Genomic DNA, 288,358 nt, shown 5'->3' on the forward strand with positions numbered 1-288,358 from the left:
ATTATCCTGCAGTATATGCAGAACCAGAATCTGCAAAAGCAAAACCAGGCGAGGAGGTGACGGCGCTGTGACGAGAGTGATGAGGACATGGACACAGACTTCTCCCAAATTATGGGCCCCAGCAATGTGGACATCATGGTGTTAATGGAGCAGGTTCATGCCGTGGAACGCCGATTCTGGGCCTGGGAAACAAGCACAGACTGGTGGGACTGCATAGTGTTGCATGTCTGGGACGATTCCCGGTGGCAGCAAAACTTTCGCATGCGTAAGGGTACTTTCATGGAACTTTGTGACTTGCTTTTCCCTGCCCTGAAGCACAAGAATACCAGGATGAGAGCAGCCCTCACAGTTGAGAAGCAAGTGGTGATAGCCCTGTGGAAGCCTGCAATGCCAGACAGCTACCAGTCAGTCGAGCATCAATCTGGAGTGGGCAAATCTACTGTGGGGGCTGCTGTGATCCAAGTAGCCAACGCAATCATAGAGCTGCTGATATCCAGTGTAATGACTCTGGGAAATGTGCAGGTCATAGTGGATGGCTTTGCTGCAATGGGATTCCCTAACTGTGGTGGGGTGATAGACGGAACCCATATCCCTATCTTGGCACCGGAGCACCACGGCAGCGAGTACATGAACCGAAAGGGGTACTTTTCAATGGTGCTGCAAGCACTGGTGGATCATAAGGGACGTTTCACCAACATCAACGTGGAATGGCCGGGAAAGATACATGACGCTCGCATCTTCAGGAACTCTGGTCTGTTTCAAAAGCTGCAGCAAGGGACTTTCTTCCCAGACCAGAAAATAACTGTTGGGGATGTGAAATGCCTATAGTTATCCTTGGGGCCCCAGCCTATCCCTTAATGCCATGGCTCATGAAGCCGTACACAGGCAGCCTGGACAGTAGTCAGGACCTGTTCAACTATAGCCTGAGCAAGTGCAGAATGGTGGTAGAATGTGCATTTGGATGTTTAAAAGCACGCTGGCGCAGTTTACTGACTCGGATAGACCTCAGCGAAACCAATATTCCCATTGTTATTACTGCTTGCTGTGCGCTCCACAATATCTGTGAGAGTAAGAGGGAGACGTTTATGGCGGGGTGGGAGGTTGAGGCAAATCGCCTGGCCGCTGATTATGCTCAGCCAGACACCAGGGCGGTTAGCAGAGTACAGGAGAGTGCGGTGTGCATCAGAGAAGCTTTGAAAGCCAGTTTCATGACTGGCCAGGCTACGGTGTGAAAGTTCTGTTTGTTCTCCTTGATGAACCTCCCCCACCTCTTGGTTCACTCTACTTCTCTGTAAGCTAACCATCTTCCCCTCCCCACTTCGATCACCACTTGCAGAGGCAATAAAGTCATTGTTGCTTCACATTCATACATTCTTTATTAATTCATCACACAACTAGGGGGATAACTGCCAAGGTAGCCCGGGAGGGGTGAGGGAGGAGGGAAGGACAAGGACACACTGCACTTTAAAACTTATTGAATGCCAGATTTCTGTTGCTTGGGCAGTCCTCTGGGATAAAGTGGTTGGGTGCCCGGAGGCCCCCCTACCGTGTTCTTGGGCATCTGGGTGAGGAGGCTATGGAACTTGGGGAGGAGGGTGGTTGGTTACACAGGGGCTGTAGCGGCGGTGTGTTCTCATGCTGCCTTTCCTGAACCTTAACCATACGCTGGAGCATATCAGTTTGTTCCTCCAGTAGCCTCAGCATTGCCTCTTGCTTTCTGTCACCAAGTTGACGCCACCTATCATCTTCAGCCCTCCACCTGTCCTCACGTTCATATTGTGCTTTCCTGGATTCTGATGTTGTCTGCCTCCACGCATTCTGCTGGGCTCTTTCAGTGTGGGAGGACTGCATAAGCTCAGATAACATTTCATCACGAGTGCATTTTTTTCACCTTCTAATCTTCGCTAGCCTCTGGGAAGGAGAAGAGAGTGTGAGCGTTGAAACATTTGCAGCTGGTGGAGGGAAAAAAAAGGGAGAGTGGTAGTTAAAAAGACACATTTAAAGAACAATGGGTAGACTCTTTATTTAAAATGGGTTGGCAATTTAAAAGGAGGGGCTGCGGTTTTCGGGTTAACGTGCAGCACAAACCCAACTAACCCCACCCCCCACCCAATTCTCTGGGATGATCGCTTCACCCCTCCCCCCATCGCATGGCTAACAGCGGGGAACATTTCTGTTCAGCCACAGGCAAACAGCCCAGCAGGAATGGGCACCTCTGAATGTCCCCTTAATAAAATCACCCTATTTTAACCAGGTGATCATGAATGATATCACTCTCCTGAGGATAACACAGAAAGATAAAGAACGGATGTTGTTTGAATGCCAGCAAACACTGGGACCATACGCTGTGTTATGCAATGATTCCAGATTACATGCTATTGGCCTGGTGTGGTAAAGTGTCCTACCATGGAGGACGGAATAAGGGTGCCCTCCCCAGAAACCTTTTGCAAAGGCTTTGGGAGTACCTCCAGGAGAGCTTTATGGAGATGTCCCTGGAGGATTTCCACTCCATCCCCAGACACGTTAATAGACTTTTCCAGTAGCTGTACTGGCTGCGAATGCCAGGACAAATTAATCATTAAACACGCTTGCTTTTAAATCATGTATAATATTTACAAAGGTACACTCACTAGCGGTCCCTTCTCCGCTTGGCGGGTCCGGGAGGCAGCCTTGGGTGGGTTTGGGGGGTACTGACTCCAGGCCCAGGGTGAGAAACAGTTTCTGGCTGTCGGGGAAAATGGTTTCTCTGCTTGCTTGCTGTGAGCTATCTTCCTCGTCCCCAAAACCCGCATCCCTGTTGCGTGCTACTCCATTGACGGAGTCAAAGCACAGGGATGGGGTAGTTGTAGGGGCACCTCCTAGAATGGCATGCAGCTCATCATCGAAGCGGCCTGTCTGGGGCTCTGACCCGGAGTGGCCGTTTGCCTCTCTGGTTTTTTGGGAGGCTTGCCTCAGCTCCTTAAGTTTCATGCGGCACTGTTATAGCCTCTGTCCTTCATGCCCTTGGAGATTTTTTCAAATGTTTGGGCATTTCATCTTTTAGAATGGAGTTCTGATAGCACAGATTCGTCGCCCCATACAGCAAACAGATCCCGTACCTCCTGTTCGGTCCATGCTGGGGCTCTTTTGCGATTCTGGGACTCCATCATGGTCACCTTTGCTGATGAGATCTGCACTCACCTGCAGATTGCCACGCTGGCCAAACAGGAAATGAGATTCAAAAGTTTGCGGGCCTTTTCCTGTCTACCTGGCCAGTGCATCAGAGCTGAGAGTGCTGTCCAAAGCAGTCACAATGGGATAGCTCCCGGAGGCCAATACTGTCGAATTGAGACCACACTACCCCAAATTCGACCCAGCAAGGTCAATTTCAGCGCTAATCCCCTCGTCTGGGGAGGAGTACAGAAATCGATTTTAAGAGCCCTTTAAGTCGAAAAAACCGGCTTCGTCGTGTGGACGGGTGCAGGGTTAAATCAATGTAACGCTGCTAAATTCGACCTAAACTCATAGTGTAGACCAGGGTTTATCTACAATGACAGAAAAGACCCTTCCATCACTGTAGGAAGTGTCTACACTATGGCACTTCAGCAGCATAGCTGCAGTACCATAGCGGTGCTGCTATACCACCCATATTGTAGACAAGGTCTAGGACAGTTTAGTTTAAAGAGGGAATGAATGCATGATAGAGGTATACAACATACTGAATGACATAGAGAAGGTAAATTGAAAAGACCTACTTACCTTTTCTCATAATGACAGAAAAATGGGACACTCAGTGAAACGGAAAAGCAACAAATTAAAATACTTTCTGTTCTGGGCTCTGGAGAGGAGGGGTTTGGGTATATTGGCTGGAGGTCTGGGGGAGAGGGGTTGGGGTGTCTGCTCTCTCCCCCCCACCCCCAGGGCTCTGGGGAAGGGAAGGAGGCAGAGAAACAAGAACTGGGTTGTCATAGGGGTTTCTTTAACACTTTACTCCTGGGGGAATTTTTGTGTGTCTGTATTGTTACAGATATACTTGCTGATAGGTATTTTGAAATAAATTGCCAAAATAATTGAAACTTGGGTAATTATGTAGTGTTATTTTGACAAATAAAATTTGCAAAATGTTGCAGAATTTTAAAATATTGTGCACAGAATTTTTAATTTTTTGGAGCAGAATGCCCCCAGGAGTAAATAAAGCCTAATATTGCTTCAGCTGCATCTCAGTCTGTTGGGGGCATTATCTTGTTCCATGCACAAAGTTGAAGTTCATGTCAGGTAACTGTCACAAGCAAGTTGCTGTGAGTCAGTCTGTGAACCTTTAAATCAATGGGACTACTCCTGCGAGTAACCAATGAGAGTAATGGGTTTACAATCTGGCTCTATTTTTTAAAAAGAAGGCAATAAGGGCCAAATTGTGCTTGTCTTACTATCATATTTGATGTCAATGAGACCAATGACTTGTATGAATAAGAGAAGCATGATTTGGCCCTAAGAAAATAATTTTCAGTAGGATGCATGGGAATTCGGTCACACAGTTTCCATGAATGCTAGTGGCAGCCCTGCTGATAAACGTCACACATAGAAAATATACCCCCGAGGCATATATGAGCATTTTGATTCACAGGGATTTTCGCAGTTAATGCCATCAACACTCACAAGAATTATATTCATAATTCTCCTGTATTTAGATTCAAATATTCCCATTTCCCCTACTGATCTATGCAGGTTTTACATATTTACTGTGTTAATCCTATACCCTTTAATTACACACTGTTAACATTGCAACTAGCATACCCTGTGGTTTTTAAAATGTTTCTTAGTTAATCCTAGTTAAAGCAAACACTCAAGCCATCTCATAATTATCATGAATAACTGTACCTTTTAACAATGTTCTCATGGAAAGTGGGACTCTTTATTAATGTTCTACAGGAAAATGTAACTGAAATCAGGGGAAAAGTTTGCCAGAGGCATTTACACATGACTGTGATGTGACAAGGAGGTGAAACACATGAAATGAGATTAAATATGGTAAATCTAAAGAGACATGGTGGACAAACTTCTGTTGGTGAGCGAGAGAGAAGCTTTTGAGCTAACACAGAGCTCTTCTGCAGGCCTGGGAAAAGTAGGGCAGGTCTATACTTAAAATGCTGCAGCAGCGCAGCTTCACCAGTGCAGCTGTGCTGCTGGAGAGCTTCAGTGAAGATGCTACTATACTGACAGGAGAGCTTCTCCTGTCGGTGAGGTTCATTTTCCTCTGCGAGAGGCAGTAGCTATGTGGACAGGAGGAGCCCTCCAATCAGAGAGTGCTGTCTACACCAAGCGTTAGATCAGAGGTGTGGATTTTTCACATCCCTGACCCTGAGTGACGTAGTTACACCAATATAAATTTATAGTGGATACCTGACTGTACACAGAGTGTCAGAGCTACATATAAGTCAGAACAGATTGTTTGGCATAAATAGTTACCACATATTTCAATGGACCTTCCAAGGTGAAGTGGTCCATTAACAACCCTCCAGTCAGAGGGAGGGGGGAAAGACAGCTGGGAGGGGGTGGTTAGTGGGTTATAGATTATTGTAATAAGCCATAAACCAGTGTCTCTATTCAGTACATGATTTTTAGTGTCTAGCAAAGTAATGAATTTAAGCTCTCAGGCTCATCTTTTCAAAGTATTGTACAGGTTTCCTTTGAGAATTAGGACTGATAGGTGAGATATAGAGTGATCGCTGTGCTTTGCTAGACACTAAAAATGTCTAGCAAAATGAAATATACCTTAAGAGAAACGTACAGTATGAAAAGGGACTATGAAAGCTAACTAGATATAGTCTATATAGAAAATAGACTATAGTTGCAATACAACTGCATGCTGCACGAGCTTCAGCCACTGTGACGGGTTGGATCACAGAAACCCCCTTGGGAGCTGCCACCCGATGTGCAAAGACTACCCCTGCTTCTGTTTTCCCTGCCAGCTCAGGACTCCAGCACCCTGTCTTGCTGAGCCAGACACTCCCGTCTGGTTCCAGACACAGATCCAGGGTCTGAATCTCCTGTCCCAAAGCTGCAAGTTTACCTGAAAACAGCTCACAGTAGTGTGCTTGTCTTTAACACTCAGATGCCCAACTCCCAGTGGGGTCTAAACCCAGATAAATCCGTTTTACCCTGCATAAAGTTTATGCAGGGCAAACTCATAAATTGTTCGCCCTCTATAACACTGATAGAGAGATATGCACAGTTGTTTGCTCCCCCAGGTATTAATACATACTCTGAGTGAATTACTAAATAGAAAGTGATTTTATTAAATACAGACAGTAGGATTTAAGTGGTTCAAAGTAGTAACAGACAGAACAAAGTAAGTCACCAAGCAAAATAAAATAAAATGCGCAAATCTATGCCTAATCAAACTGAATACAGATAATTTCCTCACCAGTTCCAGAGTGCTCCCTTTTACAGGCTAATCTCCTTTTAGCCTGGGTCCAGCAATCACTCACACCCCCTGCAGTTACTGTCCTTTGTTTCAGTCTCCTTCAAGTATCCTGGGGTGGGGTGGAGAGGCTCCTTCTTTAGCCAGCTGAAGACAACATGGAGGGGTCTCCCACAGGTTTAAGTAGACTCTCTCTTGTGGGTGGAGACCCCCCTCCTCCCTCCTATGCAAAGCCCAGCTCCAAGATGGAGTTTTGGAGTCACCTGGGCAAGTCACATGCCCCTGCATGACTCAGTCTTTGCAGGCCGACGCCATTGTCCACATGGCATCTTGCATGTCTCCAGGAAGACTTCTCATGTGGATTGGAGCATTCCAAGATGCATTGTTCCCTAAGTGTCTCCTGATCAGGCACTTAACCTGGCGAATTCCTTCCTAAAGAAGCTGACCAAATGCCTCACAAAGCTTACTTAGAAATCAGGCAAGCATACAGCCCATATTCTTAAGCTCAAGTAGAAAATGATATATATGTACAAATAGGATGAATAGATATAGTAGATCATAACCCTTACGGAGATATGTTACATGGCACAAGCAGCACAAAACATATTTCAGTTATGTCATACATACATTTATAAGCACCCCCTCCCCATAAAGCCTTATGGGGTACACTGTCACACCCTCCCCCTGAACTTACTGCCAGAGACTTGGACACTGTCCATGGCGGAGGCAGTACCTGTAAAATTTCTGTTTGTAAGTACCTTGAAACCATATGATGTCACTCCTGGGGGTTCTAGCCCGTTTTGGGGTCCCTGGTCCCCAGATGCTTGCAAACAGGTAGGGATGTAGTATTGCTAACAGCATGCAGGCAGCAATACTCATTAACGTGGAGGTATCTTGGCATTTAGCCACCAATGCCATGAGGCGGTGTGCCTCAGTTTCCCCTTCTACACAGCAGCATAGGCCTGTTATGCTTTTGCTGCTTTTTACAGGTATGGGCTGTAAAGTAACATGCTGGTGGGGCTGTCCTGTCACCATCCCCAGCATGTACAACAGCTTGTTCCACAAATCAAATATGTTCCACATCTTTAAAGGGTTTACCACTAGTGTGAATTCTTTTGTTTTATCCCATAGGTGAATTAGCAAAAGACACAAGGTTAACAGCAAATCTACAGTGGACAGGCTTCGTTCACTCAATTTGACTTGTTTAGCATCCATTGCATTTTCCCAGTTCTCTGTGCCCTCTGGTAGACCCTCTGAAGCAGATTCCTCTGCCTATTTGCGGAAGACTTCTAGTTCAGGCATGTGCTTGGGTCTTTGGCCAGGAAAGGGTGTACTACAACCATACTTGTCCTCGGCCCCTCCCTCTGGAGTTTCTCTGGGCTGGGCCCCCCACCCTTGTGAAGTCCCTCCCATGAAGAGATTTCCCCCCCCCCCCTGTCTTGGAGAGAGTCTGTTGTATCTCTTGCAAGTGTAGCAAGAACAGCAGCTTTCCCTGGGGTGCTCTGGACCCCTTTGGACACCCCACTTTCTGTTTCCAATGGGTCAGCTGGATAGACCCCCTCATCCTGGAGACCTGACCCCCAGGTTTCCCTTAAAACCTGATCCACAGGAGAGGGGGCTGGCATTTCGAATGCAGACTTTTCACCCTCCTCCTGGGAAAGCCCCTCCCCACAAAAGGTGGGTGGACTCTCTGGCCCCCCCTGACCTTCCATTTGGGCTTCCCTCTTTGGGCTCCCCACTGGGTCCGACACTCTTGTGTCCCCCGAAAGGGAAGGTGATCCTGCCCCAGCTGTGGACTCACAGCTACCAGCTACAACAGACCTCTCACTGGCCCGCAAAATCCCTCCCCTTCCACTTGGGTTGGGCTGGCACTCAGCTATAGAGTCCTTGGGGCCTGTTCCCACCACAGTGGTCCCCAGGACCCCAACTTCCACCTTTGGGACACACACCTCTGTGCACCCCAGGGCAGGCCCGGCCCCCTGCTGACCTGCAACTTCCTGGCAGTCAGCAGCTGTGGTGGCCTCCTTGCTACAAGGTGGTACATCCCCCTCCCCCGGGGAGATGATTAGGGGACAGGAGCTGGCTTCATCCAGCTCCTCCCTCTGGAACTTCCCTTGAGCCCCAGAGCTACAGGAACCGGCTACAACCAGCCCTGCCCCCGAAGCTGCATCCTTTACTGCTGCAGAGGAATCTAAGAGACACCCTCCTATTCCCCCAGCAGTCCGTGTGACTTCGCCCCCCCCTCTGGGGCTTTTAGCACAAGATTCCTTCTCACTGCTAACCAACCCTGGGACAGATTCTGCCACACTAAAGAAATCATTCCCCAGTAGAAACGGTGCAAAATTGTGTGCCACCGTTGCAACAGTCAGCTCAGCCTGCAAATCCCGAGTTTGCATGTGTACTTTAGCTAAAGGTGCAAGGACTTTGTAACCCCCGACCAGCTCTAATTCTGCCATTTTACCTGGCAACAGATCCTTCTCCTGGATTAGGTCCCTCCTGACCACAGAAATCTCAGCACCCGTGTCCCTTAATCCCAGAAGCATTTGACCATTCAATTTAACAGCATGCATATGCTCATTGCTTGGTTGTGTGGAAGCAAGCTTTACAAATCCTGTGTGGAAAGAGGCCACAGCCTGGCTCTGAGAAGCCGCAGCTTCACTCAGTAAGGGACACTTATTCCTCAGGTGCTCAGTGGACTTACAATGATAGCACCTCTTGGGCTCCTCTGCTTGCACAGGAAATTTGGGACGAGTACCAGGGGAATGGGGAGGTGACCGCCCAGCCTCTTTTTTCCCAGACCCAGGGGTAAAACGGTGATTCTGCTTTCCCCCAACCTTATACCCTTCTGCCAGTGGTCTGTGTTTGATTGCAGCTTGGGCTTGTTCATAAGAGTCAGCATACTCAGCTAATTCACCCACTGCATTTACCTTTTTGTCCCACAAATACTGTTTTACCTCATCACTGCACATATTCAGGAAATGTTCCTGAGTAACTAGATCACACATCCCTTCAAAGCTGGTAATGCCTCTCCCCCGCACCCATTTATCTACCAAATCTCTCATTTCATTGGCATAAGCCACATTACTTAATCCAGCTCCCCTCTTAAGGCTCCTGAATTTAACCCTGTAGGTTTCAGGTGTAACCTGAAACTGTTTCAAAACCAGTTCCTTAAATTTACCATAGTTTGAAGCATCATCAATAGGCATCTTATTGAATATGTCCAGAGCTCTGCCAGTCAATTTTGCTATCAATGTGGTCATCTTCTGATCTTCAGGGATGGCATGGAGGGTGCAAAGTCTCTCAAAGGTGATGAAATATTCGGCGATATCGCTGGACTCGTCATACTGTGGACATAGTCGCTCCCATTTGTGGATTTTTGGGGAAGTGGAGCCAGCAGGGAGAGGGTTTCGTCTCTTCGACTCCATAACAGCCAGTTCATGTTTCCGGGCCTCCCTCTGGGCCTCCATAGCCCTCTCGTGGGCAGCTGCCTCTGCCTCCACTCTCGCTGCCGCCCTCACTGCCTCCGCTCGCTCCTTCGCTGCCTCCGCTCGCTCCCTCGCTGCCTCGACCTCCATAGCTCTCTTGTGGGCAGCCTCTTCCCTTGCATGTTCTGCCTCCATGGCACTAATTTCTAATTGTCTTAGTTCCAGCCGTCTCTTATGTTCACTTTCTCTCTCTTTTGCTTCCAACCTGGCCAGCTTTAGTTTAATAGCAGCGTCACTGGTACTCATTGTCCTGCTTTCTTGTGCTGGGCTACAACCCCTCTGCAGTTCACTGGAACTGAGATGCACTCAGCTCAGGGGATTCTTAGTTAACAGAGAGCTTCCTTTTCTGTCCCTACTTCCTTTGCCCGAAATAAGCAAACAGAAAATAACAAACCAGTAACCACTTTGTCTGTTCTCCAGCCACCACACTTAAAACTCACTTAAAATCACTACCAGTATCTCAAAGCAATCAGCTGTGCACAGATCCTGCCGACTACGCCACTGTGACGGGTTGGATCACAGAAACCCCCTTGGGAGCTGCCACCCGATGTGCAAAGACTACCCCTGCTTCTGTTTTCCCTGCCAGCTCAGGACTCCAGCACCCTGTCTTGCTGAGCCAGACACTCCCGTCTGGCTCCAGACACAGATCCAGGGTCTGAATCTCCTGTCCCAAAGCTGCAAGTTTACCTGAAAACAGCTCACAGTAGTGTGCTTGTCTTTAACACTCAGATGCCCAACTCCCAGTGGGGTCTAAACCCAGATAAATCTGTTTTACCCTATGCCTAATCAAACTGAATACAGATAATTTCCTCACCAGTTCCAGAGTGCTCCCTTTTACAGGCTAATCTCCTTTTAGCCTGGGTCCAGCAATCACTCACACCCCCTGCAGTTACTGTCCTTTGTTTCAGTCTCCTTCAAGTATCCTGGGGTGGGGTGGAGAGGCTCCTTCTTTAGCCAGCTGAAGACAACATGGAGGGGTCTCCCACAGGTTTAAGTAGACTCTCTCTTGTGGGTGGAGACCCCCCTCCTCCCTCCTATGCAAAGCCCAGCTCCAAGATGGAGTTTTGGAGTCACCTGGGCAAGTCACATGCCCCTGCATGACTCAGTCTTTGCAGGCCGACGCCATTGTCCACATGGCATCTTGCATGTCTCCAGGAAGACTTCTCATGTGGATTGGAGCATTCCAAGATGCATTGTTCCCTAACCACTGAGCTATCCCTCCCCCCTAAGTGTTGTTCCCTAAGTGTCTCCTGATCAGGTACTTAACCTGGCGAATTCCTTCCTAAAGAAGCTGACCAAATGCCTCACAAAGCTTACTTAGAAATCAGGCAGGCATACAGCCCATATTCTTAAGCTCGAGTAGAAAATGATATATATGTACAAATAGGATGAATAGATATAGTAGATCATAACCCTTACGGAGATATGTTACATGGCACAAGCAGCAAAAAACATATTCCAGTTATGTCATACATACATTTATAAGCACCCCCTCCCCATAAAGCCTTATGGGGTACACTGTCACAGCTGTGCTTTGCTAGACACTAAAAATGTCTAGCAAAATGAAATATACCTTAAGAGAAACGTACAGTATGAAAAGGGACTATGAAAGCTAACTAGATATAGTCTATATAGAAAATAGACTATAGTTGCAATACAACTGCATGCTGCACGAGCTTCAGCCTACTTAAATCTCTTGCATTCAACACCTGCTAGAGTGAAAGTTGCAATAGTCTAAGGGTTTGTCTACACTGGCAAGTTTCTGCACAGTAAAGCAGCTTTTTGCGTTCAAACTGCAGCCGTGTACACACTGCCAAGCCTCTTTGTGCGAAGAAACTCCTCAGTTGCAGTGCTGCAAAAAAACCATCTCAACGAGAGTCGTAAGGCTATTTGCGCAGAGGCTCCAGCACTCTATTGCCAGTGTAGACACTTGATTGCTTTCTGTGCTGTAATTGGCCTCCGGAGCTGTCCCCTAATGCCTCAAGTGACCGCTCTGCTCATTATTTTGAACTCGGCTGCCCTGGAGACATGCACTCGTCCCCTTTAAAAGCACCATTTCTGATAGCCCTTGTGTACTGTGCTGATCTGCTCCAGGACACAAAGCAAACCATTAATGTGGAATGCTCGTGCTATTGAACACAGAGGCAGGCGTGTGTGTGTGTGTGTGTGAGAGAGAGAGAGAGAGAGAGAGAGAGAGAGAGAGAGAGAGAGAGAGAGATATTGCTGTGCAGAGAGCCCAGGGTGGGAGGCGGGGGCCAGGGCCAGCTCCAGGCAAGCTGGTGCTTGTGGCGGCCACTCCGGACAGGGGCGGCAGGTCCAGCTATTCGGTGGCAATTCAGCGGACGGTCCCTCACTCCCGCTAGGAGTGAAGGACCTTCCACCGAATTGCTGACGCAGATCGCGATCGCGGCTTTTTTTTTTTTTTTTGTGGCTGCTTGGGGCGGCCAAAACCCTGGAGCCGGCCCTGGCGGGGGCTGATGTTGAGGTTTCCCCCTTCCCCTTCCTCAGGACTGGTTGCTGCCTGCTGCTGTCTGAACTTACAAGACTGCGTGCTGACACACTCTCTGCTCCACCACCCCCACGAACATGATACAGTTCTGCGGTGATCTGGAAGCCTACTTTTGTGGTCTCCGACTCAAGGAATATTTTCAACACACCACTGAACAGTGCACTGACCCACAGGAACCCTCCTATCAACACTACAAGAAGAATTCTGAGTAGACTCCTCATGACGGTCGAAATGACAGATTGGACTTCTACATAGAGTGCTTCCGCAGACGTGCACAGGCTGAAATTGAACAAACAGCATCACTTGCCCCATTACCTCAACCATACAGAACTCAACACCATCCACAGCCTCAAAACCAACTCTGACATATAATCAAAGGGGCTGACAAAGGAGGTGCTGTAGTCATAATGAACAGGTCAGATTATGAACAGGAGGGTGCCAGGCAACTCTCCAACACCACATTCTACAGGCCACTATCCTCTGATCCCACTAAAACTACACCATCTGCTCAAGAAACTCCCTGCTACAGTACGGGAACAAATCTACACAGACACATCCCTAGAGCCCTGATCAGGAGTATTCTATCTGCTACCCAAGATCCATAAACCTGGAAATCCTGGATGCCCCATCATCTCAGGCATTGGCACTCTTACAGTGGGATTATCTGGCTATTTGGACTCTCTCCTCAGACCCTACGCTACCAGCACTCCTAGCTATCTTCGAGACACCACTGACTTCCCGAGGAAACTACAATGCATTGGTGATCTTCCTGAAAACACCATCCTAGCCACCATGGATGTAGAAGCTCTTTATACCAATATTCCACATGAGGATGGACTACAGGCTGTCAAGAACACTATCTCTGATGAGGCCACGGCACACCTGGTGGCTGAGCTTTGTGACTTTGTCGTCACCCACAACCATTTCAGATTTGGGGACAACTTATACCTTCAAGTCAGTGGCACTGCTATGGGTACCCGCATGGCCCCACAGTGTGCCAACATTTTTATGGCTGACTTAGAACAATGCTTCCTCAGCTCTCGTCCCCTAGCGCCCCACCTCTACTTATGCTACATTGTTAACAGCTTCATCATATGGACCCACGGGAAGAAGGCCCTTGAAGAATTCCACCTGGATTTCAACAATTTCCACCCCACCATCAACCTCAACCTGGACCAGTCCACACAAGAGATCCACTTCCTGGACACTACAGTGCAAATAAGTGATGGTCACATAAACACCACCTTATACCGGAAACCTACTGACTGCTATACTTACCTACATGCCTTCCATCCAGGACACATCGCATGATCCATTGTCTACAGCCAAGCCCTAAAATACAACCGAATTTGCTCCAATCCCTCAGATTGAGACAAACACCTACAAGATATTTATCAAGCATTCTTAAAACTACAATACCTGGGGAATTGAGGAAACAGTTTGACAGAGCACGACGGGTACCCAGAGGTCACGTACTACAGTACAGGCCCAACAAGGAAAATAACAGAACACCACTGTCCATCACATACAGCCCCCAGTTAAAACCTCTCCAGCACATCATCAATGATCTACAACCTATACTGGAAAATGATCCCTCACTCTCACAGACCTTGGGAGGTAGGCCAGTCCTCGCTTACAGACAGCCCCCCAACCTGAAGCAAATACTCACCACAGAAACACTAACCCAGGAACCAATCCCTGTAACAAACCTCATTGCCTACGCTGTCCCCATATCTACTCTAGCGACACCATCAGAAGACCCAACCACACCAGCCACACCATCAGGGACTCATTCACCTGCACATCTACTAATGTTATATATGCCATCATATGTCAGCAATGCCCCTCTGCCATGTACATTGGCCAAACCGGACAGTCTCTACGTAAAAGAATAAATGGACACAAATCGGACATCAGGAATGGTAACATACAAAAGCCAGTAGCAAAATACTTCAATCTTCCTGGACATTCTATAACAGATTTAAAAGTAGCCATACTTGAACAAAAAAACTACAGAAACAGACTTCAAAGAGAAACTGCAGAACTAAAAAATTCATTTGCAATTTAACACCATTAATTTGGGCTTGAATAAGGATTGGGAGTGGCGGGCTCACTACAAAAGCAACTGCCTCTCCTGGAATTGACACCTCTTCATCAATTATTGGGAGTGGACTACATCCACCCTGATTGAATTGGCCCTGTCAACACTGGTTCTCCACTTGTGAGGTAACCCCCTTCTCTTCATGTGTCAGTATAATAATGCCTGCATCTGTAATTTTCACTCCATGCATTTGAAGAAGTTTTTTACCCACGAAACTTTATGCCCAAATAAATCTGTTAGTCTTTAAGGTGCCACTGGACTCCTTGTTGTTCCCCAAAACAGACTGTCTCTCTCTCCCCCCCCTGTCCATACAGACACACACTCCGTCACACACTCCCCCTGCCCCGCTTCAGTTGAAAAGCAGCTGGCAATGTATTAGGATGCCCATGGAACAATGGGATTGGGAAACCTGCATCATGTGATGCTGTGCCTGCCCCATGAGGCATTGCAAACCCTTCCCAAAGCATCCTGTGGCCAGTTGCTTGTGGGATAGCTACCACAATGCACGGCTGTCTTTGCTGTTGCAAGAGCTGCTAATGTGGATGCGCTCCAGCGTCACAAGGAGCACAGTGTGGACTCGCAACAACGGTTTAATTCCAGCATTTTAATAAAAGAGGTATAACTTGTGGTGCAGAAACTTGCCAGTGTAGACATACCCTAAGACGGAAGTAGTGAAGGTGTTGATCACAATGGCTAACTCCTCATCTGAATGTTTTCTGTGTAGTTAAGAATGGAAGAAAGCATTCTCTGTATCTCAGATTCCCCAGATAGAAAAAGACGCTTAGTTACCTCTAAAGGTGCTTTTGGAGCTATATTTGATAAGCGCTACGTAAGTAGTAGTAGTATTCCCTATTGCAACCTGCTTGCCTAAGAGCAATAAGGAATCTGGCATGATTCACACTCAAGCTGGAAGGACAAATTGAGTGAGATCCTAAAGGGATCTGTCCTGAGTCCAGGTCTATTCAATATCTTCAAAAATTATTTGAATTATGGCAGAGAGGGTACACTTATAAAGTTTGCATATGATACCAAGCTGGGAGGGGTTGCAAGCACTTTGGAGGTTAGAGTTAGAATTCAAAATGACCTTGACAAACTGGAGAAATGGTCTGAAATAAATAGGATAAAAGTCAATAAGGACAAATGGAAAGAACTACACTTAAGAAGGAATAATCAACTGCACAAATACAAAATGGGATATGACTGCCTAGGAAGGAATACTGCAGAAAAGAACCTGGAGGTTATAGTGGATCACAAACTAAATGAGTCAACAATGTGATACTGTTGCAAAAAAAGCAAACATTTTGAGATGTGTTAGCAGGAATGTTGTAAGCAAGACATAAGAAATAATTCTTCCACTCTACTCAGCACTGATAAAGCCTCAACTGGAGTACTGTGTCCAGTTCTGGGCACCACACTTCAGGAAAGATGTGGAAAAATTGGAGAAAGTCCAGAGGAGAGTAACAAAAATGATTAAAGGTCTAGAAAACATAACCTATGAGAAAAGATTGAAAAAACTGGATTTGTTTAGTCTGGAGAAGAGAAGACTGAGGGGGGACATGTTGATAACAGTGTTCCAGTACATAAAAGGTTGTTATAAAGAGGAAGGTGATAAACTGTTCTCCTAATCCTACGAGGACAGGACAAGGAGTAATGGGCTTAAATTGCGTCAAGAGAGGTTTAGGTTAGACATTAGGAAAAACTTCCTACCCGTCACGGTAGTTAAGCACTCCATCAATTTACCTAGGGAAGTTGCGGAATCTCCATCATTGTAGGTTTTTAAGAACAGGTTAGACAAATACCTGTCAGGGATGGTTTAGACCAATGCTTCCCAAAGCCAGTCCGCCGCTTGTTCAGGGAAAGCCCCTGGTGGTCTGGGCCGGTTTGTTTACCTGCCATGTCTGCAGGTTTGGCCGATTGCGGCTCCCACTGGCCACGGTTTGCCATTCCAGGCCAATGGGGGCTGCGGGAAGCTGCAGGCAGCACATCCCTCAGCCTGCGCTGCTTCCCACAGCTCCCATTGGCTTGGAGCGGCGAACCGCGGCCAGTGGGAGCCGCGATCGGCTGAACCTGCGGAAGCGGTAGGTAAACAAACTGGCCCGGACCGCCAGGGGCTTTCCCTGAACAAGCGGCGGACCAGCTTTGAGAAGCACTGGTTTAGACAATACTTTGTTCTGCCTCAGTTCAGGGGACTGGACTAGATGACCTCTCGAGGTCCCTTCTAGTACTACATTTCTATGATTCTATGATTTTAAGACTCTGCACTACCTTGGGATATCTTGGTATTAACAGACGTATTTATTAGGAAATAAAGAGCCAGATTCAACTGAATGTCCTCTACATATCTGTAGCATTGGCATATCAGTCTGTGGCATCTCACAGTCTCTGAGTGTTTATCTAGACTAGGCTAAAAGGTGGTTTCCTTAAAATCTGTTAGATAGCTTCAACCCAGCCAGCTAGCATGTGCTAAAGTATGATTTGCCTTGTCTATGGTAGAATTTTAAGCACATGAGTAGCCCCATTGAAGCAAAATACTTCAATTGGACTACTTACATGCTTGAAGTTAGGCACGTACTTTGTAACTTAGAGAATCAAAGTCCTAGAAAGCAAGGAGCAGAGAGTTCCACAGAAAGCTAAGCAGATAGCTTTCAGAGAGGTTCTGTGTATTTCAGAAATACTTGGTGCATTACATGAATAATAACCCCATTTTTGAATTCTAGCTTTAAGCACTTTTTATTGATTCAAAGTTTGAGCTGCTTTGTTTTGGCTTCATGAGACATCATACCAACAACTTCACCAGAGCTGGAAAACAATCAAGACTTTCATTCAAAATACATGAAAAGTAATGACTAAATAGAAGTCTGATCCAGGGCCGGCTCTAGGCACCAGCCTACCAAGCACGTGCTTGGGGCGGCACCTGGTGGGGAGTGGTGCTCACTGGGGAGAGCAGAGTCGCAGCGGGCTCGCTACCCTCCCCCGGCGCTCTGGCCAGCCGGGGACAGCGGGGCCGCGGCCAGGCTCGCTGCTCTCCCCTGCCACACTCCCCGCCGGGGGGGTGGCGGGAGGCTTTTTTGCCTGGGGCGGCAAAAAAGCCAGAGCCGGCCCTGGTCTGATCTTACCACGTGAAACCTATTGAGATTGTTTACAAGTTTTCAGGACAATTATTAATTTTTCTATGTATCAGTTGAAAAAGGCCTTGCCCTACCTATACTATATGCAATCACAGTGATTGTGGAGCTGGTTACAACACAATAGTCTGCCATCACATATAGAATATTGTTTGCTCTTGCTGTAGTCTTCTTTTAACTATGTTCTTGAGCCAGGATAAAGTTCTGTTAAATTCTAAGCTATAAACATGGTTCATTAATGTGTTCACAGCATACTCACAGAGAAGTTAGCTAAAACATCAAATACTCTTGCTGGAAAGTTGTTAGGTAACACTACTTTTATACTTAGAATCCGGAGCGATAACACACAATAACCAAAAACAGAGAGAGACAAAGCAAGCTGCTCCCCAACGCAGAGAGGCATAACTCACCACACTCTGTTCTAGGCTGACTCTGATCCCATGCTTGCCTACAAAGCCCCCTAGCCTGTAAGCCAGGTTCAGGAAACCCCTTACAATTAAAGGAATCTTCAATTCCAACACAGTTTTCAAATACACCACAAGGAACACTGCTAATAGTTCTGTCTACACTGGAAGACTAAATATTATTTTAACCATGTTGCAACATTATCCTGTTGTAGCTTGGTTTCCCAAAGAGGTACCACTTTATAATATAGGCAAGCAGGAAAAGTATTTGAACACTGCTGTGTAGGTAGTAGAGCTGATTCTACACTGCCTGGCACCTTGTATATATTCACTCCTGTGCCAAGTGCGAGTGAAATAAAATGGGATGGCGGGGGGTAAAATGCTACTTGATTTGGTAGCATCTTGCATTCACTTAGTGCTCATTTTGCTCAGGTGTAAATAACTGCACAAGATGTGAAACAGTGGAGAATAAGGCCTAGCATATTGTTCACGAAGAAGCAAGGAGTCCTTGTTTATAGTAACAAAATTATTTTACTTTTAAGACAAAGGTATGAAACATAAAACAGCATGTTCTGTTGAGCTGCAGTTCAGCTCAATGAATATGACAGAAGATGTGGATGTGAGTGCACTCCGATTCCCTTTTGACATCTACATCCACTTCCAACTTGCTGAGATAATAATGTAAGGTACCCAGAATTCAGTAGGCCAAGAGACCCTGGGAAGGGAAGACAGAGGCAAAATTCAGTGGATTAATGTTTTGAAACCAAAGAAAATGTTTATATACGGGTACAGAAACAACCCTTCCCCTTGGCATGTTGTACTTTACTTGGGAGTATGTCTACACTTGAGTTTTTAACTCAAGTTCATAGCTTACCAATGTGTCTAGACTAGCATGTGCAAACTTGTGAACTAACTTGAGTTAATAGGCAATCAATGAATTTGAGTTTAGAGTAGACAAACCCTAGAGAGGAGCCCTAGGTTTCAATTCAACCAGCTTGCCTTGTCTACAGTAGAGTTTTAGAACAAGTTAGGCCTGGTCTACTGCAGTTTTAGTAGCAATTTTACTATTTTGATTAGGAGTGTGATATTTTTAAAAGCAAAATAATTCATGCCTTATATGAGAATAACTTGCTCCTGTATAATGACAGTTTCAGAGTAGCAGCCGTGTTAGTCTGTATCCGTAAAAAAGAACAGGAGTACGTGTGGTACCTTAGAGACTAACAAATTTATTAGAGCATAAGCTTTCGTGGACTACAGCCCACTTCTTCGGATGCATCCGAAGTGGGCTGTAGCCCACGAAAGCTTATGCTCTAATAAATTTGTTAGTCTCTAAGGTGCCACAAGTACTCCTGTTCTTTTTGCTCCTGTATAATCACCTCTTTACTTGTACACCCTTTGGCCTGAAGTTATAGAGGGTAGGGCGCTTGCTACTACACTCTGTCGGTGAACAAGGAAAAAAAGCAGCCACAAGCTGCTTCATAAGTTTGTTTATTCAGAACTTCAGATAGATACAAGCTCCATACAGAAAGGAGCTCTCTGCCACCATCTTTTGGTGAAGAGGAGAAAGAGCAGCTACAGAGAGAGTTTCATTTGCATAAGCCTTCTACCCAGAAATCCTTTGACACTCATCGGAGTCATCGGAACTGTAAATGAACTCTGAATTTCAGGGGTAGTAAGACTGTACTGAGGAGAGGGGGGAGGTGTCCATCTTGCATCTTCCTCTGCTGAAGGCCTTGCAAAGAGATAATGCAGAGATACCTTCATGGTGAGAGACAGCACTAAAGTAGCTAAGCAGGTGTCAGTAACAGAGCAGAGTAAACTCTGGTGAACCCCCTTCTCCTGACACCAATCATTGTAGCTGAAATCATTACAGCTGGATTAGGTGGTGGAGCCTCAGGAACAGACCAGGCAGTACGTACCCTAAGAACTGGAGACAGGCCTGCCTGAGTGCACTCTCAGGTTCTAGGACTATACTATCCACTGATACCAAACCATAAATGGGATGCAGTGAAGGGGAACAGAGGGGAAATTATGTCTAAAGGACATTTGCTTATCATTGTTGTATGCAGTGTTGTTATAGCCATATTGCTCCCAGGATATTAGAGAGACAAGGTGGGTGAGATAATGTCTTTTAATGGGCCAACTCCTTTTGGTGAGAGAGACAAGCTTTCAAGCTACACAGAGCTCTGGGTAAGCTCAACAGCTTGTCTTTCCCATTGCAGCGGGGTGGTTACACTACTCCTGCCCTGAAGGGCTTAAAACAGCCCTGGAAGAGGGCTGTGGCAGGGGAAAAGCTGGGCTGATTGGGAAAGCAGCCACACAGTGCAATCAGGGCCCAGCTGGCCCTTATAAGAGGGCGGTGGGCCAGAAGGAAAAAGAGACTCTCTCTCTAGACTCTTGAGAGAGAAGAACCTGGCTGCCTGGGAAGCTGAGGAGGGTACCTAGGGTAAAGCAGTGCTGGGGAAGGGCAGAGGGAGCTGGGGAGCTCCAGCCTAGCTAAGCCGCAAGCTGAGTCAAGGGCCCACAAAAGGGTACTAGGGCTGCCGAGGGGCAGCCCAGGAATAGGCAGAGGCAGCTGGTCTAACCCCCCCTTGCCGAGGATTAGTGGTTAACTGGCTACCGTCTGGTCCAGTGAGTGGGGGCTAGATGGTGACTGGCAGTAGCCACTGAGGCAAGGCAGGGATAGAGGATTGGGGGTTCCCCTGGGAGGGGAGACCCAGAGAGAGGGGGTACTGCGGTGGGCAGAACCCCTGGGCAAAAGGCACCGGGGTCCGGGGAGGGACATGGGGGCCAGCGGCAGGCGAGACATCAGCCGGCAGAGGGTGCTCTGGAGCTGGCAAAGAGCTAATTCCCTGGACAACCAGCAGGAGGCGCTATGCCGCTGAGTTGTCGCCTTGCCACACTCATCAACAGAAGTTGGTCCAATAAAAAAATGTTACCTCACACTCTTCTCCCCCTTCATCCCCCATTGGCTTATCAGACATTCACACCAGCAGGTGAGGAACTGAGGTAAAGGACTACTGCCTAACTTACTGTGGGGATGGGCATTTTACTTATTATTCATATAAGTGTATTGTTGATTTATTGTTGCTGTGTTTTTCCCAAATTGATACTATGTTCCCTTTTACCCTTAATAAAGTTTTCCTTGTTTCATACAAACTCAGTGCTTGCAAACAGGGGTGTATTGCCTGTTAAAGGCCCCCAGGGAAGGAATTTAGTTTTCCCAGGTTTCTGAGTGGGGTTAACACCAGTGGGGTATGTTAACTTTAAGAGGAACTTTTAGGCATTTGAACCACGTCCTTATTGTGGCAAACAGCAACTGGCAGAGGGATTACATCCCAATATAAGTGCATCGACAGTTAAAGTGGAAAAATAATTGTATGTAGACAAGCCCTTACATAGAATGTGCTAGCTAACATATTCTAAAAACCACCTTTGCAGCCTGATCAAGACAAACTCTGAGTATATAACTCTGAAACTAGGCTCATTTCCCAAGGTTCTAAGTTTTGTTGTGAACATTTCATGTAACTCCAGTGGGAGGCAAATTTCAGACTGCCTGAGCTGATAATGTGGATTTTAAAAAGACAGTAATGTTTCTGATCTAGCAAAGCACCTAAGCAAATCTATAGCTTAAAATTACTCACTTGCCTACATGCTTTGCTTGAACAGCACCTAAAAGTAGGAGAGCTGTATAAAACTGGTCAAGACACTTTTGCAAAAACTTTTTGGCCATTTCATTTTGGGTGACAAGCTACTAAGATTTTGTTTTCGCAGGATATTCAATTTAATGTCTGTTTTGCAATGAAAACATGTCAAAATCAAATTCTAAAGCTGCCTTTCATTAGAAAGGGGAGTTATTTTTCTGAGCAAAAAATTTATCTAACATGGAAATTTATTTCCCCCCCCCACAAAAAATGATTCAGTTTTCATAACAGTAAGTGCCTAACTCAAATTTTGAGTAATATTTCATGCACCATTAGTAACTATGCAAATATGTGCATGGCCATCACCATACGATGCAAAGAGTAAAACAAACCCATTCTATTTTCTGCAAATTTCACATTTTTCCATTGTTCCTGTGCATCTTATTTCTGTAATGGCAACATTCACACCATGCAGAGGGCCAGCACAAGGATGCTTGAGTCCCATTTAACCCCTTCTATTATAGGGTTTTATGCTGCTTTCCATCACCATAGTAACTGAGTGCCTATCTGTTCTCCACATATGGTGCCAACTGGCAGCAAACTGCCTTCTATTCTTTTGTTATTCCCGAAAGTGGGAAAATGTAAAACAGTTCTAAACTATTGTTCCTTTATGTAGAACTACTTTGAGGTAGCTTGGTCTGTGTTAGCTTTGATGTTACTGAACAAAACATGTTCTGTTACCTAACTCTCTTCTACAATAGAAGAAAATCCATCAGCTATCCAGGCCTGTAGCCATGGTGTAACTGCATTTGGGACAAGGAAGTTTTGCTAGTGTAGAGATGATCAATATTAATTAACCAAACACACTAGAGAAAGAAAACTACTTTTCCAGCAATGTCGTGTCTGCTGAAGGAAAATATAAAACAGGCCATCTTGTTCTTGCCCTGCAGCTGTTTCTGCTTCTCGCTGGAGGCTCATAACTTACACTGAATACTACTGTACTGCACTGGATGTAGGTGCCTAACTTTAGAGACCCAGCTTTGGAAGTTCTGGCCTATGTCACTTGGCACAGAGAGGGAGTTTTGTCAGAGCTTCTTACTCCCTTGGTTACTCCACTAAGCCATACTGCCTTGCATGCAGCTGAGCTGTCTCTTCCTGTGACCAAAGGTTCCACTGGCTGCTCACTAGGGAACCTGCGGTAACCTAGTGCTATCAGCCTGAGTTGCACTGCCCCCAACAAAATATGAACTGGATCTGTAGTCTTTGCAATAATCAAATGATATGTAGCTGTTTTTTTTTTTCCTTTTCTTTTTCCAGCCCTAGAGACAAATCCTGGATGTCAGAGACAGAACTATAAATAACCCGTTCGCTATTGGAAAAATCAGTGACAAGCTTTCAACCTTAGTGATAGGCTTGCATCATGTTGTATTTTCAAGGAAAGGTCCTTTTCATAAGGAAAAGGGTTAGAAACATTCTAAAATTCTCTTTTATATTTCTTGGCCCCGCATATTAGAGAGCAGCTGTGTAGCCACTGGGCTTTGGGAAACTTCAAAGGCTGGCTCTGGGAACATCTCTAGGGGTTCAGCCTCTGTTTGTAGCCAATATTTTCTCTCTCTCTGCTACAACTACCAACAAAGGCATTGACTGTGATGGTAGTTTTTGTGACTGGCAGAGTGTTACTGACAGTATGTCACTGTAACACCTGAAGTCTCCAAAAGCAGCACATACAACCAGAGTTATAGATTAGTACAATCAATATAAACTGAAAAAAACATTTGCATGTCTCAGAAGAAGACTAAACAAATTAGTCTGGGAGACTGGGTATAATCTGAGTCCCACTTCAATAGAACTAACTGGATACATACTGGATGGAGCTATGCCAGATCACCAAGCAGCTGGACTCTGCTGTCTCTCACTTCAGCAATAATATGTATTTAATTTGCTAAATTTAATTTGTATTTAATTTGCTTGTGATTACAGAGCCCAAGGCATGGACAGAGAATCTGATCATCATCTTTTACCCCACTCTAGTTCTGAGGCTGTGCCACCACCATATTGCCACAGCGGCCATTATAGAGTGGCTAAGAGTGGGAGATGTTGTGTCGGTATGTAATATTCTCTAACAAATTGTGCTTAGATATTTCTGTACCACTATGAGTTATAGAAAGCTGGGGAGTTAATGAAGTTACTAAACATTGGTAATCAAGTTTCTCCTTATTTGTGCCCCACGTCTGTGTCTATTCATAACAGAGAGAGAAGATGGGACCAACACGGCTACAGCAACACTAGAAACAATGGATTGGACAATATCTATTTGTAATAGACCAAGTTTATAGTTTGCTTCTGCACTGACTCAGCATGTGAGGTTTTCATTTTTCATTAACATTTTCATTCATGCATTTGGCTTGAATAGTCTTGTAGTTCTTTTTTTTACTTTTGGCCTTGAATGGTCAGACTTATCTCACTGGGTTCCCTTCTGCCCTGACACTCCAGTTTTCTGACCTGAATCTCCAAAGTCAATATGTAATGATTCTGTTTGTACTGGCACATCAGATGATGACTTATGACTTCAATGCAGCAACACTGCTGAAATATTCAGAACTCTCTACCATAGTATTGCAAGGAAAGGTCACCCAAGGTTCCAGTCTGTTTTTCATTTGATCATAGAGGATTGTTAACTTAAAGAGTATTTTATAGGTATTCATCAGTGTGGAACTTTAGTAGAGCCATCAGGAGTCTGTGCCATATGCTTCCCCTGGAGGTTTTATGTAGTGATGGCCTCCTCAAGTACTTCTCCTTGTTCTCGGTCAATATAAGGGAAATCAAATAGCAAAAATTTTCCCTTTATATGTTAGCTAGCTATAGACCAGATGAAATTTGATATAAAATTTATCAAAATTTCACATTAAAAAAAAAGTGTGTGTGTGCAAATTTTCACAATCTTTTCATGAATTTTCGCTCTATTTTTCAACCAGCTCTTTTAATAGGCATAGAGACTAAAGTATGTTCTCTACTTTAGGGATAATCTCTTTATGTCAAGTATGAAGTCCATGGGCAGGACTGCATGGAGAAGTTTGCTTATGTGATACTAGTTGTGTTAAATCTGAATCCTAATGATGATAAATTTAAATATTGTTAATTAGTTGATCATGAAAACAGTTACCTAATTCATTGCTGGATCATTTGAACACAAATATATTACTTATATGCTTATGTAGTACAATTGGACAGTATAGCATTTAATTTAAAGGACTTAACCTAATCATCAATGTTGTATGATTTTTTTTTTAATTGGCAGCTAGCTCAGAATAGGGCAAATAATAATAATTTAAAAAATCATCAACATATCCTACTCAGAGACCACAACTGTATTTTTACCTGAATATATACTAAGAAAAACTAAAGGATTTCACCTCTTTCATAGATTTCTCTTAATCAAGTTGGGGAAAATGAATTAATCAGATAGAAAAAGTAATTTTGTAATATCTGATGCTTAAGGTGAGAAATATGTAACTAGCCATAAGCCCTCCTACAACTGGGAACAAGTTCAAAAGTGGTAAGTCTCAATTTTCTGCATATAGTACATATATCTCTTCCAATTCCAGCAATACACAGCTAAACCTCAATAGTAAGGCTAGAATTCCTAATGCAAAGTAAATATCCCAGTATTGTTATGTGCACAAATTCATTCAAAGAAGAGTCTGAACAAGTTCCCAAACCCAAGTCAAAAGAAAACAAAAACAAACTCAAAGAGAAATGAGGGGGTAAAGATAGCTGTTAGCTGCACAAGATTAAATGTGCCCGGAAAGCATACTAGGGGAAACCAGTTTAGTTCTAATGCAGCTGAGAATTCTGGCCCTGATTCAGCAAAGCACTTAAGTGGATGCTTAAGATCCATTGTAGTCAACAGGACTTAAGTAAGTAAACACATACTGAAGTGCTTTGCTGAATGGGGTCCTTGATAGCAAAGGAGCCTGCTACAGGAAAGGAAAGAAAGACACAATTCATACCATTCATGTGCATGCAAATCCAGTATGCAGTTTACCTCTGATTAATCCATGTGGAATAAATCATAGCATAACCTGACTTTGATTCATACATTCACATGGAGTGGACTCTGGTACTAAGATATTTTATAACAGAAATTTAGAGACAGAAATATCTATCAGGGCATTTAGTCCTGTCATGCAGAACCCATGACCCACTGAAGTTATACTAATCTAATCTTTCTTGGAGCCAGTTTATGGCATCTCAGTCACTATGGAGCAGGGTGGATAAAAATCAATGATTTAAAAAAAATCGGATTTTTTTTATTTAAATCAGATTTTTTTGATAGGTTTTTTCCTCAAAAATAATTTTAACTAAAGATAGTTTTAATTAAGATACATTATAGCTCAAAGATCTCATCATAGAATAGGGATTATAAATTCTAATTCTATAGTATGAGACAATATATTCATGTAATGTTTAAGAAAAGTTTTGTAAATGAGTTCCAATAGTTTATGGATTAGGGACTCAATTTTATGGGTTCCAGGGGCTTCTGTATAGATTATTTAGGTTAATCTTTCTATCTACCCAATGGGACTCAGTGTCAGTCTAAAAGATACCATCAGAGATGCTTAGTTTTTCAGTTCTCAAACTGTGGATTTGTGTCTCCAGAGATAACACCCTTGTTAACAGCAAAAATGTTTTAAAATAAATATATAGAGGTGAGAAATAACAGACCTCAACCCTATTGTCCCTCTGCAAATTTGTGTACACAGAGTCAATCTCTTACCTCTCTCTAAAAGTGCAAAGTTTCAAAAAGTTCAATGAATAGAAGATTGTTGGGGGTGGAATGGATCTGGACAAGGAGAAGTCTGGAGATAAATGTGAGAAAGAAGGGACAGGCAGTAGAAACAAAAGTGAAACTGTTTGAGCAGAATATTCCAGAAGTCTTGAGGTCTTTCTGAGTGTAGCCTTCATTGATTTGAGATCTACCATACCGTTCTCTCATTAGAAGGGAAAATGTATAATGGCAGCAGGCTGTAAAAGAGACCCAGTTTGGGAATATTTGAATGAAGTTCCTCTACCTGTGGGTAAGACAGGCATGCGTGCAAAATGCAAACAGTGCAACAAAGAAATGCAAGGCCTGGTTGCCTGAATGAAACAACATCATGAGAAGTGTTCCTTCTCAGGAGGAAGCTGCGTTGAAGATAATGAAAGGAACATGTCTGAATATGCAGGATCTTCAGACTGGTAAACTTTTTTATTTCATACTTCTTTCTTAAGGACTGTCTGTCTTCCTTATGGACTATTCTTGAATTCTCACGTTTGAGCAAAAATTATAGTTGTTACTCTATGCTACTATCATTTTAGATGCAGTTGTGATAAAAAATAAATAGCTGAAATAGGCAGATCTTCCTTTTACAAGTTTGCCTTTAAAGTAGTACTGAGTGTCAGTGAATGCAATGAGTAATACTAAATGAGCAGTATGGTAATAATAATTGCATTGACTTATTTTGTTTAGGAGACTCCATCCTCAACATACAGGATTCTGGAGACTATCCACCCTCAAGATCACCATCATTTTCTATAGTTTCAGAGTTATCTGACAATTACAGTGTTTCAGTTACATCATGTATGTCACATAGCCACAGTAGCAAAAAGAAAAAAAAATCTCCATCCAGAAACAACCATAGATAAGTTTGTGACAAGAACCAGCAGATTACAAAAAGAGGTAATTGATGAAAAAATTGCCTGGTTTGTTTATGCAACAAACTCTCCTTTCTGTATGATTGAGAACCCAGACTTCATTAACATGGTTCAGTCATTAAGACCAGGATACAGTCCACCAAACAGACAAATTTCTGGATAAAGTGTATGAAAGAGAAATTGAACAGTGTGCAAAAGGTCTAGAGGGTGAAATTGTTAACCTGAGTCTTGATGGGTGGAGCAACGTCCACAATGATCCTGTTGTATGTGCTTGTGTGACAACAAAAGAAGAGAATGTCTTCCTTACAGAAACAATTGATACATCAAGAAATGCACATACAGCAGAATAGTTACAAGAGCTTCTCGGCTTTATGAGCTAAGATGTGAAAAAAATTATAACAAACTGTGGAAAAAGAATTCAAATGTCTAGTATGCAGTTTGATCACAGACACTGGGGCAAATGTATCCAAGATGAGAAGAAATTTAGAAGAGTGTGAAGAGAGTCCCAAGCTCATAACATATGGTTGCAGTGCTCCTTTGATGCACCTCCTAGCCAAAGAATGCAGTGTTCCAGAAATAAAGGCTAATGTTGAAGTTGCAAAATACTTCCGTAACAACCACTTTGCAGCAGCTGCTCTGAAAAAAGTGGGAGGAACCAAGCTAGGGTTACCAGACAGCAAGTATGAAAAATCAGGACAGGAGATAGAGGGGTAATAGGTACCTATGTAACACAAAGCCCCAAATATCGGGACTGCCCCTATAAAATCGGGACATCTGGTCACCCTAAACCAAGCTAACTCTCCCACAAGACATGCGATGGAACTCAGTAATAGACTGTTTTGAGCATTATATCAAGAACTGGCCTAATCTGATGACAGTTTGTGAACAAAATTGTAAAAAAATAGATGGCACGGTCACAGCCAAAGTTCTCAACATTGGGCTTAAGAGAAATGTTGAATGCATGCTGAGTACTCTGAAGCCTATTTCCGTAGCCTTTAACAAAATGCAGGGAAATAGCTGTTTTATTGCTGACAGTGTTGAAATTTGGAAGGATCTGAGTTGAGACCTTAAAAAGAGAAATATGTAATGACAGAGTTAAATTACAAGCATTAAAAAAAAAAAACAAATAGGACAAGTACTATCTCCAGCTCATTTTCTTGCAAATATTCTCAATACTCAGTACCAGGGTCAAACTTTAACTTCTGAAGAAGAGGAGTTGGCTATGACATGGACATCCAGCAATCATCCCTCCATAATGCCAAATACAATAAACTTCAAAGCTAAGGGTGAACCATTCAAGAAATATATGTTTGCTGATGATGTTTTAAAGAAAGTCACACCAGTGAACTGGTGGAAGTCACTTAAACACTCGGATTCAGAGACTGTTGAAGTGATAATCTCACTTTTAACAGCAGTAGCTTCTTCTGCCGGTGTAGAAAGAATATTTTCTTCCTTTGGACTAATTCATTCCAAATTGAGAAATTGTTTGGGATGTGAAAAAGCAGGAAAGCTTGTTTTTCTTTTCCAGATTATGAACAAACAGGAAAATGAAGGTGAAGTTAGCTGCAGAAGCCAATATTTTAAGTCTCTCATGTTGACCTGGCTGACATAATTGATTTTAATTTTTTTTAATATTTCGTTTAACTATTTTAGTTAAAAACAATTTTAACAAAAACTCATCTGATTTTAAAAAACTTGAATGTTTAACTAAATTCAAAAATTCATATGTTTGTTTTGTTAAAATATTATACGTTTGCTGATGTAGAAAAAAATCCAGAATGGTGTTTTAGTTAAATAAAACAATGCAAATGTTTGGTGATGTTCTCCTCCTAGTACAACCTGGCAAGAAAATCCTCCAAATATTAATGATTAACCTGTTGAACTGGGGAGAGTTCACCTCCCAATGACTTCATAAATATCTGCTTTAATTACCTTTGGTAAATGAAATAACCAAACAATCATTCATTTTCTGATAGAGCTGTAACACTCACCTGAAAAGTTTTCAAAATAAATCACTTTAAAGATGTATAGTGTATACCTTCTAAAAATGAAACCTACATCTATCTCCGAGTTGTGAAGTATACGTATTAAGGTTATAACAACCAACAAGAATGTACTTTTATGTAGAAATCTATGATTAAATTGATCTTCCTGACTAAATCAAATCCACCCTGCTATGGAGTTAAAACTTCAGTGTTAGAAAAATTTCTAGCTATTATTATTGTTAAGAAAAATATTTGAATATGAATCAATGTCTTCTGTATCTTCTGGACCTCCCAATGTATACGGTCTGCTCTGTGTCTTTCTTGTTAGATTATAAACACTTCAGATCCTGGACTGTCTTTATTTTGTGCCAAACACATTGTTGATGTTTAAACACAGTTAATAATAACTAATAATTTTATTTATGTGGACAGAGCTGGAAAGAGTAGTTCTTGTAGAAGTGTAAACTCTCTCCAATTAATCTCAGTTAGAGTGTTGACTATAAAGCTTAATGACAACAATGTCAATATTATTACAAGTTTTATTATTCATCACTGACCATTAAAATTGTTGCCTACTCCACTTCTGACCATTTTAACTGAAATATCCAGTTAATCTGCTTATTTAGTACAGTTGGACTTCACAGGAAGTAGAACTAGAAAAGACCTATGTCTCTGTTCTACAACATACACGCCTCAGGCTACCCCCAATTTAATATATCTCTGGAGCTGCAGAATACTGGTGAAAGCCAGTCCCATAAAGAAAGTAGAGAATCTCATGTGTATGATAGAGGAACTGAGCAGAAGTGGGGTTTCAACAGCAACCTGCTGGGAAATGTAGAACTCTGCAAATCTCTTCAGACTTGCAGAGAGTGGAGTATTGCTATGAGTGAAGTTACTGTTTGACTCTTGACAGCTAGCAAAATATTAATTTTCAGATACTTAAAACTCTTAAACTTGGCAGGGGACTGAATACCTTTGTTTGAATCTTCAGAGGAAGCAGAGATGAGCAGAGGCCTTTGTTTGCCACTGTCAGGGAAGCAAAGGCCTTTGTTTGCAGCTGGAAGCTTTTTCCATGGATAGCTTCAGTGGAATGACCTTTCCCATTTTCCAACTGCCCAGCAAATGCTCAAGAAATATGACTGTGACAGCCATCCATACACTGAATGGATCAAACGCTTCAAGACTTGTTTGATCAACCATTCGTAGACTTTCAACGGTACAAAAAACATCCAGGATCTTTACAGATTCCTTTTCATTGTAACCCAGAGAAAGTGAGGCCAAAGTTCATCCAGAATTAATTGACTTTCAATGCTCCAATCCAAGTTTAATGAGGGCAATTTATTCACCTGAGTGAAAAACCTGCACAAGAAACCTATCTGTACCAATCTTATCTGAAGTATTTGTGAACAGAATTTTTCTGTCAGGAATGTGAATACATCAAAATGCTACAGTTGCTTAACAGACTCAGACCTGCGCTCCATAAAATGTGTGGCCCCCTCAAAGATAAAACTGCACAGCAAGAACTAGTGGAACCAGTGCCTGTCTTTCCAGTGATAGACCTGTTCCCCTGCAGTCCTCAAAGATGTATAACTGGTGCAGATTAGAAAATACACTCATAGTGTTGTGGTTATTTTAAATCAGTATGTATATTTTCCATTGTAACCTTTAAACAAAGTGTGCATATTTACTTCTGCCTAGGTATATTTAAATGCAAATTATGTGCAGTTCTTAGACTCCTGTTAAGTTGGCAATTTGGACCTTTGTGCTGCAAAGATTGCCCATAACTAGTCTATACCTTGCTGGAATTAGATTGTTATATACAAATATATTATTGAGTGATTTGTTCATGTGAATACTCATTTTGGGCCTTATTGTGATCCTCTTGATTATCTTGCATAGAATCTTACACCACTGAAGTCAATGGGACTACACACAGGCATAAAGTTATTTATGTGCTTGATGGGATGAAAGGGGCCACTATGAATAAGGGAATCACATTCCAGACCTATTTTTCTCAGGCATATTCGTTGGTTTGCTAAACCATGACGTGGGATAAACCAGTTCCAAGTCAAGCCTCAAAGATGATTCAGAATTAGATAATAAACAATCCATTCTACAGAGTCCAATAGGGATTATTTAAAAAAAAGTCTTGGTAAGAAAACATAACCCAGCAGTAACATTCAACTTTGTCTTTTTCAGAGAGCTCTGATTACCTTATTATAGTAACAGTTATGCTACCAAAGCAACTTTTACATTCTTAGATAGAATAGACATAGGTCTATGGAAGTTGAAAACATCATTGAGGTTGGTGATGCTATCTTTACAAAACAAAGAAGTTCAGCAGCAAATTAGTATCTGAGAGATGCAGGTTACCAAAAAAATTAAAGTAGGGTGACAGAACATGTTTCTATTCTGGGCATGCACAAGAATGGCAGATTTTAAGATGGCAAATAACGTGTTTAATAAACATGATCTTCTTAATCACAGTTGTATCCAGGATTTCTGTCAGGGGCACGGAGGATACGTGGACCTGATCAAAGGTTTGTAGCATCAAAGTCTGTGATATCTATGACAGATGCTATGAAATCTGACAGAACCATGGAATATTCATAGGCTATTGTATAAATGTTATATGTATCTTTATGAGCCTGCTCGTGATTTTATTCCTGGTTCAATGGATCAGAAACTGAAAACAATGAGGGTTAATTAATGCAATTCCCCAATACTAAAATAATACAGTTAACAAGTCTTTTGAAGGTTCATTCCCATCAGGGAATACCATAAACTGGTTTGACCTTGGTTCAAGAGGCCTACTAAGGCAAAGGACTTGGAATTGTATAAAATATCAGCCCTGACCAGAGAAAATCACACACACTCTATTCAGTAACTGACCAGCATGAGATTGTGACCAAGAAAGACAGGCCCTGCTGAGGACCTGATGTATTTTAAACCTGCCAGGTCTCCATGTGGAAGACAGGTGACTACCTGGTAAGCCAGACATATATATAAACTGTTTGTTTTTAAGTTATGTTTTCTCTAAATGCTTTTGTTCTGAATAAATAATAGTTTGCTTGATGAGAGCTGGCTAGTCATTGAAACATTTAGAAAACAGAATTGTAAGTGCTAAATTGAAGTCAGCCCTGCTGAGGCAATCACAGTGAATCACTTGATTCTGAAGCCACTGAAGAGAGTGAATCATGGGATTCTGCCATGAGAAACACGACGGCTAGAGACCTAAGACTTATGTGGGAGGCTGCAAAGAGTCAGAGGTACAGTTAACTCGAGATTTGTGACATATCCACCATAACAGTTATGTGTGAAAGACATAGGACAGAGATGATGATGTTATCCCTTTTGACCCAGTTAGCCAAAATTTGGGATCTTGTGGGTTGTATCTGTGAAGAGGAGAAACTTATGACAGGTGAGGTGGGGTTTTTGGTTTTGTTTCAGATCCTGTTTATTTACAAAGAATGTACATAGGGACCTATTTTCCTGAACACAGGAGGAATCAAACACCAACAGACAGTTTTTTAGTCACAGTTCCAAGTCTTTCTGCCAGCACTTTACCCAAACAAACTCTCTCTCTCAGGTTTTTCTCAGGGTACACTACAAGTGCATTCCTGGATGTCTGTGGGGCTTCTTTGCTGCCTTCTCTGGGTGCTTTTGTGTTATTTCTTTCCTGCCTGTCCCTCGCATACACAGACACAACTGCAATCAACTCAATCCCCCACCACTGTGTTTGTTATCAGGCACCCAGGAAAACCCTTGTACCATATGGTCCAGCTACTGCCCAGGTTGCATGCAGTCCAGTTCCTGGGCGGTAGTTTTCCATTGTTTTGGCTGTCACTAAATGAAGGGATATTTAATTGTTTGGCCTGAATGGCATGCCCAGCAGCCACCCCTCAGCCAAACAATGTATACTGGAGTCATCGTGCAGAGCATTCTCACGGCTAACACACCACACATTTCAAAAATAATTCAGAAGCTTTGGGATTCAGAAGATGTCAAGAGTTACATTTGGGTTTTCCAACCACTCCAAAAATTCTTTATACCTGCCTTTTATTCTCTTTTGTGCCTAAGGCCATGTTACCATATCTACACTACAGGCACTATACTGACATAGTGATGGCACCATAGTTATGATGGTGTGGCCCTGTAGTGTAGACACAGGCTACAGTGACAGTTTTTCCAAGTGCTGTAGGATTACCGCCTCCCCTACTGGTGGTAGCTAGTTCAACAGAAGCATTCTTCCAGCCACCTAGCTGTGTCTACATAGCTAAAGCCTCAGGGGTGTGGATTCTTCAAATCCCTGAATGTAGTAGCTATAGGGTTACCAGATAGCAACTGTGAAAAAACGGGACAGGTGGTGGGGGTAATAGGTGCCAATATAAGAAAATATCCCAAAAAACGGGACTGTCCCTTTAAAAACAGGATGGATGGTCACCCTAAGTAGCTATGTCAATCAAAATTTTACAGTTAGAACAGGCCTATATATCTTACCCAACTCCTGCCCATATGGCAGTTTTGGAAATGTGTAGCACTTCCCACCCCCCCATTAATTCAGAAGATCATACAAAATAAATGTCTCTCACTTTTTCACTGTCTCTCTCTCATACGCACCCATACTCACAGAAAAAGAGTGAACTTCTACATACATACAACCGTAAGATGCTAAGTATGTCTAGCAATATTTTTGATGACTATGGTGTTTTAGAGTGAGATCAGGGACTCAGCAGGGTGCCTCTATATGGTATAATTAACAGAAATGGAAGCTTTATTTCACCTTATCCCACAATTTAAAAAGATTATACCTTACACATGGGCTATGTCTACACTTGGACCTAGGGGTGTGATTGCCAGCTTGTGTAGAAGTACTCACGCTAGCTCTGCTCGAGCTAGCATGCTAAAAATAGCAGCATAGCCAGGGCCGCACAGGCGGCAGGTAAGACTAGTCACCTGAGTATGCACCCGCAAAGTTTTGTACCTGGATGGCTAGTTCGAGCTGCCACCTGCCGTTATTTTTAGTAAGCTAGCTTGAGCAGAGCTAGCACGGTTTGTCCACGTGAACTGCAACAAGATCTGCCCAGTGGGTTGGTGCTGGTTTCTTGCAGTAAAAATGTGCTCTCAAACAATAGATCCAAGAAAATATTCATTTCAAAGAATGAGAAAGGAGCATACAAGCCAAATAACTTACATGATTTTAAAATGTATAAAAATCACTATATAGTCAGAAAAAATCTGTTGTTCAGCAATTGCATGTAAACACTGAAGTCAATAGAATCAAAACTATCTTTGACACAGAATCTTGTTGGTATACACAAAATAATCTGGTGGTTGGTAATTTCCACTCTATAAACAATATCTAATACAATTAAATTATACAAAATAAATGTTAAAGGACTGAACAACAATAGAAAAAGACCATCTTTTGGGCTGTGAAAACTGAGGGGAGGGATAACTCAGTGGATTGAGCATTGGCCTGCTAAACCCAGTGTTGTAAGTTCAATACTTGAGATGGCCACTTAAGGATCTGGGGCAAAAATCAGTACTTGGTCCTGCTAGTGAAGGCAGGGAGCTGGACTCGATGACCCTTCAGGGTCCCTTCCAGCTCTATGAGATAGGTATAAGGGTCTGGATCTGTGTCTTCTACAGTAAACATGCCTCAAGAAGGAACTTAGCAAATATATTAAGGGAAATTGGTTCTACATCCCGCATGTCAAACAAAAGAGGAGTAGTAATCATTATTGCCAAGCATGTACCATTCTAATTAAAAGATAAATAGATAGATGAGGATGGTAGAATCATGTCGATTAAGGGTTCAGTTGGAGGCAAAATGTTAACTTTGGAAAGCATCTGTGACCCCAACCAAGGTCAACTGCCTTTTTTCAAAAAAACTTTCCTAAACTTTGGAAGAATTTGGTGAAAGGGATGTTGTGATTAGTATGTTCCATAGACCGAGCATAAAAGAGGATCTTCTATATAATACGTAACTAAAGATGATGGACTGGGCAAAACAGGGATCTGACCACTGCCCCTGTATCTATGCCTCACAACAGAAGAGTGATAGATCTGTAAAAGCCCAACTGTGCATTGTTCATGTATAGTTAGCCCATCCAAATAATCAGCAGATACAGTTAGTCTTGATAGTCACTTTCAATATTGATTTAAAATAGTCTGAATAATTTTTAACCATAACAAAAAAGAACCTTTTTGTCTTGAATGTGTTCTCTATAACCTATTCACTAAGCAGCATTTGAAAAGTCACTAATGAATAACCATTGGATTCTTAAACACTGGTCATTTTTAGGGCAAACCATGTAAATTAGTTTAAATTAATGTTACATTAATGGGGGGGGGAATAAAAATTCTGACTAATTTTAAGCTACTTAATCAGCATGTGAGTAAATGCACTTGGAAATGTTAACTGTCACATAGTGTTGCAGATCCTTAATAATAATCTCCTGCTGCATTCATTTGGCTCTGGTAAGGGAGACTAAGGGTTAAAGCACTCGTATTTCTGTGCCTGAGGGAAAGCATTGGACTCAACATTTCACAGATTTCTGGGAAGTTAATAAGACGTCTGGATGATGCTGCATGCCAAGAAATGGGGAAATGGCATCAGAAAATCATTTCAAGTCAGTTCAGAATCTTTGTTGAATCATATCAGTTTCAGTGTGTGTGTGAGCATGTCTGTGTGGATTCCACATCAAACTTAAACTACTAGGAAGGATTTTTGCCTGTCTTAAATATTTTTACAGCTAATTTACAACAGCTTGCTAAATTACAAAACAAAGTGAAAAGTGGAGACATAAAACTGTGTGTATGAAAATCTTACATGGCCAGTAAATTAATGGAACCAAACCCATTTGCATGTGTGGCACTGCCAACCTGCAATATTTTCCTTATAGATTGTGTGTAAAATGGTGGAACCATCATCAGTAGAGACAAATCAGAATTATTATAGTATACAATTTATATTATTTCATTTTTGTTTTGTAACAGAGTAATAGAATCATCTGTTATCATCCATGTCTTGTCTGTTTTAGGCTGAGATGGTGGCTTCAGACATAGCCCTAAGCAAGGAGGGGTATGTATATTGCATTACACCAAGGGTAGGACTGGGAGGCACTGTGACTCAGAGATACAACTCCGAGGCACAATTCCTTCCTGGCTTTCCCCATGCTCCATGGAAGAAGGAGGTAGTCACTTGCTGCTGGCCTATAGAGCAACAATTACAACACCCCTCTGTCAGTTCAGCTGTGTTGGCTGGCTTGTTAGGGAGACAGACCCAATATTCTTTCCCTGCTTCTCCTTGTTCACTCCCTGCCCACCTGTTAGTGGCAGGGGGAGAGAAGGAGTTAATGGGCACACAGCACCCACTGAATCCTGCATGCCTGAATTAAAAGTCCCAATATCCAGTTCAGGGTAAAGCGGTGGGGGCACATTCTGTACCAGCATAAGTTTTTGGGTTGATTTCAAGGAGGAGACCAATGCAAAGTGCATTTCAATAATCTACTCTTGAGATGATCAAGTTAGATAAACAGGTCTGCATCCAAAAGAAACAGTAGCAATCTCCTGACCAGATTCAGACGGAAAATAAGTCTTCCTAGAAACTGGTGCTATATGACTGCCAAGCTGGGGATCCAATAGTTCCAGACTGAGAGTACTAGCCACAACTGGCAGACACACCTCCTCAATGAGAAGAGCAGATACAATCCTTACCTTATTTCCTGTTTGCTTCCCCCAACCTACCAATATTACCTCAGTCCTATCAGACTGCGCTATCACTAACTATCTCTCACCGATACCCTGACCTAACCCAGACATTTGGTAAGACTTTCAACAGTATTGGCTGAGTCAGGAGAGAGAGAGAAAGAGATACAGGCCTGAGTGTCATCAGCATACTGAAGCATTGTAAACCAGGCCCCCTTCGCCACCAACAAAAATCCCATATGCATATGGGACACAAAGGCAGGCAAGATGGAACCATATACAACTTCCCAGGACAGCACCTCCAGGAATGGGGAGCCAATGCCCATCATGAATGACTTTTTGGCCACCAAGAGCAGCCCTGTCTCTCCTGCTACAGTTGACAGATGGCTTGTATTAGATTTAAGAGTGTAATTTTAGAGGGGTATTAGTTGGACACTTTCAACCTCACTTTTTTGTTTATTATTATTATTATTTGTTTATGATTTTTTCTTTTTTTTAGCGAGTGCCAGCAGTTTAAAGTCAGTTTGGCATATAAATAAATTTAGGGGAGGGGAGACCATTCCTGCACACTTTAAAACATCCACAGGAGGGGTAAGTGTGGGTGTTATTGGGGTAGCTGATCGTGAAGAGAAATGGAGGGAACAAGGAGGAAGCTTTTACTCACATGGAAATTGTTTAATGTTTTTAAATCTATAAAATATTAAGCTGTGCTTGGATGTAGTGGAGAATCAGGACCTGTAATGGGAAGCTCATCTCAAAAATTACCACTGCCATTTTTTTTATATAGTTGAAGGTGGGGCCTAGTTAGGTAGAGTAATTTCTTTGGTGGGGTTCATTCTGCCAGAGATTACTTGTGTATCCTGAGCTCATAAAGACACTTAAAATAATGGAAAATAAAAGTTATAAATGGAAAGACTTATTAAGTCATTTAATTATTTCTCTGACAATTCAGGAATTATTCCTGTGGTACATTTTGTCCAGTGTAAAGGCTTCCACCCCTTCCCTTGGGAGATTAGTCTACAACCTATAAAATCTCTCAGTCAGAAAGAATTACTCAATATTCTGCCTAAATTTGATCTTTAGCACATTTGCCAAGTTGCTTCTATTAAACTGCATCACTTCTAAATATCATATTTCCCTTTAGTCATCACTTTTCATATGATATATATTTATTTCAGGCTCTAGGAGTGATCATTTGGCCCCATTTACACTGCAATAATTTCTGTGTCAGGGATCCAGTTAAAACACAGTTACTCTCTTAAGGTGTGTCCACACTAGAAAAAAAGATGTGTTCTTACCTGGTGTGACTGGGCAACAAAATGGCAGATGAAATTCAATGTTGATAAATGCAAAGTAATGCACATTAGAAAAAAAATCCCAACTATACAAAGAAAACGATGGGATCTAAATTAGCTGTTACCACTCAAGAAAGAGATCTTGAGTCATTGTGGATAGTTCTCTGAAAACATCCACTCAATGTGCAGCAGTCAAAAAAGTGAACAGAATGTTGAGAATCATTAGGAAAGGGATAGATAATAAGACAGAAAATATCATATTGCCTCTGTATCAGGAGTGGCCAAACTTACTAACCCTCTGAGCTGCATATAACAATTTTCAGACGTTCGAGAGCTGCTAGACATGTACAACCTGCCCGGTAGGGCGGTACCTGCTGGGGTGCGGGGCTTATACCCCAATACCCCCGCCCCCACTGGGCTAAAGCCCTTAGACCCCCTTCCCAGCAGTGCAGAAGCCCCTAATCCCACCACCCTGCCGTGGGCTCTGGGAGAGGCAACTTGGTTAATTAACTGTAAAAGAGCCACAAGCGGTTCATGAGCCACAGTTTGGCCATACCTGCTATTTATAAATCCATGATACGCCCACATCTTGAATACTGTGTTTAGATCTGGTTGCCCCATCTCAAAAAAGATGCATAGGAATTGGAAAAGGTTCAGAAGAGGGCAACAAAAAAGGTTAGGGGTATAGAACAGCTTCCATATGAGGAGAGATTAATAAGACTGGGATTTTTCAGTTTGGAAAGGAGACGACAAAAGAGGGATACGACAGAGGTCTATAAAATCATGACTAGTGTGGAGAAAGTAAATAAGGAAGTATTATTTACTCCTTCTCATAACACAAGAACTAGGGGTCACCAAATGAAATTAATAGGTTGAAGGTTTAAAACACACAAACGGAAGTATTTCTTCACACAACACACAGACAGCCTGTGGAACTCTTTGCCAGAGGATGTTGTGAAGGCCAAGACTATAACAGGGTTCAAAAAAGAACTAAATACATTCATGGAGGATATGTCCATCAATGGCTATTAGCCAGGATGGGCAGAGATGCAAAACCATGCTCTGAAGTGTCCTTTGTCTCTGTTTGCCAGAAGCTGGGATGGATGGGTGGGATAGGGGATGGATGATCACTACCTGTTCTGTTCATTCCCTCTGAAGCATCTGGCATTGGCCACCATTGGAAGACAGGATACTGGGCCTGATCGACGTTTGGTCTGACCCAGTCTGGCCGTTCTTATGTTAGCTAAACATATTATAATTAACACATGGTAAAATCCTAGTAAAGACATGGCAATTTGTAATTTTCATAAGTGTTAGTATATCAAGGGAAAGACTATGGGGGACCCTAGGGTTTAACCATGATTTGCTAACCCATCTTCAAACCACAGGTCTTCACTAGCATTTTACTTCTTATTAGTTACCATGTGTTAACTAAAAGATGGGCAGAAAACAAGATGTGAAAACAAGGCCTAACAAAATTAAAATATGACATTTTGCAATGTGGGCAGAAATGAACTGTGCTTCCAGGTTGTGCTAGAATAGGAGTTGCATCTCATAAAAGTAAAGGGAAAATTAGAGGCCTTTAGATGTTAGCAGGGGGCTAACAAGACTGAACTGTCTTCAACTACCACATTTTTACCAGACCTCCCTGTTATTTCTACTATGTAGGTAGGACCTTTGTGGGATGCAACACCCATGGAACTTATCTTGAGAAAAATCACAGGAAATCATTCAACTTTCAGTGTTTTCTTTGTCAGTATCCCATAAACTATAATTAGAAGATGATTTTAAAATATTTTTCTTGTAAAAAAATAATTAATCAAAACCTAACCTTTAATGTCATGTTGTGAGGTTTGCTGCCTAACAATTGCAATCTTGGTCTAGTTCTTACAACGCAAAGATATATTTTTTTCATTAAAAAGAAGAAGAAGCAAACTCTGCATAGATCAGAGGAATTTTATACAAAACCTTATTCTCATATGGATAAAGATGTGTAAATTCTTCAAAATCAAAGGGAGTTGATACCCAGAAGGGCCAGGCAGCCAAAACAGCCCATCAGCTACTCAACCACATGAAAGACCACAAAGAAACTCCAAAGCCACCCACACAGCTGCCTGAGGAGTCTGCAAGGAACGAGAGGCTTTTGTTTAGCTCATGTTGCTGCTGGAATTATGTTTGAAGAGCTTGGCAATGGCATCTGGATTTTATGAGTGGCACACAAAGATGAGAAAAAATGAAAAGGGGTGGGATAATGTGCCATAGTGCATTAGCAGCATCACATCTGAGTTAACTAGCATATATTGCAAGAAAATTGAATGGTATGTTGCATTTATTCCTTCTACCAGGGTAGAGGATAAATGTCTCAATTACATTTTACCACGTTAAGTACAAAGTGAATAAGTCAGAAATACAAACAAGAATACAGTCTGGTCATGATACCCCAGCCTGCTACATACATTTTTATTGAAGCATCGTGAGAGAGCCTTTTTAGGAGGAATGAGAAGTGAACATTCAGGGCCTGGTTCTCTGTATTCCACCATTACAAATATAGAGTACGCCATTAACATCAATGGAGTTACAGGAGCGTAACACCAGTGTAGGTGAAAGGAGAGCTATGCTTTACCTTTTCTGTGGCTTATCTGTGCTTTTGGCAGTGTTGCCATGTCCTCTCTCTCTATTTATCAATATTTTCTAGAGGTGGAAGACATAGGGAGCTAAAGAGGCTGGCTGCCTTGCCGCCATACCCACAAATCTAAAATGCTTTGGCTCCCCAAATTAAAAGGGTAGTGACTGTGCAGAGTGTCACATGACACTTCCAGCTTCAGAATATTTGGCAAGAAACACTCAAAACATACCGGGCCGAATTCTGTTCCGAATTACAACATTGCAGACCCCTTCTCCAATGAGATTTTGAGGGTGTTTTTGGAGAGCAGGTTTTGACAGACGAGGAGACAATACTTTAAAGTGAATTTTAAACAAATCTTTTTAGCTGCCTTCAAATATTTTTGGGGGACTGACACATTTTTATTTGTCTTAAATGCTTATTATCCCTTTTGTTTTGTTTAGTTTGTGAGTCTGAAGTAAAATGCAGGGGATCTTGAATACACGGGGCAAATGATGTATGCTCCTTACTCATTCTCTGTTTAATCTTCAGCAACACTTTGTTTAAATTTGTCAGTGACTCATAGCAGTGGCTTGAGCCAAGCCTAGTGCAGACAGATTCTGTGCATGCCCACACAACTCTGCTGAGGCATCTATTCTCAGTCCTGGCTTGCAAGATTCCTACTATTGTTGTCTTGTGCTTCTTTTGAGTAGAGATTGTTCATTGTGCAGAACTGTGCTGAAGTGTGTAGTGTTTTTGTGATATGACTATATGGAGACAAGGGAGTCTATAAACTCATTTGCATCTAAAATAGGATATTATTTTTACATTAGAGAAAGTAAAATAGTTGTGCTGTATGTTATGCTCTTCCATAGTCTGATACTGCTTCACTACATTGAGTAGTACCTTGCTTCACAAGTAGCTTTATGAATTACTTGTGGTGAATACTATTCAGTATAAAGAAGGCAAAAACAGCCTTCTGTGATTGAAATAATGACAGCTGAGGTTTTCTTCCCCATGAATGTTCAAATATTACATTTGTACCAATGGATTCTTCATAAAATGGTAAAACAGGAAAAGAGAAAGGAAACTGTTTGGTGGTTGGAACATAGCCTTTCAGTGCTTAATTTGTAATGAAAGCGGTGCCAGGGCTCAAGCAATTAGGTGCCAGGGCTCAAGCAATTTCTTTACATTCATAACTGATGCAGCAAGCTCAGAGGTGCCAGGGCTAGGAACTGCCAACTCTAGAGGTGCCGGGGCTCAAACCTGCCAAGCTCTAGCACAAATTCAGCACTGCAGCTTTCTCACACAAGGACACAGAAACCCTTTCTGCCATATGATGTCTATAGTGGACTCATATTTCAGTTCTAGTCCTTTTTGGCAATAAGAATTTATAAGAACAGGAGCTCTTAAAGGCCCACATCTTTAGTTTGTGTCTGCCACATGAAGATCGTCAGGCTTTTGTGTTTTTTTTTTAACATTAAACAAAAACAAATTCATGAGGATCAGCCAGTTGTGACATTTCTTTATATCCAAACTAAACTCTTTATGTCTTTAATTTGAAAGGCTGAAGATACTGAAGAAATGCCAATGTATACCAGCTGAGGATCTAGCCAATTATCTACAATATATGCCAAATCACTATGGGGGGGAGGGGGGAATGTTAGTCTGATTCTGTTCTTAGTTATACAGATGTAAAACTGAAGTGTGAGGAAAATGTAACCCATAAGGTGTAATGGCACTATAAATCACACCTGTCTGTGCCAACTCAGAGAAAACAACCAATTCTTGAGACTCTCACTAATGACAGTGCAGTGTGAACGACTGCAAACTCACAGATGCACAAGGAAGTTTGTGTGAAGTATTTTTCATTTCTGAGACAGCTTTTCATTTATCTGGCAATTTTAGATCATGATCAGGACTACACAATTTAGGGTGACCAGACGTCCCGATTTTATAGGGACAGTCCCGATTTTGGGGTCTTTTTCTTATATAGGCTCCTATTACTCCCCACCCCCGTCCCAATTTTTCATGCTTGCTGTCTGGTCACCCTAACACAATTATATATTTCTTTTGGGGGAGATCACCATTGAATGCTTACACAGAACTTCACAATTAAGTGCAGAGGAAGATGCCCATAATCCTTACGTATTTTTGACTCCCCCACCCCATGCTTATTGCTCTTCTATTGACAGTTTTAAAGGTGCAGGACCTTTTAGAGAACACAAATGTAGCTAATCAGGACGTTCCCCAAATGAAAGTATCTACATGGCATGAGCTACCAGCCCTTCACTTATCAGCCCATTCAACAGGGAAACCATAGCAACCAGATTGATTTGCTCATCAGACTCTGCCAGTCCAATGAACAGCATGAATCCTGTCTCAGACATACATCAATAAGCCTAGAGTGCCCTTGATTGTGCAGTTTGCCATCTGGCATTAAAAGATTTATTCTGCAATATGTTCTGCATTATAGTGGCACCTCATGTTCTTGCAATAATTAAGTCAGAATCATTGTTTCTTCTATAACTCTTATTTTTAAGAGTTCATAATGCAAATGTAAGGCAGGACCTGACTATCCATTAGGCCTACAAGGCCGATGCCAAAGATCCTAGTGGTCTGATGTGTGTGACTGTTCTGCTGTACTCTCTTTAAGTCTAACTGCAGTTCAGGCTTGTAGGGTGCTGCTGCTCTTTGTGGAGCTGCATGATTCTTGTCTCAACATCCTGGCTCCTCTGTTCTCCATTTCTGCACGAGACTTTCCTATACGTTTTACACTGCAGACGTGATGGGGTGCTGCTGTTGAGCTCTGTACCGAGACTAGGATTAGGCTGTGGGTAAAATGGGATGTTGGGATTTGAAGCCAAATTTGAGATAGGGTTTGACTATGCTGAAATTTCATAAGTGCTTTCTGTGAGGTTTTGGCTCAAACCAGTGGATATTCTGATGGATTTCTACCATCCTGAAACATATCTGAACTGGATCAGATAAACAGCACATTCTAGTTCTGAATCTGTCTCAGTCTCAAAAACATAGCTGTGGGTTTGGATTCAGGGGTTGAAATCCAAGCCCTTTCCCCATCCTGTGAAATTTGGTGGAGGCAGGTCAGATTTCAGGTTCCAGATTTCAGCCCTATTCTACTTTGTACTTATACTGGTAAGCCAAGAATGTTACAAAAGGTCTGAGGGATACCCACAACATCAATAAAATTGGGTTTCCTAAAAAATCATTAAGATTACAATAGTCTAGGACAGCGGTTCTCAAACTGTGGGTCGGGACCCCAAAGTGGGTCACGACCCCATTTTAAGGGGTCACCAGGGCTAGCTTAGGCTTGCTGGGGCCCAAGGCCAGAGCCAAAGCCTGAGCCCCACCGCCTGGGGCCCGAAGCTGAAGCCGAAGCCCCACCACCCGTTGCCGAAGCCCGAGGACTTTTGCCCAGGGTGGTGGGGCTTGGGTTACAGGCTCCCTGCTGGGCCTGAAGTGCTTGGGCTTCGGCTTTGGCCTCCCCGCCTGGGGCGGTGGGGCTCGGGCTTTGGTTCAGGCTTCGGTCCCCCCTTCTGGGGTCATGTAATAATTTTTGTTGTCAGAAGGGGGTCGTGGTGCAATGAAGTTTGAGAACCCTGACCTAGGATGAGGCCTGGGGAACACAGATGAACTTCTAATAAAAGGGAATTTTGAAAAAATTGGAGTTCATTAAATCAGGGTTTGTCTGCACTGTTTCTTTTCTAATGATGTCAAAATCTGTACAAATACAAATTCTCAAAATGCCACTGTCAGGGTGATAAATAGTACTACCCACTCTACAGATGGAGACACTGAGACATAGAGTGGATGGAGACACTGAGACATCTCTGCGCCTTAGTCATACACACCAACATCATCCACACTGTCAGTCCGGAGCCACAAACAGAACCCAGGAATCCTGACCCCCTGTAGCGGGGTGATCACCCCGCTCCGGCCCTGAAGGGGTTAAAGCAGCCCTGGAGAGGGCTGTGGCGGGGGAAAAACTAGGCTGATTGGCGGAAGCAACCACAGGTGGGGCCATGCCCCAATCAGACCACAGCTGGCCTTGTAAGAGGGCTGAGGACCAGAGGCTGGGACACACACGCACTCTCTCTAGCTTCAGAGAAAGAAGGACCTGGCTGCCTGGGAAGCTGAGGAGGGTACCTAGGTGGAGCAGTGCCAGGGAAGAGCAGAGGGAACTGAGGAGCTCCAGCCTAGCAAAGCCCCAGGCTGCAGGCCGAGTCAAGGGCCCACAAAAGGGTACTAGGGCTGCAAAGGGGCAGCCCAGGAATAGTCAGAGGCAGCTGGTCCAACCCCCCTTGCTGATGATGAGTGGTTTACAGACTGCCGTCTGCCCCAGTGAACAGGGGCTAAATGGAGACTGGCAGTAGTCACTGAGGCAAGGCGGGGATGGGGGTTCCGTAGGGAGGGGAGACCCAGAGTGAGGTGGTACTGCGGTGGGCAGAACCCCTGGGCAAAGGGCACCGGGGTCTGGGAGGGACACGGGGCCAGCAGCAGGTGAGACACCAGCCGGCAGAGGGCACTCCAGAGCTGGAAAAGAGCTAATTCCCTGGACAACCAGCAGGAGGCGCCATGCCGGTGAGTCGTTGCCCCGCCACACAGTCCCAGTCCATTTCTCTATTAATTATACCACATTCACTCTGCCATATCTATTTCTTTAAGTTTGATTTATTAATTGCACTGGAATTTTTTGTTTTTTTATATAAGTAGTTTATTTAAGAAACCTAAATTTTATATAAAATAACATTGTATAACATAGCATAGAAGGAGTGACAGTAAGGAAAACATCTGAAAGGCATTTATTTGTTTCACCTCCTTACCATATGTTATATGGAGACACTAACTTGTAAAATGAACAGAGCAAAAGACTAAAGTTCCTATGAGTCCAACCAATTATGCCAGTCTTCCTTCTGTCCAGTTTTTGGCATGTTGCCAAAACAGGTAGATCAAGAGATGTGGTTTTGCTATTTTCCATCTGGAGAGATCCTTTTCCTGTGTTTTCATTGAATGGTAAGTAGGACAATAAATAATAATCAGCCAGTATCTTTCCTGGATAATTTAGTTTTATTCCTAAATACACTGTCCCATATATGCTTAAACCTAGGAAAAAGAATCCAAGGGAAAAGGGAGTCTGATTATAGTGTACTGGAAATTTATACTTTTTAATATGTATGCTTCTTTTAATAAAGAATTCATGTGAAAGGGCTTCTGCATATATTCAGCCTGGTTTATAGAAAACGTTTCTATTTACAAGTTTATTACTGCTAGTTTCCTGTATTGCCACTTCAGTCCATACCCAGTAGTCAGCTTCATACTTTACAAACTACTGAGAAGGCAGGAAAAAGTACATAAAACTCTTTGTTGGTACTGCTTTGGGTTCCACATCAGTAGTTCTGCATCATTACAACTATGGTGCTGCATAGTGAAGGGGGAAAGAAAAGGAAAGCAATTTTTTTTCAAATTTTAGTTGGTTCACATCATCCAAATGTCTACCATATGAGGTTCTAACCAGCCTGGAGGTCTCAGCTAGGGAGTTACAATTCCCCCGGCCTATTAGAGCAGGATCATTTGGATGAATGGTTTCTCTGTGTCACCTCTCCCTAGGCTGCAAAATCCAGCTGCTCACATCTGATGAGAATCTTGTTGGATTATTGGAGGAAAAATCAATGGATAACTGATAGACACAGGGAAAGTGGCTACAATGTTTCCTAAGTTCTCTGGTAATTCCCTAAACCACATCTCTTAGATGATTTATTTATACTCTGGGATTAGAAAGTAAGATTCTGTGTTGGGAGAGAGAAGGATGTTTTCAATAGCTACCTGGATATTGGTGCTCTTCTACCAGTTAATCCATAGGGAAGGCCAAATATTTCCTTCTCACCCAGAGTTCAGGAGTCATAACGGGAAATGAGTACAAAAAGAGTTGTGTGGGAAGTCAAAGTGGAAAGGTTGGCCAAAATGAAAAGGCAACAAAGACTCAAATGCTTAGGCTTTCACTAGACCAAAACAAATAACATAAATACAAAAGTTCTCAAACCAAATTATCTATTATCTAGGGAAATGTTACCAGAATTACAAAGCTTTGTTTTTTTCAGGGCATCAGGTCACTCATGTAATCAGAGCTGCAGTTATTTTTCCAGTACATATAAGGAGGGGCTGGTGCTTACAGTCAGCAGGTGTACAATTCCTCCAAGTGATCATTAGAGACCAGCAGGCTCAGATTTTAATTCATTCTAGGGTGACCAGATGAGGGGAAGAAAATATCGGGACACATGGGGGGTGGGGGGGTGCCCGCCGGCTGAGCAAAAAAAAAAAAAGCCACGTCCTGCCGGATGAGCACACACAAAAAAACAAAACAAAAAAACCCCAACACAGTGCTGCTGGCAGATATCAGGACAAAATGTCGGGACGGTCCTGATTTTATCGGGACGTCTGGTCACCCTAATTCATTCATAGTATAGAGAATGTATTCAAAAATCTGCAAAAACTGCTCTTTGTACTCTCAGATTTCTCCATAAATTAGCTCAAGTGTTTTGTCTCTAAACATTTTGAAAACAATACAACTAAAAATAAAACTTTCAGCTTGCTCACACATATGGTTTTGTGTGTGTGAGACCAACTGTTTTGGTTTGTCTGTTTCATTTAGGACTGAAAGTCTACTTGTGTACAGTTAATTCCTGGGAATTTGTTGTGATTTTTTAGCCCATGTAAATGCAGTAAAATGAGAGCTGAAAAATTTAGATAATTTCCTGGTAAATAATAAACCCAAATAATAGCTCCTACTGCATTTTTGATGTTCCTGTGCCTATCTGACCTTGATCTGGTCCCCAATGGCACCTCTTGTGAACTGAGAGACTGCCTTTACTATCCTGTCTGTGAGCAGTAACCAGGCAGTCCCTCACTTCCGTTAAATATAGCTTGAAGTTATATCGCTCTGTGCTCGGATCCAGTTGACAGCTCACCAGCTAAACAGGGTCAGGCCGGTTCCACATTTGGAAAGGTGGTTTCCCATAGCTCCTTGGTTACAGGGATGGTGATGCTGATGACGCTCGTTAAAAAAAAATACGTTAATTAAATTTGTGACTGAACTCCTTGGGGGAGAATTGTACATCCCCTGCTCTGTTTTACCCACATTCTACCATATATTTCATGTTATGGCAGTCTTGGATGATGACCCAGCACATGTTGCTGTTCGTTTTAAGAACACTTTCACTGCAGATTTGACAAAACGCAAAGAAGGCACCAGTGTGAGATTTGTAAAGATATCTACAGCACTCGACCCAAGATTTAAGAATCTGAAGTGCCTTCCAAAATCTGAGAGGGACAAGGTAGGGAGCATGATTTCAGAAGTCTTAAAAGAGCAACAGCCCAATGCGGAAACTACAGAACCCAAACCACCAAAAAAGAAAATCAACCTTCTGCTGGTAGCATCTGACTCAGATAATGAAAATGAACATGCATTGAGCTACACTGCTTTGGATTGTTATCGAGCAGAACCTGTCATCATCATGGATGCATGTCCTCTGGAATGGTGGTTGAAGCGTGAAGGGACATATGAATCTTTAGCGCATCTGGCACATAAATATCTTGCAACGCTGGCTACAACAGTGCTATGAGAATGCCTGTTCTCACTTTCAGGTGACATTGTAAACAAGAAGCTGGCAGCATTATCTCCTGCAAATTGTAACCAAACTTGTTTGTCTGAGCGATTGGCTGAACAAAAAGTAGGACTGAGTGGACTTGCAAGCTCTAAAATTTTACATTGTTTTATTTCTGAATGCAGTTTTTTGTACATAATTCTATATTAGTAAGTTCAACTTTCATGATAAAGAGATTGCACTACAGTACTTGTATTAGGTGAATTGAAAAATACTATTTCTCTTGTCTTTTTACAGTCCATACACTTGTAATCAAAAATAAATATAAAGCGAGCACTGTACACTTTGTATTCTGTGTTGTAATTGAAATCAATATATTTGAAAATGTAGAAAACATTCAAAAATATTTAAATAAAAAGTATTATTATTAACAGTGTGATTAACCCTGATTAATTTTTTTGATCGTGCCATTAATCGCGATTCATTTTTTTAATCGCTTGACAGCCCTACTAGAAACTATCTTTTGTTAAAGGAAAGCTGAGACTCTGATGTAATCATAGGACTCTAAAAGCTGGGGCTGTAGGAATGGGCTTATAATGCCGGTGCCTTAACCCATTCTTGGCTGGTTATCTATGAAGTGGTGTTCTCTCTGCGCAAATCCTGAATTTAGAAAGTTTTGTGCTTCTGGAAGTGTCGTCTTTTGAAGATGATATAAAACTGGGTTCCCGCTCACTTGTGGTCTTTAAAGATTGATGGTACTTTTTGAATAAGTAGGGGTTTATTTTCTGCTAAACCAAAAAAATTCATTTGGATAATTACATTCAGTTGATATACTGTTCTTTATTTCTGGTTATAAACTGTTATCTAGTACTGATGTGTACTAATAAACATCTACCATATTTAATCCCAGAAATTTGCTGTATTTGTATTGTTAACATTAAAAAATGGTTGACGTATCTCTTTTTAACAATGACTGGGAACTGTACTGAAATACCAAGATAAAGAATGAATAATTCCAGTGGTAGTTCCAACCCAAATGAAACCAGAATGTACCGGTACTTGAAATCACACAAAGGTTTGTTGTCTTGAGGTTTCCTCCAGCCTGATTTCCAAATCAAAGAGTTCAGATGCCTGTCAGAGAAGAATTCAAGCTTCTGGATCCTAATTGGAAGCTGAACCTATAAATCTGTTAGGGTTAGAGAGATTTATCTCCTTATTAAAGCAATACCAGAACTGCTGTGATTTAACTTGATATTTGTACTGTCCTTTGTTATATACTCTAAATAGACGAGAGCAAGAGCAGGCAACCTCTAAAAGTTTATTTATTCCAGTTACTTCTAACTAACAACAAGGATTGTCCTTCAATCACATTAATATGATCAAAATGTATGATCTAGAGACATCTTCCCTGTTGTCTATTCCTTTACTAAGGCAACATCTCAGAGTTCAAATCAAGAAGAAACAATTTCCAGGAACTCCTGCAGACCACAGTTCAGCTCTCAGCAGTGGAGTACAGCGTGGCAGTAGCTATTAAATTGGGAGTAAGCAGTACAAGACTGAACTGATCGGTACCTCAGAATCACTTCTCTTTCCTTACTATTTCCTTTACTTTTAGAATTTACTTCCTCCCCCCCTTCTAGTTCATTCTTTTGGTGTCTGAATATTATTTTTTCTTTTCCAAGTTGAAACACAATTTAAAAACAAAAATAAGAAGTGTTTAAAATCCATGTCTGCTGAGGAAAAGCTCCTGATACCTGGGGCATTTTATGCTAAATATTGTTTAATTTAAACAGAATATTTCTCTGTACTAAGGAGGTTTCTGTTACTATATTTGTTGTTACTCTTATGCTGTGGGAAAGTGAACTTCCATTTGTATTACTGTGAAAATTACAATGGTGCTGTACTTCTTTGTTTTGTTGTGTCCGCACCTATTGCCCAGAATTGCTTTGGTTTAGAGACCGCAGCTCCCTCTCAAAAATATCTACTTTGTATTTTGTCGTAATAAACTTGATTTTATTAAAGTTTTGACTGGTCTGCAATCTGAAAGAGAGAATAGAACCTAGTTGTTCATAGGCTTGTCAGTTAGGAGCTGACAATACAGCTTCTAGAATCACTTAATACACCTACTTTGTACAGGTGTATCATTTCACATTTACACAGCACCTACTTTACACAACTGTTAAGGACTACACAAGGTGCAAGACTCAGGCTCTATCTTGACAAAGTAAGTATGCAAAAATAATTAAAATTTAAATGTCTAGAAAATATTGTCAAAAGCATCCTTGTGAAACTCTTTAGACTATTATGTTCAATTAGATAATGATTTGCAAGATTCTTATTACAGTTTTACTAAAAATATATATTAATGTTATGTATTTTGCTTTTTCAGATCTATTATGTATAGAGTGGTTTTGAATGTTGTACAAGATGCAATTAAATAGTCCTGCTCAAGGAATTTACAATCTAAAAGGCAGACCCAGACACAATAGAATGCACTGAAAAACACTAGTTATCAGTGAATCTACACTGAGGAGGTTAATGTATTTTTAAGTTTCAATTTTCCATGTATAGACAAGAATGGATATGTTTTATTTGGCGATAGTCATTTAACAAAATTCCTGTCACCTGCTTTTTTGATAAATATGATGCATCTTTAAGCAAACTGAGTGGTAAACTGAGCAATTCAATGACTAACAGTGATGAGGGACATAATGACTTGTTCCTACTCCTGGATCACATCAGTAGGCTGAGTGAATCATTATGGGTTAAGCTCTTGGAATGTGTGGGAATTAAAGAGCCCATGAAATAGGGAGCCGGAAAAATTTTGGCACTTCTCAAAGGAAAAGGTGCAGTGCATGGCTTGAAAAAAAGCACAGAGCTGACAGAAACAGAACTAAGGACAGCTGTTCCATGCCTCATCTAATACACCTGGAAGAATTGTATGTATCCTAATAATTACTGATGCAAATGTATTCAGATGGAGATGGGAGAAAGCTCCTAGGTTAAAAGTGAGGTTGGAAGACAAAGTTTCACTGCATCTAATGAGTGCAAATCAAACTTTTAAAAGCAGCAATCAGCTGAAAATCTCTAACTGAAGCCAGCTTAGAATCTCTATTGATGGTGATTTTCATTGTCATAGACCGTTTCTGGGCTTCAGTGCTGTGGCTCTCAGGAGGTGCAAGACAAAAGGCATGTCTCAAAAGGAGGGTAGCAAAGATGGCTTTATGCCACCTTTTTTTTTTTGTCTCCCAGGTTCTGGGCTATCTGAGGTATTTACATACCCCCCATTGCCATAGTATCTGAGAGCCTCACAATCTGTAATGTATTTATCCTCACAACACCCTGAGAGGTAGAGAAGTCCTGTGTTTCCCATTTTACAGCTGGGGAATGCAGATGGAGAGAGACTATAAGCCAAGTTTTCAAAGGTATTTATTTAGGAATCTAAAGATGCAGAGGGATGCCTAGTGGGATTTTAAAAAGTGCCTAACCTGCTTAGGCACCTATCTGCATCTTTAGGCACCTAAATACATTTGAAAATCTGTCTGTGACTTACCCAAGGTCACATAGGGAGTTTGTGGCACAGCAGGGAACTGAACTCAGGTTAATGCCCTAACCACTGGACTATTATTCCTCTCTGCCAGCTACCGGGGCTGGTCCAGCCCTCAGGATAAGTGAGAATAGCCACACAGGCTGCTCTTGCAGCAGCCTCTCTACACCTACCAATGGGGTTTTCTGCAAGCCAGAATAACTGGATCATAGCACTCCTGCCCCTCACCCTCCCATCCTCAGCACATATGACAAGGACTTCTCCCACTATGGCCACTTTATGACCCCAGCTTACCATCAGAATGGCATACAGGGGCCGAAGCAGGGGACAGAATCTGGCCCACTTATAAGAAACCAAGTGACAATGACTTGGCACATAAAATCATCTACTCATTCCTTCTATACATAGGTATGTGTAACTTAAAAATACCTCAAAATATTACAGGCAAGGAAGAAGGCAGAGTTCTTAGAGGATTGTGACAATGAAACAGCTATTTAAATTATTGCTATTCAAAAGAAACAATGAGAGGGAACTTCTGGACGTAAGTGAGTTGTAGCTCATTTTTAAAATAAAAGAAACCTAGGCTCAGGGGGAAGATCTCAGCATGAACAGCGGGTAGTCGTAATAGCCAGCTGGCTAACCAAAGAAATGCAAATCATGGCTCAGAAGAAGCTGGAAAGGCATAGAGAGCCAGGATGGATATGGACTGGGCAGCAGGGCTCCCTGCATCTCAGCTTATCTCCCTGCCTCTCCAGGACTAAGGGTTAAGGAGGTCTATGTGCAGGGGTGAAAGTACAAATAGGGACTTACCGGTACGGGGCTGGCTTGGGGCCGGCTCTGGCCCCCGAAAGGGCGGGGTCTCGGGTGGAAAGGGCAGGGATGGGGGGTCAGAGCCAGCTCCAGCCCGCTCTGTACTGGTAAGTGCCCGTCCCCTCCCCTGCCGGGGTAGCAGCAGCAGCCGGGGGCTCTGGCAGCAGTTTAAAGGGCCTGGGGCTCAGCCACCGCTACCGCCCCAGGCCCTTTAAACCACTGCCGGAGCGCCCGGCTGCTGTTGCTATCCCAGAGCTCTGGCAGCTATTTAAAGGGCCGAGGCTGTAGAGGCAGTGGGAGGCCGAGACTGTAGAGGCAGTGGGAGCCCCAGCCCTTTAAATAGTCCCCACTGCTGGGAGCCCCAGGCCCTTTAATTGCTGCCTGGGGAAGCCGGGCCTCCCCGGTATGGCGCACTGGCTCTTGCCGGTACACCGTACCGGCTTACTTTCACCTCTGTCTATGTGAGAAGCAGAATAGAGGAAGTAGGAAGGCTGGCTAGACAGTGTCAGATAAGAGGAATAGAGGGTGGATATACATATATCCATTGATTTTTCTTAGTTTACGTGAAAAAGTTTGATGAATAAGAAGGATTCACTTTTTCCTAATCAACTATAACATTGGAAAAATATCTTGCATCTGGGATAGAATGATAACAGATGTGTGGACTTTTGGCTTTGTGGTGACTAAGGTTGTTTAGCTGGGTGAGAGGAAATTATTTAAATGAAAATCTCAATATAATCTTAGCTATGGAGTCTCTACTGCTGCTCCATCTGCAAATATATTTCAGTATCAAAAGAGTCTTTTTTTATGTTAGATATATGTTATGCATTAGGGCTCTGATTCAGGAAAGCATCATGTTCAGGAAAGCACTTAGCATATGCTTAAGTCTTTTCCTGAATCAGGGCCCTAATTACTAGTAATGAAAATGATGAGCAGGAAGGGCATGCCATATTGGTATCAACAAGATGACATTCCCCTTCTAACTGAATGACTCTCTATTGAGGGAGAGACACACAAACATATTTTTTCTGGTTATTCATGCTTAAATAATATTAATACAAGCTTGTATTTTCAAGACATCCATAATACTGTATTAGCAAATTTAGCCAATGACCCAGGTTATTTCTTTAATCCCAAATTGACTCCCAGTCTTATTCATTAGCAGGTTTAAATAAGCTTATGAGTCAACATTTACATAAAATATATTAGATAAGTTATAAGGCCAGTTTCCCAATTGTCTATATGGAATGCCTGCCTGGAAGCTGTGAATAGGAACAGAGATAGAGCATGTGAGCTCTAGCTGAAGTGAGGTTAGAAACATTTATCACATGTTTCAGATGTTCCAAACTAATAATAGTCAAGCACTGGTTTTCAGAGAGAGATATAGCTGTGCTTAGAAAGGGTGAGAGTCCTGTGTATAATTCCTGCAAATAAAAGCTATGGTTTCTTTCATTCTATTGCATTCATCACCCAGACAAAATTACTTCATATGTAGTACACATAATAATTTAGCAAATCTAATGAGAACTGTTAGCTATAGGTTGACTATAGAGCACCAAACCATTTGTATAGTCAGCAGTGTACTGTGGCTTACAGATGTGATTCCTAATAATAGTAAGTGAGCTCATCCACAGTGTAGAAGATTATTCATTAGGGAGAGAATAATGTAAGTGATATGATCATTACATCACCTTTTCCTGTACATTATTCTCAATTCAGCTGACAGGGAAAACATCTCCCAGTTTTAAGTTACATCATTTTCAAATTTTGTAGAATAATGAGTCTAGATACAGACTGCTTTGAAACCACATAATTTTTTTTAAAGTTTCATTTGATAACTTTTAGACAATGAAAACCTAACGCTACAATATTGGACTGCCTTTATCTGTTTTCTTAGATAATTTCGTCACAGTATTACAGCAGACTTGGTTTTCCTTTAGCACCCTTTTCTTAACAACTGTCATTTTTATTCTCAGATGACCACTTTGAAGAAAACATTTGAGTTCTGTATAATGAAGACTAGTGGTTAAAGAGCTATATATTTCAAAAAGCACTGTGAAGGGAACACGCTTTTCAGATTAAAGTGAAATAGATCTTCACAGTAAGATATAAAAGGGGAAATAATACTATTTTCCATTTCTAGGAAAATCTGTTTGGATTACATCAAGTGCAGGTTTTATTATTTTAAAAGGTGTCTATGAGAATGGAGCCAATGAAGGAGAATAGGTGGTAGCTCATCTTTCCTTTCTCCCTGCTTTTAGAAATGGAAATTTACATCCCTATACTCAGGGATAGGAAGTAAAGCATCCATTAGGAGCACAAGAGGTTGATCACGATAAAGGGTGTGGCAGACCTGAAACCACCATATAAAGAGGTAAATCCCCCTGGTTTTCAGATTGCCTGGCGCTTCAATTTTTGATTTTGCCACTGTTTCTTCTATTCAGGCCCCTAGTGCCCAGTGTACTAAGCACCTCTTAAAACTCCCATCAGAGCTGGAATGATTAACAACCTATTTTAAACACTTGTTGCCTATGGAAGGAGGGGTGTGTACACATAGATGTATATTCATGAAAACAGCTTGACTGTCGGAAGCTTTCACTAATTCTCAATGCTGTGTTTATTTTGGGGTGCCCAACTAGAAATGTCTAGTGCCAAATTTCCAGAAGTTGGACCCTCAGCTCCCACTTAAACTTTTCATTTATTCAATATTTGGAAAAGAAATAACAAATCCAGGAGATTCATAAGCACAAACATTAAGCATGTTTGATGTAGACAGCTAAAAAAAGAAAAGCCTTTACATTAACATGTTTAATATAACTGATAACCCTCTATCGCTCAACCTCATATATTTTTATCCTGTTATTTTCTTTTTCAGATAACTCAGGATTTAATTCTGCTGCTTGAACCTGTATGTCTATTTAGTACTTCTTTGAATGACCATTTATCATCATTAATATATTTTTTTTAAATTACTCATTTTTTGGCTTATCATTGGAAAGTGAAATTAATCCAAATATTCAATTAAGGGAAACCATCACTAAATATTTGTCTTCTTTTTGTCTCCCTGGCTGTGTACTTACGTAGCGGGTGTATTATCTTTTCCATCACCTCCAATACTTTTGAGAACCAAGATGTTCTAGTAGATGGGGCCTTTTGGTTCAGTACCATGCTGTTACTACCATGTGAACTGCTATCAGCCAGTGCAGTATCAACTCACTGTGCTATCTAACTGCCACAGCATCAGTAGGCAATCCACCAAACAGGACTAAGTGGTGATCCAAATTGTATGTGGATGTCAAGGTCTATCTATTTATCATCATATCACTAACCACAATTCCCAGTTGCATGGAATAGGCAGTTTTTTTTTAATGCAGACAAAGTAGGCACTACTATACAATGATCCTTGATGACTATTGTCAGTTGTCTTTCAAGCTGTATATTAAATGGATGTAAGATACTCATTAACTGAAGGTATTATTACAGTGTACGAGGTTTATGACTAAAGAGTTGATACTCTCTAAATGTAGGTTTACATGATAGGCCAGTGGTTCTCAATGTACCAGTGGTAGAGACAAAAATAGAAAATATGGTGGGGAATGTTGTGAGTATAGGTGATTCATGAACTTCTCTCCTCCCTACAAAGAGATTTTCCAACTACTGAGATAGATGGCGTGCCCCGCCCCCTAAAAAAATCAAACAATTGGGATCCTAGACTAAAACGTATCATCCAGATCATGTATATTCCAAAAAATTTCTAGACATTTGTATTTATATAATAGACCAACAGTTAAAAATACAGGACCAAATTCTATCCTTCAAAGCATCCAAAGAGAGAATTTGGCCCATGGCATTAAAAAATTGCTCATTCCTCATACTTTTATGAGTAGTAGTTTTATACATACTCTGACATTATCAATGTATATAAGGAAATAAAAAAAACTTGCACCAAAATATCAATCCTATATGCTACATATCCCCCTCTCCAGCATGAGAACAAAATTCAACACATTTCTTCACCTCCTTATGTTTTTAAAAGTTGTTTTGCAGTCCTGCTTGCTGGCTATATTTTGACACCCCAGAATTAATCAAATTGTGATTAAATGGCTTCTAGAATTCTCTGAAGGAACATACAGGCAGTCCAAAAGAAATTAGATAAATCCATCTTTAATATAGATATAAAATGCAATTTTCAATTTCTTTTTTTATTAGTAGGACATACAATAGATTGACTAATGTGTAAAATCAATAGACACCAAGTGAGAACAAACAAAACATACAAAGTAGCTTTATCATCCCATTTTAAATCTCTGACAGTTTAATTTAGAGGAATTTAAATCTGTGGTAGCATATAAACCAATAAAATATTAGTTTTCAAAGTGCACCAATACAATTACAGGGATGGCAGAAAGGCTGTGGTACAAAATATGCAGAACCTAATTTAAGATAAGATTGCAACACCTAGAAATACCAGGTGAGCTGGCAGGGCCTACCTTTGGGGCTCACCCTGAATTATGAGGGAGACGACCCTCTGCAGTGTCAGTGCTGATCAGCATTTCCCTTTTCACAAGAAAGTTTGATTTATACTTTGAAGGCTATCACTAGGATTGAAAGTTTGTCACTGGAATTTTTCCTTAAAAATTATTGGTTATTTACAGATCAGTCCCCCAAGGCTGTTTTTTGGAATCACAAAGCCACATTGCCATATGTCTTTGGAGATTTTATTGGTGTGGGGAATTTGTAGGGAAGCTTCAGTTAGGCTTGGTCTGGCAGCGTTAGGGCCATCGGTTATCTGAATTCTCAGCACTGGTCTACACTACGTGGTTAGGTCGAATTTACACGCATTAGGTTGATTTTATAAGCAATGTGTCTACACAACCAACCCTGTTCTGTCGACCTAAAGGGCTCTTAAAATCGATTGCTGTACTCCTCCCCGGCGGGGGGAGTAGCGCTAAAAATCGATCTTGCTGGGTCGAATTTGGGGTAATGCAGATGCAATTCAACAGTATTGGCCTCTGGGAGCTATCCCAGAGTGCTCCAATATGACCGCTCTGGACATCACTTTCAACTCCGATGCACTAGCCAGGTACCCAGGAAAAGCCCTGGGAAATTTTGAATTTCATTTCCTGTTTGGTCACTGTGGTGAGCTCAGCAGCACAGTTGACCATGCAGTCCCAGAATCGCAAACGAGCTCCAGCATGGACCGAACAGGAGACACTGGATCTGATTGCAGTATGGGGAGAAGAATCTGTGCAGGCCAAGCTCCGATCAAAAAGAAGAAATGATAATATATATGCCAAAATCGCACAAGGCATGGTGGAGAGAGGCTACAACAGTGACACACAGCAGTGCCGCGTGAAAGTTAAGGTGCTCAGGCAAGCCTACCAAAAGACAAAGAAGGCAAACGGTCGCTCTGGGTCAGAGCCCCATACATGCCGCTTCTATGATCAGCTGCATGGCATTCCAGGGGGGGACCCTACCACTACCCCACCACTGTCCATGGACACTGCAAGAAGGGAGTCTCACGCAACAGGGAGGAGGATTTTGTGGATGAGGAGGAGGAGGAGGAGGAGAATGTGCAGCAGGCAAGCGGAGAATCCATTCTCCCTGGCATCCAGGATCTTTTCATCACCCTGAAGCCAATACCCTCTCAAGGCGGGTTCCCGGACCCTGAAGCCGGAGAAGGCACGTCTGGTGAGTGCACATTTGTAACTACTACAGTACAGGGATTAAAAGCAATAGTGTTTAATGTTTGATTTGCCCTGAAGACTTGGGATGCATTTGCGGCCAGTATAGTTACTGGAAAAGTGTGTTAACATGTCTGGGGATGGAGTGGGAATCCTCCAGGGACATCTCCATGAAGCTCTCCTGGAGGTACTCTGAAAACCTTTGCAGAAGGTTTCTTGGGAGGGCTGCCTTATTTTGTCCTCCACGGCAGGACACTTTTCCATGCCAAGCCAGTAGCAAGTGGTTTGGAATCATGTAGTGAAATGGTCCTGGGTTTTGATCGCATTCAAGCAACATTCGGTCTATATCTTTCTGTGTTTGCCTCAGGAGAGTGATGTGATATTCATGGTCACCTGGTTGAAATAGGGGAATTTTTGTAAGTAAAAGGACCCCGTTCATGCTGGGCTGTTTGCGCTTGGCTAAAAGGGATCATCCCTGAGAATAGCCATGCGGTGGGGGGAGTGGTGAAGGGATCATCCCAAATAGCCACGCGGAGGGGTTGGGGGAGGTGTGTGCTGCACATCCATCCGAAAACCTCAGCCCCTCCTTTTAAATGGCAAATCCAACCGGCATTGCTTGCTATTGGAAAGGAGGGCACTGAAGTTTGAAACCATTCCCACATGTTATGAGGCGGAAGAAGCCAACCCCGCGTACCCTTTGGCTTACCATGGCTGTCTGGAAACCGTATTCTGTTGCCCGGCCGTGTGTGAAGTGTCACCATACCGGCAGGCACTCAATATAAAAGGCAAAATGCGACCTTGTACCTAAAGCACATGTGCTGTCTCCTGTGAATTGCTTGATTCACTGTGAAAGTCTCCCTTTTGTTTTCAGAAATGTATCTTCTTAAATTCTATTCTCCCTTTTTATCAGTCCCCTCCCCCCCCGCAGGTGCAAATGTTTCTATGCTCCCCCTATCATCTCTGTCCCAAAGGTTATCGCAGATTAGAAGGTGGGAAAAAAAAACGCACTCGCGATGATATGTTTTCCAAGCTCATGCAGTCCTCCCGCACTGATAGGGCACAGCTGAATGCATGGAGGCATACAGTGACAGAGGCCAGGAAAGCATACAGTGAGTGCGATGAGAAGAGGCAGGAGGTGATGCTGAAGCGAATGGGGGAGCAAACGGACATGCTCAGGCGTCTGGTGGAGCTGCAGAAAAGCCAACAAGAGCACAGACCGCCGCTGCATCCACTGTATAATTGCCTGCCCTCCTCCCCAAGTTCCATATCCTCCTCACCCAGATGCCCAAGAACACGGGGGGGCTCCGGGCACCCAGCCACTCCACACCAGAGGATGGCCCAAGCAACAGAATGCTGTCATTCAAACAGTTTTGATTTGTAGTGTGGCTACAATAAGCAATGTGGCCTTGTCCTTCCAGGAAAGTGGCCTTATATATGCGAAAGTTTCGCAGCCACTGGGAATCATCCCATACCTGCAACACTATGCGGTCCCACCAGTCTGTGCTTGTTTGCTGGGCTTAGAATCGGCGTTCCACTATATCAACCTGCCCCACTGCCGCCATGATGTCCCAATTGCCACATCCTGTGCTTTCAGGAACGTCTGTGTCCATGTCCTCCTCAGAATCGTCTTCATGCTAGCGGCTCCTAGCCAGGTTCTTCACATACTGCAGGATAATGCGTGAGGTGTTTATTATGCTCACAACAGCAGCGGTGAGCTAAGCAGGCTTCATGCTTGCCGTGCTATGGCATCTGCACGGGTAAACCAGGCAAAAAGGCGCGAAATGATTGTCTGCTGTTGCTTTCATGGAGAAAGGAAGAGAGGGAGGGAGGGAGGGGAGACTGACAACATGTACCCAAAACCACCTGCGACAATGTTTTTGCCCCATCAGGCATTGGGAGCTTAACCCAGAATTCCAATGGGCAGCGGAGACTGAGGGAACGGTGGGATAGCTATCCACAGTGCACTGCTCCATGAGTTGATGCTAGCCATAATATTGAGGATGCACTCTGCTGACTTAAAGCGCTTAGTGGGGACACACACAATCGATTATATAAAATCGCTTTCTAAAGATCGACTTCTATAAAATTGACCTAATTTCGTAGTGTAGACATACCCTTAGTTACCAACATGCCCTACAGCCATCGAGAGGGGAGGATAGTGGAGGTGATGGTTTATCTTCAGGTTGCTAGTAAATGGGGTGAAGATGTAGCATGAACCATTGTAAAAAAAGGCTGGAAAGAAAGAGTAGGTTGACAGTCATCCACAGATCTTTCCTTTAGCCTTTTTTATTGAAAATGAGCCAATTAATTTGATAGGATCCCCAAAACGTATCTTGCAAGGCAGGCCTAATAGAATTTGGGGTTCCTTTAGTATCAGTGATAAAACATCTCCATGAGAAGACATGAAATAATGTAATTGTGGAATAAAATTTAATTTGTAGAGCACTTTCAAAATGAAGAGCTAACAATGATAAATACTTTGTTCTTTGCACTGTGAAAAACTGTGAAACAAGCAGGATTCTGTGGTTTATGTAGGTAAGTTGGTTACTTTCCTCAGCACTGAAATGAGTGATTTACTCCAGCATACTTCTGGAACAAAGTGTGACATACAGGAGTACTAGTAAGAAACTGATTTTTATTAGCTGGTACCAGTCATATGGGTCAGGATTACAAAAGGCTATACTCCTGGTCAAATGGCAAAAATTAGCATCCACTCACTCCAATGGTTACTGTGACAGATAGGGAAACCTGAGGAAAGATATTGTGTATGAGAAAATTGTACCAATTTGTCTAAATTGGTTAAGAAACTGTTTTAAATAGGCGCAACTCTGTTGTTTGGCACACTTATTTCAATTTAAGAGTGTCATATCAATTTAGTTTAAGTTTTCAGCTTCAGGAATTTGGGCCTTTTAAAGCACCTAGATATACTGGATTGATCCACACATTAACCACTACAGTGGGCAACCATTTAAAACTAGGTTGGGAGCCTAGTTACATCTACAGTGCAGAGAGAATTTAAAACTGAAAATATTGTAAATAAAATAATAGCTTGCAAGGGTGGTTAACCAGTGGGTGATCCAACTACAAGTCTACCCTGATATAACGCGGTCCTCAGGAGTCAAAAAATCTCACCATGTTATAGGTGAGACCGCGTTACACTGAGGTAGGGAGAGGAACCGCTTTTACCGCTCCCCGCCCCAGCTACTTTCCTCCTTCCCCACCAGGCTTGCCATGCCAATCAGCTGTTTGGCCCGGCAAGCCTGGAAGGGGGGAAGGGGGGAGAAGTGGCGGCGGTGCGCTCAGGGGAGGAGGCGGAGATGAGCTGGAGCGGGGAGTGGTTCCTCTGTGCCCCCCCCATTACTTGCTGCGGCCCTCCCTGCCCTCCCCCTCCCGCCCCAGCTCACCTCTGCTCCATCTCCTCCCATGAGCGCGCTGCAACTCCGCTTCCTCTCTCCCTCCCAGGCTTGCCGTGCAAAACAGCTGATTGGCACAGCAAGCCTGGGAGGGAGGAGAAGCAGAGCTGAGCGGCACACTCACGGGAGGAGGCGGAGGAAGAGGTGAGCTGAGGCGGGGGGGGCCGCAGCAAGTAAGGGGGGGGGCGCAGAGGAACCGCTCCCCGCCCCAGCTCACCTCCACTCTGCCTCCTCCTCCTCCTCCCACGAGCACGCCACTCAGCTCCACTTCTCCTCCCTCCCAGGCTTGCCGTGCAAAACAGCTGACTGGCGCGGCAAGCCTGGGAGGGAGGGGGGAGAAGTGGAGCTGCGGCGCGCTCGTGGGAGGAGGCGGAGCGGAGGTGAGCTGGGGCGGGGAGGGGGTGGGGAGGGTCACAGCAAGTAACAGGGGGTGGAGGGGCGTAGTGGAACCGCTTGCAGTAACACGAATTTGGATACAATGAGGTAAAACAGCCCCCTCCCCTGGAGTCCTGCTTTACCGCGTTACATTCGAATTCGCGTTATATCGGACTACATTATATCAGGGTAGAAGTGTACTAAAGGAAATGATGGATTCACCATCTCTTGCTGTCTTCAAATCAAGGTTTTTACATATTCTATAGTAATACAAATAAATAATAAGACTGGGTGCCTTGCTGGAAGATATCAAACAAACTATTGAACTCAATATAGGAGTAACTGGGGGAAATGTAATGGTCTGTGATATATAGGAAATTAAACTAGATGATCCAATGACTCCTTCTGGTCTTAAAATCTCTAATCTATAATAATAGATCTGTGTAAAATTTGATACTTCTGATTTTCAGTGGATTTAAGCATCCATTTATTTTGCTTATTTCCATCTGCATGGGTTTGCATCCCAGAGAGTCCCGTATTATACTTTTTGGATTCTATCTAGCTAAGTGTTTGTAACATGTGCATCATTGTGGTATAAAAAATATTTAAGGCAAAACTTAGATACACATGTTATGCCTCATTTAGGATTGAAACCACGAAAAACCAAAGGGTTGCGGGGGAGCAGAGGTAATGCAGATTGAGGAAGAAGATATAAAGTTAATCATGGCATCTGTTGGGTCTTTCATAGGTCTTTCATGGTAAGAAGAATCTAAGCAGATGAATGCTACTTTTTGTCACAGAAATAAAAATAAACTAGATTATTGCTAACCCCATATGTCCAAAAATCATGAATCAGGTCCCAAAATAAACATAAAATTGGTGTAAAAATAATGATTGAAAAAATATTTGGCATTCTTTTCATTCACCTTTTGTTTTTATCCCTCAGGGTTCACATTTTCAAGCTTTTCTCCACAGCCATGAGAGCCAGAATCTTTCATTTAAAAAATAAAAGTAAGCTGAGATTCTCTTGTAATCACCTGATACCAGGATCCTGGCTTTAAGAAAAGCATCAAAAATTTCGAGACTCACGATAAAAATCACAAGAGGTGACAACAGGGAAACTACTCTCAAAAATATTTAAAAAAATAAATTGCTGGTCATCTTGATATCTGGGTTGAAATACATTGGTTACAAACATAGGATTCAATCATATAAATCTTCACTCGTGAGTAATGCCACTGAATTCTATGGACTTCAGGATTGGGCTTATTATTTAAATAAAAAAAGACTGTACTCAATCAATCCCCTTTTGTCTGTTTAGTGTTTAATAATGTGTAGTAAGGCACTTATAGGGCTTCCTTTATTGTAGCAGCAGAGAACCTCCTAATCTTTAATGCATTTCTTCTTGTGACACCCTTGTCAGGTAGGGAAGTATTATTATCTCCATTTTATAGACAGGAAACTGAGGCACGGAGAGACTAAGTGACTTGTTCAAGATTCTAGCCTGGAACCCAGGGTCTCTGGGGCGCTCTAGCCACTGGACCATCCTTCCTCCCTCATTCATTTAGTGAGCTGTACACACACACACCCCCCATTCTGACTAGTTATATCTATTTTGTTAGTTCAATAATAATATTAACAATAAAATTACTAGGAAACCAAATATTGATTTAAGCCCCAGCACAAAGATTTTCAGTTGCAACTGTACATTACAGATACTTGGATTAGAAATTGATTTGGGTGTGCACATTGCTTCCATACAGCCTACCCGTCTCTTGACTTCCTTTCCAATTTGCCCACCTTCTTTTTCCCAGAGACTTAAAATGTTTCTTCCATTCCTCTGAGACAAAAGGCAGTGATCAGCATTAATTAGCCACCTGCACCCACAGCAGAAAACTAAAACTTGTTTGCCTTACATGGTTTGTTGAACCTCAGGGGACCCACAGTATGTGTTGTTTTAACACTTCAACTCCAGTTCCTCCAAGAGATGTTTAACATCTTATGCAATGTTTAGCACTATTAGGAGAAAAAGTCTCTTTTTCCTTGTGTACACAAGTAATAAGGGGCAAAAAACAAGGGAGATGTCATGCTAGGAGTCTACTACAGGCCACCTAACCAGGTGGAAGAGGTGGATGAGGCTTTTTTCAAGCAACTAACAAAATCATCCAAAGCCCAAGATTTGGTGGTGATGGGGGACTTCAACTATCCGGATATATGTTGGGAAAATAACACAGCGGGGCACAGACTATCCAACAAATTCTTGGACTGCATTGGAGAAAACTTTTTATTTCAGAAGGTTGAAAAAGCTACTAGGGGGGAAGCTGTTCTAGACTTGATTTTAACCAATAGGGAGGAACTCGTTGAGAATGTGAAAGTAGAAGGCAGCCTGGGTGAAAGTGATCATGAAATCATAGAGTTTGCAATTCTAAGGAAGGGTAGAAGGGAGAACAGCAAAATAGAGACAATGGATTTCAGGAAGGCAGATTTTGGGAAGCTCAGAGAGCTGATAGGTAAGGTCCCATGGGAATCAAGACTGAGGGGAAAAACAACTGAGGAGAGTTGGCAGTTTTTCAAAGGGACACTATTAAGGGCCCAAAAGCAAGCTATTCCGCTGGTTAGGAAAGATAGAAAATGTGGCAAAAGACCACCTTGGCTTAACCACGAGATCTTGCACAATCTAAAAAATAAAAAGGAGTCATATAAAAAATGGAAACTAGGACAGATTACAAAGGATGAATATAGGCAAACAACACAGGAATGCAGGGGCAAGATTAGAAAGGCAAAGGCACAAAATGAGCTCAAACTAGCTATGGGAATAAAAGGAAACAAGAAGACTTTTTATCAATACATTAGAAGCAAGAGGAAGACCAAAGACAGGGTAGGCCCACTGCTTAGTGAAGAGGGAGAAACAGTAACAGGAAACTTGGAAATGGCAGAGATGCTTAATGACTTCTTTGTTTCGGTCTTCACCGAGAAGTCTGAAGGAATGCCTAACATAGTGAATGCTAATGGGAAGGGGGTAGGTTTAGCGGATAAAATAAAAAAAGAACAAGTTAAAAATCACTTAGAAAAGTTAGATGCCTGCAAGTCACCCGGGCCTGATGAAATGCATCCTAGAATACTCAAGGAGCTAATAGAGGAGGTATCTGAGCCTCTAGCTATTATCTTTGGAAAGTCATGGGAGACGGGAGAGATTCCAGAAGACTGGAAAAGGGCAAATATAGTGCCCATCTATAAAAAGGGAAATAAAAACAACCCAGGTAACTACAGACCAGTTAGTTTAACTTCTGTGCCAGGGAAGATAATGGAGCAAGTAATTAAGGAAATCATCTGCAAACACTTGGAAGGTAGTAAGGTGATAGGGAACAGCCAGCATGGATTTGTGAAGAACAAATCATGTCAAAGCAATCTGATAGCTTTCTTTGATAGGATAACGAGCCTTGTGGATAAGGGTGAAGCGGTGGATGTGGTATACCTAGACTTTAGTAAGGCATTTGATACGGTCTCGCATGATATTCTTATCGATAAACTAGGCAAATACAAATTAGATGGGGCTACTATAAGGTGGGTGCATAACTGGCTGGATAACCGTACTCAGAGAGTTGTTATTAATGGTTCCCAATCCTGCTGGAAAGGCGTAACGAGTGGGGTACCGCAGGGGTCTGTTTTGGGACCGGCTCTGTTCAATATCTTCATCAACGACTTAGATATTGGCATAGAAAGTACGCTTATTAAGTTTGCGGATGATACCAAACTGGGAGGGATTGCAACTACTTTGGAGGACAGGGTCATAATTCAAAATGATCTGGACAAATTGGAGAAATGGTCTGAGTTAAACAGGATGAAGTTTAACAAAGACAAATGCAAAGTGCTCCACTTAGGAAGGAAAAATCAATTTCACACATACAGAATGGGAAAAGACTGTCTAGGAAGGAGTACGGCAGAAAGGGATCTAGGGGTTATAGTGGACCACAAGCTAAATATGAGTCAACAGTGTGATGCTGTTGCAAAAAAAGCAAACATGATTCTGGGATGTATTAAGAGGTGTGTTGTGAGCAAGACACGAGAAGTCATTCTTCCGCTCTACTCTGCTCTGGTTAGGCCTCAGCTGGAGTATTGTGTCCAGTTCTGGGCGCCGCATTTTAAAAAAGATGTGGAGAAATTGGAAAGGGTCCAAAGAAGAGCAACAAGAATGATTAAAGGTCTTGAGAACATGACCTATGAAGGAAGGCTGAAAGAATTGGGTTTGTTTAGTTTGGAAAAGAGAAGACTGAGAGGGGACATGATAGCAGTTTTCAGGTATCTAAAAGGGTGTCATAAGGAGGAGGGAGAGAACTTGTTCACCTTAGCCTCTAAGGATAGAACCAGAAACAGTGGGTTTAAACTGCAGCAAGGGAGGTCTAGGTTGGACATTAGGAAAAAGTTCCTAACTGTCAGGGTGGTTAAACACTGGAACAAATTGCCTAGGGAGGTTGTGGAATCTCCGTCTCTGGAGATATTTAAGAATAGGTTAGATAAATGTCTATCAGGGATGGTCTAGACAGTATTTGGTCCTGCTATGCGGGCAGGGGACTGGACTCGATGACCTCTCAAGGTCCCTTCCAGTCCTATAATCTATGAATCTATGAATAAGAAGGAGGATATGCTCTACGGATTCCATGGAAGAATGAATAAATACCCTCTTATTTCCCTTATTTTTTTTTCAACTTTTCCCTTTGATTTTCTCTTTTCCTATCATCTATCTGCGTTTATAATGCTAAGTGACATATATGCCATGAAGGTTATTTACACCACTCTTCCTTCAACTGGAACTGTTGCCATGAAAATATGGGCCTTTTGCAGATAAAACTAATACTTAACATTTATGTAGCTTTTTCCCTCTTCAAAGAGCTTTACTTATGTTAATCGGATGTAAACACTGCACTTTATTTCCTATTAAAAACAGTAAGAAATAATAAAACAAGTGTCCTTTTAAATCTTTAACAGTGACATTTAATCAAGTTCTTTATTGTCAAATAATACCTTTTTAATGAATAACTATCTAACAAAGCTTATTTGTTGGAATATTTATAAACATCATTTCACCTGGTTTGCCATTTCTCATTACTGCAGCAGGTTAAGAATGATTTAAAAAAAAAAAATTATTCTGCAGGGTTTCTCTCTTAAGGGCCTGATCCAAAACCCACGGAAGTCATTGAAAAGACTCTAATTGACTTCAACAGGCAGTGGATCAGACCTGAAGTGCAACAATTTACTTGAATCTGGGGAAAAAGCTATAGACATGAAAACGAATTATTTGTGTGTTACTGGATTACTGGAAGTGCAATTTATGATGTCAGTGTGACACTGGCTGACCAAGTGCCAGCTCCTGCCAAGGCTTTAGGCCTCAGCCAAACACTGACAAATTCATTGCTGGAACCCAGTCCAGCTCACCTGTGTGTTAGTATGGTTAAGATGGGTATTGAACTTATAACTATGTTTAGACTTTTTGAAATGCTTGAAAGTTGCTACATGTATTAATCCTACTTATAATATCTGTAGCCCACACTATAAGGTAATACTTAAGTGTTTGCTATATAGCTGTAAAATGAACTATGTAACTCACCAAACAAGAAATAAAAAAACATTACCTATACAAAATGCGAAATCCCTATGGACAGGTCTACACTATGGGGCTATGTCGACCTAAGTTACGCAACTCTTGCCCATCGGGAAGGACTACCAAAACTAAATGGCCATTGTGGAACACCACAATACCAAGACTTTGCTACTCGCCCCTGCACACCTATGAAGAGGCTATGTGCAAAAGGGCGTGTCCCATAAGCTTGAATTCTAGAAGAAGGAAATAAAGATAGTTGACACGAAAATTTTTCTTCTGTTTGCTATAAAGGACACCAACAGGACCAGAGCTATGAAACAGAAGCAGAGATCTCCAGGGTCAACACAAGTTAGCCCTAAAAGACATTCCGAGTTGACAGATTACTACAACTCGGTCACCTTTTAACCCATAGACTGACTCATTTGTGTATATATGTTTGCTAGCTGTAACCTTGTAATAGCTCTCATTTCTTTTTTCTAATTCAGTGGTTCTCAACCCACGGCCCAATTAGCACACAACTGCAGCTCAGCTGTGTGCTAAAGGCTGCTGGGCCCACGGGATCGGGAGTGTGGGCTATTCCACCGCTTGGCACAGCTGGGGTCCGCTCCTGGCCCCACTCTGTGGAGGGTCTGTGGACGGGACACTGGGCATAGGGGTCTGTGGAGAGTTTGAGGGAGGGGCGCTGTGGTTCTCAACATGCAACCCATGTAACACATTGTGGGCTGCATAGCATCCCACAGTGATAAATAGGTTGAGAACTACTGTTCTAGTAAATAAATCTTTAGTTAGTTTATTAAGGGATTGGCTACAAGCATCTTTGGTGAAAGATCTAAGGTACAAATTGACCTGGGGTAAATGACTGGTCTTTTGGGAGTGGTAGTAACCTGAATATTTTGTGATCTTTGTTGTATAGTAACCAACTATCACAAAGGGCTTGTCTACACTGGCAATTTACAGCGCTGCAACTTTCTCACTCAGGGGTGTGAAAAAACATCCCCCGGAGCGCAGCAAGTTTCAGCGCTGAAAAGCACCAGTGTAGACAGTACACCAGCGCTGGGAGCTACACCTTTCGTGGAGGTGGTTTTTTTAAGAGCACTGGGAGACTGTGACCACACAAGGCACGTTAAAGCGCTGCTGCGGCAGTGCTTTAGCGTTGCCAGTGTAGACTAGCCCTAAGTCCAGCTTGCCTAGGTGGCAAGATAGTCCCTAATGCATTCCAGTCTGTCTGTGACTCTGTGGTAAGGCTGTTACAGTGCTTTAGGAGTTCACACTTGTTACTGCACTGGTGAAATCTAATTAAAGAACATACAATCAATCAGTATGGGGTCTCTGCCCTGGTTTTTGACAGTCTGCCCTGAGGTTGGCACTCAGAGTCATGAAGCACTCCAGACAGCATGATAGCCAGAAAAATAATAATAGACAGAGACAGACTGCACAAGGCTTGAGCCAATTTTTTCTCAAGTGATCTTAAAAATATATTCACAGAATGGGGAATACTCCAAGAACAGAGTCAGTCTTAGGCCTGGTCTACACTTACAATTTATGAGGAGTCCGGTGGCACCTTAAAGACTAACAGATTTATTTGGGAATAAGCTTTTGTGGGTAAAAAAACCCACTTCTTCAGATGCATGGAGTGAAAATTACAGATACAGGCATAAATATATATTGGCACATGAAGAGAAGGGACCTTACAAGTGGAGAATCAATACAATGTTGAAGGCCAATTTAGTCAGGGTGTATGTTGTCCACTCCCAATAATTGATGAGGATTTGCAATATCAAGAGAGGGAAAATTGCTTTCATAGTGAGCCAGCCACTCCCAGACCCTATTCAAGCCCAAATTGATGGTGTTAAGTTTGCAAATGAACTGCAGCTCAGCAGCTTCTATTTGAAGTCTGTTTTTGAAGTTTTGTTGTTGAAGGATGGCTACTTTTAAATCTGTTATTGAGTGTCCAGGAAGATTGAAGTGTTCTACTGGCTTTGGTATGTTACCATTCCTGATGTCTGATTTGTGTCCATTTATCCTTTTACATAGAGACAGTCCAGTTTGGCCAATGTACATGGCAGAGGGGCATTGCTGGCACATGATGGCATATATCACATTAGTAGGTGAATGAGCCTCTGAAGGTGTGGCTGGAGTGGTTGGGTCCTATGATGGTGTCACTAGAGTAGATATGGGGACAGAGAAGGCAACGCGGTTTGTTACAGGGATTGGTTCCTGGGTTAGTGTTTCTGTGGTGTGGTATGTAGTTGCTGATGAGTATTTGCTTCAGGCTGGGGGGCTGTCAGTAAGTGAGGACTGGCCCGCCTCCCAAAGCCTGTGAGGCCTGTGATAGTTTTCCAGAATAGATTGTAGATCGTTGATGTGCTGGAGAGGTTTTAGCTGAGGACTGTACGTGATGGCCAGTAGTGTTCTGTTATTTTCCTTGTTGGGCCTGTCCTGTAGTAGGTGACTTCTGGGTACCCGTCTCGCTCTGTCAATCTGTTTCCTCAATTCCCCAGGTGGATATTGTATTTTTAAGAATGCTTGATAAAGATCTTGTAGGTGTTTGTCTCTGTCTGAGGGATTGGAGCAAAATGTGGCTGTGTTTTAGGGCTTGGCTGTAGACAACAGCTCGTATGATGTGTTCTGGATGGAAGCTGGAGGCATGTAGGTAAGTATACCAATCAGTAGCGTTTCCGGTATGGAGTGGTGTTTATGTGACCATTGCTTATTTGCACTGTAGTGTCCAGGAAGTGGTTCTTTTGTGTGGACTGGTCCAGGCTGAGGTTGATGGTGGGGTGGAAATTGTTGAAATCCAGGTGGAATTCTTCAAGGGCCTCCTTCCCGTGGGTCCATATGATCAAGATGTCATCAGTGTAGCGCAAGTAGAGGTGGGGCGCTAGGGGAAGAGCGCTGAGGAAGCATTGTTCTATGTCAGCTATGAAAATGTTGGCATACTGTGGGGCCATGTGCGTACCATCGCAGTGCCACTGACTTGAAGGTATAAATTGTCCCCAAATCTGAAATGGTTGTGGGTGAGGACAAAGTCACAAAGCTCAGCCACCAGGTGTGCCATGGCCTCATCAGGGATGCTGTTCCTGACAGCTTGTAGTCCATCTTCTTGTGAAATATTGGTGTAAAGAGCTTCTACATCCACGGTAACCAGGATGGTGTTTTCAGGAAGATCACCAATGCACTGTAGTTTCCTCAGGAAGTCAGTGGTGTCTCGAAGATAGCTAGGAGTGCTGGTAGCGTAGAGTCTGAGGAGAGTGTCCAAATAGCCAGATAATCCCGCTGTAAGAGTGCCAATGCCTGAGATGATGGGACATCCAGGATTTCCAGGTTTATGGATCTTGGGTAGTAGATAGAATACCCCTGCTCAGGCTCTAGGGGTGTGTCTGCATAGATTTGTTCCCGTACTGTAGCAGGAAGTTTCTTGAGCAGATGGTGTTTCTTTTGGTACTCCTCAGTGGGATCGGAGGATAGTGGCCTGTAGAATGTGGTGTTGGAGAGTTGTCTGGCAGACTCCTTACAAATTATATCACTGTAAATACATTGCTCAGGACAATGAAGAATTTTGGGCCCTGAGCACTGTAGTTAGGTTGGCCTGACCTTCGGTTTAGATATGGCTAGGTTGACAGAAGGATTCTTCCATTGACCTAGCTACTGCCTCTCCAAAAGGTGGATAAACTATGATGACGGAAAAAACCCTTCTGTTAATATAAGAGACATCTACACTATAGTGCAGTAGCAGCACAGCTGCAGCGCCGCAGCTGTACCACTGTAGCATAGACATACACTTAATCCCAGAGCTGGTGGAGGGAAATTGAGTAATTTGACAGACAATTAAGTGATTAATCTAGCAGTGAGAAGATGCTGGCTGTCTCACTTAGTCACCACTCTGCTGCCTCAGACTAGCCACTGGGATGATCTAATTGTCCCTATTATGTCAGCAGAAAGCTGTCACTGCAGCAGTCTAAGAGAGGATGCCCCTCTGGAAATGCTTAGAATTCCAATGACGTGAGCGGAGTGCAAAGATGAAAACAGATTCTAGGTGCGGTTGCTGCCAGAAGAATAAGGATAAGGTGTTAAAGTGGTAAAGAGAATTAGATAGAAAAGGCACTTAAAAAAATCAAGCTAAAATAATATTAAAAATGAGTGTGTTGTTTTTTTTTAAACTGAATATCCTGAGCCCTATTTACCTAAAGGTTTTACTGTCTGTATGGACATGTTAACCAATATACAATGAACGAAGGATGTGTCGGAATCCCAGCTACTCCAGGCTTGCTGAAATCTGTACATCTCAAAATCTGAGTTTAGCCTTGTCTACACACAGGAAACTGACCAGCATAGCTATTCCAGAATAATTTAGCTATTCTGAAATAACTCCCTCATGTGGACACTTATTCTAGAATAGTAGAGATTTTATTCTGGAATAATTACCTGTTTTGTGAGCACAATAATTATTCCAGAATAAAATTACTTTTATTCCTGAATCAAGTGTCCACAAGGGAGAGTTATTTCGGAATAGTTAAAGGATACTGATTTCATTCAAGCTGCTCTCTACAATACATATATTTCTGTATATTTCAAATATGTTGGTTAACTGTCTACAACATTCACAAACCAACAAAATATTAGTATTTATGTTTACACAAGATATTTTATAAGTACTAACAAAATGTTAACTGGAGGGATGGAATGGGAATTTAATGCAGATAAAGTAGCATTATATCAGAGAGAAATATTACAGCATATACTATGTAACTAAAAGACAATATTTTGTTTTCATAAGCACAGGAAAGATTTTCAAATAGTAAGAATCATATTTTAAAAATCAGAAAGATGCACATTGAACTTTACAAAATAATTCTATGGGTCCAAATTTATGCCTTGCATAACTTCAGTTAACTGATTTATTTCTGATTGATTTTAGTGGAGTTATAACAAGGATGAATTTAGTCTGGGATTTTTATTTTTTGTAACTAGAGCTGGTAAAAATATTTTAAGTGACTTTTTTGGACATAAAATGGCCTCTCTCAGAGTCAGCATTTTTTGTGAATTTTTTTTTTTTACTCAACTGGAAAAGAAAAATTTGTGTCTTTTTACTTTCCTCCTTTCTCCATTTTTCCACCGCCCCCCTGCTTTTTTTCAGTGACAAAAAAGGAAGTAGAGGGAAATGGTATAAAAGGAAATAAGGAGGGAAAAAAAGAGGAAAAAAGAAAACCCCCAAATTTTCAAAAATGAAAGTTATTCCATTTTGAAATCTATGAACAAAAAAAAGGTCAAGAATTTTTTTTAGGGGAGGGGGGATTTTTTCCTCAATTTCTCTACCATCTGTAGTTGTAACCTGCTCTTAGCGGTAACACCTAGCCTCCTGTTATTTGTTCTATCAGACATGCTGTTATGGCTTACAAAGGATTCGATTCTGTGAGGTACTGAGCACTTTGGCCCTGATCCAATAAAGAGTTTAAGTGTAGAAGTTTCTGGTTATCAGGGAATAACGTACAGATTATCAAGGGGTGCGAAGGTTCAGTTTAAAATCAGATGGCATAAGGAATACATAATCTGCAATGTCCTTGATTGGGGGTAAAGGGTTAATGGGCTAAAGTACAGACATTGAGATATGAGGGTATGTTGTTCATATAAAGGCTATGTTCAGGTGTGTAGTATAATGAGCGGATACAATGATGAGGATGGATTGACCCTCATTTGGTGAGATTTAACGTTCAGTGAGTTTATGGTTCTAGTTCATATGGTCCAATGGACAAAGTCTTTCGGTCCCTTTCTCGTAGTCGATGCACGATGTCGCTCCGGCTCACGCCTCCTGGTACTGTCAGTGGCCAGTGATGTGTTAGGTGTAGATGTCCCTGGACCATCGGATGGTGTCTGAGACCATGAGGCGCTGCATCAGCCGTGCGTAGCGTCGACTGATCCAGCAGGTCCGTAACACACGCTCATTGCAAGTTATGCAAGGTGCCCAGGGCTCCAACGATCAGGGCGTCCATCTGCACCTCATGCATCCGAAGAAGTGAGGTTTATACTCACGAAAGCTTATGCCCAAATAAATCTGTTAGTCTTTAAGGTGCCACCAGACTCTTTGTTGTTTTTGTAGATACAGACTAACACGGCTACCCCCTGATACTTGACATCTGCACCTCGTAGCTCTTCACTCTCAGGGTGTCAGCCAGGGGAGCGTACTTTTCCAGCTTACAAGCTCGGAAAGGCCGGGGTCCTGTTCTCAAAGGAGACCGTGACGTCGATGAGGATGATCTTTTTCTGGGCCTCGTCGATGATGACGATGTCAGGTCGCAGCTGGCTGTCAGTACCAGGAATGGTGCAGTTCACGGCAACCTTGCCCAGGCACGGTGTGATGGCTTTCACCAGGCGGTTCTGGATGGCATTGTGGCACAGTTGCCAGGCTCTGGAGTGGGGCTTGCTGCTGCACAGGACGTGGGACAGAGTCTCGTTGGAGTAGCCACACTTCCTGCAACGCTTGTCTTGGTTCCCGTGGCGGACAGCTCCAAACCAACAGACTGTAAACTGGTGCTGGGGCTTTTCTTATCATTTTGTATAGCACTATAGAAATATTTTTTGTAGAAATTTCATGCAGGACTTGTGAAGAGACATCTTCCCAAATAAAAGTGATTTATTATACAGAATGAAAGGTTCTGTCAAAGTCTCAATAAAGGTTTAGTTAAATTTGGGAGCCAATGTGATCTAGACAAAAAGACAAGGAGCCAGAAGAGTAGAGAATTTTCAGGCAGGGTGAGCCATCGACTAAGTGACTTTGGGCTAATTACTTAACTGCTATGTTCCTTAGTGAAACCAGATGTAATACTAGGTCAAAACATACATTCACACAAAATGTCATTGAGAAACAGATGCTGAATTCTGGTTCAATTTTCCAGAGTAAATAAATTACCCCCCCCCCCCCCCAAAAAAAAGAGAGTTAAACATGGCATTAGAACAAGACATTCCTTTAACAGCCTTACTAAGTCAAACTCAGATATAATTGCAAAGAAAGCCAACACAACTGCAGTGTTTTATATCAGAGAGCCAAAAGCCAGCCAGAGATACACACTTCTCATTTGTACTTTATTATGAAAGACTCATTTTAGAAATAAAGGGCCAAATTCAGACTGGTGTAAGCAGATGCAACCTCACTGACTTCATGAATCCCAATGAAATCAATAGAGAAGCATCTGATTACATGGAGTCTGAATTTTCCCAAAGTGGCACAAAGATAAAGGAAGAAATGAATGTTGACAACATTGCATAGATTCTTTGTGTGTGTGTGTTTCAACACTGTTAGGTCATTTCAGACCTTTAAAATATTTTAAGGTCTTTCTTCCAAATCTGGACCTAGAAATAGGAGAGAGAATTTCTTAACACTGCATAGGACTCCTCCATTGAACAGAACAACTACAGTAGTACGTGAAGACCCATGTTAAATGGAGAATTAGCCTGGCAGTTAAAGCACAGGACTAGGAATTTGGAAACCACCTGGGCTCTATATTCAAATCTGACACAGACTGTGTGTGTGACATTGGACCTGCCACTCCATCTCTTGGTGCTTCAGTTTCCACATCTGTGAAGTGGGGATAACACTTCAACAGTGTGCTTCAGTTTTAAAGATCTTTGAATAAGAAGGGCACATTCCCAACTATCATAGTCGGAGTCCTATTCCCCAACATTTAAGGCATGTACAATAGCATAGCGTTAAAACAGATTCTGTGTTCAAGGGAGTAGAAAGGTGTACAGCATTACAATCCCTTAAGTGCTCCATCAACTGCATGTATGATGTAATTTACATAAAGTGAACACTTGAGCCCTATGCTTAGAAAACATGCATGAGTCCAAAATTAAATAGAAAGGTCATATACTGGGAAAATAGTTTAAAACTCCATTTTCTAGAAGTGGTTCGTACAAGATCATGTGCAGATGCACAACTGTATTTTCAACAAAAGTGTCTTGTGTGTTACACTTCTTTTTACCATCTTAATCTTGGATCCTACCTTGTGCACCCACTTTACACACCAACAGAAGATCTGGACCTACTATGGCATAACCAGCCATTGAAGCATCACTCTAGCATACAAGGAAACTCTGATGGCATAGATCCAGCATAACAGCTCAATCTTATGCCTCCCTGCAGCAGACACAGGGAGAATGGCGGGGGGGAAAACAGGGTATAGGTGGATCCTCCCTGTACTCTGGCAATCCCCAGCTGCTCTATTTGCTCCTTGGGATAGTTAACAATTGGTGCAATGCCTGAGGACTGACCTAGTCCAGGATTGCCTCCTCTGAACCCTACACTCCTGAATCGTGCTGCCTCCTTCTTGCCTGTAGCCAAGGATCTAGGCCTTTATTTAATACTTATGGTTTCTTGTCAACAAGTATTGGCTGCATTCCTTCCAGCAAAGTGTCTAAAGTTACTGCTGTGCTCATTTACCCTCATCTCACACTTTAATATGGTGAGTGTTGTTATTTTTCTAACATGTTAAAGGATCTAATGCCATCTAAAGGATAAAGTATTGAACTGCAAAAATACAGTGCTATTAAAGACTGTCAGAAACACATGACCATAAGGAAGAATATATATCTGCAACCTGCCTACCTGGAACTAGAGATTGTTACTGTGGCGGAGAACAGGATGAGTGCCAAAAGACTTGACTCTGGGTGTCAACGGGATGACAAGTACAGTTCTTATTAGCTAATGAGATTGCCTCACTGGAGTGTTATCTCACTCGGACACCTGGCAACCCTAGAGCTTTATCAGCAGCCTGAAATTTCTCCACCCTCATTTTAAAGGTATTAGTGAATTTTACTGCATTCCCACTTAATTCAACCAAGTCTGTGTTAGCACTAACTGCTGCCCATTTAAATACTAAAAGGAAATAAATCTACACAGACCATATACATTATTTTAAAAAAGAGTATATGCTCTAGATGTGAGAGGACAGATATGGGACGGTAGTCAGAACACAGACATGGGAATCAGAAGATCTTGGTACTATGTGTGGTTCCGTCACAGCCTTCCTGCATGAGCACTGGCAAATTGATGAAAATCTTTCCCTCAGTTTCCCTACCTGTAAAATAAGGATAACAATTCTTAGCTGCCTCTTAAAGGTGCTGTGATCCTTAATTATAGTTTGCAGACTGCTTTGAAATCCTCAGAAGAAAGGCTCTTAAGAAGTGCCTAAATCATTTTCTGTATGTCTCACTAATACGATACAAGCATATACGCTTTTTAAATTTTCTTTGAATCTTGTTCAATTACATTACCAGGAAAACAATAAATATTCTGCAGTGGCATTAGACACAAATATGATTAGATATATTTGAATCCATTTTTGTGCCTTTCCAAGTAGAAAGTCTCCTCTACTCATCTATAGCCTTCCTGATCATATCCAGTCTGTGGAGAAAAGCAACTTCTCCCTCTTAGCTCTCTACATGCACTACCACAATTGTCAAAATTTGTTCGTTCTCGGGTAACTTTCCTGCTCTATAAAATAGGTCCCTGTCCACAAACTTTGGGTACGTGGGGGAAGAAACACTCTCCCCTTGATCTCAACACTAACTACTACCAGATTTCTCACCTTCTGTTTCTTAGCACAGTACTTGAAAAACTAACCTTCTTCTATCTTATGATCTTACACATAATAATATCCTAGACTGATTCAAGCTGGATTTTTTTCTGAACAGGAACAGAAATAGTTTTTAATCCACATAATTAAGATCAAATATTTTGCTGAAGATTACCTCCCTTTTCTCCTCTCATTTTCCGTGGCCTCAATATAGCCTACACACTGTGGAGCATTCCAAACTCTTGGGCTTTCACCATTGCCTTTATAAACATCCCTCCTCCCACTACATGTTTACTCATTGTATTTGTATAGATTATAAACATCTCTTGGCAGAAAACTTGTCTTCTTTTATGTTTAAAGTGCCATTAATACCTCTAGCACTATATAAATATAAACATTTCTCTCTTGAAATGGCTCTAGAATCTGGTCATAAAATAAAGTTTACAGAAATGCGCATGAAGTTGTCATGTCCAGTAAACACCTAGTTAGGTTTTTTTTTAAATTAATACATTTCATTTCATAATGGCAGTAGGACAACTTTACACAGGATTATTGCTATTTTAAAGTTATATTAAAAAGGTCACTGAGCTTCTGGACATGTGTATTACAATTAATCTGTAATTTTTTTAGAAATACATGGTGCGTAGTTTCTTAATGATTAATTTATATTAAAACATAAATAGTACTTACTCCACCTACAAGAAAGTACCACTCATTATATGCCCCAATCAAAACCAAAATAGTTAAGTCTAACCAAATGCTGTCTGAGTTTTAATTTATTGGGGATTTTGAAAAGTTAAATAGCCACAAATGTGAATCTTTGAAATTATTTCCTATTCTTCTGTGAGAAATAATGGCTTAAAACTAGTAGTAAATAGTTACTGATTTTACTTCAGGCTTATACTACATGCTCTTTCCCTCTTTATTAGCCAATATAACATCAGCAAAGAAAAAAAAAAAAAAAGAGGAAGTGAGATAACCACAAACAGCAGAACTGCCAAACAAAACCTTTGTCACTTTAGATTTAGGACATGCACAAAAGTTCGGATCTATGCTAAGTTTGGACTGCTCTGATGCTCTAAAGTAAAAGGCAGTGTTTTTCCTGGCCAATGGTGTACATGTATTCCTTAAACTCTAAAGTAAAAAATTTTCCATGAGAAAAAATGAAGTTAGAGTATCTTTAAGGAATTATCTGTTTTCTTTTTAGTTTTCAGGGAGCTGAATATATCACTTTTCTAAACTTCAAATACTAAAACTCAAGACATAGTTTTTGAGCCGTCCCTTTATTAATATTCTGAACATGGACACATTATTGATTACCAGATGCTTCTGATTTTGATAAGATGAGAAAAGTAAGTGTGCCTTTGACAATTCAAATACAAGAAAATTACTTTCCCCAAATTAGGGACTGATCATGAAATGGGATCAGACCTTGCTATTCTATTCAGATTCTTACACTACACCCTCACTGTGGTATCAAAGCAAATGAAATGCTGTGTCTAGCATATCTCATGTAGTTCTTTTCTTCTCTCTTTTCCTGTCTACTTGGAACAGAAGGTGATGATGTTTGTCGTGGTTCTTAGCTCTAACAGGAGTTCATTGTATGTCTTGGCCCTTGTAGTACAGTTTCATTGTGCCCGAGGAATAGAGTTGTTGACTGCAGTGTTTGTCCCAGAGCTTTAAGTAAATTTAAATATTGCCCAGATCATGAAGCTCCTTAAAAATAAGAACTGAGACCTGAATTTGATTTTGATATTCTATAGGGAGCCAATGTAGTGAGATGAGAATAGGTCAGCAGTGCCTGCAGTAGCCCATGTTGAGGAGGTAAACTTCTGCAAGTTATACAATTAATAGTTTTCTGAAGGCTGATGGTTTCATATCCAGGTAGAAAGCACTGCTGTTGTCCATCTGGAAGTAACTAAGGTATGCAAAACTGAGAGTACATAGGTTATTTTTAACCTGGATGGGATACTGACTCCGCAGACAGTAGAATTATTCTTAGATCCTCCGTATTATTATTATCCAGTAATATGCAGTTTTCATCAATGTAAGCAAGAAATCCAGGCCCTTTATCAAGGGCCTGCCTTCCTCTCTGACAGAATTACAGAAGATGTCAGTGAACACAAAGAATAAATAATAATAGAATAAATTCTCTACACTGATTGCTTTGCTCATCTTTCATGTTTTAAGCCTGATCCAACACCCTCAATGGGTGTCACAGTGAACCATTTGTTCTACTTTAGAGAGTTATGGAAAGGATTTAATCTTTTCCATCCATTTTGTTTACAGTTAATAGTCAGTTCGGAAAGGTTTGAGTGTGTGTCAAGGCTGATTCCCCATTCTGGCACTTTGAGTGCAGAAGGTGGGGGCCCGCAAGGATTTTAAAAATACTTGCCACTCCAGGTTTGTATTAAACTCCCAAGGTTACAGCTTTTCTCTGACATTGGCTTAGTAAACGTTGCCACCACCCAGGAAGACACACTTGGGAATTCCTTCTTATGGGGTACCCTCAAGCCCATCCCCCCCCCACCCCGGGAAAAGCTGAGAAAGAAAACAAAGGAAATTAGCTGTTGCCACCAGCTAATTAAACAACCTATGCACAAACCTTTTAGGACACCAAAAATCCAATCCTGTTCTTAAAAAAAAAAAAAAGGTATTTTTTATTAAAACCAAAAAAGAAAGAAAATACATTTGGAACTTAGGCTTTTACTAGATTTTAAAAGAGCAATTCCAAAAATTAAGCACCCAAAATAGTTTTCTTGGGAGTTCAGCTTAAAGATTACAAGCAAACAAAAGCATCTGGAGTTAGCACAGAGGAGTCCATTAGCCATAACAAATAAACAGAAATAACCCTAATTGAGTCTTTCTAACCATTTCTGATCTACTTACACATTTGGGAGTTCCAAATAAGTAGTTCTAGGTATGCTCTAATGATCTATGATCATACCTGGCTTAAAGCTTCTTATAGCATAACTGCTCCCGGTTCCCCTCTTTCTTAGAGAAAAAACAGACAGAAAGGGGAAGTTTTTTCCCCCATTTTAAAAAGTTCTAGCCTTCCCATTGGCTCTTTTGGTCAGGTGCCCACTCCCTTTCCTTTACCTGGGGGACTCTGTTAACCCTTTATAGGTAAAGCAAGCAGAAAACAGCCACCAAGAGGGACTTTATAGCTAGCTGGCTGGATGTCCATTAAAGGGAGTTACCCCACTTCCCCTTCATTTATCACAGCGTGTGTGTACACCAGTTCAAAGTATTGTATGGGGAGAAAAATACTGCTTTTTTTCAGTAGAGGATCTCTATGCCATCCTGAGTTCACCCAGAGCAACAAATTTTTGGAATCTGTTCTAGACATTAAAACCAATGAACAGATAGATCCCTGATTCATCAGCATGTAGTCTTCTATTGAGGGTCAGTATTCAAAAGGAAGAATTACACTCAAAATTTAAAACGAACTCTTCAGATTTGGGAGAAAGTTTCTAGGAAAACCCTTGCTTGCTATTTGTTGCATTCTCAACCTGCTAGAAACATATGACTAGATAGTGATACCCTTACTCACATTGAGAAATACCTTATTCTAAAGCATAAGGGTTGATAACCCTATTAACATTTTCCTAGGTAGTTTAAATGATTATATTGGTTTCCACTACTTTCTTGATTCCTACTGAACTCTTTGGCTCATTAATATTTTGTAGTGAATTCACAGGTTAAAGACACTTAAAAAAAACAACCAACCTTTTATCGGTTTTAAATTTGTTTGTTTTAAATTAATCAAATGGCCCTTTGTTCTTGTGCTACGAGACAATAAGTGTGTCCAATTGACCTTCTCAACACCATTCATTATTTTATATATTCTACTACTTATTTGTCTCCTCTCAGCTAAACAGACTGGGTCTTTTAGATTCTCTTTATAAAGGAAGCCTTTTCACATCTCTAATCATATTCATTGCCTTTCTCTGGATCTTTCCTATTATTTTTTGTCATACAAACAAAGATAAAGATTCACGAAGAATCACCTCAAGGAAAAAAAAACTATCATCACACTAAAGATATTCTCTTGATCTCATGTCTAGAACTTCCCCTAGTTCCATTTCTTCCTGTCCTCCTACTACAGATTTAAAGAAACTGAACCTATATTCTCACATTCTTACTGAGAAAGGGCAACCAAAATTAGACAGAGTGCTCAGGATAAGAAGGTACTGTCTATTTGTGTAATTACACTTAAAATGAGAAAAGAAAGCTAAGGTTGCAAAGTCAGGTTCTCAAAAGTAAGAAATGCCAGATTTAAGGCTATCCTTGCAACCTTAATTTGCTCCCTCATTGTTACATTAATTACATAATTGCATACTATCCCCTACCTCCTTATACAATCTCAGTCTCCCACAAGCATCCTTGCTCCAGTCTGTCTCAATCTTCCCATATCTCCCACTCCTCCTACAATCTCAGTCCTAGGCTCTTTGCCCAGCCAGTCACAGTCTTCCTCACTTCACTGTGATGTCCATAGTGATACCCAGGTCTTTTTCCTGTGTGAATATTTTTTTTAGCATATCTCAATATGTTTAAATGGTTCAAACTGTTCTTTCCAATACACGTTACTTGCACATCTACATTGAATTTCATCTGCAGTTGCCTTGTCCCCAAAAGAAACAAAAACAAAAATTTGGTACCTAATGACATTTGTAGATCATCAAATTGTTCACTCTGCTTGTAGGTCATATCCCTTCCCCACAACTCTTTGCCTTCAGCAGGGACTCTCTCTCTCTGTATGTTTGTACCAAGCCTAAACAAAGGGGCCTTGATTTCAGCTGGAGTCCTTAGGTACTGCTGTAACACAAATAAGTAATAATAAATAGCTTTGTTCCATCCCTCTGGAAAGATTCATACTCTTCTCTAGCCTTGATTAACCTAAAGGTTTTCTTGCTGCTTTTCACTAATGGCTTGTCTACATAGGAAAGTCATACCATGTAAGCTAAGGTGTGAATTGAAATCAATAGAGTTAGGCTTGGAAGGATTAGATTTTTGTTGGTAAACATTAATTCCACTGTATCCATATAAACAAAAAATATATTTCTATAATAATCATTTAAATGTACAAATAGGCAAAGTAAGAGAACTGCTGCTTGAGAACTTAGTTTGATTTAATGCTATTTACTTAGTATGTTTTGATATGTGCTGTTGACAATTTGTGTTTTAATAGTTACCAAGCTTTTACTTCTTGAATCTCAACATCTACTGTCATTAAGTAATTATTGTTTGACTACCCATAATGTCCCAGGGAAGTCAGACAATTTAAATAAATATATTTTTTTTAAAAAAGCTTAAAATAAACATCATTATTAGCCGTTAAAGTTATAAAAAATAAAAATCAAATTCTGCCAGGCTTAAATACAGCAACAACGAATAAAGCCCCAGGCGGACACCCAGTCTCTGGTGGAAGACACTTTTTCCCATTCAGTTTATGTTGTTTCGGAAGGGATTTAAACAAAACAAAACAACAACAAAAGCTACTTTAAGTGCAGAAAAAGAGCGCGCACCCAGGGGATTATATTGGTCTAACTATACCAGTTTAACTGGTAATATGTGCCGTGTAAACAGCCCCCCCGCAGTAATATCCCAGGCCAGGCTAATCCCCCAGGGATAGCTCCGGCTACTCCCCGCTCCATCTAACGCCCCTCACCCGGCACTCCGCATTAACTGGAGCGCTCAGCGATACCCAGAGGCAGCGAAGCAGTCTGCGGATTGTACCATTAGCTGCTTCCGTGGGGGTGCGTGTGAAACACCCGCTTCCCCACGCTTACAGGGGAACGACTCGACTTGCCACCGCGCCCCGCAGACCCATGGTGCAAGCTATAGCCACCAGCACAGGTGTGACCGGTGGAACAAACCAACAGCAGGCGACAGGGGTGCCGGCAGCATCATAGGAAGGCGACGCGGGAGATTGAAGTGGTTGCGCCGCCGCTAGCCAGGGGCCCTCGCGAGGGAGGAGGAAGGAGAGTCCGAGCCTGCTGCGCCCGCCTCTCCCTCGGTAAGTGCCAGTCACTGCGCAGGGGCAATTCAGGGGGCTGGAGCCAGCGCCTCGCCCGGCGGCTCCCCGCAACTGGGGCCGCCCCCCCTCCGCCCGCATGCGGGTCCTGCTGCTGCTGAGTGCGGCCAGGGCCCCGCAGTGACACACACGGTACCAGCCGCCCGGCCCGCTGCGGGGACACCCCCGCTAGCCCGGCCGCCGCGTCTCCTGCGCTCCGTCTGTGTCCCAGGCCTAACACCCCTGCCCCTCGCCATAGCGTGCAGCCGCGCCTTCAACCTCAGCGATCGCTGCAGGCAGAGCCGGGCGCTGCTCCAGGGCGGCCCAGGCCCGTCGCGGAGCGGGTGGCCTCTCTGACCAATAAAGCAGAGTGTAGTCGTGTGTCTTTTTGGGGGTGTCACAGTGTTTCAGCCGGTGTTGTGTCCCTCGCGCCGCTGTGTCTGCTGGGTACTCCAGCGTTAAGTTAATTCAGTTCAGAGGCCTCCCGTTGTAGGGAGAGCGGGCTGCTGCTTGCACGGTCCCGCAGCAGACAGGGTTTATTGGCCTTGGTGCCTAGTTCGATGGATTGCAAGCCTTAGTAAAACTGAAACTTGGATGGTCTGGCTGTTCTGGGTCAGTGCATCTACTTATTCCTATTGAGTGTAGGATACCTTGCCACCTTTGTGACTCCAGAGCTGCTTCTGTTTCTTGGGACCCCCCGCCCCCCGAGTGTTCTCAAATATTTTTATTGGTCTCTATACCACTAAGATGATGATGTGCTGGCTAGGATTTGCCTTTCCTTAAGGCAAAGCTCGAATGTGAGTGAAAACACTTCAGGGGAATGAAAAAAGGAAGAAAGGTAGGATACTGGTCCTGAAGAATGCCCAATAAAATGGAAGGAGCTCCCAAGGAACTTTATGGGTTGTTATTGTAATTTGCTAGGCCTCAAACCAGTTGAAATGTCAGAGTAGAGTACAATATAGCAAAAATGCAACGGACCCTTTTGGTAGAGGGCTGATTGTTTTGCACAGCTTTTTGAGAGCACCCTACTTGGAATATCATTAATTGTTGACATTGCAGGTTAATTGATATAATACTTACTCTCCAACTAGGCTACCGTATACCAGTTATAGAACTGAAAAGAAAATTGACCTTTCCAATTGTCTTGCTTCTGCTCTATTTTTTTTAAATAAAAGACTCGTGAAATGCCCGATGAAATTTAAGCCATTTAATTGTAATGGAGTTTAGCTGAGGAACTATACCCAGCTTGTATGACAACGCCCGAGACGCATATTGCATTTCTGATTGATCTGATAATCATGTGCATGGAAGTCCCAGCAGCGTTTTGCTGTAAAAAGCAAGGCAGAAACTAGGCAAGGAAAAAAAGTCTCTGTGCTACAAGATACATGCCTGTGAAACGACACAAACAGCTCCCAGCACTAACGTGGGAGGAGTAACAAAAAGAATCAAAACCTCAAGTGCACTAGGCAGATTGCTAGACCTGATACTGAAACTAGAGTCCTATTTAGAAAGAGGGCGGTAGGAGTTTGATACGAAAGTCTAGTTCGCTTACTGGTGTATGCGTTTTGCAGCGGAAAGGGGGATTGTATGCTGTCTCCGCACGTCATGCCAGGGCTGCTTGCTGACCTGCTCATACCAAGTACGTCCCTTCTCTCCCCCTTCCTACAGGAGCCTCTCTGGCTCGGAGGGATTCCCCTCCTCAACCACTGTGCTTCTACTTCCTGCTTCTGTAGAACTACAACTCCCAGTAACATCTGTGGCAGCGGTTTGAAAGTGAAAACAAACTGTAGGTTACTATTTCTTGGCAGTAGTAGTAGCAGTACATGTCCTTTCTCTTTTGTTTTCCGCCTTGCAGCTTGGGTGTGTACAAGAGGAGCCAGCAGTAATCATCGCCCTGAAGAAGGGGTCGGATCCGGACCCCTCGAGTTACTTTCCAGGAGCAGTTGTCGGGCCCTCTGGGGAGGCCAGAAAGCGACTCTTTTTAAGGAGCTAACAATCCAGGTTATGCAGTAAAAATCCGCCCATGAGTCCCACATGCAATTTGACAACGTAAGGCCAGCTGCTGTTCCTGCTGCTGCTGCCCCGATTGCTGCGGAGGGAAGCGCTCTTCAACCCTATCGGCTGCGGCGGTTTCCTTTACCTACCTGTGGGGCAGTCTTGCCATGTGGGGCTAGGATTCGCTGCAGTATTAAGCAGTAAATATGGAGGCTGCTTGCAAGACAGATGGCGGGGAGCAGAGTCATCCCAGCAGCGGCGTGGAGGCTCCTGGGGACGCTTCTATGGACAGTTACTTGCGATCTCAGGGTTTATATAGAAAGCGGGTTGCCAAGGATGGATCCTGTCTTTTCAGGGCTGTGGCCGAGCAGGTAAGTAGTTATTTAATTTAAGTAACCAGAAGCACTTTAACGATGGCGATATCTGGAGGAAATGAATCCCATTAGTGGGTGTTAATGATGAGGGTGAAAAACGGGCGAGTGGGGATTAAAGGAACACTAGTTTTGCCATGGGAAAGCACCACATCTTAGAGAGGGAGGAATTCGACATATTGGTATGTGTGCACAATCTTCCTGTTCCAAATAGGAAATTTAGGTTGAAGTTTTGAAACCTCCTTCCCCCCCCCCGCAGTACATTTTTAGTGTAAAATTAGTGAAAACTGGGATTAGCCATCTGGTATGAAAACCATCCAGGAAAGTCCTTTAAAGCTCTTCCCTGCTTTAGATTGTGTGAATGAGTTTGCTGAAGTTTTGGAGTAAGATGATCATATCTTCATGTCACACTTCCCCCCTCACTTCAGTGAAACAGCATTTTGAAAAAAGTGTCTTACATACAAATAGCAGTGGAAGGACTAGTGCTGCAGATTCTGACCCAGGTTTCCTGCTCATTTTGAGTGTTGGTACATTGACTCACATAATTTTTCTTCCACTAAACTAAAATTTGGACTCTAATTCTTTGTTTAAAGTTATTCTGATAGTGGGAGTTTTCTTTTAAGGTGATGATACAGGAAAAGGGGGAAACAAAGTCTGATGGACAGCTACTATGCTGTCATTCTGTCAATAAATATTCATTTCATATTAAATATTTTCTAAATTTACTGTAAATTTTTACTTGTCATTTAATTTTCAATAAGTAGCCAATTTAATTTTGTACAGTTGTCAGTTCTGAAATAAATATTCATCCAAATTGATTCTTTCCAAGCTCACATTTAACCTATATTCATTACATCATCCAATCATTAACTTCCATCGAGAGTCTTAAGAAACTGCAGCTTCTCTCTTCCTTCCCCTCCTGTAGGTGTTACACTCACAATCTCGGCATATTGATGTTAGGAACGCCTGTATAAATTACATTCGCAAAAACAGAGAAAAATTTGAAGCGGTGAGTAAATGCTGTTTTTCTTCCTAAGTAGAAAGGGGAGGGATAGCTCACTGGTTTGAGCATTGGCCTGCTAAACCCAGGGTTATGAGTTCAATCCTTGAGAGGGGCCACTTGGGGATCTGGGGCAAAATCAGTACTTGGTCCTGCTAGTGAAGGCAGGGGGCTGGACTCAATGATCTTTCAAGGTCCCTTCCAGTTCTAGGAGATGGGATATCTCCATTAATTATTATATTCTTTCTCTTTATTTTCCTAGCTCTGCACTGCTGTTTTGTAGCAGGGCTTCTAATAATTTAGATTCTACCTAGGTAGGTGTATAAAGCAAGTGACCCTAAAAAAGAATTGCTGCTTGTTAACTATGTTGGGTGGACTGTGCTTTCCACCCACCAATTACTAAGCTTAACTAGTAAGAAAATTTTAGGGCAGTATACCACCACCTTAATGAAGCATAAATAAAACAGAGCAGGATAGAGTAATGGTCAGTTATCCAGTCTTGGGGTGCCAGCAGGCTTTCTGTCATCAGGTTGGATCTGGGGAATGTTCTGCATTTGCCTTCCCCCCATCCCCTTTGTTATATATACATTCTTTATATCTTGTAACATCATTCAGGCACAAGTTATTAAATCTTCCGTATCTTTGAATATTCTGTTCTAAGTATATTGTCATACATGTATCATAACTCACCCCAAATCCTTCTAATACATTATTACTTATTCTGCTAGAACTCTAATAGATAAGAAGATGCCATTTTTTTTTTAACCTGTGCTACCCTCCTTCCTCCTCAATCCAACCATCTTTTCCATGCTTTAATGTGTTCCGTTATTTCTTAAAACAGTTGTCTTATTCTTACGTATCTGTTTCTTGTGGCCTTGGAGTTGCTATTTGGCTATTTTTCTCCAGTCAGTATCCATCCTCCCTAGTCTGTCTTACTAGGGAGTTCCACACCCGGCTAGTAAATCACAATCACGCTTTGCCTCATTATCTACACAGACCAAGAATCTGTGGAAGATAAGGCACAAACCATCTTTATGATTTGAAGTGTGTGTGTGTTTTTTTGTTTTTTTTTTTTTTTTTAGCAGATTTGAGAGCTGTGCCAACAAAACATATACAGAAAGCAGAAAAATTTGCTTTATGTTTTCTTGTAACATTGTTAAATATATACTATCTACTTTTCTAACACCGTTCATTATACATTTCTTTACAACTAATAACTAGACTCCATGAGCTTATTGGAAGATCTACATTTCTTGGAAGTGCCCCCTCCCCCCCTTTTAAAAAATGTGTATTTACCATACTAAAATAAAAAGCTATTGAGCTGTAGGTTTTCTGTGGTATTGCTCCAGACTATTAATAGATTGCTGAAGAGTATTACCACTTACTTTATAGCAGTCATAATATAATTATGTAAGTAAATTCTCACATTTTGATGAAAATTAGATTTTTACCATGACTATGACTGAGATTTGATTAATAAGATGTCATTGATATTAATGGATTTTTAAGTGACTTTTTAATTTTATTATGTGGTATGATCATGTTACATGGAGTTTTTCAAAGATGTAAGAAACAAAGATCCCCAGTAAGGAGCCTACAGTCTAATTCTTACAAGCAGCTTATCGTTTTATAAGGAATGACATGTCTGTGGATGTAAATTCTGTAATTGCAAATCCCTGAAAAAAATCATGGAGCATGAAAAAAATCATGGAGCATAGTAGCATTTGATTATTGTAATTAAAGGTGGTGTCAGTGGCATTTAGAGTTCATTTACATTTGAGAAATATTTGATAACTTATTATGATAGGTCAGTGCAGGAAAGAGTACACTCTGTTCATGCTGTTATTGATGTGTAAAGGTCCCCAGTGGTAACACTTAAAAACAAAGGTTCCATTGCCCATTTGTTCAATTTTCAAACAAATACCTTTATGCTTTCTTCCATCCTGCCCCATGTGCTTGGGAGTTGCTCCTTGCAGACATTCACAGATCTTCCTCATTGTTCTTCTTAAACTCTCCTTTGCCAAGATGCTTACAAAAAACTTGACAACAGTTAGACTTTGATATGCTGAGACCTCTACCTATCCTGCTGACCAATATTGTCTCACTGTTTCTTTGTACTCCTACATCTGTCTCTCAGTATCCATCTGTTGCTTCTTGTCTTGTGCTTAGTCTGTAAGGTCTCTGGGGTAGGGACCATCTTTTTGTTCTAGGATTGTGGGGTCCTGGTCCATGACTAGGGCTCCTAGGTATTATGGTAATTAATAATCTAATAAACCACTTGCTGTCATATTTTTACAGTTTATAGAGGGGCCATTTGAAGAGTATTTAAAATGTTTGGAAAACCCACAGGTATGTATTACTTAATTAAACTTGCATTATAGAATATAATATCTATTTATTTTGGTTGACTGAAATTAGTTTAAATATCTCAGTGCATTATACGCGGCTATATAGAATGTGTGTACAGACACATTTGATATATACATACACTGTTTTGGAGTTTGAATTTATTTGAAAAAAATTCTCTTTCAGAAATGACAGTTTGAAAGATCATAAAATTACATGTGGCTAGATCAGGGGTTGGCAACGTTTGGCACACGGGCTCGCCAGGGTAAGCACCCTGGCGGGCCGGGCCAGTTGATTTACCTGCTGACGCGGCAGGTTCGGCCGATCGCAGCCCCCACTGGCCGCGGTTCGCCGTCCCGGGCCAATGGGGGCAGCGGGAAGCCATGGCCAGCACATCTCTTGCCCGCGCCACTTCCCGCCACCCCCATTGGCCCGGGACGGCGAACCATGGCCAGTGGGGGCTGCGATCGGCCGAACCTGCTGCGTCAGCAGGTAAATCAACTGGTCCGGCCCGCCAGGGTGCTTACCCTGGCGAGCCGCATGCCAAACGTTGCCGACCCCTGGGCTAGATGCTCACTTCTGTATTTGTTTTCTTTTTGTGTGACAACAGTGTATGGAAGAAGAGGACCATGGTTTCTGAAGCAGTTTTTGTTTCAGTCTCTGGCTGCATTTCCTTTTTTCTTCTGTCATAGTCTCTGTCACCACCACCAGCAGTGGTACCACTGTTGGCACATGTGCTAGGCCTCTGCTTCCCACATGATGTATCTCTCTTGATGGTGTGTGATACCTATGGAGTGAGAGAGACTCCTGTTCAAGGGAGTATTAACTTACCTATAGTACAATTGTTATGTAACCCTGAAAGGGAAACCTATATTTTAAAAATGAACCAAAACAGTTGTGTTGTTTTTTGTTTTGATTTTAAATATTCTTTTAAAACCCAAACCTTGCTGCCTTGTGCTAGTGGACAAGCATCAGAAAATGAAATGACCAGTTTTTCTTTATACAAGCTTAAGGAAGTACAAGTGGTAAATTAAAAACCTAAATGGAAATTCTCTGTTTGTTATCTAAGAGGTGAGGAGATTTGTTTTTTGAAAATCTGATGTTGAACTCTCCAGAGTATAGGAAAACAAAATAAAAAGAAAGTGTGCAGTAACTACATTACTAGATTACAGAGTGGTAGCTGTTAATCTGTATCAACAAAAACAACGAGGAGTCCTTGTGGCACTTGAGAGACAAACACATTTATTTGGCTATAAGCTTTCATGGGCTAGAACCCACTTCATCAGATGCATGAAGTGGAAAATACAGTAGCAGGTGTACATATACATAGTACATGAAAAGATGGGAATTGCCTTATCAAGTGGGGGGGGGGTGTCAGTCTAATGATTAACAGTAGAATACCAAGGGAGGAAAAATCACTTTTATAGTGGTAATGAGGGTGGCCCATTTCAAACAGTTGACAAGAAGATGTGAGTAACAGTAGGGAGACATTAGTATGGGGGAAATTAGTTTTTGTAATGACCCATCCACTCCCAGTCTTTTTTCAGGCCTAATTTGATGGTGTCCAGTTTGCAAATTAATTCCTGTTCTGCAGTTTCATGTTGGAGTCTGTTTTTGAAGGTTTTTGTTGTTGAAAAATTGCCACTTTTAAGTCTGTTATTGAGTGACCAGGGAGGTGTTCTCCTACTGGTTTTTGAATGTTATAATTCCTGATGTCAGATTTGTGTCCATTTATTCTTTTGCATAGAGACTGTCCAGTTTGGCCAGTGTACATGGCAGAGGGACATTGCTGGCACTTGATGGCATATATCACATTGGTAGATGTGCAGGTGAACAAGCCCTTGATGGTGTGGCTGATGTGGTTAGGTCTTATGAGGGTGTCCCTTGAATAGATATGCGGACAGAGTTGGCACCGGGGTTTGTTACAGGGTTTGGTTCCTAGGTTAGTGTTTTTGTTGTGTGGTGTGTGGTTGCTGGTGAGTATTTGCTTCAGGTTGAGGGACTGTCTGTAAGCGAGGACTGGCCTGTCTCCCAAGGTCTGTGAGAGTAAGGGCTGGTCTACACTACCCGGGGGGATCGATCTAAGATATGCAGCTTCAGCTACGAGAATAGCGTAGCTGAAGTCAACGTATCTTAGATCGATTTACTTCGTGTCCTCACGGCGCGGGATCGACGGCCGCGGCTCCCCCGTCGATTCCGCTTCTGCCTCTTGCCTTGGTGGAGTTCCAGAGTCGACGGGGAGCGCGTTCGGGGATTGATTTATCGCGTCTAAATGAGACGCGATAAATCAATCCCCAATAGATTGATTACTATCCGGCGGGTAGTGAAGACGTACCCTTAGGCATCGTTCTTCAGGATAGGTTGTAGATCCTTGATGATGCACTGGAGAGGTTTTAGTTGGGGGCTGTAGGTGACGGCTAGTGGCATTCTGTTGTCCTGGAACAAACCCTGGTGCCAACTCTGTCTGCATACCTTTTCAGCTCTCAGTCCTAAATGAATTTCCGTTGATTTGGTTTAGTATGAAATTAAACTTTAAAAAAAAAAAAAAATGAAGAAAAACTAAAGGTCCAGTCACATGTCATGTGAGAGAGTTATTGGACAATGCATTAGAGTGGTAATGAATACAGCAACTTTCACTTCTTAGGGCTTGGATAGATATACACATAAAAATAACACCACGGAACAATGATTGTTGTTTTTGTTGGCAATCCCTGCAGATAAGCCAAGGGAGTGACTCAGCAGGGAAACCTGAACTACATGGTTATCTCTGAAATGGTCCCTCCAGTTAAGAATTAAGGCACTCCACCAGTCATAGTGAAGAAGCTTGTGTTTGTTTTCTGTGTCTTACTTGGAATTTGATTAAACAGAAGACTTGAATTCCAGGACACTCATTCCACTACCTTTCCTAATAACTACATTAAAGAACAGAATTTAAAATGCGGGTTTTGAGTGCCAGGTTGCTCTGATACTACTTCTCTAAAGGAGAATCTTGGTAACCTGTTCAGATTTGTTGAAGGAATAATCAAGGGTGGATTAAAGAGAGCCATTAGAATTAATTTGGACTTTCAAAAAGTCTTTGTAAAGTTTCTCACTGGAAAATATTGGAGTGTCAGAATTGCTTCTCTGCTTTCCTCTTGCATTGGGTAGGGAATTGTGGAAGTTGGTAACTTACTGAAGTCCAAATGTGCCCCCTCTCCAGTTATTTGTGGCAGGGAAGTAATGGCTGCACAGAATCTACTGTCCCTCTTTCACATGGACCCAAGGTCCAGGGATGCTGTACAGGGGATTGAAGGTGGAGAGTATGATTTAATCTTCTTTACATCCTGTCTGGCTCTGGTAAGATCACCCTCAAGCTGCAGTTACACTAGATAGGAACACATTTTACTAGGGATGTCAACTATTGCACTGCAGGAGAGCAGGCCCCTAAATGCCTGATCCAACACTCACTGAAGTCCATGTTAGTCTTTTCATTGATTTTAATGGACGTGGCTCATGTCCTAACTGCCTGGAGTTAGGAAGACTCTTCCCTGCCTACATAGGCAGCAGTATTGTGTAAGGCTATGTCCTCACTATGGAGGGGGGGGGAGGTGTCGATTTAAGATACGCAAATTCAGCTACGCGAATATCATAGCTGCATTTGACGTATCTGAGTCGACTTACCCTGCTGTGAGGACGGCGGCAAATCGACCTCCGCGACTCCCCCCTCGACGGCGCTTACTCCCACCTGCGCTGGTGGAGTACAAGCGTCGATTCAGGGATCGATTGTCGTGTCCCGACGAGACGTGATAATTCGATCCCCGAGAGATCGATTTCTACCCGCCGATTCAGGCGGGTAGTGAAGACGTAGCCTAATTGTCCAGTATGGGTGATTTATACTTTCTTGTGAAGCATCTTGATGCTTGCAAACAAGATACCAGACTGGATGGAGAAATGGTTTGTAGGTGGAGAGTACGATTTAATCCTCTTTACATCCCGTGTGGCGGTGGTAAGATCGCCCACATCTGCAGTTACACTAGATGGGAACAAATTTTACAAATGGACGTTATGTGAATTCCTATTATGTTACGCTTTTTAAAGCATATTCATATGATACTGAATTTAGAACATCTATAAAAAAAGAAAGGCATAGCAGGGAAAAATGAAATTAAACTACTAGTTAAACACTGATGGACACGATTTTCTTATCTTTAGGGTAATAATCATGCAGGGCTTTGGAGCGGTGCTCTGGCTCCGCTCCAGCTCCAGGCAAAAACCTGCAGCTCCACTGCTCCGGAGCTGCTCCAGCTCCGGGCTCCACTCCAAAGTCCTGTTAAGTCATGTACTCTTTCTTCTTGCTGATTAGCTTAAGGGGCAGGGATGGAAGACAGCAGATTCTTATCTCATTGTGATACTTATAGGTGAATGTATGCAGCAATAGCAAATGGGCAATAATTGGCTATGATACATACAATAAGTTGTCTGTCCTCTTTCCCACCTCTCAGTGGCAGTAATAATTGGTTAGGAAACAAAAGATCTTTCAGGGTAAAAGGCAAAGATTTTCACACTGTCTAGGCCATAATATCTTTGTGCCCCATTGTATTTAAAAATAACAGTACGACACCTCTCAGAATGGGTGCTTTTAATTTAAGACCTGCAAGTGTTGCCGGCACAGGGGCCCGAGGATAGCAACAGTGAGGTTCGGTGCCCGGAGTGCTTCACACCAATAAACATACCGGGGTGGAGAAACAATCAAAATTTATTTGAGATCTCAAAGTGGTGCAAGGAGACAGGCAAGTCTCAAATCGAGCACACCAGCAAAAACAGTTTCTCTCTTCTTTATACATTTTACAACTAAGCCCCCTCCTCTCTCCCCCTCTCTACCAACCCCCTACTCCCCCTCCCCTCTCTACCGAAGGCATGTTTATACATTTAAGCAACTAAATCATTCTAGGGCTATAAATCTAGCTTGTTAGTAACTTCTCTCTAAACAGTTATTTGGTCCTGTTTACCCTTAGTTTATTACCCCTTCCTCAGCTAGAAACATGCAAACCTCATCATTATTGTTTGGTACCTGAAATGAGCAAGGTCGTAATTGCTAACTAGCTATTTACACATTCCAATACCTGTCCTTGGCTGTTAAGGTCGATCAGAGTTAAACATGGAAGAACTCTCAGGCAGGCCTAGTAACCCCAACAGTTCCCTCCTTTGAGAATACTCAACAAGCTTTTGGCTGAGTTTTCTCATATTCTGTAGACAAGATACGATTAAGTGCCATGGAGCTGGGGCTCTCAATGAGAGAGAATGCTGGGATTTCTGGGGAACCACCCTCCAGGGTAACCCTGCAGCATGGTGTGGGATTTGGGAGCATACCCAGCAGTTGGAGAGGTTAAACTCTTGGGCAAAGCAAACCTTCAGGGACTCATATGTGTTTGTCTCTAAGTTAGTAGGGATTCCTTTCCATCCCGCGTGTGCCTGGGGAGAAACGGGAGTTAACAAGAGGAGTATCCCTATGGCAAAGAGCACCACTATGGCAGACCCTGGATCTGAACTCATATTAGGCAGGTGATCCTAGGGCCTAACAATCACAATTCCCCAAATACCCACAAAATAACAATTACCAATAGTAAGCAGATTAAAAACAAAAGGGACCAGGCCACCAGGTTAGGCCGGTCCTGTAAAAACAAATACAACCAACGCTCAGAGGTCTCGCGGGGAGTGCGCTGTGACTGTCCAAAGAGATCACAGGGCATTCCCAGCAGACACTATTGTCGTCTGAATAACAGCTTAAGTCCCAAATCGTCGCTGGCAGTCTTCTCTGCAGGCTGGACGGTCCACCGTTCAGGAGCAGGCACTGCTTTCAGACGAGAGTGATGAATCCAGTTCTTGTGTCCTTCGATCTTTGCTGCTGTATGGGAGACTAGCAGGACGGTGTGGGGTCCCTTCCACTTCTCTTGGAGGGGCTCGTCCTTCCAGGTCCGGACGAGTATGGAATCGCCTGGCTGCAAGGAGTGGATCGGGGCATCCAGCGGGAGAGGTTGCAAATCTTTGGCATACCTGTGGAGAGAACAGCAGACAGAGAGCACATATACTGAGATAAGAAGCCACACCCCATTTCCCACTCCCCTGCCAGAACCGGTGTACTATTCATAGGCCATGCCCTTCCAAACATAATCTCGAAGGGACTGAGCCCTAACCTGCCCTTAGGGAGAGCGCGAATGCAGAGCAGAACAAGGGGCAAAGCATCAGGCCACTTAAGGAAAGCCTCTTGGCAAACCTTTGAGAGGTGCCGCTTAAGTGTCTGATTTGTACGCTCCACTACCCCACTGGCCTGCGGTCGCCATGGCGTGTGAAGCTTCCAGGGGATCTGTAGGGCATCCGATATCTTCTGAACAACTTGAGATGTGAAGTGTGTTCCGTTGTCAGAGTCCATCCACTGGGGGAGCAATCTGAGCTTTACTCTGTGCCACTCGATATCCTCGGAGTCCAACGAAGTTCAGGAGGCTCACAGTGGCTTTAAGGCAAGAGGTTAGACCCATTGCAGCAATTAACAAGTCATCCACATATTGCAGGAGGAGGACTTTGTCCTCATTGTCCCACTCCTCCAAGTCTCTAGCCAGGGCCTGGCTGAAAAGGGTGGGGAAATTTTTAAATCCCTGAGCCAGCACTGTCCAGCAAAGCTGCTTTCTAACCCTCCTTTTGTCCTCCCATTCGAAGGAGAAAATCTCCTGAGACTGGAGGTCAACCGGAATCGTGAAGAAAGCATCCTTTAAATCCAGGACTGAAAAATGGGTGTACTGCCCCCCTATAGAGGCCAACAGTGTATACGGATTTGGAACAAGGGGGTGTAGAGTCTTAACCCGCTCATTAACTGCTCTCAGGTCCTGGACCAGCCGGTATGTGCCATTGGGCTTTTGCACAGGCAAGATAGGAGTGTTCCAAGCTGACGGGCATTCTCGAAGTACCCCACACTTTAGGAACTGGTCTATAGTTTCCTGCAATCCCTCTCTGGCTTCCCTTTTGATCGGATACCGCTTAATTCGCACTGGACCTTTTCCTGGCAAGAGCTGAACAGTAATAGGAGTATGATGGGCTGCCTTTCCTGGGATCCCTGATGCCCATACCAGAGGAAAAACCCGCTTCTCCCACTGACTCCACTCTGGGGCTTGCATGGCTGAGGGCTCAATTGCAAGTGTCATTATCCAGGCATTCTCTGGAGGTAAGGTGAGGCTTATTTCATCTTGAGTGAAATGCAGGGTGGCACCTAAGCGACAAAGCAGGTCCCATCCCAGTAGAGGCGTTGGACAATCGGGGAGGTAAACCAGTCTGTGAGATAGAGTTCTGTTTCCCAAAGCACATTCCGCTGGGGCATATACTGGGCACTTAGTTCCTTTCCCTGTGGCTCCCACCACAGTGAGAGAATCTGCCACAGGCAGCTGCAGGGGTTGGTTTACAGCAGTTCGTGCAGCTCCAAAGTCTATTAAAAAGTCTATGTCTGAATCTCCCACCCACATTTTTACTCGGGGTTCCGGGGGCAGGATAGTCCGTCTCCCCTGACACCCCTATTCTTGATCCTCCGCTGCCATCATAGGGGTACCTTCCCTTTCGGGGCACTCATTTTTCCAATGTCCTTCCTTTCGGCATATGGCACACTGGTTGCGACCCAGACGCCTTTCCTGTGAGCCAGGGCACCCACGTCCACGTCCTCTCATTCCCCGGCCCCTTCCACCTTCCTGAAATCTTCCCCTGCCACCAGCCTGTACTTCTGCAGCCATCATTTTCACTTGCCTCTTTTCCTTTTCTCCCTCCCTAAGGCTGTAAGCCCTGTTTGCAGTTTCCAAAATCTGTGCCATTGTCATGCCCATCAAATCCTCCTTTTTCTGCAGTTTCCTTTTAATATCAGGGGCGGCACGGCTGGTAAAGATATCCTTCATAATTGCCTCAGTAGCCTGATCATCGGGGTTTGCATTAGTAGTTTGCCTGATAGTATCCCGAATACGCTGCAGAAAAGCAACCGGACTCTCTTTTGGCTCCTGTACTAGCTCATACGGCTTAACCCAATTGTTATGTCGGACAGCTGAGTGTCGGAGACCATGTAATAGGAGCTTCTTGTATACAGTGAGACAGGTGAGATCTGCCGGCACGTTGGGATTCCACCGGGGGTCTGCTGTAGGGACCTGAACTGCAGCAACAGGAACGTTTGCTGCGTTTGCCTCATGTCTAAGCTGTGCCTCCTCCCGTGCCTTAGACACAACCTGATTACGCTCCACCTCAGACAGCAGGGTCCGCATAAGGACATTACAGTCATCCCAGTCAGGCTTATGGCTAGCCAGACACCCTTCAAAGACCGAGATAAACTTGCTTGGATTCGTAGAGAATTCCCCTGCCTGTGCCTTAAAAGCTGCTAGGTCCACTGGGTTAAAAGGCACATGGGTATAAACCTGCATTGTAGTGGCTGGGCGATTGTCTGTTCCAGTACGGGCTATCCAAGTCTCAGTAATCAATGGATAGAATCCCACCGAGGGGGCAATCTCTGGGACCTGAGGCACCCTATCTTTATACAGTGGGGGTGTTAGAGCCGAAGGGGACACCGACTCTGCCATTACAACCGGGGGAGGGTTCTGAGAACTAACATTTACTACCGAACCTGTCGGAGTCAAATTACACTTTTGCAAAAGATCTGATCTATCTCTTAACAACATAAACAACTGTACATACATATGTTCATTCCATTTACCCGTACGCTGACAAAACAAAAGCAATTGAAGGATCGTATTATAATTAAGTGATCCCTCCGGTGGCCACCTTTCCTGGTCCTCTAGCTGATATTGAGGCCAGTCTACCGTACAGAATCTTTTAATTTACTTTTAATCAACGGATCCGATCCAAACACTTTCCAGTTCACCAGAATGCATTCTAAGGGTGTACACCTTGCCCTGCCTGCAGTACTCTGTCCCTGCCCCATACTCTAGGGAGACACTGGGCGTCCCCAGGTCAAAACAGGTAAAGTCCCCACTGGACTGTTCCTATCTTATCCAAGGGTCCGGTTCTGCACCGTCACCGTCGCCCTATCAACGGGACCGGTTCCCCACCGTCGCCCGCAGCTGCTTCTCCACTAATCAAGCGTGTTGCACCGTTGTGCCCTCCGGGGTCGACCAAATCACGTCTCCGCCGAGGCCCCCGATGAAGTCACCGGTGCGCGCTGGGCGTCGGTCGTCGCCGTAATCCGTCGGCCACCAGGAGGGATCCGGGCAAGGCTAAATTTCAGCCTCGAGCCCACCCAGGGACGCCAAGACTGTTGCCGGCACAGGGGCCCGAGGATAGCAACAGTGAGGTTCGGTGCCCGGAGTGCTTCACGCCAATAAACCTACCGGGGTGGAGAAACAATCAAAATTTATTTGAGATCTCAAAGTGGTGCAAGGAGACAGGCAAGTCTCAAATCGAGCACACCAGCAAAAACAGTTTCTCTCTTCTTTATACATTTTACAACTAAGCCCCCTCCTCTCTCCCCCTCTCTACCAACCCCCTACTCCCCCTCCCCTCTCTACCGAAGGCATGTTTATACATTTAAGCAACTAAATCATTCTAGGGCTATAAATCTAGCTTGTTAGTAACTTCTCTCTAAACAGTTATTTGGTCCTGTTTACCCTTAGTTTATTACCCCTTCCTCAGCTAGAAACATGCAAACCTCATCATTATTGTTTGGTACCTGAAATGAGCAAGGTCGTAATTGCTAACTAGCTATTTACACATTCCAATACCTGTCCTTGGCTGTTAAGGTCGATCAGAGTTAAACATGGAAGAACTCTCAGGCAGGCCTAGTAACCCCAACAGAAGGATAGTTTAAAGGTATTGGGTAAAATTTTCAAAAGCACCTAATAGGCTTCAAAGTCAGTTTTCAAAATTTTACTCACTGCTTGCCTAGGTTGACATACCTTTACAACTTTATTTTTATTACATTTTGATGCCAGATTACATTCTCTTATGCATGATAAACTTTCATTCTCTAAATCTGAGTAGAGAACAATTATGAAAGACCGTTTCTATACACTATTCCAAGTTACAAAATCTATGATTTTGCTGTTCCATATTACAAAATGAGTGTGACTACACAAAGTAAAACCTTTGGCTGAAATCCAGGCTTAGAATGTTACGTATTATCTCATGGTAGTGATTTTTTTTTGTTTTTGTTTATCCAAATGTGCAATAAAACTTTAGTTTATTTGAAAGAATTTCTTTGTTTTACTTTTTCAATACAGGAGTGGGTTGGACAAGTGGAAATAAGTGCCCTTTCTCTTATGTACAAGTAAGCAAAATTTGAATACTATTTAATGAGTCATATAATGGGAAAAATGTAACCTATTTCAATTAATCAGGTGCTTATATAAAGTATTTGGCTAATTTAAACATTAATTGAAATATTAGCTCTTAAAATAATGGAACATTCATGTTGAAAAACCAAACTGTCAATGAAATATTACTTTCAAAGTACTTAGGTGAGCTTTAGATGCATGAAGTTGCATGTTACTTTGTGTGAGGTTCTATGCAGTTTACATTTTAGTCTGTCAGTGAGACTCGGTTTTAAAGCCTGAACTCTGGACAGATGTAAGATGATTGAAGTAGTCATATTTAATCTCTAAGGACAGGCTGCTGGTGGTCTTGTTGCTTCATTACTTTTTGCTGGCTAGTTATGGGCCAAATTTAGCACTAGTGTAGACAGGTGCAACTCCATTGAAGTCAGTCATTTCATTTGCTTGCACCAGGACTAAATCTGGACTTGCGTCTCTAGGCAGAACCACTTACCAGCCCTCATAGCTGGAGGGGGAAGTCTAGTGGTGAAATAAAAATAGATAAGTTGCTTTGAAGGCAGGATATATTTGCATCCAGGACCCCAAGTGGTAATTAAACACCAAGACAGACACATATAAGGGAACCTCCTCTTCTCATTAGCAAGTGGTGGGAGGAGTGTGGTGCTTATATTTCCCTGCAGAGTGAAAAATGCAAGAATCTTTTCAGGTTTGCACCCCTACTGGGAAAGGGGCAGTAGCAGAGGCAATGGCATGTTTAGAGGGGAAACCACCACCTCCTCTTTCTGGAGGAGGTGGGAGGAAAAATCGTGTTTCCCTTCCCCCTTTCTGAGAGAAGAAATGGAAACAAGAGGAGGTATAAATTTCCAGGCATAGGGAGGGATGACAGGCTACTCTTGCCAGGCACTAGTCAAGAAAAAAATGGAAGACCAGATCAGTTTGTGCTCCACTGCAGCCTTTGTTCCTGACCTTTTGTTGGCTGGTGTCTGGTAATTTTTTCTAGATCTCCAGAAAAGAGATGGCTCCCCTGAAAGACAGAAGAACTTAACAGTCAAGGAGATTTAGAATACATTTTTCCTTTCCAAACGATTTCTTCTAGATTTGTTTTTAGAATAATTTTCTATCTCTAAAAATTTACCTATGAACACATGACTTAATCTTGCAGAGTTTATTAGTGTTTCTGATTAGACTAAGAGACGAAGAAATTGAAAAACAATAGTGATTACTGAACAAAGAATTAAAATAGGTGGGAATTTTATCCAAAGGATAAATACAAAGATAATGATTAAAATAAAGTTAAGATTATGATGACACAGATTGATAACAACTTGGAAATGAAAAATGAAGATTGATATTCTCTTTCACTCGTGCTCTTGTGGAATAGAAAAGGCAAATAAGATAGCATGTGGGTTTTAACTGTGAATTTTCAAGTTCTTGTTAGTTTGTATCACATTTGACATTTTATGTGCTACTTTTTAAGGTAATAAAAAAATTTTTTTTTTAAATGCAAATTTGGAATATGCTAAGATATAATATGGAATAGGCTCTTTGTGTTGAATCCTTCTAAGTGTGATATGGCAGAATTATTTCTGCTTGAAAAGCCATCCCTGCAATTATGCAACATCTACTTAGCAACACATGCCTTTGTAAAAGATGAATCTCAGTGCTCATGCAGCATGCTGGGTTGACAGCTTTGGAGATGGAAATCCTCGAACTGCACAACAGTTCAGTGTGGCACGGATAGTCAAAGCTTCCTCATGTTGCCTCACCAATGTGCTTCAACTCTATTATAGGAATAAGGAAGCAGCCCAGTCTCCATGCCCGTTAATATATTATTATTTGTATGCAAAGCAACAAATGAGTTGCAACTGGTTACCATATTTCATTTCCCATTTGACAAGAAATGAAACAAAATTACACTGTTATTTTTACTTCTTGACTATAGTACTTTAACCATTGTAAACTAGTGGAGTGAGAAGTTCTATGAGAATTTTGAATAATTACTTGGGAGAGAAAGGGAGAAACATCCTGACTTAAACTACCTTCTGCATTTGTCGAGATTGTTAATGCTTTGATATTTATATCACTGAATTTTGTGGTCTGATGTTTCTAAGTTTAACTTTTACTGGTTTTGTACAGAGAGATTCTGAGTTAACTGTGTGTAATGGATTTATATATCATGTCAATTCTTTAGAGGAATAGTATTGTATCCATCTGCAAGGTTCACTTGTACTTTGGGCTGGTCGAAATTCTCTGAATGTGTTTTTGGGCAGAAAATAGAGGTTTTTTGTTTTTGTTTTGTTTGTTTTTCTTTAGTGCCTAGTTTCCATGGCGTGTGTGTGTGTGTGTGTGTGTGTGTGTGTGTGTGTGTTTGTCTGGTTTTTTTTAACCTGAAAACTGACACATTTTGACTTAGAAATACTGCTGTGGTACTGCATGGAAGTTATAGTTCAGTTGCCTCGTGACCCCATTGTCCTCTATGGCCTGGGTTTCCCCAAGACGTACCATGGCCTAGGATCCCCATGATGCACTGCTTTCCCTCTCCAGGGGGGTGAAGGACCATAGCGCACCATAAGAGATGTAGTCCAACCAGAGAGCTTGGCCTATAGAGGAAAATAAGAACATGAGAAAACCAAACTACAGCTCCCATGAGGTACTGCACCAGGAGTTCCAAAATATTTTGGTTTTTGAATTTCTGCTGAGAAAATAAAAATTTTCTGTGGAAAATAAGCCAATTTTTTTTACTAGCTCTGCTTATACTGATGTTAATCACTATTCTTTTTTATTTTTTTTTTTAAGGAGTGTTTTTTTTTTTTTTGCTTAGATAGTCCTTGAATTTTCACTTGAATTCTCACTCTGAATATATTTTCACTTGAATTCTTGTTTTTTCTAGGAAGGATTTTATAATATATCAGGAACCAAATGCTTCTCCTTCACGTGTAACTGAAAATGACTTTCCTGACAAGGTAAAACAAAACCAAACAAAAATATTTTTAGGACTAATATAAGATGCAATTATCAATTAAAATGTTCTTAAAGCAAATAGGTAATCACAGTTCTCATTACTCAATACACAAGTAATATATATTTTTAATAGCCTAGGACTTGTTACAGTTTGAGAATGTCACAACAGTCTTCTCTTTGTAATGAAAAATGAAACAACAATAAAATGTATAAAACAGTGTGGCCCCTAGTTTTGGACATGAAATGGAACAATAGAGTGAAATAATAACTTATGTCTACAGAAATAACTCGTATTGTAATATGTTGTATGTTATATTTGGTAGCTATTGTTAGGTACTAATATGTAGTTGGTTTATTTAAAAAGGAGTCTTAAATTCCTTATTATCGTACATGTTTATAACATCAAATTATCTGCTACAAATCAAACCTCTTACATACATTTTTCTGTATTAGCAGAATTTTTCTAGTTGACTAGATCCAGTATATATCCACAGAAAGTTGTAGTATCTTTTTTTCTCTCTAGTGATTATGAAGCCCTGAAAATTTTGCAGCACAGTATGTGGGCACATAGAATTGCATTGAAAAAGATGCTGTTAACTTTATAAAATCATCACACGACAAATCACTTGTTTAAATATCCTTTCTCTCCTCTTCTCTAGGTACTACTGTGTTTTTCAAATGGAAATCACTATGATATTGTTTATCCTATAGAGTATACAGAAAGAGCTGCTTTGTGCCAATGTAAGTACTATTTTGGTTGGTAAGCTTTGCAGTAAAGTATATGGTTTCACCAAAGGCCCAAAAAAGTGATTGCTCTTTGTTTTGCACTATTAACAAATCTTCATCTAGAGCTCTTTTCCTTTGCTTAAAGTATAGTTGTACCTGAACCTACCATTGTAGTGATGTGGTTTTCAACTCATGTAGAACTAGTCAACAAAGGCTGCGTCATCCTGACCAGAGATTTGGATTATGATCTTGTCATCTTTTGAGGCATGATGAAATTGACTGCATATAGTAAAGGAACGAGAGAGACCAGTATTTATGATTTATAAAGCTAAATGCAAAAGAAATAGAAAAGGATAGCTTAATTCCTCTTTATTGGGCCTGGATATTCTATCATTGAGACTTCAACCTCCTAATTCACAGTAATTGCATTATCACTTGGCCACAATGCCAGTTTTATATCTGTACTCTAAACAATAAGAGAAAGTTTGTCAGTGTTAATCGTGGAGTTCTTGCATGTCTGAATTTCCACTGAAATCAGGTGTGTTAATGAGCATGAATGAGAATTGAAGGGTTAGGCCCAAAGTAAAATAAACTTTTTTGTCTTTTTTTACTGGATGTTTATTTTTTATTGTTGCAGTAGTGCCTAAAGTCCTCTGTCAGGTATGAGGGCCCATTGTGCTAGGCACTCTACAGACATAGGCCTTGGTTCTTCAATCGAGCACAGTGTGCATGCCCATTCAATTGCGCGATTGGGGTCAAAGTCACTATCCCAAAGAGTTGAGGGCTTAGTTTTCAGTAGTGCTGAGTCCCCACAGTTGAAATCAGTGGGAACTTCAGGGGTTCTGCACTTGTAAAAATCTGGTGTTTATAATCTGTAAATTGTAACTCTATTTCTTCTTCACCTAACATTTCAAAAAGTTTTCTTGACACTATTTAAAATAACCTCTCAGATGTTGAGTAAAATCTCATTTGCAGTCATTAAATCCTAACTGATTTTCCCCCCAGCTCTTCTTTATGAATTGCTGTATGAAAAAGTGTTTTGTACTGATGTGAATAAAATCCTAGTGGAACTAGGTGTGACAGAGGAAAATAATGGTAGCAGTGAAGTGTCTGATTCAGATTCAGAAGACGACAACTGCAAGTAAGGGGTATTTTAAAATTAATTATTAAATTATGGTTGAGCAATTCACAGTGATTAGATAGTCAGTAGAGCTCCTGGCAGGGAGCAAAATACTATGTGTCATTTTAAAAATAGTTTACTTACAAGAGGGAGGAAAAAGGTCGAGGGTGAATTGTAATGCTCATGAAAGTATGAAATTTGTACTGTTCACTAGATCTTACATAGGATTTTGTGGTGCCTTCTGCAATCAGAGGGATGGTTTTGCCTGCATTCCAGGTTTAGATCACCTGTAGTAGAGGAAGGTCTATCACTGCTGCATGCCCCCTCTTCCTGTCAAACCACAGAAGCCGCTCTATGGGGAATTTGACCGTGTTCCAGCTTCATACGTGAGGGAGGGAATGTAATGAGGTATGGGGGCTGGCTCTGTTGGATTCTCCTCATGCTGAAAATCATTGGAGGAAGCTGGTGGAAGCTACTACAGAAAGAAGGTCAAATTCTGATCTTGTTTAAATGTGTGTAAATAGTGAGTATCTCCATAGACTACAGAGGAATTACTCCTGATTTACACTGGTGTAACTGAGAGCAGAATTTAGACAAGAATCTGCTTCAACTTATGCTGCTTCCTTCTCTGTGGATTGCCCACTGGGAGGGGGTCCCAGGGCAATTGGGGGAGCCCCTGGCAGCATGGCTTTTGCAATGTATCAGTTTTTGGATCCTTATGAGCATATGATGCTAAATAATAAGGCATTTTTGTAACTGAGAGGGCATATAGTCATTTGAGACTAGATTGAGACCACCAAACGCATTACCAATGTGAGAAAGCTAGAACAAGTAACCTTACTCCTGTCTCAACACAAATTACATACATTTTGCTGCTTTCGTTAAGCAGTATTTTAAAATTATTTTTCTTGTTTTTAGGGAAAAGTTGAGATTAGTGTGTGTGTTTTCTTAATTATTTATCTGGAGCAAGTTTTATATTTTTTTTTGAGGAAGAGTGAATTTAATTTTTTAGAAATTAAAATTTTGCCATAGCTGCTATTATGTAATGAAGAAAGCAGTAATCTGTTCAAATGCAGAAGATCTCCTTCAGCTGTTCTTAGAAACAAATGATGTTTTTTACCCTCTGTTCATGGGAAGCAAACTTTTCAATAGCAGCAGGTGTAGAAGATGAGGGAAAATGAGAATGACCAGACTCAGGCTAGGTAATAAATATGAGTTGATTAAATGGCCTCATTTGTTTCTTCAGTTGAGTCGGGTTGTTTTCTCTCAGGCCTGATTGCTAAAGTCTCATCTAAAGGACTTAAATTTCCTGTTTCAAATTTTTACTGGGTGAGTTGCTAAATCTAATTTGGAACTGTACAGTCTGTACTGAATTTTATTTGTGAATATAACAAGAGAATAACTTTCAATTTGTGGAACTTCATAATTATGCTTCTAAGAGCAATATATATTCACGAAAAGAAGAACAGGAGTACTTGTGGCACCTTAGAGACTAACAAATTTATTAGAGCATAAGCTTTCGTGGACTACAGCCCACTTCTTCGGATACATATATTCACGAGTGCATATAGTGTGAAATTTTTTAGCTTCATTATGAAGGTTAGGGGTAATTCTTGTGTACAATATGTAAGGTATTTCTGATCAGTTTATGAATCCTAATTTCAACTACGTCATTTAAAGCATCTTATTCTTTACAGAAGTAAAACTGCTGCAGTTAATGATATGAATGGATTAAAGTCTCTTTCCGGCAACAAGGTATTTTTACATTAACCCTTCTTTCCTATTTAGTTGTATTTGGCTGTATTTTACAAAGGTTAATGTTTCTCGAGTAACTTGAGTTTCTTCATTTTTAAATATGGTACATTAGGAGAACTATATAGTTCTTAAAGTTATATTCAAATTTGCATTAGAAATCTCACGGGTTAGGGGCCATCCTTACTGTTGCTTAGTGTCTAGCTTTGTTGCTGTGTGTTGAAAGGAAATTCCCTTTCATAGCTGTTAATGCTTTTATAAGCATCTAACTGCTTTACATTCCAGTTTGACACTTGTGAGTGATCTGATACTAAATGAGCGGCTGTAAATCTGTATGTATTTGGTCACTTGCTACTTTGTTCTGTTTTGTACAGCACCTTAAGAACAATGGAAATCCCACCTCATTTTTGCCTAGAAAAGTACTTCAGTCACTCAATCCGTCGGTTTACAGAAATGTTGAATATGAAGTTTGGCTAAAGTCAAAACAGGGTAAGTTAGTATTTAAGGCCCCATCCAGAGCCCCTCTTTGTCAAGCTGATCTATAAGGGTGGGCTCTGTGAAGTCCCAAAAATGCTTTGAGCAAGTGCAGGGATCTGCCCACATGTGTTAGCTTGCAGATTCAGGGCCTAAATAGTTATTTCAGTCCCAAGATACTAATGGGACAAAAATTAAATTAAATTAGATTGTTCTTTGTTGCAGTGCCTAAACAATTTTTATAATAGGTGGAAAATTATTGTAATCTGACTGCTATATACTGATGTTGTTTACAGATCAGCAAAAACGGGATTTTTCCATTGCTGCTGGCATGCAATATTCAGTTGGAGATAAATGTAAAGTAAGTAGTTAGTTGAAATAGTAACTTCTATGCCTTGTGTCCTGGAGACCAATTTTTTCCTTGGCTTTTGGTTTAACTGCATTGTTAATATTTTCTATTTAAATTTTTTTGCCTACATTTAAATGAGTATGCTCATTTATTATGTGAATACCCTTAGTTGGAAACTCTGCCAATAAAGATACAGTAGGATATGCTTGGGGAGCATAAAGTGTGATAAAATTTATTATGCAAAAAGGCCTCAGTCCTGCAGACACTCGTGCTTAATGTCCCAAGTTACATTCAGTAGGACAGTTAATGTGCTTAAATTGAATCACATGCATAAGTGTTTGCAGGCTCAGGGCCTGAGTCCGCATCCAAAAACTAACACTTGTGCCTGTCTCACAAACTTTTGCACCCAGTCTTAATTTTATGATTTATTTTAGGCCATTTATTGTAGAATAAGTTGCTTTATTTAAAAAAAAAATCAGTTTCTAACTAGGAATAAAGTAGTGCTGTTTTGGGCAAGAACGCTAGGGATATCCAAGTGAAACAGGAAGAAGACACTGAAGCAGAGTTAAAAAGATGGAGATTTTACTGTAGCAGTGTTCCTAACCATGCCCTCTGGATTCTGTTGCAAGTAATGGAAAGTTTGTTCACCTTATGTTTTTTTTATTATAGTCTGTACTAACTTAATTAAATGTTTTAATATCCAGGCATCACGTTATTGGAAAGGGGAAAAATGACAGCCGTACTTCTGAATTTCTTGATGAGGAAAAAATAGTGATAGGATGCTTAAAAACAATAAATCTTGACATAAAACAAAGTGGGGGAAAAATCGTAATACTTAACCGTATTTTCATTATGCATCCAGTATTATTATTGTAGTGCCTACGGGACCATTTGGGATTCAGGGCCCCATTGTGATAGGTACTTCACATGGATGCACACACAGACTCTCCATGCTCCTGCGATTTTACAGTCTCTGTATATGGTAGGATAATGATAGCTGCATTTAAAAACCAAACCAAAAAAACCCAACACACAAGTGGGAAAGGGACAACAGGATAAGGATAAACAGTGAAACATATGTGATTAGTGTGTTGAGTAGCCTCAGCACATAAAATGCCTATACACGTTTTATTGTTCCTTAATCTTAGGAATGTAAACGTTATGTCTGCAGAAACCATAATTAATCATTATCATGACCTTTTTTTTTTTTTTTTTTACAAAAGAATGAAATATGTATGTTTTTATTTAAAAAATAAAAACACTGACAAAATGATTGTTTCAGGAGGTAAACTTTTGAAAGGACTGGTATTAATATCCCTAGTGAGACTACATTAATAAAGTTCCATCTGTGTCAAAAAATGTTCTGTGCTAGAATTTTAACCAAGCTGAGCATACTTTTCAAAACAGTATGTTGCTATCCTGTTCTCTAATGCATTACTTGCTTTTAAGTGTTATTCCAGGTTGGTTTGAAGGCTGTGATTTCTCCAACACTGTATAGAGTAATGCTGTCGGGGAATCTTTTGATTTTTTTTTTTTTTTTTTTTTTTTTTTTTTTTGTATAGGGTCATTCAAATAAGTAGTAGGGGTTAAAGTTTACCTTTGATTATTTTTAACACTATCATGGAAGCAACATTTCTTGATATCCCCCAGGACTTCTGTTATTGCCAAGGGGGCAGTTGCTGACATTGCTGGGTGTTCAAGGGTTAAATCTTCCCTTTTTTAAAAAAAAAAAAAATAAAGGAAAAATATATGGAGATATACCTATCTCATAGAGCTGGAAGGGACCCCGAAAGGTCATTGAGTCCAGCCCCCTGCCTTCACTAGCAGGACCAAGTACTGATTTTGCCCCAGATCTCTGTGGCCCCCTCAAGGATTGAACTCACAACCCTGGGGTTAGGAGGCCAATGCTCAAGCCACTGAGCTATTTGTCCTCCCCCCACCCCCATTCCCATTTTGCCATAGCACTACTTAGGTGGAGGGATAGTTCAGTGGTTTGAGCATTGGCTTCCTAAACCCAGGGTTGTGAGTTCAGCCCTTGAGGGGGCCATTTAGGGAACTGAGATAAAAAAATCTGTCGTCCCTTTTCTTTGAGTGTTCTTTATGTACTACTAACAACCTCTTTTTTTCCCTGATAATTTTTCCACAGGTGCGCTTAGACCACAATGGGAAATTTTATAATGCCCATATCCAAGAGGTTCGCTCTGAGAATGGACCAGTTATTGTTTTTGTAGAAGAGCTTGGAGAAAAGTAAGTAAACTTTTCATATATAAGTTTATCATGTAGAACTTTATTAATGCAGGTTCCCCCCTTTTTAGTGTTTATCATCTGCTGATCATTTTACCATAGCAGTACTTCAGATAAAGGGCTGGTTGCTTTCTACAGTAACTGAAACTGTCTGAACAACAGTTACGTTGCTATTCTAAAAGTGTGAACTTACTCCCCAACCCTATCTACACACAGCATAAAAACATCTTGTAGGTGTGTACCTCTGTAAATTATGGTATATTTTAGGACTGTCAAGCAATTAAAAAAACGAATTGTATGATTAAAAAAGTTAATTGCGATTAAACAATAGAATACCATTTATTTAAATATTTTTGGATGTTTTCCACATTTTCAAATATATTGATTTCAATTAGAACACAGAATACAAAGTGGACAGTGCTCTTTTTATATTTATTTTTCATTACAATGTAATACAAGTACTGTAATGAACTCTCTATAATAAAGTTGAACTTACAAATATAGAATTATGTACAAAAAATAACTGCATTCAAAAATAAAACCATGTAAAACTTTAGAACCTACAAGTCCACTCAGTCCTACTTCAGCCAATCGCTCAGACAAACATGTTTGGTTACCATTTGCAGGAGACAATGCTCCCCACGTCTTGTTTACAATGTCACCTGAAAGTGAGAACAAGTTTTCGTTTGGCACTGTTATAGCCAGCATTGCAAGATATTTACGTGCCAAAGGTGCTAAAGATTCATATGTCCCTTCATGCTTCAACCACCATTCCAGAAGACTTGTGTCCATGCTGATGATGGGTTCTGCTTGATAACGATACAAAGCAGAACGGACTGATGCATGTTCATTTTCATTATCTGAGTCAGATGGTGGCTTGGGTTCCGTAGTTTCCGCATCAGTGTTGCTCTTTTAAGACTTCTGAAAGCATGGTCCACACTTCGTCCTTCTCAGATTTTGAAAGGCACTTCAGATTCTTAACCCTTGGGTCAAAGTGCTGTAGCTATCCTTAGAAATCTCACATTGCTGCCTTCTTTGCATTTTGTCAAATCTGCAGTGAAAGTGTTCTTAAAACGAACAGCAACATGTGCTGGGTCATCATCCAAGACTGACATAACATGAAATATATGGTAGAATGTAGGTAAAACAGAGCAGGAGATGTACAATTCTCCCCCAAGGAGTTCAGTCACAAATTTAATTAACGTATTATGTTTTTTAATGAACATCATCCGCATGGAAGCATGTCCTCTGGCCTAAGCATGAAGGGGTATACGAATGGTTAGCATATCTGGCACATAAATATCTTGCAACGCTGGCTACAAAAGTGCCATGCCTGTTCTCACTTTCAGGTGACATTGTAAATAAGAAGTAAATAAGAGCATTATCTCCCGTAAATGTAAACAAACGTGTTTTGTCTTGGCAATTGGCTGAACAAGAAGTAGGACTGAGTGGATTTGTAGGCTCTAAAGTTTTACGTTGTTTTGTTTTTGAGTGCAGTTACGTAACAAAAAAAAATCTACATTTGTAAGTTACACTTTCACAATAAAGAGATTGCACTACAGTACTTGTATGAGGTGAACTGAAAAATAGTATTTCTTTTATCATTTTTACAGTGCAAATATTTGTAATACAAAATAATATAAAGTGAGCACTATACACTTTGTATTCTGTGTTGTAATAGAAATCAATATATTTTTAAATGTAGAAAAACATCCAAAAATATTTAATAAATTTCAATTGGTATTCTATTATTGAACAGTGCGATTAATCACAATTAATTTTTTTGAGTTAATCGCATGAGTTAACTGTGATTAATTGACATATTTATTCTTTAAAAAACTCAAATTAGAGCATTTTCTGTACAAACTCCAAACCTAGACAGCATGATATTTTCCCACTAGGGAATTACTGGTAATGCTTCTGTAATTGGATGCTAGAACTGTGGCTAACTTTCACGTTCAAAGTGTTGTGAAAGGGAATAGCAGACTTATGTAATCGCTAATTAACTCTTTAGTCTGCCTGATTTCATACAGAAAGAGCTGTGTGTTGATTGAATTAATACTCATGTCTTTATCCCCAGATATCAAGGCAACAAAATGGCTGTTATCTGAGCCATCTCCCTTAAGTTGTATTGCAGGTGCTGTAACTTCTTCCTCACTCTCTCACAGAATAACTCCTGATCATGTGATAAGGGTTGAGGAGAGTTGTTGAGGGAAATCTCTCCAATGCTAAGGTTTGAAGAGAGGAATCCAGACAGGGAACACTTTCTCCAGTCATAGCATTGGGACGGAAGGAGTAAGACACTTGGCAACTGTGATGTCATCTTGCAAAATTGTATTTTATTTTGCAAATTTGCTATAGTTATATTAGAACTGCCTTTAATAGGTGCATGGAGTAACAGTCAGTTACAGTTCAAGTTTAAACCAGTACTCATCCACCCTCCCCACCAAACTGAATATCTTCATATCCGATAATTCAAATGCCACTTTCAGTTCATGCTACCTGCCTAGATAAAAGCAATCAATGCTCCGTAATTTAAAGTTCGTTTATATCCCTGGCTATATCCCTAAATCTGTTGTCATGTTCCTGACTAACACGGCTGCTACTCTGCAATCTGCCCAGTGTGCTGCTCTTTGTGACATTCTGTAAAGATTAAGATGGAAAAGCCCTGTAGTTTCCAAATCAAGGACATATGTACGTGTTTGTCCACAAAGCTTTAGAAAGTGCTGATAAGTTGTCTGTTTTCACTTGATATTTTCTTTAGTTTGCTTTAAAATGACTACTTAGTCAAGGGAGGAAAGTAGACATAGTCACTGGTCTCATTAATTGAATGTTCTTACTATCCTTCTGCCTTGTCTTTGTGTCAGGATGTTAAAATATCTATTTTATACGTAAAAATCAATAAGCTATTCTCCCTCCCCTCAAAAAATATATATATATTTTTTTAACAAAACTTGTTTTTGGGTTATTTTCATTACAAAATAGCATTGTTATGAGTTAAAATTGTGCATGTTCTGTACAAATTGTTGAAAACTGTTTCAGTTTAGAAGCTTATTTCTGTTTCTGAGAACTCAAAACTATAAGACCTTTAACTGTTTTTTTTTTTTTTTTTTACTGTCCTCGTTAAGCTCATGCAACATGTTAAACACAAGAGCAAAGAAAACTTCAATGTATTTCTCCCAGAAACAGAAAAGAGCCTTCTGTCATAGTAAACATTTGGTGTTGTTTATACAAACCCCAGTCCAATCTATAGACCTCTATATTTTTTCTCTTTCTGTTATGCAGGCATGCTGTCTCACTGAAAAGCCTTAAACCACTTCCACAGGCATCTCCTATGGAGGGCTGGAATACTGTGTCAGGGAAGAAGATAAAAAAGTTCTCTACAGCATGTGGGCAAAATATTCAGCCTGGTAGGATTCTTCCCTCTTCTAATTGCAGAAACATTGTTTCTAGTAATTGTGAGAAAAATATTATGAAATGTTTCTGATTCTGTGACACAGATGCAGACTGCAGAGGGCCAAAGAATCAAAGCAAGCCAATAAAAACCCAGTCAGTGCTACCTCCTCGACAACAGTATGCTGTGGGAACCAGACTGCATCAGTTCTCACAGTCTCAGCAGACATCCACTGAGCACAAAACTCCGGGCAGGAATCCCTCCCAGTCTGTAAGGTAAAATGAGAAATAAGATCTTCATTATCTTGGGCCTTGGCCATTTACAGCTCAAAGGCTTGTTTCTTGTGCATCCCAGCTGATGTTCAATATCAAGTGTGACAGATATGGCAATATCCTTGAAAGACCTTACTGTATTAAGTTTAAAAAATATATATATTTATTAGTGTGGGCCGGAATTGTATGTAACTTCTTTAGAGGGGAGATGTTGGGAGTTCAACAGACTATACTGAAATTGTGCCAGGCAAGTATGGACTTTTGGGACAATAAGTGTTAAGTGGATTTTCTGGGGAATCTCTAAAGAGGTTAATGCAAATTCCCCAACTCTGATTATGCAAACATGTAGCCTTTTGAAGTTACTTCCTGAGGAGAGGGTGATTATCTGCTGATTACCTGTTACAGAAGGCCAAGATCAAAGGCCTGAGCTGCATAAAGAAATGGCTGATCTGCCCAGTCTGGGATCTGTTTCTGGATCTAAAATAGATGGGCTTGTAATCATGGGGAAAATCCAGTTGTGGGTTTTGAAGGACTGAAACCAACCAGATCCCTGTGTTGGAGCTGGGTGTGATGTCTGGTAAACTTTTTAGCATGCGTGCAGGCTCTTTTATTGTTTTCTCTGTAATGCTTTTACCTTAAGAATAAATTTGTTTGCTTAGGAGAAGAAGTGTGGTATCGTATAACTGCAGGCAATATAGTGGTCATAGCCCTCAGAGAGAAAGCAGAGCACAGGTGCTGGCTTTTTTAGGCTGTCTGGCTTGCTGGGGACATCACAGTGTAAGGCAGGGAGCTGTGTAGCCTTAAAATCTCTGGTCAAGGGGAAATGAGATGTGGGTCTCCACCATATAGGGGTGATGGCCGGGAACTGGAAGCCTAAAATGGCTGCCCTTGGAGGACCATGGGCTGGGAGGGAATATAGTGTGTCAGTTTCAGAACCCATTGCATGGAATCTATGTTAATTAAGGCAAAGAATTCAAGAGGATGCTAGTGTTTTTATTTTTATTTTTGTTTTGTTTTTGCTGGCACTTTTATTATTATTTTATTAAAAGTTTATGGTAGTGCTAAGGGCCAATCAAGCGTGGGGTCTCATTGTGCTAGATGCTGTACAAACACAGAGCAGTAGACTGTTCCTGCCCCAAAGAGCTTACAATCTAAATAGGACAAGACTGACACAGGGTAGGGGAAGATATAAACAGTAATAAAATGATTAATGGCATTTACGTAAGTTGTTTTCAGTTCCTTAACTTGTGTATTGTTTGCTGTCCTGGTCTTTTGATTTTGCTACTGTGTGGAGGAGCACATGTACTATCCCCAGATCTGCTTTTGTTTTTGACAGCAAATGTCTAAAATCACACTCTAGCTATAGATTTAGGTACTTGGCAGATAATTTCTTTTGGGTTATGACGACTGTTTTCAGATGTTATCCAGAGACAAGACATACAGATTTTATTTTGTAATTAAATAGCAGTTTCACTTGATGAATTCAAAAAGTGCAAAGGATAAAACAATCTTTAGAAAATATTCTGCATTTGTCAATATTGTTTCCGAGTAGTACTCTGTTACCGAGAAGTAAAAATAAGCTTGTAACTGTCAAACTGTACATGCGTATACTTAAGCAAGGACGCATATAAATCTTAACATATGGAAAGAATTAATAGGAAATGTGGCTTTGTTTCCTGAAGATTTTTTTTCCCCCCGGTTCTTATGACATTGATTCAGATTCTTAAATGTAAAAATTCTTAATTTGATAGTGTTGTCAAACTGCAAAATACAGAATCTTTTTAGAAGCACTTCTAACTTTTGGTTCTGTATACTATTATTCATCTTTATTTGACTGAATTTATTAGGTTACGAAATCTTGCTTTAAAGCAGTGGATCCCAAACCTTAACAACCTGTGAACCCCTTTCACTAAAATGTCAACTCTCGTGAACCCCCTCCTAAATATGAATATTTCCAGGGATTTTCTCCTTTACCTGAGTATAAATTATCAAAGCAGTGATCTTGGAAATATAAAATTTTGTTTTGATGCTATGCTTATTACACACTATTTATTATTATTAATCATTACAGTATTTTTATTACATTTATTACATCTTCCAAGATCTCACTTTCGTAGCTTGTATCACTTTGAATAAGCCTGTTATAAGACAAGGCTGCTATGTTTCATCAAGGAGTATCAGATGTGAAACCAGCAAGAAGGTATTTAAGAAGCCAACTTAGAGTTTCTCCTACACAAGCATTCAGGTCTTGACCAGTCCAGACAAACAATGCACGTTACAATAAAGCTTAAACTTGTTCTTCATAATAATTCTAAAAACCATTCTAGCTGCCTATTTAATTTTAAAAACAGCAAAAAATATCCACCTCCCTTTCCATTTCTTATAAGGAGTCTTGAAGTTTAAATCTCCTCAGTGTGATAGATATGCTTGCTTTGATCTGCTTAGCTCTTGGAAGTCCAGGGGCTGCGGGCTGCTGGCCCCATGGTGCCTGGGGTCCGGGTCCCTAGGGACAGCTCTGTCCACCATTAGGGAATTTTTTCCCGAGAACCCCCTGTAACATTTCGCGAACCCCCAGGGGTTCACGAACCCCCGTTTGGGAATCACTGCTCTAAAGCGAATCTTGTGTGCAGGTTCATCACAGAACTTTGACATGGTGAAATGTTTGCTATGTTACATTTTTATGCAGTAGTCTGGAAAAGAAGGTTTCTGTATCTTTTATATAGTGAAGAAAAGTACATCACACTAATAAATAGCATTTCCGGTGCTGCCTTTATCTTAAATAAAGGATAGTGTATACCTCCACCCTTCTTAGGGGATGTGAAACTAGCATTTCAGCCGCAGGGGACACTCACCAGCAGGCCAGCTCTGAACCACTCTTCTACAGCAGAGTTTCTGCTCACCTTTTTTTCTCACTTGGATATAGTGGGTAGCTTTTAGTCACAGATATGCCCCAGAATCCTTTGTTCTTTCTCTCTTGGTACCCTCTTTGGAGCACAACTGCAGCTACAGCAAAGCACTCAGATGAATATTTGGGAATTATAGGCACTTCTTGTAGGGTTACCATACGTCCGGATTTTCCCGGACGTGTCCGGCTTTTGGGGGCTCAAATCCCCGTCCGGGGGGAAATCCCCAAAAGCCGGGCATGTCCGGGAAAATCGGGAGGGCTGGGTGGTGCTCGGCCGGGGCCGGCGGTGCGGGGCCGGGGGCATGGTGCCGGGCCGGGAAGCAGGGGCGCAGTGCAGGGCCGGGCGCGGGGCCGGACGGGGAGCCGGGGGCGTGGTGCCAGGCCGGGGTCCGGGCTGGGAGCCGGGTGGGCCGGGGTCCGGGCTGGGAGCCGGGCCGGCGGGGAGCCGGGTCGGCCGGGCCCGCGGGGAGCCGGGCCGGCGGGGAGCCGGGTCGGCCGGGCCCGCGGGGAGCCGGCAGTGCTGGGCGGGCCGGGGGTGGTGGGCCGGGGCCGGCACCCCAGGGCCCGAGCCGACCCAGGCTGGAGCCGCCGGGGGGGCTAGCCTGGGCTGCGCCTCCTCCCCCCCACACCTCCCTTACCTGCTTCAGGCTTCCCGCGAATCAAATGTTCGCGGGAAGCAGGGGAGGGGGCGGAGACTTTGGGGAGGGGGAGGGGTTGGGGAGGGGGTATGGGCGGGGCTGGGGGCGGGGCCGGGGGCCGTGGAGTGTCCTCCATTTGGAGGTACAGAATATGGTAACCCTAACTTCTTGCATATGATTGAGCAGAAACAGATGTTTTTTTTCAAGGGGAAATGAGTTGGGGGAGGATGGGAGTTATTTAGGCAGTGGAGGGGCATTCATTTCTATCAGTGCCTAGGTAGCAGTGCATCTAGGACAAGCCTTTGGTATTGCATCATTTCAGAATAATTTAGAAAATATTTTGAAGCCCTCTTTCTCCAAGATTCTTAAGTTTTCTCCATTTAAAAGTTGGACTTGAGTAGTGTTGTAGTCCAATGACCTTCTCAATTAATTTTATATTTATCCTCACTATCAGAATTGTCAAAGTGAGTCTAGTCCTTCAGCTTTACTGAATCTCTTTCAATCTTGCTCTGCTTTTGCCAGCAATCTTATGTAACTTGCATTGGCTGACAATGTGGGATTCCCAAAAATACTGAAGGGCAAAAGACCATTCTGAGTTGGCATTGAGATTTAATAAATCTAATCCATCTTTTGAATTTCTAATGTCTGTGATTCTATGGGTTTTGATTTTGGTATCTGAGAGAGAAGTCATCCTCTTTTCAAAGCACAGAGCACAGATTGGCCAGAAATGTAGCAGGTGGTGGGCATTACCGAAAAACAAACTAATATTCTCTTACTGTTCATGACCATCAAATAAGGGCTTAATATGAAGCTTTTCTCAAATATGGGAGTGCTCAGTTGCTTTTCCTTAGTTGTCCTCAATGTTTTCTGACCAATCTAAAAGTAAAAACATTTAATCAACTCAAAATATGAAGTAAGTGTTTTTCATTTCTCAGAATGGTGAAAGCTACGGCCCACATATTAACAGAGAGGTACTCCCCTCCCCTCCCCCATTTTGTGTCCCTGGATGAACAGAGGAAATTGGGCCTGTTGAACTGGAAGCAGTTTGTCAGGATATTCAGGGCTATAATATTCAGTTTGGATTAGGCACTTATGACCATCTAAAGTAGCTTATTAGGTGTAGAAATAAAATTGTTAATGGGGCCAGTCAAAACTTAGACTCCAATAGCCATGAATTCTTTCCTCTTGGTGGACTTCTTAATCTACTTTACCTGTGTCACCGTGCCTTGGTGGGTCACAGCTGAGGATGCCAGATTCAGGACCAACTGTGGAGAAATTCACCCTCACCCTAGCCTGGTGGTTATTCTATCATTTGATTATACGAAGCCAGTAATAAAAGTAAAATTTCTGTCTCACCACACAAGAAGCTAAAGATGCAGTCTCCTTAGGCCTTCCAGCCCTTGTCTCACCACCCAGACATTAGACTCTGAGTGGTTACTGAAAACCAATTTAATCAAACATAGGGTTCTTCTAATCCCAAGAGATCAGCCACATAGCCACATCAATATTTAACCCAGATTTTATCCAATAATCATGCTGAGGCCAATCCTTTTAGTAACTAAAAACTAAAGGTTTAATAATAAAAGAAAAAAGAATTAAACTGTTAATCATATACATACAAATAATTGCAAAGTCCTTATATCAGGTTTGTAGCAGTGATTGAATAGACTGCTGGCTTGTAAAGTGTCTCTGATAACTTCCAAAAGATTAGAAGGTCCTCAGTCCATAGTTCAAAATGTTCCTTTTAGTTGTAAATCCACAGTCCAGAGAATCAGGACAGGAAAGAGGCAAAATGGAGATACACCTCTACCTCGATATAACACTGTCCTAGGGAGCCAAAAAATCTTACTGCGTTATAGGTGAAACCCCGATATATTGAACTTGCTTTGATCCACCGGAGTGCACAGCCCCCCCTCACCCCGGTGCACTGCTTTACCGCGTTATATATGAATTCATGTTATATCGGGTAGCGTTATATTGAGGTAGAGGTGTATCTCAGGGGTCTTCTCTAGCCTCTGGCATGTGCCTGGAAATGTACTGTCCCAAACAAAGCCCAGAGCCCCTGCGTATGGAAAGTTACTGTCCCAAGATGGAGTCCAGAGTCACATGAGCATATCACATGTCATTACATGCTTTGACTCACAGGGCAGCCATTGCCCACGTTCTTGCTGAGGCATCCACAGGAAGAGCTATCTGGGCAAAAAGAGTTTCTTCTATGGCCCATAGTGAGAGCTAAGTGTCCTTGATGGGCCATCAATACATAGCTGTCTGGCCTTAATGTAAATTTTACCTGGTGGGTGTTACCCAGGAATACAGCACATATGTATGATGCCTGTATGTAGCCAATATTAATAACTTCAGATATGAAAATGAAACAGGCATATAAATAGGATAATCCTAATTAGAAAATCATAACTTTTTTCCATTGACACCATGCATGACATATGTTGTACAAGACTTGTAGCTATTGTATAACCATTGGTAAAATCAATGATATAAATGGTCATATTCAATCATATATGATCACAACCTTTATATTTTATCAAGTATTCAAGTTTTTAGCCAAGAACAGGTTTACAGAGCTGTTCACAAGTCACTTAACTTCCACATGTTGCACAATAATAGTTGAGTAATATCTATCCCAGTATAAGTGCAGAACCACTACAAAAAAGAACCAAAGCATCCTCTATAGCAGTGGTTCTCAACCAGGGGTCCGGGGCAGGTTTCAAGGGGTCTGCCAAGCAGGACCGGGGTTAGACTTGCTGGGGCCCAGGGCAGAAAGCCGACGTCCCACTGCATGGGGCTGAAGCCTGGAGCCCTGAACAACTTAGCTTCACAGTGCCTCCTGTACCATGGGGCCCTGGGCAATTGCCCTGCTTGCTACCTCCTAACGCGGACCTGCCTTTTATATGCAGAAAACCAGTTATTGTGGCATAGGTGGGCCATGGAGTTTTTATAGCATGTTTGGGGAGCCTCAGAAAGAAAAAGGTTGAGAACCCCAGCTCTACAGTGTCTCTGAAATTGTCTCTCAGACAAACATTCTGCATTCTCCTGTGGATTTGCCATTGTCTTGAGGCACCAACAGATCACATGTTCTTGGCCATTATGTTTGCTGTGGTGTCGCAGTGACTATGGAAAATTTGGAAGACTTAATCAAGAAAGAAAAGTTATGAGGGTTTTATGTCTTTTAAGAGTACTTAGTCTTTTACTATCTGGCATTTCACAGAGAGATGGAGTATATTTTGTTTATATGGCTTCATCAGAAGTTCAGAATAATGCAAAATAAATTTAATAGCATGAAGAAGAAAAACATGTTATGTATTCTTTTATTGAAATGCATTTATTAGCACTTGAATGTATATATTTGCTCTATGTTAGGATGTATAATAATACCTTGTGAAATAACAAAGGGAGAACACCTTATAAATTATAGGAGAAAATGCACATGATCCAAACTTCTGTTATAGTACCACCTAGGAAGAAACTAAAATGGAATATGTTGTAGATGGAACACACTTTTTTCTCTTAATCCTGATATTTGCAGTTACTATTTTACTATAGGCTTCATGGGACCTGAATAGCTAGTACAGTATGCTGTATTCTCTCAGCTTTCCCCAATTGTAATTCTGGGGTAGCTGAACTCTCACACTTGGTATCCATTTGACTATTTCTGTGACAATTTTTTGGTCATCTTCCCCTACAGAAAACCAGACTGGGAGAGAGCTGAAGATCTGGACTACATTAGCAGAGATTGTAACTACTTTGGCCTGTCTCCAGAGGAACGCAGAGAGAAGCAGGCCATAGAAGAATCTCGCTCACTTTATGAGATTCAGCAAAGGGATGAACAAGCTTTTCCTGCTCTTTCTGTATGTATGCTTCAGTAATTGTAGGTAATAAGGTATTTTTAGTGTAGTATTTACAACCTGCCAGTGAATTATAAATTTGAAATTTAGTTCTCTGCACTTGTGAACTTTTCTTATTACTGTTGAAAAGTTAAATGTCTTGTCTTGCATCTCTTCTGTATAAAGTTAAATAAGTACAATATATAGAACTGTAGATCATAGATCAAGACACTTAGCAGTTTTCCTTAGAGAATTACAGATATAAGCATTGGGATGTAATGACTAGAGTAGGAGTACTTGTGGCACCTTAGAGACTAACAAATTTATTAGAGCATAAGCTTTCGTGGACTACAGCCCACTACATCCGAAGAAGTGGGCTGTAGTCCACGAAAGCTTATGCTTGTTAGTCTCTAAGGTGCCACAAGTACTCCTGTTCTTTTTGCGGATACAGACTAACACGGCTGCTACTCTGAAACCAATGACTAGAGTGGTCACTGAAGCCAGAGAGCTCCTTGCTCCATCCATGTAGAAACGAACCGTGTTCCAGCAGACCCTTGAGGCTCAGCTCAGTTTCCTGCAAGGAATTTGTACATCCCCTGTACAATTACCCAAATCCTGCCTTTCCTTTGTGTAGAACTACTCTAGTTCTGCTGTTATGGGCCCTCTGTACAGATAGAGGTGGGAGCAGGATTTGTTCTGAAGTACAGTTCTACTCTGACTATAAAAATATCAGTGTGGGTTATAAGACTGTCTGTCTCAATTTGTCCAAGTGAAATCTGTTTACTTAGGAAACCCACTGTTTTACTTCTAACTGCCAGTTCTGCAAACTGAAGCTGGGATCTGAAAATCAAGCAGAGCTCTAACTTGTTCATGTATCGTCATGAGTAATGAAGATTCCTTAGGTTGAATTCTGCTCTTACTTACGAGGAACTCAATTATCTTCAGAGGAGTTGAATAGGTTTAACTGAGTGTGGATTTTAGTCCTTCATTTGAAATTTGGTTGTCCCTTCTGTTGATGTATAAGTCAGGATGGAATTCAGCCTCATCTCCAGTAGCTTGTTGCCTCTGCTGAACTAATAGGAGTATAAAAAACATGCTTTGCTTTCTAAAGTAAGCAGATATAACTCTTAATACATACAGGGAACAGATCTGCTGGATAAGAAGCTGTTGTCTTCACATAATCAGTCTTTGGAGTTTGTAGTTTGATTTTTTTTTGTATTTCAGTCCTGCAGAAAACAGAAGTAGGGGAGACAGGCTGAAATACTAATAGGTGTTAGATTGTGAGGGTAATGGGATTTGAGAGAGACCTTGAGTGTCTTGCTCTTTGGGGCGACAATTTCCAGGCAGAGGGCCTGATTCTGCTTATCTTAAACTTTTCAATGGTGTTATTCCTAGGGTTACCATACGTCCGGATTTTCCCGGACATGTCCGGCTTTTTGGGGCTCAAATCCCCGTCCGGGGGGAAATCCCCAAAAGCCAGACATGTCCGGGGAGGGAGGGAGGGCTCGGCGGTGCTCGGCCGGGGCCTCTGGGGCTGGGGTTGGCGGTGCGGAGCTGGGCCGGGGGCCAGGCCGGGCCAGGAGCCGGGGTCGCAGTGCCGGGCCGGGCGCGGTGCCGGTCCGGGAGCCGGCGGCACGGTGCTGAGACGGGGGTGCAGTGCCGGTCTGGGAGCCGGGGGCGCGGTGCCGAGCCGGGGTCCAGGGTTGAGGGGCCGGGAGCCGGGGGCGCGGGGCTGGGAGCTGGGAGCTGGGGTCGCGGGGCCAGGCTGGGAGCCGGGGTTGCGGGGCCGGGCCGGGGGCCGGGCCAGGAGCTGGGGTCCGAGCCGGGAGCCGGGGTCGCGAGGCCGGGAGCCAGTGGCCCAGGGCCCGAGCCAAGCCGGGCGGGAGACGCCGGGGCCAGAGCCTCTTGGTCTGGGCCGGCCGCCACAGGGAGCCGCTCAGCCAGGAGGGCCGGACTGAGCCGCGCCGCACCCCGCCCCAGCCTCCCTGTTTCAGGCTTCCCGCGAACATTTGATTCGCGGGAAGCAGGGGAGGGGGAGGAGCAGGGGGCGGCGCGTTCAGGAGTGGGGCAGAGTTGGGGCGGGGCGGGGAAGGGGCGGGGCCGGGTCCCCATGGAGTGTCCTCCTTTTTAAAAACTAAAAGATGGTAACCCTAGTTATTCCTGACTTCCATCGTTATTCATGAGAAGAGACTCAGGCCCAGGATAGCTTTCTGGAACCTCCTGGTGAGTAAAGAGCAGAACTAGACTGGAGGAGACCATCATCTCTTCGTTGCAGTGTGGCAAATGCTGTGATGCTCCTGCTCAAATATGGAGGAATAAGAATTTAAAATGGAAGAATTTATAGATTCTAGAAGTGGAATAAAACTCCAAAGTTTGTCCATGTAGCCTAATAACCTGAGCTCTTGACTCAAAGGTGAGCCCCACCCTCTCAGAATGCAACAGTGAATTGGGTGGGTAGAAAATTTGAGATTAGAATTCTTTCCTCTGCCGCCTGCTGAAAATAAGCTTGCATTCATGGAGGCCAAGTGTGGTAATTTTAGATGATGGCACATTGTTTTATACATTTCTATAGCCAAGCCTTTTTATGTGAAATGCTGAATTTTGTTTCTCTTAATTTCTTTAGAACCATTTGGTTTGTCAGGCTGCTACGCAGACTGCTGATACTTGCGTAAAGCTCCAAGCTGTTACTGAGAAAAGAAACAGCAGGTGGAAGGGAAATATGGAAGAGCGAAAGGATAAAGGTAGGGTAAAAGAAAATGTTTTCTGGACTAAGCATTATTAGCTTTTATATTAAGTAACCAAGTCTGGGATTTTCAAAGCTGGGGATGTGCCTATATGTGGATTTATGCACCTGACTGGGTACATGAGGGTAAGTTTTGTGACAGTGGTCAAGTGCAATGTAGTTGTATGCTTTGGGGGAGAAGGTGCTTGTTTTCTTGATTTATGGGTGTGGTCTTTGGGTCAAACAACTTTATAGGAATTTTCAAATTATGTGGGAGGGCACACAACAGGAGTTAACTGCTGAAAAGCTAGGTCTTCTGATCCACATCAAAGTAATTAGGTGCCGGCTCATACTGAAATTAGTGCCAGATTAGCATTGCAGAAACTGCTGAGCGAGAAATGCCTGAGATACTTGCTCAAGTGGAAAGAGGGTTAATCTAAGAAAAAGCAAGTAAAAGGGGTTGGTGCCTAAAGTGACTTTATCTAATAAAATTGTAAGGGCAGGGAAAGAAATTGGAAGAAAAGTGTGTGAGTGAGAGATTTAATTTAAAAGTATGTTTGCAATTCAGTAGTGCTGGAGAAGGGTGAGAGGTGTGAGATTTCCTTCTCCCATATTCCTCACAATTCTTTGCATATTTGTAAGATATCTCCTGGAAGAAAGATAGGGTAACTAAGCTCTCCTACTTCTGGTGAGGTTCATTTTGTGGTGGCGAGGGGGAAGAAGGTTGCAGTTGTCTAGTGGGAGAGCAGGCAATTGTTGCGTCAACACAAAATGCATCTGCTAATCTGCTTTCTGCCTGTCAGTCTTTTCCCTGCTTACCTCTTCTTTACTGCATCATGTTGAAGCTCCTTGGTCTTGCCTTCAAGGATCTATCCTTCCCCATGTACCTATTTTTGCCTCTTTTCACCTCTGTCCCCTTTTCTCCTCTGCTCTGATAAAGACAAATAGGCATTGAAGCGCCTACATCTGATTCACATTTTTTGAAAGTCCCTGCATCAGGCAGAGCAGGGACCTGAACTTAGGTCTCCCACATCCAAGGTGAGTGACCTAACCACTGGACTATTGGCTTTTCTAAGCTGAGTTGGTCTCTCTTTTTTGTGAAAATTTTCATAAGGTCTCGCTTTCATCCCAATGCAGAATGAAAACAGATTCCGAAACCTTGAAAATGTTTGTGAAACAGAAATTTTGTTTTCTGGCCAGCCCTTCTTATTTCGGCTTATTCTGTTTTCCACGTTTATGCTATTTTGAAGTAACGTATAATTGAGCTGAAGTAGAAAGGTCATGATAAATCTGAAGATTTAACTTTGGAAAGACAACTTGTTATATTGACAGAAGTTGTGACCATTATAAATGATTTGATGCTTCATTTACAATGTTATATCTTTTGGTATTACAGATTCAAATTCCAGGCAGGTCCACTTCAGTCAGAAGTTTGAGTCAAATTCATCTGAGGTAATTTAAAGAAAAGACCAAACCAATTCTTTCTCCCTCTCTTGCCCTGTCTCCCTCCCTTCCGTATATGCAGTACGCAGCACAGCATAAGGTGGCTAGCAGAGAGGTAGATGTCTTCAGAGCCAAGGCTGCTGCTGCTTTAGTACTTTTTTAGATTATTGTAGGAGGGAGACTTGTCTTATTTTCAACCTTCCTTAGAACCTTTAAACGTCTGTGTATGTAGTCTCTCTCTGCAATGTAAATTCCACAACTTGGGCTATTAAAAGTGCTTCTGAACCTGGAACTCTATTTGCTAGTGTACCCCATATGTTCGCAGTGTGGGTTTCTGTTCCCCTCTAGTGGTTGTACTTCACAGGTTTGAGTCTGCATGGCTTAGGATCTAGAGGTTCTCACCGTGATCCCTGCTGCCAACAGGTCATCAACAGGCATCACAGTAGGCTTGCCATAGTAGCAATCTGACAAACACTCATCTGATGGCCAGCCCACCTTTTAACAAAGTGTTGTGTGCTTAATATCTTTAATGGCATTAAAAAAAAGTGGGGAAAAAAAAACAACAGAATAGCACTGACTCTTCATTTTAACTTTGTAATAGGTGAATGGTGGAGATGACAAGTATCCAAAAGCTTCATCTCCTTTGAAACAAGGAAAGACACAATCTCAGTCTCCTGCTGAACAAGTAAGGAATGTTTGTTTAACCTTTGGGTTTTTCAGTCATGAGGCCTCAGTGCATTCTTGCCATCACAGCCATGTAGCTATTGAAGATAATTACTTTGTATTGTGGTAATGCCCAAAGCCCCCCAGTTAGTATTGGAAACCCATTATGCTAGGTGCTATATGAAACCTCGTTCGTATCCGAAAGATCTTGCAATTTAATTGTAAGGGTCATTCCAGGAGTTTGAGTAAGGGGTTAATCCACATCCACCTTTTAAGTTAATGCTGCTTGGGTTAAACACTTTCTTTTTTTCCCCTCCAGCTATTTCACCTTCTGGGACTTTCCCAGAGACCAATATCCTTCCTTCTACAATATTCCCAGCTCCTGCTGGTCTAGAAAATTGTTTAAACAACCTTGGTTATGTTTTGATAGCACCAACAGGCTTTGTGGTTGTTACCATCCTCTGATCTGTGCTATTGTAGCACAGTATCATACAAGATGAGTATCTGAGCAGGCCCACTTGCTTCATTTAGTCAGTGGCTTTTCTTTTTGGAGGTGAAAAACAGTAAATCCATTTATAGTTCTGAGAGTTGCTGAATTTACTGCTTGGAGACGGAAGCCTGATATTTATTCATGGTATCAGTACAACCTTTTCTGAAGAGGTCACCCCTAGGATGAGAGGGTAGTTCAGTCTCTGTGCACATTCAGTGAATAAGACCAAAGGTGGCTATGCAATTAGGATTCCTATTTTGCCAGTAGCTTGTTAGCTAATGTTACTAGATGGTGTTTTGCTACTGTGACAGTGGCAGCCTGGTTAAGTCTAGATTGTCAAACCTTTGTGAATGGAATAGAATTTAGGCTCTTATTCTAAGGGCAGGCCTTCACTACAGGGGGACTCGATTTAAGATACGCAAATTCAGCTACGCGAATAGCGTAGCTGAATTCAACGTATCGGAGCCGACTTACTCCGCTGTGAGGCCGGCGGCAAAATCGACCTCTGCGGCTCCCCGTCGACGACGCTTACTCCTACCTCCGCTGGTGGAGTAAGCGCGTCGATTCGGGGATCGATTGTCGCGTCCTGACGAGACTCGATAATTCGATCCCCGAGAGATCGATTTCTACCCGCCGATTCAGGCGGGTAGCGTAGACCTAGGCTAAGTAAGCATATCTGTGAGCCGTACTAACTTCACTTGTCTCTTTGCTTTATAGAAACTGACAGAACACTTACCATGTGTAAATCCAACTCCCCCTCCTCCCTTCTCTGAGGTGCATTTGCCTCCTACAGTGCCTTCTATTCCAGCCATTGTGCCAGCTTGGCAAAATGAGCCAACTTATCGACCAACAGGTTTGAAGAAATCTTCTTTGGTCTACTTCAGAGACTTTTCGTACCATGTTCAGAACAGTCTGTGTATAAAAATGACTTCAAATTGTCTGTGGGTGGGATTTTGAAAAGCAGACATTGAAAGATAATTAGATACTCATCTCTCCTAGTTGCTTTGGAAAATCCCAGTTAGCTTCAGTCATCCGTATAAATGTGTCATTGCTAATTAAAATAGTTCACATGACCCTTTGCCTCTTAAGGGGTAGAGGGTTGGGGGAGTATTACTATTCCATTCCAGCCTGGGTCACTTAGAGATTCAGCTGTAAGATTCAATTCCCTTTTGTCTTCTGTAAGGGTATTTTTAACTAATGCAAGTGATAAGATTTTTGTTACCACTTTTGGATAGACTCAGTCCCTTTCTGAAAATTGTTCTTTGAATTGAGCCTTCATTTTCCTTCAGCTTCATTTCTGGACTCCTACCCTTCTGTATCACGCTACATAATTCATCTTCCTGGTGATTTAATCCTTCAGTTACTTGCTCTCATCTCTCTCTATAATGTACTTTAGCCAAATTCTGTGCATTCATTTCTTTCACTCTTCCCTCTTTCTTAGGTATTCCAACCCAAATACCTGTTTCTTCATTGATGCCGGCCCTGACAACTGGACCTGATTCTGTTGTATCCCAGGCAACATCTGCTCCAGTTGCCGGAGTTCCTGTGTCAATACAAGCAGTTAACCAGCCTTTGATGCCTTTGCCTCAGACACTGAATCCTTATCAGGACCCATTGTTCCCTGGATTCCCTTTTAATGAAAAGGGGGAGAGAGCCATTGCACCACCTTATTCCCTGTGTAATACTGGGGATGATCTGCCTAAAGGTAGGAAACCTTTATATTTTACATTCTTTCTAATGGAATGTCTTTGTTTAAAATCTGGATGAAGGAGAATGAAATGTATTCCTTTAATTTATTTCTATAAGTGTGGAAAGATTAACAGTTGCTGTGCTACCATTCTTTGAATAAAAAATAAGTAGATTGTACTGTTCATTTTTAGCTTGTGCTGCTAATGGTAATTATTTTAAGTGGTGATATTCATAACTCTATTGTGAACTTTTCATCACTCATAATCTGATTCACCAATTCACTTTCTTGCATAAGAGAGAGTTTCGTTTTATGTAGCATATATTTAAAAAAAAAAAAAGATTTCCTTGACCCTATTATAGACATTTGTTCCCTGTTATGGTAGTGAAAAATAGCAGATGGAATCTCATGTTATTTTAATCAGCAATTTTCTTACTGGTCTGGGAAAAAGCATATTTTAGAATTTAAAAAAGAAAAATACAAGGAGTTCATGTAGAACGTACCACACCTGACTGAATGGTGTGTTCATTTTGGTAACGTTCTCTCTTACATTTATAAACTGAGTTTGGTTCCTTGAGCTATTAAAACTGGAATTTAAAACTGCAGTTGAGTTTCAGATCATCTTATCTCAGTCCAAGAAGAGTTGAACCAGCTGAAGTAGCAATATAAAGTGTTGAATTTTGCTCTCCTAGAACTGTAGCTGAAAATTTGCACAGGATGAGATTGATTTCTGGATGGGAGGAAAAAGTGTGTGTTAGGGTGACCAGATGTCCTGAATGTTATAGAGACAGTCCCGAATTTTGGGTCTTTTTCTTATATAGGCTTCTATTACCACCCATCCCCTGTCCCGATTTTTCACACTTGCTGTCGGGTCACCCTTCTGTGTGTGTGTGTGTGTGTGTGCATGTGCATTTTTCTTAAAGTTTTAATTGACTTTTTTTCTTTTTTCTCTAGATAAAAGTATTCTTCGATTTTTCTTTAATCTTGGTGTGAAGGTAATTATCCAAACTCTCATCAGTGAGATTTTTTTTTACTTAATTTCCATCTCCCACATCCCAAAATGGTAACTTTAGTAGGGGAAAATCAAAAACTGATTAATTTTTTTTTTAATTAATAGTAATGATACTACTTTATATGGGGATTGAGTGGCTCAGGGTACTGGTAATGAAAAACATAGATCTGCTATCCCTGAGTTGCTGGTTTAAAACCAGTCCAAATCAAAAGTGACTAAATAGCATTACCATTGTATGGCTGTTTGGTGACCTGTGTGGAAAGGAGCTTGGTGGACAGTTCTTGGAGGACAGATGTTCATGTCACAAGTCACCACCATCACAATTCACAATAATTGTGACTTTTTTGGCTGGCAGCTGAGAGACCAAAGATTGAATAGATCATGGGGATGGAGCTCTGACACTCCTAGAACTGGTCCATCTATGTCAATGGTGAGACATATTGACAGGGCAGCATGGAGGAAAGCTGTGCTGCTGCTGTTTATGCTGTACCATTTGTGTGGTTAGAGGATTTCAGTCTTTAGGATTGTCAACTGGAAATCCTTCATAAGCAAACAAAATTCTTACAGATATATAAAATCGATATGGAACGCTACAACTTGTTCAAGTTGTTAATTTTGGGGGGGGGGAATGGGCCCTCTGTTATGAAAGTGCTATATTCTATCCATAAGTAAGGCTAAGATTTTGCTCTCCATTATGTGCTTTTTCTTTTGCACATGCCCCCACTTCTAAAAGTCTCAGTCCTTTCCTCTTCAAGTTGTCTCTGGGCAACAGACTCTATTTTTACCTAAATTAGAAATGACCTGGACAAGCTGTTCTTAAATACGGGACTGGGGGGTGGGAGAAATAGGTGTTAATCATGTTTTGAAAGGTGTTTTTGTTTGATTTTGGATGTCTTATCTCAAATATAACTTCTTAGAAACTTCAGCTAAGATTTATTCAAAAGATTTTGGTGAATGAGATGTAGCACACAAGACTAATGTTCAGGTTTCTGCCTCTGCTAGTTGTTTGTTTGAATTCTATTATCTCACAAATGGCTAGCTGAAATCATTCAAATTTGAGCAAGATGTTCTCTGCTGGCAGCAGGCTACATGTGCAAAATTTGGAAGTAAAAGGGGTGTTCACTGAGGTTTTTAATGGTGACTCCAAAATCAGGCATATAATTGAAAGTAAGCCTCAAATAAGAATAGGCTACTCTCTCTCCTTTACCATGTTTTGAAAACTTTTCTCTTATCTCAAATTTTATATCAAATAGTTTGAAAGATTTTGTTGAGATCTCATGCACAGCTCCACTTTTGAGACCGGAGAAGTTATATTTGGGAAATTAATTCTTGGTCAATTAAATGTGTCAGAATAATCCATTTGGTGCTGAACATGAAAAGGGAACCAAAAGACTGAAGACATGAGCTTTCTTTCTCTTTCTTTTCAAAGTCTATCTTTTAGCTGAAGTTAAGACTGCAAGTATGTGCCAGTAACTTACAAGTAAAACACGTTATAAGAACATTGTTGACGCTTTGTATTGCAGTGGCATGAATCTGAATTGGGGTCCCATTTATTAAAAAGCAATTGTTAGAAACAAAGGGAATTTAAACTTTAATCTTAAATTAAAAGAATTTAAAATGTTTTTAAAATTTAGACATGCGCAGGTAAGACATCCAAACTAAATTCAGTTCCTGTATTGAGGAACAACCAAAAATTCTGAACTGTATCCCTCAAAAAACAGATTCATCTTGTTGGTGTCCACAAACACTAGAAAGCTTTGATTTGAATACTGCATTGGTTGAACTTGCTTTAGTTTTTTATCATGGCCATAAACTGCCCACAGAAGACATTCTTTACAAATTGACAGTTACACCAGTATCCTACTGAAAAGGCAGTCATTCCCCACTCTTCATTAAGATTGCACATGCTACCAGTTATATCAGTGTCATTACATGTTAGTGTGTCAATATATGCAAATATCATAGGCCCAGATCAGGAAATCATAATACTTGCATAAAAGAGCAAAAGTGAGGGTGGTGGTGAAGCATGATATCAGATATATATATGTATAAAACCAGTGCTCTCTGTTGAGATACATTCAATAGTTCATCTGCAAGCATTTTAAGTGTAGTGCATCTACAAATTTAAGATGTCTCTAGTTGTTGTCTGCAAAGTACTTTAAGCTATTATGAAAAAGGATGTCTATGGGGAAATGGGAGGATGTTTATGACTCTACTGTCACTGTACCAGTACAGTGGACTTTCCCAATATCTACAGGTCACTACATAGGCTGCAGACTTCCAAATCCTTTAGAAAAATTCATGGTTCAAAAATAATGAAACTTAGGTTTGAAAGAAACAAAGAAGGGAAGATAAGAGACTGGTGGTGCTATTGGGACAGATTTAACAATGCTGTGTGACCATAACTTATTCTTTCCATACTCTAAAATATTCTTGGTTTTCTGACTGTGGTTGTTTAACTGGAGCATTCTTGTAAGGGCTAGTCTAAATGGGGAAATTTATTAGCATAATTGTATACCAGTATAACTGCCCATGTGAACACATTTGTTCTGGAATAAGACTGCCTTTTTCCGGTTTAGCCTTTCACTTTGGAAGTGGTATAAATTAAACCAGAAAAAGGCAGTGTTGTTCTGGAATAAGTGCCCACATGGGAAATTATACAGCGCTATCTAATCTGTTTATCTCAGTAAATTTTCCCATATATTCAAACCTTAATCACCCCCACGCCTGCCTATTCTACCCAGTTTAAGTTAATGACATATTCTCTCAATTTTAAATCCAGTTTAAATAAAGATTTTTGTTTAACTAGAGAAGCACCATGTATACCATTGTAGTAAGTGCTATATAAGCATTTCCATTCTGCACTTAAAATTTTAGGGAAGGTAATTTTTCAAACTTTATTGTAAAAAAATTAGCTCTGGTCTCAAACTTGGTACACCTGACTGCATTTTACTCCACAGATGGTTTGTGGGGATTTTTAATTACCAAATCTGGAAAAAAGATCTCTTTGGCTATCATAATTTAAAGAATGAAAAGAGAGAAGTTAGTGGTTTTGATAACTTTGTATAACTAGTCAAAGTCTCTGGTTTGGCTAACAGAAAATTAGCTGGCCATTAGTCAATGTTGTTGCTATGTATGTTCAAAATATGCTTTCATTTCATAGACCCAAGTTTGAAACTCACTTTGTGGCTCATGATATGATTTCCATTGCTGGCAGTGTGCATTGTTTAGGATGTCGTCTGTCATCTTCTGCATAAGAACTATCTACTGGCTGAAGTACCATAGATTACTAACCAAAGAGTAGAATTGCTGACAACCTTTGAGGACAGATACGTCTTTCTCTCATATAGAGAATCTCCTGGTCTGGAAACTGGCTGTTGGGTTACCATGCCCACTAATGCCACAGAAGTAGCCACTGGTAAAATTCTTGGTGTCCTATAGGCTCCTTCCATATAGGCCTGGAAAACATCAGCACCTTTAGTGGACATGATAATCCAGCAGCTCCCAGACCAAAGGAGAATACGTACTTGCAGTAAGTGCAAACTGTCTATTTTCTGTTAGTGCATATTAGGTGGTGACATAAATTCAGTTAATGGGCTGCAAAATGTGACCTCACTTAAATATGGCTTTTGAATTTTGTGGGAATGAGCCTCATTTCAGATGTCTGCAGATCTGTATGTGCATGTTTCAAGATGAGGTAACACTGTTTTTTCCTCAGGATTTTGAGAGAATGGATATGTGGGTTAAGTGTCCTTTTAACACCTATGATTCAAGAGTATCTAGAAAACCTGAACACACTTAAAAAGCATAGCTACAACTTAACTTGCTCTATTATGCTTTCTGTTGGTCTGTGTTTAAGCATTTTGACAGTGTTCTTTCTGTATAGTTAAACTGTTTCCCCTTTCACATAGCAATAGGGATTTTTTTTTTTAAATGATTGTAAAACCATAAAAATAGGTCAAGGGACTTGAGGGCAGATATTGTATATAAAATTACTTTTATCTCTTTTAAAATAAATTAACCGGGTTTCAAGTTGACAAATGACTTTACAGTGTGATATTTTATATCTGTTTTAATTCCTTAGTAGACTGAAACATCTTTGTTTTACAGGCATACAGCTGTCCCATGTGGGCACCACACTCTTATTTGTACCCTCTGCATCAGGCCTATCTAGCTTCTTGTAGAATGTACCCAAAAGTTTCTGTTCCTGTATATCCTCACAACCCTTGGTTCCAAGAGGCGCCACCAACTCAGAATGAAAATGAAACTGCACAAACAGACAGACACTTTTCTATGCAGAATGAGGCCAGATCTGATGATCAGAGTCTGCAAGTTGACACTAGGTCTCCATCATTGCCTCTGTTTATATCTACAGCTCAGGTGTCAGAAAGTCAAGGACAGGTTTGTGTAGAATCTGAGAATCCAGTGCAAGCTCTTCAGTCCGATCAAGATGAGTCAGTGAGAGGAAAAAACATGTTCCTGCACCCACCATTTGGACACAATCAATTTTTAGGAGCTGTTCCAATAGCACCTCCTTTTTTCCCTCACTTTTGGTATGGGTACCCATTTCAGGGTTTTATGGAAAATTCAGTAGTGAGACCTAATGTTATGTCACCTGAGGACAAAGGGGCAGCTGTTAGTCCCTCAGCAAATGTATATCTGGCTAAAGAATGCAGTTCTCCAGTTCCAGTAGCAAGCTGTGTGGAGCATCTTCAGAAGGTAGAGAGTGAAAGTAACTCCAGTGCCATACCTCTCCCTATGGCTAGTTTGAGCAGCAAATGTGATGTACTGAATGAAACCTCAACCAGGATGCCTAAGACCGAGCAAATATGTACTGATGTTTCTCCTGCTAAACAAGCGAAGGCTGCACTACAAAATCGTTCTACACAGATGCAGGGGATCGAGAGGCAGACAGTGGTGTCACATGCTTCACCGTCAGTAACAGAGCCACCAAAAAATGAAATGAAAAGTAATATTCCTGCTCATAAGGAAAAGCCAGAGAAAGCCAGAGATTCCAAGGCTACTGATAATTTACAGGCCAACTTGGTAGAAAGCAGGGCACAAAGAACAAGGGAAGAGAGCTCTGAAGATGAAAATGAGGTGTCTGATATGCTGAGAAGTGGTAGATCCAAGCAATTTTATAATCAGACTTATGGCGGCAGCAGAAGGCCAAGAAATGAATGGGGCTACCCGTCTAGTAGGGGAGGATACCAGTACTCAAGAAATGAAGAAGCCTGGAAAGGACCACCTAACAGAAGCAGAGATGAAGGTTACCAATATCACCGAAATTTTAGAGGGAGGCCATATAGAAATGATAGAAGGAGGGCAATCATGGGAGATAATCAGAGGGGGCATCTAGCATAAGCATGTCTTACTAGAAAGTTTCAAATGCCAATACAAATTTCAAGGAGAAACTTCTAAAATCTTCCCAGTTTTTTGTTTTGTTTTAAATTAGGGTACAGTTGTAACCTCAAAGTAAGGCCTAGGGGGAAACGAACTCCTAGTCCTAGCATTAAGTTTCTTGGCAATTAAATATGAAGTTTTGGTTTAGGAATTTTTTTCAAATTCTGGAAGTAGAAAATAAAATTGTTTTAAAGTATAAAAACAATACAGTTTAATATTGAACTTTTTCCTTAGAGGTTTCAGTTTGTGATACAATAAAATGATAAATATTAACATGTTTACTGGAATGACACAAATATAGTATTTGACATGATCTAGGTTCTAAAATTGATGTAGTGTTGCACCAAATATAAATGTATATTTTATCATACAATGCCTTAGTTCTAAACTGAGCTAAAGGAATTCTCAGCCTACCGCACTGTTGTTTTTGATATGCTTCCAACCCAAAGGCCTTTCATCTCAAAATCTGTCAAACTTGAATGTTTCTCTTTATGTGTTACATCTATGGCAGTCAGCTAACTGTGTCTTAGATATGCTGTATATAATTATTTTAATATTCATAGGGTATATTTTTGAATTTTAAAAAGCATTTGTTGAAATCAAAATTGAGACAAGCAGTCAAAAATAGCTGTGTGTGAATTGATAGGAAATTCAGTGGAATGGCTGTTTCCACCAAGAATTCTTAACACTGGTGTGACTATAATGGTGCCTATGCCAATTAAATATTTACAAAGACAATAAAAAAATGTAGATGCTATGCATTTCCAAGATATTCTGCATCTGTTATAATAGCAGAAATTTTTTAATGCCACTTTAACACTAATGCACTGACAAATCCTAAATATTTTGTGAGCAGAGATGCATAAAATACATGTTACATTTTTTTTTAAGTTTGTATGATGAGCTACTGTTGAGCTTTTTTGTTGTTGCACTGTTGATGCAAATTGGTTATGCTTTGCATGTACAACTCATTGCTGGAATTACCTTTTAAAAACAAGATAGACGTGGTTTTCAAAATATATTCTCCAGAATTCAGAAGAAAGCGGCTTCTGCCTTATATTTTTACACTGTGTCAGAGTTCTGATTGCTGTTTCTTCTGACTCTTAGATGATCTCTGCAGTGTTCCTGATTATTGCCTTTGCAGTTGGGATATTCAGCTATCCAAACTCAGAGAGAGTGCAGTGTGCACACTATTCACTCAGCTCTGTTGCTTTGTAAAATTAACTGTTGTGTATATTTTTATATCTCTGTATATACCAGTGTAAAAGGTGATGGTGCCCTTTTATTCATGTCTGAGATTGTATACCTTTGATCAGGAAACTTGAGTGATACTGTTATACATGTGACGAAGCAATTCTTTTCAGATGCATGCCATGTATAAAACACCTAATTAAAAATAAATGTTTGTGCGTTCACTTTCTTTTTAAACTATATAAAACCACTCATGTAATAACATGGTCAATCTTCTGGTTCTGTTGATATCTACAAATGGTGTATCAGTAGAACTTGGTGAATTGCTACTATATTTGTGGCTACTGAGCTGAGCTCTTAATCAGCACTGAATAGCAACTAACATTTAGGTGCTTAACAAAATATACATTAGAGTGCATTTATAAATGGAAATTGTAAAGGCTGTACTGTTTTTACCTGAGCAAGAAAAATATTTAAATCAATTTGAGTGGAAATATATTTAGAAATTAGGTTTAGTCTGCAAGGGTGCTATTAAAAACGAACACTGGAGGGATGTATTAACTAAGCTTTTTCTTCCCTATTCATATTCAGTGATTACATAAAATAATGGGGTGATGGTTAGCTAATAAGGTTAAGGAAGCTACTCTTCACATTGTGTACCTTTCTCCCCCCTGCTCCTTACAATGTTGCTCTTTGAACTCAATCCAATGCTCACTGAATTCTAGGGGCATTGGAACAGATGCGTAGTCATATATGCCTTTGTATGTATTATGAGGTTTGAGTAACGTGATTTAAATTTCTCTCAATATGTGGAAAAGTGCACTTTCTAGAGAGATTTTCTCAAGGGCTGATGTTAAATGGAGTGTGATAGCATTGGTAGAAGTGGACTTTTCCTTTGAAAAGTGACCTGCAGGTCTCGAACATTAAGCTTGTGCCCTGTCTTTCTGCGTTATCATGTATAAAGGAGGCTGAAAGGTTAAGATTTTTTTTTTTTGCTTGTGTTTCAGCATTAGAAATAATGAATGTCAAGTCTGACTGTCTTTGGTTTTCCTGGTAGACTTGTTGGGAGAAGGGAGGTCTCAAAGATTGTTTGTTAACTCTTAAGGCTGCGATTCAGCAAGGTGTTCTTAAGCACGTGAATTCTATTGAAGTCTAGAGGACTGCAGATAAAGTGATGCACATGCTTCAGTACCTCTGCTGAATGGAGGCCTAGAGCTCTGTCCCAACCAGAACCTGAGGGGACCCAATTACAGGTGCCAGATTCAGGTTAGGTTGGAAAATCATCCAGCCTGCTCAGGTGGGGTTGCCTCTGAAGAACTCCTCCTACCCTTAGGTAGGGTCAGCATAGTGGCAGCTGCATGTCCTGCTCTTGCCTGCCACCTTGCTGCCCTCTGTGTGTACTGCAAAGTGAGTTTGCTAATGAGTCGCAGCACCTCTCACTTTGCAGCTTTCACAGTATGCAACAGGGCAGACTGCTGGTGGTGTGCTATCCCCAAGGGCAGGAGGCAACGATACCACTGATTCATTTTGGGAGAAGGGTTGGATCAGCTTGAGTGGGCTTGGGTCTGGTTTGGGTCCAGGTCTGGCTTAAAAAGTAGTCCTGAGCAGACCCCAATGGAGGTCTGCTACCTACAAGAAGCAAGGAGGCTGAGTCTTTAATAATATCTCATCTAAATTATTAGTCATTGAAATAAATAGGAATTGACAAAAACAAGACCCAAAGAGTCTGAGTAAAAACTCCTCCTCTCACAGTTGCTCAACTTTCATTTTCAACAGTGATGTTATAATTTTTCAGTAGTTCTCTAGTCTTCTGAAGCTTGTTCTGCACTTGAAAGTTTTGGTGACACAGCTGTGTCTAGGGCCCTACCAAATTCACTGCCCATTTTGGTCAATTTCATGGTCATAGGTTAAAATAGTTTCATGATTTCAGATGTTTAAAGTGTTGTAACCATGGAGAGCCTGACCCAAAAGAGGGTCAGGGGGGTTGCAAAGCTAGTGTAGGGGGATTGTGGGATTGCCACCCTTCTGTGCTGCTGCTGGAGCCAGTGCTGCCACCAGCAGCAGCACAGAAGTGAGTGTTGCAGGGTGGGGGTGGGGGGCAGGGCTGGCCTTATGGGTGGATGATCACCCAGGGCCTCACGGTCAGGGGGGTGCCATGGTTCTCTCCCTTCTGTCCCCCCCAGTCAGCCCAAGGCCCTTTTAACCTCCTGAGCACTGGGCCTGCAGCAGAGGAGGGACAGGGTTGGGGTGCCCCAGCCGTGGGCTCCAACTGTTCAACAGGTTCCTGCTGCCAGTCCTGATCAGGATGGGACTTCCTCTTTCCCTGCAGGGGTCACTCCTGGGGCTGGGTCAGACCCATCTCCAGGAGCCTCCCCTGGCTGCAGGAAGCTGGGCTTTGAAGGCAGTGCAGCCAGGGGAGAACTCGAAGTTGGTTTAATTTTTAACTTACATTTTCAAGTTGAATTTTCACTTTAGAAATGTATTGGTACCTTTTCAGTCAAGGACCTTGGTTTAAAAAGTCAGTTTATACTGTGGCGTGTGTATGTAAAAGTGCCCCCCAGCTCATTTTTTAATTGTTTCTCAATACTTAATGGTCCAAAATCTTTTTTGTAATACACTGAAACCTGAATGCTCTTTTCTTTTATAGGTTTTACTCTTTGGAATGGGGAGGCAGTCTGATTTAATGATTAGGGTATGGAAGTTGGAGTTAGAGCCATACATCTGCATTCGCTCTAGGAGCTAGACTAGTGTGATTCTGTGCTCTGCTATTAACAATGTTGGGTGAGTGAGTAATTTAGTCTCAATTTCTTATTCTATAAAATGGAAATGGGACTCATCCACAGATCTCAAAGTGATTTACAAAGGAAAGTACTATATAAGTATTTTTTTTCCCTGAAGGAAGGTTTCACTGTCATTGGAATCTTGACATATGGACAAGAGAAGAGAAACATTTGTAAGTGTAACAGGGAACTGAAACAGGAACTTATAGAAACCTTAAGTACAAGTATTAAATTATTGCATTTATGTTGACCTAGCAATAGGAGTCCATGTCTATGCAAAGATCTTAATTTTTGTTAGGTGTCGTTTGCAATTTGCTTTCTTGCTTTGATCATCATCTTCCCTTTCCTTCTCTTATCACTACTGACTGTTTCATTATCTATAAACTCTGCATGCAGATTCCTTTAAAAACTGCAGCATAAACTGTTACTGTCAGGGCTTGTCTTTGTTTACTAAACTTTAACAGCTATGGTACAATGGATATTGCTAAATCCCTGAATAGTTTCCTGCCAATATGCTGCTGTTTCTGCCATGCCTGATTAGTCTCATTATCCCTAATTATTGTTGCTAACAATGCCTACAATTATTGCTAAAATAATCTCTGAACCAGTGGTGGCCAATGTGATTTTTAATGGTACCAGTCACTGAAACTGCTGCTAGGCATGCATTAATATTACACAACTGTCTTGACAGCTTTGTCTACACAGAATTTTTTTTAAAATAAAGAATTTCTACTGTTGCTAATATTGGTTCACCTGCAGCAATGCAGGGAGCTCTAACAGACAGCTATGCCTCTGGCAGTAGGGTGACCAGATATCCTGATTTTATAGGGACAGTCCTGATTTTGGGGTCTTTTTCTTATATAGGCTCCTATTACCCCCCCTCCTGATTTTTCACATTTGCTGTCTGGTCACTATCTGGCAGTGCCATACAAATTAAACATTTCTAATCACTAAGATGCTGGAAATGGTAAGGCCTCAGGGTCTATGTGGGTCCAATCCATCCCTGTACTGAAGTTTATACCACTCATCCTGTTCCAAGAGATTGGTGACTCAGGAACTAGAATCTCTGCTCTACTGGGAGGCTGAATATTCCAACTGAAGTGCTGAAGGCCTCCCCTTTTACTTACATCAGGTGTCTCCCTGAGACTGAGGAGGAGTTGACTGACTGCAACCTGTGGTGCTAGTAGGGGTAGCATTCCCCCTCTTCTCCATTTAGATCTAGTCCTTTCTCTACAGATTCTCAATGTTGTACACTTTTCATAAGTCTAGGCAGGTTGGTTTGTTTAGTTTTAAGCAGTGTCATTTTCAGGCCAGAAGGGACCAGTATGATTAGCTACATCACAGGCTACAGAACCCACTCCTGTAGTAGGCCTGTAACCTCTGGCTGAGTTTCTGAAGTCTTTGGTCTTGATTTAAAGATTTCAAGTTAGAGAATCCACCATTTGCTCTAGTTCAAACCAACAAGAGACTCAGATTCCAGTTGTAAAGGACTATGAAACCCCTCAGGCTCTCTGCCAATCTGACTGGGGAAAAATTCCTTGCTAACAGCAGTTGCAGCTGGGCCATATGCAATATCATCATACCCTCCCATCCATGACTTTTTCAAGATCAGTCTTGACACTGGTTAGGTCCCCCTTCCCAATCCCTTGGAAGTCTGCTGGGGTCTGGCATGATTTACCTTTTTGTAAAACCATGTTATTGCTATTTATCCTCTGTCTTTAATTACTCTTTCAAAATTTTAAGACCTTACCTGTTCCTGAGATCAAACTAACAGGTCAGTAGTTTCCTGGATCCCCCTTAAATAGAGGTAATATATTTGCAATTCTCCAGTCAGAAGGTATGTGTACAGAGTCATTAAAAATCCTTGCTCTCAAGCTTACAATTTTATGTGCTAGTTCCTTTTAATATCCTTGAAGATTATCTAGAACCTCCAGTTGGTCCCATTAAGCTGTTTAAATTAGGCTTCCACCTCAGATGTGGGTAATAGCTGCTTCCCAATCCTCATTCACGAAAGCAGGAGACAGTGGCAGGGTGACTAATTACTAAAAATGGAGGCAAACTAGGCTTAGGTGTTGGGTTATACCTATATTAATCTTTTATATCCACCCTATCCTTACTGCTTAGCAGTCCCACTTCTTCATTCTGTGTTTTCTTATTTATATGGTTAAATCTTTTATTACAGGTTTTAATTTCCTTTACAAGGTCCAGCTTTGCTTTGGGCAGTTCTCACCTATACTTTGTCACCTCAAAGAGGTAGCTTTCCTTGGTGATCCATCCCATCTTCCATTCAATGTAGGCTTTCTGCTTTCTTAAACTGTTTGAGCTGCTTGTTCATCCAGTTTTGGTCTGCAACACTTTCCAATGATTTCCCCCCCCCCCCCCCCCCCGGTTTGGGATGCAGGCTCCAGTTAGTTTCTACAACTTTGACTTAAAGTAATTCCAAGACTCCTCCACACTCAGATCCTTGAGTTCTTCAGTCCAGTCCACTTATCTAACCAATTCTCTTAAACAAATGACATTTGCCCTTTTGAAATCAAGGACTCTCACTGCAGCCCTATATTTGTTTATCCTTCCATTTAATTTAAACTGAATTATCTCATGATCACTTAAACCAAGGTTGTCTCTTACAACCTGTTCTGTGAAATTTTTGCTGTATACTAATCACCTTTATGGTGGTTTGGTGAAGAAATGTCAGCTTTTGTATATCCAGGAATATCTGGGCCCTATCAGCCTTAGCCATCTTATTAAGATAAGGGAAATTAAAGTCTCCCCTCATCACAATTCCTAGTACTATTAATTAAAAATATTAGACATCTTTATCCATATTAGACCCTGGGGGCTATAGCAGAACTCAAGCGCTAGCCCAGTGGTGCCTCTGTTACCATTCTTCCCCAAAGAGATTGACCCAAAAAGTTCCACTTTCTATATTCAGTCACTTCTAAATTTCTGTAATATAGTCTACCTTACTGTTAATCTTACTCTACTACCTTTACTTGTCTTTACTGAACAGCACCTACCCTTCAATACTCCAGTCATGACTACTATTTCACCATGTTTCCCTTATGCTTATATCATCTGGTTTTACTTCGTGCAGCAGTAGGTCTGCTTCTTTGATATTGTTACCCAGGCTCCTTGCATTGTCTAAGGTAGTACACAGCAGGTGCTGTGAGCTGCACAAAACTAAAGAACAGGTTAGTTTGCACTGGCTTTCCTTCCCCCGAATCCCTTTCAAGGGTTTGGTTCTGATTAACAATGGCCTTAATGGGGAAAGGGCTACGTTCTCTAGTACTTTCTCTCCCCTACAACCTCTCAAGGCAGTTATGCTTGCCTGTTGGATACTATGGGGACCATAGTGGTATAGCTATGCCAGCACAAGCCCTAGTGTAGGCAAAGCCTACAGTGCTAGAAGGATATTTTTGATCACTGTAGGAGCACTATGTACCTGAGCAAAGGCAGCTAGGTTCGTAGAAGCGTTCTGTCAACCTACCAGCATCTATACCGTGAAGGGGGCAGGGCTCTTAAGGCAGCATAGCTACAGTGGGCAAGTATGTGGATTTTTCACAGCCTGGAATGCCATTGTTAACCTAAATTTTAAGTGCAGACCAGGCCTATGACAGTCAGGGCACAAATTTGGAATAGCATAAGAATAAGCTCTGAAACTGGAATGCCCTCCACAAAATCGAGTCTTGCCCTTGATGCTTCAGAACGAGAAAAGACACCTCTTCAATCCTGCATTCTTTTAAAAAAAAAAAAAAAACACAACAACCCACCACCCAGTAAAGCTTGCAAAAGGTAGAAGCCAACAGTTCAACACGCTGTGCCTCCTGGACAGATCCCACCATTTTCTATAATAAATATACTTAACTACAATCTACTTCAGAAAAGCTACATAAAGAAAAGTTATGCATCTAAAGAGCCATACAAGCTGCTAGAAGGTTTGAAAAATTAGAGAGTCCTTCAACATGAGAGATGTAAGCTTCCTCTGACAATACATTATATGCAGTTTGGTACTTCTGTTTTTCTTATATCTGCTCTGACAGCAAAACACACACCTCATCCTTTACAAGTTTATGCTCTTATCTTTAGATAAGATGCCAGTGAGGAGGACCAGTTCTCATTCCTTTTGTGAAGTAGAGGGAGTCTTATTGAGCAACAACCCTACCTCCTGTACTTTAACACCTGCTTGTACCACAAGCAACTGGAACCAGAAATCAAAGCAGTGCCTATCAGCCTAATGTAGTATCCTCTATCTGTATTTAACATGTAGTGTGTCAGTTACAGATGATGTTTAGAAGGGAGTAAGACTTATTAATGACTCCATTAAGACTGATCAATAAACATTTCAGTTAATATGATCTCTTGAAAGATATAACAGCACTGAAAGTATCTGAAAACTCATGGTGTAGGTACTTTACAAGTAATTTTTTCTATAAAACAGCCACGGATGTGTATATTACTTAGAAAATAATGATCCAAAAATGATCAAGCAGTACCCTAGGGTGATCAAAGACAAGAACCATATTTTAGATGGATATTTATTTATGAAACCCTCAGCCAGAGTGAGTGTCAAACTTGCTTTTAAAATCAATCAGAGCAATTTCTATATCTTGACATTCTTTGAAACCTTCATCTTGTACAGAAAACAGCTTTCAAAAATTTTTAAAATTGAAAAACACTGGTCAGCATTGGGTACGTGAATAAGTAACATTTAGATTGAAAACCTACCCTAAATTTTGAAACATCTGGAGGTTTATTCATATAACAATTTGAGAGGTATCTGGTTTGGAAAGTTACATGGAAAATATGATCGTATCACCAAAATACAGAAAGAGTGGCAGTTTCTGTTGCTCAGACTAAAATTTACACTTCTACTGGCTTCTGATGTTACACATAGCAATAACATTTTAAGCTCCAGAATGAGGGGTGTTTTAAAACCTGATTAAGCGTTTTTATATAACAAAGTGTTCAGATTCTCATTTGCATTTTTATAAACTGATTATGGAGATTCTCAGATTCCTGTTAGTCATCCAAGAAAAAGTAGTTTCCACTCTTCTTTTGTTCCACATCCTTTAAAAAACAAAAAACCACAAGTCAGCATACTTTCCTCATTTAGAAGACTCACAGAAACTAAATTTGATGTGCTGAAATAAAGTATAAATTCAAGTACTACAATTTGGGGGGTAAAAATAATTAAGACCAGCAACCTTGACTTTGCCTCTCAATTCTCGCTATGCAGCAAAGTACAAAGAAGGTACCCAGTTATTTTTCACTTCATTACTTTTATTTCAGGCTCTTACTTTCATTAGATAAAAATTGTGTTTAACCTGCTCTAGGGCAGTTTCTTACCTTGATTGAATTGAGTTTGTTTATTCTTGGTCTGAAATTGTTGGGGTCTCTTCTGAAAGTAATTTCAAGCTGAGACAAAAATTTATTCATACCAGCCAAGAGAGTCTGAGGACTATTTAATAAAAAAAAAAAAAAGGGAGAGAGTGGGATTAAGAGGTGCACAAATATGAGTTCATACACCTCACATGATTACGTCTACTCAGATTTCAAGTTAAAGCTTCAACCAAGCTTTTTAGAGGTTAGGCAGCTAAATAAATTGCCTGGTTTACAGAGGGTCCAAGCACCTTTAATTCTTATTAGAAATTTAAGAAGAACTACAAGTGTTCAGCATCTCCGAAAGTCAGGCCACTTGGATTCCTAACTCTGGTTTTACAGGCCCACCCTTAAGGTTCTTAAATCTGAAAATTGTAGTATTTGTCCTCTTAGTCTTAAGGAAATTAATACAAGGATAAAAGACTTCAATTATTGTCAACAGTCCACGCCTCCTATTATTCTTACTAGTGCAGTCCATGTTGACAATGTAAAAAATAACCGTGGGGCATAGGGATGGACAAATGATCTTGTTTTGTAAGTAAGACAGTCATAACAATAGGTGGAATTTCAGTGGGATTCTGGCTCTGTTATAAACACTTGAACATACCACTCACTCACCTTTTGTATCAAGTTAAGTAAAAAAAATTTCGAGAGAGACAACACAAGGGTAAAGTGTGAGAGTATATTTAGTGCCCACCCAGCAAAAGCTATGTTTAAATATAACCAGAAAAAAATAATGAAAACAAAGTCCATGTGCTGGATGCCCCAGCATATCATCATCCTTGAGTGCTCTATTAAGATCTTCATTGTACAGTGGCACCACTGATTATTTTGGCTCAATATTATACATTTTAAATACTATATGTAATTGTGCAAGTTTAAAAAAAGGTAGATTTTCAGTATGGCTGCTCCTAATACCTTCTCTGAATAAATTCACTGTCATTCAAAGTAGGGCTGTCAAGCAATTAAAAAATTAATAGCAATCAATAAATTTAATTGTGATTAATCATACTGTTAATAGAATACCATTTAACTATTTTTGGATGTTTCCTACATTTTCAAATATATTGATTTAAATTATAAAAACAGAATACAAAGTCTACAGTGCTCACTTCATATATATTTTTGATTACAAGTATTTGCACTGTAAAAAACAAAAGAAATAGTATTTTTCAATTCACCTCACACAAGTATTGTAGTGGTCTCCAACCTTTTTATGCACAAGATCACTTTTTGAATTTAAGTGCAACCCAGGATCTACCCTGTCCCTTCCCCGAGGCCCCACCCATTCCCCAAAGCCTCACCCTGGTCACTCCATCCACCCTTACTCACTTTCACTGGGGTGGGGCAGGGGGTTGGGGTTCGGGAGGAGGTACAGGCTCTGAGGCTGGGGCTGAGGGGTTTGGAGTGTGGAAGGAAGCTCTGGGCTGAGCCTGGGGCAGGGTGTTGGGGTGCAGGAGGGGATGAGGGTGCAAGCTCTAGGAGGGAGTTTGGGCGCAGGAGGAAGTACAGGGTGCTGGCTCTGGGAGGGGGTTCAGGGCTAGGAGTTGGAGTGCAGGCTCCTGCCAGACAGCACTTACCCCAGGCAGCTCCCAGTCGGTGGCATAGTGGGGCTAAGGCAGACTCCCTGCCTGACCTGGACCCGTGCTGCTCCCGGAGGAAGCAGCCAGCACAGCCCCCAGGGTGGGGGGGGGGGGGTATGTGGTGCCACACACTGCTCCTGTACTGACCCCACAACTCCCATTGGCTGGGAATGTGGAACTGCAGCCAATGGGAGTTGTGGGGTCAGTGCCTGCAAGGAGGGGCAGCGCAGAGGCCCCCCACGGGCTGCAGGGGCACGCTGGCCGCTTTTGGGAACAGCATGGGGCCAAGGCAGGCAGGGAGCCTGCCTTAGCAGCAGCCCTGCTGCCCCACCAGACTTTTAGCGACTGGAGATCACGATTGACTGGGAGAGTCTCCAGGATTGACCAGTCGATCGTGATCTATGGGTTGGTGCCCACTGCTGTAGTGCAATTTCTTTATCATGAAAGTTGAACTTTTAATGTAGAATTATGTACAAAAAAATAACTGCATTCAAAAATAAAAAATTTAACCTACAAGTACACTCAGTCCTACTTCTTGTTCAACCACTCAGACAAACAAGTTTGTTTACATTTGCAGGAGATAATGTTGCCTGCTTCTTGTTTACAGTGTCACCTGAAAATGAGAACAGATGTTCGCAGAGCACGGTTATAGTTGGCGTCGCAAGATATTTTTATGCCAGATGCGCTAAAGATTCATATGTCCCTTCATGCTTCAACCACCATTCCAGAGGACATGCATCTGAGTCTGATGCCACTGGCAGAAGGTTGATTTTCTTTTTTGGTGGTTCGGGTTCCGCATCGGAGTGTTGTCTTTTAAGACTTCTGAAAGCATGCTCCACACCTTGTCCCTCTCAGATTCTGGAAGGCACTTCAGAGTCTTAAACCTTGGGTTAAGTGCTGTAGCTATTTTTAGAAATCTCACATTGGTGCCTTCTTTGCATTTTGTCAAATCTGCAGTGAAAGTGTTCTTAAAAATGAACATGTGCTGGGTCATCATCTGAGACTGCTATAACATGAAATATATGGCAAAATGCAGGTAAAACAGAGCAGGGTATTCTCTGTTTCTCCCCCAAAGAGTTCAGTCACAAATTTAATCAATGCATTTTTTCTTAAAAACAAGTATCATCATGGAAGCATGTCCTCTGGAATGGTGGCCAAAGCATGAAGGGGCATACGCATGTTTAGCATATCTGGCATGTAAATACCTTGCAATCCCGGCTACAAAAGTGCCATGTGAACGCCTGTTCTCACTTTCAGGTGACTTGTAAATAAGAAGCAGTCAGCATTATCTCCTGCAAAATGTAAGTAAACTTGTTTATTTTAGCGATTGGCTGAACAAGAAGTAGGACTGAGTGAACTCATAGGCAATAAAGTTATACATTGTTTTTAAGCGCGGTTATGTAACAAAACAATCTACCTTTGTATGTTGCACTTTCACAATAAAGAGATTGCACTACAGTACTTGTATGAGGTGAACTGAAAAATACTATTTCTTTTATCATTTTTACAGTGCAAGTATTTGTAATCACAAATATAAAGTGAGTACTGTACACTTCCTATTGCGTTGTAATTAAAATAAATAGATTTGAAAATTAGAAAAACATCCAAAATAGTTAATACATGTCAATTGGTATTCTATTGTTTAAGAGTGCTATTAAAAATGTGATTATTTTTTGAGTTAATCAAATGAGTTAACTGCCATTAATCAACAGTCGTAATTCAAAGCATATTGTTGATATAAAAATGCACCAGAAGTTATTTATAGGAACTAAGTAACAACTTTATCAGCATACCACATTTTAAGAGCTTTCCAATTACAGTGTTACACTTCAGAAGTTGCCTAGGTATGCAGTATTTTATTATTTGGCTTGTATTTCACACACCTTATTGCTCACCTGCCTAGAAAAAGATCCCTCAGCTCATTCCTTCCTACCTGTAAAAAAACATCTGAGAATAATTCTTCCAGAGGTATGTTAGCTCCTATATAGTACCTTCTTACATTTTTTTTTTTTTTTTTTTAAACACTGATGCTATTTATGGGTTCAGATTTTTGTATATTGCTGTTTTCTAGATAGCAATTTATTTTGATTGCTGTGCAGTGAACCTAGTTGCTTATGGGGTACTATACAAATTGTTAATATTTTTACCATTAGTTTAGTTCTGTACATTGTCCTTGGTTATCTCAGAGAAGGTCAAAGTTAACATTATCCTGTTACCTGTTTGCAAGTGTGTTCTTGGATGGAATACCATCAAAGACAATGACACGATCTGCTAAATAGGTCGCCATGATAAAGTCATGCTCTACCACAAAGGCTGTTTTTTTAGCATGGAGAATGAAACTGAAATAGAACAAAATATTTGTGAGATATTTGGAAATAAACCTTTAACAACAAAAGTTAATGAAAGCTTTCCCTGTCCTATGCGCACACTTTACCGTTTGACAACTCTAGCAGCCATTAGACGCTGTTCAGAGTCCAAATACGCTGAAGGTTCATCAATTAGGTAGACATCAGCAGGCTTACCAAGACAGAGAGCTAGTGCAACACGCTGCAACTCACCACCAGACAATGTCTGCACCTGTTAGGAGTAATAATATTTAACAATATTTAGTTGTGGGCATTGAAGAATCATAAAAAATAAGATGTTAAAATGTCTCAGTGGGTTAATACCTCTTGATCAATGATGTTTTCTATCTGAAGAGGCTTCATTACATCAGTCACAAACTGTGGATGTGTATAGGCATCTCGGATCTTCTCATGGAGCAGCTGACGGACACTTCCCTATTAAAAGACAAAAGTGACTTAGTTTGCTTCGCTGCACCATGGAAAGATAAAAAGACAAAGATTAAAATATTTAAATAGTGTTTTTTAAATTCAAAGCAGACAGGATTCTCTCTGCATCTCTATAATGTGTTATGTTGGAAATGTGTACACCCCTCCCTCCACATAAGTGTAAGTGACGCAAAGAACCTAAACTTACTGTGGACTTAGGACTGATCTTCTGTGGCTTGTAACTGACATTTAGAACTGGTACCTCACCTATAAATATAATTATGTAGTCAAAACAATGGCCACCAAAATAAAATTGTCAAAATATGCTTCAAATTGATACATTAAACAATACCTCCTTCATCAGGTGCAAGTCTTCCTGCGAGCATTCTGATAAATGTAGTTTTGCCAGTTCCTAACAAACAAAAGTTTCATGTTATATATAGGAAGTTACTTTAGACAGTCATTGCAGCAGTCTATTACCTAATCTCTGGAGCTTTCTCGAATACCTTCAATAGCATCATGTTTCAATAAGAGCAACTTTATATATACACATGTTTATAAAAATGGGAATTCTCAAAGCAGTCTGTATTCTGTTCAGTGAATACCTGCTGCAGCTCTTAAAGAGCTGGCCAGTCACATGATGCTGGGGCTCATTCTTATTTCCAGTTGTTAAACTGCATCACAAAAACTTCTTAAAACTTTCTCATGCAAGTCACTGATGTAGTTCCTATGGATGTAGGAACAGCACAGGATCATAAACAGTAATGCTGGTCCATAGGACAATCTCTGTATTACATATAGTCCACCACATGGAAAGAATCTAATAATAAACATTTTAGAAGGAACTCAGGGCGATAACCCTTCGCCCAAAAACTGCTATTTTTCCTGTACACAGTTTTATGCGGTGGTAATAATTCAATTTTTTATTGAATTCTTTTAAAAGTTCAACTTTCCTTGTAGGACTGGCTTACAGGTCTGTATTAAAGACAGCATATTAGCTTGTGTTGAAGTTGAGAAGCAGGGTATACCCTCACTACCTGCAATAGAAGCAGTGATCTAGTGGATAGCACTGGACTGGGACTCAGGAGACCTCGGTTCTATTCCCTGCTCGGCAACCTTGGGCTACTCAATTCACTGCTCGGTGCCTCAGTTTCCTTATATGTAAAATGGGTATAATGAGGCTTACCTCCTTTGTAAAGCACTTTGTGATCTACTTATGAAAAGTGCTACATAAGAGTGAGGTACTATTACAAACTGACAGGAGTACTCCCATTAATGTGTTTAAATAGGGTACGTTTACAACTAGAAACTTCATTAAATTTAGTAAGGAAGATCTGCTCTTAGGTTGCGTGCACAATGTCAGAACTGTTCAAAGATACTGTTCTTTTATGTTCCTGGATCCAGACCTCAATACCACACAGACTAATTTTTTAATAGTGTTTAGCACACCACATTAGATACACTAATTTCTACATAGGAGAATACTCACCATTTTCCCCTAGCATCACCATGATTTCAGAGTCAGTAAATTCTCCAGCTACTATGGCTAGTTCGAATTCTCCCATCTTTTTTTTCATTCCCGGATATTTATACATACACATCTTCTTAACTTCTTCTTCATTAGCTGTCTCAGCCACTTTAAAAACCAGAGATGCATCTCGAAATCTTAAGTTTTCTGTTGGAACGTAACCATCCAAGAAAATGTTTATGCCTATAAGAGAAAAGTGAGCTACATTAGTAAAATCATGTGTAAAAAAAACCCTAAAACTCCATGGACATTTAGTCCTTGATTGTAAATATCAGATGGACCAGGGATTGATAATGACTAAAGTCCTGTGTGGCATGTTAGACTTAAAAGTCCTTGTTGAATAATTTATTAGCAAGAAATTGGAAATTATGTAGCAAAGTTAAATGCAACTTTCTACAACCTCTATTAGAATAACTGTAAAATCTCAAATACATAAACAATGCATCTTATTTACATTGCAGTATGACTCAAGAGCTAGGGGAAAAACAAAACAAAACAAAACCACTCAGAAAACCCAGTTCGCAGGGAATTTTAACATTTCAGAAACTGGTTGTGTTCTGTCTCAGAACAAAAAAAAACAAAAAACAACCTATTTTGACGTTTCACATGAACCGGAAATTAAAAGATTAAAAAAAAAAAAAAAAAAAAAAAAAAATGGCCTGAAAACTCCATCCCATGGTGTTTCTAAAACAAAATAGGCTCTCCACAACCCTAGCAGCCGCTGACTGAAACTGACAATTCTTGTCAGTTTCATTGCTCCCCTCACCCCCATAGTAGTAGTGAAATGACAAGAAAGAAGTTTGTGACTTCACCTATTGTACTGCTCCTCCTAAGCACTGCAGGAATGATGCTATGCTCCTAAGCAAGTTTGCTCCTTGCTCCCCCAGATGGCCCCTCTTCCCCTATTCAGTGGAGTTAGGTAACTTTCATCTTTGCTGCCCTGAATCTCTAAAGATCTTCCTTTAGTTGTTTCCATTTCTTCATTGCCTTGAATTCAGCCCAGGTCAACAGTGACTAAGTCAGTATAGTCTGACAAATGTTCCACAGCTTTCTGATTGTAGTAGTCAATGGAGTTACATCTGTTAGAGTCATAAAATGTGTCACTTTTCTTTGACTCTAGATGCAAGACTGAATGTTTCCAGAGCATAGCCAGCTCAACTGAACTCATATCTTGACTTGTGTCCTGTCTATTGTTTTTTTGGAGGCAGGGAGGGTGCCCTCCCCCCCCTTTGTTTAAATCCCTAGCTTACAAACAATCCATGGTATCAAACTCATTCTATGGAGAGAAAGCCAAACTGCATTTTTAATTATGGATTGTGGGTTGGAGTACAAGTTTAGGACTATATACAACCGTTGGTACATACTAGAACTCCAACTGATGTCAACGAAAGCGGTGCACCAAAAGCAATGTTAGAATAAGACCTTTGTCATAATTCAACTTTCAGTTAATAATTACCTTATTACATTCAGCATACCTCAATAGGAAGATATGCTCACCTTAGGACCACCAATATTTCTGCTCCTTGTTTCTCCCCCTCACAGGGGCCTTTGAGGGTATGTCTACACTGCAATGAAACATCTGTGGCTGGCCCAAATCAGCTGACTCAGGCTCATGGGCTGTAAAACTGTGGTGTAGATGCTTGGGCTCCGACATCTACACTGCAATTTTAGAGCCCCATAGCTAGGGCCCTACCAAATTCACAGCCATGAAAAACACATCATGGATGTGAACTCTGGTCTTCCCCCGTGAAATCTGGTCTTGTGTTTTTACCCCATACCATACAGATTTCATGGGGAAGATCAGCGTTTATCAAATTGGGGGTCCTGACCCAAAAGGGAGTTGCAGGGGTGGGGTGTTACAAGGTTATTTTGGGGGTGGGGAATGGTATCATGGTATTGCGCTAACTTCGGAGAGCAGCAGCTGTTGGCCAGTCACCCAGCTCTGAAGGCAGAGCCCCACCAGCAGCAGCACCGAAGTAAGGGTGGCAATACCATACCATGCCATCCTTACATCTGTGCTGCTGCTGGCGGTGGCTATGCCTTCAGATCTGGGTTCCCAGGCAGACATCGCTGTCCAGCTGCCCAGCTCTAAAGGCAGTGCTGCCGCCAGCAGCAGCCCAGAAGTAAGGGCAGCAGTACTGGAACCCCCCCCACCCCAATAACCTTGTTGCCCCCCCCCACAACTCCTTTTTGGGTCAGGGCCCCTACAATTACAACACCGTGAAATTTCAGATGTAAATAGCTGAAATCATGAAATTTACAATTTTAGAAATCCTATGACCGTGAAATTGACCAAAATGGACCATAAATTTGGTAGCACCCTAAGCATAGCCTGAACCCTGTGAGCTCAAGTCAACTGACATCGGCCAGCCACGGGTGTTTAATTTCAGTGTAAACATACCCCAAGTCGTCTTCCCTGCCCTGCAGCAGCTCCCAGTTCCAACCTCTACCCGCCCCATAGGCTTCACTCCCACCCCTTTATTTATTCCAGCCATAAAAGTGATCAGCAATTAAATAGTTAATGTTGACATGCATAGCACATTATATTTAGAAAAAAGAGGCTTTAAAATTCTGCATTTTAAAAGATATATTTACTTAAAATGACAATGTCTATCACACTGTGTGCGCTTGCTCATTTGTTTTTTTGGGAGGGCAAGAGGAATGGGGGTTGGAGAGACCCAGGGGTCAGGAGTTACCTTCTCTTACACTGAAAGGCATAGTGACGACACCATAAGCACTTGGCACACCATACAGGCAGCAGATAAAGTCAGAGAGATAATCTAACACACTCAGATCATGCTCTACAACAATAATATATCTGAAAAATAAAACCAAAATTATTTGTTAAACTTCTACAAAAGAAAGAATGAGATTTGTGTATGTTTGTGTTTGTTTTTGTTTCTGTCAATGGAAAAAATAGTCTGATATAAAATGAAATAAGTACACTTGAGATTTTGCTACTAGTCTCACATACCAAGACATCATCAATATTTTGTTAAATTAACAGTACAATGCTGCTTTTGGTGTGGATTCTTAGTTTTAAGCTAATACGGGTAAACTTCAAATTTCTCACAGTACAAATGTTTTGCTAAATGCTCAATAAATGGATACTGGGAGCAACAACTCCATTTGTGCTGACAACTTCTTTACCTAAAGTAGCTGAAAAGAGAGTTTGGTCGGGGGAAAATAAAACCACAAATATTTGAAGAATGTAACTCTGGGGGGGTGGAGGGGGGCGAGAAGAGAGAGAGAGTGTGAGTGTGTAATTATAAATAGCGTTGGGGGGGAATTAAGAAAAGGAAAATTTAGGATGACTAAGGAATCCTGACAATGCCATCTGTTGTACGGTCTTCAAAAGTAGACTAGACATATTAGAAAATATACTATAAGAAAATCTGTATTAGCAAGGAGATTGAAGAGTCACTCAGTCAGTCTATGAACTACAATCTAATGTCATTAAAATCTAAGAAAATGTTAAATTTATACTTACCTGTCTGGGTTTATTAGAGATCGAATAGTAATGGCAGCCTTCAGACGCTGCTTAACATCTAGGTAGCTAGAAGGTTCATCAAACATGAAGCTATCCCAAAGAGAGGGGAAAATATCAATGAAGATATATTTTGAATCTTAATTTCTATAACATCTTAAAATCTAACCTGTAAACCAGGGGTCTCAAAGTCCCAGTCCGCGGGCCATCTGCAGCCAGAGAACCTCCCCACTGCGGCCCGCGGACAAGAGACGCATGCAGACACGCTGCTGGCAATGTCTGCTGCAGATGCTGCCCCCTGCATCTCCCATTGGCTGTGGGAGAGGTACAGAGATACCATCATTAGTTACCGGGGAGAGTCAGCCATGGAGGCAACATCACTTTTTCCCCCACAATGAATATAAACAAGTCAAAATACCGAACAACTATCGGACTCAAACCTTGCTGCAATCCTAAAGGTTTCGACTGCTCAGTCACTGAGGACAAACAACAACAAACTGACAGAACTGAAGCGTTGCCAGGTGTCTGGCAAACACTAAAAACTCTCTGGCAGGCCAAGAATTGTATAACAGTTTTATTATTTCTAAGAAATTCTAAATAAAAAATACAATATAAACGTTTTCTTTTCTGAACACCATCTTCAGTGACATTATTGGCCTGCTGGGAGGATCTGAGGACTGGCACTGGCCCTAAGATAAATTGAGTTTTAGACCCCTTCTGTAAATCATCTAAATTTACCCTCCTAGTAATAAAAAAAAAAAAAAAAAATCATTTTTCTAGTGTGCTTCAACATCTTCCCTGATTCTTCTGCCAACTACCATATAAGGTTGTTAAACAGTCCAAATTAGCTATTTCCATGCCAAAAATTCTGACCAAACTATACAGATAGAAAATCAACTATTTTAGCAATCCCATGACTTCTAATTCACTTTAAATTTAAGCAGCCTTGTGACATGCACTGCAAAGTGCAAAAATACCAATTTTGGGAGAGTGGAATAAGGACTTCTTCCAAATCAGAAAACCATCAGTCTTCTGATCAGCTGGTCTTGAGAGCAGGAAAGCAAGAAGTCAGGAACCACTCAGAAGGGACTAAGTGAAGGGAAGGGAATCTTAGTTGTGATAGATTAGCAGAGGCAGCAGTAGCTTGTTTGGCTGCTATTGGACATAACAGTAATTTCCTGGTTGCAAGGAAGGAATATTATCAAGTAGCAATCCTAAACCTTGGCCTGGATAGACCCTAAACCCCCAGAGGTCTCTGCTACGTGAGAGTGGATAAAAGAGCAAGGAACGATGAGAATTCCTATAAAAGAATCCCAGACACCAGTTGTGGGGAACTGGTAAAATATATGGTTGTTAAATGCAGGAACTTTTTTCATTTCATCCAAAGAAGATCACCTCTATATGCTGCCATCCACTCCCTACAAATAAAAATTACTGCACTCTAATATTAAGCACTAAATTTAAGAACAAATCCTGAAACAGCCTTTTGGGATTGAAGGTGCAATAGAAGTAAATGGAGCATACATATCGGCCCTCTGAATGCAAACGACAGCACAAGCAAATCTCTGAAGTTCTCCTCCTGAAAGGTCTTCAATGTTTCGTTCTTTCAGATGAGTTAAATCTGGTGACAAAGATTACTTGTTATGTCCAGCATATGTAAATTAAAATAAGATGATAAATATCATACTTTGAAACAAATTAGACAAAGTTTATGCTAGTGCCTGCTCATAGATAACACTGGTCTACAATTTTTGAGAAGTCGTCTGCTTCAGAGATAAAATGTGCTATTTATTATGTATTTTGATGTGCTGAACTCAAATATGACAATTAAAACAACTGATTGGCTACTGTTTAAGATATTTAAGTTCTTACATTTTATGTCTATGTATATTGTGTAAATAGTACAGTTTTAATCAAATTGTAAACCTAGGTCTTTTCATGTGTTAATGGTTGCTTTACATGATAATATTTCACCTGTCCTGTTTATGTAACACTTTAAAAATCAGCAAAAGGGTTATATAAATAAAATTTATTATGAAACAAAAAGGCAAAAAACTATTATGTACATAGTTTAGTCCTATTCAGTGTCTACTCGGCGCTTCTTGGCTGGTCTCTTGTATTCATTAAATGGAGCTTCTCTTGTCACTGTCCAGTAATAGTCTGCAAGCATTGATGGGCTCCATTTGCCCTGATAGCATTTCTCCATTGTTGCAATGTCCTGGTGAAATCGCTCGCCGCTCACTGCTCCGCAGTTCGTGGAAAAAAAAAAAAAAAAAAAAAATCTAGATGAGCGTGCAAAAAAATGTATCTTTAGTGACATGTTGCAACCAAGGCTTTTGTATGCCTTGAGGAGGTTTTCCACCAACAACCTGTAGTTGTCTGCCTTGTTATTTCCGAAAAAATTTATTGCCACTAACTGGAAGGCTTTCCATGCCGTCTTTTCCTTGCCACTCAGTGCATGGTCAAATGCATCATCTCGAAGAAGTTTGAGAATCTGAGGACCAACAAAGACACCTTCCTTTATCTTAGCTTCACTTAACCTTGGAAATTTTCCATGAAGGTACTTGAAAGCTGCTTGTGTTTTGTCAGTGGCCTTGACAAAGTTCTTCATCAGACCCAGCTTGATGTGTAAGGGTGGTAACAAAAATCTTCCTTGATTCAACAAGTGGTGGATGCTGAATACTCTTCCTCCCTGGCTCCAATGACTGTCGGAGTGGCCAATCTTTCTTGATGTAGTGGGAATCTCTTGCACGACTATCCCATTCGCAGAGAAAACAGCAGTACTTTGTATCCAGTCTGCAGACCAAGCAAGAGCAACAACCTTCAAATCGCCACAAAGCTGCCACTGATGTTGGTCATAGTTTATGCACCTCAAAAGTTGTTTCATGTTGTCATAGGTTTCCTTCATATGGACTGCACGACCAACTGGAATTGATGATAAAACATTGCCATTATGCAATAAAACAGCTTTAAGACTCATCTTCGATGAATCAATGAACAGTCTCCACTCATCTGGATCACGAACGATGTTGAGGGCTGCCATCACACCATCGATGTTGTTGCAGGCTACAAGATCACCTTCCAGGAAGAAGAATGGGACAAGATCCTTTTGATGGTCACGGAACATGGAAACCCTAACATCACCTGCCAGGAGATTCCACTGCTGTAGTCTGGAGCCCAACAGCTCTGCCTTTCTCTTGGGTAGTTCCAAATCCACGACAAGGTCATTCAGTTCACCTTGTGTTATGAGGTGTGGTTCAGAGGAGGAGGATGGGAGAAAATGTGGGTCCTGTGACATTGATGATTCAGGACCAGAAGTTTCATCCTTTTCCTCTTCTGACTTAAGTGAGAATGATTCTGGTGCATCAGGAACCGGCAGTCCTTCTCCGCGGGGTACTGGGCGTATAGCTGATGGAATGTTTGGATAATGCACAGTCCACTTTTTCTTCTTTGACACACCTTTCCCAACTGGAGGCACCATGCAGAAGTAACAATTGCTGATATGATCTGTTGGCTCTCTCCAAATCATTGGCACTGTAAAAGGCATAGATTTCCTTTTCCTGTTCAACCACTGGCGAAGATTTGTTGCACAAATGTTGCAGCATATGTGTGGGGCCCACCTCTTGTCCTGATCTCCAATTTTGCAGCCAAAATAAAGATGATAGGCTCTCTTAACCATAGTGGTTATACTGCGCTTTTGTGATGCAAAAGTCACTTCACCACAAACATAGCAGAAGTTATCTGCACTGTTCACACAAGTACGAGGCATCTCTGCTCACTTTGGCTAAAGAGAAATGTGTCCCTTTGCAAAATCAAACACTGACAAATAAGAGAGCATGACACTGTATGATTTCTAGAGCTGATATAGGGCAATTTGTTCAGCAGAGTGATGTAAGCTTCGTTATGATTGCATCATCCATGACTTCTAGGAATAACATGATGCAATTCATATCATGTATGATGCAATACCAGCTCCAGATTGCATCATTCATTGTTTTGCCTAAAAAGCAAGTACTGTCCAAACCCAGTCAGATTTATTCATAGATCCAGTCAAAGATGTATGTTAGTCATTTCTGGTTTCAATTGAGATCCCTTCCCTTTATAACTCACTTATCCTCCGCCATTCCCAAGTCAAGGGTCGTATATACACTGACCCATAGCATATGTTGAAAACTAGAGCCAATCAACAATTTTAAGCATCATTTTCGTTCTCAGTGACCCAGAATTAGTAAAGTTTGACTACATTTATTTCAGAAGCATTTTGGCTGTAGAGCAGTGTAATGTATATAGGGATCACAATAATGGTTGCAAAAGCCATAGCAAGACCTAAAACTGTCAGCAACATCAAGTGGCAAATTTGTACTGCTGCTTTTCTTCATGCATAGGGATCAAAATTTCCACTTTTGGTTGCTGTTCTTGGACTGGTGCTTGAAGAAGTTTATTGGCCCTAAAAAAATCAACAGTACTGGTTTTAAAAAGTTCCTAATGCAGGCAAATCCAAGACAGTAGACCTTAAAAATCGTATTATTCCAATTACCAACCAATATTTCAAAAACCGCTAAGACTGTATAAAGCATTAAGTCTCATTTGAAAGCTGAGGATTCATCTTTGGAATAGCATTTTCTAGCTTCAATGGTTCTCAAGAGACAAGGTGCTAAAATCTTGTCAGAATTGATTAGGTGAGGGTAACACATGCAAGTTAAAATTAATCCAAAATTTTCCAAACTTTAAAAGTAAATGTTTTATACCAGGGAAAGCTACGGACCTCAGTTCCACAATGATGTGATTTATTAGTTTCTAATCCAGATTTGCAAGATACTAGATATCAAGAGTGTCACTAGCAGTTATTTTTTGGCATTGGTCCAGAAATGAATATATCCAGTCCTGGCCAAGTTCAGACCAATGTAAATTTCAATCCTTGAACTAGACATAAATTTAAGTTTTCCATTATGTTAGATAGTGATAGTTTTAATTGAATGTGAATTACTCAAAAAACTCTATTTAAAGTGACTTTATGAACCATGGTCTTACCAATTTATTTATAGAATAAAGTAACTTGCCAACAATGTTCCCTGTAAACTGTGTGGAAGCGCAGCAATCTTGTATGTATGGCATAGGTCAAAAACCATGCCTCTCATATCTCCTCTGTGCAGTCCCAATAGGGACATGGTGTGCCCCCCCAAAGTGTATATGATCTCACCTCCAGCCTGCAGGGGAAGTGGAAGCATCTCACCATCTTAGGAACATGCTCAGGCCTGGTTGGCTGTGATACATCTTGTGCACGAGATCAGGTGAGGTGCCCAGCTGGGTTCAGGGGCACCAGCCCAGGTCAGCGGAGGCTCCAGAGCTGCAGCCAGACTGGGCCAAAGCACCCCTACGCCCCAAGGGGTTGGACAAGGTGGTTGCTGCTGCCAAGAGGTGGCGGTGGAGGGAAGTATGGACCTAGCCCCCTCCTTGGGAGCACCTGGCAGGATGGGGTCCTGAAACCCCCAGCCTGGGGGAGGTGCAACCTGACACACACAGCCCTGTACAGACTCCTGGCTGGGCTCCTAAGGCTGCTGCTGCAGAGTTAATAGCTTCCCTTTGGGACCCCCTGAATGGCGGGGAGGGGACTAATGTGTGATACTGGGCAGGAGCCACCATAGGGCAGCCCCCATATGTACACACAATCCTTCCTGTAAACACGCCTCACTTAAAAAACGTGAAATCTTGCCCACATTTCCATGGTATAAAACAAGGACAAAAATGCAGCGCTCAATGGAGTTTGTAGCCTGGTCAGTTAAAAAGATAGATAGATAAATAAATAAATAGGAGGGAACATTGCTTACCAAGCTGCTTACATACAATAGTCTGTGTGTCAGTTTCATCCTTTCTGTCCAAAATAGACCCCACTGTCCCCTGCCATGATAAAAGTAAGAATCAAACCTTTCCTAATATTTAAGCATTCACATATTGCAAATAACCCAAAATGAGCCTTTAAAGTCAAAAAACTCTATGTAAAAATGTTATGCTTTTCATGGGTTAATGGAGAGAAATTTCTCATGTTTTTTCTAACTGGTAAAATTTCTTACCTTTGCAGCTTTAGGGATCTGGTCCACATACTGAGGTTTGATGATAGCCTTGAGGTCATCTTCCAGGATCTTGGTGAAGTAGTTTTGCAACTCAGATCCTCGAAAGTAAGTCAAGATTTCTTGCCAATCAGGTGGATCCTACAGAGAAATTAGGTATTAGGACTTATATGAGCATTTTAAATATGCAAATTAATTTAAGCTATTTGTAGATCTAAACATAAACTGAAATGTTTTAATTTTAAAGATTCCAAAACACAATATGTGAGTAGACATCAAAGATACATGCAATAAAAACAGAACAGCCCAAAAAAGTCAGTCACTACTTCACTTACTTTCTATGCTTCCACTTAAAATAGTTAATAACATGAAACACCTTAAGCTGTATAAGGAGTGCAGGTCCTTGCACTCTTTCAGGTGTGTGATGTCACTTACTCTTGCAAGAGAAAGCACCCTACATAGGTCTTGGCAGCAGAAACACGCAGTATCTTAAAGAAACAAAAGTAGTGTACTATGAATTTGTTTTAATAAGCCAGTGTCAGAAGTCAAACCACTTCATATGGAACGATGAATATGGGTCACTCTATTACTCAATTATTTCAAAATCTGAAATGTATACATTAGTCTTATGGTTGCCTGGGCTAAATGACAAAGGTTAGCCTGATAAAGTTTCACTTTACAGAAAAAGATTCAAGAAAAATGTATCTCCTACTTCCCAGCAGACATTCCCAAGAGATGAAAGTAAGAGAACATGACACACAGCAAATTTAATGTGGGCAAAAAACTTGTTAAAAGGAAACTACAACTCCTGGTTATCTTGGGAAGTCTGACTGGGCCCTCATGGTACACTGGAGTGGAGATGGAGGTCAAGAGATTGGTTTTATTTTGGGAATAATGCTAAGCATTCTCCAGGAGAACCAGAGCTGGAAAAGGCAAACAAATCATAGTTAAAGTGGATTAGCAGAACAGCGCAGAGACCATTAGCACCACTTTACTGCACCTACACCAGTATCTAGCTCACCAACACTTCCCCAAAGTTCGAGCCACATGAAGCACTGATATCAATGTGACAATTGCAGGAAAAAGTTACAAGGACAGACTGAGCACATCATCATCATCAAACCATAATCACCTATTTCCCAAGCTCTAGTTTATACATACATCATATTTTCCAAGGTTTGGCTTCTGCTTTCCAGCTAGAATTTTCAAGGCAGTTGATTTTCCAATACCGTTGGTTCCAACCAATCCCAGTACTTCACCTGGACGAGGAATAGGCAACCTGTATATAAAGTCACATATTCAGTGTAATCCAAAATTCCCACCACAATTAAATGCAAAATACTAGGGCACTTTTTTTTTTTTTTTTTAAACACACACTTGCTGAGTGATTCAATCCATTTCAGTGTCTCTACCTCAATATTACCTGAAATTATATAAAAAAGCAAAAATGAAGGGAAAAACATTTAAAACTATTGTTAGACCATAACCAGACACTACTAATTCCAAGTTTATCTATCTCCATTTTCTTTCAAAGAGAATCACTTTGAAGTGACACACTTGTACTCCAACTTCTTTATAATGCTTGTTAACAGAGAGAGTAAGAAAACATTTTGGGAGAGAAAGTTCTTGAGGTAAAGGCACAGGACATAGAACACGGATCTAGGGTCTGCCACAGACTTCTTGTGTGACTTTGAGCTAGTAACCCAACATTCTACATACGTTTCACTATCTATAAAATTCAGTTGCTGTGAAGATAAATTGAGGTCTGCAAGAAGCTGACGACACACTAAAGCGAGGAATACCATAGAACTGCATAAACAAATAAAATGCTCCAATTCTAGAAAGGCTGCTTTATGAGCACCAGACCTGTTTTATTTATTATGTTTTTGTCTTTCGTCCTGCCCTTTGAGATGACAGGCCAGTAGTCATTTGTCTCAAGAATTTTAAAGTTACAGGTTTGATTCAGTTTATTATAACAGAAGTTCAAGGAGATTGTTAAACTAAGCCAAAAAAATTATCTGAGATGAATATTTGACAACAAAAAGACTAGGAGTACTTGTGGCACCTTCGGATGCATATCTGAAGAAGTGGGCTGTAGTCCACGAAAGCTTATGCTCTAATAAATTGGTTAGTCTCGAAGGTGCCACAAGTACTCCTAGTCTTTTTGCAGATACAGACTAACACGGCTGCTACTCTGAAACAAAAAGACTATGCACATAAAAAACCCAGCTAGATTTATCCTGTGTCACATCTCCAATAACATTGGAAATTAGGAGTCCAGAATATTATATACATTTTACATTAATTTAAAATTGGATAGGGTAAAATAAAGTTGGCTTGAGGAAAAATAAAAGATACCTGTGAAGTTTGAAGGCATTGGCACAATATCTGTGTGTTGTTTCTTTCTCCAGGTTGCTAGGTAAGTTAACAATTGACAAGGCTCCAAAAGGACATTTCTATAATTTAAACAAACAAATTTACTACTTACGAATGCACACTAACAATTCAATGCAGAACAAGTCACCCCGAGCATGTTGTTTACAATCATGAGTGCCACACTTCTTACCTTTAAGTAGGTCAGTACTAAATATTTATACATAAAGTAACTCCTCAATTAATGTTGTAGTTATGTTCCTGAAAAATGCGACTTTAAGCGAAACGATGTTAAGTGAATCCAATTTCCCCATAAGAATTAATGTAAATGAGGGGGGTAGGTTCCAGGGAATTTTTTTTCCACCTGACAAAAGACTATATTATATACACTTCTACCCCGATATAACGCAACCCGATATAACACGAATTCAGATACAACGCGGTAAAACAGCGCTCCGGGGGAGGGAGGGGGGAGAGACAGGGCTGTGCACGCCGGTGGATCAAAGCAAGTTCGATTTAACGCGGTTTCACCTATAACGCGGTAAGATTTTTTGGCTCCCGAGGACAGCGTATATCGGGTTAGAGGTGTGTATGTGATTTTATATATATATATAAACAAAATATAAAATCACACACACACACACACACACACACTATAAGTTTTAAACAAACAATTTAATATTGGTACACAGTGATGATGATTGTGAAGCTTGGTTGAGGTGAAAGAGTCAGAGGGTGGGATATTTTCCAGGGAATACCTTACTGTTAAATGATGAACTAGCAATTGGCTGAGCCCTCAAGGGTTAACTCTCACAGTCTACAAGGCAGCAGAAATGGAGGGAGGGGAGAGAGCATCACAGACAGACACACAGTGTGAGAGAGAAAGAGAGATAAGCATTTCCCCTTTAAGTACACTGCCTTGTTAATTAGATCAGCTTGCTGAGACCGCAGCTGCTGCTGCTGCCGCCAGCAAACCCCCTCTGTCCTGAGCCCTGTCGTGTGTCACCCCATCTTCCGTAGAGCAGGGGGAAATGGGGTGCAGGAGCAGGGGAAGGGGGACACCCTGACATTAGCTCCCTTCTTCCTCCCCTCCCCCCCCGGCACAGCAAGCGGGAGTCTCGGGGAGCAGCTCCAAGGCAGAGGGCAGGAGCAGAACAGAGCAGTGGGGGGAGGGACAGCTGCAATTGCTAACCTGCTGGGCAGCTGCTGCACAGGGAACTTAGGGGAGCTGCCCATCCACCCTGGTTCCAAGCCCCCATCAGCTAGCTGCAAGGGGCTGCTCTTCCTGCAAGCAGTGGACAAAGCAGGCAGCTGCCAAACAACATTAGAAGGGAGCATTGCACAACTTTAAATGAGCATGTTCTCTAATTGATCAGCAATGTAACAACAAAACAACATTAGCCAGGACGACTTTAAGTGAGGAGTTACTGTATTCTTAAAATGTATTAAGTTGCTAATACGTTAAAAAAAAAATCCCTCCAAATGCTAACGGATTTAGATTTTTGACCACAGAAACTACCGAGAGAAGTGATCAATATTCTATACCTATCTCAGAGCTGGAAGGGACCCTGAAAGGTCATCGAGTCCAGCCCCCTGCCTTCACTAGCAGGATCAAGTACTGATTTTGCCCCACATCCCTAAGTGGCCCCCTCAAAGACTGAACTCACAACCCTAGGTTTAGCAGGCCACTGCTCAAACCACTGAGCTATCCCTCTCCCCTAAAACTGCAACAATGAGATCACTAACACTTCCGTAATTGGCAGGATTCAAACCTGCGCAGGTAAACCCTAATGGATTGCTAGTCCATCACCTTAAGCACTCGGCCACAACCACAACTAGTTGTTGCTAGACTAAGCTCTCCTATAGATAACATTGATGGGGCAAATTACATCACTTTCTGTGCTTAACAGAGAGACAGACACAACATTTTCAAGATGAATCCTATGCTCACTTTTTCAAAGCTAAATATGGCAATTTAAATAATGACTCTAACACAAATAAAATTGGAAGGATTAGACTTTTACTGGTAAATGTCTGTAAACATCAATTTCACTGCACACATACAAACCAATGAAAAAATATTTCCATTGATAATAATCAAAATATATAAATAGACAAAGTAAGAAAAATGCTGCTTGAGAACTTAATTTGATATAAGATTACTAGGTACATTTTGACATGATGGTGGCAATTTCTGTTTTAAAGGTTATAAAACAACCTTTTGAATCTCAATGTCTACTGTCATAATTGTCTGACCCCACCCCTTATTGTCCAACCCTTCCATAATTTCCCACAATTGTCAAAATTCAAATAAAAAAATACTTAAAAATAAATCAATAGCTGTCAAAACTAAATAAAAAAATAAAATTCTGTCAAGCCTAAATATAAAAAGGTGCATAGGAGAAACTATTTGAAGTTATATTACAGATTTTCTATCCAATTCTGAAGATACACTGTTTCTTATGAGAAGTATATACTTTGAAAGAAATTGAAATTGTATTTTTTAAAAGTTTATATGTATAAAAATATCTTTTACCTTAATGCAAATACCGCAACCAATACAGAGTGTTTCAGAAATCCATGCTATTTTGCTCTGTGGTGTGACTTCTATGCATAGTTTTCCTGGTGAAAAAGAATGCATGTTAACACAAGACACAATGCTGATGAATCAGGTTTTATCATCAGCATGATCTGTAAACGCCACATAGAAATCCTGTAGTTGCCTTAAATTTCTCCAGCAAAAAAGGATTCAAAAGAAGCCTTGAAACTGAGTAGTTAATATTTCTTAGCATTATTGCTGTGCACAATTTGCAGACAGTTTTTAATCATATTTGACCTCACCCAAGCTCCTTATATATTACACAAATGTATTCATAGTATGATCCAGAAAGCTCTCACTGAGTTTCTACTAGTAAATTCTACTAAGGCGGACAGCAAACAACTAGGCACATTATTTAAAGTCTCTTGCATTATTTAAATATGTTTCACTGCATTTCTCACCCATTCGAACCACCGGACAGCTCTTTTTGCACTCCTGACGGCATTTCTTTGGCTTACATTTGTCATGGTTGACAATAGCAATTCTTGTTAACTTGTCGGCCATATTGTGCAATTTAGGTTTATATGTACACCAGTTAGAGATTCCAAGACTTCAGGGTCTAAAAACAAACAAAAAGAACTAGATCATAATCATCTCCAATAACACGGCAAAGCTATATCTAGTTGAAATTACTAATAGAAGTTCATGTACCCAAATAAAATGAGTATTGTTCTTACAGTCCATTGAACAAATTCAGAAAGACAATTAAATGTTGGCAGTTTTAATATGGTAATTGCAGAATGACTTTAGCACAAACTTTCAATTTCATTACTATTTTCCAACTATAAAATGAAGCCAACATGACAACTGCAAATCATAGAAGATTAGTGTTGGAAGAGACCTCAGGAAGTCATCTAGTCCAACTCCCTGCTCAAAGCAGGACCAACCCCAACTAAATCATCCCAGCCAGGGCTTTGTCAAGCTGGGCCTTAAAAACCTCTAAGGATGGAGATTCCACCACTTCCCTAGATAAAACTCATTCCAGTCCTTTACCACCCTCCTAGTGAAATAGATTTTCCTAATATCCAACCTAGACCTCCCCCACTGCAACTTGAGACCATTGCTCCTTGTCATCTGCCACCACTGAGAACAGCCTAGCTACACCTCTTCGGAACCCACCTTCAACTATCTGAAGGTGGCTATCAAATCCCTCCTCACTCTTCCCTTCTGCAGACTAAATAAGCCCAGTTCCCCCAGCCTCTCCTCAGAAGTCAATGCATACTCTTTTAATGCAACTCTACTTACAAGAAAATTACGTCATATTAGAAAGTATTAAGGCAGAGAGGGTGGACATATTTATTGCTGACAGATTAAATTTCAGTTCTACCTGGTGATTCATTCACAGATTTATGCCATCTGCTATGAGGTGAACTTGTTAGAGCTGCATCCTTGCTATTAAAGTAAAAACCATAAACAGTTGTGACCATTGCTATGAAAATATGAAATTGTGTGTGTCTATTATAGACACACACACAAATCAGACGTCAAGAATTATAACATTCAAAAACCAGTTGGAGAACACTTCAACCTCCTTGGACACTCAATTACAAACCTAAAAAATTGCAATCTTCAACAAAAAAAACTTCAAAAACAGATTCTAACGAGAAACTGCAGAACTGGAATTAATTTGCAAACTGGACAACATTAAATTAGGCTTGAATAAAGACTAGGAGTGGATAGGTCATTACACAAACTAAAGACCATTTCCGCATGCTAATTTTTCCCCTACTGTTACTCACACCTTCTTGTCAACTGTTTGAAATGGGCCATTCTGATTATCACTACAAAAGTTTTTTTTAACTCCTGCCGATAATAGCCCACCTTAATTGATTAGTCTAGTTAGAGTTGGTATGGCAACCCCCATATTTTCCATGTTCTCTGTGTATGTATATATATATATATTTTCCTACTGTATTTTCCACTGCATGCATCTGATGAAGTGGGTCTTAGCCCACGAAAGCTTATGCCCAAATAAATGTGTTAGTCTAAGGTGTCACAAGTACTCCTCGTTCTTTTCGCTGATATAGACTAACACAGCTACCATTCTGAAACCTGAGTATTTTTAGACTTCCTGATATTTCATTTTTTTTAAAAAATATACTATTTCTCAATTTCCAAATGTATTTAACCATAGCATTTTTTTTTTTTTTTTTTAAAAAAAGCACATTTAATAGGTATTTACAGCAGCTACCTATAGAAGGGAAGTCTATAAGGGAATTTTCTACTTAAAAAAAAACCCAAAAAAACAAAAAAAACCCAGACAATTCTGAAGTTTTATTTATTTCTCTTCCTAATATAATTTTAAAATAATTTTCTTGAATAAGTTGTTAAAATACAATACAAGTGTTAAAATAATTTAAAAATAATCAGTGGATGTATAGACTAAGGCCCCAAGCCGGCAATTGGATCTATCCAGGCAAACCCCCTGTGACAGCGTAGAGCCCACTGATATTAGCGGTTTTCTGCCTGGAGGCAGGGGTCCACCCCCACATGAGTTCAGTTACAGGACAAGGGTAGAAAGTGTCCAGCCTGGGGAACCCAATACACAATAATGAATGCCTGGCCTAGAGAACATAAGAGAGACTCCTCAGAAGCTTAGTATCTATGGAGCTTAAACACTCAGCTGTGTAGAAGCTCTCATTATCTCACACCTGTAGATTTGAAGTCTCAGTCAAGGACCCTCTGGCCTTTTTATAATGAATAACTAAAAAAAAAAAAAAAAAAAAAAAAGAATCATTAAATCATCTAAAATATACTAAAAAGTATTAGTCCTCACTGGAGACAAAATTAATGTGTGTGTGGAGTTTCCAGACCTTGCCATTTTTTAAGATGAATTTCCTCCTACGACATGTGAAAAGGTTTTTCTGAAAGTGTGTTCTGGATTCATGAATATATCCTTAATATTACTTTTCCCCCAATAAAGTCCTTCGTAAACAGTGGGGTCAATGACTGCCATTTTTTTTTTTTTTAATTTGATGCTTAGTAGCTAAAGGGCTTTTCCCACCAGATATGCAATACAAAACTCACAAATCACTAGCTGGCATTTTTACTTACTAGTGTATACTATTTTGCAATGAGAACTGTGTTGCTGCAGGAGTTTGTTGGCTTGGTACTCATTGCAGGACCCGATTCAAAACCCATTGAAATAAGTAAGATTCCCCTTGATGAGTTTTGAATTAGTCCCTTAGTAAAGTAGGCACTACTTTATTGACAAGTCTGCAGAGTTCACTGGCGTTACCCATGCCTTTGCATTGAATTGGTAAATAAGCTTGTTTTATAATGTTATGGTACAAATAAAGAAAAAAATCTAAAGATTTGATTAACTTTATACTTTCTTCCTCTCCATTTTTTCCCCCCAGTAAATGATTTTTGGGAGAAGGTTAAGTGTCAACATCAAATTTGATCTTTACTACAACACTACCAAACAAACTTATTTACCAATTCACATACTCTCTGTAGGGACCCCAGAGAGAAGTGATTCCACTGTGCATCATAATGGATATGCCAGTGTTTATTCAGGCCCCCTATAGACTTAATCAATCAATCCCAGTAGAGAAAAAACAACGACATTGTGTGCTCCCTTTGTTGACTCACAGTAGCATCCCTCAACTCCTCCCAGCCATAATGACATCAGCCATGAGGACTGAGCAGAGATGCATTCAACTTTTACTTGTGATTCACAGCTCAGGACACCCTAAGTAACATCTTCATACAACAAACTGAGCCAAGAATTTTTATGTACAGTTACTAAATACACTTATTTTGGTTGGATTTAACTGGAAAGTCCTATACATCTTGAGAAAGGTCGTTTGGGCTCAAGGCTGAAATTTTGGAGCTCTCAAACCTACTCAACAGCATAATTTGTTACATGAAAATATTAAGTATAATTAATAAATACTGTGGAAACAACCAGCATTTAGAAGCATCTAGTTTATAGTCAATATTGCTTCTTTCAATTTGTTTAGGTGGCTCAGAAAACAGAAAAGTACTCTACCAATTCAAGTTTTACTAACCACAGAATAATTAAATTATTTGGATTAGTAAATTCCATTTGAAAGGCAACCTTAAGAATGTTTACCAGAAGATTACGATGATGAGAGGTGAATCAAACTACACTGCTAAAGAGAAAATGACTATGGCTGACAAAGCATTTAAGATTTTGGCAAACCATATTCATTTCAAGTCAAAATTGTCTAACATGATTTCTAAAGTGTGTGTCTAAAAATTGTAAGGCACACAAAATGCTAGCAGTAACAAAGTGCATATCTAGGCATATTTGAGCAACTCTCATAAGGCTCTTAGCTCCAACTCCTTCTTGAATCTTTGACGAAACAAAAAAAAAAAAATTTTCTTCTCAAAATATAAGCAAAACACTTTATCCCGCAAGAATTTATGGAAAACAAAAATTAACTCCATTATACTGTAATTCTTAAAAAGCAAAAAAACAAAAAACCCTTAGTTTACTAGAATTTGGATCATCCATAATTTTTACATGTGCTGGATCTAGATATGAGCAAATTACCATAAAAGACTTAATACAATCAACTGCAAAGAGGAAAAAGGTGCAACAGCATGCTGAATTACTACGTAAAGTGCAATTTACTATAAATATGTAGAGGAATATGCAACTGTTAGTTAAGACAGAAAATTGAATGAAGACAGGACAATACAATTATATTAAAAAGTAAACATCTGTATTCAGAACTCACTACGTATTAAAAACATTTACTTTGCAAAAAGCAGATGAAATGTTCAACAAATCATCTTTTAAAAGCACTAACTAGTAAAAAGACTGAGAAGTAGTATTTACTTTTAGAAAACGAATAATTTTTAAGAAACGTTTCAATAACAAAACTAATGAACCAAACCTGATAACCCCACATATATTGGTAAGACCATCAAGACAATTTTAAAATTAGAATACCTGACAAAAATAATTTATAAAATAGTAAAATACATTATAAAACCAGTTGTCAATATGTGAACGAACATTATATTTATAAAAGCCAGAAGTATCTGTATGTACTAAAAGACCAAAAGTGTAAAAAAAGAACATATATTAAGGGCTGGTCTATGCACAGTTTTTGTACCGCTTTAACTATATTGGTTTCTAAACCATTATTATAGTTAAAGCAATACAAAGAACTTTGGGCTTGTCTAAACACAGTTTTGTTTCTTAGGCCCTGTCTACACTGGCAAGTTTCTGCGCAGTAAAGCAGCCTTCTGCGCTGTGACTCCTGACGTGTACATACTGTACAGAAACTGCGCAATTGTAACACTTAAAAAAAAAAACCACCCCAACGAGAGGCGTACAGCTTTCTGCGCTGGGGCTAGAGCGTTGCGGTGCCAGTGTAGACATTGTGGACGATTACAGCGCTGTGATTAGCCACCGGGAGGTGTCCCACAATGCCTGTTCTCATCTCTCTGGTAATTGGTTTAAACTCTACTACCCTGCCCTCAGGTGACCAACTGTCATCCACACCCCATAAATGCTGAGCTGTTGGAGCTCATCAGCATTTGGGGAGAGGAGGCTGTCCAGTCCCGACATAGGAATTATACCTATGGACAGATTTCACGATGCATGACAGAAAGGGGCCATGACCGTGACACATTGCAGTGCAGGGTCAAAGTGAAAGAGCTGCGGAACGCCTACCACAAAGCGTGTGAGGCAAACTGCCGCTCCGGTGCTGCGCCCACAAGCTGCCGGTTCTACAAAGAGCCAGACATGGTACTCAGCAGCGACCTCACCTCCACTGCGAAGACCACTGTGGATACTTTGGTGGCTCATGTGCCAGGCGAAAGTGGACAGAGCCAGGAGAAGGAAATCTTGGACAAGGATGTGGATGGAGAGGGATTCCCAGAGACAGAGAATGACTCTGAGATCAGAGATGCATGCAGCCAGGAGCTCTTTTCTAGCCTGGAGGAGGCTAGCCAGTCAGCTGTCGGAGATTGGCAAAGTGCAAACAGGAGAGGAGGCCCCTGGTACGTAGATCTGATTTTGGGAATCACTGAAGAAAATTGTTGGGGGCAAGAGGGTTGCAGAAAGCAGACTTGTCTCCCACTGCATGCCTAGTCTGAGCGGCAGAACAGGCTGTTGATTGACTCCCTCACTTTATGGGAATCTCCCAGAGACCTCCACAAAACTCTCATGGACTGGGCAATCCACTGCCACAGATTCTTCGGCAGAACTGCTTTGTTTCTTGCCCCATTAACGGTAAATTTCCCACACCACTGTGCCATTGGAGGGGGAGGGGGGCATGGATGGGTGAAGAACCATTGCTGCACACAGGCGAGCCGCATAGGGGCCAGGGCAGAAACCGAATTCTTGGAGAAGACCTTCCCTTGATTCCCTGCTCACCCTCAGCAGCAAGATATCTTCCATAATGATCGCATCCTGTGGAAAGTGTGGGACAGGAATGATTATCAGCCCCCCACCCCACCCCTACAGTGCTGGCTCTCCCCAAGAGCCACATGCCCGGTGTACAGCAGGGTCCAGGAAGAGTAATTTATCTTACCCCTGCGGCTACTCACCATTTTGGGGGTCTTGTGGCTCTTGTTGCTTGCCTGGGGTGAGCCAGTTAGTGACAGGTATGAGAGTACTGGCTGCGTTTTAAATCACTGAATCAGTGGTCCCTGTGTTGCAAACAATACTGCTTCCGTAAAATGTTGCGTTTAAACTTCAGAGAACCTTGGGAGCCCAGCCTCCCTCTTTATTATTGCCGGCTGAACGGCTGCGCAGAATTAGAAAGTGGCCAAGAAGAACTAAGAAGGACTTTCTGCGTGACGTTATGATGCACTCCACTGCCAAGAAACAGGAATTGAAGGAGTGGCGGGACAGCAAGAAGAGCGACCGAAAGGAGAACACAGCACGCCAGAATGAAGCCACGGAGCGGCTTTTAAAGGTTATGGAATGCAAAGGGGACACGCTGCAGGCAATACTAGCTTTTCAAACTGAGCAGCTCCGTGCCCATCCTCCCCTGCAGCCGCTGTCGCAAAACTCTTTCCCATGCGCCCCCCAGACACCACCAAGACACTTATCAACCTCCTGGCTCCACTCTGTATGCATGGCATTCCACTGTTCCCCCCTCACAGTCCAGCACTGCAGTCTCCCAATAATCACTGCACTCAACACCCATCCCTCTGCAGTTTGGTCCTGCTGAAGTACAGTACCCACTGCATTGTACGCTATCCCGGGACCCCTCCTCCTCCTTGGATCTTCCCCCATCCCCCTCACTGCTGCTGATTTTTTGTTTGACTCCCTCCTCCAAGTTGTCTTTTAATATAAGAATTGAGTTGGTTTGAAAGCAATCTTTATTCTATTAATTGAAAGCAAAAAGAGCACTGCAAAGCAACATACAATTATGTAAAACCCACATATTGCATCACGTGCACCAATCATCTCCTGGCATTACAAGCACTGCACTCCTGAGCATAGCAACAAATATTAGTGGCTTTCAGCTTCAGATTGCTGCCTCAAGGCATCCCTGATCCTTATGACCCCGCACTATGTCCCTCTAATAGCCCTGGTCTCTGGCCATTCAAACTCAGCCTGCAGGCGCTGAGCCTCTGCGATCCATCCCTGAGTGAAGCTTTCACCCTTCCCTTCACAAATATTATAGGGCGTACAGCACGCTGCTATAAGCATAGGAATATTGTCATCAGCCAGGATCCAGCTTCCCACAGAGGCAACACCAGCAGGCTTTTAAATGGCCAAAAGCACACACAGTCATTCTGCACTTGGTCAGCCTGTTGTTGAACCGCTCCTTGCTGCTGTCAAGTTGCCCCGTGTATGGCTTCATAAGCCACAGCATTAAGGGGTAGGCGGGGTCTCCCAGGATCACAATGGGCATTTCGACTTCCCCTACGGCAGTGGTTCTCAAATTTTTGTACTGGTGACCTCTTTCACATAGCAAGCCTCTGAGTGCGACCCCCTTAATAAATTAAAAACACTTTTTTATATATTTAACACCATTATAAATGCTGGATGCAAAGCAGGGTTTGTGGTGGAAGCTGACAGCTCGCGACCCCCCCATGTAATAACCTCATGACCCCCTGAGGGGTCCCGCCCCCCATTTTGAGAACCTCTACAGTGATCTTCTAGTCCGGAAAGAAAGTCCCTGCTTGCAGCTTCCTGAAGAGGCCAGAGTTCCGAAAGGTGCGTGCGTCATGCACCTTCCTGGATCAGCCTGGGTTAATGTCTGTGAATCGCCCACAGTTATCCACAAGTGCCTGGAGAACCATTGAGAAATATCCCTTGCGATTAATGTACTCAGTGGCTAGGTAGTCTGGTGCCAGAAAAGGAATGTGTGTGACATCCATCACCCCTCCGCAGTTAGGGAAACCCATTTGTACGCCATCTACAATGTCATGCACGTTGCCCAGAGTCATGGTCTTTCGGAGCTGGATGGGATTAATGCCCCTGCACACTTCTGTCAACACAAGTCCAACGGTAAACTTTCCCACTCCGAACTGATTAGCGACCAATCGGTAGTTGTCTGGAGTAGCTAGCTTCCACAGTGCAATCACCATGCACTTCTCCAACGGCAGGGCCCCTCTTGTTCTTGTGTCCTTGCGCTGCAGGGAGGGGAGAGCTCATTACACAGTCTCAGGAATGTGGCTTTCCTCATCCGAAAATTCTGCAGCCACTGCTCGTCATCCCAGACGTACATCACAATGTGATCCCACCACTCAGTGCTTGTTTCCTGAGCCCAAAAGCAGTGTTCCACTGTGGTCAGCACCTCTGTTGTAGCTACTACGCATGGCGAGATCTATGTCACACTCCCTCTTGCTTTTGTAGTTTAAGGAATAACTCCACTCACTAGTGATGTGTTGGTCAGAGCAAGCAGCATACTGGTCAACAGCTTGGGATCCATTCCTGCAGCCCAAAGAGGCAGGGCGCACAGTACACAAACCGTTGAAATACGGTGCCAAAGGCAGACGGAAGCACAGGGATTGCTGGGATACCCCGCAACCCCCTTCGCTTTCCCACAAGTCTTAGGAGCAGAAGAGAAAAAGGTGGTTTGTGGGATAGCTGCCCAGAGTGCACCGCTCCAAATACTGCTGCAAATGCCACAAGTGTGAACACGCTGTTGCGCAGGCAGCTGCCAGTATCAGCACAGAACAGCTGTTTCCCTTCAGTGCTTTCTGAGCAGCGCTGTAACTCCTGGTGCGATAACTCTGCCAGTGTAGACATGTCCCAAGTTTAATCTTAACAGACTGCTCATGAGGCACATTCTGCATATGGAAGCAAAGAACTCAAGGCTAAGGATTAACAACTTTGTGTTTACTGGAAAGTAGCATAACATTGTCAGATAACATTGAAATAGAAATATGGATGGACATGTTTAATAATGTTGAATAGGAATTGTGACTCATTCATACACCAACAAAATATACAATGCAAGAAGCCTCATCCTCAAATATTTCCTTAGAATGGGAAAGGAGATAAATATATATATTGTGATATCTGCTAGCACAGGAAAGCTATAAAGAGATAGATTTGGGGAGAAAAGAGACACATTTTAACTCCTTTGGACTAAGAGTTTGAATTAAAAGAGTGATGAATGTAATGTCAGAATCAAAAGACTTACCAGACAGCTACACATCAGAAGTCTAAATATGCTAAAGAGGCCTAAGACAGCACTTTTAAAAGGTCCTGGAGCAAAGCCTTTCCCTATTGTTGGCCCTTAATCTCACTGCTCTCTTCCTTACTTAGGGTGCTGGACCATGCTTGGCAGATCTCCATCTTTCATAACAATCTCTGGCTATAAGGTATTGTATAAATTTGAAGCCCCCACCCTTTACTACTGCCAGGCCTTGTCTTCACTGGGGAAAAGTGTGTGTTCTTACCTTGTGTTAGACACAATATAAAATTATAGCAGGGAAAAAAGGGAGTTGTAGTATTAACACGTTAGCATGTAGAGGTAAACACTAGGGGGTCTATCTCCCCACTAATATTAATACTGAAAACTACAAATGCCTTTTCTTTGCTTGGATTTTATGCTATGTTCTTACCTTCTGTTAGTTAACACATCTTTCCTCCTTGAGTGTATGCACCCATAAAGAGGATTTCTCTCCCTTTTCCTCATTTTAGAGATTCCTGGCTTTTACAGGAAACAAAACATATGATAGTCTCTCTTTTAAGATGGAGTTCCTGCAGAATCTACCTTTATTGCTGATTTCAACAGCAGCAGTATGAAATTGACATAGCTGTCAATTTCATTCTGCTGCTGGTGCATGGCAAAGCTATGATGAGCCAGGTCTGTGGCCAGACAGCACAAGATCAGTTCACATCAAAAAAAGAACAGTCTCTAAGTCACCACAAGTACTCCTGTTCTTTTTGCGGATACAAACTAACATGGCTGCTACTAACATGGCTGAAATCTGTCACATCAAAAAGTTATCTTCACAACCACAAGTTCTAGAATTTAAAATAAAATAGAAATGCACATTCTGCAAAAATTGACAGCTCTGCAGGTAAACACCATCCCAACAAGGAAAGCTTCCTACTAGACATTTAGCTAGGGCTCTAAAAAATTACTTGTAAAATATAGGGACAACCTCCCCTAATAGAGAGGTTTGGCACAAATGATACAGCATGTGGAAAAAGACAAACCAGTTTCCTATGTGAATATTGCCCTTATGATAGCCAGGCAACAGTAAAAATAATCCTTTGCACTTCACTGCAGTCCACTTACCATCCAAGTAAACTTTACAAACATCAACTTACTCTCACCACAACAGCCTGATGTGACTATTAGTGTCCATTCTACAGATGGGGAAACTAGAGCACACAGAGATTGACTCACCTTGCCAAAGGCACCACTAGATGCAAACTGGAGTATCGGGGCCTCTCCCTATGGCAGAGTAGGTGGGGGGTCTATCACCCAACAGGAGTGTGTGTGGGGGATCTCCACTGTTGCAGCTATGGTCTGACAAGCCAATGGAGCTGCGTGTTTGGTGCCCCCATACACATTCAGTACCGAAGGGTGGGGGGGATCTGGGCCCCAATACTGAAGCAACTGGGTGGGGGCTCCAAACAGCAGAGGGAGGGTGACCAGACACCAAGTGTGAAAAATCGGGACGGGGTGTGGGGCAATAGGAGCTTATATAAGAAAAAGACCCCAAAATCGGGACATCTGGTCACCCTAGGAGGGGGCCGGGGCCTCGCACCCCTCCCGGGCTAAGGGAGGAGCTCTACTAACAGCACCCGGCGAAGGGGGTATCGCGTAGACACGAGCCCCCGGGGAGAGCCAGGCGGCTGCCGGACCCCGCTCGGGGGTTGTTCCTGCTCTGTCGTAGACGCGGCGCCTCTCGCCGGTACCAGCTGGTGCAAGGACTCGCCGGCGCCGCCTGGCCCTGGCCGGGGAACGGGTCTCCCCAGGGCTCGTGCCGCACCCCCCAGCCCCGCTATTGACTCCACTTACCGGAGGGCGGGAAGGAAACCAAACGGCCAGGGCGAGTAGGTGGGTAGGGGACTAGCCTGGCCCCGTTACTCACAGGCAGACACACAACGTGCTCCTACTGCCACCCGGCCAAAATGGCCGCCACCCCCAGAGAGGAGCTAGAGCTACTAACCATAGAGACACGAGGAGGGAGGGGAAGAGACGCTCACCATAGAGAACAGGTGGGCGCTAAAAGAGCGCGACGCCTCAGGGCAAGGGCGTGGCCAAGATAGTTTCGGAGACGCTTCAGGACGCGTCTGTTGTGTGACGTAATCGCTGGGGGACAGAGCGGAAAGTGAGCTGCGGAGTGGGCGGGGCGGCCGTAACGTGAGTGTCCTCCTCCCCCTTCTCCTCCGGGCCGACTGTCTCCCATATTCCCCCTCCCGCTCCGTAGCAAGGGGCGGGCCCCGCAGGCGGGCGCGCGCGCGGAGCGGGGTCCATGTGCCGTGGCCAGCGGGGCCCAGCAGGGAGCGGTGGTAGCTGGTGCCCAGAGCCCCGAGAGTCTCTGTTTGGAAGGTGAATTCATCGCTCCCTGGTTTGTCAGGGGCCCTAGTGGTGCTGAGACCTGGCACTGCCACAGCCGGCACCTGCGCCTCTGCCTGGCTACGGCACAGGTACGGGCAGTGCTCGCTTCCCCTGTGTTGCCATCAGGTTGCTGTGGAATAGCACAAAGGGAGGAAATGAGAGGTGGAGGGGATGGTGTTGTACGGAACAAATCCTTTTATGTACAGTTTAATGCCATTTAGAAGCTAAATTGTTAAATTTCAAGGTTGTCATGCTATCACTAGAAACGTAAAGATGGTCTGGTGGTATTAGGGGTTTGCTAGATAGAGAAGATGCCTCCCTAGAAATTTCAGCTGGAAGCATTCCCGTCCTCCCTTTTGCTAAGGTCTGAGCCATACAGGGAGAGGAGAGGAAGAGATTTCCAGACAGATTAATTGTGATTTTTCCATAACCCAGGGAAGAAAAAAGTGGAAATTACTCCTACCTTGCTATTTTCCCTCACCCCAAAAGAATTATGATGGTTTCTTAAAACATTTGATCTGAAAATATCACTTGGTAAGCGTATTTATTATTCAGAAATAGATGCACATTACTCACAATGAATAACTTGCAAATCTGTAAATAAAATACAAGAACCCATTAATCAAGTTTTCACTTTGCAGGCCTACAACTCTTTTGTATTTGCCTTTACACACTAATGTGCTCTTACCACTTGATTACTTTTCAGGCACCTACCCTATTATGAAGCTCCAAACAAACCAATCAGAATGTGATTAAAAATGTGCTGTATAGATGCTGAACTGGTTGGACAGAATGTAGCTCATAAAAAGTGACAACATTCTGAATTCAGCCATTCTATTGTCAATGATTTTCCTGTATATTTTTCTCACCATTTTAGTGCAGTGGACTGTGGCAATTTCTTTTGCAATCCTAGATTTGGACATCTGGGTCTTCAACAACCCTTTGTGCTAGAAGGGAAGTCATTCAGGTTTATATTGCAATGGCCACATTTTAGCCTCTTCTTCATTTTCTGACCCTAACCTTTGTATTTGGGGTCAATCATGCTGGCTTAGTTTTGGGAAAAGTTCCATAGCTTCTCTGAATGGCTATTATTTTATATTTTATACTCGTGTGGCTCCAGTTCTTTATTAATTAGATCAAGCCAGATCTTTACTGAGAATGCAACAATATTGCCATTGTACTATCATCTGATAATCCTGTTTGAAATCTTTAATTGCTTTTGTAAATTTGATGTCTCTCTTCAGAACCCCTTGTGTAAAATATGTTTGATCAAAATTTTCCTCATTGTCACTGCAAATATCATACTTATTAGTTGAAAATGTAGAGTGTCTTTTTTGAGAATTTTACCAAGTGTTATTGGGAAGCTTGGGCATCAATTGTTTTTCAGACAACCAATCTTTTGTATCCTGGTGGTTGCAGAAGAACCTTTGATCTTTCACAATATGCTTTAGATCTGTATTGGGTGTTAATTCTTTTTCATTTAGGGTGCTGAACACCCATACCTCAGAAGTTTAGGATAATTGCACCTGAGCAGTTCACCCATACCTCTTGTCTGAGTAAATGGTAAAGCTTTCTTGGTCCTGTCTTTCTGCATATTCTTGCATGATATTTTAAGCAACTTGGAATTTTATATTCTGCAGTCTTCTCTTCATTAAGATGTCAAGATATATAGGGTTAGGAGCTGGAAAGGGCTGTAGCAGATCTGGAGGGGAGATGGGGTGGCAGGGAGGAAAATAGAAGTTGTCTGACTTTTCATGCTCCAATCCTGCCAAGACTTATACATCGAAGGCCTTGGCTACACTTGCAGATGTACAGCGCTGTGAGTTAAACCTGACTTCGTGCAACTGAGTAGGGAAAGCGCTGCAGTCTGTCCACACTGACAGCTGCCCAGCGCGCTGTCGTGGCCACATTTGCGGCAATTGCAGCGCTATTGGGAGCGGTGCATTATGGGCAGCTATCCCACAGAGCACCTCTTCCCATTCTGGCGCCGTGGGTTGTGGGAAGGGGGCGTAGGTACGGGGCATTCTGGGTCCTGTCCCAACGCCCTGTGATGCATCACTTCGCATCCCAGAAATCCCTTTGTTTCCGTCCACCTTTGGCGCCATCTTTCAACAGTTTCTGTGCAGCGCGATCTGTCTGCGGGAAATGGAGCCTGAACTGCTGAGGCGTATGCTGACGAGTCTCGCCAGCACGTCACATTTGGCTGTCGAACTATTCCTTAAGATCCAAAGTTACAGTGAGAGTGAGGAGTCCGACGACCCTATCGAGCCGCGTAACGCGTATGACACGAAATTGCTTGTGGCATTCACAGACATGCTCAGCACCATGGAACGCTGCTTTTGGGCTCGGGAAACGAGCACCGAGTGGTGGGATCACATGGTCATGCAAGTCTGGGATGACGAGCCGTGGCGGCAGAACTTTCGGATGAGAAAAGCCACTTTCATGGGACTGTGTGAGGAGCTCGCCCCCACCCTGCGGCACAAGGACACGAGATTGAGAGCTGCCCTGCCAGTGGAGAAGCGGGTGGCTATTGCAATCTGGAAGCTGGCAACTCCAGACAGCTACCGGTTGGTCGCAAACCAGTTTGGAGTGAGAAAGTCGACCATTGGAATCGTGTTGATGCAGGTTTGCAAGGCCATTAATTGCATGCTACTCAGAAGAACCGTGACTCTTGGTAACGTGCAGGAAATAGTGGATGGCTTTGCACAAATGGGGCTCCCTAACTGTGGAGGGGCGATAGATGGGACGCACATTCCTATTCTGGCACCACCCCATCTAGGATCCGAGTACGTTAATCGGAAGGGGTATTTCTCTATGGTTCTCCAGGCACTTGTGGCTCACCGTGGGCATTTCATTGACATTTACACAGGCTGGCCCGGAAAGGTGCATGATGCACGCATCTTTCGAAACACTTGGCTGTTCAGGAAGATGCAGGCTGGGACTTTTTTCACACAGCGGAAGATCATGGTAGGGGAAGTTTAAATGCCCATTGTGATCCTTGGAGATCCCGCTTACCTGTTAATGGCGTGGCTCGTGAAACCCTACACAGGGAGCCTTGACAGCAGCAAGGAACGTTCAACTACAGGCTGAGCTGGTGTCGAATGACTTTGAAGTGTGCCTTTGGCCGTTTAAAGGCCCGCTGGCAATCTCTGTATGGGAAGCTGGGCTTGGCTGAAAACAGCATCCCCGCGGTTATATCCGCGTGCTGTGCCCTCCATAATATTTGTGAAGGGAAGAGTGAAAGCTTCACTCAGGCATGGACCTCTGAGGTTCAACACCTGGAGGCTGAATTTGCACAGCCAGAGAGCAGGGCTATTACAGGGGCCCAGCGCGGGGCTGCAAGGATTAGGGATGCCTTGAGGGAGCAATTTGAGGCTGAAAACCAGCAGTGATATTTGGTGCCCTGCACTGGAGTGAAGTGCAGTAGTTCCAATCTTTAGGAATCAGTGTTTGCTAAGCAGACTTGCAGTGCCTGTTTATTTCCTGGGCTAAGGAGTCTTTTACTTTATGCAATAATAAAGAATGTTTTCAAAGCCAAAAAATCCATTTATTGAAAAGAAAAAAATTGTTTATTGAAAAGAAACAAGGGGTGGAGTGGGGAACAGTACAATTACAGATTTGCGTATGTCTTGTCACGTGTGCTATGCAGTGAGTGCTGCACTTCAGGATAGCTATACTGCATGGTGATGAGGGTTGAGTGCAGAGGGTAAGGGTCATGGTTTTCAGGGCTGGGTGGTGAAGATACTGGTGTTGGAGGCAGCGGGTGGCGTGAAGAACACGGAAGTTGAGGAAAGTGGGTTGGAGGTGACAGTGGGGCACAACGGAAAGAGTTTTGGGACAAGGGCTGTAGAGGGGGGTGGCGTTTGCAGTACTGCTCCTCTTTCTGAATGGCTACGAGCTCCTGGATAGCATCTGCTTGGCGCTCCAGGATGCTTATGAGCTGATCCGTGCTTTGCTGCCGGTGCTCGGTGCTTTGCTGCCAGTGCACTGCGTTTTCCTGGCGGATCCTGCTTTCTCATTCTCTTTAATAGATTGCTGCATCACTTCTTGCAGCATGTTTTTGCTTTTTCGCAGTCTCTTCCTGAGTCTTTGCAGTCTCTGAGCAGGCGATAAGAGGGACGGCTGAGGTCTCAAGGTTGATGCAGCTGTATAGGCAAAATGCAACATTTAACAGCGGCAGTATTGTTTATACCAGACAGAGTAATGATTCCCCCTGCACTTAAGGAGTAGAAAACACACAGGGTCTGCACAATAGCATAATTTTCCCGTCCGAAACAGAGCACACATATCCCACGGGAGCCTCAAAATGGTGAGTAAGGGGGACTGATTGTTTCAGGGCTGCACTGTCCTCTGGGTTTCTGTGCCTTGGGGAGAGCCAACAGCTTCAGGGGGCTCCTACACTGAACACTGTCCCAACATTTTCCACAGGAGTTCATCCTGGACGATATCTCGCTGCTGAGGGTGACCTGGGAAGCAAGGGGAGGGTCTTCTACTGCAATGCAGCTTCCGCCCTGGCCCATATGCAGCTTGCCTGTGTGCAGCAACGGTCCCCTCGCGGCACAGTGGCGTGGACACGTTAGCCTGGCTGGGACAAGGATAACGGTGGCTCCCCCGATAAACCTGCGCAACCGCATTGCACACATTCTGGATGAGACATTAGAGGAGATTACCGAGGCCGATTACCGCGATGTGATAAACCACATCAATGCACTATTCCGCATCTAGGCATGCATGTCTAACCCTCCTCTCCCAAAGAGCCCGCACCGAAAAAATTCCTTCCCCCCAAAAAAATCGCTTACCAGGAACCTGCTCTTCTGTTTGTCCTTCACCAAGTACCGGCTGCTGTGACTGGCTACCTTCCTCCTGGCTCGAGAAGAGCTCCTGGCTGCATGGCTCCAGGGATTCTGGGGTGTCTCCATCCGGCCCACCACCATCACTCCCGTTTTCCTCCTCCTCCTCTTTCTCCTCCCTCCCCCCCACTGGCTCTGAAGTGTCCATCGTGGTGCTTGGAGTGGAGGTGGGGTTAACCCCAAGTATCGCATCCAGCTCTTCGGAGAATCGGCAGGTCGCGGGAGGAGCACCCGAGCGGTCGTTTGCGTCGCGAGCTTTGCGGTAGGCACTCCGCAGCTCCTTCACTTCAATCCTGCACTGCAGGGCGTCTCGGTCATGGCCCCTTTCCATCATGTCCTTTGATACCTTCCCAAAGGTATCATAATTTCTACGGCTGGAGCGCAGCTGGGACTGTACAGTTTCCTCCCCCAAACACTGATGAGGTCCAGCAACTCGCCATTGCTCCATGCTGGGGCTTGCTTGGCGCGTGGAGGCATGGTCACCTGGAAAGATTCACTGATAGCACTCCAAGCCGGGCTGAGCAAACAGGAAGGGGATTTTTAAAATTCCCGGGGAATGTAAAGGATGGGTCACATGGGTTGGTTACCTGAGGCCAGGGCAGTAGAGTTTGAACTGATGACCAGAGTGGCTAGAACAGGCATTGTGGGATACTGCCGAATAATTCTGGAGGCCAGTCACAGCGCATTGGGCAGCCACACTGGCGCTGCAGCGGCAGCACAATACTCACTGTTCCTCTCTGGGAGGTGGAGTACATGCAGCGCTGCAACCATGGAGATACAGCGCTGCAATATGCCTTGCCAGTGTGGACGGGGAGTGAGTTACAGCGCTGCGGGCGGCTTTACAGCACTGTAACTCGCAAGTGTAGCCAAGGCCAAAGTCAATGGGACTACTCACAATGTGTAAAGTATGCCTTTGCTGGGTCAGGGCCACAGTATCTGATAAACATAAAATTTTTATGAAAATATAGCCAAATAATTGCTTTTTTAGTTTTCAATGTTATCTTGTTTGGGGGTTTTCTGTAGTCTGAGTCTTGTGAGAAATTTCAAAGTTGTGGCTTTGAGATTGTAATGTATTTTCAGACATCAACAACAAACTCTGGGAAAATTTCAGAAAGAAGTGATTTTTAAATTCCGTACTTTAGAATTCTTCTGGAAAGTCTCTAGAATGAATGAGTGTCTGGAATATGTTTATCTGTCTCCTTGAAATAGTCCACATTTGCAAAGTGATTTCTTCTGCTTGTTTAAGGGGTTTATAGCTCACTTTTAAACAGAAAACATGACCACTGGAAGGAAAAGCAAAGGTATCTGTACAAGTGGAGATTTGCCTGTGGAAACTATGGGGTTTCCTTTCCCTTCAAGAAGGGAACTTATTATTAAAAAAATTAAGAATGTGAGGTTTTGTTAGAGACTATGTTTAAAGCTAACATGATAATAGCTCTTGTAAATTGGAGTACACTGATATAATTTTCTTTGGTGGAGCGAAGATGTGTTGTGTCCCAAATTGTTACATTAATTGTGACTAGGTGGGAGAGAGTGGCAAAGTTGGTCTCTGTATAAATGTGAGAATCTCCAAAGTGTATTTAAAATTTCATCTACTATATTTTTTGCCGTGACACAAGCAACTAAATGTTCTGTGACCTTGGTCTAGTTTGTAGACAGTACAAATTAGGGTTAATAGCAATTCCTACCTCACTGGGATGTTGAGGATAAACAGATTAAAGATTGTGAGTTCAGATACTATAGTGATGGGGGGGCCAATAAGTACCTGTTCAGTATGTGTAGATAACAAGGCAGCTGCATATGTGCCATTTCATGCACAGCCTTGCATATATCAGTGGATATAGTGAACTTATATTTTCAGAAAGCCTTTGACAAGGTCCCTCACCAAAGGCTCTTACGCAAAGTAAGCTGCCATGGGATAAGAGGGAAGGTCCTCTCATGGATTGGTAACTGGTTGAAAGATAGGAAATAAAGGGTAGGTATAAATGGTCAGTTTTCAGAATAGGGAGAGGTAAATAGTGGTGTCCCCCAGGGGTCTGTTCTGGGACTAGTCCTATTCAACATGTTCATAAATGATCTGGAAAAAGGGGTAAACAGCGAGGTGGCAAAATTTGCGGACGATACAAAATTACTAAAGACTGTTAAAACCCAGGCAGACTGTGAAGAGCTACAAAAAGATCTCTCAAAACTGGGTGACTGGGCAACAAAATGGCAGATTAAGTTTAATGTTGATAAATGCAAAGTAATGCACATTGGAAAGCATAAGCCCAACTATACATATAAAATGATGGCGTTACCGCTCAAGAAAGTGATCTTGGAGTCCTTGTGGATAGTTCTCTGAAAACATCCACTCAATGTGCAATGGCAGTCAAAAAAGTGAACAAAATGCTGGGAATAATTAAGAAAGGATAGATAATAGGACAGAAAATATCATGTTGCCTCTATATAAATTCATGGTACTCCCACATCTTGAATACTGTGTGCAGATGTGGTTGCCCCATCTCAAAACAGATACCTTGGAATTGAAAAAGGTTCAGAAAAGGGCAACTAAAATTATTAGGGGTATGGAACGGCTTCCGTATGAGGCGAGATTAATAAGACTGGGACTTGTCACTTGGAAAAGAAACATGGGGTGATATGATTGAGGTCTATAAAATCATGACTGGTGTACAGAAAGTAGATAAGGAAGTGGTGTTTACTGCTTCTCAGAACTCAAGAACTAGGGGGTCACCAAATGAATAGGCAGCAGGTTTAAAATGAACAAAAGGAAGTATTTCTTCACACAATGCACAGTCAACCTGTGGAACTCTTTGCCAGAGGATGTTGTGAAGGCCAAGACCATAACAGGTTTCAAAAAAGAACTAGATAAATTCATGGAGGATAGGTCCATCAATGGCTATTAGCCAGGATGGACAGGGATGGTGTCCCTAGCCTCTGTTTGCCAGAAGCTGGGAATGAACGACAGGGGATGGATCACTTGATGATTACCTGTTCTGTTCATTCCCTCTGGGGCACCTGGCACTGTCCACAGTCGGAAGACAGGATACTGGGCTAGATGGACCCTTGGTCTGATCCAGTAGGGCCATTCTTATGTTCTTATATGGGGGAAGGCAGTATACCTTATGAATTTTCCTAATCTACAGATGCCCGCTTAGAACCAATAGAATATTGATGCTCTGTTAAGGGATCATGTTACAAAATTGAGTGTGCATGCAAAAAGTCCTTTTCACCCCGTGTCTCCACCCCCCCAATAACCATTTACAAAATAACCTAGTTTGCACAGACCATGAAAAGGCACATCTGTGATCTAGACTACCTCCTTGCCTAACTTTAGATTTCTACATGACTGGTGAGGTGCTATGGGGAGGAGGGAAGATTTCCTTTTACTCTTTTTAAGAAAAAGTTGCAGCACATAAGATGCATTTTGTCCACCATGCTTTTTATTCTCAAATACGGATGAACTCTTTGCTTAGATTTTCAAAAAATCATATACGGTTTGACCTAAACCAAATACAAAACTTCCAAATAATTTCCCTAAATTTAAAAAGTCTGTTTCACAACACATCATTCAACCAAAACATTTTCTTTCCAGGTATTTTTAAAAGGTAGTTCCACAAAGTAGGGGAGATGATGGTGGTACCCACCTTACACTTGGGAGAGGGGAGACTTGGGTTTAGATCTCTACTCTAGATGTGGGAGACCCAGGCATAGAGGGTATTCTGGGGTGTGTGTTTCTCCGTCTCTCCTGTTTTTGAAGCTTTTGTTTGGCTTTGTATAAATATTCATTGGAGCAGGGACTTGAACTTGGGTCTCCCACTTCCCACATGTAATAGTCATTCTTGTTCTCTGGCCCGGTGACTAGGTATTTTATACAAAGTGGAATAACTTCAACAAGAGAGGTGAAGAGACAGATAATGCACATAAAATGGCATTTGATAAATATTCTTATGAACATGAGACTTTTGCGTGCTCCATGAAGGTTGTTAAAGAAGTAAACCTTATTCTTGTGTATTTCTAGGAACTGACAGTGTAAAACTCTTAGCTGAGCGGCTCAAAATCTATTTTTCTCATCAAGATGAGTACTAGAGAGAACCTTATAATCTTACGCTCCATCTTTTCTTTTATTAGTGGGAAATGACCACACCTAACAAGACACCACCAGGTGCTGATCCCAAGCAGTTGGAAAGGACTGGTACTGTTCGGGAAATAGGCTCTCAAGCTGTTTGGTCCCTTTCATCCTGTAAGCCAGGTAAATTGTAAAACACAACAAAACAAACAAATAATTGTGAAATTCAGGGAGGGTTTTTTCCTTTGAGGAGAATAAAATCTTTTTGACCTTGCTAAAATTGTATGATGATGAAATTGCATGATGATGAACTTGCTAGTATTAATTTATAAACTAGATAAATTAGCAAATGATCACTGTTATTTCCTCTGTTTCTTCACTTCAAGTGAATAAAGAATACATAAAAGTGACGTAAAAATGAATTAAGCATAGATTGTATTACAGTCCATTAGAAATAACTTGGGTCTAGTCTAACGTAGAAATAGTTTGCTAGGATAGCTATACCCAAAAAACCCTCCTAGTGTAGACACAGTTATTCTGGCAGAAATGTGCTTTTCCAAGTATAGCTTATACCTGTTCAGAGAATGAAATAAACTCTGTCAAAAGTAGTACACCTCTACCCCAATATAATGCAACCCGATATAACACGAATTCGGATATAATGCGGTAAAGCAGTGCTCCGGGGGGGGGAGTGGGCGGGGGGGGGGGGGGGGGCTGCACACTCCGGTGGATCAAAGCAAGTTCGATAGAACGCGGTTTCACCTATAACACGGTAAGATTTTTTTGGTTCCCGAGGACAGCGTTATATTGAGGTAGAGGTGTATTTTGCCAGTGTTATTGTGTCAACATTGGGGCTTTTGCCAACATAGCTATGTAATTTAAAAAAAAAAAAAACTATCCCCAGCTGACATAGCAGCAACACTTAAGGGTAGGCGTGCCATTATAGTGCGGTACTCTAAATGCTATGAGCAAGATAAAACAATAATCTTCAATGAAGATACAATGGTTTTGAACATGTCTCCTAAGCAAGAGTAGCTCTTTGACCATATTGTGTTTGTTGGACATATTCAAGTCCCTGCTACGTAGATATCTGTCAGAAAATAATTAAATCAGTTTTCAACAGGTGTGGGAACAGGGGTCATTGTAGGTTGAGACTGCTCAGGTTGAGCATTCCTGATCTGATGTCCATATATATACTTCTGTTTTGGTTAACACAATGTACTTTTAGATTTGGATTATTAATAGTCACTATTTATTGCAGATGGAGCTACTAACACTAACTAACTGAACTGTAGCTAATGTGGGGGAGTAGCAAAGGGGATGAAGTTAATAGGTTGAATGGCAGTAAAAGAGGGAAAGAGTAGCAAAGGGTTGGCAATGGTAAGGGACAAATAATCATGATTGGTATAAAACAAAAATCATAAGATTTAGACTTCCTTCATTTAAGAGATAATGTCAGTGAATAAAAGTATTGCCAGAGAAACGTGTACTTGAGGAGTCTCCCAGTTGTGTACTTTCATTCAGTAGACAGCTTATCCAAAAGAGTAAAGTTTCTTTATTTTTAAAAATATTATATAGTTAGGTATTAAAGTTGTTTGTCTGGCATTTTATTATAATAAAGTATATTATCATTACTTAAAATAATTATTAAGTAAAGGTTAGCCTTTTGATTACAAAATAGATGAATGACCTGAAAAATCAGGTATTGTAACATGGCAAACTATTCAGTTTTATGTTAGTTTTACAATGGTTCCTTTATGTAATTGTATCTGGTGTATTATACGTGTATAGAGCTCAATCCTGTAAGCATTCATGCATGTAGTCTTCACTCATTTACATGGGTACTCCCTTTGACTTTATTGGTACTATTCCACTCAGGATTTTTAGGATCAGACCAATAATAAACAACAATTTAAAGTAATTTTGGCCCACTACCTCAGAAATACGTACTACACCTCTACCCCGATATAACGCGACCCGATATAACACGAATTCACATATAACGCGGTAAAGCTGCACGCTCCGGCGGATCAAAGCGAGTTCAATACAACGCGGTTTCACCTATAACGTAGTAAGATTTTTTTTGGCTCCCGAGGACAGCATTCTATCGGGGTAGAGGTGTATTTACTTTTCAAGGTGGAGCCTTGGGATAGAGAACATGAATAACCAGGACACTTACAGCTTGTTAAAACATATCAAGTGTTGTGTGTTTCATAATAGCATACTTTGGGTGCAGTCTGGCCACACACCTTCCACCACCCAAGCAGCACAGGTATCCAGTATAACTGCACTATTAAAGAGTTATTGCTTTTACAGAGTGTTTCAGGCTTTTTCAAATAAAAAAGGCCCTAAATATAAGGATCCCTTAAAATATTTTAACTGATTATAATGTTAAAATTAGATTATCTTCCCCCTACCCCCCCATTTAAAATACTACAGAATATAAGAGCCTGTCTGCAAAATACTTGCAGAGCACAGCTGGGATCATATCAGAAATTTACAAGGAAGGAGTTCTAACAACAAAAGTGGGCCAAGTGCTTTACATTAATCTTTGTTGCAGATCTTACTTGGTTTATCAGCATTCTGGCATCTTTCTTTGGAAATGTGAATGGAAGTGACAACTAACACCATATTTTTTTTGAAACTCTCACTGAGTTTTAGTGAAGCTTGTGGCTAAGAGTTCCAAGTTCTGTTTTGCAAATAGAACTTTACAATATTGTTTATAATCTTTGCCAGACAGACCTCCTCTTTTATTATGTTCTGTAAAAGGTTTAGCACAATTCTGGATGTCGGAAAAAATAGAACAGTAATCTGCAGATTTGGGACTTAATTCAGGGATATGCTGAATTTTTTAAATTCCCGGTTTCAATAAGAGTTGAGGATGCTCAGCACAGTTTGGGATTGGGTTTATAAGAATAAGCTCTTCTGCATGCATTTTGCTTAATAAAGAGATCTGAAAATTTGAATGGCTAGAAGTACTTCTCACATGTGTGAACTTGCGTTACAAGGGTCATGGTAGCCATCCTGCTGAAATGATTTGTGTAATACCAGCAGCAACGGAACACAATACAGGAGACTGTAAACCTTTTTTCTTTCCATTAGGCTTCGGAGTGGACCAGTTACGAGATGATAATCTAGAAACTTACTGGCAGTCTGATGGGTCACAGCCTCATTTGGTGAACATCCAGTTTAGGTACTAAATATTTGTGTGATTTGTTGCATATGATAAGGCTAATAAATTCTGATTACAACTGTCATGAAAGTGCATTCAAAATTCTGATTGACAAGGAATGCAGACTTGAGCTCTCTCTTAGTAACATGGGTAGTAGCCAGTTAGATTACTTCATTTGCAAAATCTGTTTTATATATGCTCTTACAGTTCTATTGTAGCAAATGACCAATTAAGCAATTGCCAGGTGAGTGCTGTGCTGGGTTATCTCTACAGTATCACAGCCTCTAAGATAGGGTGATATGTCTGCACTAGTTTTCTGTTTGCTTTTGGCTACAGTTCAAGATATGCCTGATGATATTTAGTGCCCTGATTTAACTGCCAGTTAAAGCTGGGACACCTTTTCATGCTGTATTCCATTGTAGCAGATACGACTGGCTACAAGACTCTTGCACTCCATTAACGTGGTTGACTTCTCCCAAGACTGAGGTCAGGACTTCGGCAATTAAGTCCTGTTCTCTGTTGATTCCCTCACAGAACTGCTTTCCTTGACAGGGCACCATAGTGCATGATGAAAGATATATTTGCATTGGCTTGTGTTTAATTTTTATGTTGTGTTGGGTTTTTTTGTTTGACGTGTTGACAGTGTGGTTGCTAACGTTTCTGTAGGCATGTGTAGTTTGCTGTCCATTGTAAGTTTTTATATGTATGTACTTTATAAAAATTATATGTAAATTCCTAGCTGCTACTGCGTTAGGGGTCCTAAAATCAGCAGTGTCAACATTTTATATCAAGTTTTACAATATTTAAATCTCATTTTTGACAAAATCTCAAGAAACCCTTCCTTGGATAATTTTTCCTTAGGATGCTTACTTAGCCTTTGCTGCTTCTTGCTTACAGAAGAAAAACAACAGTGAAGACATTGTGTATTTATGCAGACTACAAATCTGATGAAAGCTACACCCCAAGCAAGATCTCTGTCAGAGTAGGAAATAACTTCCACAACCTTCAGGAAATCCGGGTAGGTCAGTGATTCTTCATCTGATAATTATGATTTATTTATTTATTAAGAAGACATTTCTACGGCAGTAATAGAATTTCAGAGAAAATTTAGAAATGTGAGATGTCAAATGTAAACTTGTATATAATTTTTTCATGACCTTATTTATTTTCAGAATTGTATGTTTCACCATGTGTCACTGACTTTGGGGATAGGAGTTGCAGGTTTGCTCTTAAACCCAGGTCTTTCACATAGTGGGACAATGCATTACCACCAAGTGGGCCATCGTTATATGTTGTCAGAAACTTTGCTTTGCCTTTGCAGGGAATGTGGGTTTTTTATTTTGGTAATTTCTTGTAGTCTTGGAATATGTAAATACTTCCCTAAATTAGATCCCAGCAATATCCAATGCCATTATTTACATTCTCCTCATAATAAAGCTCTGTAACTCTAAGGGCATGTCTACACTGGCAGAGCTATAGCGCCGGCAGCAACATTGCCGCTCAGAGCATGCTGAAGGGAAACGCTGTTGTGTGTTCACACTGTCAGTTGCCTGCGCAATACCGTGTTCACACTTGCAGTACTTAGATCGGTATTCGGACCAGTGCATTCTGGGCACCTATCCCACAGAGCATCTCTTCCTCTTCTGCTACTAACTGTTGTAGGAAGGCGGACGGGTTGTGGGGCAACCTGGATCCTGTCCCAATGACCCGTGATGCATTTCTTCGCATCACAGCAATCCCTGTCCTTTTGTCTGCATTTGGTGTCATCTTTCAACAGCTTGTGTACTGTGCGCTCTGCCTCTTCGGTCTGCAGGAATGGATCCCGCACTGTTGACCAATATGCTGCTCGCTCTCACTAAACGTCACGAGTGGCAATGGAGTTATTCCTTAAATTACAAAAGCAAGAGGAGTGTGACATTGATCTCGCCACGCATAGTAGCTATGACACGAGATTTCTTCTGGCATTCACGGAGGTGCTGACCACAGTGGAATGCCGCTTTTGGGCTTGGGAAACAAGCCCAGAGGAGTGGTGGGATCACATTGTGATGCACGTCTGGGATGACGAGCAGTGGCTGCAGAACTTTCGGATGAGGAAAGCCACATTCGTGAGACTGTGTGATGAGCTGTCACCAGCCCTCCAGCACAAGGACATGAGAATGAGAGCTGCCTTGTTGTTGGAGAAGCACATGGTGATTGCACTGTGGAAGCTGGCTACTCCAGACTGCTACCGATCGGTCGCTAATCAGTTCGAGTGGGAAAGTCGACTGTTGGACTTGCTCTGAAAGACCGTGACTCTCGGCAATGTGCGTGACATTGTGGATGGCTTTGCACAAATGGGCTTCCCTAACAGGGGAGAATAGGTGGCACTCATATTCCAATTCTGGCACCAGATGACCTAGCCACAGAGTACGTTAATCTGAAGGGGTATTTCTCTATGGTTCTCTGAGCGCTTGTGGATAACCGTGGGCGTTTCACGGACATTAACGCAGGCTGATCCAGAAAAGAGCATGATGCACGCATCTTTCGGAACACTGGCCTCTTCAGAAAGCTGCAAGCAGGTACTTTCTTCCAAGACCAGAAGATCACCGTAGGGGAAGTCGAAATGTCCCTTGTGATCCTGGGAGACCCTGCCTAACCTTTAGTGACATGGCTTATGAAGCCATACATGGGGAACCTTGACAGCAGCAAGGAGCGTCTCGACAAAAGGCTGAGCAAGTGCAGAATGACTGTTGTGTGCTTTTAGCCATTTAAAGGCCCGCTGGTGCTGCCTATATGGGAGGCTGGACCTGGCCGATAACAATATTCCTATGCTTATAGCTGCGTGCTGTACACTCCATAATATTTGTGAAGGGAAGGGTGAAAGCTTCGTTCAGGGCAGGACCACTGAGGCTCAGCGCCTGGAGGCTGAATTTGAACAGCCAGAGACCAGGGCTATTAGAGGGGTGCATCACGGTGCCATAAGGATCAGGGATGCCTGGAGGCAGCTATTTGAAGCTGAAAACCACTAATATTTGTTGCTATGCTCAGGAGTGCAGTGCTTGTAATGCTAGGAGGTAATTGTGATTGGTGCATACGATGCACTGTGAAAGTTTAAGAAAATTGCCTGTTGCTTTGTAGGGCTCTGTTTGCTTTCAATTAATGAAATAAATATTGCTTTCAAACCCTGGCCCTTATGCCGCTTGTCTGTGTGCAGCAATGGCGTATGTGTGTCGTCCCCGTCCCCCTCCCGCGGCGGAATGGCAGAGTGGCTTGGGAAAGTTACCCTTAATGGGGCAAAAAACAAAGCAAGTCTGCCAAAGAACTTGTGGCAGCGGATTGCCCAGTATCTCCATGAGAGTTTTGTGGAGATCTCTGCGGCAGATTCCTGTGAAGAGGGAATCAATCAACACCCTGTTCTGCCGCTCAGACTAGGCATGTGGTGGTGTGCTCATTATACAGACACAAGCCTGCTTTCTGCAACCCTCCTGCCCCCAACAACTCGCTGCAGCAATTCCCAAAATCAAAGCCACTTACCAGGGGCCTCCTCTCCTGTTTGCACTTCACCAAGCTCTGACAGCTGTGACTGACTAGCCTCCTCCGGGGTAGGGAAGAGCTCCTGGCTGCATGCATCTCTGACCTCCGAGTCATCCTCTGCATCATCCACATCCTCGTCCAAGATTTCCTCCTCTGGGCTTGGTCCATTCTCGACTGGCACGTGAGCCACCGAATTATCCACAGTGGCCTTTGCAGTGGAGGTGGGGTCGCCATCAAGTATCGTATCCAGCTCTTTGTAGAACCGGCAGCTCATGGGCTCAGCACCAGAATAGTGGTTTGCCTCCCGCGCCTTGTGGTAGGCGTTCTGCAGCTCCTTCACTTAGACCCTGCACTGCAATGTGTCCTGGTCATGGCCCCTTTTTGTCATGCATCATGAAATCTGTCTGTAGGAATCATAACTCCTACGTCTGGAGCGCAGCTGGGACTGGACAGCCTCCTCTACCCAAATGCTGATGAGGTCCAGCAGCTTGGCATTGCTCCAAGCGAGGGATCGGCTGGTGCGTGAGCAGGCATGGTCACCTGGAAAGATGGGCTGAGACCACTGCACGCGTCACTGAGCAAACAGGAAGGGGACTTTCAAAATTACCAAGGAATTTACAGGGTGGAGCTCACAGTTGGTCACGTGAGAGCAGGGCAGTAGAGTTCAAACGGATGACCAGAGGAGTGAGAACAGGCATTTTGGGACACTTCCCGGAGGCCAGTTGCAGTGCCGTAATTGATCAGGGTGTCTACACTGGCACCGCGGCGTGGTAGCCCCAGCACAGAAAGCTGTACGCCTCTCGACGGGGTGTCTTTCATTTATTTATTTATTTATTTTAAATTTTTTTACAGCGCTGCAACTGCGCAGTTTCTGCTTACTAAGTGGCTTGGCAGTGTGTAGACCTCGGGAGTTACAGTGCAGAAAGCTGCTTCACTGTGCAGAAACTTGCCAATGTAGACAAGGCCTAAATTTGTAGATCTTATAAGGAATGGGATTTTCGAAAGTGTTCAGTGTTGGTTTAGCTGTTCCCATTGAAGTCAATGGTAGTTTTACCACCAAAAGTGTACTTGTACTGTGATGTGGAAGCTCTGGTTTTAAATGCTTTTGTAGCGTTGAACTGAAAACTAGCAGAGGTGGTAATGTCAACCATGAATCACCTTTCTTAATTTCTTTATGAAACAAATGGGCAATTAAGACATTCTGGTGCCTAACTAGAGATAAGGATTTAAGAATTTAGAAAGAAGAATTTTGGTGGGTGGTACAGGTGTACAGTGCTACATAAATATTCTTTGCAATCAGATGTTTCTTTCTTCTAGGAAGCTAGAGTTGCATTGGTGAATTGGGATCTGATCCAAATCCCATTGAAGCCAATGGTAAGACTCACTGTCTCCAATGAGCTTTGGATCAGGCGATATAGCTACGGTCAAATTCCAAAAATAAGGTCTAAATCTCATTTACTTTAAGGCCCCTTTGCACTGTTCTGCCAATGTAAAGGGGCATTTTATAGTTACCAACTGCTGACTACATTGTACTCAATAGTCATTGCAGAGGGGAAAATCACAGTACTAACTCTTCCAAAAATTGATGTACTTCAAAACTGTGAGATCAAAAATGCTTGGATTAGGTTACAATTGAAGACTATCAGTAAAAGTACGTTGAAAAACAGACAGGTATGCTGGTAAATACTACTTTGCTTTTGGGTATTCATACTTTTTTATTTATTTCTTTATTAATGGAACTCGTGACCTCTTCCTTTATACTTCTCTTGCACTGGCCAGCAACTGTTGGGCATACACGTGGGCATAATGCAAATATATGTTGAAAAATCTTATATTAATTTGTCAAAAATACTTCTCAAAATTCTCAAAACTAGAAACTCATTTTCCATTTAATTCCATGAAAATAAAGGCTTATGCCTAAGGCCTTGAGAAAGTCATAGTCAAAATTGAGTATGGAATGTTTTGTAAAGTTGCTGGCTTTGTTAAATCATTACATCATTAACTCCCCAAATCTTGCTTTTTAAACTCCATATTGGCATTTAGTGATAAATTTTTTTGTCATGAAGCCTATGACAAACCTGAATGGTTTATAAATAAATAGGATATCTCCATTGATTTATTTTTTATCTCCTAGAACTGGAAGGGACCTTGAAAGGTCATTGAGTCCAGTCCCCTGCCTTCACTAGCAGGACCAAGTACTGATTTTGCCCCAGATCCCTAAGTGGCCCCCTCAAGGATTGAACTCACAAATCTGGGTTTAGCAGGCCAATGCTCAAACCACTGAGCTATCCCTATGATGCTATTGAATAATTTTCTGCCCCCAATGTGGTTTCTAAGTAATAGCTTGCGTTTTGAATACAAAGTCTTTTTGGCAAATAGTAAAAGCAAATTTGAGACAATTCTTGGTCTCAAATAAGCTGACCAAAAAGAAAATAAAGCAGTTGGATTACTCAGGAGTAGATGTCATAAATTGTTCAATTCACTTTAACCTGCTAATTAAAATGCCTCATCAACAGCTGCTGGTTGATACAGTGGGAGACCTCAGCTGTCCTGCTTTGTGGTAGCTGCTCCAGTGGGGTAGGAAATCTTAAGTGGTTTAAAAAAACAAACAAACAAAAAAAACCGCATAAATATTGGTGTGCAGAAACAGAGAGGGGGGAGATAAGTGATAAACTTGTTGCCCCAGAATAGCTTTCAACTCTAGTGCATCTCATCCTGGCACCACATTTATATCCATCCCCTGTAAACCATGTGGTTATCTCTCAGTTTATTAACATAAATCCTAAGGTACCATATTTCCATCCTGAATGTTGAATCCTGAAGTGAGGTTACAAAAACTTTATTCCTGTTTTTTAAAGAAATGAATCCCACATCATTTTAAAATTCACTTCCTCTGCCACTCTTGTTGGTTTCTTTTTGGATCTTTTTCATGCATTTGTATCACAGCAGCTTGAGAGTGCTATATACTATAACAGAGGTCAGCAACCTGCAGCACACATGCCAATTTTTAGTGGCACGCTACTGCTAGCCGGGGTCCTGGCCGCCAGCCCCGCTCAGCCCACTGCCGGCCTGGATAATGGAACCCCAGACCAGCAGCAGAATGAGCCACTCAGCCTGCTGCCGGTCTGGGGTCCAGGCTGCTGGCCCCTTGCCAGCTGGGGTCCAAGCTGCCGGCCCAGCTCAGCCTGCTGTTGGCCTGGATGGATGGAACCCAGGCCGGCAGCGGGCTGAATGGGGCCGGCGGCCCAGACTGGCAGCCGGGACCCCAGACTGGCAGCAGGATGAGCCACTCAGCCCACTGCTGGTCTGGGGTCCCGGCCGCCGGCCCCTTGCCAGCCGGGGTCCGGGCGCCGGCCCCTCTTAGCCCGCTGCTGGCCTGGATGGATGGAACGCGGGCCGGCAGCAGGCTGAGCGAGGCCAGCGGCTGGGACCCTGGCTGGCAGGGGCCGCCGGCCGGGACCCCGGACCAGCAGCGGCTCAGCCCACTGCCGGTCTGAGGTTCCGTCTGCCGCCCGCGCTGCTGGTCTGGCACGCAAAACCTTAAATTAATGAAGACTTGGCACACCACTTCCCAAAGGTTGCCGACCCCTGTACTATAAGTAAGTGGGAGTTGAATTTTTACGTTGTTTGTAATTTTAGTTTGTTTCGTTTCCAAAGCATCCACTAGATGTCACTGTTGTCTGTAATTACTATCCTGGATTCATATCCTAAAATCCATTCTTCCAGTAATTATCTTTTTATAATGGTATGTTTTAATATAATATTCTACATACAACCTAAGTAAAGCAGTAAACTCCACTTTTGAGATTGTGTGTGTTTATATTAGTACTTCATAGACAATTTGAGACTTATCTTTTTACTGTCTTAGACACAAATGCTGTTAATTATATACTGGATTGTTGTCATCTGCTGTTTCTCAGGCTAATCTGGAGTATTTTTCCACCTTTCCCTTTGTATATTTTTCATATTAAAATCTTTCCTTTTTAAATTTTGTAGAGAAAAAAGTAATTACACACACAACAGCTTTTGCTTCCCTTTTTATATTAAGAGGTGTTTTAGTACCTACTCACTAATATTAAAGATATTATCTCACATGAGACCAATAATTCTTATACATGCCAGGTGTACATACATTTCCTTATTGCAAATCTGGGAAGAACATGTAGCCTTCAGGCTGCTGATTAATAAAGTGCAACACTTTTATGCTGTAAAAGATTAATAGCTAATTCCTTGGGCTGTCCATGTGAAATATTGGCATCAAGTGCTACAGTTTATAATTTTCTTTTTGATATTTAAAGTTTTTAGGAATTGTAAGGGAACAGTAATAAATTTTTCTCAAAAGGCGGTTTTACTTTTTTTTAAACTCTTCATCAGTGATGAAACTGAGTTTTGTGTTTTGTTATCTTCAGCTTCTCTGACTCAGTAAGTGGTTAAAGCAGTGTGAACTATTACAAGATCTTTAAAGCAAAAGCCACTTCATTATACAATGATTCCGTTGGTTTCAGGACTGATTAACTCTGTGGAAAATCTAACTAAATCTTTTTATATTTTTCCATTGATACTTGCCCAGTTCATGGAGTTTAATGAAAATCCTATGATGCCTTCATGTGTTTTCTTTCTACTGACAACAATCAGAGTTTTCAAAAGAATAAAACATTGTTAGCCTAGGTTTTTTTTGTTTTGTTTTTTTGTTTTTAATAATTAAGCATTTCCCTACCCTAGGGTGGATATTTTGAGACCCAGGTGCACCTTTTTAGAGTCATAAAGATTAAATGTTTTTTTCCCCCCCTCAGTACATTCCCTTCTTCTGAGGAATACATCACCACTACTGTTCTTCCAACTGAGGAGGACCGGACTCCCTTTGGAGTCTGGCAGCATTACTCCCTTACTCAGCTGCAGGAACCAGCGTTGGGAGATGTGAGGTAATCCCTCCTCTCCAGGGGTTAAGTGCACTGATTTCTTTGCATCATTCCACTCCAGCCTAGGGAGCAAGAAATTGAGACTGGAAATGAAGCAGAGTTCTCGCATGCAGCAGTGCAGACAATACTACTGGGCCAGCCCACAGAGGCACTTTTGGGATAGGAGCCAGACTTCAGTGCATGGTTCAAGATGTTACACTTCCATGTGATGTGAAATAGTCAAAATGTGAATGATATGAGTAAAATTTTATGCTGGGTTTCTGGTCTCTACCGATTATTCATCATATCACCCTCTCCCCACACCAAGATATTTAAACTATGAAAAGTTATCTATTAAGAAGTGTTACAATGCTAAGTGCAGGCTGAATATCAGGTTATGTTCAGTCTCTTTCTTCTATTTCATCTGTGTATACCTGGTGATGGAAAACCCAGCCAGAGGGAGAGCAAGATGTCTCCAAGGCCTGTTTTATCCAAAGGCCTAAAACTGCCTGATACAAGGCCAGAGGGAAAAGAAGTGGGCCAGATTGCCTGGACAATGTTATTGATTCATTGCATCACCTAGGAAGCTTCCAGTGGAGTTCAGTCAGAAAACTAAAGCCGTTCTTGCATAATAGAGCCACTCAAGAAAAGAAGGTAGCGATATACTTCCTGCTCTCCCTTATGGGTGAATCTCTCCTTCACGTGCACCTGGCCCTACTGCAGCAAAGAGATGCGACTTACACCCATTTGCTCTAACAGGAGTGAATCTAGCCCCTTTTCTGTATTTAACATTTGAAACTGTGCACATAAAGGAAACTATATTCCAGTATTGGTTATGTCTTCTTACCCAATCCTATCACTAGTAGGGAATGTGACTGGTGAAATCATTAATCCCTATATTTAGGGATGCGAGAAATTTTTCTTCATAAATAAAGTTCATAAAAACATCTTTCATTAAAACTGGCAATTCATTCAAGAAGTGTAAATTTAATTTATTTTTCTGCTTTGTTCTAGTAAGGAATCCAGATTTCAGCAGGCTTGCAATTTTAGAAAATAGCCACCATTTTTCCTGCTATCGCACCGAAATCCATTACTATTCCACATTAATACTCCGCACCTTACTTGCATAATCTGAAAACCGCTTCTTCACATTCTTAAATCTGTTGTAGTTAGCCAGCAAACAAGCATTGCTTAATAGGCGTATTTTTGTAAATGTAATTCTTCTTTAGATTAGCATAATCTTAATGTATTAAGATGTAATATATGTAAATGCACATACCTTCTTCCATATTGCTTATACAAAGTATTATTGAAGTGTACCAAGCTAGGAATTGCAACTGTACATCAATCCCATTTGCATTTATCTCCGAAAGGGTAAAACACTTATAGGAAAAAAATGTTCAAAACTGTTAATCACATTCCAAGTCCTTCTTTAGTCTTTTAGATCATAAAATATTTGCAAGTGATTTTCGAAGGTATGGTTCTATTTTGAAAGGTGAGTATGTAAAAATTACAACTTCTTCAGAAGATCTTCTCCCAATTTATGTCAGAGTCCTATCTGCTTCCTTTAGTGACTAATTTTAAACTTTTACTTCTGATAACACTGCAGAGCGATTCCAGCTAAGAGTTAGTAAGATGGAATCTTTTGTTTCTTGTACATCAACAGTATTGTTTGTTAAGCTCCAATTTACACCTGTGCAAATGAGCTGAAGACAGTTGGGTTGCATGGATGTAACGGAGGGCATAATTAGGCCTTTACACCCTTTATTTTAAGTGGTAATGCATGACAAAGCACTCCCTCCAGTGTCAGACAGCATTTCTCCTTTATGCAGCTTGTCTCTGATTCCGGGTTAAGTCTGTGGCACGGGCAGTTAGAAAAGCATCTTCTAACAGTAGTTGCAGCACAGTTTGATCTGGAAACCACAGATCTAAATATGCAATACCATTTTAACAGAATCACTTCTTGGAGTAGAGTGGCTCTGTATGTACTCCAAGACCCAGCAATCCTCTCTGTAACAGAGGAAAGCTATACATGACTGCCTCTGAAACCTGTCAATGCTACTTGTGCTCCATTGGTCAGAGGAGATGTCTGGAGAGAAATGTGAGGAATTTCCTCATTAGGAGGTTGAGTATGCTGCTTTCACAAATATCCCAGGAACTGCTTTCTTGTCTTGGCAGCACAACACACAACTAGACTGCAAGACCAGCAAATTTATCTGCTTAAAGCGATGAATCTATGTTATATTAAAATGTGGAAAGGGTTATTCCTTGCCTTACATATGCCTTGGTGATTGCAGCAGTGCAGGAGAAGTCAAAATCAACAAAAGGCATACTAAAAGACAAACATCCCAAGAAGCTGGACTTCACCTCAGATTCAGGATAGTAATACTTGCCTCCATCATTCCATCTCTTCAGGCCAAAGGTTGGTTCATGACTCTCAATTTGCAGGGCGTGCATTTCTAAATAGCTGTCCACCTGGGCACAGGAAATACCTGAGATTCACCATGAGACCAAACCATTACTACTACAAGGTACTGCCATTCAGACCCTCCGCAGCACTGAGAATTTATTACAAAATGTCTAGTAGTGATAGTGGCATACCTGAGATGGCAAGGCATTTGTGTCCACCCCTACAACTGGCTGATCAGAGGCAGAATCCAGTGGAGGGCAGCAACAAACCTGGAATGTGCCCCATCTCTATTTACTGGGCTGGCTCTCCCAGTGATCTACGAAAAATCATCACTGACTCCATCACGGAGAATAGAGTTCATAAGAGTTGTGTTCCACTCCAGATCAGAAAAAGTATGTCTGCCTCAGGACAGGTTCCAGTTGTTACAAACACTCATACTCCATTTAGTATCAAAATGGGCTACAAAGATATGGACATGCCTTGCAGTGTTAGGCCACATGTTGGTATTTGACCTTGCTTGCCAGAGTTCACCTGTGGTCCTTTCAACTCTGACTCAGATCAGTCTAGTCTTCCCTGCAGCAGAGCCTTTCCCCTGCTCCTGGAGCTTTCCCCCTCCATAAGGGTATGTCTACACTACGAGATTAATCCGAATTTATATAATTCGAATTTGGAAAACAGGTTGTATAAATTCAATTGTATGCAACCACACTAAGCACATTAATTCGGCGGTGTGCGTCCATGTACCAGGGCTAGTGTCGATTTCCGGAGCGTTGCACTGTGGGTAGCTTTCCCATAGCTATCCCATAGTTCCCGCAGTTTCCTCCGCCCATTGGAATTCTGGGTTGAGATCGCAATGCCTGATGGGGCTAAAAACATTGTCGCGGGTGGTTCTGGGTATATCCTCCCCCTCTCCAGGAAGCAACGGCAAACAACGGCGTTTCATGCCTTTTTCCTGGGTGAACAGTGCAGACGCCATACCATGGCAAGCATGGAGCCCGCTCAGCTCAAGACAGCAGTCATGAACATTGTAAATACCTCGCACCTTATCGTGCAGTTTATGCTGAACAAGAACCTGGAAAACCAGGCGGCGAGGAGCAGGCTACGGCAGCGCATCAAGGAGAGTGATGATGATATGGACATGGAATTCTATCGAACCGCGGTACCTGGTGCTTTGGAGATCATGCTGTTAATGGGGCAGGTTATAGCCATGGAACGCTGATTCTGGGCCCGGGAAACAAGCACAGACTGGTGGGACCGCATAGTGTTGCAGGTGTGGGACGATTCCCAGTGGCTGCGAAACTTTCGCATGCGTAAGGGCACTTTCTTGGAACTTTGTGACTTGCTTTCCCCTGCCCCGAAGCGCCAGAATACGAAGATGAGAGCAGCCCTCACAGTTGAGAAGCGAGTGGTGATAGCCCTGTGGAAGCTTGCAACGCCAGACAGCTACCGGTCAGTCGGGAATCAATTTGGAGTGGGCAAATCTACTGTGGGAGCTGCTGTGATGCAAGTAGCCAAAGCAATCACTGAGGTGCTACTACGAAAGCTAGTGACTCTGGGAGATGTGCAGGTCATAGTGGATGACTTTGCTGCAATGAGATTCCCTAACTGTGGTGTGGCGATAGATGGAACCCCCATCCCTATCTTGGCACTGGAGCACCAGGGTACCCAGTACATAAACCGCAAGGGGTACTTTTCAATGGTGCTGCAAGCACTTGTGGATCACAAGGGACGTTTCACCAACATCAACGCGGGCTGGCCGCAAAGGGTTCATGATGCTCGTGTCTTCAGGAACACTACTCTGTTTAAAGGGCTGCAGCAAGGGACTTACTTCCCGGACCAGAAAATAACCGTTGGGGATGTTGAAATGCCAATAGTTATTCTTGGGGACCCAGCCTACCCCTTAATGCCATGGCTTATGAAGCCATACACAGGCAGCCTGGACAGGAGTCAGGAGCTGTTTAACTACAGTCTGAGCAAGTGCAGAATGGTTGTAGAATGTGCATTTGGCCGTTTAAAAGGTCGGTGGAGATCGCTATTGACTCGCTCTGACCTCAGCCAAAGAAATCTCCCCATTGTTATTTCTGCTTGCTGTGTGCTCCACAATCTATGTGAAAGTAAGGGGGAGACCTTTATGGCGGGGTGGGAGGCTGAGGCAAATCGCCTGGCTGCTGAGTACGCACAGCCAGACACCAGGGCAATTAGAAGAGCACACCAGGAAGCGCTGTGCATCAGAGAGGCTTTGAAAACCAGTTTCATGACTGGCCAGGCTACAGTGTGAAAGTTCTGTTTGTTTCTCCTTCATGAAAACCCGCCCCCTTTATTGACTCATTCATTCGCTGTAAGGAACCCACCCTCCCCGTTCCCCCAGCTTTCTTTCAAAGGAAATAAAGTCAATATCATTTAAAAATCATGTATTCTTTATTAACTGATTATAAACATAGGGAGAGAACCAACAAGGTAATCTGGGTGAGGTTTGGGAGGAGGATAGGAGGGAAGTAAAAGGCCACTGAACAAATTCAATGTAATGACAGCCTTTTGGTTGGGCTGTCCACTGGCGTGGAGTGGGAAGGTGCACGTAACCTACCCCCCCGCATTCTTACACGTCTGGGTGAGGAGGATATGAAACATGGTGAGGGGGGAGGGAGGTTATACAGGGGCTGTAGTGGCACTCTGTCATCCTGCTGCCGTTCCTGAAGCTCCACCAGACGCCGGAGCATGTCCATTTGCTCACGCAGCAGCCCCAGCGTTGCAGCCTGCCACCTCTCATCTCGAGCGTCCCTCAGGACCTCGCGTTCACTGGCATCTTTCCTAAATTTAGTTACAGTGTCCTTCCACTCATTCAAATGAGCTCTTTGATTTCGGGTGCATTCCATTATTTCAGTGAACATGTCGTCTCTTGTCCTCTTTCTACGTCGCCTTATCTGAGATAGCCTTCGTGACGGAGGAGGGAGGCTTGATAAATTTGCAGCTGCTGGAGGGAGGGTTGAGAAAAAGGAGAGAAGTTTTTTAAATGATACATTTTACAGAACAATGCTTATACTCTTTCTTGGTGAAAAACACTATTCACATTACATAGCACATGTGATTTCAGTACAAGGTCGCAATTTCCATCTTAATATTGAGTGCCTGTGGCTTTGGTGTTAGAGATCACAGACGCAGGTCCGGGCAATAGAATTCAGCTTGCATGCAGCCATGGTAAGCCATTGTCTTTCGGCTTCTGCGCCCTCCTTTCCCACATACCAAGCAAAGCCCGTTGACTGCTGCGGTTTTCCTGTTAACCTTCAGCAGCAGAAAACAAACTACCCCCCCCCATCCAATTTTCTGGGATGATCGCTTTATCCCTCCCCCCACCGCGTGGCAGGTATCAGGGAAGATCCCTGCAGAAACCAAACTAACCCCCCCGCTCCCCCCTCCGGCCATGAATTCTCTGAGATGATCGCTGTATCCCTCCCCCCACCGCGTGGCTGGTATCAGGGAAGATCCCTGCTAGCCAAACGCGAAAAGCTCAGGGCCAATTACCGCACCCCCCTGCGCTTGGCTAACTGCAGGGAAGGATTTCTTTTCAGCCACAGGCAAACAGCCCAGTAGGAACGGCCTCCTCTGTCCCCTTAATTAAGTTCCCATATTTCAACCAGGTTACCATGAGTGATATCACTCTCCTGAGGATCACACAGCAAGATAAAGAATGGATGTTGCTTGAATGCCAGCAAACACCGGGACCATACGCTGCCAGGCTTTGTCAGGCAATGATACCAGATTACTTGCTGCAGGCATGGCGTGGTCAAGTGTCCTACCATGGAGGACGGAATAAGGCTGCACTGCCCAGAAACCTTGTGGCAAGGCTTTTGGAGTACCTCCAGGAGAGCTTCATGGAGATGTCCCTGGAGGATTTCCGCTCCATCCCCAGACACGTTAACAGACTTTTCCAGTAGCTGTACTGGCCGCAAATGCACCCCAAGTCCTCAGGGCAAAGTAATCATTAAAAATGCTTGCTTTTAAAACAAGTTTTATATTTTAAAAGGTAAACTCACCTGAGGTCCCTTCTATGGGGTCATGGTCTTGGATACTGGCTTGGGAGGGTACTTCAGTCAGGCTGAGAAAAAGATCCTGGCTGTTGGGGAGAACGGAGTGCTGGGTGCTCTCTGCAAGCTCGTCCTCCTCCTCCTCCTCCTCTTCCCCGTCCGCAGAATCCTCAGGTGTAGCTGATGAGACTATCCCCGACCCAGAATCCACGGTCACAGGTGGGGTAGTGGTGGCAGCCCCCCCTAGAATTGCATGCAGCTCGGCGTAGAAGCGGCATGTCCGCGACTCTGACCCGGAGCGACCGTTTGCCTCCTTTGTTTTTTGATAGGCTTGTCTGAGCTCCTTGACTTTCACGCTGCACTGATCTGAGTCCCTATTGTGGCCTCTCTCCATCATGCCCTTGGAGATTTTTTCAAAAGTTTTTGCATTTCGTCTTTTAGAACGAAGTTCTGCTAGCACTGAATCCTCTCCCGATATAGCGATCAGATCCAGTACCTCCCATACGCTCCATGCTGGTGCTCTTTTTCGATTATCGGCCTGCATGGCTACCTGTGCTGATGAGCTATCTGTGGTCACCTTTGCTCTCCACGCTGGGCAAACAGGAAATGAAATTCAAATGTTCCCGGGGCTTTTCCTGCCTACCTGGCCAGTGCATCCGAGTTCAGATTGCTGTCCAGAGCGGTCACAATGGTGCACTGTGGGATAGCTCCCGGAGGCCAATACCATCGCATTGCGGCCACACTAACCCTAACTCGAAATACTAAAATAGATTTTGGCGCTACTCCGCTCGTCGGGGTGGAGTACAGAAATCGATTTAATGAGCCCTTTATTTCGAATTAAATTGCGTCGTTGTGTGGACGGGTGCAGGGTTAATTCGAATTAACGCTGCTAAATCCGAATTAAAGTCATAGTGTAGACCAGGCCTAAGAAAAGGCTCTGGCAGGAGGAAAGCAGCAGGGAAAGTCTCCAGTCAGGAGGAGGCATTGGGGAAAGTTAGCCTTTCCCCACTGCCTCCCCTATGCCAAAGCCTTTCGCTAATATGTATAGCTACACACCACACTATAGATGCAGCCTGGTTTTCGCTGTGGTGTGCAGCTACACCTACGTTACACGCCGCTGCCAGTGAAATGTAGTATAGACATAGCCAAGTGTCAGGATTATTGTTTCAGAGGAAGCCTGAGTTCAAGATTGTTGTCAGACACCTTCCTCCTGCAATGGAACAGAGGCCTGCTTTATGCCTTTCTACTGATTCCCAGGGTAATTTCCAAGATTGAGGGACAAAGCCACGATAGTTCTTGTAGCTCTGTACTGGCCAAGGCAGTTTGGCTGACAGATCTCCATATGTCCAGTCAGCCTCTGATCTAGCTTCCAGACCACCTGGTTCTGATCTGACAGCATCATGGACAGATATTTCATCCAGACCAAAGTTGCTGAAGCTAATGGCATGGCTGTTGGTTAGCTGAGTACCACGGACAGAGACTGCTCCCTTGGGGTCCAGGAAATCCTGATACAGAACAAGAAAACATTTACCAGAAGGAGTTAGTCTTTTAAATGGAAGAGGTTCTTGATACGGGCAGCCCAAAATGTTCTGGACCCAGTCCAGATCTTGATACCGAAGGTCCTTGACAACTTATTGCACTTTAATAGGGCTGAACAAAGATCTCCCTTTTTAATCTTGTGTGAATTCAGCCTGCTGACTGCCTGTACAGTCATACTTTCTTTTCTCATCCCATGTTTGTTGTTGATTCTCAAAGGGCTATTACACACTTCCCGCAAGTCAGAGAACCTACTCCTGCCTGAGATTTCTGTATAGTCATGAAACTCATGGAGATTCCATTTGAACCTCTCTCAGAATGCTCTTTACATCACTTCACTCTGAATATGGTCTGCCTAGTTGTTATTGCATTGGCCGGAAATGTGAGTGAACTTCAGGCATTTATGGCTGAGCCCCCATAAACAATATTCCATAGAGACACAGTAATGGTATGGCCTCACCTAAAACTAATTCCCAAAGCGGTTTCAGAACTTCATCGGTCATTCTGCTGTCTTCCTGAAACCAAACAGAAGACTTAAATAAGATCCAGACTTTTTATTTTTCATGTGAACAAATAAACATATGTGACTTGCTATATGGTTATTTACTTTTTGGATGAGACAAATACATTTAGTTCACTTACTGGATACTATAGACTTAGCTAAACATCTTGTCATCTGCTAAATACGAATGGAGTTAATAAGCCATTACACAACTTGAATAAAAGTTATATTTTTACTGTAATTTCTCATATCCTATATTAATTTACTACATCAATATGAAGCACAGCCTTCCTGTTTTAAAAAAAAATAAAAGAATCAGTAGAAATATTGCATAGTTTTAAAAGTGCTAGCAGGTAATTTAAAGCTGTTCATACTTGAATTGTAAGGCTGCAGGAGTAGTCAGTGTAAGTCTCTATATTGGTTCAGTGGAGGTGGGAAGGATCCCAAGTAATAGGGATACATTTTTAAGGTGCACTTGTGCAAGTGCCTTTGGACATGACTTGTTTTTGCATATAACTATTTGTGGGGCTGCTTTTATAGCTTTATTATGTTAGAAATAAGAAGCCTTCTGGAAAGCTGGTGGACAATTTCAAGTAATGGTCGCTATGGTCCAGATTTTGAATTGTGCCCCTTGTTTGCATGGATGCAACTTTTGAGCGCTTGGGTATACAAGTATAGAATTTGCATATGTAAACTTCACTACTTTGTACACCAGCAATAATGCTCAAAAATTGCATTTACTGGTGACTCAAGCACGTGCATGTACAGAGGCCACGTTGAAACATCTTTCAAAATTTGTCCTTATTACTAGGGGTCAAATCCCACAGATTTATTAAAAATTTTATGTCACGGGGGATTCTGAATTTGCCTTGGGAACAGTTAGCAAAGATATACAAATGTGAACATCAATAGAGCATTTAAAAACTGATATATCAATATTGACTTAGTGATATGCTGCCAATGTTTAACAAGCAGCTCCCATGAAAATGTTTCCTTTTAATCTGCAATAAAATCCTTGTTACCAGGGCTCTGTGTACGTGCCAGAAGGGGTGAGGAACTGGGGAATGAATGTGTGTTCCCATTTTCAACAAAAATGCTTTCTCCTAACCAAGAATGAAGGCAATACCACTTGGCAACCAGATTCTACATATTCAAGCATGCATGCTGTAAATGTTGGTACTCTATTCCAGTAAAATAGATCAGATATACTGATAGAGTAGCTGTGCTCACGTTCTATGGTTTCAAGTGGAGTATGTGCATTAAGATTTTGTATGAGAGCCTGAGGGGATCTTCTCCCCTGCCTCCCCCCAATGAAACTGAATCAAGATACCTCATACTTAGTTCGGTTTTGTGCATTCCCAAATAGAGAAAAGGCTTTCTTTTCAGAAAATCTTTTTTTCCCCTTCCTCTGGGTTTCATTAAGATATCTATGGCATGGATAATTAGCAGTATCTAGATGAAGAACATGCTCCATCAGAGCCAGGGAAACCCCCAACCCTTCAATTTGATGGAGGAATTTTAACAAAGGTTGCTGTGAGCCTGCTCCAGCACGTCATAGCCATAATTCTAATCCCTACTATGTTAGTCTTCTAGAAAAAATGTTGGCTGCATCCAGCTAGGAGTGGAGTCTCAAATACTTATATTAGTTTTTCATCCGTGTATCTCAAAGCATTTTGTGGACACATTCTAACTTCTTACTGATGAAGAAATTGAGGCACAGGAGATGGGGTAGTGAATGGTCGAAGGTTACACAGTGAGCTAGTGGAAGTCAGAATTAGAATCTAGATCTCATGACTCTGTCCTGAGCTCTGACCAGCCGTCCGTAATGGTTACAGAAGTACCTGGATACTCCAATACCTGTCTGTATCTGCACTATGAACAAATTTCTTTGTTCCTCTAAAGCTTCTGCTACTGGCCACTGTTGGAGCCAGGATACTGGACTAGAGGGACTTCAGGAGTTCCCATACTGGATGAGACCCCTGTTCCTAAATTTAAAGTTAGGTTTGTTTTCTCCAAGTTTCTTAAATCAATATGGAAACATGATAATATATTGGGTATTTTAGGCTGAGTAGCAGAATCCAGGGAACAAATTCTGCAGCCCTTGTGTAGCTATAACTCCCACTGACTTTAATGAGAATTTTATCTGTATAAGTACTACAGGATTGGGCCCGTAAAGAGCAAGAACACAGTACATTTTTTCCCTAACTTTTTCATAATGGTAATGTAGAGCTGTATTCATTGATCCATAGAGTATTATAAGTAAGCCCCTTTGTTTTCAGTTTAAACCAGTTTTTACCAAAAATTTCCCAGGTTTTACAAAAAGTAGTATTCATTTTTTTTCTGATTTTTTTTCACCCTACTTTTGTATCATTCAAATATATATGAAATAACTTGTTTTATTAGGAAAATACAGTACATTGCACGAGGTACATGTATTACGATAATACATTAGTCTGTGTATGTGAAAAGCTGCCTGTTGAAGTAAGGCTATATATTAGTCCAAAAGCTGCACAAAATGAACAAACGGGCACACACACAAGCTCTGAAGTGCATGCACATCTGAACGTACTGATGAATCTCACGCCCACCACGTACACCTTTCAAGCTGCTAGCAGATAACTTTAAAGATTTGATATACTAAAATGGGAAGAAAAGGAAAATCTGTATCAGAATAAGTTTCAGAACACAAGGAAATATCCAAAAGTTTGGGGGGGGGGGGGGAGAACAGGAGAAAAGGATGTAGTTGTACTGCAAATGGTGTGCCAATTATTAAATGTAAATATTTATAGGCTAATAGTTCTAAGTCTACAACAGTAAACTGTTTATTCAAATTAAGTTTTATTTGGGGATTAAAGATATATTGTTTTCTTATAGAGGGGTGGCATTGTACACCTCTAACCCGGTATAACACAAATTCGGATATAACAGGGTAAAGCAGTGCTCCAGGGGGGCGGGGCTGCGCACTCCGGCGGATCAAAGCAAGTTCGATATAACATGGTAAGATTTTTTGGCTCCCGGGGACAGCGTTATATCTGAGTAGAGGTGTATTTTCAGTTTCCTTTTAGTTCTGGAGCAAACCACATTGATGAATGGTAATTCAAAGCATTAATCTACTCAATACTTCCTCCCATCTTTCCATCTACCAAAATAGATATTTAGTTTTTGCACTGACTTTCATCTGTTTTTGTTGTTGTGGTAATAAACACTAATAAATTCCTGGGAAAAATTAAATAAAATAAAAACTGTAAACAAAGAGCCCTAAGTATAAGGCCATTGTGATAACCTAGTCTGACCTGCATAAGAGGCCATAGAACTTTCCTGAGTTAATTTGTGGTTTGAACTAGACCATATTTTTAAGAAAAATATCTGATTTTGATTTAAAAATTGTCAGTAATGGAGAATCCACCACAGACTTTGGTAAGTTGTTCCAATGATTAATTATCCTCAAACTTAGAAAGTTGCATTTTATTTCTAGTCTAAACTTGTCTAGCTTCACCTTGTCCTTGGATCTTGTTAAACCTTTGTCTACTAGATTCAGTAGCCCATAGTCAAATTTTTATACCTATCTCATAGAGCTGGAAGGGACCCTGAAAGGTCATCAAGTCCAGCCCCCTGCCTTCACTAGCAGGACCAAGTACTGATTTTTGCCCCAGATCCCCTCTCAAGGATTGAACTCACAACCCCACGTTTAGCAGGCCAAGGCTCAAACCACCAAGCTATCCCTCTCCTTTTGTTCCCATTGTAGGTAGTTATAAACTATGATCGAGTCACCCCTTAACCTTCTTTTTGATAAAATAAATAGATTGAGCTCTTTGGATCTGTCATTGTTGGAAAATATGCCTTATAGTTATTCTCATGGCTCTTCTCAGAACCCTCTCCAGTTTGTCAGCATCCTTCTTGAAATATGGATGCCAGAACTGGCATGACCACTACTTACTACTGTGTCCAGCGTCAAACATAGAGGTAAAATCACCTCCTTGCTTCCACTTGATGTTCTCCTGTTTACATATCCAAGATGACATTAGCTCTTTTGGCCACAGTACTGGGAGCTCATGGTTAGCTGATTATCCACCATAACTCTTAAAACTCTTTCAAAATCACTGCTTTGCAGGATAGAGCCCCCCAGTCTATTAATGTTACCTACATTCTTTATTCATAGATGTGACTTTACATTTGGCTGAATTTAAATGAATATTTTATTTGTGATCGTGAGTGCCTAGGAGCCCCAGGCATGTACCAGTACCCCACTATGCTAGGCGCTGTACAAACAGAGAACAAAAACTTTCACCCAGCTTATCAATCAATCTAGATTGCTCTGTATTAGTGACCTTTTCTCTTTATTATTTACTATTTCCCCAATCCTTGTGTTATTAGCAAACTTAATCAGTAATGATTTTTTCTTCCAGGTTATTGATAAAAACGTTAAATAGTTAAGGGCCAAGAGCTGATCCTATAGGACCACGCTAGAAGTACAGTAACTCCTCACTTAATGTTGTAGTTATGTTCCTGAAAAATGCAACTTTAAGCGAAATGATGTTAAGTGAATCCAATTTCCCCATAAGAATTAATGTAAATGATGGGGTTGGTTCCAGAGAATTTTTTTTCAACAGACAAAAGGTGTGTGTGTGTGTATGTACACACACATTCTCTCTCTCTCTCTCTCTCTCTCTGTTTTAAACAAACAATTTAATACTGGTACATCGTGATGATGAGTGTGAAGCTTGGTTGAGGTGGAGGAGTCAGAGGGTAGAGTATTTCCCTTACTGCTAAATGATGAACTAGCACTTGGCTGAACCCTCAAGGGTTAACTCTCTCTCTACAAGGCAGCAGGAATGGAGGGAGATATGCGCATTTCCCCTTTAAGTACACTGCCTTGTTAAATAGATCAGCTTGCTGAGATTGCAGCTGCTGCAAGCTCCCTCCGTCCTGAGCCCTGATGTGTCCCCCCTGCTCTATGGAAGATGGGGTAAGCGGGGTGCAGGAGTAGGGGGGAGGGGGACACCCTGACATTAGCTCCCCTCTTCCTTCCCTTCCCCCCCTCCCCTCCCCTCCCCTCCCCCCCCCCCCCCCCCGCACAGCAAGCAGGAGTCTCGGGGAGCAGCTCCAAGGCAGAGGGCAGGAATAGCATATGGCAGTGGGGGCGAGGGACAGCTGCAGTTGCTAGCCTGCTGGGCAGCTGCTGCACAGGGAACTTAGGGGGAGCTGATGGGGGGGCTGCTGGTCCACCCTGGTTCCAAGCCCCCACCAGCTAGCTGCAAGGGGTTGCTCTTTCTGCAAACAGTAGACAAAGCAGGCGGCTGCCAAATGACGTTAGAAGGGAGCATTACACAACTTTAAATGAGCATGTTCCCTAATTGATCAGCAACGTAGCAACGTTAACCGGGACGACTTTAAGTGAGGAGTTACTGTACAGCCTCTTGATGATGATTCCATAAGAATGGTCATAATGAGACAGGTCAATGATCCATCTAGCCAAGTATCCTGTCTTCCCATAATTGGTGGTGCCAGATGCTTCAGAGGGAATGAACAGAACAGAGCAATTTATCAAATGATCCACCTCCTGTTGTCCAGTCCAAGCTTCTAGCAGTTGTAGGTTTAGGGACACTCAGAGCGTGCAGTTGTGTCCCTGACTATCTATGCTAATTGCTATTGATGGATCTATCCTCCATGAATTATCTAATTCTTTTTGAACCCAGTTATAGTTTTGGCTTCACAACATCCCCTGATAATGAATTCCACAGATTGATTGTGCCTTGTGTGAAGAAGTACTTCCTTGTGTTTGTTTTAAACCTGTTGCCTATTAATTTCATTGGGTGATGCCTGCTTCACATAACACATGAACGGGTAAATAACATTCCCTTATTCACTTTCTCCACACAGTTCATGATTTTATAGACCTCCATCTTATCTCCCCTCAGTTGTTTATTCCCTGAGTTGAACAGTCCTAGTCTTTTTAATCTCTCTTATAACAGCTATTCCATACCCCTAGTCATTTTTGTTGCCCTTCTCTGTACTTTTTCCAATTATAATATATCTTTTTGAGATGAGATGACCAGAATGGTGCACAATATTCAGTGTGAGTGTACCAGGGCTTTATATAATGAAATTGTATTTTCTGTTTTATTATCTATCCCTTTCCTACTGGTTCCTAACATTATTAGTAGGGCTGTCAAGCGATTAAAAAAATTAAGCACAATTAAATATGTGATTAAACAATAATAAATACCATTTATTTAAATATTTTGGGATATTTTCTACATTTTCAAATATATTGATTTCAATTACAACACAATACAAATTGTACAGTGCTCACTTTGTATTTATTTTTATTACAAATATTTGCACTGTAAAAAACAAATTCTATTCTATGTTGTAATAGAAATCAATATATTTGAAAATGTAGAAAAACATCCAAAATATTTAATAAACTTCAGTTGGTATTCTGTTGTTTAACAGTGCGATTAATTGTGATTGATTTTTTTTGAGTTAATCACATGAGTTAACTGCGATTAATTGACAGCCCTAATTATTAGCTTTTTTGACTGTTGCTGCACATTGAGCAGCTGTTTTCAGAGAACTATCCACAATTACTTCACAATCTCTTTCTGGAGTGGTAACAGCTAATTTAGACCTCATCATTTTCTATATACAGTTGTGATTGTTTTCTAATGTGTATTACTTTGTATTTATCAACGTTGAATTTAATCTGCCATTTTGTTGCCTGGTTTTGTGAGATCCCTTTGTAACTCTTCACAGTCTGCTTTGGACTTAACTATCTTGAGTAATTTAGTGTCATCTGCAAACTTTGCCACTTCTCTGTTACCCTTTTTCCAGCTCATTTATGAATGTGCTGATGAGCACTGGTCCAAGTAGAGATCCTTGGGAGACCACTCTATTTACTGTTTTCCATTGTGAAAACTGACCATTTATTCCTATTCCTTATTTCCTATCTTTTAACCAGTTATTGGACCTTCCTTCTTATCCCATGACTGCTTACTTTGCTGAAAGCCTTTGGTGTGTGACCCTGCCAAAGGCTTTCTGAAAGTCCAAGTACACTATATCAGCTAAAACACTTTTGTCCACATGTTTGTTGACCCCCTCAAGGAATTCTAATTGGTGAGGTATGACTTCTCTTTGTAAAAGCTGTGTTGACTCAACATATCAGGTTCATGTATGTGTGTTTAATAATTCTGTTCTTTATATAGTTTCAGCCAATTTGTCTGGTACTGAAGTTAGGCTCACTGGCCTGTGATTCCCAGGATCGCCTCTAAAGCCTTTTTAAAAAATCATCATCATATTAGCTATTTGCCAGTCATCTGGTACAGAGGCTGATTTAAGCAATAAGTTAGTAGTTCTGCAATTTCATATTTGCGTTCCTTTAGGACACTTGGGTGAATCCCACCTGGTCCTTGCGACTTATTGTTTAATTTATCAGTTTGTTCCAAAACCTCCTCTATCAACACCTCTGTCTGAGACAGTTCCTCGGATTTGTCACATAAAAATTCATTTAGTTTCTCTGCAATGTCCTTGTCTTCCTTGAGTGCTTGTTTAGAACCTCAGTCGTCCAGTGGCTCCACTTAATTGTTTGGCAGACTTCCTGTTTCTGATGTGCTTAAACGGAATTTTGCTGGTAGTTTTTGTGTCTTTTGCAAGTTGTTCTTCAAATTCTTTTTTGGCCTGCCTAATTATACTTTTACATTAGACTTGCCAGAATTTATGCTCCTTTCTATTTTACTCAGTAGGATTTGTCTTCCAATTGTCAGCTTGTCTCTAACCATATCTTTTATTCTGTTTAGCCATGTGGCCATGTTTTTTGTCCTCTTACTGCTTTTTTTATTTCAGTTATACATTTAATTTAAGCCTGTATCACGCTGGTTGCAGGCATTTCACTCTTGTGACTGTTTTAACTTCTGTTTAACTAGTCTCATATTTGTGTAGTTCCCCACTTTGAAGTTAAATGCTACTGTGGTGGGTTTCTTTGGTATTTTCTCCATTACAAAGATGTCAAATTTATTTATGTTATGGCTGCTATTACAAGCGATTCAGCTATATTCACCTCTTGGACCAGATGCTGTGAGCCACTTAGGACTAAATCAAGAATTGCCTCTCCCCTCATGGGATCCAGGACTAGCTGCTCCTAGAAGCAGTCATTAATGCTGTCTAGAAATTTTATCTCTGCATCTTGCCTATGGTGCCATGTTCCCAGGAAATATGGGGATAGTTGAAATCCCTCATTATTATTGGGTTTTCTCTTTTTGTAGCCTCTCTAATCTCCGTGAGATCTAATTCCCCATTCACAATTACATTTTGAGACTGCTCAATTAACCAGTGTTTAATCTGTGCCATATTATTTTTGTATTGTTCTGCTTTCTTAATTAATATATCATGTGGTTTGATGGCAAATGCCTTACAGAAGTATAGTACATCAACACTATTACCTTTATGAAACACACTTGTAATCTCCAAAAACAAACAAACAAAAAACAGTTGCTTGTTAGCTCAATGGGCAGTCAAATGCAAATTTTGATAGTCTGTATAGTGTAGCAGCTCTCAACACTCCTTTGAATTATGCAGAGTGAGGGTATTGTAGCCATTTTCAAGGTGGGGTAAATGGTTTGCAAATAGGTTGAGTGACTTGTTCAAGGTCACATACTGAGTCATGACATGAGGCCCCGTGCTCCAATCCCTAGCAACACTGCATTCACATTCTCTTCCTTCTTCCTCCCCTTCTACTATTTCAGGCTGGCACCTGGAAATGAAAGGTAGCACTATTCTGCATGTAGATATTTTCTCTTGTGTACCTGCTGCAAGTGAAATTGTCTAGAATTAAGTGTGCTTATAGCAGCGCTGGTAGGTAAAATACTTTCATAGTGGAGTGGGGCACTATCCTCCCATCTCCAGCTCTTGGAGATGGATATCTGGATATTGGTTACTACCAAAAGTTGTCCATTGCCTCACAAAGTGTTCCTAAACCAAGCAGGCTATTAATTCGGGGATTGTTGAAAACTAACCAAGGTGAACTTGCTATCAATTATGTTTAAAAATTAACAATTTATTTGCAAATATAACAGAGGCATTACATTATTTCATTACACAAATCACCAAACAGTTATTCTGTACTATAAATTAGCTGCTACCTTGTTGTTTGAGTACTAGACTAACAAAGTCCAGTTGATTTCATTGTTGCTAGTATTTACCTACGCTCACTTAGATTCATCTGCACACCTTAACCCCATTGGGGGATTTTTCTATGCAACATCCCACTAATTGAAGAGTAATCACTGTTTAATTGGACTTTGTTAGTAACGTTTTTATAAATTGACTGTTTATTTGTGAGTTCTTGACTGTTTATTATTAGACACTTTGGTTTTAATAGATTTTTTTTTCTATAGGGGTTTGGCTACGTGAGAAAGTTGCACCTACTTGAGTTAGCTTTTAAACCAATATAATACTGATGCAAAAGGCTGTGTGGACACACTTATTTCAATGTAAAAGTGGCTTATTTTGATTAGTTAAACATGTTCTTCATCAACTTAAACTAAATCAAAATAGTATCTACATATCCTTTTATGTTAGTTTCATTGTGTCAGTGTAAATACCAGTTCAACTTTCTCATGTAGACAATATCTAACTTATTTGGCTGAAAAGACGTAGTATTTCTTCTTTTCTAATCACTTGGGTTTCAGTAGTACTTTAACTGGCCATGAATTCTATTCACATTCAGTGATTTGCATCTGAAGAAGTGAGGTTCTTACCCACGAAAGCTTATGCTCCCAATACTTCTGTTAGTCTTAAAGGTGCCACAGGACCCTCTGTTGCTTTTGACAGATTCAGACTAACACGGCTACCCCTCTGATACTCGCAGAAGCTTGTGTCTGCACTAAGTGAAGTACCAGTCACCTCTTCCCGCCCTGAACCCATCAAGCATGGGAGTTACGGCTTAGAAAACATATAATCGAGTGCGCTATCAGGCCCAAGTTGCATCTGGGTTGGGCAGACCCCCCACATCCAGCGGGCAATGGCATTGACGAATGTGCTGCCCAGCACTACAACTTCAGATACAGGAGCAGGCAAAGGTAGAGCCAAGGACTCCTTGTGTCAGGCTCACCCTGAGGCTTGGAAAAATCCCCCTCTAGATCCACTTCTAAGAGGAGGTTCTGGTTCCCCTACAACCTCAAGGTCTGGTGACTCTTCATATCTGGTGCAGGGAAGCTCAAAAACCCATCGAGATCATGGTACCAAACTGCAGGCTGCCAGAACTAGGAGTACCTCCATTTTGGCAACGTTGGCAGCAGTGGGACCATCACTGTTTAGTAAAGGGGCGTGAGCTTAGACCAGTATGACAGTCGGTACCGGTGAAGGACAGATGACCATTCCAGACACCGTCGGCACCAACATACACTTCTGAGCAGACACTGAAAGTTCAGAGGGAGAAGATGCCTCATGGCGGCAAATATCCCACTTTGGAGGACATGACTGTCCCGCTGGATCCAGAATCTTCCATCCTATCAGAACTGATTCTTACAAGGGAGATTGTGACAATATCTGTTCATGAACGTTATGAAAGAAATAGTTCTCCTGTTCCCTGTACTGGTTGGGGTATTTCCTCACTGATGGTTCCAACGGCGCTACCTTTGGAGATGGAGCCCGCATTTTCTTAGTTACGCGATCCTGTTGTGGAAGAGGGACCACCACTGCCTCCTCCAAAAGTCATCAGCCCTGATAGAGGTTCCAGAATTTCCTGAGGCACAATATGATGATATAAGATGATGTGCTCCCCTGGGTTGTGTGGTATCCTATGCCACGAGGTCTACCTCAGCCCATGCTGGATCCTTTTACCAAAACTCTCGCCATCCTTCTAAATCAGGGGACCCACCTAAACTCTTTCCAGAGCCTATGGAGGAAGCAAAAACAACAGCTGGCTCTCTTAGTACCGCTGGTACAATCAGACATATGGTCGTCTTCTCCTGATGAGGCGGTTGCAGCAGCATTACTATCTTCACTGGACAATCACAAACAGTTTCAGGAGCAGTTAAGAAATTTGCTGATGCCCTTCAGATTCCCCTGGAGGAAGTCTGAGTCATTCCACAAACTCCTGGACGTTCTGCAGAGTACAGGACCTACTACAATAGTATTCCTGGTCAACAATACTATACGAGAATCTGCCAAAGTGACATGGAACATCCCAGCAACAAGAGACCCACTCGTAAGAGAGCAGAAAAGAGGTACTTTGTTCCTACTAAGGGAGCAGAGTTTCTTTTCACACATTGTGTCCCCAACTCCCTGGTTGTTCAGGCTATACAGAAAGGAGTAGATGACAACACACAAGATTTACTCAGATAAGGAGGCCAAATGCTTGGACTTTCTAGGGAGAAAAGTATTTACATCTACAGCCTACAATTCTAAATAGCCAACTACTATTGCAAAGTATGATTTCAGCGACTACTTCAAGGCTTTGGAATTTAGTGACAAACTCCCTCAGGAGGACAGAGTGCAATTCCAAGTCCCTATTGACAAGGGTAGTCTGATAGCCAGATCATCTCTTCAAGCTGCAGTATACTATGCGGATATAGCCTCTAGATCGATAGCAACTACCCATGTTATATGCAGGGAGTCCTGGCTTTATTCCTCAGGTTTCCCCAGGGAAGTACAATCCACTGTGGAGCCTTCCTTTTCAAGGGGACTGCCTGTTAAATCAACAGACTGATGAGTCATTGTAGTCATTAAATGATTCAAGGGCAGCCCCCTGTTTTCTGAGGATATACACCTCAGCGCCCAAAAGGAAATACACAAGCCAACCTTTTCAGCCTAGACCAACACACAGCCCTTCTTTCACCAGAGGGTATGAATCCCCATGTAAGTGTCAGAGGGTGCAGCAGAACAAGGAGAGTGTGCCACCTCTTTCTAGCTACAACTGCCTGTCAAATAGTACTTTTTATGGGAATTTACCTAAGGTCCTCCCACTTCCAAGATCTGTTTTAGTAGATGCTTTGCTCAATTTTTGCATGTATAGTAGAGAATAACAATGGACAAATAGGTTCTCGATACTGTCCACTTTGGTTACACCATAGTGTCCTAGTCCCTTTTCCGAGACCACTGTCACGAGAGGCAACTCTTACGGGAGGTAGACTTCCTCTTTCTAATAAGTGCCATTGAGTCAGTACTACTTCAACATCGAGGAAAGGGATTTTATTCATCATAATTCCTCATCTCCAAGAAGAAAGGCTAATGCAGACCGGTATTAGACCTTCTGCACCTCAATGTCTGCATTTGGGGAGGCTGGGTCTCTGCAGCCTGTAGCTCTAGCAACTCCCTGGCAGGAGCCTGCAGCATGCATCTGCTGTCCTCCTGAGCCAGCCCAGACTGAGCTGTGCCACACTCTTTTATATCCTGTTTCCAGTTTGAGCATGTCCAGCAGGGGCAAAGGGGCATTGCCTCTTCATTCCAGTGTGTGATTAACCCCAGCTGGGTCAGTGCAGGGTAGATGTACCCCATCACAGGCAGCTAACTAGTCCCAGACCCAGCTGCAGGTCCTGATTCCTGACATACAGTGAGGCATATCGTCTAATTAATGTAGAAGTCCTACATTACTTTTGGGACATACTTACGTGCAGCCTCGGGGGAGGGGGCAGAATGGGAGTGAGGCCTGGGGTGGAGCATGGATGGGGCCTTGGGGGAGGAGGCCGAGTGGGGGCGAGCCTTGGGGTGGAGCAGTGGGTAGGGCCACGGTCTGGGGGCCAATGGGGGCTTCCTCCACTTCTAGGGAGCTTCAGGCACTCAGGCCTAGCCTCCCCAAATGCAGGAGTCGCACCGCCCATGATTCCAGCTCTGACTGCTAGGCCAGATTACCTATGTCCCAGTTTGTGACTGTTTATTCCTAAACCTCATACCACCATTGAGGATCAGTCTCCATTCCCTGGACACATGTTGGGAATTGGCTTTCTATCTTCAAAGAGCAAAGCTTTTTTAGCCTGGGCTCTGTGTAGGCCTAGTGGAACATATAAAAGGTAATCATGATCTTTATTTACAAAGACTATTCAAGTGGATTTTGGGCTCTGTCTTGCTCTGTTACCAGTTATCTGATGTGTTTCCACCTTGCAGAGTGAAGGGCCACTCCACCAGAGCAAAGGCTGCTTTGGTAACTGCTTTGGCAGGTACCACTCCTTGGTATCTGTAAAGCAGAGATGTGGAGTTTTATTCAGACCATCACAAGGTACCATGCCCTAGCGTAAGCCTACTCAACTGATGCATCCTTTGTGTCAGCTGTCCTACAATCATAAATATGACAGAAGTCCTCACACCCTCTTCTATGAATACTGCTTGTCAGTAACACACAGTGTAATACACACGCGGACCATCACTTGAAGAAAAAGAACGGTTACCTGTCTTCTGTAACTAGAGTTCTTCAAGATGTGTAGTCCCAATCTGTATTCCATTACCTGTCCTCCTTCCCCCCTGTTTTGGATCAAGACACTTGATTCATGATAGAGAAGGAACTGGAGAGTGCTGCGCGCGCGCGTGCACACACTCTCAGAGCAGAGGAGGGAAAGCGTGTCCATTGGTCCATGCCTATGCTACTTGTAAGAATGTTCTGGTCTCAAGTGCATGGAGTACATGCATACCCACAGTGGAATACAGATAGGAACCACACATCATGAAGAACTCCAGTTATGGAAGGTAGGTAACCTTTTCTTTACACCAGGGATGAATTTGTCCCATGTAGTTAAAATGTCTTTATTTTGGTTATGTATTTCTGTTATGTATCACCCTGTTTTGTTCTCTGTACTACTTCCTCCCTCCTCCCCTTATTCTCTGTATTTTCTTCTTGTGTATCTGCTACTCAGTTAAGGTATACATCTTCAGGGGCTTTATCTGTAGCTTTTAATCTTTTCTACTACATCCAAGAAGTTTTTGAGTCCTTGAAAGTGCCTCTCATTTAATTTCATCACTAAGATGGACCAAGAACATTTTAGTTTTTAGCTTTCCTTGACAATGTTGGCCACCTCCTGGCACTCCAAGAAAGACCAATAAATGCTTATGTATCCAAGCACCCACATACTTGAATCTTTTCCTATTAAATCTAAAGGAGCCAATCAATATTGTTTTAAAAAGCATTTAAAATTAATCTCCAATTATATTAGTATTGTGTCAAAATGTGAAAAAAATCACATTACCTTTGTACGTGACCAAAATAAACATGCTTAAATCCCCATGGACAGTCAGTGCTGTAATGTTTACCAGGGTAACTGGCTGCATTCAGTTGTGAGTTATGAAAGTGGCTGCTTGAATAGTCCACTGAGCTATCAGACAGAATGACCAATAGTTCACTGGATTAATTGACCCTGTCAGTATAATAGAAACACTTGCAAATAAAATTCCCCTGCCAACAAAGTTGCAAATGAAAACCCCAGAAGAAACTGTATATTCTCTAACTATCTTGTAATGCGATTATTCAATCAGCAAACATGGGGCAAAATCATTAACTGAGCAGGGTTTGTACACAGCAAAAATTTAAGTGATCTTTCTTGTAGCAAGGAAGTCATGTACATTCATAAAATCGTTAAATATCTCACTTTCCCCAGTCAGAGCTATATATCCTAACAATTGTAGTTAACATTGTGGCTCGAGTCCTCTTGTGTAATTTGGCTTGTTGGATTGCTTTTTATTGTAATGCACCCTTTTCTGACAAGACAAGAATTCTTGGCTGGGAATCACGGTGTGTTGTAATGAGGGTGGAGTATATTTGTCATTCTGCAGTGCTGACTATTTACATGAGTGTACCAATATCCAGAACCATACGTCCTATGTCAATATAATCCCCAGAATCCATTTGTATTGGATAGAAATAGAAAATAATCACAGTAAATACAGTACATCTACATTTCCTATCAAGAACATAATCTTGAGTATGACTTTTTATGACTGTTGATCATGTATTTTTCATTAAAATATCAGAAAGCCCAAAAACATTTCATCCCAGAAATAAGTCTTTAAAAATTAAATCTGTTTTATACAGATGCCACCTACGTTAGACTTTTGTCATTTTACGGAAGGTTGGTGAATGTCACATGGAAAGAAACAGCACCAGATATCTAAATAAGCTGTGGGAAACTGTGGAAGACATGTCAGACTTCATTGTATACTGTAAGACAGTGATAATTTGTTTGCCTGTGTAAAAACAAAACAGGCAAGATAGCATTTGTGAAACAGTTTGTAAAAGACTGTTTTAACTATTGAATAAACTTAACAGATGACAGTTTTAAAAACCCCCCGCAGATCTGTAAATGGGGGAAAAGATGGTATATTTCACCTAAAGTAAGAGACAATATGTAATAAGGGATTTTGTGGTTTTACAGCTCAATGCATGTGTTTGAAAGCTGTTCTCTCAGCAATGTGGGTGGCAGGTTATGCTACCATATAATGTATTGTAGTTGGCTCTCCACACTTGTCAGAGTTAGCGTTCAACCATTCGGAAAATTTTCCCATTGTTCTATCATGTGAACCAAGACTAGTGCTGAATTCCCAATAACCTACTGAAGGAATAAAGGTTTAATTAGAAAGTTTGAGATTTGATTACTTCTGTTATTGTTTTAAGGTAGCTATATAATTTAAGAATTCTATCTGTAAATGCAATCAATTTTCAGTCAAAAAGCTGAAAAAACAAACTTAGTGTAGTGCCGTCTCCAACAGTTTTTAGAGAAAATTTGTATACTCAATTCTGCCTTTCTTCAGCATTAACACTCTATTTCCATCTTAAACATGTTTGCTTTAGATGGATCATAGCTTTGGCAGCTACTTCATTTTTAGCAAATAATACTGTTTCTAGTAAGAGTTGCAAAAAAAAAAAAAACAACTTTGTGTGAGGTCCTTGTAAACTGAACCTTGGGAACATTATGTTATTTCTGTATTTTCCCTTCTTTTGTGCTGCTTCTCTGTTTGTGTCATGGTTATAAATTACATCATTTGAACTGGAGAATTAAAAACATTTTGTGATTCCCATAAATTTATAAAGAGAGGGGGTTTTATTTTGTGTTTTTTGTGGTTTTTTGTTTTGTTTTGTTTTTACCTGTTATTTCAGAAGCTGGCACATAGACAAATAAGCAGTTATGGTATTGAAATTCCATTGTGCCAGCACCTTCAGAGTATAATCCAAAAAAAACAGAAAAATTGCCTGCTGGGTTGTATGCAGTATGCTTGTGTGAACATCAGTGTCTGCTGTTCACACATCATTTTTTACTGAAAGTTCTTCTTGGAATAAAGGCTCTGTGTCTTTGCAGAGTGAAGTGGGATAGGATATATATTAGTCCCTGTGTCTTAAAAGTTGTAGGGATTTCTGGATTACAGTTTACTAGGGTAGGCTCACAAGATTCTTTCCACAGATTATCATTAACACTTCAAAAGTAAAGAAGTGAGTAGAGAGTTTTTTGTGTGATATAAATAAAAGTTGTATCAATTGTGATATAAATAAATATATTAGAAAAGGGCCAGATGTCCCTCACTTTTCTGCTTGAAAAGAGAACATGGAAGTGTGTGTATGTGGGGAGTGGGGCTGTGGGCATGTCAGGAAAAGAGAGATTTAAATATTAACTCTTACCAATTGAATATGTCAAATCTCATTTCAATTTTTTTAGGTAAAGTGTATCTTGGTAGATGATATTTTAAAATAACATGAATGCATCTGGTATTGCAACTGTTACTTGGTTCTTGCATTCAGGCTCAAATAGAATGGCTTCTATAATATTGTTTGGATCAGATCAACCCCAGATTTGGTCAGATCTGACCCAATTGTAGTTTCCAAGACACTTATAATAAAGTTTATTTTAAAATTGAAGCATTTTAGTCTTTGTGTATGCCTGTTTTCATTTTTGTGTTATTACATTCTTTAGCATATTGTTAGGGACATTGGCAGCCAAACTACTCAGTGCAGTATGTTGGCAGATTCTGGATTTCTGTTCAGGTTAATAAAATATCAAATAGAAAAACTGTCTCACAGGTAATTGAGAACACTAGGTTCAAGCTAGGTAAAGCAGATTTAACTTGCTGCTCAAGGTATTATAGTCAATCCATTTTTCTGACTGACTAAATGTTGCTGATGTCATCTTAGTAGTTTAGCTGCCAAAGTCAAATGATTGTATGCAGTGTTGTTGTAGCTGTGTTGGTCCCAGGATATTAGGACAAGTCTACACTACAAAATAAAGTTGACTTAAGTTACATGGATGTACAGCCACCTTAGTAATTAAATTGCTTTTGCATGTCGTTGCCAGGAGCGCTTGCACCGACTTAACTGTCAGTATGGGGGGCATTTTGGGACGGCTTCTGAAAAGAAGCAACAGTCGATGTATGCAACACTATTATATGTTCACAACCTCTTTAGCTATGTTGTTGACACCTGTACATGCATCTTAATGTTCTGTGGTAAGGTCCACAGATATATTAAAATGGGTACTTCAGACACCATGCAGATTGGGGGCAAAACCAGACCTGTAAGGTACTGGCAACAGAGGAAGGCAATTGGAAAAACTGCCTCCGGGGCAAGCAGCTCCTTCCCCATCTGCACTGGAGCAGTGATGCCAAATGGAAGCATGCCAAATGGGAAATCTCACTTTGATCCCTGTAGCGTCAGCAACTGCCATCTCTGACGCAAGCTCATAGGGACAAACTCCCAAAGGGGATATAAATATAATCAGCATTGGTTCCCCTGCTCAGCTTCAGTGAGTTCAGCATGGCAGCTAATCCTCAGTATCCAATTCCCCTGCTCACTTTCTCAGAGTGCAGAGTGGCACATTAACACAGAAAAAGCCAAACTAAAGACTAGTGCTGATTCCTCTGGGCGTGGTTACTCACCCATCCTAGGAATTCTTCCTCCTTTTAAGGAGGAAAGCCAGCTGTCCAAATCAGAGTTAAGAGGGTGGGGGGTGTCAGATATAGAAACAATAGACTTTGAGGCAGAGTAGTGTGTAACTGTGTTTAGGATGTCTGTGGCGGTCCTAGACAAGCTGTAGTGGTTTATCCCTTCTCTGGGAAGATGAGAGGAGTGGAGATTTCCTGCCTTCCCTAACAGACTAGGAAAGTATCTGCCTATCACTATCCCCTAATATCCAGTTTATTGTTCCCAGCTGCTGCTTAAGGTAGCCAAGCCTCACCATCAACTTCACTTCCTCCCTGCAGTGTCTGGCCATGAAGTGGCAACACAGCCCAGATGTGGCAGAAGAAGCAAGCAGTAAGGGGTCTCTTGGCCCACCGTTTACCTCTTTCTAGCTCCCCCGGCCTCCATGCTATAAGGACATAAAGTTTGTCAATGTCTACTAGTCCAGATTCAGCCTGGTGTCGCTACCAAACGTGATCATTACCTGTTAGGTTCACATCCTCTGGGGCTGTCTTCTTTGGTGGCCAGGGACTCAGGGTTTCTGTTGAGGGAGGGTTTTTTTTTAACCTGGAAGAGTGACTTCCTCACTATACAGGCCCTTCACAAGCAGCCAGGGCATGAAAGCCCTGTAAACATCAGCCTTATCACAAAAATAAATGTATGAAATATACTTCACACGGTCCATATGCTTTCACAAGCAGTGTTAGCATGAGTGGTCAGTATTGTAAGTATGGTCCTCTCAATATAAAAGAAGACTAAGGGTTTCTCCTCGAAAGTGTGTGACATAAATCTGTTTCATGTGGGTATATGGGGTCTTAGTATTGATATCAAAGGTGCAGGCAAATCACTTCCCAGCTCTCCCAGTGCTACAGGGAGAAACTTTATAAAAAGCAGAGGCTATTCAGAGTCCTCAGAAAAGTGGTTTTACAATCCTTGTTCCTGCCAGACATTGTAGAAGGGACTACAGGTCATATGGCATGTTGAAACAGTCCCTGAAGTACAAGATAGAAAATCACTTTGCAAGTGATAGCTGGAACCAAGCCAGAGTGCTGAGACAAGGTCAGTAGCTCAACCCTATCTGAAGTTGGACTCTCTTTCCCCTCCCCACCCCCAACTGGTGTCATGCTCTTTCAGTTTGGGAGCAAATGGCTACCAACAGATTTGATCAAAATGAGATCACTGGACATTATCCAGAGAGGATACTATATGGAGTTGTGCAAGGATCACAGGCACAGTTTTTGTCCCATTCCCAATCAGCTAATGGAAATAACAGGATATGAATTATCTACTTCAAATCAGAGCAATTTACCCTCTTTCCCATCAAAGATTGCTCTCTGTCCTATTTCTAGCATCAGAGAAGCAGTAACAAGCAGAGCACAGTTCCATCTGACACATCTAAATAGATTTCTAAAATAGGTTTATTTTTATATTCCCATTTATATTTCCACAGACTTGCTTTGCCTATGGATGGTAATGATCGGAGTTGGGGAAGTAGGGGGAATGCTACCATTTGATTTGACAAGTGTTCCCAGGATCTATTTCAGGATCACAGTAAGGAAATTCACTCTTGTCTCTTTCTGGAAAATTCTACTGTACACACAGCAAAAGAACCGAAACAAATACAGAACATAAGAACGGCCGTACTGGGTCAGACCAAAGGTCCATCTAGTCCAGAATCCTGTCTACCGACAGTGGCCAATTCCAGGTGCCCCAGAGGGTGTGAACCTAACAGGTAATGATCAAGTGATCTCTCTCCTGCCATCCGTCTCCACCCTCTGACAAACAGAGTCTAGGGACACCATTCGTTACCCATCCTGGCTAATAGCCATTAATGGACTTAAGCTCCATGAATTTATCCAGTTCTCTTTTAAATGCTGTTATAGTCCGAGCCTTCACAACCTCCTCAGGTAAGGCGTTCCACAAGTTGACTGTGAGCTGTGTGAAGAAGAACTTCCTTGTATTTGTTTTAAACCTGCTGCCTATTAATTTCATTTGGTGACCCCTAGTTCTTGTATTATGGGAATAAGTAAATAACTTTTCCTTATCTACTTTCTCCACATCACTCACGATTTTAAATACCTCTGTCATATCCCCCCTTAGTCTCCTCTTTTCAAAGCTGAAAAGTCCTAACCTCTTTAATCTCTCGTCATATGGGACCCGTTCCAAACCCCTAATCATTTTAGTTGCCCTTTTCTAGTGCCAGTATATCTTTTTTGAGATGAGGAGACCACATCTGTATGCAGTATTCAAGATGTGGGTGTACCATCGATTTATATAAGGGCAATAATATATTCTCCTTCTTATTCTCTATCCTCTTTTTAATGATTCCTAACATCCGGTTTGCTTTTTTGACCCCCTCTGCACACTGCGTGGACTTCTTCAGAGAACTAACCACAATGACTCCAAGATCTTTTTCCTGATTCGTTGTAGCTAAATTAGCTCCCATCATATTGTATGTATAGTTGCAGTTATTTTTTCCAATGTGCATTACTTTACATTTATCCACATTAACTTTCATTTTCCATTTTGTTGCCCAATCACTTAGTTTTGTGAGATCTTTTTGAAGTTCTTCAGTCTGCTTTGGTCTTAACTATCTTGAGCAGTTTAGTATCATCTGCGAACTTTGCCACCTCTCTTTTTACCCCTTTCTCCAGATCATTTATGAATAAGTTGAACAGGATTGGTCCTAGGACTGACCCTTGGGGAACACTACTAGTTACCCCCTCTCCATTCTGAGAATTTACCATTATGATATAGTTTCTGGAGTATCATGGATTTATGATAAGTATGGTGCCAAGACAGTCAATCATGGGCCTAGGCTGATGATGAATCATATTATATACAAGGTCTCATCTCAGAAGAATGTTAACAAAGGAGAAAGATGATTGTAACTGAAAACAGGTGATGTTACAGAAACAAAGTTTCAGTTTTTAGTGAATTCAGTTCAAGACAATTCGATCATCCAGAATAGAAATGGAAATTTACATCCAAAGAATCAGGTTTATTTTGTTAGGGGAAATTACCTGTGCTCTACAGTAGGAGAAATTATGCTTGTTCTTCAAAGTAAAGGTAACAGAATCTGTGACTTGGCAGAGGTATATAGAGTTTGAGCAAATGGAATTTAATCCTGTTGGGGGGGTTGCAGCATGATACCTCTGTGACCAGAGCATAGCCTCTCCATGGCCATTCTGCAGCGCACATGCAGGAGATCATGAACACTGGATTCAAGTAAATGCAGATTTAGTGCCACCTGCCTTGACCCACCTATAATTCCTCTTCTCCGCATCTGCTTATTCAGAGTTGGCATAGACCCTCCCTCCCTACAAGTAGTTTGGGTAGTTGCAGAGTTCATCAATCTTTCCAAACATCCCAGCTGAATCTTCATATCTCTGTCACCAGCAGCTGACTCCGTGTCTTTCATCTAGACATAAAAGATACTTTACTACTGGTGTAATCAGAACAACTCTAACTTCTGTGGAAATGCACCTGCTTATGCCAATAATGAATGTGGCTCAAGCTCTTTATGTAGTCATTTTTTGGGCTTTCATCTGGTAGGAGAAGTTGTGAAAAGCAATAAAGCTCCCAAGCAAACCCCCTTTAGAACAAGTGAAGCTCCTTTAGGAAATGTTAATCCTGTGTTTGCCCAGGGAATTAGAAATCCTTTGCTTCAGAATCAAGTTTTTGCAAAACAGAATGGCATATTGCCTCTACACTAGTAGGCTGGTTGACTTGGCAGCATTCAAATGTCACTTACTATAATTTAAAGAAATTTCACAAAATGCTTATAATTAAACTGGTCAGAAGTCTGACTGAATCCCAGCAAGATCATTCTAAAGCTTCATCCTTCCAGAAGAGAAAACTGAGTACCAAGTAGTTTGTGTGTGCATATCTTTTCGAAGAGGAAAAATATCAAGCTGCTTTCTATTCTGTATGGATCTCAAGCACAGTTAGTAAGAACAGAGGTTCACTCTGCTGTTCTAGTTCAGATCTTCCCCTTCTCTTGCCTGCTGAATTGTTGCTGCCTTCCACCCCAGAAGTGGCTGCATCATTTCAGTGATGCTCTGTGTTTTATTATTTGTGAAGCACTTTGGGATCCTTTTAAATGAAAGGTGCTATATAAATGAAGGTTCTATGTTCTCTCCACTTGTATTTTTTTAATTGATCTGCAGTAGGATTTAATTCAATGCTGCTAGATTTTTATGCACTAAAAAACCCTTTAATATTGCATAATTCAATATTTCAAATGTTCACGTTGTATAATTTAACCTTAGCTATGTCTAGACAGATTTCCTGGGTATGGCTAAACAATTTTGAAAGAAAATTATGAGCTGACTTTTTTTGCACTTTCATAAACAGAATGTTTCCATTATATATGTTAGAAACAGAACAAATGGAAATTGCAGACATAGGAAATAAAGTGCAGTTTTTTCAACAATTTTGCAAACCTTTACTTCAGAAAATAACAGAAAATATTGCTGGGAAATAACTTCTTATCTTGCAGTCTTTGGAAATGTGATGTGAATATTGCTAATGCATAGATTCCTAACTAGAACAGTAGCACCTGAAGCCTAAGGTTTTGCTGTCAGTCCTAGTTCCTGAGGTAAAGAACTTCCTATCCCAAGCATTCAAAAATGGTAAGTCAGACTCCTTTCCCCTCCCAAAAAATCATGATTGTTTAAAAAAAAAATCTCATTTTAAGACAAAAATCACATTTTGTTGAAAATCAATCACTAGATACATAAAAATAAAGGCTTCCCTATTTACTGCCCACAGGGACTCCACTTATCTTCCCCTATATTCTAGGGTGCATGCCATTCAGTTCCCCTCCATAACTAATCATGGAGGATAGGTAGCTACTCCAGTCCCATTCTTTCTCCATATCTCTTCACAGTCTTCTGTGAAGCCCACCCTCTTCCCTAGGCTTCAGAGCCTGAGCCGCAATTTCAAAGCACTGTCTGCAAAGTTATTTTTAAAGCACAAGTTCTACTAGCATAAGTCTGTTGACCCGGGCTGTGAATTTCACTTCCACAGGCTATGTAGACATACCCTAGTAGGCCACAATCTACCTGTGTGTACCATGCTTGTATACACACAGTATGTGGCAATATGTTATAGATGCCTGATGGCAGAGATTAAGTACATATTTTCTCTTTTTCCCCCAAAGTGGACCTGAATCATGCAGTATGAACTTGCTGCTAAGGTTGGAGATGAAAACAGCTTTCTTTTCCAATACAGACGCGTGTCTTTTCTAATCTGACCTACTACCCAACATGAGAAATAATGTAAAGAGGATTTGAATTTCCTGTGCAAAATGCAGGATGCTGCATCTGAGATTTTCAATGACATCTAAGAGATTTTAATATCCTAATCTCATTAATTTATTGGGAATTTGGAGTTCAGCTCCCTCAGGAAGCTTTGAAAATCCTGATCCACCTATTGATGTGTTGGCTTCTAATGCTGTATACTAAGGAAATGTTCAGTATTTAAAACATTCAAGTGTGGGACGAGAAGTGGGTGGCTTATTGGAATGAACTATGCAAATTAGAATATTGAAGTTATTAGATTATATTTTTATATCTGTCTCCACATCTCTGTCCCTTAATTGGGCAAAAGTGACCTGAGAATACTCAAGGAAATACTTCTTTAAAACATATTTGGCATGTTTACACACCTACTTTCTAGATAAATAAACTCTTAAAGTTGGGATAAAGTCCTACACATCCACTGACATAACATATATGTCAGCATCTCTTGGCAGGTCATGAATATTGCTTCCTGAACTCTCCAGATGAGAGAACCACAAAGCTAGGAGATTTTACAGAGTGAGCTTTAAAGGAGTTTTCAGAATGGCCACCCAGGAAAGTTCCACTCTGAGTTGATGTCAGAATTCTGCTTCTTATGCACTCTCTTCAGAGACCTTGTTGTAATCTTGATTTATGGCACACAGTCAGCACTACTACGACAGATTTTTGTTGCTCAGTCTGGTAACTAACTGTTCCCCTGGTGCTTGTGAGGTCTTTTTTCAGATGGCTGTCAATTTCATAATTTTAAAAGATAGTCCATAGTGAGGTGACTTGTGATGCTATTTTAAGTTATACAAAATGTGTTGTGGCTGCCAACTTTTGTTTTTTTCCCCCCCTTTACAAAAGGCTGTCTCCTAAAAATGCATGCAATACTGTTTTTATAGTAATTGTTTCATTTTTTGCAAAAATCTGTCACTTTTTTTCATTTGTTACCATGTATAATGGTGAAATAATACTAAATTCAGTTTGCTAGTAGTCTTTTAAAAAATTGTCAAAATATATTTTGTTAGATTGCATATTTTTCTCTTTTTTATTATTATAGGCTATACTTTGAGGAACGGGCATAAAATCTTGTTGCACTAGTTCTCACCCCTACCTTTCTCTTTCCCCCTAAGAAGCTAAAAGCACATGAAATAAACCATAGCTTGATAGTGTACTCTTATATATTACCTTCTGACATGGCCTCTTTGTACACATGAAAATCACTTGCTTCTGCTTTGAGTATGTCTCTGCTTAGATCCTATGGTAGGTGTGCATGTGCCTCATGCATGTAAGATCATAGTCTTTTGAATAGTAATGTTTGTTGGGGCCATGCCTGCATCCTGTGTCTCCTCATGTTCCTGTGCCATTTTATCAAGTGTGGAAATGAGCAAGAACCCAGCAAGTGTCCGGCCTACTACTTTAATTGTTTTCAAATAATTTAGTGAAGAAATCTCACATCCATCTCTTCCCCCCCCTCCTTTACCAAATTTTATGTTCCACACCAACCCCCAACCCCTCCCCTCCCGAAAAGTGGAAGACTCTCCAATACACTCCATTACAATGGAGCGAAGCACTTCACACCAACCACCACACTTCATGTTGAGCTCAAAAGCATCAGGGTTCAAACATTACCAGTCATGTGATGGGCTGATCCCCCTAACTGATGGACAAAGCTTGATGCCTCTTCCTCTTGGAGGAGAGCCAGAACCCAGGGTGCTTGGTATGCTGGTTGTTTTTCTGAAGGACCTGCACGTTTAGGGATGCTGCTTGGCTCAGTTTACATCTCCTTGAATTATCCATGCAGGTCACTTCAGATTCAGAGGAAACAATCACCATCAAAGCAGAGACAAAAGAGTCAGCATTGCTCCATGACTCCCCTGAGCAGGCAGCATGCACTAGGATTATGTAGTGAAAAGAAGGCAGCAAAGAAGCTGCCCTGGACACAGAAAAGTGACGCTGGGAGGCAGAGCCAGACTGAGTATGAACATAGCTCCTAACACTACACAGGATCATCCTAAAAGGACATAAAACATCACTCCTCCAAAAACACAGCTTCCACATCCTCTGCCAAAATGGGATTGGCACAGGAGAAAGGAGTTCCAGCACCAGTACTGCTGTAAATGGTAGAATTGGTCGAGAACCTGGGATATGTCCTCCCAGAGTCATCAGTGTCCCCTTCAGGGACATCCTCCTCACTGAAGTGGCAACCAGAACCAGTACAGAGGCCATGTCATTCAATCACACCACTATTTGAAGAGATCTGCTCCTCTTCACCCTTGCCAGGCTACTCGTTTTTACCTGCGGCAACTAGGGGTGCTTCAGAGAATGACCCCAAGAATGGTACAAGAGGGCTCTCACTAAGAGCTCTGCCCCAGGTGAGGCATAAATGGCACTGGGACAGCCTACCTCAGACCAGTATCCCTACAGCTTGCCATCTTGGTCTTATTGGAGACCACCGTCACAGGTGTCCCAGAGAAGATGCCCCTCTTCTGCATTCAGGAAGATGATGAAATCCCACTCTCCAGTGCGGTTGTTAGGCAGGTCATCAACACCAGAGCCTGACATTAGGCCCCACATCTGGAGGTAGTGGAGGAACAACTGCTGTTTCCACTGATGGACTAGTCTTCATTACCCAATGAGGCAAGTGACACTAGCCCCATCTCCAGTGATTGATGACTTCAAGGTGTTCCATGATCTCCTATCCCACATTGTAGAGACCCTGGATGTTGAAACCATAGCCATACAGGAGAAGTCCCGCAAGCTTTTTTATATACTAAGTTCTACGACTCCAGCCAGAATTGATCCCCCCCCCCCCCCCACAATCCATGAGGGCATACTGGAGCAGTTTCTTCCACATCTCAATGAATAGGGGAAAAGATACCAAGTGCCCCCACAGGGCTTTGATCATTTCTGCACGCGCACACGCGCACACACACACACACTCCAAATCCATGGTCCCTGGTGGTATCAGCAGTGCAGGAGAAATCCAGGTCCAGGGTCTTTCTCTCCTCGAAAAAGGTCACAAGACCAGAGGGTCACTAGAATAGCATTTTAGCCAGCCATAATTGCAGCCAACATGGCAGCAAGGTCAATGGTCGTGGCTCTCATTTTGAGATGGTCCCCTTGGCTTTTAGTGCCCAGAATACCAAAAGAAGTGCAAGCCACCATCAAGGACCTGCCCTTCAAAGGGATAGAACTATTTAGCAAAAGAAGGGATGAAAAGCTCTATTTCCTGAAAAATTCATCGGCTACAGTTGCCAGGGATTTATGCACCAGAACCCTACAGAAAGCAATGTAAGTACCAGTCCTCGCAGAGGACACTGTTCTACCATTAGGGTCAACAACATGAGTACCTGCCAAGGAAAAGATCCCAGGATCCCAAGAGAGTCCCATTGTTGGCCTTCATTGCTCACCCAGTGGCATCAGAGTAAAGGTCTTGGTCCACTATCGCATTGGACAAGTGGATGTTAGACATCATCGCCTGTGTTTACCTTATCACCTACCCAACCCACTTCCCTATCCCTCTTGAGGAACTTTTTCCATGAGACTCTGTTACAAAAAGTGGCCTCGTGGCTTTTTGCAGGAGCCATAGAGGAGGCTACTTCGGAGTACATGGGGAGAAGAGGTTGTACTCCCCATACTTCCTCATCCAAAGGAAAAAGGGAGCCTTTGTTCAGTTTCCTCAGGTCTAGAATATGACAAATACATTCAGCGTCTCAAGATTCAGGATGATAATGCTTACCTCCCTCAATCCATCTCTGCAGGCCTAAAACTGGTTCATTGCTCTCAGCTTACAGGATGCGTACTTCCATATAGTCATCCACATGACCCACAAGAAGTGTCTGAGATTCACAGTGGGGCCAACTCACTATCAGTACAAGATACTGCCTTTCAGATTCTCTATGGTAATGAGTCTTCACAAAATGCAGTGTGCTAGTGGCTCACCTGAGAACATAGGGCCTTAAAGTTAACCCTTATCTGGACGACTGACTAATCAGATACAGCTCTCAGCAGAAGACGGTGGAATATATTTACTGTATTCGCCCAGCTGGGCCTCTAGTGAACTACAAAAATAGTCTTTCATCCCATCACAAACACTAGTGCTCATAGGAGCTACAATAAATTCCAGGTTGGAGAGCGCATACCTACACGAGGACAGCTTCTGCTCAACTTAAAATCAAACCTGGCTACGACTGTATGGATTTGCCTCAGAGTATTAGGCCATATGTCTGCATACACGTACATGAGGCTACTTGCAAGACTTCTCCTGGCTCAGGTCAGTCTACCCTCTGGTAAGCTGCCAGAGGACAGGAAGGTCTCTGTTCCATTTCATATCCTCTCAGAACTGACATTGTGAGTAGAACATCCAAGGAGGTACCATTCTCAGTCCCTCCCCCAACAAGAACTTAAATCACAGAGATGTGTCAGATACAGGGTCGGGAGCCCATCTGGACCACCTACAAATGCAAGGGACATAGTCTCTGGAAGTCATAGGATTTAACATAAATGTCATAGAACTCAGAGCCATCAGACTATCCTGTATGACATTCTACAGTGCAGATCCTGATGAACAAAACGTCTGTGATTCATTATATAAGCAAGCAAGGAGGTGCCTGCTCATTTCCCCCCTGTATGGAGGCCATCAAAATTTGGACATGGTGCAACCAGCACAGGATAAGCCTCTTCATTTTCTGAGAGTCAGCAACAACCCCGTGGACTTCCTGAGCAGATAATCTGTGACCAGTCATGAATGGTTCCTGTGGAGGTTCATCATCGAGTTGATATTTCATTGTTGAGGGATTTGGGTGATAGACCTGTTTATTATCAAGGACAATGCCTGATGTCAGAACTTTTGTTCCAGAAGGGCCAGGAGTGTGGGATTGCTACCAGACACTTTCCTTTTGCAGTGAAATCAAGACCCTCTTTACTTCTTTCAACCAATTCTTCTGATCCCCAGTGTGATATCCAAAATCAAATGAGACAGAGCCATGATCATTCTTATAGCTCTTTACTGGCCAAGGCAATTTTGACTGACACACTTGTCGTAGATATCTATTCATATACCTACTCAGCTCCCAGACTGCCTGAACCTGATTTCACAGCACCACAATCAGATTACTTCTTCCATATCCAAAATTCCTGAATCTGACAGCCTGGATGTTGGCTGGTTAAGTACCACGGACAGGGACTGTTCCAGACAAGTCCAGGAGATCCTGATACAGAGCTGGAAGGTATCCATTAGAAAGACTTATTTGTCTAAATGGAAGAGGTTCTATCATAGTAGTCCAGCATAACTGAACCCTATGCAGACTTAAGATCCTTGACTACTTCCTGCATTTGAAATACATTGGCCTTTCATTCAACTCCATTAAGGTCCACCTCACAGCAATCTCTGCATGTCATCCACCTGTTCAGTTATGCTCCATCTTCTCCCACCTGATAGTGTTGAAGTTCCTTAAAGATCTGTGTCATACTTAACCAGCAGTCAGAGAACCTGCTTCTGCCTGGGACCTCAGCATTGTCCTCTTGAGACTCCTGAGGTCTCCCTTTGAGCCTTTTTCAGAATACTCCCTACTTCACCTCACTTTGAAGACTGTCTTCCTAGTTGCTATCTCTTTGGCTGAGAAAGAGAGAGAGTGAGTTCCAAGCACTTATAGATCACCCTCCCTACATGATGTTTCATAGGGACAAAGTGGTGGTGAAATCTCACCCTAAATTAATCCCCAAGCCGATCTCACAGTTCCATCTGAATCAATCAGTTAACCTGCCTGTTGTCTTCCCAAGGCCCCACACTATGTCAGGAGAGAAGTTACGTACACTGGACATTTGCAGAACTTTACTTTACTATAGTGACAGAACCAAACTGTTCAGGTTGTCTCTCCAGTATTTCTGACTATAACTGGGAGTTCTGAAGGTCAGACCATCTCATCACAATGTGTCTCGTTACAAGTTGGCCGGTGTACCTCTCCCACTGAACATCAAGGCTTGCTGCACCAGAGCTCAAGCAACATCCTCTGACTGCTTCAGAAATGTGCCAATTTCCTTGAGCTGCAAGACAGTGACATGGAGTAACCCACTAACATTTGCATTATACAATGGACTTGGCATCTGCCCTGGCTGCTAAATTTGGGAGAGCAGTATTATAATCTCTGTTTGACTGATGCAGCTGATACTCCTCATCCCACTGTTCAGAAGGGGTACTGTTTTACCAGTCACTGCAGTGGGGATTCACATGACACATACTCAAAGAAGGAAGAGTTGTTACTTACTCCACAGTAATTGTGGTTCTTCCAGATGTTGGAGTTAGTATATATGTATCCCACAAAGTGCCTTCATCCTTATTTTTCAGACTCTCCAGCTAACAAGGGAGCCCATCACCTTTTATGCATGTACAAAAGAGCATGAGGAACCAGAGGGCATGTGTGCAAACCTGACAGACTCTGCAATTCAAAAATATCCAATTTCACGTGCATGAAGTGCATGCATGTCTATACTGGAATCCACACTAACAGTATCTCCACGAACCACAATTACTGTCCTGTAAGTAACTGTTCTTAATGCAATTTTCTCTCTATTACAGCTTAAGCACACAAATTATATGACTTACATGTGCAAAATTCACTTGGAAGCTTATTTAGTGATGCCTCTATAGGGAGTTTATATAACTATCTTTGTTCCCGAGCTTACACTATCCTGATTCAATTTCTTTGTACCATTCATGGAGTATTGATCCATAAAGCCCTGTATGGTTCGAATCCTGTTTACTTTAGAGACTGTTGCTGTCCTGCTATAACCAGTCAGAGGGTGGTTTAAAGAACCAGATCCTCAGCTGAAGTAAATCATTACTGACTTAATGGAAACTGTCATTTTACACCAGTTGAGAATCTGGCTCAGAATCTTTAGACGTGTCTGCCTCGTGGCTGAGGGTTCACAGTGAAAGGCCCTCAAGTCTGGAATGAGCTTTGTCCTCTGCTCTGACTGAACTAGAGATGTTGATCTTCTGGGCATGTAACAAGGAATGTCTAATTTCCTGAGATTTTTTTCTGACTGGGGTGGAGATGAGTGAGAAGTTGTGGAAGTCTTTGTTTTAGTGAGCTAAGAAGCGTCTTATACATTGATACTGAGTCAGTCTGCATGCAGTTTTTTAAATGCACTGTACAGGTACACTGTGTACTTGCACTGCACTACATTTACTTCTTTATAAGTGGTTCTGAGCTATTACTGTTTGTGTGGGGAAGTGATAGGGGCAAAAATTCTGCAAGTGATTTGCATGCCCAAAGTTACAGAAACAGTATGTACAAGCTGTTTGGCATTTTGAATATCTTCTCCATAATATAAGCACATTTTTGAGTCCACTTTAATTGTAAGATAAAGTCTCCTTGGTCTAGTTAACCTTCATACCTCTTTGGCCTTGTGTTCATTATTTTTGTGCCAAATATGTTACAGTATGTTATATCAGTCAACTTCATTGACCAGTTGCCATTCTGTTTATATATTTTGTCATTATTTATTCCAATTAGATATAACTTTTTGGTAGATAGGCACTGGTGCTTCTTGGCAGTGCTTTAACCTGCATTTGAATAGTCTGTGGTTTGAAGGAAGAGACAGTCATTAGAAATTTTCATCAAGAATGCTTTTTCTTCATTCTTTCAGCCTTCTTACTTCTCCAGCATGTTCTGTTTTCTTCACCTCTTCTTTTTTTCTACTCTTCTGAAGTTGTTCAAATCTGTTTGTTTTTTTTAAATCTGGCACTTTTGTTTTCAGTTTTTAGTGCCGCTAATGTAGGTTCTTTTTCAACTGCTGCTAAAGACACTACTGAAACTTCTTTGGAACAGGACTGCTTTCCCCATGACTCTTCAGGAACTCTGGCCTGAGTGAATAGAAAGCTCCTCTGACCTAATGGACTGAAGTGAGATGTCTTGATCATTTTAAGGGAGGTGACTGATGATGACCACAAAGTCACCTCCTTAGGTGGTCGTTGCTTCACTAGAGCAAAAGAGCTTGCTTTTCACAGTAGGCTCTTTGACTGACTATGATTCTGTGTTGCTTGTTAAGTTGCTCTTGTGGTGTCCCTCCTTTGACTCACTTGGAACTTCTGAAGTTTCTCTTGGATCTGCTTCACTGTTTGCTGGAACTGGTGCATCATTGCTGTTAACTGGTTCTCTTCCTTCCTAAGTGAAGAGATGGCTGAAGCCCAGAATCTGCTACTTCATGTGCTGACAGTTCCAGTACTGGAATTATGCAGAAGCCTGCTGAAGTTAAACCCTGGTAGCTACATTGTGGTGCATGGCAGTTAATGGGGGGTGGGGGAGGAAATCACCTTTTTTGGAACTGGGCTCTTTTTATTCTGCCACTTATTATGGAGAGCTATATGCACTGTAACATAAAATCACAGATAAAGAGAAAAGGAATTTTTTCCATATTTGATCACTGTCATATTTGAGAGATTCTGTACATTGATAAATACCTTATATTTCCGACAGTAGGATTATTTATTATTTCCTTTTTTTTTTTGGGGGGGGGGGGGGGGGAAGAATGCTTTATTGATTGAGAACACCTGCTACTTTGAAGAGCTTGGATTTTTTTAAAAGTTCCCTGGAAGCAATAGCATATAAAAAGGCAAGATCAATTAATATAGATCACTCTAACAGCTACATCTAATTTTAAAGATTGGTAAATCAGTAAAATAGTGCAAGTGTCAGAATATAATAAAGAAGCTGCCATTTAGGAAGCTGCCATTTTGACAGCTTTATGAAGCAGATTATTGAAAGCAAAATCAAGTCTCTCTCAGAAAAATTGAACAAAGTTTCAAAGTTGTTTTTAAGGTACCCATAGTGTCATGTCTGTGTTACTTTGATAAAGCATAAAATCACTCTAGAATGCTTATAGCATCCAGTTTGTGTCTCAGTACCTGAAAAGTGTGGTTACCACAGCTGTTATGTGTGCTGTTGACACTCTTAATAGAAATGGAAGGGGTCCACAAATGGAAACAGGAATAGTTCAGTGGCTCAAGGATATTAATTACCCAAAATAAGGTAAACAAATAGATGGTACACCAGAAAAGAGGAAGCAAATGTAGCAATTTCATTGATGCAACATTGGCAGTGAGATAATTTTCTTCCCTTTTCCTAGTGTTTAAGTTAAATAGGGGTCAAGTACAAAAGAAGGGGTTCACTTACCTAGGATCCCCTGTAGTTCATAGGCATTTTGCCTGAGAAAGGACTGTGCGATGGGATCTATAGGATGAAAATAACCCTGGTACAGACTACTGTTATAAGGTATGCTCTGTACTGCTTGAGCCCTGAACTGTGATTGTGACAGGGGTGCAGTTGCTACAAGAATGGAGTTGGGACTTGTGCAGTGTCTTTAACAAGTCAACACAAAGGGAGGGAGGTTTGGGAACAAGGTAGGAAGGAAGTATGGGATCAATGACTGTGCAAATCCAATGGCACTAATGTTTGCAGTGGTGGCTGCTGTGCCAGTTCAGTGCTGGAGTAGTGACCATGGAGGGGCTGTGTTGTAGCCTACAAATCTCTCTCTGGGATGGGAGTTGGATTCCATCCGGCCCCTGCCCTAATTTAGTGTGTTACACACATCAGAGTAATTGGGAATTGGATAATTGTCACCCAAAGAAACTAGCTAATAGGTCAAATAAGTCACAACAGGAAGCAGTAAAACAGCTTAATCCCATGTGTTGGAACCAGTTGAGATGGAAATATCTGTAGCACTCTTTTGAAATTTTTTTGGCCACAAAATCTGACCAAAGAGTAACTCCTCTTTGTCCGTACCAGTTGGCATGCTGCTTCTTGTTGACAGCTTCCATTTGCCCTTCCCTAATTCTTCTTCCACTGTCATCTCCTCTCCACTTCACACTCTACCTGCTCAGCTCTTCCTCAATTTCCAGTTGCTCAAGGACTCCCTTTTCTCTCTGACTCCATTCCCAAATTAAACAAAGTAAATTTGGAATTAAGAGGTTAACGTCAATAGGTTTAATTAAGTGGTGTTGTCTCTGGAGGAAAAATTATTGTAGTAATACTCTTCTTAAATCAAAGAGATTAATATAGGTTGGATTTTTTAGCGCAGAAGGAGGTCAGCAAAGCCAATATAGAACACATTGCCCTTAGAATATTACATCTAATCATCTTTGTAGAATTTAAACTTAAACATTTAACAGTATATTGGGCCTAATTCTGCAGAACCTCACACACATTTAATCATCACTTACACCAGTTCCAGCTGGGTGGAGAACAGCAATAAATTACAGTGGTAGCATTTCAGAAACATTTTGACACAATTATAAATAACTATGGAATGTGCAAGACAGTGAAGAATCAGGTTAATTAGGTTTTGGAAAATACAATTTCATTGTCCAGTTTGTGTTTTGATTTGCAAATATAAAATTATATCATGGATTAGTGTAGTGTGAGAGTACATAAGAATGGCCATACTGGGTCAGACCAAAGGACCATCTAGCCCAGTATCCTGTCATCCGACAGTGGCCAATGCGAGGTGCCCCGGAGGGAATGAACAGAACAGATAATCATCAAGTGATCCATCCCCTGACGCCCATTCCCAGATTCAGGCAAACCAGAGGCTAGGGACACCATTCCTACCCAGCCTGGCTAATAGCTATTAATGGGACCTATCCTCCATGAATTTATCTAAGTTCTTTTTTGAACCCTGTTGTTGTCTTGGCCTTCACAACATCCTCTGGCAAGGAGTTACACAGGTTGACTGTGTTGTGTGAAAAAATACTTCCTATTTGTTTTAAACCTGCTGCCTATTAATTTCATTTGGTGACCCCTAGTTCTTGTGTTATGAGAAGGAGTAAATAATACTTCCTTATTTACTTTCTCCACACAAGTCATGATTGTATAGACCTCTATCATGTACCCCGTTAGTCGTCTTTTTTCCAAACTGAATAGTCCCAGTCTTATTAATCTCTCCTCGTATGGCAGATGCTCCATACCCCTAATAATTTTTTGTTGCCCTTTTCTAAACCATTTCCAATTCCAATATATCTTTTTTGAGATGGGGCGACCCATCTACATGCAGTATTCAAGATGTGGGTGTACCATGGATTTATATAGAGGAAATATGATATTTTCTGTCTTACTATCTATCCCTTTCTTAATGATTACCAACATTCTGTTCGCTTTTTGACTGCTGCTGCACATTGAGTGGATGTTTTCAGAGAACTATTCACAATGACTCCAAGATTTTTCTTGAGTCATTACAGCTAATTTCATTTTATATGTATAGTTGGGATTATGTTTTCCAATGTGCATTATTTTGCATTTATCAACATTGAATTTCATCTGCCATTTTGTTGCCCAGTCACCCAATTTTGAGAGATCCTTTTGTAGCTCTTCGCAGTCTGCCTGAGACTTAACTATCTTGAGTAGTTTTGTATCATCTGCAAATTTGCCACCTCACTGTTTACCCCTTTTTCCAGATCATTTATGAATATGTTGAATAGGACTGGGCCCAGTACAGACCTCTGGGGGACACCACTATTTACCTCTCTCCATTCTGAAAACTGACCATTTATTCCTACCCTTTGTTTCCTATCTTTTAACCAGTTACCCATCCATGAGAGGACCTTCCCTCTTATCCCATGACTGCTTACTTTGCTTAATAGTCTTTGGTGAGGAACCTTGAACAAGGCTTTCTGAAAATCCCAAATACACTGTATCCACTGATTTCCCCTTGTCCACATGCTTCTTGTCCCCCTCGCAGAATTCTAGTAGATTGGTGAGGCATGATTTCCCTTTACAAAAACCATGTTGACTATTTCCCAACAAATTATGTTAATCTCTGTGTCTGACAATTTTGTTCTTTACTATCATTTCAACCAGTTTGCCCAGTACTGAAGTTAGGCTTACTGGACTGTAATTGCAGGGATCAACTCTGGAGCTCTTTTTAAAAATTGGCGTCACATTAGCTATCCTCCAGTCATTTGGTACAGAAGCTGATTTAAATGATATGTTACAGACTACAGTTAGTAATCCTGCAATTTCACATTTGAGTTCTTCAGAACTCTTGGGTGAATACATTCTGGTTCTGGTGACCTATTAGTGTTTAGTTTATCAATTTCTTCCAAAACCCTTTAATGACATCTCAATCTGGAACAGTTCCTCAGATTTATCAGTTGAGGTGTGAACACCAAGGGAGGAGAAACTGCTTCTGTAGTTGGATAGCCATTCACAGTCTTTGTTTAATCCTAACCTCGTTATCTCCATACTGATTTATACCTGCCTCTGGAAATTTCCATTACTTGCGTCTGATGAAGTGTGTATTCACCCACGAAAGCTTATGCTCCAATACTTCTGTTAGTCTTAAAGGTGCCACAGGACTCTCTGTTGCTTTTTACAGATTCAGACTAACACGGCTGCACCTCTGATATTGAAAATTAGGAAATGCCAGAATGAAGCTTTTTTGTGCAACCTTAATTTGGCCCCCTTGTGCACTGTTTTTTCCCGCAGGACTCCTGTCTCATTCAGTGCACAGAATGGATTGTGCTCAATTAATGACAGCTGTTTAATAATTTGTTTTCTTCTTATTTCCTCATGGGTTTTAATGGGTCTCAGCACTGTAGCATGTGAGTGTTTCACAAACAATTTATCTTAGTTGTGCTTTGTTGAGGATGGGTAGCTACAAGATAAGCTGTTCCCCAACTTTTTACATAGCATCTTGCCCCATTTCCACATGTTGACCACAGATGACGTGGTTTAGACGTTGATTATAACTCTGCACACTTTGACATCAATTTTTGTAGGATTAGAGGGAAAAATGACTATACTGCACTTTACTCCATTTTTTGTCAATGCCAAGTTAAAATGGAGGCTGTCATACCAAGATCTGATTAACTGGCTACATTGGAATGCTGAGACACCAGTCATGGAACTTGGCAGATAGCACATTACATGTCATCATGAAATCCTCCACCTATCCTCAATCTCTGCTGTACTTCCCTCCCCACAAAAATCTGTGGAATTTTGGAATCCTCACTTCTTGTGGATTTATGTAAAAATCCAAATAATGTATTCATTCCATTCTTTGAGAGTTCAGATTGGTTGGATCAAAATTTTAAAACAAATTGAAAGAAGCTTTATAGGTTGACATTAGTCCCAATTTCTTTCTGATACATGTATTACATGTGAGGATTAGAACCATGTTGCTTTAATTTAACATTTTCACTGTGTTAACTAATAACTTTATATCCATCTTTCTACTGATATTTTCAATTTATTTTTGTTTTTAAGTTAGCAAAACATCAACTAAAGGGCAAATTGCAGCTGGGGAATGCATACACAAATCCAGTGAAATCAATAGAGTTGCACCTATTTACACCAGCAGGGAATTCAGCTTGAATTATTAAACTGCATTTCTTCAAATTGGTTTTTAAGAATGTAGCTAAATCTGACATGTTGTATAGAGCAGATTTTTTAAATATTTGCGGTAATTCATGTTAAGTGGATTAAAACTTTTTTTTTTTCTTTTTTCTTTTTTTTTTGTAGCAACTTGAATTAGTGGAACCGAGCGGATGGATTCATGTTCCTTTAACTGATTCTCATAAGAAGCCTATTCGCACATTTATGATTCAGATTGCTGTTTTAGCCAATCATCAGAATGGAAGAGACACTCACATGAGACAAATTAAAGTGTACACTCCAGTGGAAGAAAGTTCTATTGGTAAATTTCCTAGATGTACAACAATTGATTTCATGATGTATCGTTCTATAAGATGAATCTTCTTATGAAGAAACAATAAAAGTGATTTTGTTATCAGTTTTGTTTCAAATATCTTTTCCTGTTAAAAAAGTGACAGGACTTATTCTTGTGGAATTGTCTCTCTATATACTTTAACTTTTTTGTGTGTAACTTTAACCTATTTTAGCTGCGCTGTTTTTTGATTTCTAATCTGCTTTCGATAGTCACATTTTCTGTTAATTGTATTTACAAAGGCTGTAGGAAGTTTTTAGATTTTCAAAACGTATAAAAGAACTTTCTCTTTGCTTTGCTACGAAATGGATAACCGTGGTTCAGATAACATGTATATTCTTTTTTTCCAGGTGGTTTCTCCATTTGTTGATAATGCATTAGAATACTTCATGGCATGACTGCATATTTTGGTTGGGTCAGTCCAAAAAAGCTGTGTTTTAATTAGGTGTATTTTTAATGAATTATTACTACTGTATTTTTTTCTGGGTACGGGATGTTCATTCTTTTAAGAGGGTTCTTTGTTTTTGAAATGACTCTACTGTGGTATTGTGCATGTCTTGTTTCTGGTGAGAAATGTATTTAACTGGGTTTTTATTGTAATAGGTCTCGATGTGGGTTTCATTTTTCTGTATAACTGAAAAAGAATTGAAATCTAGAAGGAAAGTGAATATTTCTAACTGTATTTTATATTGTCCTGTCATTACAGATATAATGTAACCATTACATCATTCTAATGTAACAATAGACATGCCAGGAATGCACAGGCAACATTCCTTAGCATTGCTTCCTGGCACCCTTTGAAGTCCCATGGATCACATAAAATAGTCAGAATTCAGATAAAAATCTGTATAAATCTGAGCAATGTTATACTTAAGTTATGGAGTTTCTTAGAAGAAAAAAGATAAGCCATTTTGAAATAAAAACCACCACAAGGCAAACAAGAAACTTGTGCATGGCCTATTTATAGCTAATGGAAGCACGTAATCTTATTTTTTTAATGGGTTTTTGCATTCTTATTGTTCGGTGGTTACACTGTGATTTAAAAAAAAGCGAGACCAGAAAACTAACAATCTTCCTTTTAAAATCTGATATATATGGGTGAAATTTTGAAAAGCAGTCGTCATTTATCCAACTCTGTCCACCCCTCCAAAAAAACCAGAACACACTGGTAAATTCCTATTGATTGCAATGGGAGCAAAATTAGGACAAAAGATTTGAAAATCACACTGCAAATAATTAAAATTGGGAAGCATGATTAAAACATGGGCAAGGCCATGTGAGAAGAGGCTAAGAAAACATGGGTGAAGACTAGAGGAAGGGCAGAGGAGGAAAAGAAGGCACAGGAGTGACGGGAGCAGGGAGGTTAAAAAAAAAAAAAAAAAAAAAAAAAAAAAAGGAGGCTCAGAAATGTAACCCTGAGATCAGTTTTATGTAACTGTATATTACATTAAATAATGTGCTACCATAAATGTGCAAATTCATCTCTGGTTGAACTCTACTGCCTTTAATGCAGTAACATTAGGAATGAATTTTCCCCGTTATGGACCTGATCCCAAGCCCACTAGAATCAGTCGAAAGATATTCGTTGATTTCAGTGGGTTTTGGATTAGACCTAAAATCTATAATTCCACTTGTGGGTTCTGATTTTCTTAGAATATCTTGACAAAATTATAGCTTTTTGTATGGAGGGAAGCTCAGTATTCTTGTTGATAACGGTTTTTCCCTTTTGCTATTGTCTTATACAAAATACATTTTCTTTTCTGAGAACAATAACTCCCAAAGGTTAGTGTGGGACTCAAAGTAGGGCTTTTATGTGCTTTATGTTACTGCAAACATGTACTATAGATTTGGTGTTAACTGCTATGAGGAGTCCTTTTGATTTCATGCTTCATAGTAGGTGTTTGCAGGAGATGGCCGTTTTAAAATATGCAGTCCCTTACGTAGGGATACTTCCTTCTTCTGTGACATGTCTAGCTCTTTACTCAACAAATAATGATAGGCAAGAGGCATGTGTGTTGAAAACCAAAAGAATCTAATATCCCAAAGGATGACATGGACAGTAATTTAGAAACCCCGTCCTGAATTCAGGCTACTATTCCTACTAAAGAACCCAGCTGGTGTTCACAACCATAAGTCCTGTCATTTATTTAGTAGTAGATTGGATGCAAACCATGGACAAGAAAAGAAAATAATTATTATTGACTTCAGGAGAAAACTGGATTTGGCCAAAGATAAAACTCCCATTAATTTCAGTAGTAGGTAGATGAGGTACTATTGTCATTCACCAAGTTTCAGCCAGTGACATAGATTACATTTAGTGTCAAATACTTGCTCTACACCCCTATTCAGTTCTATGAATCAAAGATGCCAAATAACATACTGTGGGATGCAACATACTTTTTTTTTCTTTCCATTTTCTTATTCTACAGATGACTTTTTCTCTCACATATTAGGCAAACTTATCCAGTTATTTTATTAACAATAACAACTAACAATTAACAATAGTTCTTCTTCGAGTGCTTGCTCATATCCATTCCATTAGGTGTGCGCGCGCCGCGTGCACGATCGTCGGAAGATTTTTACCCTAGCAACACCGGCGGGTCGGCTGTGGAGCCCCCTAGAGTGGCGCCTTCATGGCGCTGAATATATACCCCAGCCGACCCGGCGCCCCCTCAGTTCCTTCTTACCGCCCCTGACGGTCGTTGGAACTGTGGAGCGCGGCATAGCAGTCCTCCACTCTCCCTAGCTTACTTAGTCATTCAAAGTTATAGTTATAGTTGTAGTTCTAGTGTTTATAGTTAAATAGTTTTAAAGTTGTTATAGTTGTTATTGTAGTTCAGGGGGTTAAGGGGGTCGTCTCCCCCTTTCTCCCCCGGCCGCGGGCCCGGGCTCATGCCCAACGCTCCCGGCTTCAAGCAGTGCGCCTCCTGCGCTAAGCCTATGCCAACGAGCGACCCGCACGACTCCTGTTTGAAGTGCCTGGGAGAGTCCCACCAAACAGACAAATGCAAGATCTGTAAGGCCTTCAAACCAAGAACCAAGAAGGAGCGGGACTTTCGGCTCAGGCAACTCCTAATGGAGGCGGCACTTAGCCCGGACACTCCTTCCACGGGCCAGACTCCGACGCCTAGCACTTCGGTGCGCAGTGCCCCGGCGGCACCGGCTATGACGACCACGCGAGTGGCGTCAGACAAGCCTCCCCGGCACCGGACCTCGTCGGCACCGCAAACACAGCAAGTGCCGCGGCGCCGGTCATTATCCCCAGGGCATAAAAAAGCCCATAAGACGGGGACGTCCGTGCCGAAGACGCCGGCTCCCCCAGTGCCGGGGGTAGAGCCGCGTCCGCCGGTGGAGCAACGGAAACAGGCGCCTCCAGCACCGTCGACTCCGGCGCCGAGGCCGTCGAGTCCGGTACAAATAGCATCTCCACCGAGGCCGGCGGTGATACAGTGTCTCCCGTCGACTCCAGAGACCTTTGCGGCGGCGAGAGACTTGATAGCTCTCACGGAGCCGGCACCGCCTCAACCACCGGCACCGACTGTACCGTTGACTCGCCCGGTACAGTCAAGAGGGAAACCTGTCTTGATGCGCCCTCCATCACAAGGGCTGGAACCTCGGCGCCGATCCAGGTCCCGAAGCAGGTCCCCACGCCGCTCGCAGTCCCGGCACCGAATATCGTCTCGGCACCGGTCGTACTCGCGGCCAAGATCTTCGTCGCGGCACCGGTCTACGTCTCGGCACCGCTATGATCGTCGGCACCGATCAACGTCGAGACGTAGTTCTCGGCACCGCCACGCTCGACGCTCGACGTCGAGAGGCCGCTCCCGGCACCGGGCATACTCTAGGTCCTCGTCGAGGTCCAGATCTGACTCCCGGCACCGACGAGGTCATCGGCACCGGTCGCGGTCCCGGCACCGATCGCCGGCACCGCACAGAGATAGATCATCTCCGGACCGGCACCGTGCGGCATCGCAGACCACGGGGATCGTTTCATCTTTCGCGGCACCGCCATGGCCGTCAAGATCGGCGTCTCGCTCCTCGGAGGACCTGTCGAGATCGGCATACCCCCCTCAGGGGCAGGCCGAGGAACGAGACTTGGGCCATTGGCAGGAGAGGGCAGAGGACCACTCTCATGGACCATCTCACTGGTCGTTTTGGACCCCGTGGGCGTATCACCAGGAGCAAGGGGCTTCATTACCATCGACCTCTCGCTCGGGTCACTCGGTCAGAAGGGCCCCAGAATCCACCATCTCTCGGCCTCCGCCTGGAGGCGTGGAGGCTTCTGTGTCCACACCACCCGACACCGTGGACCCAAGTGCAGGTGACGCTCCGACCCAAGACCAGGGGGACCGGGACCCCCCCTTGGATCCACTACCACCGGAGGCGTCCTCCTCCTCCTCTCCGGATGAGGCAGTGGCGGGCACTTCATGCACGGGTCCCCCTCCGATAGATCTTCGGGCTCACCAGGATCTCCTGCGCAGGATGGCCCGTAATATGGACCTGCAGACGGAGGAGATAGTGGAGGTGCACGACCCGATCGTGAATATCCTTGGATCGGATGCCCCATCGAGGGTGGCGTTACCCTTGATCCGCACGATCCAAACGAACGCGGATACGATATGGCAGACTCCTGCCTCCATTCCACCCACAGCGAGAGGGGTGGAAAGGAAATACTTTGTCCCATCTAAGGACTATGGGTACTTGTACACACACCCCCAACCGTGTTCACTGGTGGTGGAATCAGTGAATGCACGAGAGCGCCACGGCCAGCAGGCTGCAGCGCCAAAATCAAAAGAGGCTAAGCGGCTTGATCTGTTTGGCCGTAAGGTTTACTCAGCCGGAGGGCTACAACTTAGAGCGGCGAATCAACAGGCGCTACTGAGCCGCTACAATTTCAACTCCTGGAACTCTATGGGGAAGTTTAAGGAGTTGATTCCCCAAGAGTCCAGGGAAGAGTTTGGAGCCATGGTTGAGGAGGGTAAGAAGGTGGCTCGGACCTCCTTACAGGCCTCCCTGGACATAGCGGACTCGGCCGCAAGGACCCTGGCCGCAGGTATCGCTATGCGCAGGACCTCCTGGCTCCAAGTTTCGGGTTTGCCCCCTGAATTACAGCAGACCCTACAGGATTTGCCCTTTGAAGGACAGGGGCTGTTCTCGGAGAAGACGGACTCTCGATTGCAGAGCCTCAAAGACTCCAGGACAATCATGCGCTCCTTGGGGATGCATGTTGCGGGTCCCCAGCGCAGACCATTTAGGCCGCAGCCTCAACGTTTTTACCCCCCTCCACCTCGTCAGAGACAGGACCCTGCCAGAAGGCGAGGGCGAGGTGGTAGGAGAAGATGGGCTGGCCCTCAACCCGGTCAGAACCAAGGGCCACCAAGACCACCTTCAGGTCCTAGACAGAACTTTTGAAGGTGCGGTCGAGGACGGCGCCCCAGTCATCCCCCAGGATCCAGCTCCCTCCTTTCGGGATCGCCTCTCCCACTTCCACCGTGCTTGGTCCCTTATAACTTCGGACCGTTGGGTCCTCCGCACGGTGGAGAGGGGATACGCTATCCAGTTTTCTTCTATCCCCCCCTCCCACTCCCTTTCCCCGTCCCTCTTCAGGGACCCTTCTCACGAGCAACTTCTTATACAGGAGGTTTCTACGCTCCTGGCCATGGGGGCCATAGAGGAGGTTCCGATAGACTTAAGGGGCAGGGGATTTTATTCCCGTTACTTCCTGATCCCCAAGTCCAAAGGAGGTCTGCGGCCCATCTTGGACTTGCGCGGACTCAACAAATTCGTAGTAAAGTTGAAGTTCCGCATGGTCTCTTTGGGGGCCATTATCCCTTCCCTCGATCCTGGAGACTGGTTCGCCGCCCTCGACATGAAAGACGCATACTTTCACATCTCAATTTACCCACCTCACAGTCGCTTCCTGCGATTCGTGGTAAACACGGTGCACTACCAATTTACAGTCCTTCCCTTCGGCCTATCCTCGGCCCCAAGGGTGTTCACGAAATGTATGGCTGTCGTGGCAGCGTACCTTCGTCGGCAAGGGATACAGGTGTTCCCGTACCTAGACGACTGGCTGGTGCGCGGTCGCACCAAGGAGCAAGTTCAAGCTCACGTCCACAGAATAGTGCACACATTCAACAAGTTGGGCATCCTACTCAACAAGGACAAATCCACTCTAGAACCTACCCAGAGAATAGAATTCATCGGCGCAGTTCTAGACTCCAGACGTGCACAAGCCATCCTGCCAGACAACCGATTTGGCACCATCACGAACCTCATTCAAGGGCTCAAGGCCTTCCCAACTACCACGGTGAGGTCGTGCCTTACCCTGCTGGGTCACATGGCTTCCTGCACGTACGTAACCAGGCATGCCAGACTTCGACTTCGCCCGCTTCAAACCTGGGTGTCATCAATATACCGTCCACATCGGGACAGCCTGAACATGGTGGTCACGGTCCCGAACTCGGTCCTGGCCTCCCTCACCTGGTGGCTAGATCACACTGTAGTCTGCGAGGGGATGCCATTTCACGCCCCACAACCCTCCCTGCACCTGGTCACAGACGCGTCATCTCTGGGTTGGGGCGCCCATCTCAACGAACACCATACCCAGGGCCTGTGGACTGCATCCCAGTTAGCCCTACACATCAATGTTCGGGAACTGATGGCGGTACGCCTGGCGTGCCAGGCATTCCTCAATCTCCTACGTGGCCGCTGTGTGTTAGTTCTCATCGACAACACCACGGCCATGTTCTACATCAACAAGCAAGGAGGAGCACGTTCGTCAATTCTATGCCAAGAGGCCATTCGCCTGTGGGACTTCTGCATCGCCCACTCAATCCATCTCACGGCATCGTTCCTCCCTGGAGTCCAGAACACTCTAGCGGACCGACTCAGCAGGTCCTTCCAAACGCACGAGTGGTCTATCCGTCCGGACATTATACATTCCATCTTCCAGAGGTGGGGGTTTCCCCAGATAGACCTGTTTGCATCTCGAGACAACAGGAAGTGCCACGTGTTCTGCTCCCTACAAGGTCGAGCTCCGGGCTCCCTCTCGGACGCCTTTCTGCTTCCCTGGAAAGACCACCTGTTTTATGCCTTCCCTCCGTTTCCTCTGGTCCACAAGGTACTGCTCAAACTGCGCAGAGACCAGGCACAGGTAATTCTGATCGCTCCTGCGTGGCCAAGACAACATTGGTACACCACACTGTTGGAGCTCTCGGTTCAGACACCGATCCCGCTTCCGTTGCATCCGGATCTCATCTCTCAGGACCACAGCCGGTTGCGTCACCCCGACCTCCAATCACTCCACCTCACGGCGTGGCTGCTCCATGGTTCACCCAGGCAGAGCAGCAATGCTCGCACTCTGTACAACAGATTCTACTGAGCAGTAGGAAGCCCTCAACACGGACCACGTACCTGGCCAAATGGAAGCGGTTCTCCTGTTGGTGCGAACAACGAGCCACGTCCCCGTTGCAGGCACCCATTCCTCTCATTTTGGAATATCTCCTCTCCCTAAAACAGCAGGGGTTGGCGATATCTTCAATTAGAGTTCACCTGGCCGCTATATCGGCCTTTCACCCAGGGGAACTCGCGTCTTCGGTATTCTCTAACCCGATGGTCGTTAGATTCCTCAAGGGCTTAGACCGGATGTACCCACAACAACGTCAGCCCGTTCAGACGTGGGACCTCAACCTGGTTCTCTCCAAGCTCACAGGTCCTCCATTCGAGCCACTGGCCACCTGTTCTCTTTTGTACCTATCCTGGAAGACAGCCTTCCTTGTAGCCATCACCTCAGCAAGGCGCGTTTCTGAACTCAGGGCGCTTACATCCGAGCCCCCTTATACAGTTTTCCATAAGGATAAAGTGCAGCTTCGTCCACATCCTGCCTTTCTCCCTAAGGTGGTTTCTCCTTTTCATATCAACCAGGACATCTTTCTCCCGGTCTTTCATCCCAAACCACATGCCACTCGCCAGGATCAACGTTTGCATTCCCTGGACGTACGAAGGGCCCTGGCCTTCTATATTGACCGCACAAAGCACTTTAGAAAGACGACGCAACTCTTCGTTGCAGTGGCCGACCGAATGAAAGGCTCACCGGTCTCCTCACAACGCCTATCCTCCTGGATTACGTCTTGCATCCGGACTTGCTATGACCTGGCAGGTGTCTCAGCACCGCACCTCACCGCTCACTCCACGAGGGCCCAGGCTTCCTCGACGGCTTTCCTGGCACAAGTTCCGATTCAGGACATTTGTAGAGCAGCGGTTTGGTCATCAGTCCACACATTTACAGCTCACTATGCACTAGTGCAGCAGTCCAGAGACGATGCTGCTTTCGGATCAGCGGTTTTGCACACAGCAATGTCTCACTCCGACCCCACCACCTAAGTTGGGCTTGGGAGTCACCTAATGGAATGGATATGAGCAAGCACTCGAAGAAGAAAAGACGGTTACTCACCGTTGTAACTGTTGTTCTTCGAGATGTGTTGCTCATATCCATTCCAAACCCGCCCCCCGTCCCCACTGTCGGAGTAGCCGGCAAGAAGGAACTGAGGGGGCGCCGGGTCGGCTGGGGTATATATTCAGCGCCATGAAGGCGCCACTCTAGGGGGCTCCACAGCCGACCCGCCGGTGTTGCTAGGGTAAAAATCTTCCGACGATCGTGCACGCGGCGCGCGCACACCTAATGGAATGGATATGAGCAACACATCTCGAAGAACAACAGTTACAACGGTGAGTAACCGTCTTTTGTCAAGAGAAAGGTATATATTTATTTAAAATACACTTCCCTTAAAATATTTCATAAACTCTTGAAAAAATTTATGGAAAATAAATTAGAGTGCACAATGCATCCTTGCTATGTGCTATAAAGCCACCCTTCTTGGCCTCACAGCTCCATTAAAGGTAATCATGAACCCGTGTGCTGCAACACTTACAGTTCTTTAGCTTTAGGGAACTTCCTTTGCAGCATTCTGCAGTGTATTAGAGTAATACAAAGTTATGTTTTATTATGCACATCAGTAATATATGTCTTTCCCCACTGTCTTAATTCTCATTCAAAAAGGGACAAATCCTGAAAATTCATGCAACAGTGGAATGCGGCATCAGCCTCGGTGTCTTAGCCAGAGTCCAACTTTGTTGATTATCCTGCCACCCTTTGTACCTTTTGCTGGTTCAGTTGGATGTAATATCCTTTGATACCTGTGCTAAACTGTAATGTTAAATTTCACTCTTTGCACTGGCTGCACTTACATGGTGGTGGTTTGTGTAATTCTCTGTGTAAAGTTTATACAATACTTTAGTAGAAGTTTGAGGTGATCTGGGATCTATAGGCTGAAAGCCCTTGTATAGATGCAAGAATATTAGATTATAAATTACAAATATTTTTTTCTTGCTCTTTGCTATGCAGCATCAGGGCAAACAAATGCAAATGACCATTCTAAACCCTTTTTATAAGATCAGTATATGTTTAAATATTTAATGTATTATAGTTAAGGTAAGCATACTGACTTGCTGCAGATCAGCTTCTGAGGAAACTGGCTTCCAAACAGAGGAGTCTGTTGTGGTGTTTTGATTGGTACTGGATTGGTTTTATTTATCTTAGGTCCCCAAGTGTCTTCCTACTGGGTGCCCCTTTATTTATTTTGAAATAAACACAAACCACCGTTCTGTTCTGTAGATATGAAAATGGCAAGGTTTGATAGGGTACATGTGTAATTTTTTTTTCTTTTTTCATAACCAACCAGCCAAAAAGGCATCAACAGTCTCATGTTCTTGGACAAACCTAATTAGGATGTTAGGAGTACACAATAGCTATTGAGCAATATTAGAAATTGTTTCTACAGTTTTTTATGTTGCCTACTAATGAATTTGAATTTGTATAATTGGGTAAAAACTAATAATAGGGATAAAATTTTTTTACTCCAGACACTCGTCTGTGCCTTAGGCATAAGTATCATGCCTCTTAGTTGTCTTCTGTGACCTTTCATTGAAAAAACTGGAATACAGAATTGCATCAACAAAGGGAGAAAGTCAACAACTGGCTGTGTTTTCCTTACAAGGCGATATTGGACATTTTAAACAGAATTGATAATGGGAGATGATTTGCTAGCTCAAAATATTATTTCTTATTTAATTTTGTGGACAAACATACTTCACCAACAGGTTGGTCAATAAACCGCTTCTCCTCCTGTGTGGTGTTTGTTACTTTAAAATGACCAACAACATAAACATTTACAGAACTTACTATGTGGTGTATTCTAGAAGTAATGATACTACACTGTAAACCACAATATTGTTAGATCAGTGTTTGGCTTACTATAGCTGAAAACCTCCAAATCAAACAGCATGCCCAAAAGTTCAGATGATGAAATATAGTGATTGTTGGTCTTAAATAACTTTGGTACCTGGAAGATAGAGGGTTATAAAAAGACCAAAAACTCACAAAGGTGTATCCTACAAAGAACAGTGCAGAACACTCCTGTCTGTGCCTTCTCTCCCTTCCCCAGCAGCCATGTTTGGGAGCCAGGGCTGGTGCTGGAGCCACGGTCGGGGCCGAGGCTGAGGCTGGGGCTGGAGCCGCAGCAAGCCTGGGAACCAGGCGGCGAGGCCAGGGCCGCGGCTGGGAGCAGGTTTGGGGCTGGGAGTGGAGCCATGGGTCCGAGGCTGGGGCCATAGTTGGAGGCGGGTGCAGATGCAGCTGGGGGTAGAGCGGGGCTGGGTGGTGCTCCATCCCTGCCGCCTGTGGTGGCTGGCCCGGGCCCCCCACCATCTCCCCCCAAATAATCCTCCATGCCCCGCTAGGGTGGCACACCCCGCAGTTTTGGGACAACTGTTTTATAAGTTTATGGAGAGCCAATTTTACGGAGTGAGGCTACTCAAACATTGATAGCATCTTTATAAAAGTGATGTGTCTAACAATGAATTGTGCTAAATATTCCATCTAACATTCAATAATGGGCTAATATTCTACACTAAGTCATTCTTGACTAATTTATGCTTTTCTCTAATATTTAAGCAATATCTTATAGGTGTATCCCCACATATCAAGCTTTGGTTGCTTTCTTATAGTCAGTCATTTTGATTAGGGAGCAGACATGGTTCAACAGTAACATTTCTTTCTACACAGATGATCATTTAGTAGTCTGACTAGCTATCTCGCAAGTGTCATTGTGAAGGTTTTGCACAAATGCATTGTATCTCCATATTTAGGTTTCTTATATTCAGCTCCAATCACAAAGCCTTCCCTGTAGGCCCATAAATAACCCCAAACTGTTTTTACAGGCCTTTGCTATAAAGCCAGATATCCTCTTTACACTGGCACTCCTCTCCAACTGGAGACCAAGATTTTAACAGATGATTTCCTGTTATTACTGTAGCAGTATCAAAATCTGATCACTTACCAAGTAGCATGCTGTCCAAGAAACTGAAGCAAGGAGTTCAGCCAGCTGTTTGTTTTTCAAGTGTTATAACATTTTAAAGAATCATATGTTAAGTAGATGCCCAGAGTAATACTGTCAGGGACAGGAGGTGGAGCCAGGAGGCCACCTGTGTTGCATGATGATCTATTGCAGCCCAGTCAGAGAATCTGATATTCTATCGTCCCCGGTGATTAATATATATGAGTAGAAAGTGGAGGGAAGGATCTGTACTGATTCATTTGTAAAAGGTGAACAAACTACTTTTTATTTTGTTGATTTGTTAATGAAACAATATAGAAAAAATGGTGAAGTCAAACAAGATAAAACCCCATCTATAAACATGTTTTGCTTTTTAAAAAATACTGTCTAGTAATTTGCTACATGTGGACCTTATTAAAGCCCACTGCAATCAATGGAAAAACTCATTGTATTCACTGGGCTTTGGATCGGGCCCTTCAGCTTCATAGCATGAACATACATTTTTATTTGGGTTTCATTCATTTTTTTGCCATAAACTTTGTCTGTTTTTTCAAATATGGTTGCATTCGTGGCTGGGAAACATAGCTTTAGCTACATTAAGTAGGCCGCATAGTTCTGCTGTAAATTTCATGTTGACCACACAAAATTAGATTGATGCTTCACATCTAAGGAAATAATGATTTTTAAAAACCTGTTATTTTGTGCTAGTGCACTTTCTTCATGTACAATGAGAGAGTGATCAGAGATTCCATTATGGCTGAAAAGCTGGAAATTTTCTATCTGAGGCAAGGTATCAAAAACAAATCCTGAAATTAAGGTTAGGTTACAGTATTCTAAGCAATTTACAGAATCGCTAAGGAGTGTTGGTGGGAGTTATGTTTTTTGATGATGCCATATTTCAGACTAAACTGTGTAACAAAGGTATGGCTTTTTTGTAATTTTAGCTAGAGTCTTGTATTTTATTTCTTATTGAAAGCGGGCAACAGTTAAAAACTTAAAAACAAAGTGAACAAAAATAATGGCAGTTAATAGAGCAAATGAAAAAACCATAGGGAGCAGTAGGGGGTACTTTACATATACTCTAATAAATTTTGTATGCCAGTCATCACCTTGACCACTGTTCCTGTATCTGTTACTCCTTTCCTTCACCCTTCACTTAGCTTTCATGATCTCAGAATTTATATTGGTCAGGACAGATATTGTATCGGGAAAGAAGTGAGCACGTTTTGGGTACTATTGTAAGATAAATAATATAAGATTGGAAATTTAAGGTAACACTGGAAGGAAAGACTTAAGCTTCAGCTGTCTTAAGAAATCATTAGCCCAAGTCCTAAGAATCTCTTGAATTCAAATGAAAAGGAGCCCTTAATTAATTGAATGCCTATTGTGAAATATCCTAAAAGTTAAAACTAGAGCTGGCCAAAACTAGGGATTTCCAATTGATGGGAATTTTAATAATTCAAACTTTTTCATTACAATTTGGAATTAAACCAATTTTTTTAAAATAAAAATTGTTTTGGAAACACAGACACATGGAAATCAGTTCCCCAGAACCATGGCAACAGCTAACTGACATTCTTGTCAGTTTCACTGCTGCTATGCAGATGCAGGTGTGAAACTGACGAATGTTTGGTTACAAAGTAGCAGCCGTGTTAGTCTGTATCCGCAAAAAGAGCAGGAGTACTTTTGGCACCTTAGAGACTAAGAAATTTATTTCAGCATAAGCTTTCGTGGGCTACAGCCCACTTCTTCGGATGCATAGAGTGGAACACACAGACAAAAGATATTTATACATACAGAGAACATGAAAAGGTGGAAGTACGCATACCAATTGTAAGAGGCCAATCAATTGAGATGAGCTATCAGTAGCAGCAGAAGAAAAAACTTTGAAGTGATAATCGAGATGACCCATAGAAGGTGTGAGGAGAACTTAACATGGGGGGAAAAAAATTTAAATTAGTGTAATGACCCAACCATTCCCAGTCTCTGTTTAGGCCTAAATTAATTGTGTCTAATTTGCATAACTTCAAAGTTTTTTCTTCTCCTGCTACTGATCGCTCATCTCAATTGTTTGGCCTCTTACAGTTGGTGTGGCTACTTCCCCCTTTTCATGTTCTCTGTATGTATAAAAATCTTCTGTCTGTGTGTTCCACTCTATGCATCTGAAGAAGTGAGCTGTAGCCCATGAAAGCTTATGCTGAAATAAATGTTAGTCTCTAAGGTGCCACAAGTACTCCTGTTCTTTTGACGAATGTTTATTTCACTTAGCAGCTGCCCAGGTATGCTTCTCTGGGGCAGTACTATGACACAAGGACTTCCAGACCAGCTGGCTTCTAGGGCTACTCACTCGGTAGTTGGTAGCCCAGAGAGACAGCTGGCCTGGGAATCTGGAAACCTTAGACCTGGAGTGCTGCAGCAGCCCCACCATGCACCATACACCCTGGAAGCCTGGGCTCCCAGCAGCCTGCCAGATGAGTTAGCAGGTAATTCACAAAAACATTGTGTTTCTGACAAAAACATGTCTGTCAGACAAGATTCCAGGAACCTTGCAGGTGAATCGATGAAAAATTGGTGAACGCAATCTGTTTTCACAAAACAATTCAGGTTTGACAAATCAGCATTTTCAGACCAGCTCTTGTTAAAACATTTCCTGCCAGCAGGACTAAGTAAAAAATCCTTTAATTTAACTAAAAAGTGATCTCATTTTTGTGCACACACCACAGAGGTGGGAGACATAAATAAGCTAAAGGCTCATCATCAGTAAATTCTGACAGGAGGATGCCTGATTTAGCACTTGTCAAAGAGAGTTGGAGTTGAGAGCTTAACTGGCAAACAGCTTGTGTTTAGCCTATCTCCACAGCAGTTAACTTGAGTTATCTACATTTGAGTTAATGTCCCTTGAATTAATCTAGTTCAAGAGGGAGCAGCCACACTTCAAAATAGCACTTAAACGGCACAAAGTGATTGTGTTACCAGCTTCTGAGTTGTGCTAATTCAGGCTATAGACTATAGCGCCTCGTGGACCAGTCAACATGAGTTAAAAGTACCAACACACTTCAGTTAAAGGATTGTGTGTGTGGATGGAACTCAAGTTCTGGGCAACACTCAGTTTATAATTTGAGTTAACACTGCAGTGAAAATAAGCTCTTTCATAGCAAAGGCTAGATTCTCCTGTCTGCTATGGGAGCTTTGTGCTGAGTTACAGATCGTATGTCAGTGCTGCTCCAATTTCTGCTGAGCTTGGGTGGCTAAGTAACATAGGGCCACACTAAGGCTCCCTGTGTCTTCCACTCTCTGCTATGCCTGAGCACAGCTTGAAAGCAGTGGAGAGTCAGGGCCCACATCCTTATAAAAACCCAAATTAGGAATAGATAGAGAGTCCAAAGAGAATCACGTAGCAATTTATTTATATCATTATTATTTGTATCATATGGTAGCATCTAGATCAGGGGTGGGCAAACTATGGCCCATGGGCCGGGGCCGGCCTGCCAGCCATTTTAAGCCGTCCCTTGAGCTCCCGCTGGAGAGCGGGGTCTGGGGCTTGTCCTGCTCCAGTGCTCCAGCCAGGGCACAGGGTCGGGGGCTGCTCCACACGGCTCCCAAAAGCTGCAGCATGGCCCCCCTCCGGGTCCTACACACTCCAATGGCCCCGCTCCAATGGCCCCCTCCGGCGCTCCAATGGGAACTGCAGGGACGGTGCCTGCGGACGGGGCAGCATGCAGAGCCACCTGGCTGCACCTACACATAGGAGCCAGAGGAGGGATGTGCTGCTACTTCTGGGAGCTGCTTGAGGTAAGCATTGCATGGAGCCTGCACCTGAGTCTCTCCCCACGCCCCAACCTCCTGCCCAGCCCTGATCCCCCTCCTGACCTCCGAATCCCTCGATCCCAGCCTGGAGCACCCTCCTGCATCCCAAACCCCTCATCCCCAGAGCCCGCACCCCCAGCTGGAGCCCTCACCCCCCCCACACACACACACACCACTCCCCTGCCCCGTGCTGGAGCTCCCTCCCGCACCCTGAACTCCTCATTTCTGGCCACACCTGGAGTCTGGACCCCCAACCAAAGCCCTCTCCCCCTCCCACACCCCAACCCCAATTTCGTGAGCATTCATGGCCTGCCATACAATTTCTATTCCCAGATGTGGCCCTCAGGCCAAAAAGCTTGCCCACCCCTGACCTAGATGCCCCACTGCGATTGGTATGCCATTGTGCTAGGCTCTGTACAAATGCATAGTAAGAGACAGTCCCTGCCTTAAAGATCTTACAGTCTTGTTGAAGCTCCCCAGCTGTACAACAGGAATAATGCTACTTCCTTTCTCTCTACCTTTTCTACTTAGGCCCAATCCTGAAAAGATTTACACACATACTTCATTTTAAGCACATGAATAGTCCGGTTGAAATGAATGGGACTATTCACATGCTGAAAATGAAGCATGAATTTAAGTCTGTACAGGATCATGGCCAAAATAAAAAAGGTAGACTATAAGTAGGAGGAAGGAAGTGTTATCCCTGTTTTATAGATGGTGAGCTGCAGCGCAGGGAGATTAAGTGACCTATTTAAACGTACACAGGAAGTCTGTGGCATAGCTGGAAATTGAACCCAGATCTCCTAAATCCCAGTCCTTTCTTTCCTGTGAAATAAATTTTCTAGTAACATTATAACTCTAAAGGCTAGTTTTGCAGTAATGCCGTTTCAGTATATATTTCCGTTTCAGACATAAAATGCATTTTATTTTCGTGTTTCTTGTACTATATTTTGGTCCTCTAAAACAAATACTGTTGCCTACATTGTAATCTTAGTTATGTTAGAATAAATCTTGAACAGTATAACTTATTGACTTCACCTGGTTTCCTGCATATTTAAACCTATGTAACTCAGAACAGAGTTTGGGTCTACATCTATAACACTTAGAGCATGCTCTGTCAGGGAGTCCATTCTTGACATGCATCTTATAAATGTATACCCTTCATGTGGACATTACTCCTTTCATTTAGGACAAACAGGAGAGCATTTGAATCTTTTTAGAAAGATGAAAATGTAGGTGAATTAGTCTAATACATTACTGTGAGATGGCTTATCACTCATGCTGCCCTGTTAAGGATTACAGGTCTGATGCTGAGCTCACACAACTTCAGTGGGAATTGTCAGAATTTCACAGCTTTCAGACACAGGCCTGGTCTACACTAGGAGGTTATGTCGAATTTAGCAGCGTTAAATCGAATAAACCCTGCACCGTCCACACAACGAAGCTATTTAGTTTGATATAGAGGTCTCTTAAATTCGATTTCTGTACTCCTCCCCAACGAGGGGAGTAGCGCTAAATTCGACATAGCCATGTCGAATTAGGGTAGGTGTGGATGGAAATCGACGCTAATAGCTCCAGGAGCTATCCCACAGTGCACCACTCTGTTGACGCTCTGGACAGCAGTCCGAGCTCGGATGCTCTGACCAACCACACAGGAAAAGCCCTGGGAAAATTTGAATTCCTTTTCCTGTCTGGGCAGTTTGAATCTCATTTCCTGTTTGGACATCGTGGCGAGCTCAGCAGCACTGGCAACGATGCAGAGCTCTCCAGCAGAGATGGCCATGCAATCTCAGAATAGAAAGAGGGCCCCAGCATGGACTGATTGGGAAGTCTTGGATCTGATCGCTGTGTGGGGCGATGAGTCTGTGCTTTTGGAGCTGCAATCGAAAAGACGGAATGCAAAGATCTACGAGAAGATCTCAAAAGCCATGACAGAGAGAGGATACAGCCGGGATGCAATGCAGTGCTGCGTGAAAACCAAGGAGCTGAGACAAGTGTACCAGAAGACCAAAGAGTCAAACGGACACTCCGGATCCCAGCCCCAGACATGCCATTTCTACGAGGCACTGCATTCCATTCTAGGTGCGGCCGCCACCACTACCCCACCACTGACCGTGGACTCTGAGGATGGGATATTGTCGACGGTCGCTTCCTCGGAGATGTTAGTGGACAGGGAAGATGAGGAAGGTGAGGAGGAGGACGAGGCAGTCAACAGCGCTTACAACGCTGATTTCCCAGACAGCCAGGATCTCTTCATCACCCTCACGGAGATCCCCTACCAACCATCCCCAGGCGTTAACCCAGATCCTGAATCAGGGGAAGGATCAGTCGGTAAGTGTTTTAAACATGTAAACATTTATTTTGAACAGAACAGGAATATTAACAATGGGTTTTTCATGATTTGTTTGCCCTAGGTGCTTAACGTTTTAGTCCTTGGCAGTGCAACTACTGCAAAAGAATCTAACAATGTCCGGTTTATCATGATTAGTTTGCCCTAGGCGCTCTACTTTTTAGTCCTTGCCAGTGCAGCTACTGGAAAAGAAGGTCTATATGTCCGGGGATAGAGCTGAAATCCTCATGGGACATCTCCACGAAGCTCTCCTGGAGGTAATTGGAAAGCCTTTGCATGAGGTTCCTGGGGAGAGCGGCCTTATTGTGTCCTCCGTGGTAGGAAACTTTTCCTCGCCAAGCTATCATCAGCTACTCTGGGATCATTGCCTTGCAGAGCATGGCGGCATACGGCCCTGGTTTTTGCTGGCTTTCACACAGCATGCGTTCTTTCTCGGTCTCAGAAATTCTCAGCAGAGTGATGTCGCTCATGGTAACCTGCGTAGAATTAGGGGAATGTTACTATTGGGTCTGCTTGCCTGTTCCTTTACAGAACTGTCACCGGCGGTTTACCGCCACACGGTGGAGGCGGGAGAGGGGCAGCATACAGGGATCTTTCCCAGGGACAGCCACGAGGGGGTGGGACAGGGGCAGAGTTCATGCTTACCAGATTGCCGGCAGCAGGAACTGCCCAACGATAGGAGCATTGCTTTGAACATGAAAGGAGAGCACTGCTCTAATTTAAGTTTTAAGCAGCCAAAAGTCTACGGCTTACCATGTCAGCCTTCTACCCGAATTCTGCTGTCCTGCCCCGCTTGTCTGATCTCCACTGCAAGACCCCAGGAACTGAATGCGAAGGCCGAAAATTCGACCTTGTCCTGAGTGCGCATGTGATAGGTGCTGTGCATGGTCTTGTTCACAGAGAGAGACTATGTTCGTTGTTCACAAAAAATTATCTTTGTGAGGAATTCACTCCCTTTTTCCCATCCCACAGCTGCGACTGTCTCCCGACCTACCCTGGCATCCCCCTCGCAGAGGCTGGCGCAGATTAGGCGGAGAAAGAAAAGGACACAGGACGACATGTTCTCAGAACTTATGGGCTGCTCCCAAGCCGATGCGGCCCAGCAGACCCAGTGGAGGGAGAACATGTTGCAATACCAGCGAGCACACAGCGAACGGGAGGAGAGGTGGCGGCAGGAAGACCAGCAGGCGACTCAAATGCTGCTTGGACTAATGAGGGAGCAAACAGACACGCTCCGGCGCCTTGTGGATGTTCTGCAGGACCGGAGGCAGGAGGACAGAGCCCCGCTGCAGTCTATCTCTAACCGCTCTCCCCGCCACAAACTCCCATACCCCCCTCACCCAAAGTCCCAAGAAAGAGGGGCGGCAGGGGCTGTGAAAACTGTCACTCCACCCCTGCAGACCGCTCAAGTACCAGAAGGCTCTCATTCCCAAAAATTTGATAAGTCCTTTCCTTCCCGCCTCACCCAAGCCCCCGTCCCAGTTTCATCCCCTAACTGTGTAGTTGCTAATAGAAGATACATTTCTGTTAATTACTGTTTCCATCATGTTTTTTTAGGGGAGTGTGTTTGAAGAGGGGGAAGGGGGCTGGTAATTGGAGAGGACAGTCACCTTTACCAGGGTACAGACACGGGGGCAGGTTCAGCAGAAGGTCACACACACATTGCAGCCACTAGGCACCCTGGTCAGTCTGGGAGGTGGTTTTCATGTTCTCGGGGGTGGGGGGAGCATGTGACTTTGTGGCAGTGGAGGGCGGATAGAGATCTTATGCTGCGGTCCTTATCCTGGATCATAGAGCCACGCAGCAGGGGATCTGAAACCGTCCTCCCCCGCCACAAAGTCACATAGCCCCCACACACAGAGTCCCGAAAAGGAGGGGTGGCAGGCTCCGTTGAAACAACCAGTCCACCACTGCGGACCTCTCTAGGAGCAGGAGCCTGTCATTCCTCGAGTTTAGAAGCGTTCTTTCCATCACTATGCCCGCTCCTCACCACAGTCTACGTCCCAGTTTCAACACTTTACCGCAAAATCTGTAATAAAGAAAACGGTGTTCATTAACAAAGTTCCATTTATTTTATTTTTAAACATGTGTTGGAAGGGGGGGACGGGGTGAATGGGTATGTAGCTGGAGAGGATAGTCAACAGTAAGTGGGTAAAGAAACGGGGGCAGGTTCAGCTTCTCTTTAAACGAACTTAATAGTCACAGTTTACCCTGCTCACTGAGGAACCTAGCTTTCAAAGCCTCCCGGATGCACAGCACGTCCCGCTGGGCTCTTCTAATCGCACGGCTGTCTGGCTGGGCGTAATCAGCAGCCAGGCTATTTGCCTCAACCTCCCACCCCGCCATAAAGGTCTCCCCCTTGTTCTCACAGAGATTGTGGAGCACACAGCAAGCCGCAATAACAATGGGGATATTGGTTTCGCTGAGAACAGAGCGAGTCAGTACGCTTCTCCATCTCCCCTTGAGACGTCCAAAAGCACACTCCACCACCATTCTGCACTTGCTCAGACGGTAGTTGAAGAGTTCTTTTTCAGTGTCCAGGGCGCCTGTATAGGGCTTCATGAGCCAGGGCATTAGCGGGTAGGCCGGGTCCCCGAAGATCACTATAGGCATCTCCACATCCCCAAGAGTTATTTTCTGGTCCGGGAAGTAAATACCTTCCTGCAGCCGTCTAAACAGACCAGAGTTCCTGAAAACACGAGCGTCATTCATGAACCTTGCCTGGCCATCCTACGTTGATGTTTGTAAAACGTCCCCTATGGTCCACCAGTGCTTGCAGCACCATTGAAAAGTAGCCCTTTCGGTTTATGTACTGGCTGGCCTGATGGTCCGGTCCCAGAATAGGAATGTGAGTTCCATCTATAGCCCCACTGCAGTTTGGGAATCCCATCGTGGCAAAGCCATCTATGATGACATGGACGTTTCCAAGGGTCACTACCTTTGACAGCAGTAGCTCAACGATTGCGTTGGCTACTTGCATCACAGCAACCTCCACGGTAGATTTGCCCACGCCAAAGTGGTTCGCGACTGACTGTTAGCTGTCTGGCATTGCAAGCTTCCAGAGGGCTATGGCCACTCGCTTCTGGACAGTCAGGGCTGCTCGCATCCGGGTGTCCTTGCGCTTCAGGGCAGGGGACAGCAACTCACAAAGTTCCAGGAAAGTTTCCTTCCGCATACGAAAGTTTCGCAGCCACTGTGATTCATCCCAGACATGCAGCACTATGCGGTCCCACCAGTCCATGCTTGTTTCCCGGGCCCAGAATCGCCGTTCCACAGCATCAGCATGACCCATTGCCACCATGATATCCACGGCGCGGGGTCCCGTGCTTTGTGAGAGGTCTGTGCCACTCTCAGACTTCATGTCCTCACCGCGCTGCCGTAGCCTCCTCGCCCGATTTCTCAGCATCTGCCTCTGGAAAAGGTGGATGATAAGGTGTGAGGTGTTGACAACGGCCATAACTGCAGCAATGGTCGCAGCGGGCTCCATGCTCGCAGTGCTGTGGCGTCCGCACTGTCACTCACCAGAAAAGTGCACGAACTGATTGCCCGCCGGCGCTTTCAGGGAGGGAGGGCGGGAGTGACGGTTGGATGACGACCGTTACCCAAAACCACCCTCGACACATTTTTTTCCCCAGCAGGCACTGGGGGCTCAACCCAGAATTCCAGTGGGCAGCAGGGACTGCGGGAACTGTGGGATAGCTGCCCACAGTGCACCGCTTCCAGTGTCGACGCTTGCCCCGTTAGTGTGGACTCACAAAGTCGAATTACTGTCCTTAGTGTGGATACACATGTTCGACTTTGTAATATCGATTCCACATATTTGATTTAAGTACAATCGAACTACTCTCGTAGTGTAGACATACCCATAGTTTCTGCCCACACAGATGTACTTGCCCTAAGGCTGAAGGTGCACGTGGTAATGCTTTCCAATATAAGAGTGAGGCTCTTCTCAGATGTCTGTTGCTGCAGGAGCAAGGTGTGGAAGATGGGATAGAGAGCAAGAGTTCAAAGCAGTGCTAATGGAGAGGCAAAACGGGAAGGTGGGAATGTGATGGGTTGACTGGGATTGGAGGGGAAGTGGGAGTTTGCAGTAGCAAGAAAGGCAACTGCAGTGCCTCAGAGGCCTGGTCTACACTATGACTTTAATTTGGATTTAGCAGCGTTAAATCGAATTAACCCTGCACCCGTCCCCACAACAAAGCCATTTATTTCAAAATAAAGGGCTCTTAAAATCGATTTCTGTACTCCACCCTGACGAGCGGAGTAGCGCCAAAATCGATATTGTCATTTCGAATTAGGGTTAGTGTGATGATATTGGCCTCCGGGAGCTGTCCCACAGTGCACCATTGTGACCACTCTGGACAGCAATCCGAACTCGGATGCACTGGCCAGGTAGACAGGAAAAGCCCCGCGAACATTTGAATTTCATTTCCTGTTTGCCCAGCGTGGAGCGCACAGCTGACCACACAGAGCTCATCAGCACACAGGTAACCATGCAGTCCGAGAATCGAAAAAGAGCACCAGCATGGACCGTACGGGAGGTACTGGATCTGATCGCTATATGGGGAGAGGATTCAGTGCTAGCAGAACTTCGTTCAAAAAGACGAAATGCCAAAACTTTTGAAAAAATCTCCAAGGGCATGATGGAGAGAGGCCACAATAGGGACTCAGATCAGTGCCGCGTGAAAGTCAAGGAGCTCAGACAAGCCTATCAAAAAACAAAGGAAGCAAACGGCCGCTCCGGGTCAGAGCCGCGGACATGCCGCTTCTACGTCGAGCTGCATGCAATTCTAGGGGGGGCCGCCACCACTACCCCACCTGTGACCGTGGATTCCAAGGTGGAGATAATCTCATTAGCTACACCTGAGGATTCTGCGGACTGGGAAGAGGAGGAGGACGAGGAGGACGAGCTTGCGGAGAGCACCCAGCACTCCATTCTCCCCAACAGCCAGGATCTTTTTCTCAGCCTGACTGAAGTACCCTCCCAACCCTCCCAAGCCAATATCCAAGACCATGACCCCATGGAAGGGACCTCACGTGAGTTTACCTTTTAAAATATAAAACTAGCTTTTAAAACAAGCATTTTTTACTGATTACTTTGCCCTGAGGACTTGGGATGCATTCGCGGCCAGTACAGCTACTGGAAAAGTCTGTTAACATGTCTGGGGATGGAGCAGAAATCCTCCAGGGACATCTCCATGAAGCTCTCCTGGAGGTACTCCAAAAGCCTTGCCACAAGGTTTCTGGGCAGTGCAGCCTTATTCCGTCCTCCATGGTAGGACACTTGACCACGCCATGCTTGCAGCAAGTAATCTGGTATCATTGCATTACAAAGCCTGGCAGCGTATGGTCCCGGTGTTTGCTGGCATTCAAGCAACATCCATTCTTTATCTCGCTGTGTAATCCTCAGGAGAGTGATATCGCTCATGGTAACCTGGTTGAAATATGCAAATTTAATTAAGGGGACAGAGGTGGCCCTTCCTACTGGGCCATTTGCCTGTGGCTGAAAAGAAATCCTTCCCTGCAGTTAGCCAAGCGTGGGGGGGGGGGGGGCGGGAATTGGCCCTGAGCTTTTTGCATTTGGCTAGCAGGGATCTTCCCTGTTACCAGCCACGCGGTGCGGGGAGGGGTACAGCGATCATCCCAGATAACTCATGGCGGGAGGGGTGGGGGGGTTAGTTTGGTTTCTGCAGGGATCTTCCCTGATACCAGCCACACGGTGGGGGGAGGGATAAAGCGATCATCCCAGAGAATTGGATGCGGGGGGGGGGTTAGTTTGTTTGCTGCTGCTGAAGGTTAACAGGAAAACCGCAGCAGTCAACGGGCTTTGCTTGGTATGTGGGAAAGGAGGGCGCAGAAGCCGAAAGACAATGGCTTACCATGGCCGCATGCAAGCTGAATTCTGTTGCCCGGACCTGTGTCTGTGATCTCTAACACCAAAGCCACAGGCACTCAATATTACGGTAGAAAATGCGACCTTGTACTGAAATCACATGTGCTATGTAATGTGAATAGTGTTGTTCACTATGAAAGAGTATAAGCATTGTTCTGTAAAATGTATCATTTAAAAACCTTCTCTCCTTTTTTTCAACCCTCCCTCCAGCAGCTGCAAATTTTTCAAGCCTCCCTCCTCCGTCCCGAAGGCTATCTCAGATAAGGCAGTGGAGGAACAGGACGCGAGACGAGATGTTCACGGAAATAATGGAATGCACCCACAGTGAAAGAGCTCATTTGAATGAGTGGAAGGACACGGTATCTAAATTTAGGAAAGATGCCAGTGAACGTGAGGTCATAAGGGACGCTTGAGATGAGAGGTGGCAAGCTGCAATGCTGGGGCTGCTGCGTGAGCAAACAGACATCTCCGGCATCTGGTGGAGCTTCAGGAACGGCAGCAGGATAACAGAGTGCCGCTGCAGCCGCTGTATAACCTCCCTCCCTCCTCACCATGTTCCATATCCTCCTCACCCAGACGTGTAAGAACACGGGGGGGAGGCGCCGTGCACCCTCCCACTCCACCTCAGTGGACAGCCCAATCAAAAGGCTGTCATTATATTGAATTTTTTCACTGGCCTTTTACTTCCCTCCCATCCTCCTCCCAAACCTCACCCAGATTACCTTGTCGGTTCTCTCCCTATGTTTATAATCAATTAATACATGATTTTTAAATGACAGTGACTTTATTTCCTTTGAAAGCAAGCTGGGGGAAGAGGGAGGGTGGGTTCCTTACAGAGAATGAGTCAATAAAGGGGGCGGGTTTTCATGAAGGAGAAACCAACAGAAATTTCACACTGTAGCCTAGCCAGTCATGAAACTGGTTTTCAAAGCTTCTCTGATGCACAGCGCTTCCTGGTGTGCTCTTCTAATCGCCCTGGTGTCTGGCTGCGCATAATCAGCAGCCAGGCGATTTGCCTCAGCCTCCCACCCCACCATAAAGGTCTCCCCCTTACTTTCACAGAGATTGTGGAGCACACAGCAAGCAGAAATAACAATGGGGATATTGGTTTGGCTGAGGTCTGAGCGAGTCAATAACAATCTCCAGCAACCTTTTAAACGGCCAAATGCACATTCTACCATCATTCTGCACTTGCTCAGCCTGTAGTTGAACAGCTCCTGACTCCTGTCCAGGCTGCCTGTGTATGGCTTCATGAGCCATGGCATTAAGGGATAGGCTGGGGTCCCAAGAATAACTACTGGCATTTCAACATCCCCAACGGTCATTTTCTGGTCCGGGAAGTAAGTCCCTTGCTGCAGCCGTTTAAACAGATTAGTGTTCCTGAAGACGTGAGCGTCATGAACCCTTCCCGGCCAGCCCACGTTGATGTTGGTGAAACGTCCCTTGTGATCCACAAGTGCTTGCAGCACCATTGAAAAGTACCCCTTGCGGTTTATGTACTGGGTACCCTGGTGCTCCGGTGCCAAGATAGGGATATGGGTTCCATCTATCGCCCCACCACAGTTAGGGAATCCCATTGCAGCAAAGCCATCCACTATGACCTGCACATTTCCCAGAGTCACTACCTTTTGTAGCAGCACCTCAGTGATTGCTTTGGCTACTTGCATCACAGCAGCCCCCACAGTAGATTTGCCCACTCCAAATTGATTCCCCACTGACCGGTAGCTGTCTGGCGTTGCAAGCTTCCACAGGGCTATTGCCACTCGCTTCTCAACTGTGAGGGCTGCTCTCATCTTGGTATTCTGGCGCTTCAGGGCAGGAGAAAGCAAGTCACAAAGTTCCATGAAAGTGCCCTTACGCATGCGAAGTTTTGCAGCCACTGGGAATCGTCCCACACCTGCAACACTATGTGGTCCCACCAGTCTGTGCTTGTTTCCCGGGCCCAGAATCGGCGTTCCACGGCTATAACCTGCCCCATTAACAGCATAATCTCCAAAGCACAGGGTCCCGCGATTTCATAGAATTCCATGTCCATATCCTCATCACTCTCGCTGCCGTAGCCTACTCCTCCTAGCCTGGTTTTGCAGGTTCTGGTTCAGCATAAACTGCATGATAACGCGCAAGATGTTTACAATGTTCATGACTGCTGTCTTGATCTGAGCGGGCTCCATGCTTGCCGTGGTATGGCATCTGCACTATTCACCCAGGAAAAAGGCGCGAAACGGTTGTCTGCCGTTGCTTCCCTGGAGAGGGGGGAGGATATACCCAGAACAACCCACGACAATATTTTTGGCCCCATCAGGCATTGGGATCTCAACCCAGAATTCCAATGGGTGGAGGAGACTGCGGGAACTATGGGATAGCTATGGGATAGCTACCCACAGTGCAGTGCTCCAGAAATCGACGCTAGCTCCGGTACACCCCCGAATTAATGTGCTTAGTGTGGCCGCATACATTTGACTTTATACAATCTGTTTCCAAAATTCGAATTATATAAATTCAGATTAATCGCGTAGTGTAGACATACCCGAGACTTGAGTGACCATTCCTGTTTGAAAAGCCTGATTTTTCAGATTTTCAGTTCCCAGGGATGTCAGCTGGAGTTGAGGATGCTCAGCACATCTAACAAATCATGTTCTAAGTTCCTTGACTTCCAACCTATTACGTTTTAGCTTTGACCTATAGATCCATTCTTTTCCGAGTGCATCATGTGTGTTTGCATATTTTTCTTTTATATGGACACTCCTACCTATCATATTAGCATCATTTAGTTCTCATAGTTCTTGTTAAACCTTATTTTTCTAGATGTATAAACCCTCCCTGTCCCACCTTACAGTACTGTGCAAGCCTTGGTCAGTGAGGTACAACAGGAAGCGCAGGCAGCAAGCTTTCACAGCTCCAAACCCAGTGAAAAATTGAAACTAGTATATTATTTTTATTTTGTTGTCATCTTCTTTTCCTTCTGTTACTTTCAGCATTTATCTAATCTTGGAAAGGAAGACACTAACAAGAGTAATTCAGTAATTGTTGCAGAGGTATTTCATGCACATGAGAGCCAACAGGAATGTGACCAGAACATATGTAAAAACAGTTCTGTCTGTAAGTGGTATGTTTGATATTAGTGCATCTGAAACTTTCCAGAAGGTCTGTCATCACACATTTGGTTATCTACAGACAGCTGTGGGATTTTTAAAGGCAGATAGAGCTCTTCTTCCTGCCCTTCTTCCCACACAGGAAGCTGTCTTTTGACATGCAAACTCACACCACTCTTGAGATCAAGAGTGCTTTTAGGATTGCAGCTGTCTGAAGTGTGAATTGTCCGTCATTGTTTTTACAGGCACTTCTGAAGCAAGGTTGTCAGTTTAAACACTTATTCTTATCCTGGTTATCCCTACTTCCTCCTGACCAGTAATTTCACCACAGCATTTCAAACAAACATACAAACAAACCACAATGAGGCGCCAATCTGTTACTGGAGCTCTACATCACATTTATTTTATGAGAGAGACAAGGTAGGTGAGGTAAAATCTTTTATTGGACAAACTTCTGTTGGTAGAAGTTACAAGCTTTCAAGTGTGTAGCTCAAAATCTTGTACCTTCCACCAACAGAAGTTGGTCCAGTAAAAGATATTACTTCACCTACTTTGTCTCTCACATACTGAGAATTACTGGGAAAACACTGCATTCATTTTATACTCCTTTTGGATATTATGCAAACTTTATTCTTGTGGGAGCAGCAGTATGACCTTAAATACCACAGTGGTGGGAATAACAAACTTAGAGCGCTCCGTGCTCAGCTCTGTTAAAAATCAGGCCACTTATTTAGGTGCCTAAATGTGAACTTAGGAACTGAACTTTTAGTACTCCCTTATGAATATGTTGACCCTAATACTTATGAAGTATCTGAGATAGTCAGATGTTCAGGACTGTGTAAATGCCTAGTGTTATTATTTTTGGCCAGATTGTCCTCTCCAGAATGAAAAGCTTATTTTGTAAAAAATTCCACAAGGAATCCCTCTTGGAGTTTGCTCCCAAGTGTTATCTTGTGGGAGTGGTTGGACCCTTTCTGTGGAAAAGCCATTAAAAATTGGAGCTGTGAAGAGGCACTATACCCTCCCCCCTTCCCCCGCACACACATACTAATAGGCTACGTCTTCACTACGGGGCGGGGGTCGATTTAAGATACGCAAATTCAGCTACGCGAAGTGTAGCTGAATTCGACGTATCCGAGCCGACTTACCCTGCTGTGAGGATGGCGGCAAATCGACCTCCGCGGCTCCCCCGTCGACGGCGCTTACTCCTACCTGCGCTGGTGGAGTACAAGCGTCGATTCAGGGATTGATTGTCGCGTCCCGACGAGACGCGATAATTTGATCCCCGAGAGATCGATTTCTACTCGCCGATTCAGGTGGGTAGTGAAGACGTAGCCTTACTATCAGTACTCCTAGCTCTCTGTAAATATGGCTTCAGTGGAGCGCTGTTGGCAGGGATCCCTTCTGGCTGTGGCTTCCCAGGTGTTGAATCTGGGGAAAAGTTATTATAGCCTGGGCTCTATTAAGCTTTCCATGTAAGTTTTGTGGGGCTCCACAAAGTTGGGGGAGTGAGGGGGCATGGGGAGGAAGAGGAATGGTACCCTCATCCTCCAAAGAGAGAGATCTGTTTGTGTAGAGCCCTCCACACCTGAATACATCATTGTTATTAATACAAATTAGAGGACAGGGGGATTTGTGAAATTATTTGAAAATATTAAGTTCTATGTAAGTGGTAAGAATGACTATTATTTATTTCATTATTCCATTCAAAAATATTCCTACAGATGTGAAAATATTCTGGGTATTATTCTTCTGGAAAGAATTCTGTTAAATTAATTAGCTAGGTCCACATCATCCCTTATAGAGAAAAGTGTCATTTAAGGAATGGGAAACAACAATGTTACTCTCACAGAACTGTCCTCTCTGATGTTAAGTTATGAATCTTTATGCCTCGATTCAGCAGGTCATCTCAATACACCAATGCACTTAAGCACATGCTTATGTTTAAGTGCTCTGCTGAATAGGGATGGACTTAAGCATGTGCTTAAATGCTTTCCTGAACTGGGGGCCATGGCCATCAAAATACATATCAAGTGGTCTGTGTGACAAGATATCACATATGATTTAACAGGAATATGCTTGATCTTTTGTTCTCCAAAAAGTAGATTAAGTGACTCAGTAAATGTAGCTTTAAGATACTCCTTTGTGGTACCCTGTTAATACGTACTTTGGATGCACCATGAAACCAAGTGCCCTCAGCCACTTGAGTAATATATACATGAACCAGTAAAAGACCCTTGGAATGGCTTAATGCCATTATAATATATGGCTCTTGATAAATGTCATCCTGTTAAAAGTTAAATTGTTAAATGTTATCTTTGGTAATTACTTTTTTTCTCATATTGAATGTGGCCAGGAGAGGAGGAAATAGCAGTTAACGTTGTTTTTTTTTTCCAATTTAAATTATTTTATTTGCATTTTTCCGTTTCTCTGACTTCGTTAATCCCTCTTTTCCTGTAGATTGCACTACTTCTTCACCAACAACTTGAAGCTTTGCTTTTCTATTAGAAACTCTAAACTGAAAGCTGTTTTATGATAACTTTTAATGATCATGAATAGACTTGAACAATGGAGCCACACCCTCTGAAACCTTGCAGAGGGGGTTCAGGTCTAGCGCCAATGTTTATGGTTCAGATTCTCTTCTACTAATGAGCAGGATTCTGATTATAAATTCATAGAGTATAAAGCCAGAAGCTACTATTTTGATCATCCAGTCAGACCTTCTGCATAACAGAGGCCATAGGTCTTTCCTGAATTAATTTCTGTTCAAACTACAACATATATTTTAGAAAAACAGCCAGTCTTGATTTAAAAAATGCCAGTGATGGAGAATCCACTACAGGCCTTGGAAAATTGTTCCAGTGGTTAACTACTCTTAAAAAAGGTGCCTTATTTCTAGTTTTAGATTGAGGGGCTCACTATTACCATGGTTCTGTTACTCAGGTAGGTACTTATAGACTATGATGAAGTCACTCCTCAACCTTCTCTTTGATAAGCTAAACAGATTGAACTCATTGAGTTTGTCACTATAAGGCATGTTTTCCAATTCTTTAATCATTCTCTTTCCTCTTCTCTGAACCCTTTCACATTTTTCAACATTCTTCTTGAAGTGTGGACAGCAAAACTGGACACAGTATTCCAGCAGTGGTCACATGAGAGCCAAATACAGAGTTAATATAACCTCCCTACTCAGTATTCCCGTGTTTATACATCCAAGGATCACATTGCCCTTTTGACCACAGCATTGCACTAGGAGCTCATGTTCAGATGTGGTGGAGCTTGGTAGCCTATGACCAGACTTCTAAATTATACTCAAGACCTGTTCACTCCATGGGAAGCTGGACCTCTTCGGTGGAAATTCTGAAGCAGCTTCTGTTAATGGGAAAGAAAGGGGTATTTAATTGACTATGAAAACGAATAATAAAATCAGGAGAGTACTCCCTTTGATATTTATTTGTGCTCCCCCAATGTGTTCCGCTTTCAGTAAACCACACACTTGTGTACTGATAATAAATAATTGCATAATAACTGTTGTGTTATAAGGGGAAGCTAGAAGATCATTGGCTTCAGATGTTCAGTCCTGTTGATTTAATGTACAGGTGTAACAATGGCTGGGTTTGAACTGACTTTTCATTTTTTCCTGGATTGCCATGTGTGGTCTTAATCTACACTGCAGCAACACCTATTAGGTAAGCTATATCAGCTGTGCTCTGAGTCAGTGATACAGAGCCGTTCTGCAAGAACAATAACTCTGTTTAGTATTTTGGAATATCACTTTCCTATAAACTGTAGCCATGTCCTGTTTTTCCAGATTACTCCCCATTTTTCTGTGTACAGTGAATGAAAGGGGAACCAACACAAGGTCTATGCCCTTCTTAAATGCCACCTAAGCCCTCCAGATAGGCCCTTTTGTGATACGTAGGTCCTGAGATAGCTCCCTGCTCTTGGGTGAATTTCAGCCATTATGACTTGTGCTCAGCTGTTGTGCATTACTGCCTACTCATGGGACAGCATACTAGGACTTCTTGCTTTTGGATAATTTTCCCACTTATATTAAGCACTCAGAGCATATTCCACTTTTTTCCATACTTTGTGTTGTCCAACGGATGGGACAATTGGGCCCATCAAATGTAGTACTGCTAAACTATTAAATAAAAATAAGAGCCATTTTAAAATGCAGTATAAAAAGTGTTGCTGAGTACTTCAAAGCTATCAGCAAAAATCAGTTCTTAGTAGCAGCTGGTGTGATGGGGTGTTCACCCGAAGCCACCCCGGAAGCAGAAGAGTATAGTGATCTGGCCGGTGGGCTAAACCATGAAGACAGAGTAGCTTGAGTCACAGGGAATGAGAAATAGATGGCAGGGTTAGCGCAGAAGGGTGGGTCACCCCAGATGTGGCTACAAGGAGGTGCCCCTAGCGGTGAGTAGAGTGCCCCATGACACTGGTCTTTAAAGTCAAATGAAATTGTACAGAAAACATTGGGGATACCTGAAAGTGATTGTCTAAAGACAAGCATTGCCTATTGGAAGGGTTCCAGCTGCAGATTTCATTGTATTAATCAAGTGTGAAGAAGAATAACAGGAGTGCCATCCACTCCTGTCTCTTTTCAGACTCTGTTAGCAAATTTTAATGAATATTTAAAAATAAAAACGGTGCAGGCTGTGGCAGCAAGCGCAGTAAAAGGAACTAATGAGAGGCATACTTATGTAACAAAGAGCATATCTCATGGTCTTTCACTGTTGGAACCCACACCGTCCCATCCCCCATCCCTCACTCTTCTTATTGGTATTCCATGTGTTCTATGTCTAGTTTAGAGCTCTCATTGGACTCAACTCTAAGCTCTCATTGATGCCAGTGAGAGTAAAACTGGGCTTTCAGATTGTAATTCCTTGGACAGAGAGCTATCATTTTTAAAAAAAATAAAGTTGTCTCTAAAGTACCCTGCATATATGTGGTGCCATGTAAATAATCATGGAAAGGTAGAGCCGTAAAGGACCTTGAGTGGTCATCTAGTCCATCCTCCCATTCTGAGGCAGGACAAAGTATACCTAGACCATCCCTGACAGATGTTTGTCTAACCAGTTCTTAAAAACATCCGATGATGGGGATTCCACAACCTCCCTTGTTAACTTATTCCAGTACTTAACTATCCTTATAGTTAGATATTAGGAGACACTTTCTAGTCTCAATCTTCCTTGCTGCAGATTACTTCTTGTTTTAGCCTTGTTGGACATAGAGAACAATTGATCACTGTCCTCTTTGTAACTGCCCTTAACGTATTTGTTAGTGTAACTGTTACCAGGTCCGCCCCCCCAGTCATCTTTTCTCAAGAGTTTTTTTTAACCTTTCCTCATAGGTCATGTTTTCTAAATCTTTTATATTTTTGCTGCTCTTTTCTGGATTCTCCAATTTGTCCATATCTTTCCTAAAGTGTGGTGCCCACACATACTCTTAAGTAAGTTCATACAGTTTAATGGCTCTGATACTTGTCATCCAAGCATAACAGAGGAAGGGGTCCTTATGGTGGATACCAATATGCAGAATACTGAGATGGGGAGTGTTAGGAACCTGGCTATCAATATTCAAAGTTCCAGGAGAAGAGATTAATGTAGTTGAAAAGTCATCTTCACCACCACCTTCAGCTTTAAAGTCCTTACCCTCAATCAACAGTTGCTTTCTTGCTGTCAATTTCTAAGACATGCTTAGAATGTATCAGAGAGTAGCACTTCAATTTCTCTTTCTACAAATTGGTGTTATGCTTAAGTAATGAGGTTAACAATCCTTTATGTGAAGAAATAGGATAAAATGAATAGGTTTGGATTTTTTTTCACACTAGATGTTTGCTCAGTATCAGCATTTCCACAGGGAAGCACAAAACTAATGTCCGATCTGGAAACAATATCTCTCCATTTCTACTAATCCTGCCTCCACTGGATTCGCAGCCACAGTACTTTAAGTATTAACTTACAAAGTGCAGAGATAGTATTCAATAGATTTTGATACAATATTAGGTAATTCAGATATCAGGCAACATTTCCAGTCCAGCTTTAACTGGGTGCACAGACAACTTTTCAGGAATAATTAACTCCACTTGGATGTCTCAGTACCTGAGTGCAACTAAAAGTAGTTACATGCCAAGGGACTTTAATTAAACCCACAAATAATTAGAAGTATAAAACTGCACTTGCACGTTCCTAACTAGAGGCCAGTTTTTGAAAATCTGGTGCTAGTATGAAGGAAGAAACTCTGTCTCCGTGAATGCCTGAAATGTTTTGCTTGCTTTTCTGTTTAAATTTTTGTCTGTGTAATGTTCAGCCATTTATTCAATCTGATTGATTAAAACCAATTTGTTATTTTTAATAATACAATGAAATATAATTTAATGCAACAGCATGCATTACTTTGGTATCAGTGTGAATACTTTATATTTACTAAAATACAGCTTTGCTGATAACATAGTGAAAAGTGAAGGGACAAACTGGTTTTTCTTTGGCCTGGTTGAACAGATATTTCCAGCCAAATTTAGTACCTAATATCGCTTTCATAACAGGCCTGATCCTGCAAATGCAGTCTTTACATGGACAAAGCTCCCATTGACTGCAGGATCCAACATCTATAAAACAGCAAAATCACTGTACTGAAGAAAACCACACTTCAGTGTTTGCTCTTAAAATTCAGACTGAACATTTCACTAGTATTTATTGTATCTATCAGAAAATGTAATATATTTTTATCAACTTTGTTACTGATAGCATTTTTTCTAATTCCTTCCACCATATACAGACTTTTGTCCCTTCTCAGAAGTACCCAGTACATTATCCAACACTAAAGTATCTAATATTAAACTTTTCTCTTTCCAATATTCTCCTAGGGTTCTAAATTATAGCATTTAGTTCTGAAGATTAAAGCACAACCAGTCTTCAAACAACTCTAGAAGAACAAACCAAACATTCATACTAGCCGTCTTAGTTCTGGATACTGAATAGTGGCAGCATAACCAAATGAGAGGCACTATGCCTAGTACTAAGATAGATATTTGATTTAACAAAGTAGTTAATGTCCAGGCAACATTCTGCTTAATCTGAGAATTAGTCTGCTCTGTGACCCAGAAAAAAAACAGGTTAATAATGAGGGATTTAAAAGTTAAGTAAGTCTTGCATCTGGGCAAGGATCTCTTCCTATAAAGTTCTACTTCTCTTTCTATTTTCTTCACTCAGTATATCACCTCCTTTTTGAGGACATGTGTGGGGAGGGAAAGACCTGTTAAATGGCCCATCATATGATACTAGTTCCTTGCTAGTCTACTAATACACTAGGATTTTTAAGAAGGGATGTTTTGCTTTCTTTCAGGCCAGATGTGATTGTCAGGATACTTTTCTGAGTTACAGCATGGACACATCTATGAAGTGAAACTTTAGAGGGAGCACCTGAAGCAGCAGAATTTGGGCTTGAGGTCAATTTGTATGCTAGAGACTGTGAGCAGCCAAGTTTCTGGAATGCCAAAATCTACTTGTAAAATGCATGAGCATTTCAATATGTAGTAAATCAGTGACTGAAGAAACTGGAACACCATGGAGAGCTACCTATTAATCACCACATGAGTGGCAGCAAATAATCTCAACCTGATCTAATTTAAGAGAGAATCAAGTTCTCACTATAAAGGTGAGTCAACACTCAAAAAATTAGGATCAGTTTTAAAGCCACAGCCAGCTATGGTGCAGCTGTGTCAGTCCTAAATGTATAGTGTAGAAAAGGCTCAGGCATTTTTACTAACATGTCATGAAGTAAATTGGACTAGTTACAGGGTATGGCACCATTTGCTGTGAGTCTGGATGGTAGAACTGGGTTATAGATAATGCCTATTAATGCCAGCACAAACACACCATGTCCTGTAAGCAACAAAGATGAATAAGAGTCAGAACCCAATGCTGTGGACCTTAAGGAACCTTAGAGACTTTTTGGATATCCTCATTAAAGAGCAAGTCAAATTCAACCATAAAAGAGCATCTTGGAAGGAGCAATGGAGAGTTGGATTCTTTTGTTTAATTGGCCGTGGGAATGGGACGGGGTGGTCTGAAGGAAAGTATACTATCACTTTGAGCTAGTATCCAAGAGGCCACCTCTTGATACTGATGTGGAAGCAAGCACAGCTTAATATAAAAGTAAGTTTAACTAAGTTCTCCCAAAGGTGTCTGAACTTGGAGAACACCTAACCCACAAAAATAGACAGCCAGGAGGAGGTGCCTTCCCCCTTTATAATCAATAGCCTAGTGGTTAAGGCCCTCATACATGATGTGGGAAACATAAATTCAAATCCCCACTCTGATGGATTTAGAGCAGGGGCTTGAACTAAGGTCTTCTACTTTCCAGGTGAGTGCATTAACCACTGGTTATAGAGCCATTCTCATACTCTTTCTGGCCCAATGACTAAGTATTCCATACACAATGGAACAGCTTCAACAGCAGAGAGTGAGAGAAACCGACCACAGAATACCCTCACGTAGCTGAGTAGTTAGGTAATCACCTTGGAGATGGGAGTCCTGGGAGCAAGTCCCTGTTCTGAGCATGCCTACTGGATCAGGTCCGGCAGGTAGAGGACTGTCTAGTTTGTGAATCCCACTGGGAGTTGGTCACCAAGCTGCTTGGCAGTGTCAGGATTTAGGTAGATTTGTACATCCCACCAGCAGATGTTTAGGGACCTACAGGACTTTACTTGTGGAAACTTAGGGGCCTAGGGACTATAAATGACTGTATTAAGCAGCAGGTGAGTGGTGGTTTTGTGAATGCCAGTGGCACCTAAATGTCAGCCTTAGGCACCTACACTGGCAGTTAGATGCCAAAGTTCTCCTTGTGAATCTAGTCCCAACCCTAACTCTGGAAAAGAGGGTCACTATTTGCTGCTCCTGTCTTGCTTTGGTGTCCTAATTAACTTTGGAGATAATCTATTTTACTTTTAAATACGTCTCCTGAATTCCTACAGTCCAATCCCTTACTCAGACATTACTCAAGTAAAACTCCCCAAACTCCTTTGAAATCATTGGAGTCACTCTGGAGTTATACCCGGGTAACTGAGTGACTAAGCATGGAAGGAATAAGGCAGTGGTTCTCAAATTTTTGTAGTAGTGACCCCTTTCACACAGCAAGTCTCTAAGTGCAACCCCCCTTATAAATTAAAAACACTTTTTTTTTATATTTAACACTATTATAAATGCTGGAGGTGAAGCAGGGTTTGGGGCGGAGGCTGACAGCTCACGACCCTCCAGGTAATAACCTCGTAACCCCCTGAGAGGTCATGACCCCCAGTTTGAGAACTCCTGGAATAAGGCTTCCATCGTCACTTTTGCCTGAGTGAGGGCTTGGGCACTCCAGAATGAATGGAAGTAAGATGAAGTAGAGCATGATGCTGTGCTTCAGGAGCCTAACTTACTCAGTCAATTCATGGCTGGTAGAGTTACAACCTTTGGACTCACATTCTCATGTTTTGTCAATATATGTAAATGAATATTAAGTATTGATTCTGTGAACAGTTATGAAATACTATAACATAACAGAGTACATGTTAAAGGCTAATGAACTCTAAACACTCACTTATAGTGAAGCATAGTTATTTTATGATTTTGCTAAATGCTTTAACTACATCAGTGTTCTACCCTCATTTTTATTAAATACTGAGGTGTTTTCTGGAGCATGAGGTAATAACCTACAATACAGTTAAACTCTCTATAAAATTAAGGGTATATACTTAGCCCTTTAAGGATGGGTCTGCTGAGGCTTCCAATCACTGTTATTGGGTGGTCCACTGTTGTGGTGGAATACTTAAAAAAATACCTATTTAGATCTGTAAGGTGTTTTTATAAAGCCTCGTTAAACACTCTCTTTCATAAAGTAATGTAAGTAATCCTTTGCCTGACATGCTTGCTGTAGCATTTGACATTTCAAGAAGCTGCCTTAAGAATCAGCCTAACAATTACTGTAACAGATTTTCTCTTTTCTTCATACCTATGAAGAATGAACAATCTGAGCAGCCAGTCAGGAAGTGCATAACTGTAACATGTTTTTATATAAGCAAAAACATCCAAGCAGTGCAAATGGTGCTAATATTGAATGTTGTTAACCCTATCAAAGACAGGACACAAATCCAGACAGAGTTACGTATGATAAAAGAGAGTAAGGATGGCATTTTCAAAAGCGCTAAACATCACCTAGCTCTGCTCCCAGTGAAGTCAGTAGTAGAATTCCCACTGATGAAAATGGGAGCAGAGTTAGGCCAGCACTGAGCACTTTTTGAATATCTCACTCTAAAGCACATTTTACTATACAAAATTCCATAAGGAGCAAATTCCATACATATGCCATGGGGCATGAAGGGTCAATACATTTCATCTCTGGAAATCTGGGTTCTAATACTCATTAAACTCACAGGCTGAAATTCATCCCTGTCTAAAGTGAGAGCAGAAGGCCTATGCACCATGTAAGCCTTATTCTGAAGTCTCAAATGAGACTTGAATGGTGTTTAGGCCTTTCACTGGGGCCACCCCTCCTCCCAGGAACCCCTTGGACCCAGAACTATGTAGGAGAGACTCCCCAATCTAGGGACACTATAACCTAGGCTAGACTGCCTCCTCGCCATCCCGGGCTATGATCTTACAGGCAAACTGCAGGAGAGCAGTCAGACAGAGACTCCATCAGAAGCAGCCAAAGCTGGTACCTTTGGACTCTGGAAATTCCAGTCCAAACTTTCTCAGCCCTGTGCTGATTGGACATTTGCTCCAACTTTCCCCCTCCCTCACAGTCTTTTCACCCCAGCTTTACTCCACACCTGCCCCTCTCCTCCCCTACCCTTGTCTCCCTCATCCCTTCCTTTTTCTTTCCATTTAGCTCAGTGGTTCTCAAACCTTTGTATTGGTGATCCCTTTCACACAGAAAGCACACAGTGTGACCCCTCCCTTATAAATTAAAAACTTTTTTTATATTGAACACTATTGTAAATGTCAGAGGCAAAGCAGAGTTTGGAGTGGAGGCTGAGAGTTTGCAACCCCAATGTAATAACCATGTGACCCCTTGAGGGGTCACAACTCCCAGTTTGAGAAGCCCTGATTTAGCTGATCCCCTCCTAAGTATTCCCTCCCTCCAAAAAAGAACAAAGAAAATGAAAGAAAATAAATCATGGAACTAACATGAGGTTTGCTGCCATCACATTGTTCACTCTTGCTGTGTGTATTACCCGTTTCCTCCCCCTGTGTCCATATTTTCTGTTTAGACAATACTGTCTCATTGTTTCCTTGTACTCCCCAATATGTCTGTATCCATCTGTCATCTCTTGTCTCATCATATTAGGTTGTAAGCTCTTTGGGTCAGGACCATCTTTTGGTTCTGTGTTTGTACAGCTCCTAGCACAGTGAAGTCCTTGTCCATGACTGGGGTTCCTAGGTGCTACAGTCATCATCATCATCATTAATAGTATTCTTCATTTAACATAATTTTAACTGAGAATTTAATCTAGGTTTCTGGCTTTATTAAGTGCTATTAGAATCTGAGCAAGAATAACATGTCAATGTGTAGTATTCTCTAGATACTCTGAGACTGTTCTGTACTTGTTAATATTAAAAACTGAGTTTTACTTTATTTTTACATAGAAATTTAAATAGAAAAACATGTCAGATCACATTTATGGCAAACAGAAATTTTAGTATTTTTAAATATTCATGTTTATTGAGTGAAATCAAAAAGTATTTGAAACAGGAAAATGGCATTCTTTGATACTTTAAGTAGAACCAGAGAAAATGGTTTAACTGTAACATTTCAAGAAAATGTAAATTCAATTATCTGAACCCCCTCAAAACCTCTGAAAACCCCTCAAAATGGGTTTTATAATGAAAAACAAACATTTCTTTAATTGCAGGATAACTAAGTCTACAGAAAATGTTTAAAGAAAGGAGTTACCTGGTTTTCTTGAGTACAGAGTTGTTTGAGGCTATATTATTGGCTATATTAGAGCTGTAGTACAAAAAATAGAATGCAGATTCTGTCCAAACAAAATATGTAGTGGATAGTTATTTCATTTCAATATTCTCTGAAACACATATACTGTACTGAGGTTTGATCTCATTTTCAACCTACAAGCAGTGGATGAGTAAGCAGCCTATAAAATAATTTGATATCCATTCCACCCACCTCTTTCTACCCACCTCTTGAAACAACATTTAATAACATATTCCAGGACAACCAGTGAACTTGTGAAAAAGTAATAATCTAGGGTCTTGATTAGCAATCATTTAACAGAAAGAATTCTCCCTTCTGTTCTGTTCGTGTGTGTATTCCACTTAAACGGAACAGTTGTATTTCACCCACCTTGCTCTTTTTCAATTTAAGCCCTGAGGAGCCCTCACAAGTAAAAAGTAAACTACATTCATATGAATTTTTCATAAGGATCTGAAGTACTGTTAAGGATATTGGCTTTGAAAATCCCAGCCATTTTTTATATGTGAGAGCACATAGAGCCTACCGAATGCAATGCTATAGAAAATATATTCATTAAAAGCTAAGACGTGGATCTGAAATACACACACTAAAAACATACATACATTATGCTAGAAAACATAAACACTTGGCACTGTACATAAATTCATACTGTGAATATCATGCAGTTATCTGCACTGCATGTTGAAAATTCACTTCTGCTGCTGTGCAAATTCAATGACAGGACAACTGTGAATTCACTAGAGCTACACCGATTTACACCAATTGAGGATCTGGCCTCAATGCTTTTACAATTGCATTCAATAGATTAAAATTAAAGTACATCTAAAAACTACCGAACACTGAAAAGTTAAATCTTGAAGTATTTGATTTTTAACAAGTGATATGTAGCATAGGATTTTTTTAATTTTTAAAAGTATTTTCAAATCTAAGAAACATTCCACCCAGAGCATGATGTGTATTCCTTTCTCTATATAGCATCTTCAGGGTACAATCCTGCTCTCACTCAAGTCAGTGGCAAGTGCCCATTCAGTCCAGTGGAGCAGGATAGGACCCTTACCCTCTAATGGGGAACTTTTAATATTGGAAATTACTCCACAAAATCAAATATTTCAAATGTCTTCAACCATACCCTTGTATTCTTTTGGGCATGTTTCCAGAGGTACAATATCGCGCATAGGATAGTGTTTATGGCTAGGTCACAGCTCCTGTGACAAAGAATCATGGAAGTTAGAGATACAGAGGATTATTGAGTCATCCAGTGCATATACCTACCAGTGCAGAATTATTCACTAGAGTATATTCTCCTGTATATTGCTCAGACCAGACTCAAATATTTCAGGCAGTGGGCTTCAACTATTGTTTCCCTTTCAAAATTATTCCACAGGTCATAGGTCTCACCATTAAGAAATTGTTCCTAACATTCAGCCTAAATGTACCTTTTCTTAATTTTATCTTGTAGATCCTAATGGCCAAAACCATAAACATTTCCTCTTCCTCCTTAAGGTAAAATTATGCTCTCCACTCTTTGGATCCATGCAGAAAGGCCCGTACAATTTCAGTCTGTGCACTTAGGACAGGAAAGAAATGACCCCACAGTGGAACTACCTTCTCTAAGGGCTTGTCTACGTGAACAGTAAAACTACCCCAGACTAGCCTGCTGCACACTAACAGTTCCCCAGTGCGCTCTTGATCTACTTCAGTTTTAAAGTGGGGTAGATCAAAGCATAATAGGGAGCTGTTACAGTGTGGCATCAGGGTCCACACTGACACTTAGTGAGCAGCAGAATAGCGTGACATAGATTTACACCCCAGCTTGCCACAGATTAGGTGTTCATATGGACAAGACCCAAGGGCTTGATTCTGCAAGGTGCTGAGCAACTCCTGGAGAGACTGAGTGCCCTCAATTCCTATTGAAGCCAATGTAAATTGAAGGCACTCAGCACTTCCAGAAGTTATTCAGCACCTTGAATAATCCAGATGTAAAGGGAGGAAGGCCATGGTTCTACTTCTTTACACACCAGCCTTCTGAGGTGGCCCTCTTTGAAGGACAATGCACTGCAAAAAGCACACTGGTGTAGTGGCTGCTCTCTCTGTGAGCACTTGCTGGGTTTTGTCCCTCTGTACCACCTCCAGTGTGGGACTGCGGCTTGAACTGCAAACGAGACCTTGGTGTTTACAAATACTCATAGGCAGCTATTAGTCATCTTTTAGCCAAGCCCACTAATCTTCCAGTACAAGTGTTTGTATTTAGCTGCGCATATTTAAGCTTCCTTCCTACAGAAACTTTTTTAAAATTTTCTACTTTTTCACTAATTCTCCCCAGTTTCCCCATATCTTCCTAATGTTGAGATGCTCAGAATTGAACAAAAGTATGCATGGTCTTGCCAGACACACATAAAGAAACACTGTAACAGGGGTGGCCAAACTTACTGACCCTCCGAGCCACATGCGATAATCTTCAGAAGTTGAAGGGCCGGATGCCTATGCCGGGGCTTCTACATTTGGATTCTTTTCCCCAGATGCAGCAGCTTGCATTTGCCTGCCTTAGGGCCTAATTCTTTTCTCATGCTGGTGTAAATCAGGAGTAATTCCACTGAAATCAATGGAGCTGCACCACTGTAAAACTAGTGAGAGAAGAATCAGGCTGAATATATTATTTACATATTTAATAGGTTTCAGTTCTTAAAGTATTCAGCATCTTGGTAAAATGTACAGGTTTGCCCCTAAATAGCAACCTTTTGAGGGATGGGTGCTAGTATTTTTTAAGAAATAAAATTTAAAAACATAAAACTGTTTTCTCAACATAGTACATTGAGAAAATGTTTAGAGTTAGACTTAATCTACAACCACAGTAAGGATATATTCTATAAAATTTGGCGAGAGCTTAGTTCTTAGTCTGAATGCTATGCTTGTTTTGAAATTTAAATAATAAACAATTTTTTGAATAAATATTTTAGCTTAAAATCATATTTGGTCAGATTTGGCTGTCAATCAAAGCTTATGGTGGACTCAGCACTCTGTCTATCCAATGGAAATATGAACAGGACCACACAAAATGGTTCCACTGTGTCATTTCTTTCACTGCTATTTCATTAAAATAAACTCCTTACCACAAAAACTTACTTGTCATTTCCCACTTCTCAAAGATATCACAAATAGCTTAGTTTTAAAATTCTTACCACTTTTAACTTTGTTGTGTATTTGAAAATATATTTGGAGAAGATCCACTTATTTTCCTCCTCTCCGTTCATTTTCAACCACATTAGTGGATTTTAAATACACATTATTAAATAACTTGAGTCTCTTGGCTGATTATCCTGTACAGTGAGACCTATGCACGTCAAAATTGTGTGTCATATTCATTTTGGTTCCTGTGGTCAGTGATGCTAGAGAAAATGTCTTTGATCTTACTGTACATGGTCCTCTGTCCATGTCTTCTTTGATACTTCCTGGAAGAACTCCTGCCTCTGGACACAGAATCTATTTTCTTGTTCTCCTGTGAGATAGACTTCAGGCCTGATACAACTCCCACTGAAGTCCATGAAAAGTTTCTGTGACTCTATGGGAGCTGGACAGGGCCTTTATTTCCCAACCAGTTAAATAGCTTGCCTACATATCTGATCCCTCTCCTATCAAATGTATATAGTTCTGAACACCACTATTCTTCCTGGAAACCTTTTAAAACTATGGACACATTGTGTCACCCAAACTTCTTGATTCAAATTGAATTCACATTTAATTTGGAAGGTGGGCTTTCCCCCTCCTCTCCAAAGAACCAAAAGCAAACCTGCTTTAAGCATTCCCTGTGTTTGCCTGGGATGCTCTGCTGAATGCAGTAGCATATCTAGGCTCTATTTAGGAAAGGGAGGGGGTGTTTTTTTAAGAAAACCCAGTCTAGAGTGTCTGATAGTCACAGATGAAAAGTCAAAGTCCTCCTCTAAATCCCTCTATAAATCACCCCTGTGAGGCAATTGGACAACCGAGACTTCCATTGTTCCATTAAACTCTTTTCATTTTGTTACATTATCCTCCCATCCTCCTTCAACCCATTTGTCTGTTTTGTCCACCTCTTGCACCCTGTCTGACACTTAGGGCATGTCTACACATACAGCGCTGTAGCAGCACAACTGTACTGATGTAACTGCGCTGCTGCAGCTCGTCTGGTGAAGATGCTCTATGCCAACGGGAGAGATACTAGTGTAGATGTTGTCAGATACTAGTATAGATGTTGGTATAAACACTTTAGACCTGGAATATTCCTTAGGTAATATGGAGTGATATATATAACTCCCTCTCCCAATAGATTTTGTTGATCTTATGACGATTATTGAAAACCAGTACTATCCTGAGGCAAGCAGTGCTGTCTGGTTACCCTAGTTACTAGTACATATGTAACAGGAGTGGTGGAGGTATTCAATTGCTGAAGCACAGATAATACAAAGAAAATGTATCTGCTGGCATTACATTACAGTACATTTGTGCTGCAGGAATGCTCAGAGGCTCTGCCATGAAGTTCGGTCAAATTTAAGATAAGATACAACAAGGGACTATAGCAAATAATCCAAAGAAAGGGAGGGGTGGAATGAGGGTAACAGTAATGGGATTACAATGCTACGTAGGCTGGCTAGTGCACAGCTTGATATTTCCTGACAATTTAAAAGTCGTCTTCTTGTTTAAATAGGTAAATAAGTTAATACATTGTTATTAGTAATCACACTAGCCCTTCACCTAGCATTATCGTTGTTTTGCATTTCACAGTGTCAGTGCAAGTCTTGGTTCTTTTCCAGGTGTCTCCTTCATCTATGAAGGTTGTGGTTCAATTCCACACTCCTCCACAGACTTCCTGCATGACACTGGGCAAGTCACTTAGCCTTTCTGGACTAGAATCACAAAAGGATTTAGGCATCTAACTGCCATTCTATGTGCCTAAATCCCAGTATCATTGCCACTGGGATTCACAAACCCCCATTCAGCTGCTGCCAAACCCTGTAGGTGGCTAAAAATCACTTGGCACCTACATTTTTTGCTGAAAAGTGTCTATGTTACTGCTTCTGGACACATCCATTGCTATCCATGCCAGGCATCTAGATGCCTAAGCCCTGGGATGATTCATGAACTGGGAGAAGATAGGTGTTCCTCTGCCTAACTTCCCTGTCGGGCCAGAGCTAGTAAGTGTCCTCAGAGTTCACCTACTGGATTAGGCACTTATAGGTGAACTTGCACAGACCAGCCCCAGAGAGGAGGCCCTCCCTTATAACTTTTAGCTTAGTGGTTAAGACACTCATCTGGGATGTGGGAGACCCCTGGTTCAAGTCACTCCTCCACCTGAGCTGGAGAAAGGATTTGAATATGGATTGCCATCTCACTAAAGATTGTAAAGTTCCTTGAGATCCACTGATGAAAAGTGCTATATTAGAGCAAGTATTATTATTACTATTATCTTTGTGTATCCTCAGATTCATTCTTGGTTGAAGCCATTTGGAATCTATAGAAACAGAATTCCCACAGTTTTCACAAAGGGCTGTGTCCACAACACTGTTGGTAGTTTCTGGATGATTTAGGCTGCCATGGATCACATCAAAATCACATTCCTTTGAGTTTGCATCTATTTATTGAGAATAGATAGGTCAAATTGGCAGTGACTTTGGAGGGGTTTTGCCTTCCTCTGCAGCTATGGGTGTGGGTCACTTGTCAGAATTATCTGGGTATATCACACTTGATCATTTCCCTGACATTTCAGGGACCTTGGGCACTGGTGCACTTCGGTCACTCCTACTCTCTGCTTGTAGCATTAGAAAAGGTTCAGAGAAGGACAACTAAAATGTTTAGGGGTTTGGAATGGGTCCCATATGAGGAGAGATTAAAGAGGCTAGGACTTTTCAGCTTGGAAAAGAGGAGACTAAGGGGGGATATGATAGAGATATATAAAATCATGAGTGGTGTGGAGAAAGTGAATAAGGAAAAGTTATTTACTTGTTCCCTTAATATAAGAAGTAGGGGAGGGATAGCTTGGGGTTTGAGCATTGGCCTGCTAAACTCAGGGTTGAGAGTTCAATTTTTGAGGGGGCCATCTAGGGAACTGGGGTAAATATCTGGGGATTGGTCCTGCTTTGAGCAGGGGTTGGACTAGATGACCTCCTGAGGTCCCTTCCAATCCTGATATTCTATGATTCTATGAAATTAATGGGCAGCAGGTTTAAAACAAATAAAAGGAAGTTCTTCTTCACACAGCACACAGTCAATCTGTGGAATTCCTTGCCTGAGGAGGTTGTGAAGGCTAGGACTATAACAGGGTTTAAAAGAGAACTAGATAAATTCATGGAGGTTAAGTCCACTAATGGGTATTGGTAAGGAATGGTGTCCCTAGCCTGTTTGTCAGAGGGTGGAGTTGGATGGCAGGAGAGAGATCACTTGATCATTGCCTGTTAGGTTCACTCCCTCTGGGGCACCTGGCATTGGCCACTATTAGCAGACAGGATGCTGGGCTGGATGGACCCTTGGTCTGACCCAGTATAGCCATTCTTATGTTCTTATAATAGTCTAATCTGCTGCGAGCTGTAATACTTTGATCTAATTTCAGTTGTTGGGTTTAGTGCGGGTGCTGGGTGGGGTTGGTGGTCTGTGATATAGGGGAGATCAGATTAGAAGGTCTGTTGTTCCCTTCCGGTCTTACATTCTATGATTCTAACACATAAAAATATCACTAGTTCAAAATATCTTCCCCTACTGTAATTAATGATACAGTTTCACACTCTATATTAGGTGATACCTCAAAATTAACTGAGAATTTTTTCGGGGGGACATATTTTATTCATGCAGGGTTGAATATCCCAGAACAGAGGACCAACACAGGGTCTTGTGTACCATTTAAGCCCGTTTTGTCTTGCAGGTCTTACATGGGTCTTCAGTAGTGCTAGGGTCTCTGGAAGGGTTGAATTGCATGCTGAGGGTATTTATATTAATGACTTTAGGCCAAGACATTTTTAGAAAAGGTCTATTGACCATGGTACCACAATGACAAAATATAAAGTCTGAGAATTTTGAAGTGTGGTGACTCCCGTGCCCTCATTACTTTATCTACTTCATTTCTTCATGTTTCTCTGCAATGAATCATAGAATGTAAGACCAGTAATGTTATGGTTTAGTATCACTAGAGATTATAGTTACACAGTGAGTCATATTTACTGCAGAAAGGTGGCCAGTGCTTTTATTCCATACATACAGTATATTGTGAGTGCTAGCAGAGGAGAAGAACGAAGATAAGAAAGAATAGGGGTGGGATATAACTGTGCCACCCAATACCAACAGGGTCGGTATTTTCTGTGGCACCATATTACACTTGCAAAAAGCAGATATTATTAAAATGGTGATTAACAGACTTTTTGCTGGAGTGGCTCATGATTCAAGAGTAGGGTCCCAGGTGACAGTAGCACATGAAGTTACAGATGTCTGAGACTCACATTTTTTTACACAGATATAAACACTCAATAAAATATCACCCATATCATGATAATCTAGCTACTTTATTTTGTCCACAGTGACTCCATAATCTTCCCTCCTAATAACAGCTCTGTTTTAAGAAAATTCTTAAATTGGATCAGGAGTTATTTTAATTTGTAAGGCAACTCATTTCACCTGTTAAAAGGGGGATCAGATAACAGCTCTCACTTGCTCTAGCAATTGAAGAATACCTGTAACACTTTGCCTCATCTTTCTTCTCCAATTAATTCTTAACACCTTCCTTTAATTTACAAGAGTGTGAATATCTGCCTTTACATCCAGTGTCAGCAGTACCCATTGGCTGGCTGGCAGACAGGCAATATTAATGCCCAGGGCTGTGCTTGAATTCATCACTTCTGCTGTGCACTTATCTTCCACTGTGCCAATGGTTGAGAGAGCCGTGAGTTTTCCCTAAACTCACATCTTCTGGCTCATTGTCAGTCAAGTTGTGCCAGCTGAACCAGCCAATAAAAGCATATAGCAAGAATAAATTTGTCATAGGAAAAGTACAGAAAAGTGATTACTTTCATTCAAGACTACAGTAAGGACACTGTTAGGACATTTTGCTAATACTAAAAAAATAAAAGCTTGCAAAATTAGTTTTTTAATTAAAGAATTAGTTCTTTAATTAAAGAATAAGTGTCTGGACTGTTCCACAAGAAGGTTTAAGATCAAAAATTTAGTTTTTAAAAATATTGTATATGGGTATTTTAAATAAATGTTTATGCAAGGATCAGGCAATATGACACCATTCTATTCCATCACCCCCATAAGGATTGCTGGGTAAGTTGGGAATCGAGAGGTAGTGGGTAGAGATTTGGGAAAACATAAGCGATATAAAATCAAATATACTGCTGAGGAAACAAGCCATATGGAGACAGCTGGAATTTCTGCAGCACTTTGTTCATTAGAGGCCAAAAACATAGAACTTTGCAGAAAGTTCACAACAAAAAACAAGTGGCATGACAAGTGAATTTGAGAAAGACAGTGTGACATTCTGTGCCGCTGAATTTCTGATGTCCCTCAGATACTTGAGATAAGGACATTTCTTTATGATGAATTAAAACTAAGTTAG

The 288,358-nt window shown here is 42.1% G+C and overlaps 3 protein-coding genes, 1 long non-coding RNA gene and 1 other non-coding gene across 15 annotated transcripts; 2 read left to right on the plus strand and 3 right to left on the minus strand.

Moving 5' to 3' along the window:
• Positions 1 to 3,116: 3,116 nt before the first annotated feature.
• On the minus strand, positions 3,117 to 83,400 carry LOC128838232 (uncharacterized). Its single transcript, XR_008445130.1, has 3 exons — positions 83,319 to 83,400; positions 82,241 to 82,397; positions 3,117 to 3,195 (listed from the first exon to the last, which is right to left on the minus strand). It is a non-coding gene; the product is annotated as an uncharacterized LOC128838232 (long non-coding RNA).
• Positions 83,401 to 83,499: 99 nt separating this feature from the next.
• On the plus strand, positions 83,500 to 135,105 carry OTUD4 (OTU deubiquitinase 4). 6 transcript variants are annotated; one of them, XM_054030254.1, is made up of 22 exons: positions 83,518 to 83,598; positions 85,451 to 85,961; positions 86,887 to 86,970; positions 89,260 to 89,310; positions 99,543 to 99,589; positions 102,484 to 102,556; positions 103,214 to 103,295; positions 104,286 to 104,421; positions 106,098 to 106,155; positions 106,527 to 106,641; positions 106,923 to 106,987; positions 109,122 to 109,222; positions 112,505 to 112,629; positions 112,720 to 112,888; positions 120,132 to 120,294; positions 122,894 to 123,011; positions 124,389 to 124,444; positions 125,037 to 125,120; positions 126,306 to 126,441; positions 127,030 to 127,293; positions 128,230 to 128,270; positions 132,398 to 135,105. In XM_054030254.1, exons 2-22 carry the CDS (start codon positions 85,797 to 85,799, stop codon positions 133,649 to 133,651), a joined length of 3,387 nt encoding a protein of 1,128 aa, XP_053886229.1. In that variant the 5' UTR covers positions 83,518 to 83,598; positions 85,451 to 85,796; the 3' UTR covers positions 133,652 to 135,105. The 6 variants fall into 6 exon arrangements, with proteins under 6 accessions (XP_053886234.1, XP_053886233.1, XP_053886229.1 ...); XM_054030256.1 differs by lacking the exon at positions 83,518 to 83,598 and adding an exon at positions 84,367 to 84,433; XM_054030258.1 differs by lacking the exon at positions 128,230 to 128,270 and having other exon boundaries at positions 83,516 to 83,598; positions 132,398 to 132,555.
• A 7,075-nt stretch (positions 135,106 to 142,180) lies between these two features.
• ABCE1 (ATP binding cassette subfamily E member 1) lies at positions 142,181 to 175,021 on the minus strand. The gene is made up of 18 exons (XM_054029177.1): positions 174,876 to 175,021; positions 163,851 to 164,008; positions 163,387 to 163,472; positions 160,836 to 160,933; positions 159,639 to 159,756; positions 158,481 to 158,618; positions 158,238 to 158,307; positions 153,934 to 154,030; positions 152,413 to 152,502; positions 151,619 to 151,740; positions 148,884 to 149,105; positions 147,747 to 147,806; positions 147,603 to 147,661; positions 147,293 to 147,403; positions 147,058 to 147,200; positions 146,840 to 146,962; positions 143,008 to 143,119; positions 142,181 to 142,728 (listed from the first exon to the last, which is right to left on the minus strand). Exons 2-18 carry the CDS (start codon positions 163,951 to 163,953, stop codon positions 142,681 to 142,683), a joined length of 1,800 nt encoding a protein of 599 aa, XP_053885152.1. The 5' UTR covers positions 163,954 to 164,008; positions 174,876 to 175,021; the 3' UTR covers positions 142,181 to 142,680.
• Positions 162,602 to 162,683, minus strand: TRNAA-AGC (transfer RNA alanine (anticodon AGC)). The gene has a single exon. It is a non-coding gene; the product is annotated as a tRNA-Ala (tRNA).
• A 139-nt stretch (positions 175,022 to 175,160) lies between the features above and the next one.
• On the plus strand, positions 175,161 to 241,329 carry ANAPC10 (anaphase promoting complex subunit 10). Of its 6 annotated transcripts, XR_008445032.1 has the most exons (6): positions 175,424 to 175,507; positions 184,397 to 184,517; positions 187,437 to 187,527; positions 188,404 to 188,524; positions 223,704 to 223,804; positions 241,059 to 241,136. XR_008445032.1 is itself a non-coding variant. In XM_054029179.1 (5 exons), the coding sequence occupies exons 2-5, from the start codon at positions 184,403 to 184,405 to the stop codon at positions 241,287 to 241,289; spliced, it is 558 nt and encodes a 185-aa protein (XP_053885154.1). In that variant the 5' UTR covers positions 175,161 to 175,220; positions 184,397 to 184,402; the 3' UTR covers positions 241,290 to 241,329. The 6 variants fall into 6 exon arrangements, 5 of the variants coding, with proteins under 5 accessions (XP_053885154.1, XP_053885157.1, XP_053885153.1 ...); XM_054029179.1 differs by lacking the exons at positions 175,424 to 175,507; positions 223,704 to 223,804 and adding an exon at positions 175,161 to 175,220 and having other exon boundaries at positions 241,059 to 241,329; XM_054029182.1 differs by lacking the exon at positions 223,704 to 223,804 and having other exon boundaries at positions 175,240 to 175,507; positions 241,059 to 241,329.
• Positions 241,330 to 288,358: the final 47,029 nt, after the last annotated feature.

Source organism: Malaclemys terrapin, chromosome 5 (genome assembly GCF_027887155.1).
Source record: "Malaclemys terrapin pileata isolate rMalTer1 chromosome 5, rMalTer1.hap1, whole genome shotgun sequence".
Taxonomy (NCBI): Eukaryota; Metazoa; Chordata; order Testudines; family Emydidae; genus Malaclemys; species Malaclemys terrapin.

Bases quoted from the DNA above. Each gene is read 5' to 3' on its own strand.
- OTUD4 (XM_054030254.1), top strand. From the start codon at position 85,797: ATGGAGGCTGCTTGCAAGACAGATGGCGGGGAGCAGAGTCATCCCAGC. The intron at 106,988-109,121 runs GTAAGTAGTTAG...ATTTTTCCACAG, and splicing joins CAGTTGGAGATAAATGTAAA to GTGCGCTTAGACCACAATGG. The intron at 126,442-127,029 runs GTTTGAAGAAAT...CCTCTTTCTTAG, and splicing joins GCCAACTTATCGACCAACAG to GTATTCCAACCCAAATACCT.
- ABCE1 (XM_054029177.1), bottom strand. From the start codon at position 163,953: ATGGCCGACAAGTTAACAAGAATTGCTATTGTCAACCATGACAAATGT. The intron at 152,503-153,933 runs GTATGCTCCATT...TCTTTGGGATAG, and splicing joins TGCATTCAGAGGGCCGATAT to CTTCATGTTTGATGAACCTT. The intron at 147,404-147,602 runs GTAAGTTTAGGT...GTCTTTTAATAG, and splicing joins AGATCAGTCCTAAGTCCACA to GGAAGTGTCCGTCAGCTGCT.
- ANAPC10 (XM_054029179.1), top strand. From the start codon at position 184,403: ATGACCACACCTAACAAGACACCACCAGGTGCTGATCCCAAGCAGTTG. The intron at 184,518-187,436 runs GTAAATTGTAAA...TCTTTCCATTAG, and splicing joins CCTTTCATCCTGTAAGCCAG to GCTTCGGAGTGGACCAGTTA. The intron at 187,528-188,403 runs GTACTAAATATT...TCTTGCTTACAG, and splicing joins TTGGTGAACATCCAGTTTAG to AAGAAAAACAACAGTGAAGA.